Source organism: Syngnathus typhle, linkage group LG6 (assembly GCF_033458585.1).
Source record: "Syngnathus typhle isolate RoL2023-S1 ecotype Sweden linkage group LG6, RoL_Styp_1.0, whole genome shotgun sequence".
In the NCBI taxonomy this organism is placed as follows: Eukaryota; Metazoa; Chordata; class Actinopteri; order Syngnathiformes; family Syngnathidae; genus Syngnathus; species Syngnathus typhle.
Genome location: NC_083743.1, coordinates 13,872,680 through 14,161,037, shown reverse-complemented (window position 1 = coordinate 14,161,037; position 288,358 = coordinate 13,872,680). Strand labels below are relative to the sequence as shown.

The 288,358-nt window shown below is 40.3% G+C and overlaps 6 protein-coding genes across 12 annotated transcripts in view; 3 read left to right on the top strand and 3 right to left on the bottom strand.

Moving 5' to 3' along the window:
- The window catches only part of fzd4 (frizzled class receptor 4), a 7,789-nt gene extending 170 nt beyond the window's left edge, over positions 1-7,619 (bottom strand). Inside the window, exons 1-6 of one of the 2 annotated variants that reach the window (XM_061281314.1) lie at positions 6,997-7,619; positions 5,010-5,147; positions 4,512-4,895; positions 3,413-3,558; positions 2,763-3,010; positions 1-2,581 (exon numbers count right to left, since the gene is read on the bottom strand). The exon at positions 1-2,581 is cut by the window's left edge and continues 170 nt beyond it. In XM_061281314.1, the coding sequence (XP_061137298.1) occupies positions 2,163-2,581; positions 2,763-3,010; positions 3,413-3,558; positions 4,512-4,895; positions 5,010-5,147; positions 6,997-7,260 (1,599 nt within the window). In that variant the 5' untranslated portion in view covers positions 7,261-7,619 and the 3' untranslated portion in view covers positions 1-2,162. The remainder of the gene's footprint in view (positions 2,582-2,762; positions 3,011-3,412; positions 3,559-4,511; positions 4,896-5,009; positions 5,148-6,996) is intronic. The other variant, XM_061281315.1, reaches the window with a different exon arrangement.
- A 38,905-nt stretch (positions 7,620-46,524) lies between these two features.
- dync2h1 (dynein cytoplasmic 2 heavy chain 1) lies at positions 46,525-105,886 on the top strand. Of its 3 annotated transcripts, XM_061281071.1 has the most exons (96): positions 46,526-46,744; positions 46,920-47,105; positions 48,834-49,149; positions 49,252-49,370; positions 51,416-51,560; positions 51,674-51,819; positions 51,936-52,022; positions 52,248-52,382; positions 52,468-52,581; positions 52,655-52,766; positions 52,892-53,016; positions 53,320-53,495; positions 53,778-53,973; positions 54,072-54,167; positions 54,477-54,638; positions 54,745-54,843; positions 54,940-55,079; positions 55,161-55,389; positions 55,497-55,624; positions 56,195-56,310; positions 57,151-57,278; positions 57,683-57,832; positions 58,008-58,213; positions 58,301-58,456; positions 58,548-58,662; positions 58,773-58,943; positions 59,730-59,888; positions 61,148-61,216; positions 61,322-61,476; positions 61,779-61,911; positions 61,990-62,107; positions 62,210-62,322; positions 62,435-62,548; positions 62,669-62,819; positions 63,644-63,849; positions 65,123-65,305; positions 65,560-65,742; positions 65,963-66,186; positions 66,333-66,448; positions 67,394-67,593; positions 67,708-67,839; positions 67,955-68,087; positions 68,166-68,373; positions 68,456-68,585; positions 69,371-69,526; positions 69,686-69,945; positions 70,043-70,289; positions 70,723-70,874; positions 71,010-71,154; positions 71,765-71,867; positions 72,012-72,176; positions 72,411-72,535; positions 72,828-73,076; positions 73,180-73,288; positions 73,356-73,469; positions 73,903-74,045; positions 74,169-74,241; positions 75,081-75,241; positions 75,377-75,514; positions 76,228-76,341; positions 76,430-76,590; positions 77,587-77,710; positions 77,796-77,917; positions 78,319-78,405; positions 79,311-79,437; positions 80,082-80,223; positions 80,751-80,860; positions 81,136-81,156; positions 81,460-81,558; positions 81,922-82,045; positions 82,354-82,517; positions 82,614-82,733; positions 83,402-83,536; positions 84,382-84,525; positions 84,945-85,034; positions 86,651-86,716; positions 86,845-86,895; positions 86,990-87,043; positions 87,287-87,418; positions 87,624-87,696; positions 90,511-90,671; positions 91,065-91,190; positions 92,976-93,086; positions 94,012-94,081; positions 94,190-94,275; positions 94,902-94,977; positions 95,125-95,345; positions 96,153-96,257; positions 97,880-97,996; positions 102,096-102,203; positions 102,307-102,408; positions 103,109-103,198; positions 103,860-103,969; positions 104,034-104,115; positions 105,208-105,324; positions 105,636-105,886. In XM_061281071.1, exons 2-96 carry the CDS (start codon positions 46,923-46,925, stop codon positions 105,795-105,797), a joined length of 12,921 nt encoding a protein of 4,306 aa, XP_061137055.1. In that variant the 5' UTR covers positions 46,526-46,744; positions 46,920-46,922; the 3' UTR covers positions 105,798-105,886. The 3 variants fall into 3 exon arrangements, with proteins under 3 accessions (XP_061137057.1, XP_061137055.1, XP_061137056.1); XM_061281073.1 differs by lacking the exon at positions 102,307-102,408 and having other exon boundaries at positions 46,525-46,744; XM_061281072.1 differs by lacking the exon at positions 81,136-81,156.
- Positions 105,887-115,049: 9,163 nt separating this feature from the next.
- On the bottom strand, positions 115,050-140,302 carry pdgfd (platelet derived growth factor d). Of its 2 annotated transcripts, XM_061281300.1 has the most exons (8): positions 139,710-139,849; positions 137,113-137,269; positions 125,443-125,632; positions 124,635-124,812; positions 121,535-121,588; positions 120,402-120,612; positions 118,007-118,224; positions 115,050-117,242 (listed from the first exon to the last, which is right to left on the bottom strand). In XM_061281300.1, exons 2-8 carry the CDS (start codon positions 137,195-137,197, stop codon positions 117,108-117,110), a joined length of 1,071 nt encoding a protein of 356 aa, XP_061137284.1. In that variant the 5' UTR covers positions 137,198-137,269; positions 139,710-139,849; the 3' UTR covers positions 115,050-117,107. The 2 variants fall into 2 exon arrangements, with proteins under 2 accessions (XP_061137284.1, XP_061137283.1); XM_061281299.1 differs by lacking the exon at positions 137,113-137,269 and having other exon boundaries at positions 139,710-140,302.
- Positions 140,303-179,615: 39,313 nt separating this feature from the next.
- gria4a (glutamate receptor, ionotropic, AMPA 4a) lies at positions 179,616-252,616 on the top strand. 3 transcript variants are annotated; one of them, XM_061281436.1, is made up of 18 exons: positions 179,616-179,991; positions 183,153-183,311; positions 207,671-207,910; positions 209,685-209,737; positions 209,912-210,043; positions 213,996-214,049; positions 214,630-214,788; positions 218,008-218,175; positions 218,402-218,506; positions 220,467-220,577; positions 227,459-227,665; positions 229,706-229,921; positions 230,469-230,629; positions 239,041-239,239; positions 242,392-242,639; positions 245,747-245,861; positions 248,931-249,068; positions 252,267-252,616. In XM_061281436.1, exons 1-18 carry the CDS (start codon positions 179,898-179,900, stop codon positions 252,429-252,431), a joined length of 2,724 nt encoding a protein of 907 aa, XP_061137420.1. In that variant the 5' UTR covers positions 179,616-179,897; the 3' UTR covers positions 252,432-252,616. The 3 variants fall into 3 exon arrangements, with proteins under 3 accessions (XP_061137420.1, XP_061137418.1, XP_061137419.1); XM_061281434.1 differs by lacking the exon at positions 245,747-245,861 and adding an exon at positions 247,640-247,754 and having other exon boundaries at positions 179,617-179,991; XM_061281435.1 differs by lacking the exons at positions 227,459-227,665; positions 229,706-229,921; positions 230,469-230,629; ... (3 more) ...; positions 248,931-249,068; positions 252,267-252,616 and adding an exon at positions 222,670-223,224 and having other exon boundaries at positions 179,617-179,991.
- A 3,782-nt stretch (positions 252,617-256,398) lies between these two features.
- On the top strand, positions 256,399-260,097 carry aasdhppt (aminoadipate-semialdehyde dehydrogenase-phosphopantetheinyl transferase). Its single transcript, XM_061281841.1, has 6 exons — positions 256,399-256,814; positions 256,889-257,114; positions 257,411-257,532; positions 258,099-258,260; positions 259,208-259,261; positions 259,370-260,097. Exons 1-6 carry the CDS (start codon positions 256,650-256,652, stop codon positions 259,532-259,534), a joined length of 894 nt encoding a protein of 297 aa, XP_061137825.1. The 5' UTR covers positions 256,399-256,649; the 3' UTR covers positions 259,535-260,097.
- A 7,858-nt stretch (positions 260,098-267,955) lies between these two features.
- On the bottom strand, positions 267,956-287,643 carry gucy1a2 (guanylate cyclase 1, soluble, alpha 2). Its single transcript, XM_061281634.1, has 9 exons — positions 286,466-287,643; positions 282,765-282,826; positions 281,912-282,036; positions 280,859-281,748; positions 274,637-274,849; positions 273,782-274,054; positions 271,691-271,834; positions 269,069-269,223; positions 267,956-268,800 (listed from the first exon to the last, which is right to left on the bottom strand). Exons 1-9 carry the CDS (start codon positions 286,775-286,777, stop codon positions 268,581-268,583), a joined length of 2,394 nt encoding a protein of 797 aa, XP_061137618.1. The 5' UTR covers positions 286,778-287,643; the 3' UTR covers positions 267,956-268,580.
- Between the last annotated feature and the right edge of the window lie 715 nt (positions 287,644-288,358).

Sequence of the window (288,358 nt, the reverse complement as noted above, 5' to 3'; positions counted from 1 at the left end):
GTGTTTTTTTCCCCCCAAAAAACGTAGCCTGTGTCAAAGTAACTTAACTATTGTCTGACTGTTTCAAACATGATGGGAGGCATAGTGCGGTCATACAGGAGGTGGCCGCCAAAGTTATTAGAAAAGGCAAACTTCATTAGTTCAGGCGGATGGTGGTCAGCGCTTTGCTTAATTCACTTTAGCTCAACGTAATGTTTGTTTTACTTAGGAAATGTAATCAGCGCGCCAAGGTATGCTGTGCCGGGGACCACTGGTGGCTGCTCCAAGCTTCTCAGGTTCGCCACAATATTTAGAAATATCTACAACAAGGTCTCATTTCCCTTGGTAGGCTGAGACACAACCCAAGTCTGTAAACTGATATCCTCGCCTATCTCTGTAGATTGACCTCAAAATACATGTGACAGTATTACAGCAAGGCACTATCTGATTTTCACATTACATTAATGCTTGTATCATAAGTCCTTGTGCAGTTGAATTCCCAACGTTGGACTCTGGCTTGTACGAGAACTAAATGTGACACACATTACAAATATAATACATTCCAAGACTCACTGAAACGCAAGCGCTTTTTCCGATTGTCGTGCAAACACACGTGTACATTGATGAATGCTGCACTAAGACATGGTGAGTGAGATACCGTGATTTTCGGACTATAAGTCGCGGGGGTTTTTCATAGTTTGGGTGGGGGGGCGACTTATACTCAGGAGCGACTTATATACATATATATGTTTTTTTTTCTTCACTTTTTTGGGCATTTTATGGCTGGTGCGACTTATACTCCGGTGCGACTTATAGTCCGAAAATTACGGTACTTGTGAATTGATGATTTCCCAATTCTTAAATACATTGAAGGATATTATTTCTGGGAGTAGTTTGATTGTCCAGCCACAATGCACTCCAGACACGCGTCACTTGAACATGTTTCTCTTTGTGGAACTTGGATGATTTCATTGACTGTGAAAAGTCAAAGTGGAACTGATATTTCCCCAGAAGTGAGATCACTATACAGTCATAGATATTCTATGGGGAGTGGGTTTGATTCCTTCTCTGTGTTTAAAAATATAGTTGTATGAGGGCATGTTTTTGCAACTGCTATTTAGTATTGAATGTTGAGTCTTTTGGCAAGTGATTGTCCAATAACATTGAATTTTGGCTCATGTTTGGAAAGGGCAGCTTTAATTTCCTGGACTGCCCATTAACCTGTGAGCATATACAGTCCCCGGTTCCCAGGCGACTGCACACATAATTTAAAAAAAAAGTAGGGTCTATAAAGATAACAGAGCCTTCTAGACGAAGAGGTCGAGCTTCTCCCAAGTGAATTGCTCCTATAAGCAACTTCAGATTTCAGGTTCGCAATTTAGTCCAATATAATTTGATATTGTTGCCCTCCTTGACAGTTCTCAGATAGAAGGCCAGAAAACAATGACAACTGGTTATTCTGTTTACATACAGTAGTTTTCCCTGATTTGTGGATCTCTGTGCTTTTGACCTTTTATGCACCAGTCTGCTATTCAAATGAATGCACTTGTGGCAGGCACAATCACTTCATGTTTTTCATCATAGTGCATTCTTACAGGTTGAAGCCGCTGCCCCCCCAATTTACAAACATCTGCATTGATCAAATAGTGTCAGCCAAAAAAACGTTGCTACTACATTATAGGAACGTACGGCCGTTTGACACGTGATTCTAACTCTTGGTCTGGTATGTCTTTTCCATTTCCCATTCCGTTTAAAAGAGAAACACACGAGGCACTTTGGGAAACCTCAGGCTGTATCTGAATACCATCTGGACATGGAGTGATCAATGGCCTTCACAGGCCTTTAAGGTAGAGGGGCTATTGTACCCAGCAGGTTCAGTCCCTGCTGCTGAGTCGAAAATTGAGGCAGAGGTAGACGTGGCACTACTAAGCTTATTTTGTTTCCAATTTTCACGGTAATGCTTCAATGCTACCTGCTTTGTCTGTGTTGTTTGTCTTCCATCTCTCTGGGTTCGAAAAAGTCTTTAGCAGGGTTCAAGGGGCTACCATTGCTACTAGTTTTTGAACATGTCCACCCTTTTTTCACCGCCTTTCACATCCAGTGGTTTGTAGTACATCCTCCTTTTGTCAGGGTGAGCGTCTGTGAGATAAAGAACCAAGTTCAGTCTTGTCCGTTCTTTTTCCTCACACCACTGTCTCGTTGCCCGTCCCCGGTTTAATCCAACCCTTGCCCGGTCCTCGCTTTCCCGCTCGACCTACTCTGCTGTCCTTGAGTAGGCGGGTGGAGCAGCGTTGCCACGTATGGAGGGTCTTGGCTGACCAGATCCACATGCCCGAGGTGATGCCCACCAGCAGCGACATGAAGATTCGAAGCATCTCTGACGCAACGTACGAGTCTTGCGTGGTGGCTTTGAAATCTCCCCAGTGAGAAAGTTGGTAGAGGTAACAGCCAATCACAGTGGACGCAGGAACTGTGTAAAGCACGGAAAAAACTCCGATCTTCACCATTAAACGCTCAAGCTTGTCCGTCTTGGCGCCATCCTTCTGCAAATTGGAGCGGATCTTGAAAAGTGCGACGAGGCCAGCACAGATGAATAGGGTGCCTACAATTCAACATAAAACACATAAAAAAATTATATGTAAATAACGTTTGATGCTCTGAATTTCTTCAAATATTTGTTTTTGATAAAACATTAAACAACACTGCTGTTATATTATAATTTATGTTAAATAAAACTGGAGTTAGAAAAGGAACTTATTGGGGACTTCTCACACTTTACTTACCTATAAGAAGGTAGGTTGCTAGCGGTGCCACTACAAAGCCCGTGAGCGCCTCCTGCTGGAGGTTGCCTACATAGCATAGCCCAGTCAGATCGTCAGCATCCACCAATCTCATTATGAGAATGACAATAGTTTTAACAGCTGGGATGGCCCAAGCCGCTATGTGGAAGTAGGAGCTGTGCATTTCAATAGCCTCATGGCCCCATTTTAATCCCGCAGCCAAGAACCACGTCAGGGTCAGGATCACCCACCTGAATCGAGAAGAAAAAATCAAACGATGCGTGATTGTATATGTCTACAGTGTAAATACAGATAGGGCCATTCTGTGTTATTCTTCATGGCGGCAGATAGTAAAGGGTTACACAACAGATGGCGGTGTCATATTTTAGGCCGGAATTAAGTCCTTTGGGTTTACTTTTCCTGGAAAGGGGAAATCAAGGACAAAAACCAAAAGGAAGACTTTGCGCTGTGTTTTTCCTAGAGTCGCGCAAGATTGTGAAAAGCGGCCTCGTTCCACTGGTGGTGTTTATACGTGTGAATTTATCTATTAAGTGCAGGCGTTATGGGACAGGAGGGCCCGATTTTAAAACAGGATGCTCGTCTCGTGTTCCAATTGTTGTTCAACGTGAGATGGCTTGCGCGTGTGCACTAACCAAAGAGAGGAGGCCATGCCAAAGAAGTAGAGCAAGAGGAAGACGATGGCACAGCCGGTGCTCTTCAGTCCTTCCTGCACTAGAATAGGAACTTCGGTGGCATCCAGGTCACATGACACACGTTCCCTACCCAGAGTCAACCGGACCTGAGGTGGAGATAAAAATAAATGATTAAACCGGAAAGCAATCGCAAAACAATTTTTTTCATTCTTGACCTTTCTACGGTTATGGCAAAACAAGACTACGAAATTTTGTTATGTTCATGGAAAGAGCACATTGGAGAAAAACATGAACTAAATTAGTCTTTGACAGTGGCTGTGGGTGACTAAAAGAGGGAATTGTTTAATCTTAATGAACGATTATCCACATGGATACCAATGCGAGGTACGGCTGCCCGGCCAGTTGTTTTAAATACACTGCCTTCCCAAATGAACTAAATGTACTCTGTAAGCACTGACCTCTGCCAAGGCGGAACAATAATACGAGATATGGTAAATTCCTCCCTTCAAGCCCGGTGGCTACTGAGACGTCATATGGAGGAGAAATGGAACGATTGAAAGAGGGAATTGTTTTTCTATTTCATTGCACACATTCTTTTCCCACTAATACTTTTCACATGTTACGTTCAATTGTGTCCCGTTACTGTAGACTGGGTCTTAATGCAAATTTACAGTCGCATGCATCTGCCAACATTGTCCATCATGGTAACTCTGGGCCGTTCCGCAGTCTTCCACATACTTGTATGAGAATTTATTGCATTTTTGAATCATGCAGGTGCCAAGTATTTTCAGTGAAATAAACTTTCTGGGGAAATTGTGTGCAAATGCTGGAAAAAAAATTGGAATCCTGTGGTATGATACTAAATCAAATGAAATCAAATTCAATGATGTTGAATGATATGAAATGACATAGCATGAAATAGAGTGATAAAAACTACATGTTAGTGGAAAATGTGACATGCTACAGAATTACATTGATAACTATGGAATGAGTGGACTGGTATTGAAAGATAAGGAATGATGTGCATTTATTTGGAATGATTTTGCTAAAGTAAAGAAGTCAACCTATATATACGCACACACACAGAGAAATTACTCACCAGGTATGCAACACTGTACAAATTGCAGCACATGGACAGGAAGATGATGGGCCTCTCAGGGTAGGAGAATCGTTGGGAATCCAACAGAAAGGTCAGGACTGTTAAAGTGGTGGACAGAAAGCACAACACAGCCCAAACTGCCATCCAGGCATCCGTGAACACTTTGGCCCCACGCCTGTAGAGCCCGCTGTCGTAGCCACACTGGAGTGCACAGCTGTCTGTCTGCTTCAGCCAGGTGTACTGGTCGGCTGCAGATCCCAAGGCCTGGCACTCCTCCTGGTGCGGAGGATGGCGGTAATATGGCGGATCATCATCCGCCGGGCCCTCCATGCACATGTGATTGTGGTCATTCTGAGGCGGGAATTGGCTGCAGTTGAGCGCCTGCTTAGGGAACAAAATGAAAAATACATATTATCACGATTAGGCTCCTACTGACTTATTTTCTCAAGCACTGTCATTGATATATTTGCAGTATATATGGGAAGGCTGTTGACTTACATCGGGCCACTTGAAACCAAACTCCTGAAGCACTGGCTCGCATTTTCTCTTGACAGATAAACACATGCTGCCACATGGTCCGATCGGAATTGGCACTTTGTCCGTGCACATCGGCACATAGACCGAGCACAGGAAGAACTAAAGAAAAAAACAAACAACAAATTGCTAGTTACTGTTGGAGATTGGGTATCAATTTTTTTCTCCCCAAAATTTATCCAAGAAATGAAGCAAAAAATTGTGCTAATTCCTTGCAAAAAAAAGTGAATCTTATGACACCGTGGATTTTTTTCGAATAAAGTCAATTCTGACTTTGACATCGAAATTGAATGTACTATTACCATAGAAGGCCGTATAAACACAGGCTTGTTTTGATATCTGCTCTCTACCCAATTGCATCATCCCAAACCATTGCATCATGTCTATTCGGTGCAGGTCAACATTTCCACTTATAATAGCACAAACAACTTGGGTCAAGAAACCAGAGCCAGCATCAACCTGCTGCAAGGTTAGACACACAACTCTGCGTCTCCTAAAAACAACCCGAGGAGTAAACACAAGGGGCATGAGCCATGTAATGCTGCATAATCCCCCCTTAATCCAAGGCTCAATTTTCTGTGCCATGGCAACTGTTTTGAAATAGATCGATAAATCCGGGATTCAGAGACATTTTCAAGAATGGAGTTGAAGATGCATTTTATCGTTTCAGATGATTATGATGTGAGCTCGTTAAGGGGTCCAAAAGGTTTGCATTTAAGTTCTTTTAAAGATTTTTCAGTTTCTTGTGAGGGACTGAAATGTCACTTTAATGAAGTATACATGCTTGATGGTTTGGAAGTGATGGCTTTGACTGCCCAACTCAAATACATTGAGTGTTTGAATGCTACTGTATTAAAAAAATTACGTTTACATTTTAATAATTTGTGACTATAAGGCTAACAGCTTGAATACAGTGATGACAGAGAAATGGTGAGGGTGTTTTCCACGACCGTTGGTAAACTGAGCGCTGCCACTTCAGTGCCTAAAGCTGCCCTGGTTATTTGCCAGGAAGCCTCCCGTTCGAGCAAATGTTAGGGGATATGGTTTCCCCTTCACCTTTCCTCCCTCTTCTGTGTGTAGGAGGGGTGTCGGCTAATCTTACAGGGCAATTTGGAGCTGGAGCAGGCCAGGACTGTGGGGTTTGCAGTTCCTCTTTTCTCTGCCTGCCTCACACACTGAGCACAAATGTCTTTTGAAGAACTTTGCTGACTGTGGCACATTCAAAGCAGTCGCCCTGTATCCAAGCACCTGTCTGTAGCAAGTCGTTCAAGTTTTAAAAAAACAAAAACAAAACAACACCTGCAGATAGGTCATGAGAAGAAATGCAATAAATTGGCAAAAATGCATAAAATTGGGGGCTAACTATATTACACAAATTCTAATGTGGGGAATGCGCTCAAAACGGCACATCACTTTTAAACGTATACTGCACAAATATAGGCAATTGAGCATGAACCTGTGCCTGTTTGGTTACAATTTGGACCTATTAATGACAACTGGTCCACACTGGTGCTTTCTACCATCTAATGAAAAATAAAACATTTAATTGTTCTGCTTGCCACTATACGTCAGTGACAGAAATAGATGCAGTAATTGAGATTTGTGGACAAATCAGGTAAATTTAAATAATTTCCAGTACAGTGTAAAGCACGCATGGGGTGAGGATGGGTGGCAGATGATCGAGGCTAAACTGGCATTGCACTACAGTCTAGTCAACGTCAATACTTGTGATGGCAACTCTTTGTTGGTATGCGCTCCCTTTCCTCCATCCGCGCAGGCACGCACGCACCCACATGCTTGCAGCAGACAGTCTGGACCCAGCATTGGCTATTTGAGTCTCTGTCCCCAAATGTGTGCGTGCTTGTGCGTAACAGCCACGGTTCTCACAAGCTGTTCTGTTGCGGTCTCCTTATAAATAAACACGACCCGGGGTCGCACATGTGTGCCGTACCTTGAGCTGGCTGGAGCAGCCGTACTGTATGAGAGGGGTGAAAGTGTTCAGCTGCAATTCTGCGTCAGACTGGAGCACGTTACCGACGTGATTGGGCATTTTCGTGACGTTGTATCCCAAGCCCTGGCACATGCTGATCCGGATGGGGTCGCAGGTGATCTCCTCCACTTCATCGCCGAAGCCGCGCACCTCGCACGGCGCAGCGAGTAGACCGGACAGGAGCAGGAGGACTGCCCGAGTGAGCGACATCATCATCCGCTGCATGCTCACTCCAAAACGCAGTCGACCACCTTTGCAATATTATTCCTTTAAAAACCTCGCCTTGGGAAACAATACAAACTCTCCAACGCGCCCAGGCTTAGTCCCTTGTGGTCACCTTATCCTATACGAAGGCGTTCAATAGATGCATATAAATCCAGAGAAAACGCTGAAACAAATATAAAAGCCGGTTTTTGTAAAAACTGCGCATGCCGCTGCATGCCAAAACAAACCGCACGTTTCTTCCTGGGAGATTGCGTAAAAGTCCGCCAGTGAAGGGACAACCCCAGTGACCAGCTTTTGCGCCGCCAAGCTCCAGGCGACCGACCGGCTTCTTTATTGTGTCTGCGTGTGGGGAGACTTTTGGGTCCGTCCACGATACAGCCAACCAATCGTTGCGCCTCACTTTTCTTTCTCTGACCAACCCACGGCCGTAGGCGGGGTCCACTAGACAAAAAAAAAGAAGACTACTTTACTCCTACTCTTGAGTTTCCCTCTCCAATTGTAACGTGATCAAGCACAACAAATTTTGACAGAATGATATCAAAAGCGGAATTTTAGGGATCTAGAGTAAAACTTAGGGGCTGAGTTCACATTTGAAATAGTCCTTTGAAGGAGCTGTATCATGGAATTTTTTTTTTTTTTTTGCCATGTTGGAATGGCAATTCCTCATCACCACCCCCCTAAAGCGTTTTCCTCCATTCACTTATCTATAACTTATCTGCTCACTCCTCATTTCTAAGCACCCGCCTGACCCGATTAAAGTAAAGAAAAAGTCCTCACATTGTGATGTCACAAAGTGAGCTCCACCTCCCATGCCGCCCCGCCCCCTGCAGACGAAACTCACGCCCACTTTCTCAGCAGCAGCTATCTGAAGTACTAATTATTGTTGGCGACTTTTTTCCGACATAACATCGAGATGTCCTAAGCACCCGAGTCTACTGATGTGAGAGTACAGGAGAGGCGGGGTTTGCGTTAACCAGGCGTCTTAATTACTCATATTTCTTCAGAAAGTAGATTGGCGAAGATAATATAAAATCATGTACGTGCCTATAATTAACTGTGGAAAGTTTAAATAGCTTGAGACAGCTCATTTAAAGCTAAAATTGAGCTTGCATTCTCTAAAGGGTCAGCACCTCTAAATGGCCTATGAACTTGGCATTGTAATTGAAAATAGTTGCTTAAGTGATGCTGAAGCACTGCAAATCTGTTTTGCATTGCAATGAATGCACATACTGGACAGGTTTTGTTTGGTTGTGGCACCCTGGGAGAAGGCTTCACCTTTCCAGCATGAAAGAAGGAGTGAAGAGTGAGGGGACTTTAGGAAGAAACTGTAAAAACTCTTAGTCAGATTAGGTTTTTGTCTGTTTTGCCCACTTCTGTCGCAGTCAATGCATATTCCAGATGTAATTGTACTTACCAGCTTGATTTGAGAAGTTAGGAGCCTACAAATACCATTGCCCTCACCCCAAGAAATGTTTTAGAACAAAATTGGAACAAGCTTTGTGAAATTAAACTAAAGTGTTTTAAAACTGAGAAAAGCAACAATGGCACGAGAGAGAGAGAGGGAGAGATTTTTACTTAAAGTTCGAAAACCCTGCAGGTACAGCAATCTGGTTTTATGGTGCTGCTGTGCTGTATTTTTATCACTGGTTAAATGGAGTGACGCGAGAATCTACTGTGACTATTGATTGGCATCAGCAATGACCACCCCGGCAAACTACCCTTCCCCCAACACACGCACACACCCACGATCACTATACCCCCTTTGTATAAATCAGAGGTCAAGACCCAAAGTAATTAGCACTGAGCCAAAACAATAGATTGTGCTGCCCCTGGAGTTGATGGTTATCAGCGGTGTGTGTGTGTGCGTGTGTGCGTGAGGGTGTTTATGTATGACTGTGAGAGATATGCCCATGAATTTGAAAGCTACAGCCAGACTTTTTGCACTCTTTACTACACCAGAATGTCTTTTTGGATAGCTAGAATGAAGGTTTTAATTTACAAACAAACAAAAACATTAGAACAATACAGACAAAAGGGAAGTCCAAGAGTCGCCAGTTTAGTTTCCCAGTTTCTGTAAATGTGAATAGCAGCAGGCAGCATGTTGAAGTGCAAGCAAATGAGCATCACACTGAGTGGATAATGAGCAGCAATAAAATTATGAAGCTATTAAACAAGTTATCTAATTCAAATGTTTAACAAGACTTGCGCAAACTGTGTTTGGTCAGACTGAGTGAACTCAATGAACTGAATTGAAATTTTGAAAAGTTTTTACTATGGACATGTTTGCCTGCTTGTTAGGACATTTTGGTGTGTTTGTTTTGGTAAGTGTCTTTTTTCTTGACCATATTACTTTTGAGCACGGACACAGCAAACTAGCACTCAAATGATAGAGGGCATCAACATCGGTCTGACGACACTTGGCTCCTTGAGATACATCATAAATATTATGATTACGTTGACTTGGTAATTGATAGTGACTGCATGCAGTAGGCCACGAATTGCACTCTGTAAATATAGCGTCAAATTGTGTCAAACACTTCATGTGGGAAGAAGACGGGTTTCGGATTTTCCGCTGGGCACTTGAGGACACTGATGGTAGGTTCACATGAACAGCATGCAATCTGTACTAATTACCTGTTATAACATCAGATCCTGTTATTAATGAAGTGAATGGGTAAACATTTCAAGCAGCCGAGTGGACAAAATGTCAGCACTATGGACAGCATGCACTTTGAGGTTTGTTTTGGAGTCCTGGAAAGCTACTGTACTTTCCACTGCTTTGGGCCAAGTGAAAATGGCATGGATTTTCAAGTAATCTATCCCACACTTCTCTCCAATAACAGTAATTTTTCTCTGTTTTTTGCCTACCTAAAAGGTGTATGTTTTTATCAAACAACCGACATATAAAACATAATTAAAATGAGTTGATTCAATAAAATTGAATCTCACAAAGTGAAAGCATTTTAATTAGGTGGTAATTCTTTCCATAATTTTTGTTACATTCAAGCAATAAATTATTTCTTTCAATGTGTCACTAGGTCTGTGGTCAACATGAAGTTTTAACAATTTGAAGTGAAATTACTTTAGAACCAGAGGTGTCAAACTCATTTTTTTCATGGTCCGCATTGTAATCATAGCTTCTTTCAGAGGGCCATGATGACTATCAAGCCAAATAAATGTATGAACGTCTCATATTATATACAGTAAAGGCTACACAACAAACTGATAACTAGTTTCGAAATCAGAGACTAGTAAGAAGTGTTCCATTTTTTAAAAAGATGAATGTTAATAAAAGTCTCTGTTTTTTAAAAGTGAAGACAATTTTCAATTTTAGTATTGACGTAAAATTGATGCACAATTTGTCTTTGTGGGCCAACTATAATTATCTTGCGGGTCAAATTTGACCTGCGGGCCAGAGTTTGACACCCCTGCTTTAGATGTAGTGATGTTAACACTCCATCCTCCATCAGTTTGAGAGGGAAAAAAAAAGTGTATCAGACACCACATAGCATCTCATGGCTCATGGCCCAGGCCTTCAAGTGCGGTATTAATAGGCCTGCCAACTCCTTGGAATGGTGTCAGTATGTGTGAGTGACAGACCAGACCTGTCTATAAGAGTGCATGCACATTGCTTCATTCAAAATATTTGTGTTAACGCTATTGTTTTGTGTATAGTGTATTGTATGTATACAGTATATGTATGTGCGAGTGATATGTTTTTGTTGGGAGTTTGACAGGAAAGCATTTTGCAAGTGTTCTGTCCCATGTGGGATAGCAGGGTCAGGTTACCTTCCCAAGCACATGTGCAAACTGCAAACCACACTGGAAAAAAACCCAACATAAATTTACACTAAGGTATCAATGAGAATGTTGCACTGGGAAGATGAGAACTGATGCCCAGATTGTCAACAACTTCATCTCGGTACTTATGAAGCAGTAAAGTGACAGCAGCACTTCTAGGGTTTTCGATAAAGCAAATCCCCTCCCCTAAAACAAAGCTTTGTCATTAACAACATATTGTTGTGCACGAGTTTTGTGAATGAGGAACTCTGGTCCATACTTAGACTACAATTCTTCATATGAGAAAACGATCTGATTATTATAGAGTATGTAACCATGAGAAAATAATATGTGAGGAAGCAATGCAACAAAAACAATGTTTACTATTGAGTACGTACTTGTTGCTTCTATGAGCTCATAACCTTCCTGTCATAATCCAAACAGTAAAATGTAAATGTGGTTCCCTGACTCAGGTATCAGGTTCCTTGTTGCAATGCTGTTCAAATGCTGACAGGCTGTAATGGTCATGACACATTCAACCCCCAAAAAGAATATCATTTCAATGTTGTTGTTTTTTAAATTGAAACTGGTCACATTTTGGAGTAGATCTCCTCATGTATTATAATACTTTCCTTTTTCTCCTTGAAGTGAAATTTGATTTTCATTCCAGTTTTCAAGATGCAAATGAGACTGCTGAGCATCTCTCGGGAAAGTGTTTCAGTTTCTATATTTTTGGTTTCTGCAGAACACTTTGCTGCATTTCTGTAGAATATGTGGATTTTCCTTTTATCAGTACTATAGTTGCAACTAACTGTCCCACTTGACATCATTTGTAATTTACTCTGGATACTTCTATAAATTCTTACCAATTAGTCTCAAATAGACCTTCCACCTAATACATGCTTCTCCCCATCTGCTGCTCAGTTAAGAAATTGTCCAGATCGCATTTTTTTCTTTTTTTATGTAAATCAATTATGGCAGAAATGGCAGTACACCAGCTGTGATCACTTTGTGCAAGCAAGCAATAAAATTGTGAGGGCTTGTTATGGGACTGCAAGTGTAGGAAGGAACATATTTTCTGAGCACATCACGTGGACTAAATCCTATGCATCATAAAAAAACATTTTGGCACGCATAAGGATAGTCTATTCATTTCTAATTCTGGCTACATTTTGCAGCTTTAGCTTCAGCCCAAGGCGACTCCGTGTGGTGTCAGGCAGCAGACTGCTGATAGATGGTTCCTGTCCATGTCTGTAAATGGGCCTCTTGTTGGGGAGTTAACCCCTCTAACCCTGCTCGTCTGTAACTCCACACTGATCTCTTACTGCTTAGGGCAGATGATTTTTCGTTTCTCGGAAATCTGATGAGCAGGTGGTAGCGTCCCATTTGGGGACTGGACGGATGTGAATGCACAAAAAAAAAAGAGAGAGAGAGAGAAAAAAACAATTCCCTTGCTGATTGGTTGTGTGGGTGAGAATCAGGCCCACTGAAGAGAAAATAAGATACATTTATCTTTCTCCCTTCCTTTGTGCATCTGCACCACCAGCTGATGTCTGCTTCCTCTCATTATCGAAATGTCACAACGGCACTATTTAATGGCTGCTGAAGACAATTATGCAGGATACATGAGGTCAAGGGGCATCTATGTACCCTTGGAAAGATAAGTCTATTTACAGTTGGGAAATGTATCTAATTAAAAAAAAAATGAATTCAATTGTTAATCCAAACTGATTGCCAGATGGATGCATTACTACGCCTCTTGTCAGCATCTTTGCAATTTAGCAGACTGATTCAATTCAAGTTACGCGTTTATAAACCTCATTTGCAAGGCCTGGTTTTTGGATATGAAACCAAAGTACCCCCTTAAAACCATTTTTTTTTCTAGATAAGCAACGTTGCACACAGTGGTTTTCCTTTAATGTCAGCCATCTTATGGAATGCTAACACTGATACTAAATAACCATAAATCAACATACTTTTCATTTTTCACAACTGTGTTAATTGTTATTGAGCGGCTTTTCATTGAACTCACCACCATCCATTTCTTCTTACAGATTGTTATTCATAGTCTGTGCTAACTTCCTAGGCACCTGTCTCTTCCTCATCTTATTGCTCCACTCCCTGAAATAGATTCTCGAGTCTCAAGAGAAAAAGCCAACACTGTCCATGCCGTGGGAATATTGAGCCCCACCATAACACACGCAAGCGTAATTTCATAGAAATATACTCATATTTCAGTTTGATGCCATAGATATATTCTGTGAGCTATCAGCAGCCACTGAATGACATGAAGCTGTCACAATATTTCAACTTCTGACACACAACTGTAAGAATAGGACCTCTCTGTTACGTTCAGTTACAGCTTATTAGAATGCTTGACTGATGGAATTCAAACCATGTGACACTTCCTTATGTGCTAGGGTTTAAATATTCGAGTATGAAAAAAACCAACGGAATTTGTCTTGCCCTGTGCTATAGTGCCGCAGAATAGTAGATACTTTGTGAACAACTATTGAGATGTCTCAGTTAAATAAATAAATAAATAAATAAATAAATAAATAAATAAATAAATAAATAAATAAATAAATAAATAAATAAATAAATAAATAAATAAATAAATAAATAAATAAATAAATAAATAAATAAATAAATAAATAAATTTGTGTCACGCAGTGGTTGACATACAATGTACGTACGTACCCACTGAATCTTTATCTCGCTCAACGTACACGCATGCACAGACTGTTAGACAAACAGACCTTACCGACACCCGGACAGCTGTGGACAAGGTGGTTTTTCTGTTTGAATGCTCTATCCAACCGCAGGCCACAATTATACTTGTCCTTGTCTGTCTTAATGCAGCTGAGATGCATGGAGCCCTTGGTTTTCATCGAGTTGGGAGCTTCAGCGTGACCAGCAAGGTCTGTGTATAGTTGCATTAACAACTTTAAGAATAAAAAGTTATCACAAAGTTTGATTTCTGTTGATCATTATCTACTGAATGAGAATCATATTGGACTTGGATATGATGGGTCTTTTACAGTCATGGTACAATTGACTCCTACTAGAATCTCTTGCAATAATTCATTTAAAAAAAAAATTTCAAACAAACCTGTGACTGGTACTTCATAGTTAAGAGTCAGCATACACTATACTCCTGGCAAGCCTGCGAATCACAAATCTTCTGGTTTGCTTATATTTGCTTGGGAACCTGAAAAGGAATGCAAAAAATGGAGATAGCTGTAGTGATTTATTTTTAGTAAATCCTGGTTTTGAAAACGTATTACTCGAATTTGGAGCGCTGATATCTATAGTAACCTGAACTTAATCAGTAAATCTTGTTTTCAAAATAACTTCTAATTTATGTTGATTATTCACTTACCTAGCAATAGCAACAATAGCAAAATCCAAAGCAAAAATGACTAAACAGTCTCTTGGTCTAGATCTCTGAGCTTTGCTTTCTCGTAGGAGAATACTAGTCAAATGATTTACAGAGCAGCTGGATACATAAAAAATGTCTACTTTCCCTTTAGTTCCCTAAGAGGTGGCCAAGAATGAAATTGAGCGTTTGCATTCTTGTATGTTTTCCTTTGCGAGATTTGTGATTTGGACAGTTGGGATGAGGATTTATCTTTTTTGTTAAGCGGGATTTGGACTGGATAGCACTGATTGATATGCAGCAATGCGAGGCTTTGAAGATGGAGGTTATTTTTAACGTGCAATTTAATGACTGATTGGTTTAACATTTACACTATGTGCTCACTCACTGTTAAGCAAAGGCTCAAAGGTCACACATGTAAAAGTAATTGTGTCGTCCCCTGCGTCACTGGTTCTATCTTCATTCCTTTTATATTACTCTTCTGTCGTTTTTGCATTCCTTCTTGCTGTATTTTTTTCATGTTTTCTTTGTTCAATGTCTCCAGCTCTCCAAGGCCCAGTAGCAATGTGTACCTGGCAATATGTTTTAAAGCTCTACAGGGGCCTGGAGAGTAGTTTGAGCCACAAAAAGCAGTTCGGAATGAAAATAAAGAGGCAGCAGATAGAGAAAGGGTACATTTATTGGAAAAAATTTTTTCGAACTGCAAACAGCAATTATTTTCCCCTTCTTTCCACCCTCAATGCGGAGAGTGCATTACTGGCTCTAAATACTGTGACTGAATGCACATCTGCTAATCTTCTAGATTGAAACTTATACACCATTTGACTTACATGACTTTATACAGTTACCAGCATGCAAGATTTATGGTTATGTATTATGTTGTACACACAGAGCAGTCTGTGTGTGGTGGAGGATGTGGTGTGGTGTATTTGTTTGTCTTACTAAGTGTCACTACTACCACAGACCACAGTGTAGCCGTTTTGCCTGTCTGTCATTTGGCAGGTAGCCTGTAGTTAACGTCAACATAAGATGTGTGTGTTTGTGTCTTTGTCAGACCCATTTTTAGTGGTTAGGGCAGTTTGAGGAAGTAAGACTCACTTTTACATACACCTACGAATAGCTGTAAGAATCTCGAAAAGTTAAGGCATTTTTTTTCATTGTACCGTAATTTTCGGACTATAAGTCGCGGTTTTTTTCATAGTTTGGGTGGGGGGGCGACTTATACTCAGGAGCGACTTATATACATATATGTTTTTTTTTTTCACTTTTTGGGGCATTTTATGGCTGGTGCGATTTATACTCCGGTGCGACTTATAGTCCGAAAATTACGGTATATATTTTTTATGTAAGTCCGCACATCTATGTTGGGTCATCTGAGCAGTCAAAATGGCCACACATGTACAACACCAGACGTTGGCTTATACAAAAATATATGTCTGCTGACTTTTAAGTGAGTATCATGTTAAGATACCATACAGCAACAGCAACTTTGGAAAACTTGTGTTATTTGTAGAGTTGTCACTGTCACACATTGCGCTGAAAAACAAAACAACAAAACATCTCTCCGGGTTTGGGGGCAGAGCTGAATTGTATATATTAATATAAAAATGAATACGAGAAAGTTGATTATGTAGCACTCACTGAAAAACCAATCTAATATTTTAAGTATGAAAATAGTTTTGAGTAGCAAGAGGATGGGCCACTTAAGTGGGGAGGGGGACATCGGAGAGGACAGTGGATTGAATGTGAGACAAATATTTGTGTGGATATGTTTATAGTTCACATTCTTAGCTACAGTAAGTGAAAAGCTTCCCGGGCCTCAGAGGAAACCACACTGCTAGAGACAGTTTGTTCATTGTTGTGATGTACAATGATGACACTGCAAATGTAAAGCTAAGGACCTTTATCCTATAATGACCCCTGACGATGATGAAAGTGGATGTGGTCTCTTCCAGGAACCACATGTACAATGGGATACCTGCGGGTCCAGTAAACAGCAAACTAGATTACCGGGTGTACATCTCAACTCTGCTATTTACAAGCCTCCTCGGTCCTTGGTACTTTGGCCATGAAGATATCAACTGTCTTCAATGTACACCTGAAAAGTGAGTAGCAAGTAGGCCCCATAGAGGAGCTATAATGCAGCCTTTTAGACTGACAGTCATCTTAAAGGGTCTATAAAAACAGATGTTATGTTCTCCCATGCATTTAGCGACAATAAGAAAATTAAAACAACTGAAACACAGTTTTGAGGATTTGACAGTTTTTTGTACAGTAAATAATTTATTGGTATTCATCTCGAAAATGGTTTCTATCAGTGGTGGCTGGAGGAGTTTTCACAGGGGTGAGGGGAACACACCATATATATATATATATGAATAAAAAATACAATATATATTTCAATTATCTTTTTTCACTTTTCGCAACAAGAAAGAATAAAACACCTCTTTGGTCCCTGATGGACTCCTCAATGTGATCTCGGGTGGGAGGAGCCAACGTAAATCAGAGCGAGACACGAGGACCAAGCGGGTTGCAAATAATGAAACGAGATGTACCCCGGATATCAACTCAATAGATCACACAAGGAATATTTTTATTCTGTCAGACCACGGTACACTCCTTCCCAACCAACACCAAAAAAGGCAATCTACTCTCCAAGGAGAGTCTCCATCCCCCTTGTTCTCTTCCAGATATGTAGAATCTATTCCAAAGTACACTGGAATTGTTCTGGCATTTATAAACGTATTATGTTGGTTTTACCTGTCATTTCTCATTACTATACTGTAGTTGCAATGGGAGGTCAACATACTGCTCATACTTTCACAGTTTGAAATGTAATTTAGCTGCAGAAGACGAGATGCCCAATTACATACAGTGGATGTCATACAGTGAATATGGAAAAACAATAATTACAATCTATTTGAAAAGGGTAATTTATTTATTTTCAAGCATAAAAATAAATCCAATATGACCGTTTAAATCTTTTTAAGGAAACCAAGCACTCTGGTGTTCAAACTGCAAGTCTCCATAATGAAGCAATTAAATGTAGGAGCCAATGTTGCGGTGGAAAACTCTGCGTGGACCCACTGTGTTGTGCAGCCACCCAGGAGAGACAAAACCAGAAGTGCCTAGTAAAGATAGCTTCGAAGAAAGGAGATCTTTGGTTTTGCACACATTTATTTATTTTTTTTACTAGATGAAGTTAGACTTTTGTTTTTCAACACAGATAACAAAAACTTGTGTGTCTTTTTTATAATAGAGGTTATTTGTTCAGCCAGTTGCGTTTTATATTTTCAAGATTGCTCAAACATGACGACAGCTGTACTGCGTGGCTAACAATAAGGTCTTTGGCGCCTGGGCATCATGCTTCATCACGTCATATGGGCAGTGGGCAATTTTTAGCACTCACTAATAGGGTAAATGCACTTTGAGTCTATGCATGTACTTTACATGATAACAATGTTACTTTTTGGGAGGATTTTCCAATTATAGTCTCTGTTTTTAAACTGCGGGTCTGTGAAATGTGAACAATTGTGGTTTAGTCCAGCACATGGTGAATTAATGTGACGCCTGGGAGACTGTGTCTGTGGATGCCTTTTGGGAAATGCCACTGTGGGAGCCTGATGTTGCTGTAGATTATACTAAATATACACACGCGGACACACATAGTTTGGCATAAATGGGCTCAATTATTATTTTTTACTTTTCCATGTGTCAGTTGGTGTGTGCACTAAATATTATCCTTTACAATTGTGTGCGGTGTGTGGTAGTGTGTATGTGCGTGTGTGTTTGTGAAAGACTTTATGAGATCATTGAAAGCAATTAGCTGTGGCACTGCAGGCCTCGTTAGAAACTTGTTGATGGATCGGAAACATCCACTGCGTAGTCACACTTAGTTGTACTCTCCTCAAAAATCCTTGCTCTGGTCAACTCAAGTTTGTTGTCCATTCGTGCAAAAATATGTACATGCATACAAGACAATGCAATGATTTTTTTTTTTCGGGGGCAAGATTTTCTTGCAATCCCTCTGATGATAGCCACCTGTTATTTATCAGTGACACACACATATACCGTTTTTTTCCGTGTATAGTGCGCAAAATTTAACGAATTTATTGCCCTAAAATCTGGGGTGCGCATTATACATGGGTACAAAAAAATTTTATTTTATTTTTTTTTAAATTTTTTTTTTTTATTTTTTTATTTTTTAGAAAACAAAACCAACAACAGGACTGACTGACAAAGTCGTGGAACAAAAAGACAGGGTGACATTACCAAAGACAGGAACAGAAAGCAAACAGACATCATGACAGTAACACATGCAATGATCCGACGGTGAGCGAGGAGCAGACAGGACTTAAATACAAAACACGTTACATCGATTGAGGTGACACAGGAAGAGAGGGGCGACGCGAACAGAAACTATGGCAACCTAGACACATAGAAAAACTGGGGACGAGACGTGACAAATGTCCCTCGAAATGAAACTTGAAATCACCAAGTTTTGGTTTCCAAGGGTGTTTTTATTCCTCTTCAACGTCTCTCCCATACAGAGCCGCCTTTTTCACGTCCGCACGCCTCTTTCCCGTGCGCGCACGGAGCGCGGTGGTGCGTTTATGGGCAGTCGGAGAAATCAACGCCAACAAAAAAAATTACATCCAGCCTAGTTAAGACCATACCAAAGACTATAAAAATGGGACCCATTGCCTCCCTGCGTGTGTGACGATCATTGGGACTTAAAAAAATAAAAAAATAAAAAATAAATCATAAAAAAAAAATCATAAAAATTGGGTGCGTATTATACATGGGTACAGGCTTTTTTCCAGCATCAGCATGCCATTTTTAGGGTGCGTATTATACATGGGGGCGCACTATACACGGAAAAAAACGGTACTCACATCTCGACTCTTATCTTGTACGTACATCACTTCCCAGTAAAACTACCTATAAAGCAGTGCTTCTCAATTATTTCCTGTGACGCCCCCCCTAGGAAGAAGAAAACATTTTGCGCCCCCCCCATGTTATTAACATTAAAGGAAAAACAAAAAATAAATAAAAAAGAAAGATCAACTTACAATAAAGAATAACTTTATTAATAACAGTGTTTTTTAGTCTGTAACAGAACAGATTCAAAGTGCTGCTGTAGAGCAAATACTCTTCCAGTGATACCGCCACCCCCACCTACTGCAGTGGATGTGTAATTACCCTTTAATCTAATACAGCCAAAAGAAAAACATGTTCCCGCGCCCCCCTTGGTATCGCACTACGCCCCCCCAGGGGGGCCCGCCCCACTATTTGAGAAGCACTGCTATAAAGTGATAAACTCTCCACATATGCCAAGTGCTCACTGGATGAACTGGCCCAGCTTATGAGCAGCCTGGTGTGGAAAGATGTTTGGCTTGAGTAGCGGCATTTGATGAAAACCCTATCATTTTCATCCTTGCTCTTGCATTTCTATTTCAATCACCTGATGTAATTTTTCAGCGGGGAATATGTTGGATGGCAATGTTGACTTGCGACCATGGCTATGATTCGCTCTTCGAAACCAGCTAACACCCAATCTAATCAGTATACATTCTCTTAACATGACAACAAACCTCCTGGTGATTGTGTTAGGCAATATTCATTTTTATGAGTGTGTTCGTGTGTTTTGCATTGGTCTGTGAATATGCGAGCAAGTGAGCCAGATATTGAGCATGTTATTTTTTCTCCAGCGCGCAAGTTTGTGTTAATGTGGTAGCAGCCACAATGTTGTACTCTCAAATTAGTATGTGGTTTTGGAAAAGAGTTTTTTTGAGCAGATGAAAGGGATTTGCTGGGATGGGGAGGACTGGGTACTGTATGTGTGGTGATGTTTGCGCGCATCTGCGCCTGATCCATTTCTATGTTTTGTGAACGTGTTCGTATTACTGGAATGTAATTATTTGTATTATAACATTACTACCTCTGAACCATATGCATTACAGTACTGTATGTCTGTGTTGCTCTTGATTTACCGTCACCAAAACAACAGAGTTGTACTACTTTATGTACAAGAGTTACATCGCTAGAGAGTACCAATACTAGGTATTGGTACCGCTAACAGCCTTATGTCGAGGTATCATGACAGCGGCTGATAGCAGTATTGGCTGCCTTCTTGTGGACATTTTATTTTCAGGAACAAGAAATTAGAAGTGACAAAAAAAAAATGCCATAAATTTCATGTAATTTTAAGGAGAAATACTACATTGGAATATATGTACTACCTAAAAATGAGTGCAAGAATTGAGTACTCTGTATCAGCCTGAAAAAAGTGGTATTGAACATCCCTAGTTATTGCGTACAAAAAGTAATGCATATATGACTAACTTAGCTAGTTGTTAAAGGCAGGGGGAGTCGGTAGAAGAGCTCAAAACGATTCTGGATGGGTGGTTAGTGATAAAAGTTTCAAACCTTGCAAAGCACTCTGTAAACAAAACAAAGGATGAGCTCAGGGTCAATGTCCAAATGTAGATATCCTCACTGAGGTGCTGCAGCTTAGTGCAGAAGCTGCCAAAAAGCAGCAGGACAAATATTGTCTTAAAGATGATATAAGGCAGGTTAAGGGAAGGGCCTCATAAAGGAGAGACAAACAATGTTGTTGGAGACGAGTGGTGGAGGTCTTAAAAAATGACCTGGCTGCAGTTCAATGAGTCTGTCAGAGAAGGATGTGTCTGAAGGTGGACAAGGAAGGCCAGGAAGAGACAACACAGGCCTGCTACGATTCAGCTCAACATTCAACAAGTTGTGCATGCTTCCACTGCAGTTCCTTTAGCTTTGGGTTTCAAGACATGACAGGGAATCAAATCATTCTCCATTTCATCTCAAAAACATTATCTGAAAGTTTATCTCTGTCCTTTTGCTGAGCATGGGGTCATTGCTTTTTTTCAACAACATGTAGTTTGTGTACTCTTGAGAAGGAAAATCAAAAAAAAGAGGGAGGAGGTGAAAAAACTGTGGTGAGTGGAAAAACTGAGTGTTTAAATGCGTGTTACCAAGGCGCAAACATATTTGTGTAGTTTACAGCCCTATAACGAAGGAGGAGTGTTGCAGTTCCTGCTGTGGTTGCATGAATGAGGGATGAGGATTATAAAAACGAAGAGAGAATTGAGTTGTGGTCGCAGCTGTAGCCGAATCAAAGGAACGGGCTTGTGCTTCTGTGTGTCAACATGTGTTTCAGTTGTATCTCATGGCTGCTTCATCTGGTCCTCATTTAACTTAGTTTGGCTGCTCCTGTGTCGAACTACATGTGTGCCTGAACAAGTGCCTGTGTCTGCTTGGTGATAGCCAAATGAAAAAAAACAATAACAGTTTTTATTGTTTATTACTTGTGACAGTTTGGCATTGGGGAATATTTGGTAACGTGGCAAAGAATCAAATCTGAGGTAGGAATTAAGAATTGCTACTTAGGGAAGGTTGTAAACTGTTTTCTTCCTTAAGCATCTCTCTTGGTGTGATTTACATCACTGACTTAACGTGCCATCAGTTAGCCATCGGTCAATGACGGGCTTCAAGTAAGTACGCTTGTGGCATGCCCCGCCCATCGCCATTTTTGGCCCTTGTTTTTGCCTTTCCTGGACAGTTTAGTACACTGCGTTGGCAGCATGGGTCAGCCGATAACCACTGCATAAAAAACAACAACTTGACAGCTGCACCATGTTTGCGACATCCCAGTTGTTACTTGTTAGCAGACTTAGTTGTGATACTGTATTGAAGAATGCATTAGATTTCAAATGCCTACATTGTGAAACACAGTTCAAACTCAACATACACATTTGCAGAACACAGGTCTGGTTCTCAGGCTTTGCACTAATGTGGGGTCAGAGTTGGGGCCCCTCATCAATCACCACATCATTAGAGCTCTTTAATGACCCCCTCCTCCTTTTTCTTCTTTCTGTCCTTTCCTCATTGAGCCCCCCCCCACCTATATTTCCCCAAGCCTTGTTTCCATTATGTGAAAAAGTTCTTCTAGAACATGGTGTCGAACTCATTTTTGTTGTGGGCTGCATCATAGTCATTTCCTTTGGAGGGCCATTATAACTGTCAACCCAAATAATTGTATGAATGTTTCATATTATATACACAACAAATTGATAAATAACTAGTTTTGAAATTGGAGACTAGTCAAAACTGTTCAATTTAAAATAAAAAAAAAAGATGAATGGAAATAAAAATTGCTAGCAACGTCTCTATTTTTTAAAAGTGAAGACAATTTGGAATTGTATTGACACAAAGTTGATGCACAATGTGTCTTTGCAGGCCAAATACAATTACACTGTGGGCCAAATTTGGCCTGCAGGCCAGAGTTTGACACCCCTGTTTTAGAAAATCCACACAGGCCCTCAGACCCAAAGAAATTAAATTTATATTAAATCGTAGAATCCAAACACTACTTATTGGTGATGCAACTATGATTGTGTATGGTTGGGAGCAAGCCAGCTGGGATAAGCTGCAGCAACACCCTAGTGAGGATAAGAAGTACAATAAATGGATGGATAGAAATGCAGAACAGTTTAAAAAAAAAAAAAAAAGTTTGAGTTGATGATTGACAATAAGGTGGAATTTATAGAACACTAAATAATAAAACTGGAATTATGTTTGAGTAATGTGGAAGTTGTTAAATTCACTTTGCTTCAATATAGATCTACTTCACTGGTTGATATTTTGAGAATACAATTTCCTATAGAAATCCGGTTTACTTACAGCTTACATATGTGTGTTTTGATAACATGACTGATAAAACTTAGTGTGGAAAGGCGAGCACCACATCTTCCCAGTGGAATCTACCCGTGGGACCTTTCCATAAATTCAAATAGTTTTCATGTTTTTTGTGTGTACCCCCTCCCCTCTTGAAATAGCATTGTTATTCATTCTCCACTGTTGTTTGTTCTGCTTCTTTTCTGAGTGGGAGACCAACTTGTCTGTTTAATGCAAGAAGAATTTGATTTAAAATAAAAAAGAAACACAGCCATATTGAGAGGTTTGTTGACTTAACATTCTTGTCCCATGACTTGCGTTTGGATAGTAGGATGGTACAAAAGTGTCTGCCAAATTTATGGTATTATTTGGCTCCACACGGTCTCCACAGCCAGTACTTTCTTTAAAGTTATTCTCTGCAGGTTTTAGTTTAAAGGCCCACGAGTCAAATGGCACCATTATTTATGGTTGAAGTGAGAATTGGCTGTTGAGGATGCCAAAAGAAATACCTGTGTGAGGCCCCTCTCAGAACCCATTACACACATAATTGGCCAGTGTGTCTTTTATGAAGAGAATCTAAATAAAACACAGTGAAAAATAAGAGAGAAAGTCATAATTTTCACAACTGCGTGTCCCCCACTGTGTCAATGTTTTTGAAGCCTTTTTTAATCAGCCTGTTCTGAGCAGGCCTATTCCGCACAGTGCCACCTACAGAACCTTGTAACCTTTTTGAATTCTCTTCATATTATTCACAAGTGTGCTGAAAATAAAAGGCAATTAATAAAAAGTGGGAAAAAAGCCTTGTGTGTGTGTATAAGCACTGTTTGTATTCTAGCAGCTGCCCTCCTTGCTCAGTGCCACATATGGAAGTAATAGAAGACCAAATGTGTTCCTCATTATGGCAGCAGCAGCAGCGTGTATGGACATGGTCAGGATACACAGACAAATTAGCTCATTTCCCCTCACACACGCACACACCCATGCACACACACGCACACAAATACTGTACACACATTTGCAAACGACAACGCTCACAAGCTTAGACGGCCGTGTGTACATTTCTTGAAATTCGGATGCATAGTAGTTTGTTGGCGATAAATTCACAGAAAATACTGTATGTGTATAAATAGCACTACAAGAAAAATTATGTCAATTCTCTGGAATTAATCTGTTTGCATTTTTTTTCTTGAACACAAAATGTAAAGGTCACAGTGTAGGGTGGAACAAGTATGTGAACTTTTTGGGTTTAATAAATGGTTGAGCTTCCTCTCTCAGCAATATCATCAACCAAAATGTTTCCTTCCTTCCTGCACAACAGTCAGGCGGAGTTTTGGACCATTCCACTTTAGAAAACTTTGAGTTCAGCAATTAAAAAATCTTTAGGATAGTGGGTGTGAATGTTTTTCTTTGAGATTTGCTTTGCAATCAAAGCTATTGGTGCATCGTAGAGGGGATGCTAGGCGGTGCAGTGGCATACAAAGCGTGTGGCGAATGGCCAGTTTCGATACGGACGTGCGTACACGAAGATTCTTGCATGGGAATTTTCTTTTGCATGAGGTGTATTTTGGATTGTATCATACGCCGTAGTTTAGTTTGAAAGTTTTGCAAGGCTTTGTATGTGAAGCCCCCTGAACTTTTTCCATTTGTCGACAATCTGTTTTGCCATGGCTTGATGAACATCACGGCTTCCGTGACCCTTTTCGGTTTAATGCAAGTTAACGATTCTCGATTGTTGCTATTCCGAGATCTCTTTCGTTCAAGTCACAGTTCACTTCTGGACAATGCTTCTTGAGAATGGAAAACTTAAAACTACACAGTCTTTTTTTTTTTGTACGGCAGGGCAGCATTAACCAACTCTTACAATCTCGTCACATTGATTGAACTCAAGATTGGCTGGCTCTCGACTCTGATTAGTGCTTAGAGAAGTCATTAGCCCAGGGGTTCACAAACATTACTTTTCCATCCTCCATTATGAATGTTTACATGTGTGTCCAATAAAAACATGAGCCCCGTATTTGGGTGGTAATATCTTGAGATCAGATCACGTTTTGTGCCAATTTATGAAGTAATCCAGGTGGTTCCGAAAGGTCCACACAAACTTAGCCTTGTGACTGTATGTGCTTCATAATGTGTTTGTACTGTACACATATAGTGCTCATGTTGGTGTCAAGCATAGATTTACTGCAATGTAAAATAGAAAAAAAACACAGACATAACTATCCTTATTTTTCCTTTCTTGTGTGTTTTTGAGTGAGCAAGATTATACTTGTGAGTGTGTATCATGTCTTTTGCAAAAGTGTGCACAACGGAAGGGTCTGGCTTCCTGCTTTCCGATTGGACAAAGTTGCAGGAAATTCACTCTAACCCCCACTCCAACCTTCAGACTTAATTTTTTTCAGTCATGTTGTAATTGTCCTTCATAGACCTGCTAATCAACGTCATAAGATTTTTACCTTTGGGAGAGGAAATTCAAATGCGTATGAGGTGGTGGCAGAGTGACAGATGGTTAAGTCAGTGACACAATGAATAACTTTTATTGGGCTGGAATTTGAGTGTCATACTATTTAACTTTGGTGGCGAATGGTATTGTTTTATGGCTTTCACATGGAATGGTTAAGTGTTGAAAAATATATTTGTAGAAGACCAAACACATAGGATTGCACTTTTTTAACACCTTAAATAGCCACACACCTGGTAAAGACAATCTGTTCTTTTGCTGAGCATTGACATTCTAGAGAAAATTTGATTTCCGATTAGACTTCCTGGCTTGTAACTTTATTTCAGATAGCGATAATGACTCGTTCGCATTCATTTCTTTCTATTTACTGCGGTACATTGCTGTTTTGTTGGTAGGTCCCATTTTGGGGAGCACAAGTGCATTGGTGGTGAACAAAGCAATGGGCTGGTTGTGGGTGTGTTGCTTCAGGTACTTGTGGTGCGTGGAATTTGATCTTGAATGCCCACAAGAGTAACTGATCCATGAGATTTTTATCAGGTGTTCATTTATTACACAGAATTAGTTCAAAGTAGATTAAAAAGGGGTTTTACAACGATGGGGGAAATTAACATTTTTAGTTACATTCTTTCCAAAAATAGATAATTACCGTAATTTTCGGACTATAAGTCGCACCGGAGTATAAGTCTCACCCGCCATAAAATGCCCAAAAAAGTGAAAAAAAACATATATATGTATATAAGTCACCCCTGAGTATAAGTCGCCCCCCCACCCAAACTATGAAAAAACCCACGACTTATAGTCCGAAAATTACGGTATTTTACAATATATTCTATAATATTTTCAACAAATTTGTTTGCAAAGGGAGCCTATGAGAAATCAAAACAATGGCTCGTGGAACTATCCTGTATTTTTGACAAAAGTACAACCCAGTTGTCCTGGCTTTAATTGTGATGATCTGTTGTGCCAAATGACATCTAAGAAAATGGAACGTTTTTCTTTCTTCATTCTTTGATTTTTGTGTGTAAATATATGCACGTATGTTTTGAAACACTTTTCTCATTCGTGGACAGACTACACCGTCATGCTAGTCAAAGTGATACGTCCGTCTACCTTTGGCGCTTTTGCGTCTATATAAAAGGCAATGGGAGAGGTGCATGTGTCTTGGACCCTTTGTATATGTGAGCTGGAACTAAGCTGATAAGAACTGTTAGGTGAAGAAGACGGACAGGTTTGTAAGCAAGATAAACTAAAAGGAAGGATAGTCGGATAAGTGATCTCTGTATTTGTGAATGGGTACATGAGTGGACGAAAGGAGGGGTGACAAAATTTACAGGCATGTCAAGCTAAGTGAGTTAATGATCAGACAGATGTCGAAGCTTCTCCTCTCCCTCTGTCTAACGAGGCAGGAGCACTCAGCCCAGACTAATGCAGCTTTTATCCTTTCTCCTTTGTAAACCCTGCTCCTTTTTATGAGCCGGTTTGCTGCTTAATTAGTGGGCACAGTGACGGACAGCTTGAAGCCAAGAAGGAGAGAAAAAGGCCGCTGTGGTCAATAACAGACTGACGAGGACGATTAAACTTGCCTGCCTACTTCTCTTACTCCCATCCACCTTCTCTGTTCTGTTCCTGTCCCCCAGTGACCTTTAACCTTTTAGTATTGAACCCCCTGCCTATTTGCGGTTCACCCTTTACAAACTCATCTGATCTTAATGTAAAAAAAAGATATTGATTAAATTTTTGAAACAGTTTAAATAACATGGCACCACTGTTGCCACCACCTTATGTTATTTGAGTTTGAATCTGTTGAGCAATAATGCTGCAATTATTAACATGGGAGAAAAATGTATATATATTTTTTCTCTATTTCTCAAGCTCCACACAATAACGATGTATGAATAACGGAGTCCATGTGAACTTGTCATATGAGCACAACGTGATTATAATTGGCCTGGAGTTGATCTCCGGGTAGCCAACTCACACTCACTCACTCACTCACTCACTCACTCACTCACTCACTCACTCACTCACTCACTCACTCACTCACTCACTCACTCACTCACTCACTCACTCACTCACTCACTCACTCACTCACTCACTCACTCACTCACTCACTCACTCACTCACTCACTCACAATTATGGCCCTGTGATGAAATCTGAAGAAAGGCAGGCAGTGATAATATAGTTCAGTGACAATTGTTTATTTGATCGAACCAACCTCCAGAATGACATAAGGTGACTTCATCTTATTCAAAAGCACATTTTTCACGGTGTTGCTGCATTTGTGCATGTGGACAGACGAATGACATAAGTTCTGTTCAATCTAGCCTATTCAGTGACTCATTCTCCATCCTAAAGTCTGTCTCGAGCAACTTTTCCGCTTAGCAGGACACCAATTGGCTGGACCACCTGTTGCTGTTGGCGACAGCACCCTGACAGGAGAATGTGATTGGACGGTGAGGTCGTTAACCTCTGCATAGAGAAGGAGGTGAACCCTGGCAGGAGGGGCGACAAGGACACACATCGTCTTGATGAACACACATACACACCCATTCTTACACTTACAAATACCCCCAAAACCGCTTTTGTACCCCCGCCCCCATGCCCACACATCTAAGCACACTCTCCCCTTCGCCTGTCCTGCTCCTCCCCTCCTCCTCTGAGCGAACGTTTAGCAAAACAGCGACTGGATCTATTGAGGACCAGTCTCTTTTCTCTTCTTCTCTTTGTCCACAGCTGATTGGCAATTTGTCTGGAGACGAATTAGTTTGCTGGTTTCACAGGAGAGGATGAACAGCATAAAGGACCAAAAGCCAAAGAATTAGAGAGCTAGTTGTACTAGGTTCATCTTGTTTTTTCTTTTTCAATTACTTCTCTGGTTCTTCTATATCAAACAAATTTGTTTTAGGTTCATTTACCTGACATGTTTCGGCGGAATCTTCCGCCTTCATCAGAGTCACTCTGATGAAGGCGGAAGATTCCGCCGAAACATGTCAGGTAAATGAACCTAAAACAAATTTGTTTGATATAGAAGAACCAGAGAAGTAATTAGAGAGCTAGTTAAGAGAGGGTGAGAGACACACAAGCAAGAGGGTGAGCCCGAGAAAGACAGAGGCGCAGATTGCGGGACGGCAATACTGAAAAGACTGAACGAGAGTGTTGATTGAAATGCCGGCTATGGTTGTCTGAAGGCTTTCAGCTTGGACAGAGTGCTTCAAGCAATTAAAAAGGCTTACTGCGCCTCTGCTGCCATTGTTGGAGATGGAAGCATTTCACATACCTCAAAGCTTTAATGATACTTTGTGTGGCTCCTTAGTTCAATTTCACTCCACTTGAAGCTAATAATGTCTCTAATACAATATATTGGGGACGATTATAGCTGCAATGTAATAATACGATGGTCAGAAAAGCACACATTATTGTAGAATTTAAAACATATATATATGTTTTTGAGTTTTTAGTGTGACCCTCTACGGATCTACCCATTTGTAATCATCTGTCACGATACTGTCTTGATAAAAAAAATGTTTGACTTAAAACAGTGATACAAATCCACATTAGATGCACAGTGTTTAACAGATGACATTTGAATATGGACACGGCTTGATAAAGAGAGCTGAAACAGAACAAAATTCCTCAACTTGACTTCGCAACTGTAATCACATAACAACTAGAAATAAACAATTACACCATCTCACTCAACTATATTTATGGTCCTCCACCCTTCCTCCTCTATGTTGGAGCAGCTGCAGAGGAGTGTCCACTATCCAGGATTGTGGCCAGTGAAGGGCTTTAGGTCCGAGTCCACCTCTCAACTGCACCCAGGATGCTGGAAAGCTTCCCGTTGCTCCTTGGTTTCATAAATAATGTGTTCCTGCTGCGTTCAAGTCACATTTCATGGATGTGTTTACTTGATAATAAAAGTCAAGGGAATCTATGCAAAGCTGAGCACATTCATCTGCAGTCAAGTGACTCAATATCCACAAATTATGTTACTCACACATTCTTGGGGTGAGGTGAAATCTCTACCAGCAATAATGTGTCTATACTTTTCCGCTGGGACGTCCCTTATTGGGCATATTTGACGATACTAATCCCTCCGACAGACAATGGCTCTTCCTGAAAGGCTGTATATCAGATCCTCTGACTTGGTTTCATTGACATCTCCTTTCAGGATGCAAACCTTTTTGAGCAGTGGCACTAATTGTGTGTATTGTGTTGTATGGTGTGTAAATTTTAACCTCATGTATCCTACGGAGACCATTTGGATGGAATTATCACGTGAGCCGATGCAACAACTTGATGCGCTTGTTGGAGCTTTTCAACTGTTTGACATCAGAACAAAACAATCCATCAACAGTTTAATCCATGAGTATTTGTTATCCAATTAGTTTTGTTTAAATACATCCTTGTCTCTCTCAACCACACACAAAAACACACAATCCAAGCTGCCGCATCTCTCGCTGTGTTCTTGAGTGCCAAGTGTTGAAACTCTAAACACATGTTATGTTATTTCCTTTTCGACTGAATGCGTCTGTGTCTACAAGGTGTTCTAATAATTGTCCAAGTGCATTTTTCAGATGTCTGCCGTTGGACCACCTCATTGAAGCTATCAGCACGGGAGAAAAGAAGAAGCCAAACAATTAGATTTTTGAGGAGGCAAAGTAAGACATTCAAAAAAGAAAAAAATCTTCAGACAGACAGAGGAAGGGTATGAGAGACGTCTGCTACCAACTGCTGGGAGAGAAAGAACAAGAGGTCGGGCTGTTAATGGAAATGCGCCTCTGTCATCAGAGCTCAAGTCTAAGATATAATGTACATGGCCTTCATTATATGTGGATTAAGCACGCACACAGGTGCCCACATGCACACAACCAAGGGAACATGGTCAAATTACAATGCTATGTCCCAGCCAACCTCATGTGCAAAGCAGGCTTGCTCTTAATCTACTGAATAAATTACAAACGCAAGAAATGGACCTGCTTCAGTCAGACCAATCAAGCATTTAAGCTTGCTATTTATTTGCAGCCCATGGCAATTAGATTTAAATAAACATCCAATCAGTGAGAAACACGTACAGTGAGGCAGCCAGGAAGTTGCCTCACTATTAAGCACAAGATGGAAGCAAAGCTATGCCACGTCACCACTTATAACAAAGCAAAATTGAAACGCGTTTAATCTTGTAGGCATACATGCTGCCCGACTGTGTTTTTGTACTTACCCATAACTCGTTTTGACAAAGTGGGACTGAATGTGGAGCATGGTTTTAGGCAAGTTGGCCACCATGTACTGAGAGTATAAATGCTGGCATGAAGCCCAGGCTTCTACCACATGGCCTACACACTAAACTCCAAAGATTTAGTTTGCAGATGGAATACTGAGAGGTAGCTGGTCGCTACTCAAGTAACATTATGGAAAGAAAAGCAAATGTACTTGAAACCTTTAGCACAGTAGTTCTCTCCTGATCTTTTAGTTATAGCCTTTGTCATTTTTTTGTCTAGTTTTACTTTGCTTTGTGAAGGGACATCAGGTCAAATGTTCTCTTTTTACTGGCTCTGTTTCAACCATCATCATCTATTATCTGTCCTCCCCCCTGATTCATTCTCTTGCATGATCCCCCCCGCCCCTGTCTCACTTTTTGATAACCGATCGGCCTTTTCTGCAGCAAAGCAGTTCTCCGTCTTTGTTTCTCACGGCGGTGCCATTTACCAGGTCACATCATTTTCCTGCTTATACTCTCTCACACTATGTTCACTCCCTCTCGCAAGTCAGGCAGAGACAATGCACAAGAATAGGTGTGTAGCTTGTGGAGGGAGGTGAAGTTGCATTTCAGTAATGTCAGAGACATCCTGTTACACATACACACGCACGCACACACACACAAAGTACATGCACTCATTTACAAAACGGATGTTGGCTGGACAATGGATAGCTCTCAAGAGTGTTTTGGAGGAAGGGGTCCCATCTATACCTCACCTTCCACTGCCTATACACTACTCCCTGTTTAATAGTTCACGGCCCATGAAAGCATATCCGACTTGGGAACTTTTACTTTTTCGACAGCATTTGTCTTTGCAAGATGCACTTCACATTAGAGTATAGTTTCTCTCGATAGGTGGTGTCATGTATTTAAATTGTTGCGACAAAGCAAATTTGAATTGAACAACAGTGAGTGAAAGTGAAAGTTGAGCAATGGGAGGTACAGCAAAAGAGTGGTTCAGTTAAGGTACATTTTATACTCTAAGAAATTGCACACAAATTCAGAAACTATACTGCAAAGTGGAATCGGGACCGTAGCAAAGCCAACTTTGCTTTAAACCTGTCTCCATTGATTATTGAATGATGCGAACACAGAACTGCACAGCATGTTCATGTAATTCTCTTCCATCCTTCCCCAGACACTAGAATTAAGCAAAAGTGGTCTAAAAAATACAACTTTGGTTCAAAGCAGCTGAGTGTGTGCAGCTGACCGTACAATAGTCTGACAAGGGACGTGTGTTGCTCTTGCTTTCATTTGTCAGAGTCCATTTTCACCCTGCAGTCGAGATACTGCTTTTCTTCAGTGCTTCACAATTTACTCCTGCATTTTCTACAGGCTGTCTGACTGGAGTGGGAACTTTTGGATGAGAGTCATCCAAGCCAAAACATATGATAATGAGCCTTTGTTGGATCGATGTAAAACCTCCAGTGTATGCGAGGTTGCGAGGTGGAGATGAATGGAGGTGGAAAGCAAGGGACGAGGAGAATGCAGTGAAAAGGAGGGGACTCACGGCAGTGAGAGAAGGAGCAGTGCCCCGGTGCTATTGTCCTGTCTGTCAGCTGCCGGAGGGGAAGAACAAAGCAAACTGGTGGCCTGTGACGTATCAAATGTCTGTCTCACTTGCTCTGACTCTTTGCCATGTTATTCACTCCCCCACTCAGTACATTCACCCCGGGAGATGTGTGACTCTTGTGTTTGTCCTGTCCCTCTGCCCCCCCCCCCACACCTTTGTGTCTTTTCTCATTCTTGAGCTTTTACCACGTTAATATCCAGTCTTAGAAATTTAGAAAGCTCTGTTCCAGGTGAGGTTGGAATCATTAGAAGGTGCATCTCTGGATTACAAAGACTACACCACCGGGTGGAAGGTCATAGCAAGGGCAGTACACTCCACACCTGTCTCTTGGCACCAGGGCGTAACAAACCTGTACCCCAAAGATTCAATTGTTTCCAACCTTTATTGACCCTAGGCATCCATTTGCAACAGGTGTATACGGAGGTTTGTTGTCCCTTCGATACATCTTAAAAGATTTTAATTGTTCTGTCTGTCACTATACGTCACTGGCATAGAGAGATGAATGAAGATATATTTTAAATTTATTAATAATAATTTACGGAAAAATTGGGTACTTTCTTGTCCAATGACATGACAGACAGGATTTTGGAATTACTTCATTAAAGAGGGTCCTCGGTTTGTGATGGTCTTGAACTATGACATTTAGTGTTTATGAACAGCATGTAATGAACTAGTTTGCGACCGTTCCAGTGTGCTAGCCAACCACCTGTCATATATTTCTGCGTGGACTTTGGGAGTAGCCAAAGTATCCCTTGAGGACCTGCATAAGCACAGGGTGGAAAAACAAACTCCACTCATAAGTCTAACCTCAAATCTTACTGTAAGACAGCATTGCTAACTAGTCTTTTACTGTGCCACAGAAAACAAACTGGTCTAAAAAAAAAATATGTTCTGTTCAAGTATTCCATAATGGGAGAGTAATTCAGGTACTCCATGTTGACATTCTGTTCTGTGTGCCTTGCTAAAAAATAATCTTGATACGGTATTTGGTACCGTCTGGTTCTGACTGTACAGGACTGGCTGTTTTACTTCCTGGTATTAATGAGGTAAATGACCTGAAGAGCATTCACTGTGAGGGGAATCCCTACTTGTTTGGCTCAGTCAACTCTGACTCATGTCGAGGTGAGAAGTGGAAAAAGCAGCTCCTGTTTTTTCCCAATCTGTCATCTACTCCACTCTTCTCTTCCTGTGCTACACGATACTGTCAAATACCTGTAAGGGAGATTTTTTCCCTCAGTAAAACTGGGAGAACATTTGTGGCTTCCAGATAACATTCCAATAAAAGCAGGCCGCTGCCTCAATCTCTGTCATCTCTTGCTCGCGCTTTAACCGTTTCTCATGTGAGCTTGACTTGCTGCTTACTGATGTCCAGACCTGGAGTGGCTCGACTTAGCCGCCGGGAGGATGCCAGAGAGGTGCAACATGGCCCCAAACATGGTAGAAAAGACTTGCACTGGCACAAAAATTAAGCCAATTTTACACCGAACGCACAGGCATCAGTCTACAAAAATAGAGGTCTAAAAATTTAACATTGTAATAATATCTATACACGTATTTCCATTTTGCGATTGCCACAGTTAAATATTGTTTTTTTTCTTTTTCGTGTTAAGGCAGGCGCCAAACAAATCTTATAGGACTAATAATAAATTATACATCTTCATTAAAAGGTTAATAATTACATAAAGTGGGCTTGTCTGAGCCATGAAACGCCAGGGCTGACTCTTGACTTATTGGAATGTTGTTGTTGATTTTGATCAATGTGAATGTTTGCAATTGAAAGACAAGGACGATATCGACATTAATATCAATTACCACTGAGAAACTGTTGTTTGAAAAGAAAATGAAAATCGACCTGTAACTAATTGCTTTCATTTTTATAGGTGCTATTTCAATCACGTTATTATAAAATAAAAATTCTGTTTACCTTGCCTTCCTTACGTGCCCGTTTTGGTTGATATGTCATTTTTGTTTTTCCAAAGCTCCTGATTCATTTTGAATTGATTTAAATTGAAAAATTCGAGCATGAAGAATAATATAATAAAGCATGTGTTTAGCAACTAAAGACCATTTAATCTCCCTTAAAACTGATGCAGTGTGCGCAATGAGCACATGCTTCACCCAAATGGACGCCTTTCATTCCAAACTACTGTCCAAATTGGCTTGAACAATCAATTGTACTCAAATGGATCAAATGTCTTCAAATATACTAAATGACAATATGTAGTTTAGGCTTTATATCCCCCTCACGGAGAAAGTGATTCAAAACGACAACAAAAAATATTTTCAAATCACATTGTATAAAATCTTTAATGTGAGAGAACTCACAAATGGCCTTCACAGTGTGAATCAAGTGTTGATTGGACAGATAACACGGGTGCTGCTGCTGCTATTTGTTGACAGGATGCAGGCCGGGTTTAACCTTTGACTTATGCCAGTGGCCAACTATAACCTTCCGACCCCTTGCTTTGTGTTTTTCTTTTTCTTCTTCCTTTTTCCTCTTGTTTTGCCATCCAGATTTCCCAGGGGGTAACAGACCTGCAGTTATGTTTTTTCTCCATAGCTACACGACATACAGTCTGTATTTTTGCCAAGATTGATTTTCCCTCTATGCATTTCAGCAAACCTCTTAATCATTTGCCATTTCCACAGAAGAATGTGATTAACTTCATTAAGATGTCTCCCTCTTGTAATCATGTAAAATGAACATTGAGCGCTGTTTTCTTTTTCTCTATTTTTCTAACCCCCTTTGTCACATTTTATCAGCCTAGATATATGTACATGTGTTAATATGATTGATATTGTTGCTATATGAACTGAGCCAGGTCAGACACCTTTGGCCCTTTGGGGATACATTACCAACACCCCACTCACCCTCACTCCCTTATTTAGCCTTCAGTGCTACTTTATTTTGAACACAGCATGGCAAAACTCATAACAAGTACGCTGAGTGAATCCAAAGGGGGGTCCGTTTTGTTTTCCTCTGTCACATTCACACGTGCGATCGGCGTTACTGGAAGCAGCTTCTAAGACTTTTGTTGACAGACTGTTGAATTTAATTTGTACACGTTTGCGTGTTTGGGAAAGAATCTGACGCCATGCTCTTGCAGTCCTGTCTTGTTAAGTGCATGCATGGACCCATGGGGAGTGTTTGTGAATGGAACTGGGGTGCAGGTGATTTATGGACCATATTTTTTGACACCTCCGAGCTGAACTTTGACCTGGGTGACGGATTGTTCTGCCAGCTTGAGTTAAGTGACACCAACAGCGTACACACGCACACAGGGAAGCTTTTGTCAATGTAATGGATACAAATTTTGAAAGGTTTTTCTTATACGTATTTAAACATTGGGGATTAAATTAGAATTATCTTAATTCATCAAAAATAGCTTCAGACCTAATTGAGAAGATTTTCTCCCCGAAACAAATGATGATATCTCCCAATTGTATGCTGTCTTTCTTGATTAACTTGATGGTCTTAAGGGGGCATAAATCTGTCACACAGATGGAGACATTCTTATTTTGGGGACTTTCCCTCCATTAGGGCTCAAGAGGCAAAGCTTTGTGATACAAAAATAAACATTTGCTGTATGGTAAAGAAAGGATTGTGTAGGTTTTAAGAAAGTAAAGTTTGATAGTCTTAAAAGGCTCATGAGTGTGTAGGCCATGGAAAGAATTCATGGAGTGAATGTGGGAGTATATGTCCTAATAAAAAGATAACGTGGCATAGCTGCATGTGTGTGTGTGTGTCTGTGTGCGTGTGTGCGCGTGTGTGTGTGCACATCCGTGTGTGTGTGTATGTGTGAGTGTGCGTGTGCACGTGTGTGCGCGTGGTGCAAGAGAGAGAACTGTATTTATGAAACCCCGGGTCAAAGGTTATCCTTTCTAAACTTACCCTCCCACACATAGACACACAAATGCAAATTTACAAACATTCCTTTCCCTAATAACTAAGAGTTTTGTCTCCAAACTCAAATACTTGTTTGAAGACCCAAGAGAAACAAAAAAAGAGGACAAGAATAGCTACTCTTTCTCTAGCGACTAATCCCTTGTCATCTCCATGGCAACACACGGTCAACAGAGGGTTCAGGGGTCAGCAGGTGACCTCCACTGGTCCCATCTGGGCCAATGCGGTGACAGAGGGTGATGATAGAAGTTCTTGACATGAATTAAGAGGAGAAAAACTGATCTCTTGTCCATGGATATGTGCAGATAATGATGGATCAGATTTAGGAAGAAAACAAATTAAATCATTAAAAAAAATAGTAAAGCTTGGGGTAAAAATTGTCACGAGTTTACACACAGCGCGCCAAATCTATTCATCAATTGGAAGAGAGCCCCAACTGCAGTCCCCACTGTACTGTAATCTGTGAAAAAAAAAATTGTGCGCCATGCACGTGTGCAAGTTACACTCCCGTTGAAGCTACAAAGGTAAAATCATGATTGTCGTTCCTGAAGTCTCACTGGTGAAGAAATTGCACGTTGATGTTACACAACAGTAAAGCGGTCAAATGACCCTGTGGCTTCTATGGAGACATGTAAAAAAAAAATAATAATAAAATCACAGATGGCGAGGGACTGCGCAGCTCCAATGTGCTCAAGCAGCCTGCATGGAGCAGTAAATTATATGGTTTCCACCTCAAAGGAAGTCTGCTGAGTGTTCAACAATGCTCTGACTGTAGATGCGAGTTCTCCAGGTGTTTGGATACATGACTGTCCCTCATTTTTCTCCCTCCCTCCAAGTAGCTGTTTACTTTAAGTTCAAGATTGAGAATACTGTATGAAGAAGATGCTGAGACTTTGGTGATTTTAAAATCTACAGAACAATTACCTTGCGATGAAGTCCCAGGTGAAGCCTCACCTGTCAGTTTAAATGCATGATTTTTGTATAACTTTGGAGGTGGAGTTGTTTTTAGCTGTGTAATGGATATATTAAATGGTGTGTTTATGGATTTGGCATGGTAGTTACAATATTACCATTTAATGTCTGGTTACAAAATTAGAAGGGAAGTGAATAACTGTGACACTGTGACAGCTTCGTGGTGATGGTCCAAAGACACGTGGATCCCAGCGTCATATATCATTTATTGCTGCTGTTGCTTTGCGGTAACCCAATAAGGCCTATATTAAATTTGACATCTGGACTCGATGTAGAGGAAAATGGTTAATTTCGAAAGAACAAGAAACACACTTGCAATATACAGACCTCAATGCAAGACTGCTTGTTGGAGCAAGCAAGGGAATTGTGGCGCCTGGCTGTAGTGAATAAAATAGGGATTAGTTTGAGCACCGAAAGACAGATAGGAAGAAAATGAGAAGTGCAGTGGAGGCTCACTTGTGGTTCTGAAGGTCCACAGAGTGATCTGCCTGCATGTGCACACGGGTCAAAGTGTGCCTGCAAGACTTTGCATCAATGTGGTTGTGACTCTGGAGTCCTCCAGAGCATAGACCACAGAGGTCTCACTGTGACCCTATTATCTACACGAAACATGACACACCACGGGGGAGAAAGGCATAGTGAGAAGAATGGAGCGTGTTAGCCTCAACATCGATTGTGTCTCAACATTCATCCATCTGTCTGAAACTGTACTACAGTATCAGTGTGTGTATGTGCTTGACACACAAGGACACAACATGTTTTGTGTCAATAGGGAAACACGTTTTTACTGGGCTTGGTCCTTAATACATACAGTGGTTTCTTTGTTGGCTGATATATTTGTCCGAAACACGGGGGCGTGGCCAAACTTTTTTTATGGGGTGGCCAAGGTGACTCCACTGCATAAAAAGAATCAAGCACAATGTTCATTGCAAACTGTATGTGTGCTAGCAGTACTGATACAAGGTCATGTACAGGGTCTGGCAAAATGATCATTTGTAGGTTTAATAAAATGCAAATAAATTAAAGAATTTTCGAACCACTTCGAACCAAATGTTTTGGTTTGTTTCATTTCATTTTCGTTTGCTTGATTGATCGGTTTATGCTCTCTGTTAATGACGTTTACCGTAAATATCACTAATCTAACAATCTGATTACTGGAACTCTGACTGCAAAAAAACCCCAAAAAACATATCACAACATGTAAATTCAGCAGCTGTATATTCAAGAAGTTGAAAAGTTGGCAATAGTTGAGTTTGTTGCCGAGGGACACGAGTGACTTCAACAGCATGTTAGGTTGCACATGCAATCAATGAGGTTTGGTTACTGTTGGCGCTGTAGATGTTATCACTGAAGAGTGAGGGCTGGGCTGCACTTTGGTGTGTATCAGTTTGGCTGCAGTGTGGTCTAAGGGGTTCTACATTTTGGTATAAGTAGGGGCTCCTTGCTGGGGGCTGACTGGAGACATTCTAAACCTTAGTTCCTCTCTTTCTTTAGGCCTGCTCAGGTTTCCCAAATGCTGCCAGCTACAAAGCGATATCCAGCCAAAAAAGAGATGGGAGCACAAGTACAAGGGTGGGGGTGGGTGTTAGTGAGGTGGGAGGGTGGGGGAGATGTGAAAAAAGGGAGTCCAGGGGGGAGAGCATGGGGTGAAGGAAACTAAAGGTATGGAGTGTAAGAAAATGATGATTAATTTATATATAGAAGATAGAAGAGAAAATATGAAATGCAGAAGGAAACAGGTGTAAATAAAATATAGCGAAGGGTATTGCAGGTTTGAGACTAGGGAAAAAAGAGAATAATAAATTGGGAAATTTTTAAAAAGGGGCGTAGCCTGAAAGTCAAAGTAGCCCCCGTCTTTCTGCCTCTTTCACTCTTTCTTTCAGTGGGAGCCGTCAAAATAATGGATTGTCACGCTAAACGGCCGGATACAAGAGGGCAAAGAAGTTGCCCGGGCAGGGGAGTCGGGAAAAGGAGGGGGTAATTGTAGGAGGCCAGGGGGGAGGCCACTTTGGACAGACGGGGGTGAACACACTAAGGGGTCTGCTATGCTTCCAAGGCAATTTATTCCCTATTACCCAATGGCGACAAAACTTCGTGAAAGACCAATTGTTATTCCAATGCTAAGATCACGCTATTGACTATTTTTGCATTTTAACTTTATTTCCCCCAGAGATAGAAACATAGTTATCTGCAACTAAAACTCTCCTAGACTTCAGAGACACTATAATTTGGACATTTATTCACCACGCGGGTAAAACATAGCCACTTACGCTATCTAATGAAATCAAATCCAAGGGCTGCATAAACATTTTCTTTAAAAGATAACATTGAGTGATTGATGCTGTCAGCGGTTTTAAATTTAAAAGTGTTATTTTTTTTCGTCTGTGTAATTGGTGGTATACAACACTTGTCTTCTTTTTTCTTTAGAGCTCAAGTAGAAATGGCAAAATAAGATCCTGTAGAAATACAAAACCTAGCTCACTGAATACAGAAACAGCCCAAAGTTGAAAACATTGCAGAGACATCGAAGTTATGAAAGCCACCCAGTCCAGAAAAATTAGGCGAAAATAACACATTCCGGACTCCGAGAAATGGAAAAAGGAACAGTGGAAGACTCGTTGGAGCGACTACTTGGATCATTTGAACAAGTACTGGAAAAAAGGAGCCAGGATAGACGATGATAGCTGAGGAAGGCTAATGTCCAACTATGTACATAGAGAGGTGTTCCTAATTTTTAGCTAAACGGGGTAATCAAAACAGTAGAAAGGGGGTCAATCAGCGCAATTCTACACAGCCTTAGAGTCAAGAGGCAATCTGTCTCGCAAAAAGAACAAACGAAGGAAGGTTTGGGTTTCTCGCAGAATTTTGCTTAGCCACTTTAGCCTTATGAATATTCTTTGGCAACCCTTGTAATATATTTGAACAAGTTACAATATATCTTGGCTCGCTGACTATTTTGAGCAGATTTTTCCTGGCCCACTTGTGAGCTGGTCATTTGTGGCTTTGCAATGCTTCTGGCTGCTTGGAGTGTGAAGTTCACTTGAGCCACACAACTCATTGCTCATCAGGAGGAAATGAAAGTCTGTGGCTAAATATGTATTTTGTGGTTCAACTCTGATGTGTTTTTAAGAATCATTGTGTGGTAGTCAAATTGGTGCAGATTGTAACTAATGTGTGATGCTTCTCCACTGCAACAACATTTCTTTCGAATATCGGGTCATTGATCTTTGAATGGAGTTTCAATGCAGTAAAATATGAGCCACAGCTGCTTTCCTAGAGGCTGTTTCTTGGTCTTTATTCACAGAAGGATTGCCTGTTTGCCCCTCTTTTGCCCCGCCTCCCAAGACAGTCTTGGTACTAGTGTGTTTGATGTATATTTGATGGATTCCAATATCCCTGTTTCTTTTTCTACTTGCTGACAACAAAGGATCAATATTTTGTGTGTGTGTGTGCGTCCATGCATGCGTGTGTGTGTGTGTGTCAGAGAAGAACAAAGATGAGATACTAGCTGGAAGCGTTGTGTAATGAGCATATGTCATAGTCTTCACTTTCTTGCCATTAATAACAGTTATGCAGCTGAAAGACAGAAAAGATGGCCCATATGAGACCGTCCAATCCTATGGAGAGTTGAGACTCATAATCTTGCAACATTCGATTTAGTGGAAAGGTATGTGGATCATATTTTAATTTCCCCAGCCGTACTTCAACCATGAAAAGAATGAAAACAAAGGAAAACATTTGGGAACGGGGTAACGGGAATCTGATCGATGGAAGTGAAGACAAAAATAACATGAATATAGGAAGCGTCTGTGACTATAGACAAAGGAGAAATAGTCAAGAAGTCTGGAAATGACAGATGTTCTGCTGATTTCCAGACCTTAAATGGACAAAAGCTTATTGTGAAGTAAAGCATTTTTGGGGCGATCCATTCCTTATTTCCTCCTCAAGGTTTGTGAGTCCCCTTGGCTAGTTTGCGCGTAAGATGATTTTGATCTACACCCAGTCCTTAGAATAAACATGCGTGAATGCTTATTTCCAGCCTGCACACTTTAAAGCATCTTTCGGCACTATTTTGTCTAATACTTCAACAATGTCTTTTCTGCTTCCACTAAAACCTCTGGGGCATCCAAGCAAGCATGCGTTGCATCCTTCCCCCACTGGCCAATGCTCCTCTCTGAGAAAGGCGGGATGCTGCAATACCTTCATAATGAAGTGATGGTACCTTTGGACCTCCAAGCCATTTGAAAAGCAACCAAACCAGGTCTCTGAGGGAAGCTTTGAAACAAAAGCGCTCCTTTTTTCCAGGCATTAATTCAAGTAAGCATCTTTTTTTTCCATGTGAAATTGCTCCAGCAGGACCCATCAAATAAAGTTTAAAACAGACAAAGAGCATGTTCGGTTCACACCCCCGAGCGAGATAACTCACATTGATGTACTTATCGTATAAAACAGTGTCTTACATGCATGGCAGCAGCTGCAAACTCATAACAATCTTTATTTCTAATTCAGTTTTTTTTTGCTGGATTATTTACAGAAACCCATTGTGAAAAATATTCATCACTTGCATGTACGGCTGCAAACACATGGTTCTGCACTACAAACAAGTGTGGATTCTCTGTCAGCTTGATGGGTCCCCCCCCTCCCACACACACGCACATGCACACACACGGGGGTGAGTGCCAGTGCTGTTCCCCAGATCTATTTTCGAGGTGACGGGAAAATGATCAAAGCTATGTGAGCTGTCTACTAGAATGACCATTCTAACCATCTCTATGGTGTCTCAGCAACCACTCACATACAGAGTACATATTTACACTTCATCGATATTTAAATGTGGAAAAACATGCACAGACTATCAGCTGCAAGGAAGTAAGCCGTCTAGTAGCATGGAGTATCCCCAGGTTGTCAAGCATGTCAGCCATTCTTCCCGACTTCGTTTCTCAGTTTTAGTAGCCAATTGCATCCCCTTAGAGCTTGTGGGTGCAAGGGCAGATGGAATCGGACGTACTGTACAATTGCTTCTCTCCCTCCCAAATCTGGAACAGTGGAAATTTCCGGTACATAGTGAAACAGACATGATCATTGCTTGAGATGAGAAATTAGCTGCAATGGGCTGTTAGCACTATTTAAAGGTTTTCTAATGTTCTCCTTGCACCATAATGGATATGAGCTATCATTTTGATTATTTAAAAGGAAAACTACTCCACCACTTTCATCTCTCGCTAGAGGGTAAAAAAAAGATGTGACTGACCAAAGATAAAAAGCATCCCAATCAACATCATGAGTTTAAAAAATATTCATCGTCAATTAATACAGAACTCTGGAGGACAGGCAATTAGTGTGAATCTTCAAAGTCACATGGGCAACTTTCAGCCTGGCAAGAACAATAAAATATAGCATTTTAGGTCGATTCTTTAGGTCCATGTGAACAGGGTTTGCTTGACAATATTTTCATCTTGCTTACATGAACCTTTTTTCCCAACAAGGTCATTGTTGAAACATAGATAAGGTCACTGCACAGGGGAACAGTATTGTAGAGCTAACACAGGCTACAGTCATTTGCTCCCACGACATACATTTCAAATTGAGATGGCCTTTGATGTTGATCCTTTGCAGAAACATGAAGCTGCCAACAAACTGCAGCCAAGTGGACTTCTCGTTGCACCCACCCCTCTTAGTGTTTCCTCCCATGGGCTTCCCTCACACGGTCCTGCAAAAGACAATCTGTTTCTGTCTCATCACATGTTTTAATGTTACTGGTGATGACCCGATGAACGAATGAATGGATCCGTGCATGTACAAATGTGAGAGTTTTTTTTGTTTGTGGGGAAGTAAAGGTCACATCTTCAGCAGTTCTATATATATTGGCAAGGTCTGCTCAAATTTCGCTCACTCATACACTTAAGAGACTGGGTCCCAGCCTAGTTAAAAATGCCTTAGCCAAAAACTCATTTGGTATATCACCATTACGTTAGGGTGTGAATAACTCCACTGGGCATCATGCCAAAATACTTGTCTGTGCCTCTCTATTCATTTAAAATGTTGCTGATGACATTGTGCTACCATACACGAGCAATTCTTAGAAAATTATTTCAGGCAATTATCTGTACTGTTTGTCCCCACAGGGGTGCTGGAGCCTATCCCAGCAGTCATCGGGGGACACCCTGAACTGGTTGCCAGCCAATCACAGGGTATACAGAGACGAACAACCATTCACACTCGCACCTAGGAACAATTTGGAGTGCTCAATCGGCCTACCAAGCATGCTTTTGGGTGTGGGAGGAAACCGGAGTGCCCGGAGAAAACCCACGTGGGCCTGGGTAGAACATGCAAACTCCACACAGGGAGGGCCGGAGGTGGAATTGAATCCGCACCCTCCTAATTGTGAGGCGGTTGTGCTAACCAGTGCGCCACCTAGCCGCCCCTATACAGAAAAATAAAACTCTCCTAATTAAGTTGGAGTCTTCCATCTGGCAAACCTCGTTTGTTTATAGATAACTGATGCTGCTTATCATCACAGAAAAATTAACTTAGAGCTGCGAGGTGCAACAGCCATGTAACATTCCTGACCTAAAACGGCTGTTCAGGAGACGCCAGAGAATTAATGTTACTTGTGTGTACACAGCCCACACTGAATTCCAGCAGCCTCTTAAAGCCTCTTTCTTCATAAATCTATCAAATCTCGCTCCAAAAGTGTTCAGTCCCCTCATGAGCAATCAAACAAAGGCTATTTTAGTCAGGAAACTCATAAAAAGAAAAGTTCAAAAGTCCCCGCTGCACTGCCATGCTTATATGCAACATACATGTACTGTAACATGTTGGAAGAGTAGAATCACGACAATTTAGAGTGGAAGTGGCAAGAATAGTCATAGTCATCCTCATAAGACATGACAATGGATTGCATAGTTCTCTACTGCAATGAATGCAATTTTTGTGCTTTCCATTTGAGCTGATTTGTTATTCTTGAACTATGCTACGATTAATTCAGCAGATAATAATAAAGCACGTTTTAATGGTAGAGTGGTAATCTCCCATTCCAGAGGTTGGGGGCAAAGAGGGGGGGGGGGGGGGGGTTAATCCATTGTGACCATGTTCAAGTGTTCTTGAGTAAGATACTGAAGCCCCACTTGCGCCTGATGCTGCGTCACCAAAAAGCAAATGGGAGAACAGTGCCGTTTTGAGTACCAAAGGTAGAAAAGTGCTATAACAAGTGTTAGTGCGCTTTTTTTCTAAATTTCCAAATAAAAGCTAAAAATTAAGATAAAAAAAAAATCAGATTTCCACATTTCCGTCCGCGATAATGTTATCCTGAATGTACACTGTATGTAATTAGATTTTTTCATAGTGACTAGAACAACATTATACGAAGATAAAATTTCTCTTTACTTGATATTGCTACCAATATAGTATACACTCTCACTCTGCAGCCATGCAGTACTGTAATCACAACTGTAATATCCTGTCGTTTCAGATTATTTTCAGAACACCAACAACCTAATCCTCCTCATGGTGACCAACTCCAATTTAATTGCTTTAAATCAATGCATTGTGCACCAGTTCCCTGCACAAAAAAATATAATCTGTTTATAAATCCTGTGGTATGGACCCCATCAGAATAGTGTGGCAGAGGTCACACACTGCTTGCTGAGAAATGCCTCAAAAGATTAAGTACACAGGCTGTTGTGTCATTGGAAAACAGAAACCTGCTTATTATATTTCTCTGAATTACTAAGAGGCTTAAAGAAAATACTGTCCTTTTGAATTAATTATTCAAGAATTTAACAGAGTAGACGTTTTTGGAATTCAGTGTCTAAAATTCACTAGTTGTTGGATTTACACCTTGAGGTCAAGCAAGTTTGTCTTGTGAAGTTATTCAGGCCTTATTGTGCAGTTAGTATTGCATTGAGATGTTCCGCTGTCCAAATAGTAGCTCTATTTCATGTTGAGCCTAAACACCTCATATCCTCTTCAACAGACTGATGTTTATATTTCAACCCAGCCTGACATGCTGTGTGTTTCTCTTACAGCCACCGCAGAGGAAAGTCCAACTGGTTTGTTTGGGTTAGACAACAGAGGAATGAGGGGAGGAAGACAGAGAAATTTCAGGGGGTGTGGAAGTGGGGGGGTTGATGGCAGAGAAGAGGGGTGCACAATGCTGAATTAGAGAAGGGAGTCCTCAAGGGTGAGAGTAGAGGAGAGGAGAAAGATTTTTGTGATGTCATTTAGTGTGTGTGACGTGATGGGCCAGAGGACCAGATTATTAGAGGGAGGGAGAGGAGGGCACCAAAAATGATGTAGACGTACAAAGATAAGGAGTGGTGAGGAGAGAAGGAAAATTAGTCCATGTCAGGGGGAAGAGATGGAAGGGGAGAACAGATGTGGGGAGAAAGGAAAAGTTGGGTGGGTTGGGACCTTAGGGTTACATTCCTGAAGTGCAACCAACCTGGTGCTGCTCCTCTCCCCAATGTAAACACAGAATGGAGAGGAGGACAGACAGTCTGTCACAGAATTTGTCAGAGTGGGATGCAATAAATATATATATATATATATATATGTAAGTGTTTTACAGTTGACATTAGCAGACATTATGGCAGTATAGCCTATGAATGAAATGTTGACTATCCAATCATTACATTCTAGTGTCACCCCATTCAATTATTCTTTTCTGTCGAAGAGGGCATCATGCCTCATCCTGACAGCTACTTTAAATTGATACTTAAATATACCTGGCTCGTTGCTGTGCACAAAAACTATTGGTTTTGCCTGGTTGCGCATGTTAACTTTGCTTCGCATGTGCTGTCGTTGTGTCAACACAACGTTGGTTTGATTAATTATTGTTGTTTTTGCGACATCTAGTGGCCTAAATGATGATATCATTTTTAAATGACTTGCAGTACAAAAGCTACACGACAAAGAAAAAGCTCCAAATTTAATACAGTAATTGGAATTTGATATTATTTTAACAAATGTCTATTACTGTAGTTGTAATTTGCAGTGGCGTAGAACTTCACTGCATCATCAGAGGTGTGTCTATTTTTTTTTATTTCCCGACTTAAGTCAAAAGAAAATATAATTCTGTACAATGTACATGAAAGTGGCAAGACTATTACTTCATTGATATTATTTGCACGTAATTGTTCTGTCGTAACCGAGAAACTTCTGCAAAGGAGTTTCCATCAAGTTGCGTAGTTTCACGCAAAATGCGTAGGATTCTGGGTCACGTGACTGCGGGTTTTGGTGTTGTAACGCAGCAACCACGCAAGCGTATTCGAGGAGGAGCACCGGAGCGATCTGCAACAGTTTGCTATGCTTCACTCCACGGATCAAGACTTTATTTATGAGGAAGAGGTTCAGTATGTGGCTGAACACTAGTAAAGTGTTGTTTTTCTCCAAGAAACAACGCCGTCAACATCTGATCTAGTGACAAGAGTAGCATCCTTTTACCGAGGTAGCGTGCTAACAACAGCTAGCTTCTTAAGTCGCTGCAAGGCTGCGCTGAAACACTGCTAACATTCTGGTTTACATATCTAATGGTTTGTGGAAGAAAGCGATCGATATTTGCATGTGCATGTTAAACGCAGCAAATGCTGCTTCTTGTATTTCTGTCCATATGTTTCATACAGGAGATGGCCCAGGAACCAATCGATGCTCGCAAGAAGTTTATTCTTACCACTACGGGAAACTTCTATGAGCAAAACACACCATCCCTTCTCAATGACAGCCCAGAGCTCAACAACTTCTTGGATGATGGAAACCAATTTGTCTTGTCCATCAGCAGACATGAAAGCAATTTTCGCTTGTCAAATAAGGTAGCGCAAACTGCAAATATCACTTGGATTTGTTCTTTTAGTATACATCCATCCATCCATTTTCTGTACCGCTTAGTCCCCACGGGGGTCGCGGGCGTGCCGGAGCCTATCCCAGCTGTCATCGGGCAGTAGGCGGGGGACACCCTGAACCGGTTGCCAGCCAATTGCAGGGCACACAGAGACAAACACTCACACCTAGGGACAATTTGGAGTGCTCAATCGGCCTACCAAGCATGTTTTCGGGATGTGGGAGGAAACCGGAGTACCCGGAGAAAACCCACGCGGGCCCGGGGAGAACATGCAAACTCCACACAAGGAGGGCCGGAGGTGGAATTGAACCTGCACCCTCCTAACTGTGAGGCGGTTGTGCTAACCAGTGCCCCACCGAGCCGCCCTTTTAGTATACATATAAACAGATTTTTCTTAGCATTCATTCGACAAATTTAATTATTTAGTCCCCAGATGTTTTAATAACATGTCTTTGGTGTGCTGTTGTCAAATGACCAAAGGATCAAGAATTACACTACATATTACACACTCTATTCTAATGCCTGCTGAAATCAGCCTGTTTGAGAAGATTTTGTGTGTGCTGCACCCATACTCTTGTGTGCCTCCTTGAGATGCAACCTTATTTTATTAGCTTAATTTTTTCCTGGCCCACATTGGTAAAGAAAATACTGAAATGATCTTTCTCCATAGAAATTAATGGGCATGCTGGTATTCCGTTCTAGCCTCTAACAAACAACCAAAACAATTTTAAAAAAGTGAGTATTTTGTGTTAATATCAAAAGTGCCGTAATTAGATTTTTGTTACACTTTCTCCTAAAATACACATCAATCCATCCATTATCTGTACCGCTTGTCCCCACGTAGGTCGCGGGCGTGCTGGAGCCTATCCCAGCTGTCATTGGGTAGTAGGCGGGGGACACTCTGAACTGGTTGCCAGCCAATCGCAGGGCTCACAGAAGCGAACAACCATCCGCACTTGTACATATTGGTAATTTGGATTGCTCAATCGGCCTAACAAGCATGTTTTTGGGATGTGAGAGGAAATCGCAACATGCAAACTCCACACGGGAAGGGCGGGAGGTGGAATTGAACCCGCACCCTCTGAACTGTGAGGCGGACGCGCTAACCCTCATACACATTGTGCATCTTTGCTGTGCACATCTTGGCCACCTGGGGGCAATCTGAGACAGACATACCAGTATACCGGGGTTGTCAAATTCATTTTTGTCGCGGGCCGCATTATAGTCATAGCTTCTTTCGGAGGGCCATTATGACTGTCAACCCAAATAAATGTATGAGCAACTCATATTATATACAGTAAAAGCTGCAAAACAAACTGACAAGTAACTCGTTTTCAAATCAGACGAGTAAAAACTGGTCAAATATTAAAAAAAAAAAGATATTGTTAGAAGTGAGGACAATTTGCAATTCTAGTAATGACACGAATATGATGCACAATTTGTCTTCGCGGGCCACTTAAAATGGGCCGTATCTGGCCCCCGGGCCTTGAGTTTGACACCTGTGCAGTATACTGTACTGTACTTGGAGACTGTCTTCCCAATAGGCTGACTCATGGCCACGTTTTCATAAATCAGCAAAATGATTCATTTTACACTTTATGTGTGGGCAAGCACTCTCAAAACAGAGCTATTTGCCTCCAAGCAGTTAAAAAAAAAGTTCCTTATTTCCCCATCAAATTAATTCCTCTTCCTTCATCAGATCGAAGCATTGGAAGCTGGCCGAGATAAAGTGTTGGTGTTCTTCAAGCTCTACCCCACAGTGATCACAGAGGAGAACCTCCACCAGAGCATCCTTGTGTCATCCATGCTGGAGTCTCCTATCAACACTCTATACCAGGCTGTGAGACAGGTCTTTGCACCAGTTCTGCTCAAAGATGAACGCTGGCGTTCAGCGTTTGATCCAAAGCTTGCGAGTTTGCTCAGTGAGTTAGAGCTGGGTTTGGGCTCAGTGGTCCGCCAGTCTGGAGCACAACCTTCTGAATTGAAGAGAGGGCACTCGGAAGAAGATGTTTTGGGTATGTCCACACAAACCAATAGATTATGCATGGGTCATTGAGTTGCAGGTTGTCTGTATCCAACAAATCATACAATGTTGTGTATGCGTCTAACCTATTCAGGTATTCTGACGCCCAATGATGAGTTTTTATACTGGGCGGACGTATCTGAGTCTGCAAAGAAGACAAATGTGAAAGAAAGAGCTGCATACTTCACAGAACAATTTAGTCTTGTAGAGAAGGTATGCATATAAAACAGTAAATGTAAACCTACTTAAAGTTAAGTTTATTACCAATTGCTGTGCAAAATGTTTTGTTTTTCAAACAAAGTACCGTTTTTTTCCGTGTATAGTGCGCAAAATTTAACTAATTTATTGTCCTAAAATCTGGGGTGCGCATTATACATGGGTACAAAAAAAAATTTAATTTTTCTTTTTTAAATTTTTTTTTATTTTTTTTTTTTTAAGTCCCAATGATCGTCACACACGTAGGGAGGCAATGGGTCCCATTTTTATAGTCTTTGGTATGGTCTTAACTAGGCTGGATGTAATTTTTTTTGTTGGCGTCGATTTCTCCGACTGCCCATAAACGCACCACCGCGCTCCGTGCGCGCACGGGACAGCAAACGAGCAGGTGATCGAGCAAGCGTCTGATACGAGAGCATTGCGGTCGCATGGAGCGTGTTTGAAGTGAACAGCAGAGAAGAAAGGCAAAGTGTTGTGAAATAAAATGCACAGAACGGATGCGCAAGACACGTCAGCTATATAAAGAGCGAGAGTTGTTTTCTTCCTATTAGTTTCAATTCACAGTTTAATTAGCAGTTTCAATCAGCAAATAACAAAATGCGTATTACAGGTAATATTTTATTTCACAACACTTTGCCTTGTTCCTTTGGTCTCTGCTGTTCATCCTAAAACACAAAGGCGCTCTTTAAGCAATGCGACAGTGAGCGCCCGGCGCGCTGCGGTTGCGCGACCGCACCAAATTAAGCTCCCTGCGCAGTGCGCACTGAGGTCCACTTAAATTTTAGAAAGTACATCAGGACTTTAAAAATATCTTCTAAATTTCAGCGACGGCTCTGTCACAATAATCGAGTTGGGCGGTCGGCGGCGCGCTACGGTTGAGCGTTCTCTCTCGCGCTCTCTCGCTCGCTCTCTCTCTCTCGCTCTCGCACACACGCGCACACACGCACACACACGCAAACCGGATATTATACGGAGGCCTCCATTACAGATGCGCAAGACACGTCAGCTATATAAAGAGCGAGAGTTCAGTTCTCTACCTAAATCCGTATTACAGGTAATATTTTATTTCACAACACTTTGCCTTGTTCCTTTCTTCTCTGCTGTTCACTTCAAACACGCTCCATGCGACCGCAATGCTCTCGTATCAGACTAGGCTTGCTCGGTCACCTGCTCGTTTGCTGTCCCGTGCGCGCACGGAGCGCGGTGGTGCGTTTACGGGCAGTCGGAGAAATTAACGCCAACAAAAAAAATTACATCCAGCCTAGTTAAGACCATACCAAAGACTATAAAAATGGGACACATTGCCTCCCTGCGTGTGTGACGATCATTGGGACTTAAAAAAAAAAATATATTAAAATTTTTTTTTTAAAAAATTCATAAAAATTGGGTGCGTATTATACATGGGTACAAGCTTTTTTCCAGCATCAGCATGCCATTTTTAGGGGTGCGTACTATACATGGGGGCGCACTATACACGGAAAAAAACGGTAACAATGATACTGTTATCAATTTACCGTATTTTCCGGACTATAAGGCGCACCGGACTATAAGGCGCACCTTCAATGAATGGCCCATTTTAAAACTTTGTCCTTATATAAGGCGCACTGGACTATAAAGCGCACCATTAATGCATCATGTCAGATTTTTAATCCAAATCAAATCAAACCATTCTCCATTTTATCTTTTTTATTTCAACTTCAGACGCAACAAATTACTTTATAATCACAAAATAATGATCCATAGTCTTTTTTATTCATGATTCATAGTCTTCAGTGGGCCACTTATGATGGATTTCATGACACAATGCTTCGGGCCAGTTTAAATTGAGGAATTTGGTCCGTATATAACGCGCACCGGACTATAAGGCGCACAGTCGGCTTTTGAGAAAATGTTAGGTTTTTAGGTGCGCCTTATAGTCCGGAAAATACGGTACTTTGACTTGACATAAAAATAAAAAATGAAGATATTTTCTTGTAAATGTGATGTTTTTATTCAAAGTGATGCAAAATCATACGAACTCCACTTGTATCTGTTTCCAACAGGAGTATTGTGGTCTTGATGGCCTGTCTTTGTCCGATGTTCTGGATCTTGTGGATCAAAGCAGAGACGCACTCGATGGTGTTTGGCGACAGCTTGATTATGAACCTTACCCAGAAATACGAATGGTCCGATTGATGGATGTTATTGGTGAGAATAACTGACAAAAATATTGTTTTTCTGCTTCTGATGCGAACACGTACCTTATTGTGTAAACATACATTTTAACAAATCATTTCTACTCAACATATTTTATCTTCAAGGTGGAGCCCTTGGACGGTATGTCCAGAAGAAGCTCAGTGATCTCAAAATTTTTGAACAGCCATTTGTGTCTGTGAGGGAGAGCTGGAAAACTGGGATAGCCATCTGTGAGCATTGGGTTGCAGCTTGTGAGCATTTGACTGGACAGGTGGGAGAGACTACTAATAAATAATAACAAATCTCTGGAATGACTGAGAAATCTTGTCAAAAGAAGTGACTGTTCTCAACATATCTTTTTTAATCCTTTCTAAATTACAACGCCAGGTCTGGAAGAGACATGCTCCTCATCCCTGGAAGGGAAACAAACATTGCCCGCAATCCCTACATTGCCTTGGCAAACGATTGGATGAGGTATGCTACGTCAACCCAATTCATCTATTCTATTAATCTATTTACAGTATTTACATTCCTACTTATACTTTACCTGCCTTCATTCCTAATTAATGTCCATTTGTGTTGTTGTGTCATCGACATTTTATCGACATTCATAATGGAGTTCAATGTTTGAGTTTCTCGCATTGTTTTATGCATTATTTTGACCCCCTCTCAATGAAATGCACTTTCTCTGTCCATCAGGTGGTGTCTCTGCGGGTTTTCCATGAGAAGCTGCTAAGTTTGTTACCAGGAGGAAAGCAGCAGACTCTGACCTCAGATTGTGTTTTTGAACCTTTCTCTGGCTTTAACCCTCTCCAGTACAACCCCTACACTGAGGTTAGTTGAGTGGGCTGCATGTGCGCTTTGAAAGATGAACTTTTTCTTCCTCCTTGATTCAAATCTTTGTTGTATGCCTTTGTAGCCCCTTTGGAGGGCAGCAGTGGCTCAGTTTGAGCGCATCATGGCTCCGTCAGAGCGGGAGGTGGCTGGCAGACTTAAGAGCTACATCGCTGATGTACAAGACAACCCACAGCAGGTTGTGTAACAGCGTTGATTGAAATGTACGGCCTTGAATGTCTGCTCACCTCGAATGCATGCATTTTATGTAGCTGTTGCAGGTGTTCCAAAAGCACAAGGAGTTAATCAGGCGGCCTACCATCAGAAAAGAACTGCAGTCTGAGAGAGACACTCTAATGGCCAGACTGCTTGACTACAACAAAGGTGAGCTCGATCGTCTCATATATCTCATCATTTTGAACCACTCTTTTTCTATTTTATTTTATAGTAGACTTTTTTTTATTTAAATAACAGACATCAACTGTGCTATTTGTTAACCCCTTTTATAGGTTTGAAGACAGACTTTGAGAGTCGCTGCCATGGAAATCCAGGAGAGAAGGCCGGCCCACTCATGGGGAGAAATCTCTCTGATGTGGTCAATAAAATTATCTGGGTTCAGCACATCATACATAAGGTAGCCTTTTGAAGAAATACACATTATAAGCTTTTTAGGGGCTATTAGATTTGCTGGTTTAGCAAAGCTATCATAAATAACATCACAATCAAGGGCAAAACTAAAGTTGAGAAAATAAATGTAAAAAAAAAAACAATGTAAAGCTAGAAACAGATTCTTTTGTTCAGACAATAAACATTTTAGGTTTTACCTGCTGACAGTTTCGACTGCTACTCCAGTCTTCTTCAGAGCCATCTGAATTGTGGTAAATATGTTAAAAGTTTTTTGTTTTTTTATTTACTTGTGCTTTCATCCCTGCATTAGGTGGAGGACTGTGTCCGCATCAGTGAAGCTCTTCTGTCAGATCTATCAGGGTTCAAAGGGTTTGTGCATTTCTGTGATGACTTTCTGGAGATTTTACGGACTTATGAACAGGAGCAGTTTGAGGAATGGTCCAGAGATTTATTGCCTGGTTTGGCCGATCCCAAGTCAGGACTCAGGTAAGACGCAGTCCACTTTTTATAAAATGATTTATAAAACCTGTATTCACTGTATTACTGCTTAATACTTGAAGACACTAATGTTTTCAATTCACATTTTATTGTGCAAGTTTTGTCATCGCACAATCCCTAAATATGAACTATGCGAGTAAAATATCAAAAATGTAAAGTAAGTCATTTGAAGATGCATTGACTCCATTGTTGTTCCATTCTGTGGTCCTATTGTAAAAATATTTTCATCTGAATTGAGCCTTGTACTTGCACTTGTACTGTACTCTTTAGTCTCCAAGCGAGTGATCGAGTGATGGAACTGGATCATGCAGATGGCAGGTTAAAGATCCATTACTCTGACAGATTGGTCAGTCTGCTCAGGGAGGTCAGGCAGCTCTCTGCTCTGGGCTTTGCGATTCCTGCAAAGATCCAACTGGCTGCTAATACTGCAGACAAGTTCCATAGGCAAGCCATTGTCCTCAAACAGGTGACCCTTTCTCGGTTTCCCTTGATGGTCTTATTTTCTCTTATTGTTTTTGTTTGGTTCGGGCTTGCATTTTAACAAAGCTTTGTTATGCTTTATAGGTGGCAAATTTTTACAACACAATTGACCAGCAAATGATCCCATCTCAGAGACCAATGATGCTCACGCTTGCTTTGGCTTTTGAGCAAGTCATCAAGGTATTCCAAAAACAATAGAGCAAAGGCAACTGTTTGCGGTTGACAAGGAGCGAAATGTAATCGTTAAACCATTTATTGACCAAAAGTAGGTATAGACTATATTATTGTTTATTTGCGGATAGCTGGAATTGAATAAAACATGTCGTGTCTGTTTTGGGCTACCATAAAAAAAGGGTTGTCGTGGTCCATATAAGAAGCCATTTAATTATTTTGAAGTCAAATCACTGCATAATTGTTTTTTATATGCGTCTTGGTTATGATGATTATTATGTGATAATGTGTTATAATAACATCTCGTCTCTTGGACAGAATCCTCGTTCTCATTCAAAGGAATCAGGCAGTAAACTGCACATCACTTGGAACAATCCAAAAGAGCTGGAAGTTTACATCTCCAAACTGCAGTCTGCCACAGAGAAACTCTCCACCGAGAACAGGAAGCTACGCAAATGGCACACGGATTTCACAGACAAGGTTGGAGCTGAGCCTTAAGCTTTTACCAATTCCTGTTACGGACTGTATGAATTTGTGGACTTAACCCACAATTGGCTTCATGTTCATCCTTGTGTGTGTTCTCAAGGTGGTGACTTTGATGAATGTCGACTTGCTGAGACATCAACAACGATGGAAAGAAGGCCTCCAGGAGCTCCGCACTGGCTTTGCCACTCTGGAGGCTCAGGTAATGATTGTTTGTGCACATGTGTCTGTGTTACAATAAAATCACTGTGCTTGATTGAGGCTCAAAGATTTAGGATTTTTCTATCTTGAAATTCAGGGCTTTAGGTCTGATGACATGCAGGCATGGCGGCAGCACTGGAATCATCAGCTATACAAGGCCCTTGAACACCAGTATCAGACCGGATTGGAAGCTCTCAACAAGAACCTACCTGAAATCCACATTGACCTTACGTTCAAGTGAATGCAACTTTTATCGTTATCCACAATTCCTTGTTTGAGTTTCCCAAAATGCATTCTCTTTGTCCTTTCTCTGAACAGACAGGGCCGGTTGCAGTTCCAACCGCCATTTGAGGAGGTTCGGGCGCGCTATTACAGGGAGATGAAGAGGTTCATCGCAATCCCGAACCAGTTCAAAGGTGTCAGCGCACCGGGCGATCCGGTTATCTTTGGGGCTATGATTGACAGGAATGCGTTTGGGTTCCTCACCATCTTCAACAAGGCAGAGGACCTCTTCAGCCGCTTGCAGGCTATTCAACACAAGTACAAGGTGCCAGAATAACATTACATTGATGATGATGGTGACAGTGAGTAACATTCTGAACTCAACTTTATTTTATTTTATATTGTGTGTGTCTTTTTTATTCTTTTTCTTAGGAGTGGGTGGTACTGGGCCAGGTAGATTTGGAGAAGTTAGTGGAGAAGCATCTAACCTCTGTGCAGGATTGGGAGAGGAATTTCAAGGCCCTGAAAGCCAGAGGAAAAGAATCAGAACGTCTGCCTAGGTACATATTACTGAAAACAACAAGAATGGCCTTGAAACACTTTGGATACTTAATCAACTGCTAAATTATTTAAATCTTATTATGCATATCTTTAACCCTCGTGAGGAAAAATGGTTCAGAAAATGGATGTATGGATGGATATTATATATATATATATATATATAAAAAAATAAAATATTCACACACACATTCACACCTATGGACAATTAGAATCTTCAGTTAACGTTACATTCGGATGAGGAGGGGTTATATCGGAAACCATAGTTTCTGGGGAAAAAAAGCTCACACAAGCACGAGCAGAACATGAACTCTACACAGGAAGGCTTGAACCAAGACACACGGTGCCTCTTGACTGAGGCAAATGAGCTAACTAACTTCCCAGTGCTATTTGCAACTTAGCAAAGAAAATATGATAAAAACAGAGTTCGGGTCATTAAACATTCAAGCAATGGATATAGATAGGTAGAATGCACAAGGGCCCTATCAATCAACAATGGAAAATTATTTCATTTTTAGAACTATTGAAACCAATGTCTTTTCTTAATGCATGTCACGTCTTTTATTTTTCAGCCAGGAGAAGGTTGACTGCGTCACAGTCAACTGTGAGCCGCTTAAAGCTGCCATTGATGGGCTGATCCAGAAGCTCTTTGACCTGCTGCTAATGTCTCTTCGCAAGTCCATACAAGGTGGAGTGCACAATAAATATACCGTAATTTTCGGATTATAAATCGCTCCGGCGTATAAATCGCATCAGCCATAAAATGCCCAAAAAAGTGAAAAAAAACATATATAAGTCGCTCCGGAGTATAAAGCGCATTTTGGGCGGCGTGGACTTCTAGCCACGGAAGTGGAAGAGAGCTCCATAGAATAGGACCGGGCGTGCGTAAAAGCCATGACCGATCCCTATCCACCGTCCCCGGACAGCCACCCGGCCGAGCGCCGGCCCCCGACTTCAATCCACAGAGGTGAAAGAGAGCGCCATAGAATAGGACCGGGCGTGCGTAAAAGCCATAATAGTTTTTCAAACCTTGTGTGTCACTCCAAATCCTTAAATCCTTCAAACTCTTCGTCCGCCGTGTCACTTAGAAACAAAGCCGCTAATGATGCCGGTAGTACGTGGGGTCCTTCGTCATCTTCGTCATCCCGTGATCAATCTTTGTCCTTTATGTAAACAACCGCCGGGCCACGCCGCGTCGCGCTGCTGACGTCACTTGAAATTCAAATTACAGTAATCCCTTGCTACATCGCGGTTCGTTTATCACTGTTTCACTTTTTTGGGGGGGGAAAATAAAAAAAAAAAAAACACATATAAGTCGCTCCTTATTAGAAGTCGCCCCCCCCACCCAAACTATGAAAAAAAACGAGACTTATAGTCCAGAAATTACGGTACTGTTTATTTCTTTACAAACAAGACAATAAGTGTTTCTCTTTAGTCTTTTTGTCTGTTATTTTCTGATAATTTTATGCCTGATTCTTTGTTGTTTGATTGCACCCAGTTTGCTCACTTTGTATTGGCTCAATTTCAGGTCACACACAAGCCATAGACATTTTTGTGTCAGAGTCTATGGAGACTTTGTCCACACGACCAGAAAATATTGAAGCCATTAGTGCTGCCAGTGGAAAATATACCAAGATTGTGGCCCACAAACCTGAGGTAAGAAATAAATATTTGTTTTCTTGTTTGCCATTTCTGATACGCTTCTGCAGTTGCGTCACAAGAAAATGATAAAAAGAAGAAAAACACTTATGACAAAGTTGAAGTCACTTGTGCATTTCTCCCCAAAATTGTATGGCCACTATCTACCATTGGAGTGACTCCTTTCTGGCACAGAAAATGACTTTGCTATCATTTTATCATCATCAGAAGCTGCGTCTGTATAGATTGTTTAATGTAGTTGTGATGAAGTTACGTTTTATTACTTTAAATATAAAATATTTGAAAATAGAACCAAAATTAGAAAAATATGTCCGTGTTTGTAGCATAAAAAAACAGTCCTTGTATTTGAGGTCTTCATGGAGCGGTGAAGGTCATACATCTAAATGTTTGGGTTCGAATAGATCCTGCCTCAGTTCAAGTCGGCAGAGGAGAAGAATCGTTTGCTGCGAGCGGTATCCGGGGCGGGGCTGGACTCCCTCTCCTCCCTGAGGGCCAAATGGGACAAACTGGAGCTTGTCATGGAGAGCCACCAGCTCATGATAAAAGATCAGGTATATCAACAGAGCATCATGTTTGGCGTTCTTGATGGGACACATTTTCTGTAACAGCATTTACTTGCTTGTAGTACTTATTTATTCCTTTATCTCGCAAGCACCATACCTCCTTCACTGTATTTCCCGGTGTCTGACTTTTTTCGATATCGCTCATGCTCTTCTCGTTTTGTAGGTGGAGGTGATGCGAAGTCACACCACAGATCGTATCAATGCCTATAGGGCAGATCTGGAGAGGTTCAAGGCCCGCTGGGACCAGCTGAAGCCCAAAGAGGAGATGCTTGAGTCTGGTGATCATGAAACCCTGCTAGCCAGTCTTCAAATAATCAGAGATAAGCAGCAAGAGTTCCAGGAGTTAGAATTAGTGCGCAGTAAACTCATGTAAATACTTTACTATATATTTTATATCAAGCATATCAAAATTCCATTTCTGGTGCTGCTGCTTCACCGTACTTCTCCTCTCTCGAGTGAGGACTGTGTCTACTTTGACTTGGAGGTTTCAACTTTCCCTCTGGCTGAAGAGACAAAACAAGACATGGAGGTGTATAGCCAGATGTGGGGTCTGTATGAGGAGTGGCACCAAGGCTTTACAGAAAAGGCTGAGGAGGACTGGATCTCATTCAGGTAGAATAACAAACAGAGCCAAAACAAATCCTGGATGGCATTATTGTTGTTTCTTAAAATAGTTTTCTTTGCGTGAACATTTTTTTTACAGGAGTAAGACCTACCTGTTTGAGGAATTTCTATTTACATGGCATGATAAACTCAGGAAGCTGGAACAACCTACTGCCATTTCTGTTAAACTGCAAGAAGAAGTGGATAAATATAAGGTACACACTACAGTTAAATAATTGTTTTGCTTACCTTATCAGTTGACCTCTTATGTGTGTAATGAGTTTGTTGTTTGGCTAATGAATACCTTTTCCATCTGTGTGTTCAGAGCATTGTTCCAGTGCTGAAGTATGTGCGTGGGGAACACCTTTCTCAAGACCACTGGTTGGACATGTTCCGCTTACTCGGTCTTCCAAGGGGGATGACTTTAGAAAGACTCACCTTTAATGACCTTCTTGGAGTGGCAGATAACATTATTGCAAAGGCCATGGAGGTTAAGGTACACTGGATATAAAAAAAGCCTACACAATACGGTTCAAATGCCAGTTATTCGTGACATGGAAAAATGAGACAAAGATAAATCATTTCACAACTTTTTGACCATTAATGTGACCTATAACTCAGTTAAAAAAAGGAATCTTTTCAGGAGGGAAAGTAGAGATGAACTGAGATAGAGTGGCTGAGCACCTTTTTATAAGTGGGGATGTCCATGTTCAAAATTACCCAATTAGGTTCAAACTTAAGCTCAATGGGGGCCAGCACACACATGGCACCATTTAACCCCCAAATAAATTTGAACTATTCTTGTATTCTGGTATGGTTTTTCCAACATTTGTTGCTTTCTAGCGGACGTTTTGTACAATAATTGCTATATGAAACTGTTCATCATTCCCTCCACCTTGACTAAGGTCAAATTAATGGCAGCAATGCTTTTGAAAGATTTATGTAGGTCACATTTTTTTAATATCACAAAACCTTCATTTGAACAGGGTGTATAAACCGCTGCACACACACAACCGCACTCTAAAACAGCGAGGCAGTTATCCGTCCATTTGCCTCCCTAAGTAATATCCTTTTATTACCCTCCTTAATGCGGTAAGTGATGAGAAACTAGAGAGCGTAATGCAGGAAAATTAAACATATTTGATTCAGCACATTTACTCTTTATAAATTCATAACCACTTAAGTTTGTTGGAGCACAGGTCCGTTTGGATTGAGATTTCTAGAAATATTTTTTGTCATTGGAACACTACAGTTCACTCTGTCTTGTTTCATGTGTTTGTAGGACCTGAACAGTCGTGCACAGGCAGAGGTGACAATCAGAGAAGCACTGAGAGAGTTGGATTTGTGGGGAGCAGCAGCTACCTTTAACCTCACAGAGTACAGTGGCAGCTGCGGGCATACTTTAAACATCATCAAAGACTGGAAGGATATAGTCAGCCAGGTAGAAGCATACACACACTGAACCAAATGTGCTCTCACATGGAATCCTGAGTACAGTATTGAGCTTGGTGAGGGGTACACATATGAATTTATATTGTGGCCTCCTCCAGCATGGTACAATTAGAACTGAGGAAAATGCAACTTCTATGAGACCATAAATATAAATCGACCAAACGAAAGAGAAAGTGCGGCAGTTAAATAAGCACACGATCCTAAAGCACTGTGCCAACTAGCTCGCCGTTCTTAAGCCACAATGGGTCTATGACCAACGTTATGTTGCAGACCAATCAGTTGAGCATCATTGCCCTACAACTGTGCATTGCAAATTGCTAGACTGAAAAAGTCTGTGCCTTCAGCTGTGTGACTCTGAGTGTAATGCATTGTAAACTACTATTTATCCTGAATATTGAGCAGGCATCCTGTTGAAGCACCATTGAAATGATTTCAGACAAGAGACAAAATTATTCAGGCCGTTTTAGCAATAATCATTTTAAGTTACACTATATGATTGGATAACCTTTTTAATATCCCATGAGATAAGCTGTATTGTTCTACTTCATTTTAGATTTGCTGTTACCCCTATTTGAGGAATCAGTTTGTGAGACTGCAGTTATTGAGATTCATCCCATGTTTTCAGATATCATTTACAGGCCAATAGAATTTGGAGTCTTAAATGTATCGAGTAGTGACTAACTGCCAGAAAGCAGACACATAAATCCTCAGCTTCACTTTTGTTTAAACTGGCAAACTCATTTTACCTCATGATTTACACTTCACCTTCTGTCCCCAAACAAAGCATGATCAATTCCATCTTGTCATCTGCTCTGTACGTTATGAGTCAGATACACTCAACCTTTGCCTCTCCGAAAATGGGTTGTACTCACATAAACTAATGTAGAATCTGATAAACTCACCGTACGCACTGAGTCTGCCAAACACACAGATCATTTTCTTCTGGGAGGAGTATTTACAAAACTCAGACCATTGATTTAGTGTATTTGAAATTTTGTCTTAAATGCATCTGCAAACAGCACACATGTGCATAACCATGAGGCAGACATGCAGTCAAATTGTTTTACACACAGTAAAATAAAAAAATATTAGCATTTCTTCTGTAATAGTTCCACCAGCTCATTTACATATGTGTCATTTCGTCTCGATGAATTTGCATTAATCCTAAAATCAGTCCAGCAGACACTAGGAGATGAAATCTTCACAGTTGAGCCAATGTTGGCTTTTTGCCACTTTGTGTCCATCTAGGTAGGAGATAACCGCTGTTTGCTGCAGTCTCTGAAAGACTCTCCCTACTACCGCAACTTCCAGGACAAGGTCAGATGGAAGTGTGGATTGAGCTCCTTTGAATAAACAGTAACAATTAAGACAAAAGAAAAAGAGTAACATAACTATGTGATGTTTATTCCGATGTATCTTCAGGTCAGCTTGTGGGAGGTACGTCTATCAGATTTGGACGAATACCTTCTTAGTCTCAATGCCATCCAGAGAAGATGGGTTTATCTGGAGCCTATTTTTGGACGCGGAGCATTACCCCGAGAGGAGGCCCGCTTCAAACGAGTTGATGAGGACTTCAGGTAACTGGAATGTAAATCTGACTTTTGTGACAAGATGGTGGACCGTCTCATCCTTAGTCCTCCTGAATCTGAGTACTTCAAGTAATTCAGGGTAGTTTACAGGGTTTGAGTTGAGTTACTCAACTTACCCTCAACCGCGTCAAACACATTTGGGGTGTGCACTTGTATGTTTTCTTTCATTTTCACATTCTATACGTGGGATGGCCAAAACTCTCAATATTTGCATCCTTACTATGTCAGGATATGCAATTATTCACTATAAACATGAACTCACAGAAATCTGCCACCCATGTACCACTCAGGGCAATCATGTCAGATATCCAGAGGGACAACAGAGTCATTTCTCTGAGCTCAAGGGCCGGCATCAGAAACTCCCTGGTGACCATAATGGACCAACTGCAGCGCTGCCAAAAATCACTCAATGAGTTTCTGGAGGTACATGCATACCAAAAGCACCATCACAAGATGTCAATCCCTTCATGTATCACAACTTCAAAAAAATCTGTCTCTTAGGAAAAGCGCTCGGCCTTCCCAAGGTTTTATTTTATAGGAGATGATGATCTTTTAGAGATTCTTGGTCAGGCTACCAACCCAACGGTTATCCAGTCACACCTCAAGAAACTCTTTGCAGGTCACAAGCCTTTAATCTATACACATTTAGTGGACACACACCGTTAAAACATGAAACTTTGTGGCTTGAACAGGGAACCTAATTAATGTACTTCCTGAACAGGTATCCATAGTGTTGTGTTTGATGATCAGTGCCAGCACATTGTGGCCATGTGTTCCTTGGACGGCGAGATGGTGCCTCTCAAAAATACTGTTCAAATCTCCAACCTTGTAGAGGTAAATAACACGGGAAGTGTGACATATAGACTATAGAAAAAATAGTTTAGTGTTTTTAATTTCAATACAGACACGGTCTGTTACCCATTGTTTCAAAATCTGTGTTGTATAGGTGTGGTTAAATGAACTTTCGAAAGAAATGAAGGGGACTTTGAGGGAAATGCTGTATGAATGTGTCACTGCAGGGAAAAAGGGGGCTGTCGACCCCTCACGTTATCCGTCACAAGTACGTATACGTACATCATTTTTCATACGGTTTATGACTTAAGACTGCTTCTCTTTTAATCTCTTTGTTCGCCTTTCCATAAAAAGCCTGTAAAGTCAACAATGTAATTTTTGGGTATAGATTTTGTGTCTTGCAGAGCAAATTCAGTTTACTGAAGATGTCGAGCGAGCACTCAAGGAACATAGTCTCCAACAGCTAGAGTTGGAGCTCAGTGCCAAGCTGGAACACTACACCACAGTTGACACCAGCTCTGAGGACCAGACAAATACAGGTTGGCCTACTGGAGTTATTGACTCTTCTTTTTTTTTTTTAATAGAGCACTCTATAAACAACTACTACAGCTTTTTCTACTCATGTCACAACACAGAAATTTGTCTTTTTTACCTGTACAGATTGAAATCATTTTATAGACATTGCTTGGTGGGTTGGTAGCTACGATCCTTAATTTATCCTGTGTTTCTGTTGATCATACAATCTTAAGTACGACATTGCAACCATATTACAGCAAGCAAATGAGCAGCAGGCAAATCATTATTATTTCAGGTCAGAAGCAATAGTCGAAAAGCGTATAACTGGCAATAATAATTATTTAAACAAAACAACAAGCAAGGGAAATTGAAATGGTAATTGTAAAGCGTAAATCATTTATTGTAAGGGGAATTCTCTGCAAGTTATTGTGATGGAACACTGTTAACCGAGTTTAAAGCAGCGTTTTGTATTCCAAAACACCTGCTCTAACCACTGTTTTTTTGAACAGTCCATTTGTATTTCCTACAAACACACAACTTAACCACTTGCATTTAGTAATATGGTTTACGTGCAGTGGGAGCTAATCGTTTATGTAAGGAGCAAATTAATGTATTGAACAGCTGTAAAATTAGCACCAACTTTCTGTCCAAACAACATTGTAAACAAATGCAATATATTCTATTTCCGTCAGTCTTAAAAAGACTGAACTAATTTAATTGCTCAGTTTATTAACAGTATTTTGTTGGATTGTAAATGAGAAGGTGGCAAGTAGCTATGAAGATTGTTTACTTTGCATATATCACATTTCACCCATGCATTGGTCCATATAATAATGTCCCTGCACAGACACTGGCATTCTGCAGTTGAAGTTGAAGGCCTTGATTCTGGACATAATCCACAACATCAGTGTGGTGAAGCATCTGAAGCAAGCTGGAGTCAGCGACCGTGAGGCCTGGGCTTGGCAGAAGCAACTTCGTTTCTACATGGGACCTGATAAAAGCTGTTACATTAATATGGTGGATGCACAGTTCAGCTACACCTATGAGTACCAGGTGGGTACTGCAACTCCTATTTTTTTGGTCTTTTGCAACAATCCACCTCCTGCACAGATTCAAGAAAAGGCTTCGCTTTGAGCATGACCTTGTGATAATTATTGAGAAGGACATCTGCAAGAAACCTTTCCATAACATTGGCACACACTTAAGTCCAATAACGTGTGTCACCAATAATTAGTCTGAAAAATATGACAGGATCTTAATGGGAAGATGAAGCTGGTGCTGGACATTTAATTCACAAATGCCTGTGTGTGAGAACATTGACTCAGGTTGAAGTCATTTGTCAGACATCAAATTTGTGGGTATAGAATATTCTATGCCTCATCTCATACCATTCAATAGACTCACAGTCTTCTACTAACCCTGCCCTCATTTGATTCAAGATCAAAATGTAACCCTAACTCCGCATTCTATATATAGCCGACTTACAAGATTCTCAGATGTTAATTAAAAATAAAAACTATTTTGGAGCCAAATGTAATCTGTGCTTTCACATTTCTAGGTCTCACCACAAAATTTAATTGAAATAAAAAATTCTATAGAAAACAACAGAGATGAAAACATTATATAATATATTAAAATTTAATTGAAAACTATCTATATAGTTTTAAACACTCAACAAGCCATAGTAAGATAAACTAATGTAAACTTTCACTCAAAGCATTGCATGATGGGGCAAAATTATCCCTTAACATGCACTTTTTGTATCTGGCACTCTTGGCTTCTGTTCAATCAAAAGTGTATAACATCAAGTTTATTGTTTGATCTTGTTTAAAAATATATGCATTTGGAAATATATGTTTTATTTAGACAGTGATGTGCCTACCTGTATTCATCCATACCGTCAGGCATTGATTAGAGAACGCATAATAACATATATATACATTTTTCTAACACATACTCATCATCTCAGTTTACAGCATCTATAGTAAGGTGTCTTTGGGATTTTGCTAAATGAAATAAAGCACAATTTGGGGAACTTTTGAGATGCATATTTCATAATGTCCAAGGAATATACTACCATTTGGGGGAGCTGTTTAATTAACAATGGGTGAAGGTGAAAGCACATTGTGTTCGGACATGAAAAGACATTAAAAGCATCTGTCATTTGTTTTACTGGTCAGTCAGTTCTTTTGAGACAACATGTCTCTTCATCACCCACCTTCTTTTTCTCTGTTCACATCGTATCATTATACTGTCATCTTCATGAGGTTTTGTTTTTCTCTCAATTCCCTCTCCATTTCCCCCCTCTCTCTTTGTTGTGTTGCAGGGAAATGCGGCAAAGCTGGTTCACACTCCACTGACTGATAAATGCTACTTGACTCTGACTCAGGCCATGAAGATGGGGCTTGGGGGGAACCCCTACGGGCCAGCTGGAACAGGCAAGACCGAGTCAGTCAAAGCCCTGGGTGGGTTGTTTGGGCGCCAGGTTTTGGTGTTCAATTGTGATGAGGTAAACATTTGGTCCATATATTAGTATATACGAGAAAGACATGAGTAATTTGTGATAGATGTCTGTTATTCGCCAAGGTAAACATCTTTGGAAAACTTCAAGGATATCTTCAAGGATTGATGTATTGTCTATAGATGAATAGATTATGTTTGTCTTTAATCTTTGTCTTGTCACAATATCAATATTTAGAAATATGTGACTTCAAAAGGAAGAGCAAATGAAAGTCTCATTTCCCGTGTTGTCTTTTTACCCAGGGTATTGATGTAAAATCAATGGGACGCATTTTTGTGGGCTTGGTGAAGTGTGGCGCATGGGGCTGCTTTGACGAGTTCAATCGTTTGGAGGAGGCAGTGCTATCTGCAGTTTCTATGCAGATTCAAGCCATTCAAGACTCCCTGAAACATCACAAGCGCACATGCGAACTGATGGGGAGGGAGGTCAGTGAATAAGAACCGATGCAATGCCATTTAGTACAGATGCCAAGTTTTTGTCTCAATGTTCTTTGAGGATTCTATCCTTCATTTCAGTGGCTATTTATACATGTACTGTACCTATCAACTACAACATTTATTAATCTACAAAATAAATTAAACAACCAAGGAATGTATATGTATGTGTGTACTGTACATCATGTATGTATTTTATTTTTTATCTAAGGTTGAATTGGATCCAAACTCTGGAGTGTTCATCACGCTGAATCCAGCAGGAAAAGGTTACGGAGGCAGACAGAAACTTCCAGACAACCTTAAGCAATTATTCAGGCCCGTGGCCATGAGCCGGCCTGACAATGAACTTATTGCTGAAGTCATTTTGTACTCTGAGGGCTTCAAAAACGGAGAAATACTGGGGCGCAAACTGGTTGCCATCTTTAACCTGGCCAGGTAGGTTGTGTTTTAAAAGCCTTGGAAGAGCAATGACTTCCATTGCAGTGTATTGATTATGTGGAAAAGTTATCTTCACACTTGGACCACCAGCCCTGCAGTCAATTGAGAACGATTAGGCAAGCTTCTTTTCTTTTTGTGTCTAGGGAGCTTTTGACCCCGCAACAGCACTACGACTGGGGTTTGCGTGCTTTGAAGACAGTGCTGAAGGCCTGTGGTAGTTTGCTGCAGCAACAGAGGAAGAGTCATGACAAGGACAAAAGTGAGACCCTCTAGGAATACTTTTCATATTTTTAGCATTGCAAAACATTTGTTCTAAAACTAGCAGGGCCACCTATCTGGTGACCTCGAGCCATAATTATTATTGCAACAAAAGCGTCAATATCAAGCAGCTAAAACCATTCGGGCTTGACCGATATGGATATTTTATGCTGCTGCCAGATCTGATTAGTCAATTAGAAAAATAGAATGAACCAAACTACAGGTAGAACTTTAAATCATTATTACTTTGTCCAAAAATACCTTTCTCACATTATCGAAATGTCAATTAATTATTTGTTAATTAATGGGTTCTTGCACAACACAGAGGAGCCAAATTTACTTCTTTGAAAAGCAATACATTACTTTAATGAGCCACATTTGGGGCTGTGCAACTTTTTTATAACCTTAGGCTATAATTTGTCTTTGCTACTGTGTACTGTTTCTAACTTTTGTTTGTGCCACTTTCATCCTCTCTCATTCTCTGTCTTCTTCCTCTCACTCCTTCTATGTCTCTCTCCCTCTTAAGTCTCAATTCCATGTGGTCTACCACCCACCCTTTATCTGCTCTACACACTCATCTTCACATGTGCCCGCGTGTGCGCACACACACACACTCACACACACACACACACACACAAATTGGCAATGGGTCCCAAGGTTCTTTGGTGTTTGGCTCAATGTGTAGTCGACTACTATTTTCTAGTGTGCTCTGAATAAAACACACTTGGGTAGGAAATGTTTGCAACTTGCATTGAGTTAATGCAATCTCTGAAAACATGTCAGTCTCTTAAACAACAAGAACAGCAAGTCGAATTTTTAAATGGCATGGTGAATTGTTTTTTGTACTTTTCTTATTTTTAATGCTCGCCCCAGAAATGTATTTATTTTACAGTTTAATTCAAATGATGGTGTTTTTATTTGTTTCTCTTCTATTGTATGTATGCAGTTCAAGAGATCAATCTGGTGGTCCAGGCATTGCGACTTAACACCTTGTCCAAGTTGACATTTGCTGATGGCTCACGATTTGATGCCTTGCTCAGAGACGTCTTCTCTGGGGTCAGTTTCACTGATGTTGAGGACCTGATCCTTACTGAGGCCCTGGAACAGGTCTACAAAGAAAATCGATTAGAGCCCATACCCGCTCAGGTGTGTGTGTGTGTCCTTCCGTGCAAACACTCTTCCTCATACCCTTTTGAAAACTCCTGCAAACTATCACCTTGGTTACCAGATAATGATTTTCGTGTGTGTTTGTGTGCATAGCTCAAGAAGGTATTGGAGCTGAATGAGCAGTTGAGACAACGCATGGGTGTCGTAATCGTAGGGCCAAGTGGAGCGGGCAAGTCTACTCTGTGGAGGATGCTTCGGGCTGCTCTTAATAAGACAGGCAGAGTGGTGAGTGATTAATACTCTTCTTACTTACTTTTAAACCCACCAGCTCCATCCCTTTATTGACTTACCTTGCTCTGGATAGCCAATGGACACATTTGTGTATTTTGTTATGTTGTAGGTAAAGCTGTACACAATGAACCCTAAGGCAATGCCCAAACAGCAGCTTCTGGGACATATTGACATGGACACCAGAGAGTGGGCTGATGGCGTTCTGACTCATAGTGCGAGAAATGTGGTTAAAGAATTGCAGGGTGAGACACGTGGTTGGTCGTGCACTGCATTTGTTTTCATTTTATGTTTATTCACATTTAATTTCAATTTCCTCTCAGATGTAAGCTCCTGGATTGTGTGTGATGGTGACATTGATCCAGAATGGATTGAGAGTTTGAACTCTGTGCTCGATGATAATCGACTTTTAACAATGCCAAGTGGAGAACGTATCCAGTTCGGACCAAATGTCAATTTCCTGTTTGAGACTCACGACCTCAGCTGTGCCTCCCCAGCCACAATATCTCGCATGGGCATGATCTTTCTAAGGTCGGCATTGTTGAACAATGTGTGTTTATTTGCAATTTATTCCATTATTTCCCTTGTTCCAACATCCCCTTTCATTTTTAAGTGATGAGGACATCGATGTAGGCGCCTTGCTGAAATCGTGGTTGTGGAATCAGCCCGAGCAGTGTCGCTCTAATTTAGAAAACTGGCTAGGAGATTACTTCCAACGAAGTCTCGACTGGGTCCTCAAACAGGTAACTTTTGCCCTCCTTCTGCAGTCAGTATTCACCTGACGTATCATTGGGGACACCTCCACAATCAAATGACTTCCAGGCCCTTGTGAATGTAAGCACCTCTCAATATTTTGGATTACGGTTCCACACCATTATAAACTACAACTGCAATAATGAGCATATTGCGACATTCACCTCTCAGGTCAAAAGGGAACATTATCAACGGTACCTAATGAGTGTCAGTCCAGATCTTGATGTTAATGCAAATTTAATAATTGAATGTCAATTTGCTTTTGATGCCTAACGGTGTAATCAGGTGACCATCAATAGTTTAAAATTGCACTGTGTGGAATTAAATTTTTGGTGAGCGTTTTAAACCAATTACACAAATTATCAGTCGCCATTTTAATTGAGTTCCAATTATATTCAAATGTGTGGATTGGGCCTGTAAAAAACTAATATGTATAATAAATCAGAAGAACAAGTGAACTGACACAACAATTTACTTGATGGCTGAGGGACTAAAATAAAATGCACAAACAAACCTGTTTATATTACCTTTCAAAATTAATTTCTTATCGAAATGATTGCTCAATTATTATTATTTTTAATTATGTGATAATGTAAATAGTTATTTGAGTGTGTACCTATTTATAGTCCCTTGTATGACTCTTTTAGCATGCTATTAGCTGTAAAATGCTATATACATTCAGGAAGTTATATTGAAAGCACTTTAATTTCATCTGGAAAAGAAATATGCACACTAATGGGGTAAACTGTTCTTTTTCTCTTTTCCCCTCCTTAAGAATGACTTTGTGGTGGAGACCAGCCTCGTGGGCACTGTACTCAACGGTCTGTCACACCTTAGTGCTGTGACAATGCGTGGTCAGTTCATCATTGGTCTTCTCAGAGGCTTGGGAGGAAACCTCAACCTCAAAACAAGACAAGAGTTTGCCAAAGGGGTGAGCACTTATAAGTTTTGCAGATTCTGAGAAGCCAATTATATTTTTATACAAGTACACTGGCAATGGTATTTAGATATAGTGCTTGCATTTACAATCTATCTAAAAATTGAGGATGCATAAACATGTCTGCTGCCATATTTGTCTTTTTTTTTTTAGTTGCTGAGCTGGGCCAATGAAACCCCACCAAACATCAGAAAGCCACTCGATACCTACTATGACCCGGACAGCGGCCATCTTGCAGCTTATACATTGCAGCGGCCTGACAATCTCAGGCTAGAGCAGCTCTCTCATTCAAATTCACTGCCTGTTATTGAGACTCCAGACATACAGAGGGCACTTCACTGCTTCTCCCCCTGGCTCACTGCTCAACACAGACAACCCTTCATGGTGGTGGGACCAGAGGGCTGCGGGAAGGGGTAACTACACACGGACGTGGAAAATCCATCGACTGAACAAAGTCAGATTTTCAAATACTAAATAAACAAGTCTTAATTTATTTTTCTTAACATCTAGAATGCTCCTGCGCTTTGCCTTCTCTCGGCTACGTTCCACCCAAGTGGCGGTGGTCCACTGCAGTGCCCAGACTTCATCTCGCCACGTCCTTCAAAAGCTCAGTCAGACCTGCTTGTTGCTCAGCGCCAACACCGGTCGAGTCTTCAGACCCAAGGACTGTGAGAACTTGATTCTCTACCTAAAAGACATCAATTTACCCAAACCCGACAAGTGGGGAACAAGCAACCTCACAGCTTTCCTGCAACAGGTAGAACATTTGCATGAAGAATAAGTCCAACTAAATATAAAAAATGAACAAACTATTTGAAATGTACTCACTTTAAATCAGTAATATGTACGTATTACCCTTGAAACTGTGAACTATCGAAGCAATACGTGACATTTATTTAAATGAAATGGTTAAAGGGGTGGTAAATTATTTAGAAGGCAAATGTTTTTATCACACATCAGCAGTTGGACTGCTGAAGGCAATAACAGTAATTCACTGTGATTGAAAAAATCCCCAAGAAACAAAGTTTTTTTTAACAAGTTATTGAATGACAAACAAACAGCATCTTTATTGTATGCATACATATATTCATATGAACTGTTTTATTAATTGGTTTGCTCTTTAAAATGTCATTAATCATTAATGACAATTTCCAGTAAATGACTGTTTTATACCACTCTTCCCTCTGCAGGTGTTGACATATAAAGGGTTCTATGATGAAAATCTGGAATGGGTCAGCCTGGAGAACATTCAGGTGGTGGCCTCAATGTCAACAAGTGGTGCTGTTGGGAGCCATTTGCTAACGTCTCGCTTTTCATCGATAGTTCGCATCTGCACCATAGAGTAAGTGCAGCGGTGATTGCACCTTCTTTGTTATTATTTTCCCACCATCAACCTCCTCACTATAAACTGCGCTATTCCTGTTTACCACTCTCCATTCCTGTCTACTCTCTGTCTCCATCTGCTTTGGTGCCTCAGCTATCCAGACCGGGAGCAGCTGCAGACTATCTACTCAGCGTACCTGCAGCCAATTCTCCAACACAGCTTGGGTAGCCAAGCATCCTGGGCCAGCACAGGCAAAACACACCAGCTGGCTGGTTCACTGGTGCAACTCTATGAACAGGTACTGAATTGGATTGGACATTCATGTCAGCATCTATATTTGTGGCCCGACTATTTCTCCAATTACTGAAAGCATGATCTCTAATGAGTACAAACTGAATTATAGGTTTACATCATTTAAAATAGTGAAAAAAAGACAATGAATAATTGCACTTAAACCTCATTTGCTGATGTTCGATAGCAGGAAAATAATTGTGGGTTCTTTTATATAACTACCTCCCTTACCTCTCTCTTGTGTTATGTTAGCAAAATGTAATCATAAAGGTTAGCTAGTGGTGTGCATATCTCCTCAAAAGACAATTCGATACGATTCCCGATACATGGGGTACGATATGATTCTAGGTTGTAACAAGTAAAAATGTACCAATTCAATTTGTTTGGACTTAGTGGGATTACGATTCAATATCGTACGGGGACACAAGGTTGTATCTTTTGTCGTGTTTATTAATATGCAACAATATGTAAAAGTGCTTCACAGACCAAACTATCAAATGCCATTAAATTCAAAGAGACATTAAATTATTAGCAACATCAAATCGATTTAGATCAGGTCTCCATCCTACTGCACGATGTTAATATCCAAAACTGCAACTGTGTTTGATTCCTGATAGGTGAAAGCCAAGTTTACAGTGGATGACCATAGTCACTACCTTTTTACCCCGTGTGTCCTGACAGAATGGGTTCTCAGCTTATTACGATATGACCTCACTGCAGGTAACATAATTAATCCATTCTCATTATTACTTTTATTTTTATATATATATTTATACAAATAAATAAATATATATATATATATATATATATATATATATATATATTTATTATTATTTTTTTGGGTTTGTTTTTTGGTTTCCCAAGCTCAATCAGATGTGACCGACAGTGTGCTGGTGGTGGTAGCACACGAGGCAAGAAGGCTTTTCAGAGACCGGCTTGTTTCTTCCAGAGATCTTAATACCTTTGATAACATCCTCTCCTCCATCATCCGCGGGGACTGGAGCTCTGATGCTCTTGAAAACATGACTGGTAAGGAATCTCTTTCTGTCATTCTTGTTCCTAATTTCTTACTTAAAACACACAATTTTATGCTCAGACGGGAAAGATCCCTCTAAAAAAATGGACTCTTGAGGAATTAAAAGAAAAATGTATCCCTTCTGACACTCGTATGCTTCTACGCATACATTCATTCTTTTTTATTAATTATTTACCCTTTACATTTGTCTACTGAGTTTTACTGAGTTTTTTTTCCCCCATGCGCAGATGGTTTTTATGTAACGTGGGGAGTCTCTGAGGGGGTTTTAATGACTCCAGGCCAGTCTCTGCCTCCTCATGGTAAACAACTGGGACGTCTGCATTCTTCTGACCTCAAGCAAGTCATTCAGAAGGTATACAACAATATGTTGGATTGTTTGCTGTGATTTCAAAGTAAACGTTTACAGCAGCTTTCTGCTGTATGCGCTTTGAACTCACCTGTAAAATCATGCCCTTACATTTTTTTTCATTTCAAAACATTTTACTTACTGTTGAACATGTAATATTTTGAGAGTTATTGACTCTCATTTTACTGAGTATTGTTTCTTTTTTTTCATCTGAGTTTTTTTTATTGTGTCTGTCAGTGTATGTGTTGGAACATGATAGTGACTGTGCACCTTTTCCCCATGTTTGTTTTCTCTTTAGGGTCTAGCGCTGTACAGTCGTGATAACAGAGAGCTGGACCTCCTCCTTTTCTGGGAAGTGTGTGATTTTGTGTCCAGGCTCGATCGCGTGCTGAGCCGGCCAGGTGGCTCTCTGCTCCTGGCTGGTCGGAGTGGCGTCGGACGGCACACAGCCACATTCCTGGTGTCGCACATGCATGGGTACTCTCTGTTTACGCCAAAGATCTCTCGTGGTTATGCTCTGAAGCATTTTAAGAATGATCTCAAGACGGTAAGTGTTGTTTACATTCGAGATTTTGTCATTCTAGTTACTGTGTCGTGTACTGCAAAATTTGTGTCCACTCTTTGAGCTTCACACATTAATATGTGTCCAGGTGATGCAGTTGGCTGGACTAGATGGGCAGCAGGTTGTCTTCCTGTTGGAGGACTATCAGTTTGTCCATTCTGCCTTCCTAGAGATGGTCAACAGCCTGCTCTCTTCTGGTATGTCATTTCATAATAAATGACCCAAGGTGGACAAGTTTTCAAAATTTTGAATTTCAATTTTAAGGTGAGGTTCCTGGATTATACACCCCAGAAGAACTGGAGCCTCTTCTCTCTTCCCTCAAAGATTCGGCTTCCCAGGATGGATTTACTGGACCTCTATACAACTACTTCTCCTTCAGTTAGTATGCTGCATTTTTCCGTCATTATTTTGGACTCCCTGTGTGGCAAATGTTATCATCTTTTCTCTCTACTGCGTATATACAGTATATCCCTCTTGTTAGACTATCCGGCAGTTTTTTCTGTCGTTGTTCTCCACCACTCGTTTTCCCTTATAGAGCAATGTACTATTGAAATGCTGCAGGGTGACTAAGGTTGAATCAGTAGCCGGATAATTTATTCCATAGCTTAATGTTAAAGTCAAACCACTAAAAAGCCTCCTGACAGCTCATTATTCAGGTCTGCCAGATGATTATATTTATAAGGACAATATTACGAGCATCAAGAAACACATACCCTACATATTGTCACTTGTGATCTCAATTTTGTGAGGAAATGCTTTTATGGTAATATTATATTCTTCTGCTCATCTTTCTGTGTCGCATCTCCTTCAGGAATTCAGCAGAATCTTCACATTGTGCTAATCATGGACTGTTCAAACCCCAACTTCACCATCAGCTGTGAGAGTAATCCAGCTTTTTACCGCAAGTGTTCTGTTCAGTGGATGGAAGGATGGTCTGAAAGTAGTATGAAGAAGGTCAGAAGCTTTTGGGTATTTTTTAAGAACATTTCTAAATATGTTGAATAAATATTATTTATTCATAAGCAATTAGTATTATGCATTGAGTGCATGGGTTTGCATAAAATTGTGTTTTGTCAGATTCCGGAGCTGTTACTTGCAAAGGCAAACAGTGAGGATGAGAAGAATGAAGGTGACAAGAAATCAAGGAAAGGTAGGAATACCTTTTAATTTTTCCTTTTGGTTCCATTTTACATACAGCAACAAATCTTGAAACATTGGAGGAATCACTGACTCCAATGAAGAATAAAAAAAAAGTAGGGCTGTTTGTTGGTCTTCAGAAAGCATTGGATACCATCAGTCCTTATTTATTGATCAGCAAATGAGAACACTATTGGATTTAGGGATATAACATTTAATGGGCGCAGTGGTTACATAAAGAAAAGGCAGAAGTTTATATAGTTGAGTTAGTTCAGTGCTTCTCAATTATTTTCTGTTACGCCCCCCCCTAGCAAGAAGAAAACTATTCGCGCCCCCCACTCCCCGCCGTGACTATCCTAACTTGTCTTGTAAGTCGTAAAATGTTGCACTGTTGCAAACGTGACAGAAGTAACAATGAGAGCGCCACTGCCGCCTACTGTAGTAGATGCGCAATTACACTTTATTCTAGTACTGCCAAAAAAAAAGCCTGTTCCCCAGGGTCACACACGCCCCCCCAGGTATAGCACCGCGCCCCCCAAGGGGGGCGTGCCCCACTATTTGAGAAGCACTGAGTTAGTTCAACTTCAGTTGCTTGCAAATTGTGGGGTGCGTGCGTACCCAAGGGGTCAGTAATGAGACCAAACTTGTTCATTCTGTATACAATTTTGCTAATACGTTAACATACCCGAGAGCTAGCCGTAGAGAATATGTAGTGGTGAATGCTTTGTGCTCATACACGACTGTACATATATATTTAATGTTTTTACTATTCCATCAGTGCATGAATCAGAATGTTGTCAGTTTGTTCTTTCCTCTATTGTTACGTTATGATGTGTTATAACATGTGGTCAGAATCTGGACAGGAAGATGTGAGCCGTTTGTTCCTGATGGTCCATGAGTCATGTCGAGAACATGGTGCTACACCCAGCCAGTATATGGCTTTTCTACACCTTTACAATGCAATTTATAGCAGGAAGCAGATGCAGCTCACAACGAGACAACAGCATCTGCAGGTAATGAATGCGATGTAGCTGTAAACTTGTTTAGCTTTACAGTCACAAGAAAAGTGTTACTTGTTTTCTCTTGCTACTATTTATGTGAGACGAGTTAATATGAAAAGTAGAAATGACCTTGACTTTTGTTTGCAGGCTGGTGTGTCTAAACTTAATGAAGCCAAGGCACTGGTTGATGAGTTGAAGAGGCGGGCTGCAGAGCAGAGTGCGCTGCTGAAGACTAAACAGCAGGAGGCCGATTCTGCCCTGCAGGAAATCACCACATCCATGCAGGTAAATGATTTGATTGGATTGGTATTGTCATTTGAAAATTGTTTGCCGACTGTCAGGCAGGATGGGTGTCTTGGGGGAACATGTCTTTCATGGTCCTTTATGAGTTGTAATGCGACTTCTCCTTTGCATATTTCTTGCATTTCCCAGCGGTGTTACTTATTCCCAGCTGTGAAGTACATGGTCACTGAGCTAAAATGCACTTTTATTTGTTTCATTCCATCTGTTATACTCTCTCTGTAGATATCCAGAATTCTGAATAGGATTATTTTTTTTGACTAATGACAATTAAGGAAGACTGAATGAGCAACCGTCAGTAGTTTGATCCCGGTTGGCTGGTAGCAGATCAAAATAGTTGGTGAAAGGGATCAATTACTAGAACCATTTTTAAGGCCGATCATTATTTTCTTTTTACAAAGGTTTAACCAAGGTGGAAAATTTAATTAAGCATGGCCTTGTGCAAGGATTTTCTTTCGGTTGAGAACAGAAAAGGAGGCTTTCAAATCAGCTGGGTAGGAAGACAGTGTAATCATTGAACAGGTTATACTGGACAAGGGTGGATTCCCGTTTCCGACAGTTTCCATGTCATTTTCCTTTGTCCGACATTTAAAAGTGTAACATTTGTTATATAGAAATCATTTAAATTTCAGTGTGTGGAAGGCCTGTCACAACAAATTGCCTTCTTAATCTACCAAAAATAATTGTTGGCCCTCCAGAATGCAAGTGACCAGAAGGCAGAGATGGAAAAGCTTCAAGCTAGGATGGCTCAAGAAGTGTCCAAGATAGAAGAGCGGAAAGGCAACATTGAAGATGAGCTGAAGGAAGTAAAGGTAGGCTGTCTGGTTGATTTGTCAAGAGCTAACCTCCACAATAGCTTGGGCACATTCACATACATTAATTTTATTTCTTTCCTTTAAGCCTTTGGTAGATGAGGCGAAGCAAGCAGTGGGAAACATCAAGCCTGAAGCTCTGTCTGAGATCCGCTCTCTCCGCATGCCACCTGATGTCATCAGGGACATCCTGGAGGGGGTCCTGAGACTGATGGGTACCTTCGACACCTCCTGGGTCAGCATGAAGAGGTGAGCTAAGGTAGCAAGAGCAAAAGTTTTAAAGATGCACACAGGGATGACGCTAGAAATAAAATGACAGATTCAACTTTTGGGACTAATTAAACTAATGATGATGGTACATCTCTTGAAAAATAAAACAGCTGCCTCAGGCTCCAGGGGTGAACATGGTCTGCAACTGTCATAAGATATAATAATAATAATGATAATATTTAAAAAAAAAAATCAATTATAAAAAAATGCAGAAGTCAGAGTCAAAGATGTATTAGCAAACCACCTCTTACCATTGTACCGTATTTTCCGGACTATGTCGCTCCGGAGTATAAATTGCACCAGCCATAAAATGCATAATAAAGAAGAAAAATATATGAATAAGTCGCACCGGAGTATAAGTTGCCTTTTTGGGGTAGATTTATTTGATAAAATCCAACACCAAGAGCAGACATGTCATCTTGAAAGGCAATTTAAAATAAAAATAGAATAGGCAACAACAGGCTGAAGGTACGGAATGCTAACGTTACATAAACTCATAAACAAGGAACTGAGAACATGCCTGCGGTAACATATTAAGATTTATTCAAATAACTGTAGCATAAATAACATGCTAACAAGTTTATCCACCCATCCGCGTCACTCCAAATCATTAAATCCAATGAAATCTTCATCCTTGGTGTCACTTTTAAGCAACTCCGCTAATTCTGGAAGTAGAAGATGCAGCGCTTCCTCTTCTGCGCGGCTTACGTCAGCCTCATCGTCAGTTGTAGTTCCAATTGTTCCACAGGCCTAGAGTGTCCTCTTGCAGTTTTGTGTGAAATGATGTATTGTGTTAATAATTTCACACATAAGTTGCTCCTGAGTATAAGTCACACCCCCGGCCAAACTATGAAAAAAAACAATGACTTATAGTCCAGAAAATACGGTAGCTGCAAGTGATATTCTGTGATATTCTTTATATAAGGTTCTTGTAACCATCTGTTTTTTTCAATATCTCCCCATCCTAATCTTTAGCTTCCTAGCTAAGCGAGGTGTCAGGGAGGACATAGTCACATTCGAGGCCAGGAACATCACCCCAGAGATTCGCCAGAGTGTGGAAGAACTACTTCACAGGAATAAAGCTTCCTTTGACCCCAGGGTCAGTTTGCCCCCATATACCACAAATACTACAAATACCACTGTGTCTGATTAACAGATAAATGTTCTTCTGTTGTCATGGCCAGAATGCAAAACGTGCGAGTGCAGCAGCAGCCCCTTTGGCTGCCTGGGTCAAAGCCAATGTTCAGTACTCACATGTCCTACAGAGGATAGAGCCTCTTGAGCGAGAGCAGGCTGGACTAAAGGAGTGAGCGCACACACGCACACACATTCAATCATATACAAACATACATCCATATAATATTACCAACAATAAAATACGTTGAGAATATTAGACACGGCAGCTATTTTCATCTGAAGTAACCAGTAAGTACACTAGAGCCCTATTTACTTCATCTGTGCATGCGATAAACGTGGAATGCGATTAATCAAAGTTGAGATAGAACTGTGATGGCTCTAAATAGTGTGTAAAGCTCAGCACAGCACAATAGTGTTTTATCATTAGTTTATTCTGTCAAATGACTATAATTAAAAAAAAAAAAAAATCTGCATACTGAGTTTTAAATAACCCCGAGACACATTCTTTCATTTTTTGTCGCCAGTCAGTTTTGCTTAATGTTGATAACATTATTTATTGTACTTGTCCAGCAATCTGAGGAAAACAGAAAGTCGAAGGAATAAGCTTGAAAGCCTGCTCAACTCTGTTGGAGACAAGGTTAATGAACTCAAAGAGAAGTATGCACCTCCTTTAATTTTTGCTATATATTTGATTTGTTTATTTATTTATTTCTTTGCAACATGGCCAAAGGTTTATTCAGTTATTTTTATTCTGTTATTTTTATTATCATTCTGTTTTATTTATTTATTCTGATTGTGTGTGTCTGTCCGTGTGTCTGGGCGTTTAGGTGTCAGGGTTAGGCTTAGGCTTCTATCAAGTAACTTTGTAGGAACCATTTTAGGAAGACAATTTTCTGTTTCAGTATAAATTTCACGTGGTTTGAACGTGGCGTGGAGGAACTCATCATTTTTTACCTCAACCTCATTAAACCCAAGGAAGGACCTCAAAATGAGATTCTATAAGAAAAAAAATCCAATGTAATCCAATGTGGATTGTTGCAACCTCAAATGTTAAAGCTCTCGCACAAGGACTCAATCATACTTGCCAAGTGATAAAACTTGATTTGATCATTTAAAATCAGCCTACTTTCAAAATGTCAGCGCATTGCAAGTGAGGTGCAGGAGGTAACCAAACTACCTACCACAGTTACTTTAATACGCCACATAATCTCTTACACTCTCACCTTTGGGAAATTGACTTTGACGACATCAGGAGCAACTGACTGTTTAGCATGTTCCTCAAGGTTCCAGTCATCACATTGCAATTCTACAAATCCACCTGGCAACCTTGAACAAATGTGTTCTTACTGTCCGTTTACTGCCTCTGCTTATTATTGTCATCAAGGATATAAACAATCACGGTTGCCTGAAGGGCAGATCTATTCCCCCTCTCTTAAAATGTTCTGGACCATGATGATTGCAATCAGGTTAAAGGTCAATAACATGCTGCTTGTATCAATGTGACTCTATTTTTCTATATCCTGTATTTTGCTTTACAAACCTCTTGTCGTTCTTTCTGGCAGGTTTCAGTGTCACACTGCAGAGGCAGCTAAGCTGGAAGCTGAGGTGACAAAAGCTCAGGACACAATCAATGCTGCCCAGCAACTGATTTCCCAACTGGACGGAGAACACAAGCGGTGGAATACGCAGGTTGCGTGAAGTATTGATACTGTCTTTGCTAATATGGCCATTTTATAGTCAAATTGAAGCACATAAGGCTTTGGGGTTGACAAAGGGCCGGAGCTCTGATGTCTCAGGTCACTTATTTGGCTGTTTAACTTCTTTCGGCAGCATCTGTCTGGGTGTTAATTAAAACACTCAATCTCCTTCTGACACACAAACACATTGATTCTCTCACACGCACATGCTCAACATTCCTCAACATTTGCTCCATAGTAACACTTGATAGTCTTCAGAATTTACAGTACAGTATATTTCAACAATAATTACATCCCATCAAGTTTACAGTCACTTCAAACTCTTGGCTGTTTTAAATACTATATGACAGAGTTGGTAAACTTCATAATGTTTTAATTACCTTGGCGTGCTTCAGTGGCATCAGCAAATATGTAAATTGTTTTCAAAATTTTCAAAAGTTACATTATGAGAGCTTGGTATTTTTGTCTATATACGGCATTAGTAATCAACCTTGAGGTGACAACCTTTAGCCACAGTATTGCAGTGCCATGAGAAATTAAATTAGTATCATAATAAAGTGCTGAAAAGACCGATTATATCTTTAACCTTATCTTGACTTGAGTTCTCGCATATTTTTTTCTCTTTCTCACCATCAGATGTTGGAGATAAAGAACGAGTTAGATACACTCCCTGTGAGGGCGATGCTTGCTGCAGCCTTCATCACATATTTGTCTGCAGCTCCTGAAGATCGTCGTAGACATTGTCTAGAAAGCTGGATGGCTCAGTCAGGACTACAAAGTAAGTGTGATTTTGACAGTGAAATTTAATTTATAGACTTATAGAGAAAACTCAGTTGGACAGCTGAACATTACAGATAGAGGACCTGAAAACAAAACTAATCATGACCAGTTTTAAAAGCTTTCATTCTTTTGGGAGAAGTTTCTTCTTTGTGCTCTGAGGCAAGTCATGTTGGAACAGAAAAGAACTGAAGATGGATTTAAAGGGTTTGAGGGCAACTAACTGACTGGATATGGATTGAAATAATGATGTATTCTCCCCTAATACTCCCAAATTGACTTACTCATTGGGAAAATTCGGCCTGTTTACGTAGTTGAATGCCAAACTGAGATAGTAGCAAGAATTAAAGATCTTTAATATTTTTTGGACCAGCAGCAAATGGCACACCTGATAATGTTTCATGGCGCATTAGTCATTTGGAATAATTTCTGTATAGTATGTAGAATGTATTATTTATGTTTTTTCATAATACATTATAGAGAACACTGGTGGCCCAAAACACATTACATGCCTTTTTGTTTATATAGAGTTTGACTTCAGGACATTCCTGTCCCTGGAGAGTGAACAGCTGATCTGGAAGAGCCAAGGGCTGCCGTCTGATGACCTCTCAATGGAGAACGCCATTGTCATACTACAGGTTGGGAATCAATTGCTATTCTTGTTTTACCTGATAATCTCATTTGTATTATTGAGCTCTGTTCTCATAATGCATACTATAAATATAAGGAGGCAGTCTATTATGTTGTCTTGTCATCCTGTCTTTATTTGATCACCCATTTTCACCCCTTTTTTTTTCCATACCGTTTTTGAATCATCATATCAAGTATCAAGTAATTGCGTTGAGCATGTTGCCATTCATATAAACATATTACATCTGTCTTTGTGTTTTGTTTCTCCATTTCTAATTTATAGATCAATGAGCTTAAATTACGGGTAAGGCTTGGTTCCACCATAAAGCCAGTGTGTTTGTGTTGTTTGTGCTTATGCCATACATCTGAAATCACACAATATAAATACCTATTGGCTTCATTTGTTTACTTTTGGAATATCTGCAGCCAACAGCAATTGAAGAACACTGATAGATATAACAAAACAACAGAAGTAAGCAGCAATGGTACTTCTGTTCATGGATTTATTCTGTGCATAATCAATATGATAATGTACCTTCAGCACATTTCCTAGTGATCCAGGTCCTAGACATCTTAAAATGACAGCAATTGTGTTTTTTTTTCTCAGAGTATCGCATGTCCTTTCCTCATTGACCCTTCCTCCCGAGCCACAGAGTGGCTCTGCACACATCTCATACAAAACCGACTTGAGGTTATCAACCAACAGGTAAATACAACTTGAAAGTCAGCGGATGTCATTGGCTGTCAAGGATACATAGCCACGGAATTTTAAGTGATCTGCAGAATATAGATTCAGATTTTTGTTTAGAACCAGATTATCAAAGACGTACTGTATTACATTAACATATGTATTACTTTATCTGTCAATTGCTGTGGCATCTCAGTGCACAGTGAACCACCAGATCAGTGAATGACTAATGTATGGTGGTAGGCCACCACTTTGTGAATCACATTAATTTAGCCTACATGAGTGAAAAATTACAATATTACCTGCTGTGTCATTATTTTAAAACACATTTGATATAGCTCACTCTGATCTTAACAGTCACACTTTTGTATGTCTATAAAGGACAGTAATTTCATGACAGCCTTGGAGCTGGCAGTCAGATTTGGAAAAACACTCATCATTCAAGAAATGGATGGAGTGGAACCTGTTCTCTACCCACTGCTGAGAAGAGACCTCATTGCGCAAGGTACACTTGCACAATGCACTAAACCATATTTGATTATTGTTTTAGTGTTGTGATGTAACATGATTGCAACTTTTCATTATTTCTCTCAATTATCCTTATAATAATTCACATCATATCAATGAAAAACTCATTTTTGAAAATGGGTAGATAAGGAGGTTGTTGAGTATAGGAAAAGAAGTGGAAAGCCAAAGACCATGCTGCGTTAGGAAGTCACAGTCGTTACTTTTAAGACCATTGAATTGAAAAACTGAATTCATTGTTTCTTCTTTCCTTTCTGGCAAATTGTTTTTTAATGCACATGTGTGCAGGCCCAAGATACGTTGTACAGATCGGAGAGAAGGTTATTGATTACAATGAAGACTTCCGACTCTTCCTGGCGACACGTAATCCTGCTCCCTTCATCCCCCCTGATGCCGTTTCTGTGGTTACGGAAGTCAACTTTACCACCACAAAGGCAGGTCTGCAAGGACAGGTGATTATTTCTTCTGTCGACCTAAGCACTTTTTGAAGCAGCACAATGTTATATGATACAAATGCTGTATGTCTTTGTTTGTTTGTTTATGAATAGCTTCTGGCCTTGACCATACAACACGAGAAACCAGAATTAGAGACGGAGAAAACAAGACTGCTTCAACAAGAGGAAGACAAGAAGATACAGCTTGCACTATTAGAAGAATCATTGTTGGAGGTACACCAATAACGGAGAAACAGTCGTAAAAGTATAAATAATTGCAACCTCAACAACTACCGTAATTTTCGGATTATAAGTCGCACCGGAGTATAAATTGCACGAGCCATAAAATGCCCAAAAAAGTGAAAAGATACATATATATGTATACAAGTCGCTCCTGAGTATAAGTCGCCCCCCCCACCCAAACTATGAAAAAAAAACGCGACTTATAGTCTGAAAATTACGGTAGTTTAAATATTGACATGTTTAATACAACAATCAATCAATGTTATGCAGTGTATAACCATCCTGTGACAATCAGCGCTTGTCAAAATTAGGCTTACTCATACTTTCTCAGTCAAAATTATTTGCATACAAAATTGCTAGGTTTTGTGTCAAGGCCACATTTCGTGTAAGAGAAAAACACACACAGGCCATCAGTGATACAAGAAAAAAGTTTAGAGATTTATTACGGTCAGCTTCACATTTCCATGCTTCACTGCTTTCCCATTTGTTTTATCTGAATGTTTTGGTGAATACATTTTATTTTCAGTCATTTTTAGAAAATATGTTTTGCAGTTGATTTGATAAATCTGTTAATGTCCCACATGAGACATGTTACAAGACGGCAGCAATTGCTATAACAGATCTTGATTCTCTGCCCTCCCTCCACCCCACCGTGTCAGACTCTGGCTACATCGCAGGGGAATATTTTGGAGAACCGGGAGCTGATAGACAGTCTGAACCAAGCCAAAGCAAGCAGTGCTCTCATACAGGAGTCACTACTGGAATCGCACCGTTTGCAAGCATCTCTGGACCAGGTATTTACACGCATTGAATAATTATTCTCATGAGCAACATAACATTCTTATTAGCCCGCCATCAAGGCCAGGCAGCTTAATCTGACATATCTTCCCCGTGTCTCAGTGCTTACCTCGAATCTTGCTCAAAAGTAGACCTTGAAGATTTTCAGCCACCCTCAGGCAGCTACGTATGCTGAACATTGGTAGTTGCAATCGTGGCTCTAAAGTATCTCTGAGAAATGGGGCCAAATATTTGCTCTCCAGACTCCTTTTCAAGCCTGCAATTTCTCTCTGATTATTAAATACTATTCATCTTTCCTCATTATGTCTGGCCTTTGGGCTACTGTGGGAATAGAGGAGCAATCTTTTGCTGTTCTTGGGCACCATCTTTATTCTACACTCACCTGCACATTTTCTCAAGTTGGATGTCTCTAGGGCTCCTGCTGTTGTTCTGCTGCACTATGGGCGTGTGATGGGTCGATATTGGAATTTCTGTCTCCTATAGTGGTGCATTTGAACGCAAAAAAACAGTATCAAATACATGTGTAAGATTTAGTAAGTAACACAATTGGTCATGTACATTATATATTGGTGTTTTTTATTCACTGAGCTAAATGGGCTTAGCAGTGCTTTTAATAAATATATACACAACTGTTTTACTTTTTAGACTTCTCCAGCAAAATTAATTTCATCTAAGAAGCAGTGTTCTACCAACACTATTAATCTATTGAACCCCAATTTGTTGTATTCCTGTTCTTTTCTTTTTTTTCTCTTCTCACACTTTGTGTCTTGCTGTCTATCCCAGTTCCTTTCACCCCATTCCCACATGATCATCAGTCATCATTAATTTGTTTGGATTTCAGGAACGGGATGCCTATTTGCCTCTTGCAGAGAGTGCAAGCAAGATGTATTTTGTCATCACAGACCTGTCAAAGATCGACAACATGTACCGCTTCAGCCTTGCTTCATTTCTGCACCTCTTCAAAAGGGCTCTTCAGGCCAAGAAGGTGACTCTGTCCTTCACATCATTTACCTACCAAAAAACATTTTAGTATGGGCACTTCAATAGTTATTCAAAGAAACACGCACAAACAAAACAACATTCAATTTTATTTTAAATGTCTATATTGAATTTCCTGCAAATAAATGTTCTAAATGCTACATGACATTTGAGCGTTTACAAATTAGCAAAAATGTGCTGGAATGGAATATTTTGCTGTGATATTATTTCCAGAGTATTATGTATTGTCTACTACTACTACATTGCGATAAATTCGATTGATGGTTTGGTTCATACTTGTACTTTTTGAATGATATGGACTGCAAAAGTGCATTTTCATACCTCTGGTACTGAAACTAGCAAAGAAAGCTGCAATTGATGCGCACAATCTTTGACATTCACATTGTATTACCCCGTACGCTGTAGGAAGCGGTGCAAACGGAAGCAAGGATCACTACATTGGAAGCAAGCTTGAAGAACATGGTGTATGAATATGTTTGTCGTTCACTTTTTAAGGTAATTTACACACAAACACTGAATATTGTGTCATTTTAATGTGTAAAATTATTAAGGATCCAGCTAATACAATTATACAATTACCTTCATAGAAATCTGAGAAAGCGTCATGTTGTGAGGTTGAAATTCAGATTATTTGGACTATTTTACATTAAAATAGAATTGCAATATGATCAACAAATTAGCAAAATAATTAGCAAATAATTTCAGAATAAATTAGTTATTGAGTATTCGATGCACAATTTAATTAATTCCAAATGTTTGCACCAAAATGATGCATTAGTGAACACTGTATTGGAGAAAGGAATAATGTAGTATGCCCATGAGATGTTGAAGAAATCCAACAAACCAATTGCATGCATGCTATTTCATTAAGCTCTTCCAATTAACAGTAATGAAGTGTCCAGTATCGACTAGGGCTGTTTACATTCTAAAGATCACATAATGAACATTCAATGTAATTTCTATTTGAGAAACATGTTTACCGTTTTTTTCCGTGTATAGTGCGCCCCCATGTATAATACGCACCCTAAAAATGGCATGCTGATGCTGAAAAAAAGCCTGTACCCATGTATAATACGCACCCAATTTTTATGAATTTTTTTTTATGATTTTTTTTTTTTTTCTTTTTTAAGTCCCAATGATCGTCACACACGCAGGGAGGCAATGGGTCCCATTTTTATAGTCTTTGGTATGGTCTTAACTAGGCTGGATGTAATCTTTTTTGTTGGCGTTGATTTCTCCGACTGCCCATAAACGCACCACCGCGCTCCGTGCGCGCACGGGAAAGAGGCGTGCGGACGTGAAAAAGGCGGCTCTGTATGAGAGACGTTGAAGAGGAATAAAAACACCCTTGGAAACCAAAACTTGGTGATTTCAAGTTTCATTTCGAGGGACATTTGTCACGTCTCGTCCCCAGTTTTGCTATGTGTCTAGGTTGCCATAGTTTCTGTTCGCGTCGCCCCTCTCTTCCTGTGTCACTTCATCGATGTAACGTGTTTTGTATTTAAGTCCTGTCTGCCCCTCGCTCACCGTCGGATCATTGCATGTGTTACTGTCATGATGTCTGTTTGCTTTCTGTTCCTGTCTTTGGTAATGTCACCCTGTCTTTTTGTTCCACGACTTTGTCGGTCAGTCCTGTTGTCGGTTTTGTTTTCTAAAAAAAAAAAAAAAAAAAAATTAAAAAAAAAAATCAAAAATTTTTTGTACCCATGTATAATGCGCACCCCAGATTTTAGGACAATAAATTCGTTAAATTTTGCGCACTATACACGGAAAAAAACGGTATGTGCCTTTAATGGAATGTCAGCAAGAGGTCAGGAAGTTACTTAATGAACATGTCACACTTCTCCAAACACACATGTGAGACTGAAACAAAGTTGGTGGAGTGGGAGTCTTGCATTTGGAAGATGGCAGGTTTGACCGGCGGCTTTTCCCAAAACACTTTGAGAGTACACTCGAACATTATTGGACAAATGTGGGCGTTTTTACTGTAACGCCTAAGGCGCTGTTTTCTTGACATTCAAAATAATTTGTTCACGAGCAACTGTGTTTGTATCCAGTGTAACATACAATATCCTCTTCATATTTTTGTACTTTGCTCTTACATCTTTCAGGCTGACCAGTTAATGTTTGCTCTTCACTTCACCAAGGGCATATACCCTGGATTCTTCCAGAAAAATGTGAGTATGCGTATCAGTTTATTTTATAAAGCATGTATTTACAGTAACTCTCAGTTTACACAATATTCTGGCCTATTTTAATACAATTTATTCACCAAATGTCAGCCGTAATAATATTCTTGCTATAGGAATGGGAGGTCTTCATTGGCTCCATTGTCGGGGAAATGTTCAAACAAGAGGTACGATTATTTTCCTCTACAAGTAGAACACACGGTGACCTTTTTATTTAGAATCACCTATCCCTCCATCCCCCTTCCTTCTTCCTCATGTCAGGAGCTCCCATCTTGGATCGATCAGGAGAGGCACAAATCAGTAGCAGTTTACAAGGTAAACACTGAAACATATTTACTGGACAAAATGGAGACAACATGATCTTTCATACTGATTATGTATCTGACATATCTCAAATCCATAATACAGTATGGATCTGTAAATGAGAGATTGAGTTGATAATGTGATTTCAAATTTGTCATGTTCTCTTCCAAGTACTGTAGAATAGAAGTAATTCTCAGTCTCACGTTCCAACTTTTCCTTTGCCTTCGTTAACATCTTTCATTCTTTCTCTCTCAGGCTACATTCACAGACCTCTATCAGGCCTTGTGTTTGAATGACTCAGACCTTTGGCTGTCCTTCGCACGGAGTTCACACTGCGAACAAGAAATTCCATCCTCAATTGCCAAGAAAATGACTCCCTTCCAGCAGGTCAGATTTCACTCGGACAAAATGTATTCAATTTATTAAAAAAAGTAATAATAAAAATGTTGCACGCACGGCAAAGCAAACAACACAAATCACATTCTGGTGCATTACTGATAACCTGTGTTTTTTTTTTTAATTTTCAACAGTCTGACAACCAAACAGTTTTGTATCTTCTCATCAATGCACCCTTCTCTCTTCTTCCCTCCAGCTGTTATTGGTTCAGGCAGTCAGACCAGATCGACTGCAGAGTGCCATGACAGCGTTTGCCTCACAGGCATTGGGTAAGTGTTTTAATTTCAGACTATTTCATTGGTCCTTTAGTTTGGCTTTGTCATATTAGGGTCAGAATCATCATAAATCTAGCAAAGACACAAGAACAGATTCCATCAAGGAAAATAGGTTGAGAAGACATAAAAAAAACCAAAAAAAAACCTATGAGGATTGGTCCCACAGCTATAGTGATAATGAAAGTGTGGGGATGGGCAACATCAACAAGAAGTTTGTCAGTCAACTCTGCAACTGTAATGAAGTCAGGAAGTTCATTATTAATATCAATATCCCCACAATGATAATACACATGGTTCATGTTTTGCTATTAATAAAATAAGCCCTTGCCGCGGGAGAAAGGTGGATTGAAGAGAAATGACAAAGCCAGACAGAATCAGGCTAAAGTAGAGTATTAGGATGACGTTGCTTTCAATAGACATGTGGAAGTGCTTCAAATGTGGTGCTACATTTGTAAAAACATTTCCAGACAAAATGGAGATGATTCCACTGTCTGTCAAATTTGTGTTCTTCCATTCATCAATATTACTATCTGCCTTTTAGATGGTCATTTATGTGTATTATTTGGATTCTTCCTTACTTCTCGTTGACAACCAATGGTCCATTTTGCCGACAATAAGTTCTCACGTAGTAAATTTGCCTTGTCATTTGTGAACTTGGATTCTTTTTCAAAGAGTGTGATAAAGTCTATGAAGTCTCTTGTTCTTATTCAAAGTTGTATTTTGATGTACCGTAATTTTCGGACTATAAATTGCACCGGAGTATAAGTCGCACCAGCCATAAAATGCCAAAAAAGTGAAAAAAAAAACATATATACTTATATAAGTCGCTCCTGAGTATAAGTCGCCCTCCCACCCAAACTATGAAAAAAAAACGCGACTTATAGTCCGAAAATTACGGTACTGTCAGACCTGATAACGAAACATTTTTGTTATTGCGGGTGTAGAAAAAAAATCCTTGCACAAGAGGGGCAAACTCTTAGCACTATTGATGACCACAAAAAAACCCATCAATACCTCTTTGACTGTGTCAGTCAAAATGGATCATTATCTATGGAAGGCAGAATATATAATACAGCTCTAGTATTAGAGTTTATTGAGTACACAATTGGACAAAATATTGCGGCTTGTGTCAGCAGGGTTTCCTAACTTGTTGAAGAGCAAATGAGTATACCATTGAAGTTGTAGTCAGTATTTGCAGAGTATTAGTCTTTATCCATGTAGGGTGGCAGATATACTCATAACAAAGCAGGAGCGGAGTATAGAGACAGTGTGCGTATTTGTGTCTTTGGCAGTAAATCTGTATGCTAATGAGGCATGGTCTGTAATCCTTTTACAACTAATCTCACCCAATCCTTTCAGTCTGGCCACTGCTCGCACGCACACGGTTACGCCTCGCTTAACTTAAACTCAAATAATTTTTAAAATGTCTCTGAGTCATCCTATTTCCGAGTCGGACTTTTCATTTGACTTGACAGCTGTCATATACAGAACAACTCTATTTTCTTATTTTTAATTGTACTATTTGTCAACATGTGGTGGCATGTTGGTTCTCAGAGTACTCCACTTTCCTCCTATATTCCAAAAACAAGAGCATTAGGTTAGTTGGACACCCCAAATCATTGTTAGTTGGTTTCGTCCATTTTTGTCCATTGTGATTGACTGGCTACAGTCAATGGAGCATCTGCCCTCTTGCCCGAAGTCAGGTGGGATAGGCTCCAGCACACCCGTGACCTTAATGAGAATAGGCAAGATAGAAAATGGGTGGATGGATATCAAGATGATGGCAAAGCAACTCTTAGGCTTCAATTGTCAGGCTGATACATGAGCATATACCATATATGACATACACTTTTTCAAGTTGTATTTGAAACGTGTTTGTTTTCTAGGTTCCTCTTTGCCCTAACTGCATGTTCCAAAAATCAAGGTGAATGTTGTAATTCACCGCCTGGATGCTTGTTTGCAGTCCGAATACCGATTACCTGCCGGTAACACAGGCGGCAGATGCGAGATTGTGCACACCAACAAATGCCCCTACACCACAAGTCATGTGGTCAGATGACGTTTTTCTTTATGTTGCTATGGTGAATCAGCTAAAGGCTGTTCTAAGATGTTTTCTACCAGGACTGCTTTCAGTGTTTGGAAGGGTGGCGCAGATTGCATTTGGCAGCGGCCACCAAAGTCTGGCTAAATCCGTTTGATTGTGTGCGTGTGTGCATGATTATTCGAGTATTAGACTGAGATTTTGAAAATGTTGCCTCTGTTAGCTAATATCTGATGTTTCATTCAATTACAGCTGGATTAGAGCCACATGCACATTGTCAAACAGCACACACACACATATGCACTGCATGAAGACACATTGGCGAAGGGCTACAACAGGGAGCTGACATATGAACACATTTTGCTTCTCTACGTACTGTATTGCTCTTAGATAGTGAATCAGCTTCCTTATCTTCCTCATCAGCCAATTTTCTTTTGCCTTTCCATCTATTCTCCATCGATGCGCTTCTTCAGTTTATTTCAATGTGGATCACCTTCCTTTCCGTTGATGACCCATCTCCACCATTTGTGCTGCATTGTGGAAATTTAATTATTGCAGAATCAGCAGCTCACATTCTTCTGCCACTGCTCCGTATTTACATTTGTATCAGCAGTTGCTTCAACTTGTTTTGTTTTTTTGACAGGCTTTTATTCCCTCTCTGTGAAACCGACATCTCAAAACAGTTCACTTGTAGTATCTGTAAAAAATAAAAAAAAATCCACACAAACCTCAATCATCTTTTTTGCCTTTTCTCATTGTTTCTCCAGGTATGAAGGAGCTCTCCCCTCCTCCTCTGAACCTGCGGCGTCTTTATGCTGAGACACTGGAGTGGGAGCCAGTGCTCATCATCACTTCACCCGGAGCCGACCCCTCCCAGGAGCTTGTAGAACTTGCCACTGACATTGTGGGTCGGGACCACTATCATGAGGTGCACAACAGATATGAAATTTCGGATATTGTGAATCCAAACAAACAAATTTCCTGTTTAAGTTCAAATTGACTTTTGGTGGTAACTAGCCGGAGTTCCAAAATTGGCTGTTATTTTGTTTTTGGCGAAGCTGTAATTGCAAGGAACTTTAGATGCAAATGAGTTAATTTGTAAGACCTCAACTCAAGTCAGCTATCTACATATTTGATTGGATTGGACTTTGCAAAGTAATCGAGTTTTACAATTGCATGCTTTTCACCCATTGAAGGGAAAAATTCAATGGTGCAATCACATTATATACCCACTAACCTCAAATGCCAAGACAGAATTGGATTTTCCATCCCATTTCCTTTGTTTGGTGCCCTGCCTGAGTGTAGCTCTCTGTCTGTCCAGATCTCGTTGGGTCAGGGACAAGCTGATGTGGCCCTGGCCACACTCAGAGAATGTTCCCGAAACGGAGAGTGGCTTTGCTTGAAAAACCTTCATCTTGTCACAGCATGGTTACCTCTCCTCGAAAAAGTAAGCACTCTCGCTGCTATCGTGTGATATGTTTTTATTTTTATATTCACTTGTTGTTATGTAAGGCATTTGTGTTCCACATGGTAAGGCTTTGCTATTTTTTAAATCTCTACTCTTCTGAACAAATCATTTTAATACTAAAATATAGCTATCTTACCCAGAAACTTTTGTGCAGTTTGGTTATAAGGGATACCGGATAATATTTCTAATAGTCTGTGTTAGATGTAAATCTGGTGCAAACTGACTTTTGTGCTCTTTGGATCTATTCAGTGAAATTGTGCAACTTCTGCCAGTTATGCTGCATTTGAATGATAAGCAAAATATACATTGATAAACACAACATACAGTACCATGCCGGAAACAGATTGTTATATTTGTGGCATATTTTCAATTTTATTTATTCGCTCAAACATGCCAACGCTTGAATGACATCAAAAGCCACACTTAAAACCATCCGTCTTTTTTATTCTTCCTTATAGAATGATTTCTCACTGTACTGTTTGTTGTGGTCCAAGCAACCTCTGTCTCACTTGTTGTTACACCTCACTCTTTACATATTCATTTTTTCTATGCAGGTTTTTCTTTTGTTTTATTTATGTCATTGTACCTTTCCTTGGGTTATGTTTGGTAATGTGTATGGCAGGTCAACACTCACTCGAAGGCATAGTTGTCGGGGCAGAAATGTGTGTGCGTGTGCGTGTGTGTCCTTTAGTCCAGCGGCATTGCTCACAGTACGGAATAAAGCTTCTTCTTGTATTTCCCTCACCTGTGTTTTACATTCCGGATATCATCTGAAGCAGCAAAGCAGAGCCTGTGAACCTTAAACCCTCCCTCTGTTCCTCTTCATCACCTTTTTTCTTTGTTTCGCTCTTAACCATCAACTGATGAGGTCTCGGCAGTCAAGCTTGAAATGAGAAACTGCCGTGACGAGGGAATGACGGGGCCAGTGTGAGAAAGGAAGTTAAGATGAGAGTATGATGAATGAACAAAATGGTGGTTGTGAAAGGAGGAAAATGGACAAAGATGACCAGAGCCTCTCTAAACCCGGCGTAGACAAAAAAGTCCATCTTGCCACTTTACTATAGTTATTAATCTGTCTCTCACAAAAATAGACACTTTTTTTCTGAAAGGGATGTCAATTCCCGTGTTTGCTTGTCTCTGACCATGTGCATTAATAGCAAAATGGGACTGTAATTACTGTGTATTATTAACTGATTGTACATTATACACATATATCTTCCTTGTTGTAAATTCAATTGTTATTACAGAAGCATACTAAAAATGGTTTCACCAGACTCAGTCAAGCTATTCCCTTAAGCCAATTGAAAACTTGCAGAGTGCGCCATAGAAGAGAATGCAGAAGAGAGGCACCATTTCGGATGATTTAGACACAATTTATCTTCCCGTCTTGTGAAATTATAGGTGAATTACAGGAGATTCTGTCTTGTTTTGTTTATTATGTGCTAAAGAACACAACTAACCGGGGGGGTATAAATATGGTGGGGGGCACTGTATGTGTCATAGAAGCGATGACCCTGCCTCTCGCCATAAATCAGATAGAATATGTTTCAGCTTATCTGTGACCTTAATGCGGAAAACTGTTATTGAAAATGTGGATGGACGGGCAATATTTGTTGTCTACCTGTGAGGCTGATGGGCATGTGATTTACAAACTTAAAATGGAAACAAAGCAGAGCTTACCACATTAGTGGCTAGGGGATGCCTAGTCAAGGAAAACAAGCATACCCACAATGTTTCTAAATGTGTACCATCTTCATTTTATAGGAGCTAAATGTGCTTCGACCCAAAGAAGGCTTCCGTCTCTGGTTGACATCAGAGGTTCATCCCAGATTTCCTCCCATACTGCTGCAATCCAGCCTCAAGATCACATATGAGGTACACATAACACACGATGTTTAATACTATTTGTATTATTTTGAGATTCCATTAGCTTTTGAATATGGATGTCTTTTTTGGCTAGTTGATTCCTGGTGTAAATGAGAACAAACTTTTTCAAAGGCCGCTGATACCGTACATACGGTACACTTTATATAGCTGCAGATATTTTGCCCAGAGATGCAGTGTGTGTTAGTCAAGCATAATTTATTGCATGGTGTGTTTCTGATGAGAGTACCGCTCAAGGGGAAACCTGCTTTAGCAACCACGCAGGCAGCATAACCTGCTCCTCTGTTGTTGTCTCTCCATCTTTCTCTCTTAGCTGACAGACTCACATGAGGAAACACATTTTAAATACCTCATCAACTCAAAAATGCAAGTGTGTTTTATGCGAATGGATTGTTTTGGTGCTTCGGCAAGACACTGAGTAGTTTCTAATGAGCTTTAAGGTTATCAGCTGAATGGGTGCTCTGCTGGGGTTTGTTTCCTATTTATTTATTTTTCACATGTTGCTGTTTTATTTAGAGCTCATTCACGTTGTCTTTAAAGTCACGCCACACAACACAAGTTACCTGTCACGATCACTTTTGTTGTCTAATTGCAATCATTTCTTTTTTTGTATCGAGCATTTGTAAATGGAGATAATGTGATACATTGTTGTCATCTAAGACCATGTATTTATTTTTATTCCTCGTTCTATTAATTGGACTGAACATCTGACCACAACCTGCCTATTTGTTGTTAATTATTTCACAAATGATGTACCAAGTAATGTGACAGAATGAAAAACAAACATAAATTGTTCTCATGTTGGCATGGACGCACATAGGTATTAAGCGAGTGCAATTTTGTTTGAATCTCAGTAAACTTCACAATCTCATCTTTTGATCTGCATTCCTTACCAATTTCTGTATTGTGTATCAAGGATCCTCCTGGGTTGAAGAGGAACTTGTTGAGGACTTATGAATCCTGGACACCTGAACAGATTAGTAAAGGTCTCATCTCTTCTCATGACGTTTTATTGTTAACATCTCCTTAGCTATTTTTCTAGTTACATTGAACTCAATAGATTATTCAAGATGATGTTAAGTGCTTTTGTTTAGGTGGGATACTCGCCCGGGCCCAGTCTCTCTTCTGTCTAGCCTGGTTCCATGCTGTCTGCCAAGAGAGACGTAACTACATACCTCAGGTAGCACACACAGACGCACACTGTAATGTAAAAACACTTGTAAAACTACAACACAACAATTACAACCTATAACCTCATGTGGGAGGCAACATACCGAGAGGAATTAAATCAGGAATTACCAAACATACATGCACAGCCCCCTGCAACATCAATAGGAAGACCACCAAAAACGCATCCAGATATATTTAAAGTAAACACTACTGTAATTTATTTGACTAGGTCGGTCTATACTGTTGACAGTGTGCATGTGTGTGTACGTGTGTTCTGTCTGCAAAACTATTTTCCCTTGCTGATTATTCAGGGTTATTACCTTGACATTCTATGAGCTGAGTCACTGTTAAGAATGTGTGGAAAAAAATTGGTGACTAACTGCTGAGGTGAAGTTTGTTTCCAAGGTAATTCAATAAAACACCATCCATCAATCTGTTTTCTACCACCCATCCAGTTTAGGTTCATGGGTGAGAGGATACAAAATGATATAAAAGCCCTGAAATAAATAAATAAATAAATAAATAAATAAATAAATAAATAAATAAATAAATAAATAAATAAATAAATAAATAGAAACTATTACAGATGAACAGATCACTTGAAACAATATGTAATATTTAACTTCTTATTTTTAGGGTTGGACTAAGTTCTATGAGTTTTCCTTATCAGACCTGCGCGCTGGCTTTGAAATCATCGATAGGCTTTTTGAAGGTAGGGGACTCTCTTAAACCTCTGCTCTCTGATCAAACCATTTCTATCACCTTGGATCCTGTTTACCTGAAGTGTGTTGGTAAATTCTCTTACTCTTACATTCTGTGTGTACTTCAGGGGCTTTGAGTATGGTCTGATCTCTTTCAGGAGGGAAACCTTTTCAGTGGGAGTTTGTCCATGGCCTGTTGGAGAGTGCCATCTATGGCGGACGCATTGACAACCCATCTGACCTCCGCATCTTGCGCTCTTACCTGGAGCAGTTTTTCTCTGCACGACTCTTCTCCTCCCTCTCAGCCGGACAGGGAAAGAGCAAAGGAGCACGTTTTCTCCCTTCTCAGATTAGCCTCCCAAATTCTTGCTCCATTTTGGTAGGTTGAGGGGATTACACAACAAATATTTTGCAAGCAAACATTTTAATTTACGGTTGCTAAGATGGCGGTCCGCTTATGTAACATCCCCTTTAAGCCATCCAAAATTAAATCTTGTTAAAAAGAAATATGAAATGGAGCAATTCCATATTTTCCTCTTGAAGCAAATGCTAGTCAGACTGTATCCTAAATGAAATCTGCTGCATTGGCTAAGTAAAAAGTATCTGTAAGGAAAAAAAAAAATACAGACTTCTACTAGAGGCCACCCAAGCTTATCACTGACTCACACTTCTTGGCGTCTTTGAAAGCCCATTTTGCTATACTTCAAAGTTGGGTAGACATATGGTAAGAAAAGAAAGTCAATATGGAAATCTGTGTTGTGAATTGACAATTTGCAAAGACATTAACAACTATTTAAGTGAGAGCTTAGTTTGTGCTATGTATGTTTTTACATATTGTTCGCGGACCTTTTGTCACGTTAGGTCAACAACACAAGCACACACGTAATCAAGCATACAAACACTTAAGCTGTCTGCTCTAGCACACACATAAAACATTTATCACATCCTTGCTTGCTTAAAAATGTGAAACCCTCGCATTACGTGACCTTAGCAGCTTGTACATTCTGAGTTGATAAGGAGCTGTAAAACCAATACTTGTAATCAAGAATAATTCTAAGTTGTAGATTTTCTCACATACTGTTCTTGCTTCATGTCTTGTTCCAAAAATGTGAAAATTGTCTTTTATTGTGTTTATATGTGCTATGTTGTAAATCTTGTAAACACAAATTTGTTTGTGTGCTCTCAGGACTACCGTGGCATCGTGGAGAATCTCCCAGAGGATGACAAGCCTGCATTCTTTGGTCTTCCCGCTAACATAGAAAGAACCTCCCAGAGAATTATCAGCTCCCAGGTGCACAACAAAAACCCACACATTCTTACCTGGTTGCTAAATCAACCACACATGTAAACAATACACAAGTGCTTGTCGACAAATGTTGAGGACATAATACTGAGACACTCAGCTGGTTAGCTGGGCCGCTACTTTGGGTACAGGGTACACGTGCACAATCGGATATTAGGGTTCCAAGACACAAGCTTTACCCACAATAACATCAGAGGCCCCTCTTGGAATGATGCAGTGCAGTAACGCAGCAAAACAACAACAAAGCATTCAGCAGTCTCCAAACAATCCTATCAAGCAGCCATCTGCTGTATTTATCATAGTGTGAGATGAAAGCCCCTTTGCACAGGCGCACAACTTTTACGGGAGTAATTCAATCATTCGTAATGTGTGTTTTGTCTGCATCAATCTCAGGTTGTCACTGTGTTGTTTTATATCTGTAACCATGATTGATAGCAAAAACTCTGCAGTTAATGTAATGCAACTGCGACAAATAGAATATTCACCATTGATGTGGATCAAATTCCTAGAGCTTGAAAAAGCACTGTACCCATCTTTGCTCTCCGAAGAATATCCGAAAAATATCACAGAAACAAAACATCCTCGATGTTTGCATTATGTGGCCAGCCCTGTTTGTAACACAGGATGGTTGTGAGACAATGCAGGAAGGCAGCATGGGCAAACGTGACAGGCCAGGCAAAAAAAAATAAAACATTTGCTACGGCAGTCACGGTGCAAATGAGAAACCTAGTGGGCCGTAGTGAGACACGGTGAACATAAAATCTAGCAGCTCATCATAACACAACTTTGAGGCAGTCTGCAGCATAACTGTTTACTTATAAAGCAGGTGAGTGAGTGAGCGAGTGAGCGACTGACTGACTGACTGACTGACTGACTGACTGACTGACTGACTGACTGACTGACTGACTGACTGAGTCATGGGTAGTTTGCCAATAACGGAACTAATCTTTTGAAAGTAATTTCAGTGATTGGGTGTGAGGTGCATTTACTCTTCATGGCAGAAAGGAGGTTCAACAATCTGGGGACAAATGAAGGATGCGGTGCAAATCTGTATGCGTGCATACACATTCAGTGTGAAACACAGGCACACGTTTAATCACCCAAGCAAAGAAGATAAAGCAGGAGGTTTAAGGAGTTTGCCTGGACCTAATGGAAACCATTCATCACCAACACTTGTCTTCCTCACATACACCTTTGCATTAAGGCACATCTTGATTCTGTGTGAAAGCACAATACTGTCCTTTAGGCCTAAAGCTAAGCATGTTTGATGGGCTGTGGAAGAATCTCTTATGAGTTACGCTTGGAGTTCAGACTTTTTTTTTCCCCTCTAAACCCGAACCCGTGCTCCATGCCTTTGTCTTCCCCAGTAATTTGTTTTCACAAAACCACCAGATGAAACATTTTTTCTGCTGGCATTTTCTTGATCCCAAAAACAAAACAAAGGAAATTATGTAGTTTGGGGATTGTAGTTTGTTATATTTTTATGGTTTAATTATTAATATAGGTGAGGATATGCCACTTAACACACACCAAACTCTCCTTGTATGAGTAACTCTGCAAACAACAGCTAATATATAACCTTTACCATATTGTTTATCATTTTTTCACAGGTGATTTCCCAACTTCGTGTCATAAGCCGCTCAGTAGCAACCGGATCAAAGTTTGACAGAGAGCTCTGGTCTAATGGACTTTCACCTATCCTCAACTTGTGGAAGAAACTCAACAAGGTACTTTTCAGTATTTGCTCTTTTCTTGTGATAAGTCTACAGTGCTCATCCATCCATCCATCCATCCATCCATCCATCCATCTTCTTCCGCTTATCCGGGGTCGGGTCGCGGGGGCAGCAGCTTCAGGAGGGACTCCCAGACTTCCCTCTCCCCAGCCACTTCATCTAACTCATCCCGGGGGATCCCAAGGCGTTCCCAGGCCAGCTGAGAGACATAGTCTCTCCAGCGCGTCCTGGGTCGTTCCCGGGGTCTCCTACCGGTGGGACATGCCCGGAACACCTCCCCAGGGAGGCGTCCAGGAGGCATCCTGATGAGATGCCCGAGCCACCTCATCTGGCTCCTCTCAACGTGGAGGAGTAGCGACTCTACTCCGAGTCTCTCCCGGATGACCGAACTTCTCACCCTATCTCTAAGGGAGAGCCCGGACATCCTGCGGAGAAAACTCATTTCGGCCGCTTGTATCCGGGATCTCGTTCTTTCGGTCACGACCCATAGCTCGTGACCATAGGTGAGGGTAGGAGCGTAAATCGACCGGTAAATTGAGAGCTTTGCCTTTTGGCTCAGCTCTCTCTTTACCACGACGGATCGGTACAGAGTCCGCATTACTGCCGACGCTGCACCGATCCGCCTGTCGATCTCGCGCTCCATCCTCCCCTCACTCGTGAACAAGACCCCAAGATACTTAAACTCCTCCACTTGGGGCAGGATCTCATCCCCGATCCGGAGAGGGCATTCCACCCTTTTCCGATCGAGGACCATGGACTCGGATTTGGAGGTGCTGACCCTCATCCCAACCGCTTCGCACTCGGCTGCAAACCGCTCCAGTGAGAGTTGGAGATCACAGCCTGAAGAAGCCAACAGCACCACGTCATCTGCAAAAAGCAGAGACGCGATGCTGAGGTCCCCAAACCGGACACCCTCAACGCCTCGGCTGCGCCTAGAAATTCTGTCCATAAAAATTATAAACAGAATCGGTGACAAAGGGCAGCCTTGGCGGAGTCCAACCCTCACTGGGAACGAATCCGACTTACTGCCGGAAATGCGGACCAAACTCTGGCATCGGTGATACAGGGACCGAACTGCCCTTATCAGTTGGCTCGGTACCCCGTACTCCCGAAGCACCCCCCACAGGACCTCCCGAGGGACACGGTCGAACGCTTTCTCCAAGTCCACAAAACACATGTGGACTGGTTGGGCGAACTCCCATGCACCCTCGAGGATCCTGCTGAGGGTGAAGAGCTGGTCCACTGTTCCACGGCCAGGACGAAAGCCACACTGTTCCTCCTGAATCCGAGGTTCGACCTCCCGACGGACCCTCCTCTCCAGCACCCCTGAATAGACCTTACCAGGGAGGCTGAGGAGTGTAATTCCCCTGTAATTGGAACACAACCTCCGGTCCCCCTTCTTAAAGAGGGGAACCACCACCCCAGTCTGCCAATCCAGAGGCACTGTCCCCGATGTCCACGCGATGCTGTAGAGACGTGTCAGCCATGACAGCCCCACAGCATCCAGAGCCCTTAAGAAATCCGGGCGGATCTCATCCACCCCCGGGGCCTTGCCACCGAGGAGTTTTTTAACTACCTCAGTGACTTCAACCCCAGAGATTGGAGAGTCCGCCTCAGAGTCCCCAGGCCCTGCCTCCACAATGGAAGGCGTGTCGGTGGAATTGAGGAGGTCTTCGAAGTATTCTCCCCACCGACACACGACGTCCCGAGTCGAGGTCAGCAGCACGCCATCTCCACTGTAAACAGTGTTGACGTTGCACTGCTTCCCCCTCCTGAGACGCCGAATGGTGGACCAGAATTTCCTCGAAGCCGTCCGGAAGTCAGTCTCCATGGCCTCGCCAAACTCCTCCCACGCCTTGGTTTTTGCCTCAGCAACCGCCGAAGCCGCGTTCCGCTTGGCCATCCGGTACTTGTCAGCTGCCTCGGGAGTCCCACAGGCCAAAACGGCCCGATAGGACTCCTTCTTCAGCTTGACGGCATCCCTTACCGCCGGTGTCCACCAGCGGGTTCGGGGATTGCCGCCACGACAGGCACCAATGACCTTACGGCCACAGCTCCGGTCGGCCGCCTCACACTACCCCTTATGATGCAAACAATTATTGAACCACGTTTTCCCTCGCCCGGACGCGGGTCACCGGGGCCCCCCTCTGGAGCCAGGCCTGGAGGCGGGGCTCGAAGGCGAGCGTCTGGTGGCCGGGCCTTCGCCCATGGGGCCCGGCCGGGCTCAGCCCGAAAAGGAAACGTGGGTTCCCCTTCCCATGGGCTCACCACCTGTGGGAGGGGCCAAAGGGGTCGGGTGCATTGCAAGCTGGGCGGCGGCCAAAGGCAGGGACCTTGGCGGTCTGATCCCCGGCTGCAGAAGCTGGCTCTTGGGACATGGAATGTCACCTCTCTGGCTGGAAAGGAGCCCGAGCTGGTGTGCGAGGCAGAAAAGTTCCGACTAGATATAGTCGGACTTGCCTCCACGCACAGTTTGGGTTCCGGTACAAGCCCTCTCGAGAGGGGCTGGACTCTCTTCCACTCTGGAGTTGCCCACGGTGAGAGGCGTCGAGCAGGTGTGGGTATACTTATTGCCCCCCGGCTGGGCGCCTGCACATTGGGGTTCACCCCAGTGAACGAGAGGGTAGCCTCCCTCCGCCTTCGGGTGGGGGGACGGGTCCTGACTGTTGTTTGTGTCTATGCACCAAACGGCAGTTCAGAGTACCCACCCTTTTTGGAGTCCCTGGAGGAGGTGCTGGAGAGCGCTCCTTCTGGGGACTCCATCGTTCTACTGGGTGACTTCAATGCTCACGTGGGCAATGACAGTGAGACCTGGAAGGGCGTGATTGGGAGGAACGGCCCCCCCGATCTGAACCCGAGCGGTGTTCTATTATTGGACTTCTGTGCTCGACACGGATTTTCTATAATGAACACCATGTTCAAACATAAGGGTGTCCATGTGTGCACTTGGCACCAGGACACCCTAGGCCGCAGTTCGATGATCGACTTTGTAGTCGTGTCATCGGATTTGCGGCCGCATGTTTTGGACACTCGGGCGAAGAGAGGGGCGGAGCTGTCAACTGATCACCACCTGGTGGTGGGTTGGCTCCGATGGTGGGGGAAGATGCCGGTCCGACCTGGCAGACCCAAACGTTCTGTGAGGGTCTTCTGGGAACGTCTGGCGGAATCCCCTGTCAGGAAGAGCTTCAACTCCCACCTCCGGCAGAACTTTTCCCACGTCCCGGGGGAGGCGGGGGACATTGAGTCCGAGTGGACCTTGTTCCGCGCCTCCATTGTTGAGGCGGTCTACAGTGCTGTAGAATATAATCAGTCTTGGATATCCTTCACTAGTAAAAAGATGGTTGTGGGTTTGAGTCTCAGCCCGGTCCTCTTTTGCATGTTCTCCCTATATTTGTATGGGCTTTCCTCTGAGCCACACTCTAAAAACATGCACGTAAGGATTGCAAAATTCTACATTTTATTTTGACCGTACCGTATTTTCCACACTAAAAGGCGCACCTAAAAACCTCCAATTTTCTCAAAAGCTGACAGCGCTCCTTATATATGGACCAATAGTGAGCCAGTACAGGAGGCGTATCCAAATATATGGATTTATATATGGACAAAGTTTTAAAATGGGCAATTCATTGAAGGTGCGCTTTATAATCCGGTGCGCCTTATCGTGCGGAAAATGCGGTATTTGGTGTGGGGAAAAGGCTGTCTTGAATTAACATTGGTGTGCGTCAAATCTCCTGTCTCTCAAATTTATGAAAATTATGCAGCAGAACATAACAATAGCTGACCTTCAATGCAAATGACACAGGATCAATTCCCACTCAATGCTCCATTCATAATTGTCCTATGATTGACAGGTGATTAGTACAAGGTCTAACCCGCCTTTAACCTTAAATCTGCTGGGACGGGCTCCAGCTTCTCTGTGTCATGAAGCAATAGGGATAATGAGTGTTTGAGGCAAGTCCTCAAGTTTCTGTTGAATTCTTCCCAGGCTTTGCATGTTTTCTTGATGGCAAATCTTGTTTTAAACAAATAATCTTACTTCCCTATTGTATTTGAAAGCAAACATATTTCTGTCTTGCCCCCATCTACATTCCAGGGTTCTGCACTGATCCAGCAAAAGGTCACACCACCCACAGATCAACATGGTTCCCCAGTACTGTCATTCATTGTTCTGGAGCAGTTTAATGCCATCCGCTTGGTTCAGGTGTGTAAGGCAACCACAATTAAGAGAAATAGCATGTCTTGAAATTCATTTATAAGACAAGCACTCACGTGATACGTGTCCTAATTTCTAATTGCTATTGCAGAGCATCCACCAATCACTCGCTGCCTTAAGCAAGGTGATTAGAGGGACTGAGCTTCTAACACCTAAGGTGCAAAAACTGGCAACTGCTTTGCTCAATCAAGAGGTAACCATTTATGGATGAAGTCACAATTACCAAAAACAGTTGGCTGTACGGCTGTTTAAATTCACAGCCAAAACCCCATTATTGATTGCTCGTGTTTGGTTATCTAGTATGTGAGTACGTATATTTGCAGGGTAAACAAACTTAATATTGCTTACCATGTCACTTCACAAGACTTGAATTAATTTTTGTTTGGTCCGAATGAGGGAAAGCATAAACGAGGACAACTCTACCTGAGATAAAATGCAAACAGCTTTTCTAAAGCCCAGTAAAGGTCAGCTTCCTTGTTCGTACTTTGGAATGCATAGCCACCCCTTCAACCCTCCATTATCCATTTTCTTCCCTTCACACGATACATGCTGAAAAATGCACACACCGCATTGTAATGACTTTACTTTTTTATGTAAAACACAGCCAGCCAAAGGACTAATCCTCGCAACTTTTTAGGCAGGCATGGGCTGCTTTCCCCTCGGGGGCTGACTTTAATGCAGCTCGATAAATTTGATTTCATGCTCCGCCATGTAGTTTTCTGCATTGACAGCAAAAGCGGGGGAAAGATGTGCGTTCATTTGACCACGCATCAGCTGCAGCATGTACAGTACCTTTCTGACTGACTCATATTTGAGAAGGGCATCGTAATGCCAAGACTGTTGAAAAAAACAAACTTCTAATAAATTGCTTGATTATTTTTGCTCTTTCTTAGTGTCCTTTGACATGGCAAAATATGTGGGAGGGACCTGAAGAGCCAATGCAGTACCTGGGTGCTATCATAATGCGTGCACTTGCCTTACAGGTAATATTCCTCATCAGCATAGTTGATCGTTATGTGCCAGCATGAAGGCCAAAGTGATAGGAAATTGTTGTTAATGGTTGATGGAATTCATTTTTTGAAAGACATGAATAGTGTTCTCATATACATTTAAATTGCTTGAAATTCACCAAAGCATCTGCACTATGTTGGTGCCAGGAAGTAAAGGCTTTGACTCTGTCTACTTTGGACTGTGTCAGGATCCACGCCTACATCAATATGTTCTGGCAGCCGAGAGACACACTCGCACACCCTTGCGTGTGCGTTCAGAAATACTTATGTCCATGAGAATCCGACTCATTTCATTATTTGTGTGAGACAGAACCGTCTGTCGGTCTGCTATTACGTCTGCCTGCGCGCCCAATTGTGTGCGTGCGTGTATGGCATCACTGTTTCTTTGTATCTACTGACCTCCTTCCACTCCATCTTTCTTTGTGTCCCTATCTTGAGGTAACTCTCTCTAAATATCTCTTTGTGTCCCTCGTAATGGTAGCCTGCTCAACTATTATAATAAAGGCTGGCTTTAGCTTGAATGGCACAGACTGGCTTGCTGTGTATTTGTCAGAGTGCATACATCTGCTCATCTCCATTCATCTTTAAGGCCAGTCCTTCCCTGCTTATTTGCGTCTTTGTTCCATTTTTACAGAGTTGGGTGGAACATGCTGGCAAACAAACTCTTCTATCGGACACCTTGGATCTGTCCGAGCTCTTCCACCCTGATACCTTTCTCAATGCTCTGAGGCAGGAGACTGCCAGGTCGGATTTGTTTGACCTTGTTCTACAATGAGACTGATAAATAACCTCTTTTTGTGGCTTTTAGATCTTTAGGTTGTTCAATGGATAGTTTGGTGTTTGCATCGTCATGGAGGGATCCCATTGTTGGAGCCAAACTTCAAGTTAAGGTAGAATGACACGCACACAAACACACACACACACATGATATACAGTTGCAGTGTACCACTAATGGCCATCAGATACCCCACTATTGAAGCGAGTATTATAGATGGATTCAAATGTGCATTAGGTCAATGCTGTTAACTGACATCAATCATTTGCTCCCGCCTGTAGTCTGATGTGAGTCACTTTAAATGATGTGGATTCATGTCAGTTGACAAGTTAATAAGTCGTTCCGATAATGCAGCCATGGTGGCTCAATGCAACTATGAAACTCCATTTTCAAGTGACCAAATGGCACTCTGTCACCTCAAATAACATTTGACATTGGTTTGGGTTTGAAAACATGTATTATCGAGGTGCTTTTTGCATCTTGTATGACTTGACTAGTTTTGAGTGTATAACAGGAGGTGGGTGTAATGTGGGCTCTTAACAAGAAGCTGCGGCTGCATGCAGGGAAGGAAAACATCCCAGAATCTGACAGCTGAAGAAAGTGACTGAATAATTATTGTGAAGCAAAGTGCTCTTTTACTGACACACACATAATCTAGCTTTGTGTGGATATTTCTCTCCTTGCCCTTTTTTCTCTTGCCCAGATTATGGTGATTTAGTAGTTGTCTTTGTATGTCTGGCTTGCCGCCAGAGTTCCTTTTGTTGTCTGAGCTGCAGTGGAAAATTTCTTGAGTCACTGGAGTGGATGCACTCACTAACATGAACTGCGAGTTCACGTGTTTGTGTCTTTGCGTTTTCTCTCCAAATTGGGGCTCAGATCGTCTTGTCTCTGCATCTTCTTTGCATCTCTCTTCAGGGATTGTTTCTGTCCTTGTTATCATTCTATTTGGCATTGATATGCGTTTTAAAACGCCTGTTTGTAATTATCACCTTCCGTCCTTCTCCTTTCTTCGTCGTCTTCTACATCCTGTGTTGTGAGGGAGAATTTGTGGTGAGAGGTGTTATTCTGATTTTGTTTGCAGCATTATAAAACATGAAGCATTATACAAGGTTTCCATGGTTTCTTAAAAGTCATTGATTCTGTGACGCTAAAAACCTTGTTTGACGTTATAAATGTCTTGAATGATCATTGATCCAATTTTTTTTAGGTGGGAGGTCTCCAGCTGGAGGGTTGTAGTTTTGATGGTGTCCATCTCTGTGAAAACCAACATGACTCTCCCAGTGTGTCAGCTGTGCCGCTCTGCTACATGGCCTGGGTTTCTCAGGTATGGGTTCCAAAATACTTTACAAGGGAGGGGCCATATTGAGTAGAGTCAAATGTGAAGTTGAACCATCATTGACTTATATTTGTATGTGTTTGGCTGACAAAATACAATTTTGGCATCCTATAATATTACCACTTGGATCTTAAAAATGTTGGATTGGGATAGCGTTTTACCTCAATTCTGCTGCATTTTTCAGGAGTGTAACTATTTACTCATTGATTCGGCAAGTGACAAATATTTGTTTACACCTCGGAGGAGGCCTGTGCTCTCTCTGTCATTTTGGTTCAGTTGTGTTTTGTGCTCACTCGTAGAATTCTACTGCTGACCACGCTGCTTCTGAGGAGAGCATCTGGCTGCCTTTGTATAGCAGCTCTGAAAGGGTGAAAGTGGTCACGCATATCAGTGTGCCCTGCAGAAGTAACACCAGCCAGTGGATACAGAGTGGCGCTGCCCTCTTCCTTAAGCAACAATGACAGGACACCTTGAACTATTGAACAGATGTACTGTGCATTTTATAATTGTATTTATTTTAGTCAAAAAAAATAAATCTGTCTTAATTGTATATTTTTCCAGAAATCGTTTGCTTTACTGTGTTGATACATAAGTGAAAATGTTAGTGACAGTGCGTATGTACTTGTGTGTGCATGCTTGTGCTGTGAGCAAGAAGTGAAGTGGGTAAAATGGCAGTGTTGTGGAAGGGCAGGTTAGAAAAAGGGAGAGAATTGGATTTTGGCCCAAAACCGGTTGGGTCACAGACCAAGTGGGAAAGAGGCAGTGAGACAGTGGGCGGTGCTGCTGGGAATGGAGAGACGGAAAGTATGGGGAAAATCACAGGGAAGTCGTCTGATAGGAATGAAACAGATTACCGTATTTTCCGGACTATAAGGCGCACCTAAAAACCTAAAATCTTCTCAAAAGCCGACAGTGCGCCTTATAGTCCAGTGCGCCTTATATATGGACTAAATTCCTAAATTCAAACTGGCCCGAAGCATTGTGTTATGAAATCAAGCATAAGTGGCCTGCTGAAGACTATGAATCATGAATCAAAAAGACTATGGATCATTATTTTGTGATTATAAAGTCATTTGTTGCATCTGAAGTTGAAATAAAAAAGATAAAATGGAGAATGATTTGATTTGGATTAAAAATCTGACATGATGCATTAATGGTGCGCCTTATATAAGGATTAAGTTTTAAAATGGGCCATTCATTGAAGGTGCGCCTTATAGTCCGGAAAATACGGTACTTAAAGTTGGAGGAGAGCCAAACTACGAAAGAACAGTAGAGAAGGTCGGAGTGAGAAATAAACAACTGAGGCCTTGAGTTTGACACGTGGGATCGAGAGTGAATAATTTGTGTGACAGAAACATTTCTTGTCAACATTGTTATGTATGACTTCTGTTTGTATGCATTTTGGAGTTCCACAAGGTTCCGAACTGATTGGCCAAATCCTGCGGTGATATTCGTGGCCTCTTTCGCTGCTGATGTGTCGTTCTCCCAATTAGCCCTCTGGCTTACACAAGAGGTCATTTCGGGGAAAGCTGGTGCAAGGATAAACTTCGACTGTGCGGCATAAAACACAACAGAACATAATGGGCTTCACCAGAGGCAGTAGGCCAAACTATTAAAACAGAACTTTCCATCGACCTGCTGCCCTGCAGCTTTAATTGAGGAGCAGCATCACCAACCTCTGTTGGCCCTGTAAATCTCGGTGAGTAAATGCACGCAATGTGTTCACCTACAATACGGTCGATTATTCTTTTAGTCCTAGTTTGTTGGTAAATTTGCATGATACGCTACAAATTAATAATCAACTAAGCACCTGTGGCTAAACATTATTTTAAAAGATACAATGAAACCACACATAATCAGATCATCTTCATTATGGTTCCATAAATTTACCTTTATAACAAACACGTTTACTTTGTTTGCTTGTCTTGTGATTTTTTGAGAACACCAAATCTAAGGACTCTGTTTTTCTGCACCATATGGAAATATTAATGCACAATAAACTGTGCCTTCAAACAAAGTTGGGCAAAAATTAAGTCTTAAGTCTGGGTCTTCCAGCATGACAACAACCCAAAACGCACAGCCAGGGCAACTAAGGAGTGGCTCCGTAGGAAACATCTCAAGGTCCTGGAGTGGCCTAGCCAGTCTCCAGACCTGAATCCAATAGAGAATCTTTGGAGGGAGCTTAAAGTCCTCGGGCCCAGCGACAGCCCCGAAACCTGAAGGCTCTGGAGGAGATCTGTATGGAGGAGTGGGCCAAAATACCTGCTGCAGTGTGTGCAAACCTGGTCAAGAACTACAGGAAACGTCTGATCTCTGTAATTGCAAACAAAGGTTTCTGCATCAAATATTAAGTTCTGTTTTTCTGATGTATCAATTACTTATTTCCGGCAATAAAATGAAAATTAATTCCCGTAAATTCTGGACTATAAGTCGCGTTTTTTTTTCATTGTTTGGGTGGGGGGGTGACTTATACTCAGGAGTGATTTACCGTAATTTTCGGACTAAAAGTCGCACCGGGGTATAAATCGCACCAGCCATAAAATGCCCAAAAAAGCCGTATATAAGTCGCTCCGGAGTATAAGTCGCATTTTGGGGGGCAATTTATTGGACAAAATATATATACACACACACAATGTGTGTGGTTCTGAAGTGATTCTCAAGAGAGGTCGACAGAGGAAGACCACAAGGTCACTCATCTTTCAGTACTGAGATCCCCTCTTGAGAATCACAATACTTGAGGGGCCTTTTACGAGCTCTCATGGATCTGTCTCACTTCTGCTTCCTGAGAGCCAGTCTGCTCAACTATCATCTGCACCTTTAGCCTCCCATGATCTCACTTTCATACCTTGCTGTGTCTCTATTTTACAATCCCCCCTTTGTGTAGGCTTTATCTCCTTCGCCTCATTGTCTGACGTCCCAGTAGACCGAAATATCATTTTTAGATCTTAAATGGATTTCTTCAGGAGTTTTAGAGGAGAGTTTTGTCTGATTGAAAATTTCAGACAGTAAAAAACAGTCCTCTTGTGTCTTAATTGTTTTGATTTTTAGATCACTATCTTTGCATGTCAGCGTAAAATATTCGATGGGACATTCCACGGTTGGATGACTTAGACTTGCCAGAATCACAGACTTGTGTCACATGACTTCACATGACAGGAAATCAGAATCCCAAATAGCATTCAGAGCATATCTGTTGCTCCCCCTTGGGAATAAAAACATTGTCACTGCCTCATGCAGCAGCTTGAAATCATTTGGTTTACGGTTCCCACACTTTGCTCAGCATCCTTCTGAAAGTCAGCATTAGCATTTTTTTTTTTTGTCGACCCAACTGCTGGTTTTGCTCTCTTTGCAAAAGCATTTCCACAAACAATCCAGATGCTCAACAGATGGGCTGAAACACTATGAGGATCGCTCAGCATTAAAGTAGCACACTTGTTTAAAGAGTGCAAACACAGAAGGATGTCGAAAATAAATCTTGCTTTGTTTAATGTATGCTTACTCCTGATTTTTTTTTCCATTTGAGAAAAAAAAGATGAACGTCGATCGGTTTTATACATTTTGTTAGTGTTTACTAGTCGCATTGTTGTGAGAAACTACATATCTGTGGTGCATGAATTTGCAACAACATCCTGTCTTCAGATGCCCATGATAGAAAGCAACAGGACGAGTACTGTAACGGATTCTGGCACTACCCTGTTTCACCTTACAATTGTATGCTCCTCAGAATTCCATCTATATTCTATTTGATGTACTTTTCTCATGTTGGATCAATGTCAGATCACTGGCCACACGCGCCTGCTGACAATGGCTTTCTAGATTGATTTTACATGAGGTCAGCTTCTATCATGCTGGAAAATGTCCTCAAGTGATATCTTGCACTGAAATACAATATTTTGCTCATGACCAGAAAAGCTGATCATCGCTTCCCATTGCAATTAATACAACCTTGCATTTTGTCTCAATCTTAAAAGAAAAACGTGCTGCTTCAGGTCTAAAATGAGTAAAGTAAAGGTTAAAGTAATTACCTAACCCTCCTAAATCTAACCTTGATACTTGCTGTAAAATCTAATTCAAAGCAGAAAATGACTGTCCAGCACAAGAGACCAGTCTTCCAATGATGTATTAGTGAATTCTCTTTGACCACTGTAACTTTCGGTCCGCTCCAGCTAATGTTGAAGAATGTTGCAGATTAAAAAGGTGACAGCAGCTAACTGAGCAGCTGCACTAGAACCCTTCTCCTGTCACGGTCAATGGAGCAGCGTCGATGAATTTCCCTCACACCTTGAGCGGATTGCCAAACTTGGCTTTCAGCCCAAGCAAGATGTGTCCTTGAGCATACGCGTGCACATTGTACAACGTACGAGTCCACGCACTCACCGCTCAATTCAGGCTCCTGTGAGGGCAGCAGCCCGCGCAGTGCCCATGTTTATGGCTCTTCCGAAGCTGCAAATCACTGTGGTTATGGCTGGCCGGATTTATGAGAGCGGCCCCATCCAGCAGCCCTTGGAAAAACTCTGGTTCATCGTCTCACTGGCACACACATGCAATATGCACCGTGTACGGCGGATGATGCACATGCTCGCGCAGCGTAAAGCTTTTTTGTTAGCCTTTGTCGATCACGGTGGAATGAATAGTCATCCACTGGGTCAGGTTCAACCGTTTTAGTATCACTTCCAATCCCAACATCCGAGATGAATCATGTTGTATGAACAGCTTTTCAAATAGGTGGATAAATTGTTGGGCCAAAGGACTACACACAATACATTTTAATCTTTTATGCTCCCACCCCCAGGTAACAGAAATTGCTGGCTGTCTTTTTTTGACCTGTCTTATTGTATATTTGTTATCTTATGTCGACACAAGGTCAAAATAAAAAAAATGCTTTAAATCTGCTACTTGTCCAGTAAGTTTGATAACAATGACATAAAAAATGTCCAAAAAAAATTGTCACTGCACAATATTAGGGCTTCAAGACTGTGAGTAATTTTTTTTTTATTTGTGACATTCATTGGTGCTTTCACGAGTTTATTTCAAGTGTGATTACTCTGTACCTCCCACACAACAGACATTTTCATCAGTTTCAAAGAAAGAGGACACTCTCAAGATTAACTCGGATAACTTTGATTTTGGAAGGAGAAGAGAACTGACTGATAAGGATTGATTGACAAGGCTTTCACACCTACTTGACAGATAGGCCTTTTAACCCTACGGCAATTCCACCCACGCCTCATCTCGCACATAGATGGCTCTCACCACTCGAAAGATGCATTGCATTGGTTGGTGCAAAAATGTGCTTGCTTCACACCTGTACTACGTAGTGTTGTTATTTATCACTCACCAATGTGTGTGTGTGCGTGTTCTCAGGATAAGATGAACAGTCTTTGCTGTCATTTCAATTCCTGTAAAAAAAAGCCACATTTTGTTTGTTTTTCCATTATACTTATTAGTAAACATATAATCCACTTGTGCGTGTGCATGCTCAAATTTGTGTGTGCGTCCGGGTGTAATAACTACTATCTTTGACTTGCGGCTGTATCATCAGCGTTGCATCACCAGTGCAGTAGAGTGACGCTACATCTCATTCTTGGGTGAAGGGAAAAAAAAAGTACAATTTCCATGTGCCTTGAAAAATTTCAAATGCAAAATAATTTCAAAAGACACTCTAGATGAAGGCCTGCAGCCTCGAGAGCCAATTGTAATACATGTATACAGTATAAAACTTTCTTTAAAAAAACAAAAAACACTGGATTGCCATCACAGTACAGCAATTTGCTAGTTTTTTTTTCTTTAACTTTTGTGCAGATATGATTTTGAAAATTTTGTTGTAAGGAAAGTAATTTTTGTGTCCATGGTCTATTACATTGTCTAAATCATGGCAAATGTTTCCAATGCCTGCAGGAATATGTCAAAAATTCTTGCCAGGTTGTAGAGGGTCTGAGAATGCGATCTTAGCCAAATAGTAGCAGCAATGCCAACATTTCAATGAAGCAGATGTCTCATAGTGAAAACATGTTGATTTGAATTTAGCAAAAGAAAACACACCAGTGATATAGTTTTGAAAGTTTGGCTAAGAAAATGTAACTTCCTCCATGGAAGGTGTGATCAGAATTGAGAAATAAACACAGTAAGTGAGACAGTCACTGACACACTTCCCCCTCCAAAGGGACATGAGAGACAAGCAGGATGTCCATGTGTGCTTTTGGCAAAGGAAGATGAGAAGTGGGAGGTGGGGAGCGGGAAAGGGCGACAACAGACCCACCAAGAACAGTGACAACTTCACCGGAGGGAAACACAAGGTTGATTCATCTGCATCCAACATGGTTTTACTCTTTCTTTCTGGAGACTGCCAGTCAAAGCAGCCTGTCTTGAAACAGACATAATGTCACACTGCATTGCTTTTAAAAGGCTGTGAAGAGAGAGAAAATGTTTTTACCACTCTGCTTTCACAAACCACACTATACATAATCAAAAAAGCCTTACTATACATGGTCTTTTTTTTTTTTTTTTACTATAAAAGCCTTTCTATATACATCAGGGGCGTCAAACTCATTTTTTTCGCAGGTCGCATTGTAGTCATCGCTTCTTTCAGAGGCCCATTATAACTAAAATAAATGTATGAGCACCTCATATTATATACAGTAAAAGCTACAAAACAAAATGACAAATAACTCGTTTTCAAATCAGACGAGTAAAAACTGGTCAAATATTTTTAAAAAATATATTATTAAAGGTGAAGACAATTTGCAATTCTAGTAATGACACACGAATTTGATGCACAATTTGTCTTCACGGGCGACAGAAAATGATGTGGCGGGTCGTATCTGGCCCCCGGGCCTTGAGTTTGACACCAGTGCTATATGGATAGTATACATGTATACATGGTCATTTAAAAAAAAAGCCTTACTATACATGGTCATTTTTAAAGAAGACTATTTATATGGTCATTTTTTTACTAAAAAAAAAAAACACTATACCATGATATATATATATATATTTTTTTTTTACAAAAAACCTCACTTAGCCATTCCTTTAAATGAAGAAAAAAATTTTTTTCACTTCACCCTGTGCTGAATGCTCCAATTTGGAGTCATCTTTGAAAGTTGGTCATAATGCGAAAACAAAATCATTCACCATAATCAAACTCATGATTGTCTCTACCCAGCCTAACCATCTTAACACTCGGATTCCTACAGCATTGAAGCTTTTGTTGTTGTTTTTGCAGCTTTGATTGGTTTGCTCTGGGGGAAAACCATTACAACTGTTTAAAAATCACTTTGAAATGTAGTGTGTCAGCTCGCTGAAGAACACTTGAATCACTTAAATGAAATGATAAATGTTCATTGAACTATGCAATAAGAGAGAGAAGAAATGCGTAGTCAGGGAATAAAATAGAACTCCGCCACAAAAACAGGAGTGAAATCCTAGTCAGGTATGCATCCCCTCAATGACTGATGATCGTCTGACTCAAGAGTCAGGGAGCAGATTTCCTTTCTTATTACCCTGCCACACACACACACGCACACACACATGCACAAACACAGACATACACGCATATTAATGACAAAAAAGACACACCCTGGGGGCAGAGTTTCCTGTAAGTCATAATTACAAACATGTTTTTCAGACAACTCTGGAAAGTGTCTGCCAGTCAAGATTACTTAGGTTATCTCTTTTTTCCAACATTCTTTGGTAGCTCACAAACAGACTTATTTCCAGTATGGCAGGGGTGTTCTTTTCGCGAGCCGCATTGTAGTCATAGTTTCTTTCGGAGGGCCATTATGACTGTCAACCCAAATAAATGTATGAGCACCTCATATTATATACAGTATAAACTACAAAACAAACTGACAAATAACTCATTTTCAAAACAGACGAGTAAAAACTGGTCAAATATTTAAAACAAAAAGATATTTTTAAAAGTGAAGACAATTTTCAATTCTAGTAATGATGATAATTTGTCTTTGCGGGCCACGTAAAATTCTGTGGCGGGCTGTATCTGGCCCCCGGGCCTTGCGTTTGATATCTGTGAAGTTTTTCCAAGTATATTATATATTTTATCATAAAATCATGACTCATCAGACCATTTTCTCCACTCTACTGAATTCACTGAGACCGTGACCATCTCACCTCTAAGCTGTATATCATCAGGTTGACGTGAAGCCTCTGGTGACTGCAATGTATCCCACCAGGTCCTCGCTGGACTTTCCACACAAGAGGTGCTAGCCACCGGGTAGCTTGAGAGCTAAAAGGCTCCCGGAGGATCATCGGAGGTGATGTGGCAGAAGGGCCTTGGCATTGGTTGCTGCAACATCTCCTCATGTGGGCTTGTACTGGTGTGTAGGTCCACGCAAAAAGACACTAAAGCAAAAGTCAAGAATGTACTTAATGTAGTTAATGATACCTATTGTTTACTATATGTATAGTGTAGAGAAAATTCTGATGTCTATTGTCTGTTCACTCCGATTACCTTGCCCTGTCGACTGTTCACTTTTGATTTGACGCAACTCAATTGTATTTTTGCAAACGTTGCTTTTGAACTTGGAAGGAAATATCCTGCTTCAAATTTGCCTTTTAGAAGTCTTATGTCAAGCTTTCATCAACGCCTCTGAGTGTTTCATACACTTGCAGCATATCTTCAGTTCATTGCATTCGGCTCACATTCACCAGTTTTCTTTTTTTGTATTTTGCTCAAAGTAGCATAATGTGGGTAAAATTAGCCCTTCTAACTGTTGAGAGAGGTACAAGTGCCTCCACTACACTTGAAGTATAATCATTTATTTAATAGAAGAGTTTGAATCGAAGAAGTCGATTTTATTTGATTCTTTTAAATGCGGGAACCCACAATTGTCCTTTCCCGATGTCTGCAGATTTCTCACATATGGTCTTTTTACATAATTCAGAAGAAATATCTAATATTCATACCTAAATGAAAGCTATTCTATAATGCAGTGTGAAAGAGGAGGTGGGTGGAAGTGCTTGTGGACGTGGCAAGGATGGGCCTGGAGATCAGCAGAGACGGAAAGGATGCAGTGTGTGTGTACGTGTGTGTGTGTCTGCTAGTGGGAATTCAAACTTTTCAGCTTTTCATATATATTTAAAGGAAATGGACATTGCAAGACAAAATCTACCTTCACACATCATCACGTTGCTAGTGTGCTAGATTTTTCTTTGACAACAGGCGGTTTATGATGGTTCATTCTTTCTTCATTATCTCCCATAGGAAAAATGTTTCTTGCTCCCCAGGGCAGATTATGAGTGATGTCAGAGGCTCCACGGTAAACACAATTGAATATACACATCTGAGTGCATGTCACCTTGAATAGTAGCTCATACTAAAGCGGCAGGCCCCTACACAGGAAGCAAATGGTTAACCACAGCCTACTGTCACAATCACTGAATACAAAATCAACAATTAAATCATCCCTTCAGGCCACAGCATCCATTAATTTCCATCTGACTTCTGTGGTGCTGACTCTGCTGACCTTAACTGCGGATAAAATGGCCTGAAAAGCACATATGTGGTTTCCATGGCGACTCACGCACAAGGATGTACAAGATAACATCGAGCCCTTCTCCCTGCGCTTTCTTGTTCTTCTGCTCTCTTACCGTTCCTTCATCACCTCTATTCCAAAGATCCCTCCAAATTCCCTGCCGCAAATTCATTAAACTCTACACATCATCAAACACACGGGAAAGATTACAAGACTCACTGATGCGGCAAATATTTTATTTATTAAAACCATCCAGCTGATTTCCCCCCCAAACAAAACAACTGAGAAAGACACAATAAATTAAAGCCTACGGTTTTGTCATGAATATTCCAAATGCAGCAAAAGCAGCACTTTTACCTTGCTCGAACATTCACTGGATAAACCGAGCTGATCATGTTTGATGTGTGAGTCACCAATGGGGAGGAGAAATAAAAATAAAAAAAAAGAAAGGGTTAGACAGTTTTGTAGAATGTTGCACAAGTAGCTGTAAATGGCATTTTGGATTCTGTTTTTTCCTGAAGGCCATTTTGGTGAGCAGAACACTGTCACACTGAAAGACACAGCACACACAAACACAAACAAATACTGGAACTCAACATTTAGCAAACGTTGCTGACTAATTTGAACATCCAGCATTCAAGGTACAAGAGCATTTCCTTGTCAGCTTGGCGTGCAAATGAAACAAATGGCCACAACATACAGAGATATGGAAGCGGCCGAGCATACATACGTGCTACGGTTAGTAGCGTAAAAACATTATCTGTGTCAATTCATTTGTTAGTGATGATGTGTGTCAAATCAGGGCAATGGCACAACAGATCCAACAGATTCCACTGTGCTAGAAAAAAAGGAACCATTGAACAGTACAATATCATTTGGGGATTTTTATTTTCTCTTGATTTCTTCAATGTTCCTGCTGGCATTTCTTGCAGCCTCCTTTGGGAACCTTCTTCAGCCCTTAGACGAAAACACTGCACAAAGTCACACACACACTCACTCACTCACAAAAATAGCATCATTGTAACTGGCATAAAAGTGTGCTTTAAAGTGCTGATTACAAGGCTGCGTGTGTAAGAAACTGATTCTCGGCAAAAAAAAATGCAAACATGAGCAGGTTAACTGAAGGTGAAAAAGATAGAAAATTAGAAGTGGCTCATAGCTTAATAATCTTCAACTTTTCAGTGAGGACTTTCTAAAATGTTTAAGTATGCCTGTTGGAATTTTGGCACAATTATATATAAGAATATTTGTAAGGTCACTGAAAGGTCCTGGAATTGCAAGCTAAATTGTAGTTCATCCCAAAGGAGCGTGATGAAATTGAAGTCAAGGCTATCGAGTGGTTCGTCCAAATAAAATCCATTTATCCCTGCCTTTATTTATTTCTTTGTGCACTGAGACACAATTATGCTGCAAAAGTTTTTTTCAAAAAAGTCTTCATAGGATTATCAATTAAGATTCAGGATGGATGCAAATCCTCATTTATTAATGACTGTTGCCCGTACTCCTGTATGTATAGTAAATTTTATGAAGAATTATCCGGTCGCATTTGCCAGGTGTCTGTCTCCCTGACTTGTTTCCTTTCTGTCTATTCCTTTCTTCTGGGATGTTTTTCCAGGTCTGAGGGTGTATGGTGTTAGCAGAATTACCAGTTAGCGACTGGAATTCCCGGAACGCTCAGAAAACTGGGCAGAGTGCAATAGCCTGTGCTGACATTTCTGATGTGTTTGGTACTGAGCGATAGGAGAGAATGTGTGTGTGTGTTTCTGTGTGTGTTTGTGTGTGTGCGTGCATGTGTGTGTGTTAAAAGAGACATTGGGGAAGAAACAAAAGGGAGGGAACACAGTACAGACAGTGAAGGACAAAGGGATGCTGGAATTCTTGTAGACAGGAATGTGCACAAAACAAAGACGGGCTATGTGGACAATCAGAAGGGTGGGGAATTCCGTATTATAAATAACTGCTTTTTTAGCCTTTAGTTTAGAATGACCATCAGCTTGGATTCACATACCCCCGTCCACCCCCCCCATACCTTCTTTGCCAGCGGCAGAAAAGACATCTGAAAATTCACTTAACACATGCAATCAAATGTATTTGCATTACTGTTTGTCTTCAAGTTGAGTTTCACGATGATTCCTTTGGCGTACTTACTGTTACGTAAAGTGTGCATCATCTATCAAATAATTTCTTCTCTGCATTTACTGCATAGCCGGTTGCATAAAAAAAGTTCAAGGCAAAATGGCAGAAGGTGTCCAACAATTCAAGATAGTTTGTGTCAATATCTCAGCGAGGAAGCTGCGAGGGACAGGCACATTCACACTTGTCGTGATGCGTGAGGAATATCTCATCGATGACCCAGCGCACCCTTGTCCTGCGATGGCGCTGGTACAGAGTGGTCTCCGGGGCATACTTGAGCACCTGGAAGAGGCAGGGAGAATAGGTTGAGACAGCTCAGGACTTTAAACTATTTCCTGCCTGGCCATAAGCTTTGTGGTCCCTGAAGTCTGAAGCTCTGTACTTTTTTTTTTTCCATTCCTCACCCATGTTTCCAACGTATCTGTATGTTTGTGCATTGGCATATTGTTACTGTCCTGTGAAAAACACAGATGTATATTTGTGTCAGTTTTAAATTAATGGAGTTTACAGGGTTCTTTTCTTTATATTTGCTGCAGGTAGTGATAGAAAAATAAAGCTTCAAATTTGTAAACACACAAAAGGAAAAGAAGTAGAAATATAAAGAGATGGAAAAGTGTTTCACTGATTAACTGTTGATTTGGGACCTGTTGAGTACAACCAGTCTGACTCGCTTCAGATGTCTTCACTCTTTTTGAGCTAATTGCCCAAACCTTCTTTTTCTGTCATTTTTTTTAGGGTTGAGAATGTCTCTATGGTAAGCTATTTGATCATTTAAACTTGAGTTGACATGGAACTAAATGAGTCTTTGTTGACTTATCATGGATGCGCTTGGAATCGAAGTAGCAGATGTAACCACTTTTCTGCAGTGCTGCCATTATATGTTGTCGTTAGTCTAATAATGAACACATATTTAAATCAGGCCCCTAAAATACAAAATGTCTCAACAATGTCCTTGAAATGTATTTACTTGTATTATTATGAAAATAATTACACCAAAATTAATACGAACATATTATAGCAGTGAGTCTTCATTATTTGTGACCCACCTCATGTAGTTTGAGCGTTGTCTTCGAGGCCTGACAGGTGCAGCCGGTGTTCCAGTTATTTGTCCCGCATCCACAGTTGCCACCACAGCGCTTGACCAGCATGCACCGGGGGAAGAAGACGGCGTTGGTAACCCTAAGCTCCTCACGCAGGTTGACAGAGTAGTTGCGAGGGGTGCAGCTGTACCGCTTTACGTCATCGTAGAGGCGATCCAGGTCAACTAGACAGTGACGGAGAACATTGTCATGAAATCTGCCGGTCTGTAATCTTTCCATGGTCTTTGGGAATTTATTTTACGATGCATACACTAATGAATGATTGATTGTCAGCCATGTTTCAGAGAAGAGCATTTTTCGCAGCATCATCAGGAGTAATGGAGTAACATCAGGAGTAATACAATGGAACCTTGCTTCATATATTTAATTTGTTCCAACTGAGGTAATGTTTCCCAGTGAAATGATGGAAAAACCAGAAAGCATAGCAAGACAGTATCTTCTTTGAAATAAGGCGGCTCGAGAAATATGCCTAATGTAAAAGATGGGGATAGAGAACAGCAATCATGGCTAGATTGTCTTCTTAACAAGGGTCAAAGTAAGCTGGGTAATCATCACCCCGCTGTCACCCGTAAGCGTGGTGATTACACGTATGGACTATTTATAGGTTGGCTGATTTAACCGATTGTTGTGCATATCTGTTGGTTGCAAAAGAACCGAAATTGTCGAAAATTGAATCTTCAGCCAAGAAACAACAACAAAAAACATCAGCCCACAATTGTTGTTATTGGACTGAGTACTGAACATTTACCATTCATTCTATTGATGAAATATTTGTATTTTGTCTGAAACTTTTTTCAATTCTATGCAGCCTTGCATTTACAGCCCTAAATACTTGACTGCATGCTTTAGCTGTAGTCCTATTCAGGGTACAGGCTAAAGAACACTTGAATCAAGGTTTCTTTTAACAAGGCTGATATAACTGAAATCACAATCTTGGCAAGATGTAAGTGCCCAATTGAAACGATGAAGAAAGAAAGCATTTAGTGGATTGAGCAGAGCTCCTGGACTGAATCTCAAACAGATATCTGGCATGAATCATCATTCATCCTTGCAGATGCTATTTGTTTAGAATGCATCTTCATTACACCAAACAAATGAAATGATCATGGTACATGTTAATTCGAGCTACTAAAAAACAAGGAGCACAATAAGTTTCGTGCTCATGCGCGCTGTCACTAATAGGTTTATCAATCAACAAAAAAAAATATAGACACAAGCTTTTTCATTCATACTGATTGACTGGACCTGAAAGCAAATTCTTGGCAATGCAATTCTAAATTAGGAGCATACGTAAGAGCATTTCATATCACCTTGCTATTTGTATCCTTAATCCCAAAGGTGTCAGAATATGGATGATTTAATCGAGGAAATTAGCCACCGGTGGCTTTCCACAAATCATTTGCAGTCTGGACACCGAGTGGTGAATATCTCCTCCACTGGAAAGTCTCTGAGTCGACAAGATGTCACTGGCGTTAATTGACTGTCTTTTCTTTTTTTTTTAAACAGGTTGTAAAAGTAACTAAATATATAGTCACCAAAGCTGTACTCAGCATTTCAGAGATTGTTACGAGAATGTGACAGGTGGAAGTTGAGATTTGTTTAGAATACCACTGCCACTGCAAAGTACACTGAATCAGTGGACCAATGATCCTACTGTGAATATTCACTCGCATGAAGTTACTAGTCAATAAGGTTATATAGGAGTTTGGTAACTGGGGTAACTTATTTTATTGGTGCTTACATCGTTTAAGCAATATTCAGATAAAAAAGAACCACTAATAAAACCAACAATATTTATTGGTTTAGCTAATTTAGCTTCTAATCTCGCAGTTAACAAACATATGGCTAAACCTGTTGACTTGTATTTTTCGGAGTGCCAGAGAAAGATTAGAAAGCGTGAGAATAGTTAGCAATTACTTTATATATTATTTTGCTTGTATGTGGCCTAAATTCCAATTGGAATTCAAACTCATTCAATTGTAATTATGATCTGTCTTCATGTCTTCAAGGGAACAAAGGAGAATTGAAAACTAATCCATTATTGCTGGCCAAGTGAGGATGTGTGTGACTTAATGAAAACAAAGCTAAGCTGCTGACTCGAGCACATTTCTGCTTCAGTGCACAAGCTGAATTTCCAATTAGAGTGAGGTGCTATGTCGTATCAACGACCTGCGGCGACTACACCTCTGAGGGGCTGCAATATGTGTTCCCTACCGTATGGGACTATCAGCAGTTAACAGGACACACTCTACACACGCATTGGTAAAAATTGATTTGTGTGTTTATTTGTGATTTGATTTTAAATAAACAGCAAATATATATAAAACAAAAAAAAACATACCTTTGTTGTGCCTGCTTGCCAGATGATAAGCCCTGGATCTATAATGAATATGCGTTTGTGTGTAAATGCTGTCCAGGTCCTGTTTCCAAGTGTCCGGGTTCAGCGATCTCAGAAGCTGTTCCACAGTGTCAAAGGCAGCGATGGTTCGGTCCAGGTCATCTAATGAGAGCGGTACTTCAGTGACTGCTGCCGGCCCCACAGGACTGCGATTCTACGAACCAAATTCAGAATAACGAAATTATTCCATTGCAGTTATACGCTCGGTCAATGATTGACATTGGGTTAGATGTTCAATGCAACACAAATGACCATGAGAACCCAAACATTACACGACAAAAGCAGATAATGCAAGGCATTTGTATTCTACTGTCTTTACATCCATGTGTATGTCAAGAAATATTGATTTGTCTAGTTAACTGAAATACTTCTCACTAAGTGTGCACACAGTGTCTATAGAAAACATGTTGAGTACTAAAACTGGGGCAAACCGTGCACACGCACATTCTATGTAGGAGTGATAACATACTGAACATTACACGCTGATTGTGTCTACGCCCCCACATGGGCGGTTCATGCAGAAAAAGTGCCATTCGCAACAATGCACACTAATTATTATGATTTCATACATCGCTGACCACAGATCGCTTACGCAGAGACGTACACAGATTACAGGGATTAAATGTATTTACAAATACATTAGTCTAAGAAAGCATGACATTTTACATCTCAAGTCTCATGTAAAATGTATGCAGTATGGTGTATATGCATGATGGAATGCAATATGTGGCTGGGCCTTGGTCCATACAAATGGGCACTATGTCATAACAATTATTAATGTGACTATTAATTATTTCTTTGTGCTTGTAAAAAGTACAATGTGCTAGGGGTGAATGGGTGACAAACTGTACGTTTCGGGAAGTGTGGTTTAAACTAACACAGATTAGATGATAAACTATTATTTATTTATAAATTATAATATTGGAATTAAAATGAAGGCAGTGAGCCTTTTCAAAGCTACGGAATTAAATTGATGTGTTGCTAACCGGTCCTTTTGCTTTATTACAGTTAGAATTGCCTTCCAATGCAAATGTCTATTCACTTTTCTAGTCTGGATTTTCTCATGTGGGACTCACCGACGTGGTGACAACCTCCCAGTTGGTTTGGGATGCAGGCAGAGGGGTGTCAGGCTAGAGGAAAGAAATGCAGCAATAAGGGATTAGTTTTTAATTGATTCTCCAAAGTTTCTATTACTAGTACATTTTAATGAGATGCTCTTTACGTTCTATTGCAGGGGCACTCAAACAGAAATCTTAAATGGCTGAAAATCATTCAATGGGTCAAAGATTCATTAATCAGACAGACCTCATGCGATAATACTGTAATCAAAATATAATGTCCTTTTAATTCATTACCACAAGAATCTGAGCCAAAAAATGTAATTTTATTTGGATGAGAACAACTGAAATACATTACTGTATTTAATAAATACTTTATTTAAAAAAATGGCTGCAGTGCTAGTCTTGTGAGATTTTTTTTTTAAAGTTCCTGTGATTGCAGACGACGAGTACCAATCAGCTAACACGTACCATAGTTGACTTACAGCAAGTGTAAAATGAGTCTCCTGTGACATGTGTAAAACGTGTCAGGCAACAACCAATTCAATCACTTTCAGTCCCTGACACATTAATTCACATTTTCTATGACCTCCATCTCTTGAAGTCTTTAATAGCATCTCCGGTGCAGATGGGAAAGTTCCTGTTTGACACACCAAAGTCATATTGTGATTGTTTACATCTGCAAAAAACTCTGGCATATGGCTTTTTTATGATTCGTACATGCTTCTCGACCAGCTGTCTAAATGACGTCTGAGGCGTTCTTGTAAGAGTGCGTGCAAACGAGTTTACAAAACCTGGATCTCATCTCCTTTTAAGGTGAAATGTATCATGTCATCCACATCTGGGCCACTTTGATCTTTCAAAAAAGTTGGACATAGGGATCAAACACAACACTTATTTTCATCTGAAGTCAAGAAATATCACCTGACTCTTAAATAAACAAGCCTCTTTTTTCAATGTAGCTTAATTGTATAATGTGTGAAACAATATTGGCCACAGAAAAATACAGCAATATTGTAGGTGGCAATAGGGCACTTCCTTATTTACAGAAGCACTCGAGTAGTGGGGACACCAGGGACCTGCCCTTTTCAACCTCCATTTGGTACAATCGGACAGTGAGACAGTTGAGGATTAAGTGCGTCCTAGATGGCCACGAAGGCCCCGAGATTTCACTGTCGACATTTAGCCCACATAACCGGTTATCTAGAGGACACTGACAATAGAAAAACACAACACTTAAATGTCTTTCAGCGACTCATTGCCATCTTGTTTTCAATTTCATTGCAAACACAATCTTCAGTGGGTTTGTTTCTACTCCTGCAAAGTCAACCGCACTGAATTTAAAGATAATGAGAGCGGTCGCTAAATTTAGCTAGGAATCAAATTGGCTGTGTTCACGCCCTCAACGACGCAAACACTCTGCACGTTGCACTAGACCTAAGCGATTTCTGTGTTGTTCCCTGATACAGCTTATTGTGCGTCTTGACTTAGTCCATGCTCTATTCTGTATTCTATTCTGTCTCCTCCTATCTTCCTCTTTGAGTGCAGGCATTTAAGTCATTAGCTAACTTGCCGATACCATCTCAGACACCTGTTCTCTCTTTCCAAAGATGCGTCCTCTCTCCTCCTCCTTCCCACTGACTGCCTTGCCATCTCCTCCCTTTTATCAGTTTGACAGCTCTGAAGAGAACAAATTAGAGCTGCTAGCCACATAACTTCAGTCCAGCTGAAGAGAAATTCTGTGCGCTATTAGTCAAACACAAACGAGGAATAGCACAAATGGGTGCAATTCATCAAGATTCGATGAGCATTTGACAAGGAGTGTGAGAGAGAAAAGGGGAAAAAGAAGAGAAACATTATGTGCACCTATACTGCTTTGCATGTTGGCATCATGACAGATATGCTACCTACCGTAATTTTCGGACTATAACTCGCACCGGAGTATAAGTCGCACCAGCCATAAAATGCCTAAAAAAGTGAAAAAAAAAACATATATGTATATAAGTCGCTCCTGAGTATAAGTCGCCCCCCTACCCAAACTATGAAAAAAAACGCGACTTATAGTCCGAAAATTACGGTATATATCCTGTACAATGTTCTATATATAGCCAAACCTTTTAGCACAAATGGGAGCCGGCTATTGTCACGGCAGCTTTTACGTCAAAACGAAAGAAGAACGAAAGCAAAAAAAAAGTTCTACAAATGCACTATTTCTCTCTGCAACTTGCATCGTAGCATCCTTTTTCTTTTCTTGTAGATAAAAAGCAGCCCCATCTGTGACATGAAAGGAAGCCAAGCAATACGTAACTTAAAAAGACTTTCTGTGTCTCGACTGCAATTTCTCTTCCCCCTTTCACTGCGATTACAGGCTGAGGAACATCAGAAGTCGTCTCTTTCTTCTCTTCTCTTCTCTTCCCAACAAAATGACTCAGCTGATTTCCTTATTTGCTCATTTGACAAAGAGAAAATGTTCCTTTTTGACAGCAACTTACCAAACCCATCCATCTTTTTTCCCCTGCTTTTTCTTTTCTTGGACACTGACACACAAGCCCAATTGTGCGGTCTACAGTACGAATACCTAGACTTGCTCTCCTGTTAATCACTGGGCACAGACAGCAAACAACTAGTGTCCAAACCAGAACATGCAAACGTCACCCATGCAGAGATTCCAACAAAGAAACTCTTGTACGTAAAATCAGAAAATGTAGTTTCTGCAAATATTTATTAGGAATACAGTGAACATGGAGTGGAATGGAAGTATGGTTCCTTTGCATGCAATTTACTGTGTGCACCCTTCAACTTTCTTCCAGCGCAAACTCTCGGTAGGCTTGTTTGTCTGCAGCCCCCCTCAAGCTGACATTTCCCCATTCATGCATATCAATATTTTGTGTATGGAGCAAAAACACAGAAAGAACATTTCAGTTATCCTCAGGGGGCCCTAGCGGAGGGTTGTATCACATACAGTGTGAATGTTTTTTCCCTGATTACCCATCACAACAATGTCTATGGCTCCGCAATAGAAAATTGAAGGAAATAGTATGAAAGACAAGGATCAAGCGAGATGCGACATATAAAAGTAACTCAGGACTTATATGTCAACTGCGTGTGCGTCTCTCACCAGAAATGAATAGTAGACTTTGAATCCCGGCTTTGCGACAAAGTAATTGTCAGATTTGAAGGTTATTTTGAGGATGTTAGATTTGGAGTTGAGACTCGGCGGTGCCTTCTGTCCGCACCAGCGACCCCAAATGATAGTGCTGGTCTCTGATTGGTCCTCCACTTCAACAAAGTCATATCTGCAGTGAATAATAAAGAGGAAGAGGACAACAAAACAAGTTGATGATGATGAAAACATTTAAGACTCTTGGCTGACACGTTGATTTCAGTGATACAGTTGGGTGCTTTGCTTTTTGTATAACACTCATAAATATCACCAAGTTAAAGAAAATATTGAATTAGAGCCAAGAAATATAAACAAAATGTGTGGATTTTGTGGGGTGAAGGAGCTTGTACTAAAACATTACTGCGCTTATTAGACTGATTCCTCATGCACATTTTTAAGTAGAAGAATGACTATTGATTCTGCCCAGTTCTTTTGGCACTCATTGATTTTTTTTGGGTGAAGATGCCCATTTTCTTTATAAGATCAATTATGACCTTTCCTCCATGTTGTGGAGGACATTTGCTGCATTCCACCGTTCAATTCCTTCCAAATAATTGGTGGATTCCCTTCTTCATCATCAATCATTGTGTTTGGATTACTGGTATAATAGCCATCGTTTTGACACATCTGCTTTTAGCTTCAATTTTGTCCTTGGTTTTACGATTTCTGAAGATTCATTCAACCCCCCTTTTGAAGCAATATGGCGCAATAATCCAACCACTCGGCTCTTATCCATCTTCTATAAATGTTGCGCTTGTGTTACCTGCACACGTTGTTCTCGGCCTCCTCCAAGCCAAAATGATTGTCAAACTCCAGGTGTATCCGACTTCCCGCTGGCGACACCAGAGTCCATGACAAAAGCAGATTGCGTGGATACGAGTTGGGGAAGCGTGGGCTATTGATGACTCCACCTGGCGGCGTAACGGTGATGTTGTCCTCTTTTCGGTATACATCTGTGATGAGACATTTTTTGTCTGTTAGCTCATATAAACAAATGAGTGAGTTCTTTTTATTCAAAAATTATATTGTAATATATACAAGTACGCCAATGGCATTGATTATGATAGTGATTTGTTGTTGCACCTCACAAATGAATCCTGTTGTTTTGCCCATGATATGTTGATTAAAACAAGGCTGTCAGCCTTCGGCTCTCAAATTGATGATATCAAAACAATATTGTTCACCACTGCTATTTTCTACTGATATATTTATGGTAAGTTTATTGCTCTTGGTGCAGAAAGCACTTTACTTTTTATTCCCAAACGAGGGGTGAATCTATTTATTATGGCTGTGTAGGCAGATTAATATCCTTAATAAATGAGGAATACCTGGTGAACACACAAACACACGCACAGTCTGAAGGTCAAGCAGCATGCTGAGGTGGGCTGACAGGGCTGGTTATTTTTTTGACTTGTAGGGGTTTTTTGAAGAGAAAGACGAATGTATAATCAAGGCTGTGCAGTTAGCACCCCAGAAGGATGATGATGATGAAGCTTTGACCTTCACTTTTACGCTTTTCTCATTCAGATCCTGCTTATGAGTTTTATTTTCCTCACTATGTTATTTTATTGATCAATTTATTAAGGAGGTCACCACCACAATCTGTTTGTATCATTAAAGCTTAAATATGTAGATGCTCTTGGTTTTTACGCGATAACAAATGCCTGACTCTGTAGTTCTATTTGCTCATAAAAATGCTTAGTTGTCAGGATCTTTTCCCCTCTACGATTAGTGAGGGACGCATCTGTGTGCGCGTGCATGTTTGTAAGGTTGTCGGTTAATGTGGTGTCAGGGCACTTTCCTTTTCACTCGTGTCTGCTGCACTGCAGGTTACAGTAAACTACTGGCAGGTTGAAGTAGACATAAATACAGCAGTGAAAACCAAAATGTTTGTCTGTTTGACATGTTCCATGCTTTTTCTTTAATTTTTGGGTGGATGGGAAGGCAAACCCTTATTTTTTTGTAAAAAAAAATGGATATCCAAAGTTTTGTAGAACATTTTGGGTTCACAATAAAATTGATATTTTTATTTAATACACTGATTTTGAGTATTCACAAGCCCTCGCAAATAGCTGGCTTCCATTGTATAGTTTGAGTTGTTTTGGGTTGTAATATCAACATTCATCACTAGATGGCAGACATATCATGTGCTCTACTACAAACTAATAGTAATGTAATAATATAATATTAATATAATATAATATTAAGAGCATTTATGTTGCCCATATCTCATTTTTTGTAAGCTATTTGGTTAGGGAGTGTGTGGTCCTTTGAGCCGCCCCTAAAGCAAAGATGAAAAATTGTAGCTCCTTCCATCGTCAGGTTGCCCATCCCTGGTCGATTTTGATTTCAAAACTTGCGTTTTGTATTTTTATTTGTACATACTGTTTCCCAAAGCGTTTTATTTTCATGGGTGGCAGGATGGAGGTGGGTAGTTTCGCACGAATGAAACTTGTCTCTCCCACCTTCATTGCTGGGGTGTGATGTTCTTCATACTGTAGCACTGAGGTCTATTTCTGATCCAAGTGCCAATCACACTCTTACAACAGCTCTGTCGAAAATGCACTAAAAATGAGAGCGGTAACATTTATGTGAGGGTGTGTGGAAGTTCAACTTGTGTTAAACCTTTAGGATGTTTTTTTAGCATAGAAGTGGGGGTAGGTAGATGGTTTTAAATTATTGGGATTGATTTGGATTGAAATTTTCTCAACAAGTCAGTGGATGATTGTTTGCCCTAGCATTATATGCATTATAGATAATTTGTTTTCCTTGCTGTGCTCATCCATGTCTTGAATGTTTATTCATCTGTACTTTGTTGTGTTATGTAAAACATGTCCCATTAGCAGCATAGGTGATGCCATCCGCTGCGTGGTACGATAGGAGGTTGTGCACAGCGTACATCTGTTCACTGCTCTGCAGTACATACTGTTTGCATGACATTGTGTTTTCTTGCAAAGTCTGGTTGCTGATGCGCAATACTGTGCTTGCACTCACAGACAATTTCCACCCAGAGAGAAATGAATGTCCAAACCCTTTTTGCGTCTGGCTAAATGATAGCTCAAGGCCTGTGTGCATGCATTGATTATCAAGGCCTTTGCTGGCTCCACTGTTTCACCACTCACTCATGAAAAATAATCTTGAAATAGTCTCTCTTCCTTCTCAGTCACGCTTTTGAAAGCACGGAGGCATGAAAGAGAAACGCACACATGGGTCCTTGGGGTGGACACTGCATGCCATAAGTGTCATCTTTGGTCACCATTGGCCTCCCACCCAACATCTCTTCTTCTGAGATGTTGGGTTCGGTCTCGTTTTACTTATTCTACCAAAATGTTTTTTTTTTAACTGGGATTCTGGAAAAAACACAGTGCAAAGGACTAGAACAAATTAATGATTACATCTGAAAACACCATAATATCAATGTCTTACTTCTCTGATTAGTTGTTCTGTTTGATTTCTACAGGGCTTAAACAGTTAACAATAACTAAAACATATTAGGAGAACAGACTGCAAATGGTGGAATAGAACACATCTTGAGGAACATAGATTAAAGAAGTAAGTAACACAATTATTCCAGAAGGGAAGTGCATGTTGGAAGAAAGCCAATGTGGGTGCAACCAGTGCATTAGACATGAGAAGAAACTATTCAACTGTGAATCACTTGTGTCAGGGCAGATGGGGTGTGGATGTGTATGATTCATAGCAATGCCAGGACTATATACAGTTCACATGATTATAGAAAAGTGCATGTGCATAATGGTCCTTCAGATGACACTGCATGGCTCCCATGTTTGGTTTGCGTTGGACTGAATTATTGCAGAGTGAATTCAAGGTGTTAAGGAGATTGTTACAAGTTGATGGATTTCAAGTGATAGTTTCTTTGGATCAGATTAAGACAAATGAGCAACGTAACCAGCACTGACATTCTGGCAATACCAAATGTTGGTGAGTAATTCTTGAAAAAATGTCATTAGCAACAATTAAATGTACATTAAATGTTTGTGATGTGCATGCATGCATATCACATGATTTAATTTTTTGCTATTTTCAAATACCACTAAAACGATCATCCTCGTCAATCTTTTTGACATACTAAAACAACAAATATCAAGACTCTTAGGGCCTGATTCACTAAGATCCCAAATTGTGGGCATTTGTGTGCATATTCACTGTAACATTACACCGCCTCAACCTTTAGCTATGGGAGGGGCATTGTTTTGAAACCAACATTATTACGTATATGATTTAGCTTCCCTTTGTTACATTACACGTTTGTTTCAAATTGAAAATTCAGTGATCTACTTTTTTGTTTATTTGTTTTGTTAATCGTTGTTGTGCTTGATTTATTTTGCCACTGCATTTTAAATATGATTTGCAACAATTACAAATTCTGCACAAAGGTTACATTCATGTTTTGTACATGCAAGGGATTACAAAAAGATATTTAGATATGCATATATTTTCACAGTTTGAGTCAATATATCTTATGAAGCATCCAACCCCCAAAATCATGATAATACCATTTATCCATTAATCCGGAAGCAGCATAACAATTGACAATTTGTTTGTTTGTAATTGACCATGCGAAGGTTTATCCTTTACTGAGTGACATTTACGTTATATATGGATAGATGGACATCATAGATTTTCTAGCATAGCAGAAACATCAAACATTTGTTTGAACGAGTGTGTGTGAGCGTGTGTATCAACGTGTGCGCGTGTCTGTTCCCCTGGAGGTAGACAAAGGGATGTCCTGTGACACAGACAGAATAGGTTAGATAAACAGCAGCGGATCAAAACACTGTTGACTCAGGACACTCGCAGACAGATTTACTGGAGGCCTTTCCTTTTTTTGTTGGGGCAGATGAGGCAATGAGGCCTCAGCAAAAAGGGGAGAAGACTTCAACGGTATTTTTGTCGAATACAAATCGCTAAAATAAGAATTTGCGGTCACACGGCACAAGAAGGCAAGTTTATTCAGTGCCATACTTGTTTTCATGTGATTGTTTTATATTTGTGGTTAATGGTAACGTAAAGATATATTATGCTGTTGTGTGTGCAGATGGCACAGATTTGATTTCCAATCAGTACCACATTCGTCTACCCGGCAACTGCCAAATCTTTTTATTTTTTTATTTTATTTCCTCTGCTTTTTGATAAGTGCGACAGTGCTCCAGCTAATAATTGTTGTAAATTGTTCTATCAAGTACAGTTTAATATGGTTTTCACAGATCAAATACAAGTCAAAGGTTTGGTAAAAATTAGGAAGATTACAAATGTCAAAGACTACCATTTCCCAGGTATATGCTGGCTAGTCAATATTTTAAGTAATAGCCCGAGAGGTTATTTGTGGTAAACTTGAACTGCAGCCAAAGGACATATTTTGCAAGCGAGATCAATACAATCTCATAAACTGCTGAACTATGCCTTGCTAACTGGCTGACTGCCTTTGAAGGCTTCCCCTGGCACAGTCCAGGAGCAGCATGACAAATGATATGCCGTCTTTTCACATCAGATGATGATAAACAAACAAACTGCAGCCTCACGCTGACAGATGGGAACAAAACAGAATGAACACTACAAGATACAAACACTGAGAAAATCTGACCTGACTGGGGTGAAGGACAATCTGAAACAGGGCGAGTGATTGAGTGATATTAGTCAGGATGGACGTGTGAAAAGGAAAGAAGAGGTGCTAAGGGTAAGAGAAAGTTTAAAAACTCATGAGCACGAGAAACGTGTAAGTTGCTGAGGAACAAAATCCACAAACACTCACGAGCTCTCAAACCATTAGATAAGTCACACCAAAGAACATGTCTAAGACTCATGAATAAGCAATGGTACAATCTGCTTTGTTAGCGCATGTGTGTGTGTGTGTCTGTGAAGCTGTGTCACTTCTTGTCGGTTGTTTTTGTTCACTTCAATGTCAAAAGGGAGAGGAGAGATGTTGCTGAAAAATGACTCTCAATGCATTTAAATGATTCAGGAGCATTTTATCTGCTCCTCATATCTTCACAAGTGAGTCTCAGTGGTCCCTTGAATAGCATTAGCATCCACTTTGCAGCCTCTTTGGCAAATGTGACCCCCAAAATTGTTGTTAGGTTAATTCTCATTGCATCAATTATCTGTGTTAAGGATGCAAAGTCAATTTGATTGAATAATGGATATAATCTATTTAAGGTAATTAACAAGCTGAGTAGAATATCTTGACAGGTTGTGTTTTTTTTGCTTTTTTTCAAACTGTACAGCTGTTATAACTACTATCAAAATAACGTCATAATGTAAGTCACATTCCATCTAAAAAATTTTTAAACACAACAAAATATTAACCATGTAGGTCTGAGCATTGTTATATTTGTCATAGCAAACATGTTTGTACTGTGCATTTCGTCGTACCTACTGTGCTTTGACATATTTCTATTTAACACCTTGGCTAAGCTAAGTGAATAATGCAAAGGACTAACGCTTGCAGAGTCAGCACTGTGGATAGGTCTTTAGAGACACTGTGGCAGAACGATGCGAGCAACCAAATTTCAAACACACATCCATACTTTGAACATCGCTGATATCAAAAAGTAGAGATGGTCTTTCATTTTGTTTAGGGTTTCCGATTTATTTAGTATGCTGTGTTTTTATTATGTATTGTGAGAGACGTTTCATTTCCATTGTTGTATTGCAATGACAATGAAGACATTCAAAATAAATTAAAACAAACAAACAAATAAGCCTGTGCATATATAATATTGAAACTACAGACCCGGAATGCAGTAAAGAAGTTAAAGTAGCTTGTACACTATGTACATGATCAATGAGTGTATACATGGCATTGTGTGTTATTCAGTACATTCTTGTCAATGTGTATTGATGGGACAGGACAGGATGGGAGAAACTCAGCCACGTCCAACATGATTTGCGTGGTCTAGTGCGAGTATGCTGCAACACTTGATATATTAGTATTTTGCTCCTGCTGACAGTTACTGCAGTTTAAACTGCAACATTAAGGAGGACAGTCAATAATTCGCACAGTGCACCACGCACACAAGCATACATGTGCAATGTGCACAGTGTAAAACAGTTCCTTTAAGTCTTGAATTGTTTCTGCTGGTAATATTTTCATTCATTTTCTATAGTGCTTATCTACACGAAGGGTTGCTCTCTGACTCTGTGTGTGTGTGTGTGTGTGTGTGTGTGTGAGGTACATCTGGGTGAACACACATTTTTGCAAGCCCATTCTCTCAAAGGGCAAGTTGAAAGATGTTTGCAAGATGCACGTTTGCTCCGTTAGAGAGCAGATGCTTATGTTTTGACAGAAGTCCCGCTCTCTGACTCCCATCAGATGTGTGTACGTGCGTGTCAGTCCTCTGACTGCTAGCCGGTATCTGACCTATCCACCACTGGGGTCGCTTATCTCGCTGAAGGCTCAACATCAACATCCACCTGCTCCTCCTCATCTTCCATTCTACTTCTGTCTGTCATCATTTTTCCCCCTTTCCCCCTCGACATCTCACAAGCAGACTTTTACTGTCCTCCCCACCTCCCACTCCCTCCAGCAGCCTCTTCTCGTGCCGGCAGTGCAATGCTCCCATTCTCCCAGCGCTGCTCACCAACTTCTGAGAGAGTTAACGATGAGCTGAAACCAAGAAAAAGGAGGCTAATGAAGACCAGAGGAGGAAGAGATAGAGTGGAGAGAGACAGATGGAGAAATGCCTGGATACACAAATGGCGAATGTGGGAAAATTGTGGAGAAGCGCTGACATTCAGAGAGAGGAAGATAAAAAGCATTTGACAGAGGGAAAGAATATCTTTCATTTGTGTCACTGTCAGAGCACCATTGTCAAAATAACAAAGACATAGCACTCACTAAGTATCGGAGGATTTGTCAAAGTCCCCGTCTCGCATGCTCAACACACGCATAAGACACACGGCATAAATACACAAAGTGTTTATCTCTTTCCTTCAGCAGGGGCCAATCTCCTGGGGTGTGAGTGGCTTCTGCTCTCATTTGTCTGCAGTGTCACTTCTGCCACGTGTCTCACCCTCGCTTAGCCCAGCTAGCAGAAACATGAGGGTACTATTCATTTATTTCACGTTCGTTTTTAGCAGCCAAAGAAACCGTTCGGCTCTATTGTGCTTTTTGAGAAACCTTTTTCCCTGCACATAGTCTATTTGTAAAGATACAAATATTTGCCACTTGGTTATAGATACCTCAGGTCACCATGTCTTTGACAATGCTCAGCGTAATTGTGTTCCATCTTGCGTCTTATAAAGAACCATCCACTAATCCGGGGTTGGGTTGTGGGGCCAGCAGCTTTTGCAAGGGAGCCCAAACTTTCATTTCCCCAGCCACTGTCCAGCCATTCTGGGAGGATCCTGAAACATTCCCAGGCCAAATGGGAGAAATATCTCCAGCTTGTCCTGAGTTATTCCGCAGCCTCCTCCTGGTGGGACATGACCAGGACACCTCACTAGGGAGGTCAAGTCAACTGCCTGGTGGAGGGTCAGCAACTCTGCTTTGAGCCTCTCTCGGGGACAGTTTCTCACCCTAAAGGGAGAACCTGCGGACACCCTGGAGAGGAAACCTTTACCTCACATGATCTTCTGTTTCTCTTTGTTAATCCAAACAGACAGCTGAGATTGTTTGCAACTGTCAAAATCAAGTTAATACACACAAATCCTGTCTACAGTTTAATAGTAACAGCATGGCTCTCTGCTCAGCCTAAATAGCATCCGAATGGCTTCACCGGAGATCCTTTTAATTTCCCCCCTGCATTCCCTTCAGAGAACCTGTTCCACCTTGCCAGAGGGCTATCAGTGTAATTAACACACCAACTGCAACGACAGTGGCATTGTAATGAACCCGTTAGTTTTATGAAGCAAAGCCATTTAAAATGGTTCTGCCAGCACCCTGTCGTTGGACGCATTACGGAAAAACATGATGCTTATACCTTTCATGTAGTCTGTGGTAATTTGACCCTGAAAGTATTTTGGAATCGTATTGATCATTCAACGGATTATTATTATGATTATTTTATCAAGGAGGATATGGTCATGCAGGCAGCGTGGGATTAATTGGCTGATGGTGCGGTTGTACGTCTGACAGATTGGCAAGCTCATGACCTTGAACAGGATAGTTTTATGTTCTATAGTCACTGGTTGGTTCCTGTTTGTAGCATTTTGATGAACTGTCCCTCATTTCAAACTCAGGACACATTTCCTCAGGTCATCAAATCACAAATGAATTTCATTTGCCGTCTAGCCGTCCCTCTGCTGTACAAAACCTTCTCCTGTTTCCAGCTTGTCTTTCATAAGCTGGTTTTATGACCTCCTTGGCTTTGCAACTTTCCCATTCTGCGGCTCTTTCCTTATGGCCTTAATCCTCGATTTCCACATCCAATTTAGCTGCTCCACTCTGTTTTCTACATCAGTCAGGCATTTCAGCCAAGACTCTCCTCTCCTCCTGAATTAATAAATGTCCCTTACTGCTTCACCTTTTCCCCTTATACGCAGCTCTCGCAGCATCGGCAAGAATATGAATACGGGTGTCATGGCTAATGAATGCAATTAGGGATGCGCCAATACCACATTTTTGTCTATTTTAGTATTTTCATTTGATTACTTGCCAATATTGAAAAACCATTACAATGCCTTTATGTCTTGTAATTGGAGTTATCATTTGTCAACTGTGGGTCAGTGAAGACCCTTGAGACTGAAGTAGCGTTTTATCACACCGTCTTACTTCTCTGACATGCTGCACGGCTGCGGTTTTGTGATGGAAGTGGTTGGCTTGGCCAGATCTCAGCAGCATGCAACGGAGCACACAAGCAGACTAGGACTTGCAGACAGCTAAAAGTGATGAGATCTATATTTATTTAAGTACCATATCTCCACACGGTTGACATGGCTTCTATCTCAGGTGGGTAAAGTGGTATCGCCATCGGTGCAATATAAAACAAGATTGTAGGAAACAATCAAACGGGGAGAAAAGAGGCAGCCAGTTTATCTATCTTATCAGTTTAAGGAATGAACACTCAATAATAACCGCAGACTGGTTATGATGAAGAGAGTGAAATTGACACAAAATGTTATTTTGATATGTTTTGAAATCCAAATCCAAGAAAGCACATCTTTCAACAAGGTCTAAAGAATTCCATCTTTCAGAATATCATTTGGGTCATTCTACTTAAGATACTTAAGATAAATTTGAGTCCGGCGATGAGGGAGTCACTTTGGGGGCAGACGTCTGTATACTTTTAAGCTACGTTTTTTCTGCTATGACTCATCATCCGTTTTCATCATATCCTCCGATCAGAAGGCGATGGGTGAGCAAGGGAGAGGTACCTCACCTTTTATACTGGGTCCATTTGGCTTCCTCTGAGTTCCCTTTTCTTAATGCTGACAGGATAGAAAAGTGAGGGGACAACTCCTCTGGCTCTTTTAACTTGGCATATCTCTTCTTAAACACCTTCCCTCTCCAACCTCTGCAATCCCTCTCTACACTATCACTGCTCTCCTTCCACCCACTACCTCCACCTGACAGCAGCAGGAGTATCAAGCACCACCTTCCTCTGTTGCCCTTTCAAGACCTCATCACACGCTTGCCTCTGTCAGTTGCTGCACAGAATCATGCACACACCCTCCCATCAGACCGTTCAGAAGGTTACCACCCTATTTTATTTTTGCAGGGGAGGGAGAATAAAATATTTTTGGTGGGGCTGCTTTGGCTTGTGTTATGTGTGTGGAAAGTGTTTATTAGGGGATTCCTTCGAAGGGAGATCCTGCAATTGTGTTTGCTTATGAGTGTGTCCACTTGGGAGGATGTGAAGTAGTTCAATGTCCGGTGTCTTGTGACTCACCAATTCCAATAACCTCAATGACACTCCTCCCCGCTCCCACCCTTTAGTTTCACATTGTGACATGTGGAAATGGTTTGCGTCTGCCTTTGAAACAGTGATGAATTTGACGCAAACACGTCATGGCTGTGCGATGATGCCAATCGAAAACATCCCTCAAAGCTTTCAGACATTACGCAATGGACAATTCATCACTTTATTCAATTGTCAAAATAATTAGAAGTCTTGAAAGCATATGTCATGGACCTCGAGGTGAGATCATGACATTTGTTTAAAGGTCAAGAACTCATGTTCAAATTGACATTCTCTTACTCTAACCCCTTGTAAAGCATGGCCTGCAATTCTGTTAGTGACAGAAAATGAAAAGATTTGCCAAGCAAAGGAAAATGCCAAAATCATAGCAGGGTTACAAAATAGATCCTCGAGATTGTTTTGTCAAATGCAAATATATTTCTATTAGGCGTTGTGTTTGGATACCCTTGCTCAAACATATTTTGATACTTAGAAATGTGAGTGGTGTGTGTGTGTGTGTGTACGCACATTATTCAAGTTCTTTGAAGTAGTCAAGGACTATGACAGCACATTCTCTGATATCACGCCAAGACAGTGCGACAGGGCACATGCTAAAGCTGCATGTTTGCACATGTGGATGTAACATACTCAGCATGTCTATGTACTGTTGAGCAATGTAAGTACATGAGAGTCAAACTACAAGAAACAACTCTTAGTACTGTGATGATCCAGTGTTGCTGTACACCTCTGAAATCTACAACAGTGATAACTTGAATTGGCTCTAATTCACCTGTGCAAGTGTCCAATTGGTGCATGATGACTTATTTTGGCCTCCTTCAGAGTAAGTCTAATAACTGGGGGTCAATGGAAATTATGTTAAAATGATGTCTCTCCAGACTTGTTTTCCCAACAGCCAAATAACGTGGTAATTCATTCCATTAAAATGTTAGCTGTTCCTGATCATGACCATCGGGGAAATGATTGGGCACAGACTGTCATTGTCAAACTTTCTTTGTAGCCAGCTTCATTTCTTTTACACCAGTGCTCACCCTATTTCCTTCTCCCCACGTGGCCCTTAAAAAAAGCCACACATGCACACTACACAACGGAGTCTAACTGGTAGAACAACACTCAAACATAACTGGTTCATTCATTACCTAACTCCCAGAAATGTATTGTTGCAAGTGAAAACTTATTCCTCGGTTTAGATTCAAGGTCAATTTACATTGACCTGACTTTTACACTTATGTGTCCTCCCTCAGAGACAATGTTAATTGATGGCATAACTTTAGACCAGGCTTGTGGCTGTGTGTTCACCTCTTACTTATACTAAGTTTCTTCATCTTTTTATGACCATGAGCCTGCAGTCTCATGTCCTTATATGGGCATGGTGTTAGTCATTAGGGTCAGCTTAGCTGGCACATATTTGAAGTTTACAAGGATTTAAATGAAAAGATCTGTAGTCAACCAATTTAGTCGTCCGAATTTTCGACCATCTGATTGGAATAAATAAATCGCCATTCCCTCTAGATTAATTCAAATCCATTACAGTGCACTGTGTGCTCTCTACTAACACCCTCCACAACGTTGACGGGCCTCAAACGCGACAATTGCATCCGTGATGTCATGTTTCCATTTTCGTGTGATAGGAGGCTTCATATACAGACTGCTCTGAGCGAAACTGCCGCTGGAGGACCCTGTAGTCGTTTCAAAGGTGGCAATGGGATGTGCCTAAAAATTAAACACAACAATAATATCGTCACTGGCCTCTTTACTAACTAAAAATGGATAAAGCACCACTCAGTATTATTTTTTTCAAAAAGGAAACTTGAAGTCATTCTGCGAGAGCAGAATTCATTGCAGCGTCCATGCATTCATACATCAGTGTCGCCATAGTCGTTCTCCCCGGCCTTGTTGTTTCGGTCAAAACTGAAGATGACACAAATCCCTCACAGATGTTTTTCTTAAGTATGCATTTAAGAATAAGAGAGGTTTATTTCCTTTGTGCAGATTATTTGGTTTGTTCACGAGTCTTGTGCATGCCTTTCTGTGACATTGTTTGGCACCTTATAAGAGCTCAGAGAGATGACAGGGTAAAAGCTGAAACAGATGGAAGAAGATGGGAGGATAAAGAAAGAAATGAGAACAGGGAAGATTGAAGGAAGAGGATCTGGGAAGATGGAATGATATGCAGTCAAGCGTATACTGATAAAACAGCGCTGAGAGAGGAAAGCTACTGATAAGAAAGATGGCAGAATAGCAGAAATCAGAAAACTATAACTGGACTTTATGAAAGACAATATTGGAAAAGAAGTTGCGTCAAGTCTGACATGACACTTCATTAGTAGAAGCTAATTTATCACCACCTTAAGCTTCAATTGCAAAGTCTAGGCCTCAATTTTGTATCATATTATATGCAACTTGAATCAATTATTCAAAATGTCTTTATAAAATATTGTTCTTATTTATAGAGTTCACTTCATTTTCCGAAGGCCACCACACCCCTGACTATTGTTTTGGTTAAAGAAAATGACAAAAACAATAAAATACTAATAATAATAAAAAAATCATTGTTTAAATTGAAAATATATTTTAAAACTTTTACTTGCTTATTAATTTATTTATTTGAAAGTAACAGAACACTTAAAACCACACCTCTGAGAAAAATTCTCGACAGGCCTCCATTGGGACTTGTATGATGTTGGCGGTGTCTCAGGAAAAAAACAAATGTCTCTAACAACATCATCCCTGGGACTTTCCAATTCGTAGAGGAGTCAACATAGTATCAAATACAAGCAGCATGACTTTTTGTTCTTCTTTTGTTCAACTACTATTTAATATAATGCAAAATTTAATAGGACGATAGGCAAAACAAGGAATGAAAGAATATTGCTCCATAAAAGTGAAGCTCTGCCTAACACAGCAGTGCATTATAAACTATGTGGACCCTTTTGATATCAGATTAAAGCAAAACTGTATATATATTATTCCCACCATTTCACTTCCATAACAATCTAACCTAGAGGGGGAAGAGAAGATGTGGTTGAAAGCTGATATTTAACACATTTCAGCCACAGTACTTGAAAGCGTGTGAAGTAGAGGGCACAATGCTGTCTTCACATTGTTTACCTTTTTAAAACGCATTAGTCTTTCTGCTGTTGCTTGCCCTCACACTTGTGAAATGCCTTTATGCACAAAAGTAAATTAGAAAATGTGACAATCCACAACTCTAGGGCTTTTCCTAATGCAGGACTAAGTGGAGAGCACCGGGTGCAGAAGCCATGCAAATGGTTCCATGTTTCTTCATAAACACACCGGCGAAGGAGGTGGAACAGGCCTCGGGGATCCTGTTCAGGTTTGAATCTAAAACAGAGGTATTTTCATGTATCCCTGCTGAAAGCAACCCTGCAGCTGTCTGTGTGCCTCCATGTCTTTAATAAAATGGACCATGGACTAACTGTAGACAGGGATGACATAAAAAACAAGCATGTGCACCTGCAGGAAGTAAGAATCTATTGACTCATGAGACAGTGACAGTGTTTATTTGAGGTGACAAATAAGCACTTGACCTAATGTTCACGTCTTTCACGTAATTATCTGTTGTTATTCCAACAATCACTAATCCTCAGTCACAACATCAGCCATTCAATCAAAGAGTCAGAGACATAGATGGATTTATTGTGTTTTGTGGGCATTTGACAGAATTTCCTACATGGGGAGAATGAACAATCAAATATCTTATTGTAAATATTTTGAAATGAACGGTAAGATGTATCTCTAGATGTTTTGAACCCGTATTTTGTCAGTGTACTAGTGAGCAGAATAATGGTGCCTGAAAGACAGCAGATGTCTGCATGGATGTATAGCTCAAATGCAGCCACAGAGTGTGGACCTTTTTTTGTTCCGTTAGGTCACACAATCTGTTGGAAATGCCTATCATCAATTATTATTTTCCGATCAAAAGATGGATACAAATGTATGCCATACTTTTTTTTTTTTTTTTTTATCTAAACAAAAATAAGCACCAGTATGCTCTTTGTTGTCACTGGTAAAAAAAAAAAAAAGAAATAAATAAATTCACTTCTGATTTTGTATACTAAGTCAATAACATGTTTTGCGTGATAAGCCACAGAAATAATAAGCAGAACAAAGAATAAAAAAGTGATCTTACCGTCTCTCCTGAAGTTGCCCCGTATGACTTTGACCATGGAAACCTGAGCTCTCACAACTTCTCCTGCGCCCAGCAGCAATAAAAGCGCCACGCACATGTGGAAAACTACCGCTCCACTCATGCCGACAATAAACTCGGAGGGGGGAAAAATCAATTACCTGCCCAAATCTCAACACTGAACAGTTAGTTACCTAGACCTACAGTACTCGCTCCAAGCATCTAAAGTGAAAGTTTCCATCCACTTGTTGACGCGTGGCGCGCGCACAAAAAACGCACAGAGACTCTTGTCCTGGTCCAAAAAGTATTCACCTCCTCGGATGATGAAACACACAAGTCCCTTGGACTAAGTGCAGGTGGAGTGTAATATAGTTCCCGTCATGGTCACACAAGCGAGCTTAGGCGCCCGACGTCTTATCACGCCTAAAGCAGTGAATTCAGTCCAGTATCGGAGAAATATCCTGCATAGTTTACAGCGCCTTTGGAGCTTCTATCTGTCTGCACGCAACCGGCGCGTCAAACTTCAGCCAACTTAGTCGGGTCGCGCGCACAACTACACTGTTTGCGTGTCATTGTGTTGTTGGGAGTCTGCACGGGATGTGCTGTGAGATCGGGAAGTCCTTGACACTGATGAATGACACAATTGCGTTCTATGCTCTGTCTATACATCTGAACCGTGATTTAATCAGGAATAAAAAGAAAACGTTTTTGAAATCTCTATCTATCTATCTATCTATCTATCTATCTATCTATCTATCTATCTATCTATCTATCTATCTATCTATCTATCTATCTATCTATCTATCTATCTATCTATCTATCTATCTATCTATCTATCTATCTATCTATCTATCTATCTATCTATCTATCTATCTATCTATCTATCTATCTATCCATCCATCCATCCATCCATCCATCCATCCATCCATCCATCCATCCATCCATCCATCCATCCATCCATCCATCCATCCATCCATCCATCCATCCATCCATCCATCCATCCATCCATCCATCCATCCATCCATCCATCCATCCATCCATCCATCCATCCATCCATCCATCCATCTATCTATCTATCTATCTATCTATCTATCTATCTATCTATCTATCCATCCATCCATCCATCCATCCATCCATCCATCCATCCATCCATCCATCCATCCATCCATCCATCCATCCATCCATCCATCCGTCCGTCCGTCTAATCAACGGGTTGCAAAATCAGCACTGTATATCAGGTGAACTGTCTCACACTTCTGTTGAAGACCTTCCAGGACTGTGTACACAATTTCCTCACGTTGCACTTTTAAGAGTTGTTTTGACTTCTGGAATGAACTTGCCAACTTGAGGGTTCAGCTGACAAAGCAAAATGCTCTTCCTATTACACAGCAATTGTCTAATGAATCATGCAGCACCTTTAAGAAATTAGAATCATTTAGGGGATTAGTATATCATTTATTAACAGAGAGAGGAAATTAATTAAAAGGTAAACTGACATTTGACACAGACACATGGAAGAGTAACTCAAATGTCAAATTTGTGATTGTGGATAAACCACAAAATTAAAACATAGAGGTTTAATCGCTATCATTGTGAGACCTGTTGTTATAAATAACAAGCAATGGGAAAGTGAGACACCTCCGAACATTTACGATTAAGGATTTCTAATTATCATCATCATCATCGTAAATAATCAAAAGCAATTGTAACGTGTCAAGACTTTGAAGATGGAAGCCTCAATGGTAGGAAGTACTAAAATATTATATAATATTTTTATTTACATTTATTTCTTTATTTCTTTGTTATTTGTTTATTTTAAATATAGAGGCAAGGTATGCTGTATATATGTCCTTTGAAAAATAGCATGCATGCAAACAGAAATGGATTAGGTTGCACAAAAGTTTGGGGGATGTGGCTTGGGCTTGTTTTGATATTTATATTCAGGAGTGAATGCTTGAGGTTTATAAGTGACCCAAATTCCATCAAGCTACAGAAGAAGTATTCTATTTGAAGGAAAGAACAGCAGTGGGTTGTATAATTATTTCATACACTCACTGGACATATTTGCAAAATTTAATGAGATACAATAACTTTATATTAAAAATCTATGTGTACAAAAATAATTACAGTTACCTTACTTAGCTACATGAGCAAATAAAACTTCCTGCGCTTCTCTCAAAATTTTTACCCTCCTGCAAACATATTGTTGAATCAATACCTCCACACACTTGCAACGATGATCTGCACGTGACACAATGATAAGAAGATTGAACTACTTTTGACAATTTCAATTCTGAACTGAGAAATGACTGTAGGTAGAGGGGAAATACGATAGCTTAAAAAAAACATTTTTTTCTTTATAACATTTATGATGCGCTACATACATACAGTCGGTGAAACAGCAAACGCTGCAAGATTTATATGGAACCTGATAAAAGGCTTTCATGTAGAATGCAACTTTTCTCTTCCAGAACACTCTACACCTCTTGAGATACATTTAATGTGTTGAAAAGAAAAACTCCAGTGTGCTAAGGGGGAACAATTTTGAGGCACTGGTGAGCTGAATAAGAGATGGCATACGAGTACTGTGATAAGAGGAGAAGTGGCTTTGAAGGTCAAACGCATTCATAAGATATTGGTAACATGCAGGTATTGGGTGACTACAACTGATAAAGTCATTCAAATGTGGGGATGTTTTTCAGGCATTGTCATAAAACTCCTGCTGGTATTTTATTAAAAAAGCTTAAATCTCAAATTCCTGTGGAGAAACAAACCAACATGAGGTGCAAGAACTCATTTTGTGCCTTTTCGGCACAAAAAAAAACCCCAACTCACTCAAAATTCTATTATTATTGAGGTAATATGTTTGTTCCGCATATCATTTCGAATCCGCCAAAAATGATTAGGCCTACTCATGTTGTAGTGTAGATAATAAGACCGGCTATAGCAGTGCTTCTCAAATAGTGGGGCATGCTATTCCTGGGGGGGCGCGTGTGACCCTGGGGAACAGGCTTTTTTTTTGGCAGTACTAGAATAAAGTGTAATTGCGCGTTTACTACAGCAGGGGGCAGTGGCGCTCTCATTGTTACTTCTGTCACGTTTGCGACAGTGCAACATTTTACGACTTACAAGACAAGTTAGGATAGTCACGGTGGGGAGGGGGGGCGCGAATAGATTTCTTCTTGCTAGGGGGGGGCGTAACAGAAAATAATTGAGAAGCACTGGGCTATAGTAAGAGCAACGGAACCATGTCTGTCCTCTAGTGGTGAAGAGTGATATTACAACTAAAATGATAGTTTATGCATAGTTGCAGTTCACTGATTTTTTTTTCTTTTTTTAAATCTTTTCCAATGTTTTGGGGTTTCCCGTTTTGTAATTTCTTTTAAACATTTACACGTATCCCCCATTTCTTGTGGAAATTGTATAACGCCAGTTGTCTTGCATATGTATATTGTGTACTATAGCTTGTCACCGTAGGATAGTGGGAACGTAATTTCGATTTCTTTGTGTGTCTTGGCATGTGAAGTAATTGACAATAAAACAGACTTTGACTTTGACTTTGATATGCCTGATACCATACTGCAATTATTTTAGGTGTTGTTTTGTCATCAAATTCTGGGTAAGATTTTGCCAGATCTCATTGATATTTGTGTGTCCTTACAGTTGGTCAAAGTTGGTGTGTATGGCTGTGATTCCTGTTTGCGAGTTGCACTGATAAATCGTGTTATTCTCAGTGGGCCATATCTGTGCTTGGTGATGGTAAATAGTTAACAGGGAGGATGCTCAAGGTGCTGTTTGAGCAGCCACGTGCAGCAAGAAGATGATGATCTCCTATTCTTGTGCCTGGGTGGGATGCTTGAGGGCTTGTTCCATCTGTGCTTTAACATGAGGGGACTTTCCTCTGTAGGACACATGTATCTGTGTCTCACAATGCAAGTAATGATGTTTGAAATTCTTCCAAGGCTGGCTTCATGCACTGAGCTTGTATGAAATTGTAAAGGAGATTATGCAGGTATGTGTTTGTGTCCTGGCATATTTTGCATGAATTAAATGAATCAGTTAAATAAGAAATTACACACACTGATCAGAAGGATGAAAGATGCATATGCCACATATGTGACAGTATCATATGACATGTGGAACACTATTCTCACAAGACAACATTCATACAGTATATTTCACTCTTTGCAGATAATTATTGCATGCATTAGCTACCCTCAGTGTTTAACAGACATCCATAATAAATATCAGTAGTACACAAACACTTAAACATGAGCCATCCACAAATCACATGAACTGCACATAATACAGACACACAAGCATGTACGATACACGTGAACAAACTAATCGGTACTCGTAAGACAAACTCTCTGGCAGAGCTGATGAGAATTAACTGCATTAGCTCCTTATTATCGAGCATAGAGTAGTCACACAATGTGAAGTAAAATCCTTTGTGACCACAAGAACATTAAAGCAGTCTATTTAATGACCTTTTTAATACAATCTTCAAACTGGCACATTTGCATATCGGAATGAAATAATTTAGTACTGCAAATTAATATGATTCTCTTGTATTTGTGGCTTGATGGCGTTTAGTTTGACGGATGATAAGGGAAGAACATGCAAACTCCACACAAGAAGGTTATAGCTGAACTTCGAAGCCCTGTGAAGCAGACATGCTAACCACTACCGTCATTAGAAATAGAATTTGAAATTCCATTTTATACAACAATTAGTTCCGACCAAGCAATTTGATTGGCCATGAACAGTCAGGCAGACGTGCTAACCACTACTGCGCTGTGCTCCTATGGCCAATACAATTTGAACATTCATTTTACACAACAATTAGTTCCAACCAAGCAATTTCATTGGACAAGCATCATTCTGAGTGTTACAGTACAAAGACAGCTTGACATAGTATCTCGCTGCCTTACAGGTGTTTTAAACTTTTAATTTGGCCGAAATCAATTGTCAATGGTCTGAGTTATGCATGGGTTATGCCAAACAATTTTACAATTTTGAATTCTTGGTTCAAGATGGCAGCTACATGTGTACGTCCACCAGCCAAGGCTTCCTCTAGTGCTTATGTATTTCTAAGAAAAAAAGCACAGGACAATTCTGGCCAGTGTGGCCAAGCTAATGATTTCCATCCCTTCAATTGACTATAGGTTTTAAAAATAGTGATGAATCTAGCAACTACCCTAGCCTTCTGATGTGGACCTCCAATGTGGGGCTTATCGATCATCCCGCTTCCCTGCAACTAGATGACAAGTGATTCTGAAATCCATAAATTTACATGGTCCATTTTCGTAAATTTACAACTTAGTCTTTTTCAGCTTTATTGTGTGAATTAAATTGCTGTCGTAAAACGTGGAAAGCAATTGTCGAAGATAGATAGAGCAGTGCTGAAATGGGCCTTTAACCACCTCGGGACATATCCTTTAAATTCTATTGTCAGCCATTTTGCACTGAAGACAAGATGACTGAACAATGTGTGTAGACGTGTGAATTTTTAAGTTGTTTTTCATCACTGATTTAACTCCATTCGAGTATCTATGTTCTGGGGTGTTAGGGAAAATAATTATTTTCTGACTGATTATAATTTTAATCACACACTTTTGTAATATTGAAAATTGTGAGGACAGATGAAACTCTAAAACTTCTTCCCCAATTAAAATATTCAGAGGCAAAATCTGAATATTCAAATTTTACAGCTTTCATGTGAAAACAGGTCACTGATGCAACTTTTATTTACTTAAACAAAATCCAAACGAAATTCAGCCTGCTTGCCTTATTTTGTATTCATGAAGTTGAATTCTTGTATATTAGCAAGTGGGCCTCACTCAGCGGCTCTTTTGAATTATTGCCTTTAGTGCCTTGTTTTGTCTTAGCTGCCTTTGCCAATTTAAGGGATCAAACTGGTGAGACGCTTTCCAAAAGCTTGCTTTTCTCACAACTGGGTCACTGCTACCCTAACTGATAAGGAACTTCAAGCGCTACCATACTGAATAAAGGACAATCCCATGCTCTCGTGTCTTGTTTAAACAGTGAGTGAGGACTCCACAGTGATTCCCAAAAGCAACCGTGACTCATATGGGCAATTTTGGCTGAATCAGCAGAGAACCTGAGGGGGAGATCTGTGATAACCTAAAAGTCCCTCCCGGTCCCGTCCCTCAATGATTAGTTTAATCAATTGACCTGTTGGGCAGATTCACAGTCAACGCAGCAAGACTAAGTGCAAGACTGTTGCCAGCACAATTAAATGAAGATTTTATGCTTGCCAGTTTTAACCTTGAATAAATGAATAACATGATGATGTGGGCAAATATACAGTCAAACAAATGGGAAATCAAGCAGTATCTTGAACCTTTATCACTCTATTATAATTGGAAAAAATATTTTAAATTCAATAGAATCGCTGGAAATACATTGACCGATTACATTTAACATGCCCCCACAGTTTGGACTGACACAACAGTAACTGCCTACGTCCTAACTTAGTTTAAACATCTTCATATGTACGATAATTGGTACTATCAGTCAAAATGTAGCTGTCACGTCTCGTCCCCAGTTTTGCCATGTGTCTAGGTTGCCATAGCTTCTGTTCGCGTCGCCCCTCCTCTCCTATGTCACTTGAGTTCCCTTCAATAAACCCTGGTCCAAGGCGCAATTGGTCACCCTGCTCCATCCGTTCCATGACAGTAGCCATACTATGTTTATTTATCACTTACTTCAGTACAGTCTTTGATTTGGAATTCATTCAAAGAAGTTAATTGTCAGGGTCCTTTCGACTCCTATCACTGTAGTGATCTTTGCGACTGCTGTAAAACACTGACCAGTGTCGATCCGTCTGAGCACACCCGGATGATTGAAATAATTAAATGATGACGACTAAATGGCTACAATTAAGAAATGGGTGCATGGTCCGATGATGGCACTGTTTGCTTGCTAATCATATCGGCAATGACACTGACAATGACAATTTGTGTCTTTTTGCCTCAGTGGATTTGCAATTAAACTGATGGTGCTTTTGAAAGCCATTATTCAAAGGTTTTTTCATTGTAGAGCAGCTGCGATCCCTTTAGAGTTAGACTGCATGGGGGAAAGTTTTCTCCTGTCAAATTCGATAACCAACCCCCTGGGGCATAAGTGCAAATGCCTAAAAGTCCTACGGAACTCAATGTGCAATATGTCAAGTCTGCTTTGTTGAAATTTTTATTTTCTCATATAATCAGTGTCCCACAGTGTTTTTGTCTTTTAAATACAGATGTTATTTTGAATATCTATGTTCTCCACAATCTAGACACACGTGGGTCACACTCCACGTTTGAATGGAGACGTTATGTAGCTTGTCAGAGGTTCTTGTCCTCCCACATAGACGTTTCACATCACATTCTATGAGTCATTATTCTTCCCGACAATGCACTGGCCTTTTACCTGATTAATAAGGATTTTTCTTGAACAAGACATTGTAACGGGAATAGGTGATACATTTTTGTGCTTGTCAGCAATCTATTGATGGCTATTCATTTTTCATGGTGATTATTTAAACTTGTCATAAATCAAAGTGCCAGAATGACTCAGTGGTTTGCTTAAGAGAGCTCATATGCATGCAAACTGCTTAAGATGTAAGGAATAAATGAAAGTTCAAGATGACATAATATCACCGAAACCTTTGAAACATGTAAACGGTAAAGGGTTTTGACATTCCAATGTGTTTTTTGGTGTCTCATGGGACAAATGTGAAACTACGAAATCCCATTTGCGATTACAACTTGGTGTAATTATAAATGAGTGATGATTCATGTATTGAAGTGGTTTGTTTAAAAAATAAAATCAAAGTGTCACGTCTCGTCCCCAGCCCCTGTTACTATGTGTCTCTGTTGTCATGGTTTCTGTCTGTATGCTCGCCACTTCCCTTCTGTGTGCCCATGATTAGTGTGCTTGTTCTCACCTGCCTCTTGTTACCTGTCGTGTTTTTAAGTCCCGTCTGCCCCTCACTCCCTGTCGGATCATTAATGTCTTCATGTCTTTTTGTTTCACGTCTTTGTCGGTCAGTCCTGTTGTTGGTTTTGTTAGTAAGTTATGTCAGTCCGTTAGTTGTTTCCTTCAATAAACTCTGGTCCAAGTTGCACTTGGTCGCCCTGCTTCATTCCAATCCGCGACACAAAGGAAATCAAAGACTTATGATGATTAATTTTGGTCGCCAAATGCTCAATGATCCACATCATTAATTAATTGACTGTTACAGCTCTCAAGAGGTTTGGATAGACATTCAAAATATTGGACTGAATATTTATATAAATTACATAACTGTTCTGTGTAGCTTCTTAGACTTCCACAAATGTCATCCAAATAAAGGGAAGTTCCTGGTTCAGTTGTTTATACGAAAGTGTGGGAGTCCAGATGTGTATCCATCAGACGATTATTGACATTAAAATGTAGATTCTCTGAGGACTATACGGACAGCAATGTTGCTCTCCTTTGGCACTTTCTAGAGATTTTGATCTTTCTGCTGTGGTACTCTTTTGTCTCCATTTGTTTTCCCTGATTTCCCTGACTTGCGTTTTTTCTTTTTCTTTTATTTTGTATTGATATTTTCAATTTTAATAAAGCTATTGAAAAAGCAACAGCTCACCAGAAAGTGAAATGTGACTAAATGGGTCAACCATCCAAAAAAGATTAGAGCGAAATAGTGGGAGGTGGCACAGGAAGCAGAGGCATGGAATTTTGTTAGACACTAAGAATGAAATGTAACAATGGTGAGGGAAGAAGAAGTCAAGGATGATGACCTGTGGAAGCTAAGAAAGAAAGAGTGGAATAATACGCGGGGATTTGGTATAAAATAGACGGGGAAACTAAAGCCTAAACAGTAAGCGGGTGAACATTCACTGCATAGACAAACGTATTAGCTACAGCTCTCAATCAATTAACTCATCAATGAGGGTTTGATTAGTTCCCATTAGCTATTAGTTCCTCGGTTTTATGAAGTAATGACTTTGGTATAGTTCCCACTCAGTGACGGTGTGAATGGGCATGTGAAAGGTTCTCCATCTTCTTATGTGTATATATAATATTGAATGGTGACCAGTGGTGTCATCTACCTTTTGATTGACGTATACAGCGTCTTGTTTTGTTTGTCTTGGCACGTGGAAAAAACAAATAAGACCAGGCATAATGAGCCACACTTAATGATTATTACATTGTGAGGCAGAGGCCTGAGCTACTGCAAGAAAAAGTATAAATCGAGGGAAAACGAATGGCTCTCATGAAGTCAATTTTTTTTGTACATTAGTTTTCATTGGAACGTTGGTTTTTGGGTGGCAATTGTGTTCCTGTTTAAAGTTGTCTATGGTGTTGTTTATGGTGGCACAATGAAAATATAAATAAGTGCACCCGTACATTGTTGTTCTTAAAGCATTATTTTTTTATTTTTTTTTACTCGACAGGACTTTACATTGTAGAAAATGTTATCTTATGCCTCACTAAGACTCAATGCTTGAAAAGAATAGAGTTCATAGAGAGGAGTCGAACAAGAAAAGTGGGTTTGGATCAAGCTAGAGGAAACGTCAGAAGAGGAGCAGACAGATAAAGACAAAGAGAATATGTGCAAATTGATGTTTGATCACCCCCACTGTCAGCAGTGTCCTTTGTTGAATGTAGGCAGGCTTACATATGTTTGACGAGCATACAGTGAGTTTGCAATTCATTTGAATGCATTACATCTTCATTCGTACTCAGTCACGTCTGTGTGTTTTGCCCAGAACAGACACACATGGGCCCTCTCTCTTGTAAGAAAATATAAAATACATAGAATTCAGTGCAGATATAACTCATGACTCAGTGGATTATGGGCCTGGAATTCTATACCTTCAGGCCTTGCGTGTCAAGAGGCATCACTGGAAAAGTTTGGACTCTAGAGCAGACTCAACAAAAATAGGACAATCAAACACAATTTATTGAACCAAGCGAGCACAATAAACGTGAGAATCAAAACAAATGGAAAATGATGGTAAAAGACTGGTAGAACACAAAACTAAACTCAAAGAGGGGAAAAGAAACAGAGACTCCAATGAAAGCTATTTGCAAACTAAATCTATTCTACAAAAGGAAAGAACAGAACCAACGCAAGTCCCGTATTTTCCGCCCTATAAGGCGCACCTAAAAACCTAAAATTTTCTCAAAAACCAACAGTGCGCCTTATAGTCCGGTGCGCCTTATATATGGACCAAATTCCTAAATTTAAACTGGCCCAAAGCATTGTGTCATGAAATCAATCATAAGTGGCCCGCTGAAGACTATGAATCATGACTCAAAAAGACTATGGATCATTATTTTATGATTATAAAGTAATTTGTTCCGTCTGAAGTTGAAATAAAAAAGATAAAATGGAGAATGATTTGATTTGGATTAAAAATCTGACATGATGCATTAATGGTGCGCCTTATAGTCCGGTGCGCCTTATATAAGGATAAAGTTTTGAAATGGGCCATTCATTGAAGGTGCGCCTTATAGTCCGGTGCGCCTTATAGGCCGGAAAATACGGTACGTGATTAACAAACAGTAAGCAAAGCCAACTATGAATCTTGAGAGTAAAAACAGTTCACAAAACAGGCAATGATTGGAAAACTAATCATTTAATAATCCGGCGCCTTCCTTCCGATTCTGCTGCACCAAAATACCCAACTGATTGTCATGGACAGCAGGCTGTTCCGCCCACAACAATCACCAAGGAAACTGGTAGTACAAACAAAACGACAGAACAGGCAGGCAGACAAGCAGAATATGACAACATGGGCCTGACTTTCATGTCCAGCCAAAATTCAGGCCAACGATGGTCAATTTGTTTTTCTTTGTTTTGGTATTTTCCTAGCCAACTCTTAATCCACGACAGGCAGGGAAATTGAAGTGCAACCCTGCTTGACAAGTGACATGCAAAGTATGTTTATACGGCTGAATTGAAAGGTCCCCCTTTCCGAATGATGCAATTATTTTTTTGGTTTTGGCATGACTATGATGTCGTGTCGAGCATGCTTAACTTTCATCACAACCACGTCGACTACAAAAACGTTTTACCTGTAAACGTTCAACCCTGATTCCAAAGTAATAATTTTATATTTTCTTTGGTAACATTCCAAGTGACCAAAATATATGTATTTGTTAAAAATACACATTGGGGCTGGTCTAATTATTAGCCGACTTTTCTGCACATTTGTTGTAAACTTTCCATTGTTGTGAAGTTAGCTTCACTGGCCGATGTCCTTAAATCTTTGTCCTTGCATGTTTGTTTTCTCACGTTTGTTCTTTTCTCCTTTTTTCTTTCACTCACTGATCAAATGTGTGGTGCATAAATGTATTGGGGGGGAATTGTCCTTCTGACCTCTGTTGGAGATTTGTGAGAAAGTCTGTGTATATTTGTGTAGCTGATCCAGTTGGGTGTGAAGATGAAGTTTGTTTACGTCCATGCCGCTGTGCCTGCTTGCTGATATGCCCCGTGAAGCCAATAAAAGAACAGCTATTAGCAGGAGTGGATAAGCCTTCTTTACACTAGCTTGCAAACACACACACACACACACACACACACACAATTTAAGTACAATCCAAATTTAAAATTCCTCACCCTCAGGGCTGTTTTTCCCTAGCATTCATCTTTCAGCCTTGACATAGTGTATCATTAAGAAACAGACTGTTTCTATCAGTGAGTCTGTCTCAATGTCCCCTAAACGAGCACTCGTTTTAAATATACTACCAGCAACCCCCCCAACGAGTGGCAAAGTAATTAATCTTTGCAAAAGTCATGAAAGTTCTCCAAGTCAAGGCATCCCACATTAAGTTCACTCTCTTCCACTTCAGTCAGAACCTGACAAGCCTGTCTGGCAATCCTGACTCAAAGTCCAAGGACAGTGTTAACCTCTTGTCTCTCTAGTGCCATTTCAGAATCTACTCAGACGCTGCTGTTATGAAGAAGAGATGGACTAAAACTGCCCTATTTTTATTCCTGCAACTCTAACAGTCAGATTTGTGAGACATATTTCAAAATAATGAATTATTATACTTACAGAATTACAAATTCTAAATTATAACGATCAGCAATTATAATACCAACAACTGAAACATATATATTGAGCTTTACAAGTGTTAAGTATGTAAGAGATGATCCCTGCAGTGAGTGAAACAGGGACCAAAGACTAAGAGAAATCAAGTTGATTGATCATCAGAACTCACAGTGTTGTTTGGTGAAATGTAATAAAAAGACAATGTGATAAAATGAAGGTGGCAAAGTTGGTTCAGAAATCATATTGTCTTGGCGGGATCAAATCTAATCAGTAATGCTGTGAGAGACTTCATACGCAAATGGTGTGAACTCAACGGTATCTTTATATCAAATGCAGTGTGGGCGCTGCTTCTGGCTCATTCAGCTGAATATTCAAATAGTGTTAAGATCTACACGAGAGAGAGAAATTATTCAGCAGCTATGATCCAGGTGGTCGATGGGGGTGGTATGACCACAGGCTGTCAGTCTTGACAAACCTTTAAGACACAATTTTAATTGAGATGGTCTGGAATAAGGATGAAATGAATTTGAATTCAATGAGAGGTTTGGCCAACAATGTTTGATTGTTACTTACAATGTTAGAAAAAAAGAGAGATCAGCATCGATCCATGTGGTTACTGCACCTGCATTAGAGCCAGAAGGATCCACAAGGGTTTCCTCTCACATTTCTCCCACATTCTGTTTTGTTAGGGTTCTCAATCCATTTAAAGTTTGAATGTGTTCATTGTAGCGGGTCTGTACACCTTTGGTAGAATGAACATGAATCAGATAGACTGAATAATAGCTGTGTATCTGTACTTGTGGGCTCTAATTGGTGTTATATAGAGGTACCTAGCAGCTTGTAAAATACTGTAAGAGCAGCAGTAAAGCAGCCTAATTGCCCTTCTTGCTGGACAGAAGGCGAGAATGCTTAAGTTTAAAAAAAAAAGTGAAGTCAGGACAGAAATGTATGGATCTACTACATTTTCGATTGTAGTCTTCACTGGGGTTGGGGGGGGGGAGGTCATCCACTAAAATAATTGGCAGGCTTGGATAAACCTCATATAGTTCCAATGTACTGTGCATACGTATCAATGAACGATAAGGAACACTCACGCTTGCCATTCTTGCAACAAAATAAAAAGGCATTTGCCATGAAAATGTGTGCAGCTTGACCATCACTAAAATAGATTCCAGCATTGATTAAAAAAAAAAAAAAAAAAAAGCCCAATAGACACCTGACTCCTGAAGTTTTGGAAATTATGATCTGAATTAGACAACAGAAAAAATATCAGAAACACAGAAACACAACATTTCTGTTTTCTTTCTTTCTGCATTGATAGTTTTGACATGTGTTTGGTCATTTGTCTATGCATGTGCACATTGGTAGAATTGTTTGTATATTGTATCTTGAATTCCTCAGAGGTTGCCTCTGGCCGTCGTTCCCGAGACTCTATTTTTCACAGCAGCTTGCTCTGCCCTCTGAGGCTCTACCTTATCCCATTACTCACTAAACCAGTCTGTCTCACATAGCTCATCTGGTGTCATTCAATGAGTCAAGCTCGTGTGCTTGGGCTCTAATCTACAAAGGAATCTACATGCACTTGGAAACGACCACCTCCAAGACATTATTATGCCACATAAGCCTGCATGACCTCGACATTCTCTACATTATAATCTCATTCCTCATAAATTCCAGCCAAAGGGAAATTTTTCTTTCATGACCCCTTTTCACATTTGATACAATAGAGATGTCGGTTGAAGCAATATCTCATTTACAAATCCCTCTTGACCTGATTTAAAAATTACAAGACTTATATATCAATGTGTGTGACTTGAGTCATTTCTCATTCATTTCTCATTCATAGCCAAATTAATTTGATTGAAAGCAGGACTCCAACAGTTTAGCATTAGTAATACATTTTACATTTACTGCTTAGCACTAAAGACGAATGTATGACTCATAACTGAGAGAATTATGCTTCGGGTTACTACGTCAATAGATTTACCAATAAAATGTTGCTCTCGTCTAGGTGAAAATGCACTGTGCATACAATGATTGTCATGTACTGTAGACTAAACCTGGTTTCGTCCTCGCCAGCCGGCCAGTAAAACAGTTTCAAGGGTCCATGTGGATGCATGACAATTTCCATCTTTTCCTGAAATGTCCTAAAAAAGCCAAATACACACTTCCTCGTCATGTAGGCAACAAACATAGCTCTTATTTTTAACATATTCCCAAGGCAAAAAAGTCCCGAGCGCTCACTCTCAGGTCCCTTTGATTTTAATCATATAGAATACAACTTCCAACTTATTACGATCCACTTCTAAACATGCATTTCTTGTCCAGTGCCTCTAATCTCACTTGCTGTGTTACTTGGAAAAACTCTTTTCCCTCATCTAAACTCTTAACGTCTTCCTCTTTAGAATTTTAATGGGTCTATATTTAGCTGGATAGAAGGAATGTCTTTTTTTTTGAAAGCATTTTACCTTGAGCTGCATTCACCTGTCACCTAGGACATTTCCCCCATCCGTGCTGTGCAAGTGTTTGATGCATTAGTAAAAGTAAAATGAGTCAGATTTGCTGATGTTCAAATGATAACACAGTTAAGCCATTAGGCACATCCGCATTTAGCGAGTGTGAAGGATTTTTTGGTTTTTTTTGCCTGCACTGAGCAGCACCTAAAGGAAGTGTGGACATTGTGATATTTAGATAATCCATTAATTACTTCATTTTCTAGCGCTTTTTGTGTTAAAAATAATACAAGGTAATATGATCTATAAAATGTAAAACCTTTTGGGTGGAGTAAACATAAAACAATGAGATGACGAAACAACTGGAGTCAAAATAAAGAGGAACAGGTTTACCTACAAATTCTGTTACCCAAACAGAATTAAGCGATACTTTTTGTAAAGCTATTGTACTGTGATTCACAGGTATGTGTATCCATTTCACATGGCCCATTTTTTTATACTCACATGAAGACAGAAAACAACTGTCTTTGTACTCCAACAAAAGGAACTTTGTGAACATTTATCACAAAGCCACCACAAAATGGCATGACCCAGTCATGGAAAGTATTTGCACCTAAGATAGGGACAAACACATTCACATACACACGTGAGTGACTTACAATGGCAGGAAACACATTGGAAAGGAATGGTTGAAGCATAACAAGCGACAAGGGACCAAACTGCTGAGGTACGGAGAGACACATGACACTTGTGCAAGCATGTTTAAAAATATTTTTTTCCTCCTTCCCAAAATTTCCAGTGGGCTGAATTACAATTTCAGGAGTGCACCATGTCAGGGGTGCACCGTTGTGACTGACTTTGCTCAGCCAGAATATGTTTTTTTATTTTTGAAAAAAAAAAAAAAATTCTGTGGAGTTTTTAAAATCAATTTCAGTCTGAAATATTATTTTTATGCCTTTTATTAGATTCCTATCCGTCCGAAAAATACAATTATACACTATAGTGCTATTTCATAATAGCATACATTTCTGATTTAATACATATCTGTTTAATGTCACTTAAAATTACCGTATTTTCCGGACTATAAGGCGCAGCTAAAAACCTAAACTTTTCTCAAAAGCCGACAATGCACCTTATAGTCCGGTGCGCCTTATATATGGACCAAATTCCTAAATTTAAACTGACCCGAAGCATTGTGTCATGAAATCAATCATAAGTGGCCCGCTGAAGACTATGAATCATGAATCAAAAAGACTATGGATCATTATTTTGTGATTATAAAGTAATTTGTTGCGTCTGAAGTTGAAATAAAAAAGATAAAATGGAGAATTATTTGATTTGGATTAAAAATCTGACATGATGCATTAATGGTGCGCCTTAGGACAAAGTTTTAAAATGGGCCATTCATTAGTCCGGAAAATACGGTAAGTGAGAAAAGGTATGTATATGCATAGCTTGATTTTTATAGAATAAGTGAACATATCTATATGGTGAGATATCATTATTATGATTTTAAAAAGCCTATATTGGAAACGAAATTTAGAAAAGAACGAGAACAAAAACAAAAGAGTATTACAAAGCATTAAAACCACAAAATACAAGTACCGTAATTTTCGGACTATAAGTCGCGTTTTTTTTCATGGTTTGGGTGGGGGGGCGACTTATACTCAGGAGCGATTTATATACGTATATATGGGTTTTTTTCCACTTTTTTGGGCGTTTTATGGCTGGTGCGACTTATACTCCGGTGCAATTTATAGTCCGAAAATTACGGTAGCTTTAGGCAGCTTCCAACTCATTGCAGTTTCTGCATGTTTTTAGCTCACAGAGCTATGAATCAGATCTTTCATATAATGAAATTATACTCAATAGCATTCATTATGATGCAGGCGTGACCTACTTCCCTTTCCTCCTCTTAATCCTCTGTAGTCATTCTCATCGCTTTCATGGCTTCCTTTCCTGATGGCTGAAAGGTGATGAAAGGTCATCGCAGAGACCCATGTGCAGCTGCACACACGTGGACACACACAAGCACACGCACAAGCACACACACCTTTCACCAGGAAAGGGATGGGCTCCTTTAATAATACATCACTGCACTACATCTACAGTATACGTGTGTGTGTGTGTGTATGCATGTGTGTGTGTGCGCTGAACGTTACCAAGTAATAAAAAAAGTGGGGAAGTGAAGCGAACTGTTTAAAGCTGTTTTAAAGTGTATATTTTTTAAATTAGCAATTAAGTGGTGGTGGTTTGCAATATTTTTAGTTCAAGTTTGTGACTGATTTGATACGGATTCAAAGCTTATGTTCGAATGATTCTGTCATATGGTCGATCGCGTTCCTCCTTCTGTATGATGTCACTCACAGACAGGTAAAAGCCATTGTACACTGCACTTATGATGTGGAGTTAAAATGAGCTATTGGGCTTTAATGTCAGATGGGGTGTGCTGTGCGTACCTGGTGGGAAAGACAGGAGTGATGAGACTAAAATAAATGATGTGTGCGAAGGACACAAAGGGAGAAAGATGGCCAGCTTGGAGCAGATGACAGAAAGCAGAGGCGGTAATGGTCTTGGTTAAAGCGAGATGAATGGTATATAAAAGATAATAACAAGTATGGTGGTTCTTCAGAAGAGTGGTGCAGGGTGTAGATGTTAGCACAAATGAGAGGAGAGATTGATTATTTATGAATTACCTTAAAGGGATGATGTTAATTCAGTCTCAGAAGAAATCTAATTAATGCACTTCCCAGAGGCAGAAGCCTGTGAGATAAAAGAAAAGAAGGGAAAAAAGTGGAACAACCCGCTAGTCTACCTGCACCCGCCGACACTATTCGTGAAGTCAGAAATGTTGGACAACATGGTATGGCTCTCAATTTTGGTTTTTGTTAACATCTGAGGTGAGTTCTTCCACTTGGAACTTTCTTAATACAACTTTCTTTTTGGTGTTTTGTTGTTGTTGGTTGGTGGAACCATTAATAGATCCATTACATTGCTTGTGACATATTAGGAAATGTGTGTGTGAGTTGTTTGTGTTGAGAGAAACAAATGACATTTTTGCAGTAAAGGGGAAAATGAGAAAGTGTTCTAGCTCAGCTGCCACAACATGAAGCGAGCAAAAGAATACAAATAGAAGAGCTGAGAAGCACGAGGAGATAGTCACAGAGGAACACCATGTGCCAACATGCAAGTTGTAAGCTCTAACTCGCTTGTCAAACTCTGCTAAGAGAGTGGGAGCAGGCGACGATAAGGGAGGCAATTAGTGTGAGGGAGTGAAGGATCGAAAGTGACACTGGGGGTGAGGGGATGGGTTGAAGGTATGAAGTTGGCACTTGAAACAGAGTGGAAAAGGAAATCCGGAAAACACTGTGGGAACAGGCTAATCAGGTAATGGTAACCCAACATGCATGATGTTTTTTTAACGTGGGAGGAAAGCTCACACGAAGAAACTTTAAGCATGGAGAGATCATGCAAACTACAGAGGCAAGGAGACAAGAGTCAAACAGACCTTCAGAACTAGAAGACACACATGCTAACCAAAAAGCGACCAACTGTTCCGCATTGAAAATAACATCCACAAAAATAGTTCCAAAGACACCTCACACTAAAGACTTCATCATTTTCAGTGTTCTGTTATGGCCTTCAGCTTTTTCCGGCTCTAATGAAATAAACTTGCTGTAAATGTAGCTTTTTTTTAAAGTCCACCACACTTCATCCACTCCGTCCTTTCCCCTTTTGTGTGTTTATTTTTAAGACCTTTTTTCTCTCTTGCCTTTTATGAAGACTATGTACCCTTGTCGCATTTTGCGTGTGTGCCAAGAAGCTGCTCAATGGCCACCCTGCTGCATTACTCGAGCCCCTCGGGGTTAATGTCTTAGAGAGAGGGAGCAACTGCGCCAGTTACATAAAAGGATATTTAAAAAGACTGCCTGCAATAGAAAGAGCTAAAGGGAAGATTGGACACCGGGAACTGAAGACAAGCATGGGTCTGCTGAGGAACGGATAGCACTGCTGTTAAAAACAAGATTTTCTAAATGATTTTGGCGGTTTAAAAAAAAAAATTGTGTGGAAAAAGCAGATCTTAAGTGATGCTGACAAAAGCTTTGAATGGAAAAAATGTAAGATGAAAGAAAGGAGTTATGTTATTGTTTTTCTGATTATATTTTCTGCTTATTTGTTTTTTTATTTGCATCAATAATTGAACTGCTAATTTATTATCTTTATTATAATAACATGTAGTCAATACTTCAACCTTCATTCACTTTGTGTGAATGGAGTCTTGACCTCGGGCTGATGTCATCAGGTGCAACCCATTGCTCACGGGGTGTTTCGACCCTTAACCTCATTAACTTTTCGATGGTGGCCAAATGATAGTCCACTCCCTCCTCCTGTCTTCCATCTTAACACCTCTGTGCTGCTCCCTAACCAGCAAAAGGGTCTTCCCGCTGCCTCCTACATCCTGTGAGCTGCAGCCTTTCTCTCTTTTCCTGTCCTCCAGATGGCCATGTGCATTCTTCACACAGATTGAGGAGGGAATCCTCTACAGCCAACGTTGACTGGGGACAGTCATGCCTGCAGTCCTTTCCCCTCGGCAGTCACTTAGCAGGTCTTTCGAAGGCAGTGAGTTTGATGAGGATGATCTTCTTTTCCTCCTCAGACCACAAAACAAAATCTGCCAAAATCTGATAATCTTGCATCCTGATCTTGTGGTGATGCCAGTGTGTTTGATTTTTTGCTTCCTGGCAATCTGTATGTTATTACAACTTTGCGGTTAGTACTTTAAAATTCTCCACCAACGATTACAGTTGAATTTGGAGCTGTTCTGATCTTAAGAGGAGGCATACTGAAGTGAAGCTTCGAGGCTTTCCAAACATCTAGGAACATAGGAGTTTTAAACACTGTCGCAACCCACATGAGTCTTGGCTTGGTAGAACGATATGTTAGTAAAGTGCTTTGAAATTACTCGTGAGCCCTGTTTTTTTTTTTTCTCACTGTGAAATCTGATATGCATTATTTGGTTTAATTATCCATAATTGTGATTCTTTTGTTGTATACTTCAGGCAGGGTACACAGGTTTCAATAATGCAGCCGCAATACGTATGAATTATTTGTATGGGAATGACAATGAGATAAAAATACACTTTCGTAGATGAGTAGTGAAAAGCATGACGTTGATGAGTAAACACGTACAAGATGTAGTCATGCAATTTGGTTTTAGAGGGGAAACATTTTGCAGCAGACATGTTGACAAAAGAAAAAAAACTAAGTCAATCTAATGCAATCTGAGTTGTACAACTGTGGACATGTCTGACGTGTGTGCCACCAGACTAAAACACATTCAAGTGCAGCAGTTGTGGAATAGGCTGTGCTATTGCAGAGTAAACTATTTGAGTCTCATCCAATATGACAAGGGAGAGAGGGGAGATATTTTATGTCATTCAGGGGACACAATTTCAGTTTCAATTTCACCAGTATGAGAGGCATAATTAATCCTGTCCATATTGGCAGTTCCCCACAAAACAGACACCCTTGTTGTGGCTGAAAAGTCCGAATCAGTATGTGTCTGCCAACATTCCGCTTGCGCGTGATTGCATGATTTACCGTTTTTTTTCCCATGTATAATGCGCAAAATTTAACTACCGTATTTTCCGGACTATAAGGCGCACCTAAAAACCTCAAATTTTCTCTAAGCCGACAGTGCTCATTATCGTCCGGTGCGCCTTATATATGGACCAAATGGAGAATGATGGATGGATGGAACTTTACCTTTTTAAGTTTACTGATCTATCTGACTGGTTTTGTTTTGTACTTATTAAAGTAAGCTTTACATGTTTATTTTGTGTGTTGTGTGATATTAACATTATTGATATATTGTTATTGTTTTCACTATTTGAAGTTATTATATTGTGATTGCATTAATGGTGCGCCTTATAGTCCGGTGGGCCTTATATATGGACAAAGTTTTAAAATGGGCCATTCATTGAAGGTGCGCCTTATAGTCCGGTGCGCCTTATAGTCCGGAAAATACGGTAATTTATTGTCCTAAAATCTGGGGTGCGCATTATACATGGGTACATTTTTTTTTTTTTTTTTTTTGAAGAAAATCATGGTACAACAATTTTTGAAGAAAATCTTGTCACGGATGGTTCTTTACAACGTCACTTTCCTCTCTTTTCATTTTAACCTAACTGATCGCGGTGGTGCCTTTCTTGGCAGTCGGAGAAATCAACGCCAACAAAAAAAACACATCCAGCCTAGTTAAGAAATCACCAGAAAGATCATCATGACAATTGTGAATAATAAATAAATAATTATTATATATATTATATATATTATTATTATAATAATAAATAATTGTGATAAATAACTGGAACATCACTCAAATATTGGTGATCTCGTTGAGAGTCTCACATATTTCTTCGCTATCGAGTTTGCTACTGCATGCGCAGTGATACTGACCGGCAGAATAACATCCGGTTGTTCCCAAAGATGATCTTTTTTCTGAAATAATTTTACATTTACGGACTTCAGTAACCTGGCCGGGTCATACCAAAGACTATAAAAATGGGACCCATTGCCTCCCTGCTTGGCACTCAGCATTAAGGGTTGGAATTGGGGGGTTAGATCACCAAATGATTCCCGAGCGCGGCGCCGCTGCTGCTCACTGCTACCCTCTCCCCCAGGGGATCGATCAAAATCACACGAGGATGGGTCAAATGCAGAGGACAAATTTCACCACACCCAGATGCGTGTGTGACGATCATTGGGACTTTAAAAATAAAAAATAAAAAAGTCAAAATTTGGGTGCATATTATACATGGCTACAGGCTTTTTTCCAGCATCGACATGCCATTTTTAGGGTGCGTATTATACATGGGGGCGCATTATACATGGAAATAAACGGTAAATGTATTTACGATATTCAATATGAGATGGTACAGTGAAAATGTGGTCACCGCCGCTGCCACTTAGAGACACTCGACGAGAATTGCAGGTTTGAATCTCGATGAGAGTCTTTCTTTGTGGCGGTTCTATGTTCTCCTTGTGTTTTTTATAATTCTGTTTGTACTGCAGCTTTCACCCATGCAACAATAATGAGTACAATTAGGTTCAGAAGTCACTCAGGTTTTATGATTTTGTCTTTTTACCACAGCACATTGTATCCGGTATAAAACAAAGTTTTTATTGCATATGTATATATTTGCTAACTTTAAAAGATGTATAACACATTAATGTCAGTGACATATTTCCATAAGATTAAAGAATGACAGCACAAATCTAGCTTTCCAGTCTCCTGCAATTGAACACTGCTCTGCCCATGCCACTACCATTTGATATTACAATTGCGAGCCTTGAACCATTTTATGTATTACCTATGCCACACAAACATTGTCTTCTACTCACACAATTAGTATGTTTTTGTTTTGTTTTAAATAGGCCACTTTAGTCTGCCATCACTCTTGGATACTGTAAATTGCAACCACAAACAAATAAATGTATTGTTATGTGCCATTCAGAATACTTGTGAGAATTGTTTGATGTCAGACGATAAAAAAGTTAACATTATATAGACTGAGAAAGCAATTTTGGGTCGATGAGTGTTGGGATGAACAAGCAGTCATTGATGTGAAGCAGCTTATCAACAGCATATATTGATTCGGCGATAAATGTTCAGGAATTTTACCATTAATAACTCCCCACACACCTCTCTTCTGTACGTACATAAAAGACACAGTTTACTCTGACACCGCTGTCACATTAATAATGACTGTAATCAAGTAGCAGTGTGTGTGTGTGTATGTGCAAAGTGTGTGAAGTTATGAGTTGTATTTGCCCAGTGATGGGTTACCATCGTTTCAGAGAAGAAAGATAAGATTGGGATGCCTATACTGGCCCTTGTGTGTGAAGTTTGTGCTTGCTTGGGTTTTCCATATTGTCTCACATTCCAGAAAAATGCACGATAGGTTCAGTGAAAACTTCAAATTGTACATCGGCCTGAGTGTAAACTTTCCTACATGTGTCTGGCTACCTCTTTGTCCAGTTGTAGTATCGGTTGGCAAGATCTCCTGACCATACCAAATGGAAGCAAATATATAGATAGATTATTATTATAATGACATTTAGATTTTATTCATTCTCAGAAAAACTCTCGCGTGTGGGCTTGCTTATAAAAATACCGTGCAACAATATTATTTGCATTCAGTTAGCCATCTGCACTCAGGCAATAGCCAAATGTGAAATAATAATCCTTATGTAATTAAAAGGATGGGAACACAAATGTTAGGCATATGTATAAATAGAAGAGCCATTCGCTTCAAGGTGGTGACGTACAAAGAAGTTTCTGAATTTTATATCATCTATCTGCTAATGCTCCCAACTAACTCATACACAGTATGCCTTCAAAGAGGAAGAAACAGAAATATTAATACTTTTTTTTATAAAAACATGTCCACTCTTACAGTCTTCAAATGGGATTTTTGTGTTCTGGGATTTCATCAAGTCTGGTTTGCTCTCGTGCTGATGGGATTAAATATGCAGGAATAACCTTGAAATACAAAGAACATGGTTAATGCATTAGTACGCCAAACCTATGACAACGTCTATGTTTAGCAGTACAGAAAGTATATCGAATTTATATGCGACAAATGCTTTTCTATTTACACTTCACTAAGCTCTGAACCAACCCATTTTGTGGCCAAGCATGATTTTAAAATGAAGCCCCTTACCCTTTCCTCACATATAGTATAGTAGTTTTGGATTAAAAAAAACAACAACAAAACAATAGATTCTCATCTCACTCACTAAAATGGTGTAAACGACAAAGCGACAAGTGACCCGCAAATTACATTGCTGAGTAGGTCCCTTTATTCCGTAAGTGGAGCAGCATGCCGCTAGCTACACAACAGTTTTAATATTGCACGTTTTCAATTCCAAAGCTATAAGCAAGTTGAATATAGCTGTAGTTGAAATCAGTTATGATTGTGGCTGTCCTGGTTTCCATTGTGGCATTATCACTAGTACGTGCTACACAGTCACACCATACGGGAAGAATAGACTTGGACTTTTAATATTTGGGATGTGGACGGACATTTATATGAAGTATAAGTCAGTGTGATCTTTTTGCTGGACTGCTGAATGAATTTTGTTTTGTTTCCTTTGCTTTAAATGTTGCTTGATGGAGGCGGCTTTGGAAATATATAATCTTGGACACATATATTCATGTTCATAGGAACCAAGAGATAGCCATCTCAGTATTAATTGAAAGATGCAATCTTGCAAATGGAAGCTGTGAAATATTTGTAATGTGAGTGTGTGTATGTGTGCAGGCGCGAGTGTGTGTGTGTCAGGCTCAAGAGACTCATACAGAAACACTTCTGACTGAATAGATTTAAAAAAATCTGGTGATCCGTCTTTTTTTCCCTCTTCCCTCATTTGCCTTATTTCCATATTGCACTCACTCTTTCCCACCTTTCCAAGAGTCCACTTTGTCTGTCCTGACATCTGCGACCACTGCCCCTTGTCCTAATTTTCCATCGCATCCCTTCTTATTTCCTCTTGAATGGCTCAAATCAAACCCTTTTCTATTCCCATCCCTCTCTTCCATCGCAATGCTGTCATCCGACACAGTCACCCACTCAATCATTCTAATTTCTTCTCCTACCGTTCAACAAGATTCTAATAGTTACCATATCTCCTCGACCCTGCTCATGAGTTTCCACGCTTTTTATTATGCTCTCTGTAGCACACTGATGACATCTGTCATGCCACAAAAGATTTTGCAGCACTTATATTTAGGTGACTGTGGCATTAGCATAATAAAATTGTCACAAAAGTGCAAATGAACAGGTGTGAGCATGTATGCTATTTTTCATGGCATGCAACAATATTTCTTTGTTGTGGAAAGCATTTTGTACAATTCACATAATTTTGTCAAAACCTTTTCAATATGACATTATGCATTTGATCAATTGGTTCTAGCTCTCCCAGTTTTGATGAAATGGAGTGAAGACCCATTAGGAGACGTACAATGTGTGAACACGGGTGTGTTGAGGTATTCATATGGTTCACCACTCACTCATACTACTCTTTGTGGCCAAATTACATTACGGTCTATTGAGGTTTGTGCTGGAGATTGATGTCATAACCTTGTCTACAGCTTGTGCTTCACATCAGGAACGTTCAAGGGCATGATTGAGATATGCTGGTCGCACACACTATTGTTCCTCAAAAGACCTCAAGTGGCAACATGAATAGGTTGATATGACAGCGGATGTCATGCCATGTTGCAGGAAGATGCGATACTTTTTCCTCTGCTACAACATGGGGGAAAGACTCACGACTGAAAATGACTAGAGGAAACTGAGGGAGGCACCTCAATACACACAGACTAAGGCAGGGGTGTCAAACTTTTTTTTTTCGCGGGCTACATTGTAGTCATACCTTCCTTCGGAGGGCCATTATGTCAACCCAAATAAATGTATGATCACCTCATATTATATACAGTAAAAGCTACAAAACAAACTGACAAATAAGTCGTTTTCAAATCAGACCTGTAAAAACTGGTCAAATATGAAAAAAAAAAGATATTAAAAGACATTTTGCAATTCTAGTAATGACACACAAATTTGATGCACAATTTGTCTTCGCGGGCCACGTAAAATGATGTGGCGGGCCGTATCTGGCCCCCGGGCCTTGAGTTTGACACCTGTGGACTAAGGAAATGAAAAGGCAAAATAGTCCGCGTTTGCTCATGCATTGGGTAAAGGTCTTTTATCATTTTTAACAAGCAAAATAGAACCTTGCTGTACAAAATTGTTATTAAATTATTTTTTAACTTCCATGTATCTCTCACATATGCAATAGAACTAAATGTGTGCTCAATATATGTCATAGACATGACATTAAATATAGAGAGATTGTGTGCTGTCTTATTAAACAAAGAGAAACCTGGGGGAAGCAAATGAAAAAGTCAGATGGCATGTAGGTTTCTTCAAAAAGTCTAGACAGGACATAAGTGAAAGTGAGTGTGATGAAGCAAGAGACAGGGAAGGAGAGGGGGGCTACGGCTGCGAAGAGACCATCTCCAAATGGGGGCTCATCTTCCGCTCAGCTGTGTGTCTTGGCCGGCTGTGAAAAGCCGCTCTCTTCCTGTCAACACAGGAAGCCCACAGGGCGCGTTTGTACTTGACTGAGAAGGAGCGACGTGGACAGCGGGAGCGAAGGACAGAGCTTTGAATAATTTAGTCAAATTATCGATGAATTTAAGTTGTTGCTGATTGTCATTCAAGTCGCTGCTACCTCTTTCCGTTCACATGTCTACGAGCAGCACCGACAATGACGACCAGTAAGAGGCACATTCGTCTTGGTTAGATTGTTACACAGTCCCATTCGAGAACAATGAATGACTAACAAACAGGTCGAACTCTGAAAACAACTTCTCACAGTGGTTACAAGTTAGCAGCAGATGTCATTTATTTTTACTGTGGTTTTCAGTCGAGTGTCTCACTGGTCATCTAATGTGAAAAAAAGATGGACTGCCACTCGTCCATATATTCCTCCTCCAGGGAGATACCCCGTTCCAACCTTTTCAGTGATGACAGAAACTCTTTCATTTCCATCTCACTGGCTTTTATAAAATGAGCAAGTTACATCTTGTGGCTACAACATCATTGTTATTACTCATTTATTTAAACACTGACCATGGCCCAATTGCATTAGATTTAGTTAGATATAGTTATGTATGTGTCATTTATTTAATTGTAGAATCACTTTAATAAACACATTCAATCCTAAACTGTATTAGGCATCACACCGTTTTCAGTGTGGCCATCGACTTAATTTATGTCTTGTTTACAAGATGAAAATACGTTACATCATAAAAGGTTTTCTGGGGTTGACATTGTCCAATAAAAGGTGTCATGGATCATAAGAGAAGAAAAAAGGCGGAAGGAAATGTATTAGTCTACTGTGACATTACTGTGTGCATTCTCCTTACGGAAACAACCACTACATATAATTCCCATTGTTTAGGTTTATTCACAAAAGGGAATAACCCATCTGACCCCCATTAAGTGTGACAACCCCCTTCCTCTAATGCACTGTGTGCTCATCACGTAGTTTGACACTGAGCTGGAAAGAAAACATTTGGGTTGCGGCTTCACGTGAATCCCTCCGTGTGACAAATCATGACCCTTAATGAATTTCAATGTTATAATCAAATGAAGTGAACTAGCCTGACATGCTGTGATTGATTCAACTTCAGCCACGCTGAACTCGGGGTGGAACACCTTTTTTTCCAGACCAATTGCACACCCCTCCTTTGCTTCACTGCTATTCTTTGAGAGACAATTTGTGGTATTATTGGTACTAAATAACAAGTTTCATGACATGAAAGCCTTCCCATAGTCATTGCACGGTCTATTTTCTGGTATTCACCACCCTTAATTTACTGTGTCATGTGTAAAATCTTAATTGTGTGTTACTGTAACAAGGCTGCAGAATGTGTCAGTGTGGAGCTGGCAGCTAAACACACACACATGCACGCATGCACACACACACACACGCACACACACACACCAACACACAAACACAGATGTAAATCCAGACAAGATACATCCACACGCTACTTTCTGTCACCCTGCATTATCGCCATGATCATTTATTAAATGTGGCTTTTGCCAGAACGAGTGAGACTAAGAAGGAGTGAGCTCAGGGTAAAGAGGGATTGGTTTCTTAATTAAACGAGTGGTGGGGTCGGGGGGATGAAGCAATGTCGCCACTGGCTGAGTTCCTTTGAAGAAAAAACATTTATCTCATTCACTGCATTCCCATGTTCTTCTTGGTCTCGCTCTCTTTCTTTCAGAGTTGGCACAAATACGGTGGCACACCAAAGCACACATCAGCATCTCATGTCTCATTTACCTGTTACAGGCAAACAAAAAGACTACACACACAAGCACAAGCCTTCAGCGAGCTATACAGGTTGGACTTATATTAAATGCAACGAAGCAGCAACTACTGCAAGTCTTGGCCGCATTACTTATTTTCCCAGCACACAATTATTTTCTTGCTGTGTACCAGCACAGAAAAAAAAAAAACATCTACTTCTATCTTGGACTAAAAAAGCCCTTGGTGGTGGTTGAGCTGAAGGATGGATTAGAGTGAAAAACCCACATAAAACAATTTATAGTGAATAGCTTCTCAGCCGTAGGATAATAGAAAATGTTGGGTGAAAAGACACAGGAGGACAAAACAGACATCTTTGTAATAGTATGATGATGGTATTTACAGCATGTAACATCACACCCATCCCAACCTTCTTTTTTCTCTGATAGCTGCTGTTTAGGGGGAGGGGACTTAAGAATGTAAATGGTTGCCGAGTGTTGCAGAGGAGTACCTGAGGCGGTTGCGTTGAAAGATAGAGATGTCGGGAAGACAGATTTACTTTGGAAAAGACTTCATGCCATCGGGGGAACATTGGGTTGGACATATTGTGGCAATAAAATAAAATAATAAAGATGTTTGATATTTATTGCTGGGTATACACGTAAAGACAATCAGACTGTTTTTGTCCCAAATTTGAGGTGGTTGCATTGTAAAATAGACAGTTGCTTTGGAAAATACTTCCTGCTTTCCGGGAAATCCAGTTTTATACAATATTTTTATATGTATTTACGTGGGTACACACATAAAGACAATCAAGCTATTTTTGTCAATGAATTTGCTTTTTCCCAAATGATGTAAACGCATAATCGTCTGTTTTATGAGATTATCCTTTTTGTCTGAAGTGCGTTAAGAGTGGATTTGTCTCGATAGATGAGTTCGGCCGACAATCTTAAATATTAATTGCGTTCAATATTTAAGATAAAAAAAATTCTCTCTCGATGGCATGAAGTGTTATTCCAAAGCAAATCTTTTCTTCCCGGCATTGCCATCTGACAACTGCTTGGAACTCTGCAGATTTTTTTACAGTAGGCCTACAGCATGTCTTTTGGTCTATCCCCAAGTTGGCAACATGTTGCTTGAACAACAATTACAAGTAGAGAACATCAGCCTCTGATGCACACACTGGAGGGAAGACATGTTAAAATAATTAAGGGGTAAACCCATTCATTCAGGAGCCTGTATAAAAATGTCATCTTTCAGCAAGACATCTGGCCTATTTGTCTTTTCAGAAAACGCTCCCCAGAGCTACGGCTAGAAATTGTGCCAGTGCAACAGCATCATTAGAGCAGCCACTCTTGTCACATGGTTGCCCCTCACCAACTGCTCCTTGCTGAGCCTGGCCAACAGGGGAGAGATCAGATGTGGCAGGGCCAAAGGGGGTAAGATGGATCGTCCCATTAATTCAGTGGCAAACTTCAGAGGAAGACTGAGTCCTCAGCCGTGATGCAAATGGGGCCTCTACCACCCGGCTCTCGCAATGCCAGGGATTAAACAGCAAGGCATTTGTCTAGTGACAGCCCCAGCTGTGGTGGGCTGGGGGTGACCCATCAGTGCCAGCAGGATCAATAAACTGATCTACCGGGCCGGAACCACCGTCAGCCTGAATCTGGTGAAGGAAGAGTGAGAAACCCAAACACACATTGCACCATTGAAACTGCTGGGTTAAAAATTGGATTGAACTGTTTTGCACAAAAGCTTGCGACCCTTGTGAGGACAAGCGGTTTAGAAAATGAATGGATGGATGGACTTTTTTCTTTTTGCAAAGAAAAAATGGGTTGCTTTCAAAGATACCCTTTCAGCTCTGCTCTCAACATACACAATTGAACTCATGTGCACCTTTTCATACATTGTATCTGCACAGCGCCAGTGTGATGTGATCAAGTGTGCTTCACCAGTGAAAAATGTGTTTTTTTACATTTTCGTATCATTTTTCAGGAAAGGTATTAGTCAGGTTGAAGTTCACAATGGACAATGCACGTCTGTCTATGTAAAGTAAATGAAATGGCAATAGTTCTACCCATCGTCTCACTCCAACGCTGATCCTGGAGCAGTTCTAATTACCAGGCAGTATTAGCACAAACAGGTTCCTGCTAGAAAGCAAACAAAAAAACATAATGTCAGAAAAAAAGGCCGACTAAACGAACTAAACTTTATTTGGAGTTTTTGAATGCCATTTAAATGTTGATGGTGTGTGCTGATTCTCAAGTTTGAACATGGTTGCTTAAATATGAACAGTCACATCCCAGAAGGTGTGCACACAGTATTTCAGTTGCTTATTTTTACTTCCCAACTTGAAAAGGTTAAATAAAAATCTCCCGTTTCACAGAGTTGGAATAATCCCATATCACCAATCCCTAACCCTAATTTTATCATTCATTTTTATTCATTTGTACACTATGTAACTAATACCGTAAATTTCATAGTTTGGGTGGGGGGGCGACTTATACTCAGGAGCAACTTATATACATATATATGTTTTTTTTCACTTTTTTGGGCATTTTATGGCTGGTGCGATTTATACTCCGGTGCGATTTATAGTCCGAAAATTACGGTATGTATATAATATGCTCTTTTTTTCTCAGAGTTATAATTGTAGTGTTTTAAGGAATGAAATAAAAACAGATATTTTTTCAGATTAAAGAAAGTATTCACCATTAATTTGTGTCGTCCAAATACATTTAAACAAGATACAGTGAAGTGCAGTGAAGGATTCACCTTTAAACTCATCTAAAATTGGTACGGGCCATTTCCTGTTTGTGTAAATTATTTATGAAGATAAATAGGTGTGTTATTCATTCGTATGCCCACACACACAGCGCTGCTAACAAAGGTCAGGAAAGATTAGCGCCGTCTCCCACAGCTCACAGTCAACACTCAGTCAGAGATTGAGAAGTTGAGACAGTTGCAATGGAGCTAGATGGGAAAATGGATGGAGAGTGATTTTGTAATAAAGAAAGAAATCATGTAAAAGTTAAAGTGAAAAAGAGGATTCAGGTAAGTAAATGGAGCAATTAATAATGAGAAGAGAATGGAGATGGGATGATGTGAAGATACAGTAGAGGATATGGACCACTGACTGATGGTTGGCATTTAGCTCCCTGCTGATTCTAATTAAGCACAGTTGGATATGGTCGCACTTCTATCTTAACGAGGATATATACGTATACGTATATAGTATATATATATATATATATACATATATATACATATATATGTATATATATATATACATACACTTATTTATTTATTTATTTATTTATTTATTTATTTATTTATTTATTTAATGCAGGATAGTCCTCATACATCCTTGCTTTTCTGTCCGTGTTGCCACCTTTGCACACAAAAAGTCTGGTATTAAAGATTTAGTATGATAACACTAATTGCTACATTTGTTCTTTGATTGAATTTGCATCCATTGAGGATAGTGATGTGTGTGTGCTACTGTGAAGCGCTATTTAAATACGCATGGAAGAAGAATAAGAGCAGGAAAAGAAAACAATGTTTTTTTTTTATGGCCAACATCATCAGTGTAAAGGCGTGATTATGAGAATAAAGAAAGTGGACACACAATAACATTGCAACAATTACTTTTCTCTTTGCATTCACAAAATTGCATGGCGTTTATTAGAATTCATTGTTCTCAACTAGAGTATTTTTGTGGGATTGTAAATATTAGGGGTGTAAATCGCGGGTTTTGTCACGAAACGATATCATATCGATACAAAGAACTACGATACGATATTTGCCGATATCTTAAAGCCTGCTGCGATTCATTCGCGATATATCACGATATAGTGCTCTACAATCTTTTTTTTTTTTTTTTAAATAAAAAATATAGAACAATATCCTGATTTATAACAATTCATACGCAAAATCAACAAGGTACTGCAAACTCTTTATTTAGGAAATTACAAGAGTATTGTAGTATACAAAGTGCTTATTTTAACACTGAACTTTGATGTCGTGTTTTTTCTTTAAATGTGCGGCGAGATTTGTGCTCCCTGAATATTTGATCACCGCATGGCAGGATTTACCAACTGCACGTGTCTTGTCCGTTGAGCCATCTTTTCTTTGGAATCCAAAGTGCTTCCAAACGAATGACTCGAAGCCTAAAGGGGAGCAAATTTCCTCATCTTTTTGGACACTAGCCATAGCACCAGCCCAGGAGCCGCGTACTAGTTGTCGACTCCCCTTTCACGTGCCTGCTCTGCTCACAACACAACAACGCCGCACGCACTGCTCCCGGAAAGAGGAAGCAAGCAACAATGAACTGGATTTCAAAATAAAGTCGCGTCTAATGTCCGAGGTCAAACACGGCAATATAAATCGATGTTTACGTTTAGCATCGATGCCAATAAATCGTAGAGCATTATATCGATTAATCGATGTGTATCGATGAATCGTTACACCCCTAGTAAATATCCATCAGTCAATGAGAAAGCCAGTGAAGATTAAAAATGTAGGGGTTTGGCAGGGAGGAAATGTTATATGTTCTGAAAAACATATATCAGTTTTAAATCAATGTATTTCAGAACAGTTCAACACCAGGCACTGTTATTAATTGACAAAAGTGCTTCCACGCAGCTAACATGTCATCAAAGCAAGAAATTTCCAGTCGAGATTGCAAATAATTCATCAAACACATTAGCTGAGAATATATTCATAACCCCAAGTTGTCAGTGCTAAATTTATCAAAACAAAAAATGAGCAATCAGCTCAGGAGTGTTGGTCTGAAGTATGGGTTCCAACAAATGGAGTTGCACAAAAGCGATTTTTTTTTTCACAATTTGAAAAGTGCATGCAGGAAAACAGGGCAACTGTTATAAAAAGACACAAATAACAATGAAGTAGTTTTAAGAGAGGGTCATTGGATGGTTATGATCAATTTAGCCAAACTATATTTCAATCAAATGTACAGCATAACGTCTCAGTCTGCACTAGCTGCACTAAAATATAAATGTATCTTTAGTTTCCCCTCACTAAACTTGTTTGAAGTGACCCGATGAAGAGAATGTATTGACCCTCCATGCAAATACTGACTGAACTGGGCTGGTTGCCAAAATGATTCAGTGCCACCTTGGTTCCCTGTTGGATAATCATTACGTCGTTATACGATCTTTCCACCTTGGCGCTTTGGCTAAATACTCAGCCTAGGTTCCAGCAATGCACACTTAGTTCAGACTGTTTGACAAATTGTAGACAGCAGCATCTCCACACGCAAGCAGATGGCTGTCCACGGCCTTGATCACATAAGGCTAATCCACACACACTCATACAAATGGGCTCCCAATACAGGTGCATCCATCAATGTCATCCACCCATCCATCCGTCCGTCCGTCCGTCCGTCCATCCGTCCGTCCGTCCGTCCTGAATGATAAGTGACAATTTAGGTGCCTGGGAGGTATGAATCATGATCGGATTTGATTTTTGAAGGGAATCATCTGGTTCGTTAGCAGACTGAGGTTGGCTTTGGATCAGTAGGGTTGACATCAGGGATTGCCTGAAAAGAAATCTCTGCTCTGTTTTTGTGTCAGCTTCTCAGCAAGCCTGCCAGGCAGAGAGTTCAGCATCTGTGAGTTCAGATGTTTTGTAATGATACGCTAATGGTGCTGGAGGGGGACAAGCACAGGGACGAACCCATCAGTTGACAACCTCTGATCCATCTTTCTATCTGTCAATGTCACATCCCATAAATGCAGCATGGATGTTATGCATGTTTCATTCATTGAATTGAGATTTTAATTGAAATGTTCCTTTTTCCATGACACTAATTAAGCACGACCATATCTGAATATGTGAACTCTTTTCAATGTCTAAATTTTATGATACAGTAGCTGACAGGAGGGTATATGTTGCAGTACCAAATAATCATCTCTGGTCACTAATGTGGTCACATACAGATAAAAAGATCAATTACCCCTGCAGAAAAGAAAGACACAGTTGTCGTACTCTCGACAGACTTACTTTAGGCTGCTTACTTTTTAAACTGCACATATGTTTATGAAATAATAATATTTCGAGTTTCAAATGTCTGATTTTTCTTACTAATAAACATGAGCTCATGTGTGGGCTTAAAATATTCATTAGTCTTTTATAGCATGTCCGTGTTTTTATGCTATCCATTGCCAAGCGAAAACTCATGAATTGTATTATGTAGTCAAATTCATTTGCAATAAACTTTAAGGTTATTTATGCAAAAGCTGTGGCTCAAACTTACTTTTAAGGTTATGCCCGGTTAGAATTAGTTCCAACATTGTGTGGAAGTGTTGTCGTTTGTAGGTTTATGTCATTGAGCACCTTGTATCACACTGATACAATACACTGCATTGCATTAGGTACAAAAGGACACTATTTGTTATGCATTCTGGTAGGATGAACACAAATCCTTTTTTTTTTGCTGACTCACAAGTACGTTAAGTGTGAAAGTCACCTTGTAAACACTGCATCTAAATGCCACAGCACGAGCTGCATTAAAAAGAAAACCTTCAGTAAGTACAAATACATTTTTGTATCATGTCAAAGATTATTTTCATTAATTTTATTCATGTTTCTTTCCAAGATAATACATTTTAAGTTTGCCTCATGAAGGATTATTTACGAATCTTAATGTACATGTCATTGGACTCTTTATTAGGTACACCTGCATAATCTACATTGTGATAGACGCTTCAACGAATCAAATTTTAATTACCGTATTTTCCGGACTATAAGGCGCACCAGACTATAAGGCGCACCTTCAATGAATGGCTCATTTTAAAACTTTGTCCTTATATAAGGCACACCGGACTATAAGGCGCACCATTAATGCATCATGTCAAAATTTTAATCCAAATCAAATCATTCTCCATTTTATCGTTTTTATTTCAACTTAAAACGCAACAAATTACTTTATAATCACAAAATAATGATCCATAGTCTTTTTGATTGATGATTCATAGTATTCAGCGGGCCACTTATGATTGATTTCATGACACAATGCTTCGGTCCAGTTTAAATTTAGGAATTTGGTCCATATATAAAGGCGCACTGTCGGCTTTTGAGAAAATCTTTGCTTTTTAGGTGCACCTTATAGTCCGGAAAATACGGTAACCTCCTTAATTATTACCTTTATGAATCCTACTCTACTATATGTCCCAAAGATAGCCGAAAAAGGTCACAAAACAATACAGCTTCTACTTCTGCTCAACATCGTCATGTACAATCTGCATAAGTGTCGGTGTAAATTCCCTTACAATGCTCTGTACTAAGCAATCAATGGTTGAACGCAGCCTACTTTACGGTGGCCTCTGTCCGTAATTTAGTCTGACGTTAATTCTTGCCGCCAGTCATACAGATGCTGCACGCTGCCACTCTGTTACTGAATCTAAACACAATGGCATTTATTTACAAGTCACACTCTATCAACACTCAATGCCCTAATTTGACAGATCCACTGGGGAATGAGAGGAGCCCAGGACTCTAATGAAAGTGCTTGTTCAGTTCATCATGTTCCAAAAAGCTTTCCAAATCTCTTTGTGGTTTTGCGAAACTATGTGATGTGCGAGACTCGACTGCTGCTTTGGGATTTGGAGATTTAGAGAACAACCTCACTTATTAACGTTTTCAACAGAAAGAATAATATAGATGGCTTGCTTTTCTTAATGAAGAAAACTTTCAAATAAAGTTTCTACAAACCCTGAACCCAATAGAGCTGGAACTTAATGTAAAATGTATATAAAACACACAATGACATTATTTTCAGCCTATATCCAATTAAATACATTTCAGATATTTTGCCTGTGACACATTCCCAAAAAATGTTTACCATTGTTTCACATCATCTATCCAACATATTTTTTACCCTTTCTCATGATGTGCTTGAGCTTATTTGAGAAATGACCATGGATCTTTTCAAATGGCACAAAAGATGGCATTGTCTAAAAATAATTTTGAGAATCTGAAGAACAATAAGGTACTTCTTCAAAAGTCTTTTGACACTTGATATATGTTATTGTATTTTTTACCATAAAATCATTTTCACTTTCAATTCGCTCAGAATTTGGCCTGGTTAAGAATGATGTTACAACACATGCAATCCAACCACCCAACAACAAAATCAGCTAAAAATCACAAGAGCTGAACATTTGCTGACGTGTATTATAAATAGACTTTTCACCAGCTGCTATTGACTCGCATTGATTCTTACCTTACTTTGAGTAATGCAATGAGTCCCAAGTTCCAACATCACACTGTTCCACTATCAATTGATTTGTATCTGCTAATGTTCTATTTTCTTCTCTCCAAGATACCCAATAGCTTCTAGAGCTGTGAGGAAGCAGGGGCGTGAACAAAAGATAGAAAATATTTATATTAGCAAACAAAGAACGATGCCGAAAGGAATAAAATATATGTTTGGTATAGCAGGCATAAGAGCAAATATATAATTTTGCTTGACAGTCTGTCAAGTTAAAGGCTTTAGTGGGTTTTAAAATAAAAATAAAAAAAGCCATAATTGCGATAGCAAGACAAGAGAGGATCGCTGGATACCTTTATATTACTTAAATGATAGATTGTAGGAAATGCAGAAAAAGCTATTATATGGAGGGATGGAAATACAGTTAAGTGCACAAGTCGCAGGGCAGATGGCTTAAATGGATGATAAGGCAGCAGTGAGATAGAGACGGGTGTAAAACGAAGAGTGGGGAGAGGGAAGGGCATTCAGATTGATGATTCATCACACAGGCAGGAAAGAGAATGTAAAGATGAATGAGAAACCGCTGATGAAAGTGGAGGGCACAAGTGTTTTTTTTCGTCACCTTTCAAGCAGGAGAGGTAACAAGTTTCCCGGATGACAGCTGTCATGCAAACAGCCTACAAAACGAAATCTTTAATATTGTTAGAAAATGGCAAGACGTTGTCTTTCGAAGCTCTACGTATTTTCTTGTTACACACAATTATAGTAACATGTGTAGTTATCGAAGAGATTATTTTTCTTTTATGGAAAGCACAAGCGATGATGAGCAAGAGACAGGAAGGATGGGAGATGGAGAGAGATGAGAGACAAAGACAGAAGAAGATAGTGGAATGGCGTCTGCACATTCATAACGCCACTATTGTCTTTACGCAAGAATGGAACAAAGCAGACAAATCACCATCGCCTGTCGCCTGCTTGATGTCGGGTAAATAAATTGCACGTGGAAGAAGAAACATTGAGACAAACCTCTCAATCCATAGAAATAATCAATCAGAGCACAAAAAGATTTGAATTTGTCATCTCAATGAGACATTTTCAGAGTGAAATGTTTTGTTACAGCATACCTGCGTCACAAAGTCCATAAATGTATGCTTGGAAGAACATTTGACCTCAACCCCATTTTAGATGAGGAATGGAATTATGTTTCCTCCATATTTAGAATTCCACAAGGTATTCCAGTAGTATATAGTGAATGTGTCAAAATAAACACATTCTCAAAAAGGCGAGTTTTCAGCCTCGCGTCTGGGACAAGGCCAAGTCCAAAGTTTGAAAATAATAAGCACAGATAAGCAACAGGAGAAATGCTGCTGTGATCCATCTATCCATTTTCTACAAGGCTTATCTTGTTCAGGGTCGCAAGGAGCCGCAGTCAATCCCTGCTGACTTTGGCTGCAAGTTGGACTATTCTGGACTGGTGGCCAGTCAATCAGAGAGCACTCGCATTCCCAACAAGATTCAAGAGTTTTTATTCGCCATGTTTGAGCGTGCCAAACAAGGAATTTGACTTTGGTAAATCACACCCTCTGTTCAACATTTAGGTGACTAACAACACTCAGGACATGTGAAAAATGGCAAATATTCTCAAACATCCCCTGATCTTAAACTCCCAAAAGGGCAAGGAAAAACTCAAAACTCCAGCTAGGGGAAATGAGAAACCTTGAGAAGAGACCACAGATGGGAAGGTCCCTCTTCCAAGATGACCAGGCTGCAATGGATGCAGAGAGGACACATAGTACAAACAGTGTAGACAAATTCAAAAAACTCTGAAATGGAAGTAAATCCATGCTGTCTGGTCAGCGAAACACACACTAGTCCAGTGGTGGGCAAACTACGGCCCGCGGGCCACATCCGGCCCACGGGACCGTTTAATCCGGCCCGCCAACCCTGAACAAATTGTGTTATTAAACTTTTTTTTTTCGTCATTTTGCCTGCAATGACTGCGTTTCCCCAGTAGATGGGGAAGCGCTCGCCTGCGCATTTACTACCGGAAGCCGTATCAGAAAACTCGGTGCACACTCACAAGTGCGTGTACGTACTCAGTAGTACGGACATGGCGCACTCGCGCTCTATTTGTATCAGTCCCGAATTTAGAGCGTGGGCTGTGACGACAGCAAAAAGTTTGCCCACCCCTGCACTAGTCCATCATTTATTGCTGCTGTGATTTTAATGTTTTTGTACCCTTTATTGCACCTTGCGGAGAGCCAGAATTAGATGAAAAATACAAGTTGAAGTATGTATGGAACAAGCGGATGGTAGAATATAAAAACACAATTTGACATTATATAAGTAAACATTACTGGCAAAAAAGAAGGCAATGCTATGACCTAGATGTTGCATGGTGAACAAAAAAAGCTCCTCCAAGCAATTATTCATCAAATGCAAGGTAACACATTTGACTCCAATACCGTTGTGCGGATTTACACTCAATATGGTTTGAGCCGCAGCACAAAGCAAACACCAGCGTGTCAATTATCATAGCCTGTAACGCTGGACTGATGGGTCTTTATTAACAAGGTGCCGTATTGACTATGAACCATGTAATCGACTTGGGTCAATTCGCTAGGCGGGGAGACTGAATTCCTGGGAGGCCTTCATCTTTGATTGCATTCAAACAGCCGAGACATACAGGTAATAGATTGCATGTACATCAAACGTAGACAGCAACATTATAGAGTAAACTCAGGACGTCTTCCGAATGTATTTGCGATAACAGAAATATGCATTAGAAAATAACGTCCCCTTATGAGTATGGCAGTTTTGTTAAATACATTGAAGTCACCACCCTAAAAGAACACCACTTGCTATTTTTACATGCCTGCTGGCTTAATAATGCGATTTTTGCCAAAACATTTCAGAATTCTATGCATTACTAATGTATCCCAGGGTTGGGATCAATTTGCGGCGTTTGAAAAGATATGAAAAATAGAAAAATGGTTCTTGTACCCAAACTGCATTGGGAATGTATGCAAAAGACTTGTGATTGTTGGTTAAATGCTTTTCAGCAACTTTAAACACGGAAGGTACCAGATTTATAGTAACCATTACAGTAAACACTGATAAAATAAAGATGGCAGAACCTGCCACTCATTAATCAAATATTCATTAATAAATCTCACAAATGAGAAACAAATGACCCTTGCTGGGTATGTGGAAATTAATTACCACTTTCCATGTAGAATAATGTTTTGTTTGACAAGCAACCATCCACACACATTCACACGTATTGACAATTTGGAGTCTTCGGTGAACCCATTATGGATTTTTTTCAAGTGTGGGAGAAAGCCAAAGTCACATGCCTACACAAGAGAGACCATGCAAATTGGTGCAAACGCTACACACGAGGTCCAGGGCCAATATTCAAAGGATCTTTCGCATGTGAGGCAGGGGTGGTAACCACAAACCACCAATCTACATCATTATAAACTGAATCTAATTAACACATTAGAAATAAACTGATTTATTTGGAAGTGGATACATCTAAACTCTGTATCCAGCTCAACGCGTTATAGGATTTCAGGACCATGGACAGTTCTGGTAAGTGTAGAAAGCCCGTATTAGTGGTCATTGCAGTGGTTCCAACAGAAACATACACTCGCACACACCCACACACACACTCCAATGTTTTTAAAACGAGCTGTAAAATAAATGAAGTCGGCGGTATGTCTGTTTCTGAGGCAGTTACATAGGATTACTTTATCATATAGGCTACATTTGCGCTGTGGGGGAAGAAAAGTGATGTTTCCCAGGGCGTAACTGACATGGCCCCTTCATATTCGTATATTCAATTCATGGCATTGAAGTACTAAAATATTCTGGCCAGATGTTTGTGGTCTTCTTTGTTGTTAATACGGCTGCAGTCTGAACTAAACCTGGGACAGACAGACTATATTGGACCATTGCATCAGGGTGGATTATGTTTGACGCAGGAGGAACCCTTTATTTAAACTTCTTAAAGGAAACGATCTTTTCCTCTTTGACTCAACGAGAATAAGATAAACTAGAGAAGACATTGGACATGTGATTAATGCAGACGGTCACAAGCGTGTAGAAAGTGCGTAAATGTGTCTTATCCGCGCCTCCCCTCAAGCACGGAATCACCGGCAACACAGGGAAGGAGAAAGTATATGGTGTAGAAAAGAGAGTGAGAGTATGACTAAAAGAGGCAGAGAGAGCAAGAGGGAGGAGGGGGCGCGCATGTCCAGTTGCTCCATGCAGTCTGCTCTCTATGCAAGCTCGCCAATCTTGCAACGACTTTCCCCACTCCTTCTTCCCGCCACTGTCTTTCCATGTGCGCCGCGCATACAGCTCTCTCCCGAGCGGACTGCGCACGCAGGCGGGGTGGGGAGATAACCGCTTGAAGCCCACCATGGAATAGGAATACTATCCTGGACAAAACATACAGTACACGGAGAAAACCTTCCTCTCTTTTTTTTCTGCCGTCTTTCCCTCCTTCCTCCCTGTCAATGTATCGCAACACTTTTTGAGGGGACCCGAGTGAAGAAACATGAGGATTAATATTTTCTCTTGGTACTTTCTGGGCTTGTGTTCCGTCCTTTGGGGTTTGACGACGGGAGCGTTCCCCAGCTCAGTGCAGATTGGTGAGTTGGAGAGCTTCTCCACCCCCCCACTCTCCATAGAGATGTGCATTTTCAAAGTCTCCAAGAAAAAGCATCTTACAAAAATGTAACGTTGTAACATTGTGAGCAATGATCTTTTATCCATTTATTTATTCTCAAAATCATAAATAGTCTACAACTACATAGAGTTTGATTTTGTCTGTGTGAATATTTAAAAAAAAAAGCTTTTCCTTCTTCAATCTTATCTCTCTTTAGACACTGCAGTATTTCCTCCCTCTCTGTTGCTCTGTCTCTCACCCTCAAGTTCTCTTTCCTTTACCTTCTCGTGAAAGCAAAACCTTCATTCCCGAGCACATGAATCCCCGAAAAGTGATAAAGTTTGCAAAATAGGGCTCGCCGTTGCAGATGACGCCACGTGCATGCGCGCTTGTGCTGTGCGCACACGCCACTGGCACGCAGTCAAACGTGTGATAATGAATTCACTGCATCACTCCTTGTGGGGGGCAGTAGAGAGGTCCTATAATGGGATTCATCTCCTTGACTCTGTACCTACAGCTGCCAATAAACTTCAGATGCTAAATATTTTTGAGCAAATTAGCATCCACTGCACGTCTGCATTGCCTTCTGGACCCATGGCTTTTGCAGGCAAAGGTGCTGTAAAAGGTGGCTGATCCTTGAGGGTCGTAACTATTGCGTTGCACGGCCATTCATGTGGCATGCACACAAACCCCACTTCATGTGTGGACCCGCTTGTGATAGGAGGTGAAGATTCTGCACACACACGTGACCTTTCTGTTTGCCTGGCTCGTTGTTCATTTCAAGAGTTGAGTACATACGTCGCCAGTGTAATTTGACAGAAAGCTTTGCTCTTTGCTAACATTAATTCTATTTGAGAGAACTGTATTAGAGTGGAAGCTCACAAGTCGAATGCAGGCTTTTCTTAGTTGGTCGTCTACCAGAGGTGGAAACAAATCCCATCTCGTATGTTGCAACTTTCCACTTGTCCTATGAGGATGAGACTTTTTTTTTTTTTCAAATCAGGGATTGGGACCATCAATGGCTCCAAACCAAAGTAAAAGCAAATGAACACTAGTTTGATCACTAAATTGTGTGATATGATGATTTTTGCACACAATACCCCAAAATGATGACCGTCTATTTTTCAGAACAAGTGCCACAAAAAAAGCCCCATAAAAATCGAAGGAACATCACAACATGTACCAAGTAATATTTCATGGTTACGAAGAGCACATCAGGAATGTTCGACTTTCAAGGTTCAACTGGGCGCGCTCCAAAACAGACTGCAATTTTGTGACGGAACACTTCCAACCACCAGGATTTGTTCTATTTGGAATGATTTAATTTACATTTTAATGATCATGCGTTAATCATTGTGAGTTAATTATATGAGATAATCTTAGAAAACTAGAAGCATGCAGGATGGACTCCTAGTGAGAAGAAGACACGCTCGCACAAATGTAGATGGCACCTTGTCATAATAATGGCTGGCTTCATTATGTGCTGCCTGCCGACTCCTCCCTTGTCATCTTTCCTCTTCCCCTCCCAGTCTTTTACTGTTAAAAGTCAACTCAATCACTTTGTTCGCAATCAGTTAAGCCTTCGAAGCGTTGATCAAATCTCAGAGGTTGATCTAATTGAAAAAAAATGCTCAATTTCAGATTTTTATTAAAAAAAAAAAAAAAGCACGAACGTAATAGAATTATATAAAACAAGTGCATGACTAAATGTATTGGGACACGATTCATCAATTAGAGGGTTGGACTAGTCCCATTAGTTGCTCCTCAATTGTGAGAACTCTTTGGCAAAGGCTATTTCTATTTCAACATTACAAACCAGTGTAAAGGCCACACTGAATCCTATCAATTAAGCACAATTTAGAGTAAATTACCAATGTGGGAGGGTGGGCGCACTCTAAAATCTTGCCTGGGCTGCCACGTTGGGTAAGACTTGCTCTCCGCGTGTGTGAACGGAGACTGTCGCTTTCATCACTGTTCATGTCCATGTACTTTAGTCTTATGATATTGCAAGATGATTTGTGTTGAAGTGTGTTAAAGTAGATGAATGATGTGTGGCCCAGTACATAAAGTGAGGTCCAAAAAGGCGTGATCAGACGTTTGGAAGAACTTGAGTGGCACCTGACCTTCAGCCCACCAAACACCTTTAGGATGTATTAGAACGAGTATTGTGAGTAAGGCCATCAGTTTCAACAAAGTGTTCTGGTGCCATTTTTGTGTCATGTGAATATATTGTAATAGTGCCAATAATTTTGTCCATTTCTTACTTTCACAATGTACAATATATTTATTTGGGTTCTTTCATATTTTTCATTATTTAAATTTTGTCTGCAAGGTCCCACAATCTTAATGTTATGTCATGATTAACGGGACATAACATGTCAACCATGTGTGTTGATTTCCTGTTCTGTTCCGTGTGCATGTGTTTATTCGCATATTGAATTAGCACTAATGATACGTCATATTTTATTCATTTTCACCTCATTGGCATCGTTGCTGGAATTAACCAGATTACAATGTCTCTGTTTTAGTTCATAAAAAGAGCCCCCCTGGGACTTCTTGTGAATTTCTAAAAGCTTTCCTATGCCAACAGTATGTGGCGTTCTGCTCTTCACAGTCATCCTGATCCCACCAATTTAGTTCTACATTTTGGATGGTTTAATTTTCTGCCATTTCTTTTATCTTTTATCGAATTCTCATTTGGTCAGATGGAATACGAGTCCCTCATTCTGAAAGGCCAAATTACACTTTGTATCCACATCGTCATCCCTTCTTTGTGCATGGCCTCTGCTCTTCCCTTTTGTGGCTGACACTTTTGTGATGTGGCCATCCTCTGTTATGTGTCACCTCCTCTCCAACTCATTATCGTTTTGTCTACTAACCTCTGACAGGCTAGTTATTTCTATTTTTTCCTTCCCCTTACACCCCGCTCCCTTTTTTTCTATTCACTGATATCCATGGATTTTCTTTCAAGGTTTTGTGAGTGTGCTGGAAGACAAATGACATTTATTCTCACAAATGGTAATGAAGATCTTAGTTGTATTCTCTCTTTCCTTATTTGTCATCTTCCATGTCTCATCAATCCTTCTTGGCACTTATATCTCTGTTTCTCCTCTCCATCACCTTTTCCTTTGCCTCTCTCCCTAGGCGGCTTGTTCATTAGGAATACTGATCAGGAATACACTGCCTTCCGACTAGCTATCTTCCTTCACAACACCAGCCCCAACGCTACGGAAGCCCCCTTCAACCTGGTCCCACATGTCGACAATATTGAGACAGCCAACAGCTTTGCAGTCACCAATGCATGTGAGTATCCAATCCTTCTCTCCACTCCGTAATGTGAATATTAATGGATATTTGGAATTTGAGCAGGTGCTGACTCTGCATTATGAGTTGCCATGTGTGGACATTGTCTTTTTTTTTTTTTTTTGCATTTCTGATTTCATCAAAACAAACCAAAAATAAAAGGGTGAACTTTAGTCAAGTTTTGCTGAGTCTGCTCCATTCTGCCTGGCAACAAGTGGCCCGGCAGAAGATATTATGATCAATTTTTTAGTGTTCACTGCATAGTTAAGATTTTATTTCAGTAGTGAAGTTTTATGATGGATATTAAGCGTGTTTGTTGTTTGTGTGATTCATTACATTCCTCTTTGAAAAAAAACCTTCAATTCCACAAAACCTTGCAGAGGGCTCATGAGGCCAATACAAAAAAAAAAAAAGAAATACTGTAACATTTCAAGCATTGTTCTTGTTTGATGGCTCTGCCAGCTTGGCCTTCTCTGAGGTCTCTGCTTTTTAAAAGCTGCTATTTTTCATAAATCCTAAATGAAAAAGTCTATATTGTGCAATCTTTTTAAGGATCTTTTTGTTATTTTGATATTGATGTGATATTGAATGTGCTAAAACATTACTCTAATTCGTCCCATTGGTGCTAACTCTACAGCATCACCAAATACTTTATACTATCATAAAAGAAGTCTGTGCGGATTGGCAGAAGCTTCTCTGTGTATTGATTTCCACCCAGGTTATTTGAAGCTAATCTTTTAATATCTGTTGACTGGGTACTTAAAGTAATCTCCACTTGTAACCCCAGTTGCAATGCTTGTATAGGCCAGTCAACAATTTCTTGGCGTCAGCTCAGCAGCAGAAGACATATTTAGCCTATTTATTCACACTCACATTCAAAGTTCAAATATTCAAGTGATCCCAAAAGCAAGTTCTTGGGATGTCTGAGGGAGGTGTAGATAACCTATGCATTTTTTTTTCTTTCATTTCCAGTGCATGCTTTGACTCATACACATTAACACACACGCATGCACACTGCTGCCAGTTAGCCATAAGAGGAGTGTCTGTAAAATGAAGATCTTCTAAGTGAAGCGTCTGACACTCAACAAGCAGTCTCTTGGTTCAAAGTCTCTCATCCTCTTCCTCCTACTCACTTTTGTCCTTCCCTTTTCCACTTCAATACTTTCCTTCTTTTTCTACTCGTTTAGTCCTCATCACGTTTTGCCGCCTCTCCCTCAGCACGGGCGTGGTGAATGGATCTCTAAATTAATCCATGGCTCTTGCTCCGGGTGGTGAGCAATGCCTCTGAATTAGAATAGGGAATTCTCCCTCTGACCTTCGTCAGGTCCTCTCTTTTCTCGTATTCAGAGTGCGTGAAGAGAGCATTTTGAATAAATTGCATTTCCTGCATTGTCACACATTCATATGATATATCCTCTGCTGATGTCTGTCTTTTTCACTTATTTACTTGGTAGGTGCGGAAATACAGTTTATCTATCGCATGATTTTTTTTTTGTATTGTTTTAGTTTGGCAAATACAGTTTCTTAAATGCGGCGGAACTGTGAGGTAGTGGTGGTTAGTACTACTAACTCATAGTTCTGAGATTTGGAATTTCAATCTGTCCTAGAAAGTAATGCAATATGTGTGTATACAAACTTGAGTCAATCTGAGTCAGGGGAGGATAATCAAGTGAGCGTGTGAATGTGCATGCGCAGTGAGAAAAGGAATCGATTTGGACAGAAAGCTGAGATGAATTAGGGACAAAGAAGAAAGAGACGAAGAGGATTTGCAACAAAGAAGCGCTTATGTGTGTTTCATCAGCAATGGATGTACTGAACCACAATCCTAATCTTGGTCGAGTATTTTTCAATTTTGGTATTCGTGGTTCAAAACGAAGAGCAATAATATCTATCTTGTAGCCACTGCAGTGACGATTGTGGTGTAAGTTGAGGTTTAGGTGGTTAACCATTGCTACGATCCATAGGCCCATTTGTCTTTTTGAAATTTTTTGGACTGTGCCATTGAGAATCATTTCAATCAATACTGTTTATGCTTTACTGAAGGATTGCATTTACATATAGGCTCGATTGACACTCATCTCATTATCTTTCCGCGCTAACAGCATCAAGCTGTGTGACTCGTCGAGATGCCCCTTTGCTCTCTGGTTCTGAGGACAATATTGGTGTTTATAATTGGATGGTGACTACAACAAATCTGAATTATGTAGCGGCACATCATTAGTTACGCTGCTGAAAAAAATATTGGCAACCTGTTACCGTTTAAATGACTTATTTTCATTATCAGTTGGGACAGTTCTATACTGATTTTCTCCAATTAAATTCAAGCGTGACTTGACAATAATTTTCACTGTTGGTGTCTTATAACAAAAGGTATAAAACACACGCACACGCACATGCACACACAAACAACAGAAAGTAATGGCTTGAATTAAACATTGTAGAGTGAGTTTAATTGGCTTTGTATAATTTGGTGTGAGTCAGTGTGCCTCATTGAGGAGCAATCTGTAAATGTTGTTGTTAACAGTCATAGACAGATTGTCTGTTGTAAAAACATTATGTTCCCTCTCTTGGTCTGCCTCTCTCAGAAAAGGACCGTATCCCCATCACAAGTTGTACAAATGTGAGAATTTTGACCTTAACCTGAATATTGACTGCATGGAAATAATCTTGGAGAAAATGTTTCACCTCATAGTGAATTTATGACACAATTTGTGTATTTGTATTCATATGTCATGCCGGGTATAGTCCGTCTTTGGTTTGACTAGACTCCAGTTTCTCATGACCCTGAACAGAAGAAGCAGTCTCGAAAACAGATGTACGGACGCCCTTACCATATATCTGCAAAACACCATTTCTTTCGAAGTCAATGCATTTAATGGGTCAGTCAACCTGTGTAGATAAGGTGAGACACTCTGTAAGCCAACTGCGTGATCATCATGTTTTCTGTGGTTATGAGTCTTCTTAATGGCTACACAAGGGAAATGGAGTGAAATAATATCTCAAAACCTGGCAAGGCAGGGAGATTTACTATCCGACAAGCCTGCGTTTCATCATGGTGCTTACATACAGAAGTGGCTGGTAGACTGTTAGCAAATGTTAAATGTGTATTCTGGTATCGGGATATTGAGTTAAAATGGAGCCTGGCAATGATGAATTCATTTCACATTTATAATGTAAAAACACAGGTGTCAAACTCAAGGCCCGGGGGCCAGATACGACCCGCCACATCAGTTTATGTGTCCCGCGAAGACAAATTGTGCATCAAATTTGTGTGTCATTACTAAAATTGCAAATTGTCTTCACTTTTAATAATATCTTTTTTTTTTAAATATTTGACCAGTTTTTACTCGTCTGATTTGAAAACCAGTTATTTGTCAGTTTGTTTTGTATCTTTTACTGTATATAATATGAGGTGCTCATACATTTATTTGGGTTGACAGTCAAAATGGCCCTCTGAAAGAAGCTATGACTACAATGCGGCCCGCGAAAAAAATGAGTTTGACACCCCTGGTTTAAGAGCATGACTAAAATTTCGAGTTTGAAGGTTGAAGTCATGTACAATATGATTAAAATCTTGTTCTTTCAACACAGTGGTTGCACCTTCACAGTGGTGATGCATCAAAAGTGTCCAGATAAACAACATTGATACACATTTCTAAATACATATTATACATCCACTTATTCCTGTTCAAGGTCAAGGGGAAGTTGGAGTCTCCCCATTCCTCCCCATCTCAGACCATAGGGTGAGAGATGGCCTTTAAATAGATCTCATTGGCTGGATTGGATCAGCAGATATTTTGCATTTTACCTAAAATTGGTGAACGGTTGTAGTGTCATAATTCGTAGATCAGTCACGTCAGACTTTCTACCATTAGCCGTGTATTGAATATTAATCTTCCACTTTGTAAGGAATATTAGCCTTCATGCTAAACTACTGTGTTAGTATGTGTTCATCCCTTATCCAATTTCTATACTGCTTATACTCAGGTGAGCTGAAGCAGGGCAGAGAGTTGAGTTGTCACATTCAAATATCTTTAGAACCGATAACCTTATTGATCCATTAATCGGCAGATTTTGGGGTTTTTGCAATAAACTGTTTTATAAACTATTTTTAGCGATCAAGGAACACGAGAAGAAATGTATTTATTCGCTGACGTTTTTTAAATTGATTCACTTTCTGGTTTGGTCTTTGTTTTGCAAAACTAATAAACAATAAAATATTTAGAGCTACAGTATTTCTAATCAATGAAGTAAATCACCTTCTTTTTGCGCAACTGAAAATGTTTAGTGCACGCACACGCACGCATGCACACACACACACACACACACATTGGTCGTTTAGCATCACAACACGTGTCAAACTCACTTAATTCTTTTTTGCCTCGATAACAACTGCACACTGAACGGTGTTCTGTTCTTTTGTATGTGCGCACAAGCAAGGTGGCTCCCTGGCGGTGTGTTGTTCCGTGCTAAGTATTCCTTTATCAAATCATGTTATTGTAGACACAGCACAATCCAGCAACTAGGAAGTAATATCAAGTCTTGTGTTGCAATGGAGCTATACATTTGTTCTGGTTTATCTGATTTCATTTAGTAGACCAATAAAAAGGATTGTTTGTTTGTTCAACTCAACACTTTCATTAGAAAATCTGCTGCCAGGGAAGGATGCAAAACATTTGCCGTGAAAGGATTATTTGACGGTAAATAATGCAATGCAAAAACGATTGGCAATTGCATTATAATACATTGTAGTTTCACTGAAATGTGTAGACAAGGGACCAACTGTGATAACATTTACCAAATATATGAAACCAATGACAAAATCATTTTAAATAGATCATTTCTTCTCGTTGACTGGGCTGCATTATCTGCCGGTTAGGCTTTCTTTCCAGGCATGAATAATTTTCAATCAATCCAAGAGTTGGGTCATGAAATTATTGGATTTTTGAGGGAATTGTTTGCTTCTGACAGATCTATTTGTCATCATGCCCACTGTGCTTCTAAAGAGGGAACACTGTCTGTAGACTACTTGACGCAAAGAATGAAAGACTTGATTGATGATGGGATGATTTCTTTTTTTTTTTTACACTGATATCACATATTGAGTGCAAGATTGTATGATGAAGTGATAATGGCCAAATACCTTTGTAGCAGCTTTGAGGAAATGATTCTGGTGTTTACAGCGACATTGGTACTCACATTAATGAAATTATTTTTTGTCAGTCTGCGGTTTTGAGGCAAGAAAGGAAGCAGAAGGACAATGAGCCCTAATGCAGAGTTTTAAAGACCCACAAGCTCAGAGCTTCTTGAGGAAATCCTCCCAAAACACTCAGTAAAGACCTGTCTGGTTCACCCCATTGACACTTTTCATTAAGTTGTTGTGGCTATGTAGGGGACATCTTGTAAATGCCGAGAATGAGCTCAGTATTGCTGCTGTGCTTTAGAAACATCTGTATGCTTGCCAAACTCAACTCATATCAAATGCTGTTTTTTTTTTTCTGTTTTTTGAACGTCACACAAAGGTCATACAGACCCAAATAGGGGTAAGGGAGAAGAGAGAGGGGTATACATCGCCATCTTGCTTATTTGTCCAAGTTTTGGTTGTAATGAAGAGTGAATAATGTCTTTACAGCAGGGCTGTGGACTCGGTCAGATTTTTGCACCGAGTCCGAGTCCGGCCTCTTGACCACCGAGTCCGAGTCAGGCTGTCCATTGATGATTATCCGAGGAACAAAATAGCTAATTATATATGCAGAACAAACACAACTGCTTTCACACTGGCTGGTTCGGCTTATATAGGATCCCTTGCTGAGAGCGCGGACGTAAAGGTGAGGCGACGTTCCAATCGGACGTCGGATCGATAACATTTTCCCTGCCCTACCGGAGTTGTGCTAGTTCATAACGTAGATCACTCATGGCGTAGTCATAAATGTACAGTTGACAATTTAACCGATAGAAGTGGATACATTGGAACATAACCTACACTCTAATATATTATTTGACATGGTATTAAATGCATGGCTTTACAAAAATAGTCATTGAAGCCCACCCTTAGCCCTGAGTGCCATTGGCATGAGGCAAAACGCTTGAAAACACACACTCTCGCCCAATTAAATAACCATTCTGAAACACAGGACATGTAAAATCATATATTTTAATCATTAATTAGACCATTATAGCTCAGACATTTATCTAAACACAAATAATTAGTGACAACTATCGAAACACATCAATGATATAAGCTGGGTGACATAATCGTCCTTGACATTGGTACATAATGTAAACATTAGCCTAAGTGCAACTCAACGTGGCCGCATTGATCGTAAGCAGGGCTGTGGACAGTATTCCTACGCGCATTCTCAGCAGCATGATGAAAATAAAATTGAACGTATTTTTTTTATTGTCGGACTCGGTGGACTCGGTCAAAATCAGCACCGAGTCCGAGTCCGGCAAAAATGACAGAGTCCGACCGAGTCCGAGTCCCCGAGTCCGAGTCCACAGCCCTGCTTTACAGAATACACTAACAGAGTGGAAGCTCCCCCCAGGTAATCTGATTTAATAAGCAGACTGGATTTTTTCAGCCCGTCAATATAAACATACACACGCACTCACAATTTCCATGGGCCTTCATTAAAGTCTCGATGAAATATCTATCACAGCGGGCAAGCTATTTCAAATGTAAACATCTTATGTACAATTTTGTTTTTACACTGCAGCTTTTGCAAGATGAAAAGCATGACAAGAGAGGACAGTGGATTTTAAGTGTTACATGCCACCTCATTCTGAACACAAGTCTAGACGGGATAGAGTCATGTTCACTGTAATTGCCTACAACGTCTTTGCGTTGTCCCTCACTTGCTCATTTCTCCGCTCTTGTTTTCATGTTCTAATCAAAGCATTTCCATTTACGGACTTTCCTCTCGTCACTTTTATTCCTCCCAGTTTGTGTCTTGACGCTGAGAGGCATAAACGTTCACAAGCATGTAATCACAAACAGAAGTGTTGCATATTTTAGCATTTTGGATCCGGTTTTGGAGAAAGTAGTTGCCGACAGCACTGACATTACTTTACAAAACAACTACATTCATTCAGTGTTTGAAATTACAAATGATTATCTTAAAGATGACAACCTGCTTACAAGGAACAGTTCGGTGCTTCGACTTACTCAACTACAATGGAACCCAGGTGCTAGCCTGAAAACAAACCTTCCTTTTCTTGTTCTCTTTCTGTGTCTCACTCACTCAATTCCTTCTTTTATTGCATTGAAGGAGAAAATGCAACCTAAGAATCCACCATAATGTCAATAAACAATGTACAATCAGTGGACAGCTTTCTAGATCAAACCTTAGGTCCCAATAAATGAGACCCACTGCAAAAGCTGTATTAAAAAGATTTATCCTTCACAAAAATAACATTGCTCGCTTGCACTGTAGAACTATTTTGGCAATTGCCCTTTGTGTGTACCGTCATTTTCGGACTATAAGTCGCGTTTTTTTTCATAGTTTGGGTGGGGGGGGGGGGACTTATACTCAGGAGCGACTTATGTTTTTTTCACAGATTTTTACTTGATCATTAACACATCACTTACTTACAAGTATAGTTGACCACTTCACATGTTATTTTTAGTATAGTTGATCACTTCACATGCTTTGATATCTTTATCTTGAACATATTCAAAACATGAAAAATAGAGAGAAAAAAACAAATAAAGTAATTAACACTTCAAAGCGTGTGTTCCAAATGAAGTGTCTGTACACATGTATTATGTCCATAGCTTTATGTTGTGGATGAAAGTAAGGGCATTTGTTAATATTGATAAGTGCACATATTTAAAGATGAGAAGCATGACCTTTACCACAAACGTACGTGCGCCACACACATGCTGACACGGTTCTATTTGGTGTTTCCATTCTAATTTCGGGACATACATAGTAGATATAGCACAACACTGCAATGTGTACTCATTGATAGCATGACAACACAGCCCTCAAAGCCAGAGTCAGCCTTTAAGCATTGCATCCCTAATGGCCCATTGCTATTCTGCAGGGGTAATAGATTCTTTGGTAACCACCAGGTAATTCATCATACTTACAAATACGGAGAGACAGAGTAGGAAGCAAAAAGCTATTAAATCTATCAGAGAAGGTCCGGTGCTTTTATGAAGAGAGGAATGCTTTCATGGAAATAGAAGGAAAACAATTAATTATGCAGTCTCTGGTGATTATCACAGGGGGCAGATGCCCAGAGCGAATGAGAGAGAATGAACGCATATGTGCACAGATGCATGGACTTGTCTTCTAATATGTATGCGAGGCAGAGAGGCAGCTGCTGAGCAGCAATGGACAAGTTTGTGTGTTTGCTTATAGGTCAGCGTCTATTGGACAGCATTGGTATTTCTCTCTTTAAACCTGCTGGTTCACCTGTCTGAGCGTGTGTGTGTGTATATCACTGTTTGCCCACTCACACTCTAACCTCTTCACTCTGTGGAAGTGGAGTGTGTCAAATAGCGTGTGTACCACACACACGTGAACGCACACGCAATAATCAATTGGGCCTTTCAGACAGTGACGGATGGACACTCCGTTGTTTCTATTTTTACCCACCAGCTCAGCATGTGTGTGCCTTTTTATCTTCGTGGGAATCATACACTTATATCATTATACAAACCAGTACATCGTGTGTCAGCCTTGGCTTTTTTTTTATCTGGGGGATATTTATGCTTGTATGCATTCTTGATACATTTGAATAATTGATGACCAGTGTGTGTTTTTGCCTTGGCAGCAGGCCAGTAGGTTTCCCCCAGCCACCCGGAAGCAGCAGTAAAGCACAGCGCCAAGTTACAAATGGCGGCCCCACAAGGAGACTCCAAGCCCTTTTTCTAATCATTCTGAAATGTGTCAAGGCAAAACAAGATCAAATATGAAAATAAGTGGAGTCAACTTACCAGAATGTCTCATTGGTGAGCTACTTTAGCTTGATTTGTTATCCCAAGAGATGCCTTCAAAAAAAGAGAAAAATCAAGGAAGACATCTGGTTAAGATGATGAATAGTGGAGAATATGCACCGACTCAAAATTCGGAGCACTTCGTCAAAAAGCAAACATATAAAGCTAGCAGCACAAATTAATTGGACACGCAATTAATTTTACATGATGTTTTCATACAGTGTTGACAAAATTTACACAGTTCAAGCTCATGACCAGCTAAACATCCAACGTGCAAGTAACTAATGTGAAAGAAACACTGCAGGTCTATTTCAATCTTGTGACTTTATATTACATATTTTGGGACTCTATATTTCCATGTATTTTCGAGAGATCAAAAATCAGTACAGTCAACCTCAGATACTCAAATTTGCAATATTTGCAGATATAAATAATACTTTTTCTAACTGATAGATGAATTTTGTTATATTTTGGTGGGATCTGCATCTTTGTTTTCTTAATTTACGCCCATTTTGGGGTAAAAATAATTTTGGGGGTTTCGAAATTGTAATAGTTTTCTGCCAAATGCGTTTTATTGGCTGTAAATTAAACTAAGTGTTTGGTTTGTATCATATATAGTCCAATATCGCCAACATTGTCTGTATCAGCCCTTCATTTAGAGAGGTTTTAAGTCAGTAAATGAAAACTAGCTGAGCATCCATATTACCTCTTGGCAGTGTGGAAATAGTTCAAAACAAGGTCAAATTTCATCCCATCTGGGGCCCGTTTAGTTGGAGGAGTCACCAGAGGCTGTTCACTAAATGTGTTCACCAAGTGCCTAAAGGAGCCCACTGCTGTTGTTTTTCATGCAGCCTGTAATTCTCTCCAACTGACACAGAGTTCGCAGATTGAGGTTGTTTTTGTATAAAAAAAAAAAGTACTTGTAAGACTATTTTCAGCCCATCTGCATCCATATGTCTGGCAGCAAATGCTCTTCCTAATGATATTGTATTTCAAGAAGCCGTCCATTAGCAGCAATTACACAATGTTAACGAGGCGCTCCACTCTGAAAAGCTTCTTTGGAAGTCGACAGAAATGAGGAGAAAAATGTATTACTGCACTTCATTAGATATCACTAAAAATCAAGTAAGACCCAGTACAAGTGCTTAATAGCATATTAGATCTTTACAAAGATGATGATGTATGGTTCTGATTTAGAATGTCAGCACGGTATCTATAATGTGTTTTTTACTTTGTGGCAGTATCTGGTTGCCCTTGGCAGGCAACTGAGATACCCCAAATATTAGGAATACCTCTCAGTATGATCGGGTCTTCATCAACAAAATTTTCTAATTACATTAACAGCTCTTATCAAAATACTGATGGTATGGCTCTTAACTTTTGGTCTTGATGCATCTTGTTGGAATTAATTTGGCTGACATACGAGCTAAGCCAAACCTCATCCATCCAACCATTTTATATAGGCTCCAGCTTATCCGAGAGTTGCAGCTGCAGAGCTGACTTTGGATGAAAGGCACACCTTCACTGGTTGCCAATCAATTACCACGCACATAATTGAACCCACACTACTCCACAGTAATGAGAAACTTTCAGGACAACCTACAGAGATTTGCAGCACTCTGTCTTTCAGGCCTGTATGGCAGAGTGGACAGACGGAAGCCACTTGTTTCAAAGGCACCTGGCAGCCCGCTTGGAGTTTGCCAAAAGGTACATGAAGGCACCGACACTGCCTATCCAACCAGACAGAGCTCGAGAGGTGCTGCAGGAATGGACAAAATTCTCCAAAGATAGGCGTGCTAGGCTTGTAGCATCATATTCAAGGTGACTTGAGGCTGTAATTACTGCCAAAGAGGCATTAAAAAGGCTGTGAATACTTGTGCACATGCGATGGCTTAGTTTTTAATTAAACTAAAATTGTAAAAATTACAAGAAAAACTCCTATTCACATTGTCATCTTGAGGAGTTGGGTTTAGAGTTTTAATGGGAAAAAAATATTTTATTCCATTTTGTGATGAGGCTATAGCATCAAATATGATTAAAGTGAAAGGCTGAATACAATGTTAACAAGTATCATATCATAAACAAACATAAGGTCCAATTTCTTTACGAGTGACACGTTTTCAATTAATGCCAACACAAGCTTGATAAAGATCTCTATCACCTATTCAGCTACTTGATGATAAAGTTAGCAATCTTCAATCCACCGAAACCCTTATTGTTGTTTGAGTGATATTGTGCTGTGTACAGTATTATCTAACATGGCTGATTATGTTTTTTGAGAGAGTGGCAGAGTCTGTTTCAAAGATCATCGAGCAGACTGATGAGAGGGTGGAGATTATTACAGTGTCTTATCTTGCCCATATCACAGGGACTCAGAATTACACACACAGTTAAATTCTTCCTGACTCAGACACTCAATCACACACCTATTGACACACACGTTGTCTAGTTCATTCACCCATCCTCCCTCCCACGGGCTGGCTCCCTCGCACACATCGTCCCGCACACATGGTCACACGCCGGAGGGGATGATGGGATGATAGTACAGATGGCTTACTAGAGTAATACTCTCCATATGGGAAGGTAATATCATCGGAACAGTCGTCTGGGGAGAGAGAGTGGCTGATTAGATCGGGAGAGGAGAGATGCTACATGATTCAACTGGACTGCTTTTAGTCGTATAGAATAGGTTCGGATTTTATTAGTGGTAACAAATAAGTATTTTTAAAAAAAGGGAGACAGAATGCGATCATGTTGGATTTTTAGCGGTTATATTGTACATACTGTTTAAAAGTAATTATGTACAAGGCAAATAAATCTACAATAATTGGTGTCTGCCACTTAGCTAATGAATATTTAGACTCTTTACATTCTCACCTCGCTTGTGTTCCTTTTCTCTGGCTACTCTGGTTTCATTTCATATTTAAAAGACATGCATGGTTGGGTAACTGATGACTCGACAGGGTGTCCCAAAAGTCACTATCCCATTCAGTATTATTTCATTTCAGGTATCATACCATTAACTACTTAGGCTGAGCAGTTTTGAAAGCATGTAATTTCCTTGCCTATGGTTCACCAATTGACATTGGAACAGCATTGCAAAATGGCAAGATGTTCCCAATCGCACTTCAGCATGAGGTTGCAAAGCTTTATACCCATCGCACCGCTCCATCAGGTAGAACAGTTTCCGCAATCAATATCAAGTTTCTCGGAACAGGATATGTCCTTATAAATTGTCACAACAGAAAGCCTATTACAACCAACACTGATGAAAACACCAAACTCCTCCAACAGGCATTCATGCAAACAAGGAAAGTCCATCTCGAGTGTTGCACTACTAAAACTTGACCCGTATTGGCATCTGCTTGTTGAAATGCTTCAAGCAGAGTATTATGATGTTCAACAACCCGAAGTCGGCAGGACCCCAGTGCTTTGTGCCAGGAGACAATTTTTCAACACTGCTCCAATATCACTTGGCAAGTCATGGGCAAGGGAAAGACTTAAAATGTCAAATGCTGATTGCTTCCAGTCTGTCTGAATGATATCTGAAAGGTAACAGGAAACGCATATGACTTTACTGACACCGTGTTAATCGTCACAGATGTGAATGTGAGTGTGAACCTGTATACGCCCTGGGATTGGTTGGCTCGACTCCAGGGTGTGCCCCACTTCCTGACCAGTAAGTTGGCATAGGCTACATCTTGAGTGCAAGCAGTACAGAAAATGAATGTCTGGATAAAGGGAAACACATAGGCAAATAAATATGACTGACACTGAGCAACCCAATAAATATCAATCACCAGAAAAACTATTGTGTAAGATTTTTGAGTAATATCCAGTAACATCCGTCTCTTAATCACTTCAGTGGTAGACCACTGGGTAAAGACTTCATGCTTGTTTTTAATGATGTTTAGTTGGGAAAAAAAACATCATATTACCAGTTGTGTGCTTCAGGGCGTGGATGCTGTGGATGCTCAATACAAAGCTTCCAGCTGAGAGAAAATGGAAGATGGGAGAAATGATACTGGATAAACACTGTACACTAAGCACACAGTGAGCTGGGGAACATGCCATATTTTTTATTACTCGTACCAACATGGGTTATTTGCTCCCATTCGTTGTATGAACGGGAGTGCAGTGGATCATTCTTATGTCACTGCTTTAGTCTGTCTCCAACCATCGATCAAATAATTTGTAATGTCGCACGCATGGACGCGAATCACTCATTTGTTGTCAAAATAATACATTTACTGAAACACATAGCACAACAGCGGCAGTTACTGTCAGACCCGGCAAAACTCCCGCTCACTGTCTACTAACTTCCGGGTACAGAGGACCCCTGTAGTTGTCCCGGGTGCCTTATTCAAATCCTGATCACTGATACAATACAGTACTATTTGTATATAACGTGTTCGGAAACATATTCGCAAAGTAATTAAAAAAAAAATACTGAACATGGCAGGTGAATATGAATGTCCATTCAAATGTCCCAAAAACCACTATGGGCCCCACACTAAACATCCTGCACGTCTGTTCAGATACTATCAATACTACAAGGATTTGTGCGAGCAGTTATCTGCTGTTTGTTTGTGACTGTCTCCACGCAGAAATCATAGCCGCAAGAGTGACATAAAATATGTCATAACGGAGCCAGGTCTTTGGAATCTGGCCATGCAGATACCGCTCTGAACGTGAACTGTTTATTTATAAGCTTAGTGATGAACACGCTGACATTTGTAAGGTAAACGTGTTCTGATAAAGGGAGCATTCAACAACCTCTTATTGATGTTGCCTGCAAAAGGATGCTTAATTTAGCGTTTGAATTGAAAAATACATTTACCAGTGACGGTGTAAATGTGCATGTGAATGGTTTTCTGTCTCTGCTGAAAATGTAGTGATTAAACAGTGACCAGTTGAGGTCTTATCATCCGAAATAGATTCCAGCTCCTTACAGAATCAGGATGAGAACAAGTGAATAGATGTTATACGAACATTTTGGGACTATCATGAGAAATTGTTCCATCATTGGTCGTCGCTTGTGACTTTTCTGCACATAGTCATTTTTTCCCACTGGCCTAAGCAAACCAATATAGCGCTGAGTGCAGTGTTCAAGGCCATCTCCAAAGTAGCTGTTATATGAAGAAGTTGAGTTGGAACACTACTGACTGCAGCCCACTCATAGAATACTCGTTTGAGAAAAATACACACTACTGCCACCTTCAGTTCAAATGAAAATGTCTTTTCAATTACCTAAAATCTATTAATGGTGGGATATCAAATACACAAAAAATTAGATGTGATACAAAATGTGTAAGTATGACACTTGTATGATCTAGGCCCCAATCACCTAAAAAAACCAGTAGTAAGCAGATGGGCCCACCAGATTCCTCCAGTGGAAAATTATTCGTTTTTTTCTTTTTCTAAACAAGTCAGGGCTTATGGCAAGATGTAGCAAGTGTGAGCACTGGTGTAAATGAGCTGTTTATGGATCTGTGTGATCAAGATAGGATTACAAGCCAATGTGTTTTTATTAACTTTTGCAAGTAGCCAAACTGGGAGGATTGCATTTTAATCTAGAATTGACCCTGACTGCATTAGTTGGGAAGAATTAATTGGAATGTGATTAGCATTCATCAGCAATGGCTGACTCTGTGACTCTGTGCTTGGGGACAAGTACAGACTGTTCAATATACTGCTGCCTTGCAGCGTGTATGAGTGTGTGTGTGTGTGCGTGCGTGTGCGTGTGTGTGTGTGTGTGTATGTGTGTGTGCGTGCGTGCGTGCGTGCGTGCGTGTGTGCGTGCGTGCGTGCGTGTGTGTGTGTGTGTGTGTGCGTGCGTTAATTCCCATGGGAATGGAGAGTGGAGAACTGTGGACAAATTGATGTGTGTAAAATAGGGGTGTAAATCGCGGGTTTTGTCACGATACGATATCATATCGATACAAAGAACTACAATACGATATTTGCCGATACCTTAAAGCCTGCTGCGATTAATTTACGATATATCACGATATAGTGCTCTACGATCGATATATTTTTTTTAAAATAAAAAATATAGAACAATATCCTGATTTATAACAATTTATACGCAAAATCAACAAGGTACTGCAAACTCTATTTAGGAAATTACAAGAGTATTGTAGTATACAAAGTGCTTATTTTAACACTGAACTTTGATGTCGTGTTTTTTCTTTAAATGTGCGGCGAGATTTGTGCTCCCTGAATATTTGATCACCGCATGGCAGGATTTACAAACTGCACGTGTCTTGTCCGTTGAGCCATCTTTTCTTTGGAATCCAAAGTGCTTCCAAACGAATGACTTGAAGCCTAAAGGGGAGCAAATTTCCTCGTCTTTTTGGACACTAGCCATAGCACCAGCCCAGGAGCCGCGTACTAGTTGTCGACTCCCCTTTCACGTGCCTCCTTTGCTCACAACACAACAATGCCGCGCGCACTGCTCCCGGAAAGAGGAAGCAAGCAACAATGAACTGGATTTCAAAATAAAGTCGCGTGTAATGTCCGAGGTCAAACACGGCGATATAAATCGATGTTTACGTTTAGCATCGATGCCAATAAATCGTAGAGCAATATATCGATTAATCGATGTGTATCGGTGAATCGTTACACCCCTAGTGTAAAATAATACAACAGGAGAGGTCTTGCCTTTTCAGAAATTCTACAGTAACTCCTTTCTCAAATGCTGAGATCACCAACTAACTTGAGTTCATGATAGCTATGTAGTGTAAATGCTACAGGAAAAGCAACTATAGCTTTTCTCAGTGATTGCATATTGATGACAAACATTGTCACAATTAGTCTATAAGATATGTAACCACACTTTTGATCGTTTCAATCTCTCCGCCATGATTGTTAATTATTAGGAGCACCGATGTTGCAGTCGGTGTGCTCCGTGAGAGTGATCCAAAAGCTACTTATTTCTCTCATCCAATAAAAACTCTTGCCGTTGCGGCAAAAAGGAGTGTAAAATGATTAGACATGCCCGGAGAGTGAAACGCTCCAATGTGATGTTAACGTAGGAATAGAGCTAACCCAATGTGATGGATGCAGGCTTGAGCTGTGCAAGTTTGCGGTGAAAGTAAAACTTCACTCCTTGGGGCCCTCAAACTGGAGTTGACGGTCAGCACACAAGACAGTGACACCCAAATAGATGGGGCTTAGACTTAGTCCATATTCAAACACACACATCACTGATAAATTCTAAAAGAATCATAAATTATGAACATATGCAGAATCTTGTCACTAAAGAATATTTGGAGGTTGCTCAAGGACACTTCAGCACAAGAACACAAGCCTTTGTGATCAAACCACCACTTATGCATTCATGAGCCAAGCACCCCTACCTCACAGCAGTCACAGCAGACTGTCTTCTGTTCAGCAAAATTGAATTTAAGATGAATGATTCAAAGTGTCAAATTAGATTTTATTGAAAAGAAGAATTTGTGTTGGAGAGAACAATAGGAGTGGAATAATAAGGAATTACCAAGGGGTCAAGGAGTGAGATTGCAGGTGAGATAAGTGTTGGCATGCTTTCCCTAAATTACTCAGCAGTTTATCTATTGCATTAATCTGTGGCTCTCTTCTGACAAAAGGGCTCACATTCAAACCATTGTGTGTGCGTGTCACACATTTACTGTGAAGATATCCTTGTATGTTTACACAGTAGCGTGTTAGCTTTTGATGCATCCTCTCATAACTTCCAAGTTTTGATGAAACATGTTTTACGGAGGAACTGGATCAGTCACCTTGAGTCTCTCGGACTTACGTCTTTGATTTTCACTGAGCCGTGCTTGATGAACGGAGCTATTTTGTTTTCCCATGAAAGGGGCACCAGCTGCAGTACCACCTCTGGCAGCGGACACTCATCCAAGCCCTCCCTGCTGCATTCATATCTGAAATCAGCTGAAAAGCGGCCAAACTTGCAGGGCTCTCGCTTGCTTGTTTGTCACACAAACATCAAATAAGGCCACTCGTACATATTGTATCATCTCCATGAAACATTCGAATTAAAGCCCTATTTTGTTTTTACATTACGATCACGCCATGTACAAATAAAAAAAGACCTAATTCAAAAAAATGCTTTTAGATAGATGGTTATAAAAAGGCTAGCTCAAGGTCATTAGGCAACGTCGAGTTGACAGGATGAGCATACTTAAACGTTTATACAAGATAACGCAACTGCTAGCTAAATGAAAAAGATGCCACGGGAGAGGCTCGTGACTGTCCGTTTGGAGGAAGACCACATCAGACTACCTACATACTACATGAATCGAGTGGGCACCCTATCCTCCTTACTCCCCTCCTACCTGTCTTCAGTGATGAATGGTTTCGATATCAGCGGGGCGTGTGTGTGATGAATGACTGCTCATACAGGAAAGACCCGCTACAGCTCAGCGACTGTTAGTAGCGCTGCAAGTTGACTGGGTTACAGGCCTAAAAGCTTAATGTGACACATTAGGGATCGAGGTCACTGTTTCACACAAACAACACAATATACACATGTGCCATGTTTAGGGCTAACACAGGGGTGGGCAAACTACGGCCCGCGGGCCACATCCGGCCCACGGGACCGTTTAATCCGGCCCGCCAACCCTGAACAAATTGTATTATTAAACTTTTTTTTTTTGGTCATTTTGCCTGCAATGACTGCGTTTTCCCAGTAGATGGCGAAGCGCTCGCCTGCACATTTACTACCGGAAGCCGTGTCAGAAAGCTCGGTGCACACTCACAAGTGCGTGTACGTACTCAGTAGTACGGACTTGGCGCACTCTCGCTCTATTCGTATCAGTCCCGAATTTAGAGCGGGAGCTTTGACGACAGCATTCTTATAATTCGCGCGCTGAGCTTTCATATGCAGTTTTGCGCTAAAGCCACCCACAAACCTTCCCCTGGAATCCTTCCATTAAAATGAGTGGCCCGAAAAAAAGAAGTGAGTGCCGAATGTTAAAAAAGAGTGGACAATTTGGCTCGACGTACGCGACGTGACGTTCAGCCACATCAACATCAACCCATCACAGATCAAGGTAAACGGACCAACACCTCGGATCTCGCCTAAGAATTGCCACAACAAATTTTACTCCAGACTATGACGCACTAGCAAAAAAGGGAGACCAACAACACTGTTCCCACTGAAAATGAACGGGAGGCTCTCAAGTTTATTGTAAAAAAATGCATTTTGAATATGATTTGTACACATAGCAGGGATTGAAACTAGCGACCATTCTCATTTTCAAACAATGCAGGATGCTCAAGGACATTGATGCACCACCTATTTGCGACTAATCTTAACCTGTAAAGTTCTTAAGGCTTACTTTAAGGAGGTGTTTCCCGTTTCCTCACCTCTGTTACCAGGTGTTTGCGAGTTAAAACTCTGCTCTGATTTTCAGATACCCCTCACCGTGTTGCTGTTTTGATTACTTTATTTGGATGTATGCTTTCACCGATTCTTCAAGATGATATATTTGGTCAGAATGTTTGCCGTTTGATGTGATCTCATAAGATAAACATCTTTCATTAATCTGACCTGCAGGCACTGAAGTGATGGAGATTGTTATTCATAATAACAGTGTCGTATTTTATGAGAATCACTGATAGCAGTCTTTTAGTGAATTATTATTATTTTTTTAATGCTGTTAATAAATGCATTTGTTTTCAAAAAAATTGTTTGGAATATCCATGCTTTACTACCTACTAAAGGCCAAGATCTTTTATGCAATGACCTTTACAGGTCGCTTATATGACTTCACACAACGCCTACGTCCATCTGCTCCTTGTCCGGCCCTCCGGTCCAAATTTAGAACCCAGTTCGGCCCGCGAGTCCAAAAGTTTGCCCACCCCTGGGCTAACATCTTTAAGGCATCACTGATGAAGCAAACTTTCTGCAGTGCAATCAATATGGAGCCTTAACGGGACTGTGTGCATTCCCATGTGTGAAACCGCTGTTAGGTAGGTAGGGATCACAGCCGATTTGCATTCTTTTTGTCAAAAGGAAGTCCTCAAAGATTTAGAACTTGGTGAACGTGCAATAAGTATTTAAGCAATAACAGAATTATCAAATTATAACGCAAGATGAAGATTTAAGTGTCTCATCTACAACCTGCCTTTTCGTAAACGGTTAATATTTCCTAGTTGGCCAACTTTTAATGGGGAGACCTTTTCATTGTTTGCATGTTTTGATTGCTATTCTTAATCCATATTCATCATTGACTAATTATGAGAACCCCTAGCAAGTAACTTGGTAAATGCATCACTGATGTGCTCTGCTCTACAGCATGACAGCAGGATATTAAAAGCAGAAAAATGAATTGTGAAAGGTCAATTTCAAAGTCTATCATTTGCATTTGTTTTTTATTTCCAAAGACAGCCTTATATTCTGTACCACTCCTCCTGTCTGGAACATAATTTCCCCCCAAATCAGACAGGTGGCCTATTGAAGATGCTTTTGTCAAAATAAGGATCACAACAACGGGTAATTTCAGAGACACATGTCTTGGATTACTGGAGGCAAACTGGACTGCATACACATTTTACACAGAAACTATTTCTGTACAACAGAGGGACATTATTGTTATGACTACTCAGAATAAAAATGTCACTGTGACAAGACTTCCAAGTTGCACATGCACAAACGGTTTGGCGGTCGAACAACTTTTCAAGGAACATATGTTCCAAAGGTGGAAGTAGAATCCAGAACTCAGAGTATGACAGAACAAGACAGGAAAAGATTGTATTAGCTAATTGCCCTCTATTGTTTACCTCATCAGTGTCTTGTTTAATGTCATTTATTTTGTCCTTGGGTTTATGAAAATTAACTAGAATGTTACATAGCATGGACGGTATGTTTGTATTTTAATGAAAATCAGAACTTTTGAAATAACCATGTCCTTTCCCATTTTTAACTGTCCCTAGGACTATATGTCAGCAACTATTAGCATATCCACTAACTGCAACAACACGTAAGACTTTCAAGATAGCTGCCCTCATCTTGGCTACTGGCCCTCATTTTCCCCAATCAGTTCTTCTATTCTTAGATTGTGTATTCCATGCTGCCGGGGGGGAGCATGCCTGCAGAAGAAGGTAGCAGGGAAGGGCAGGTGCAGGGGAGTGGAAAGATATAATCACAATGAATAAAGAAGTGAACTGTGGCAGTTTTACCCAAGAGCTTATTCTTCAGCCGTCCCTCACCTCGCTGACCTTACATTCAGTCCTGGATTTGGACATGCAGCCCAAACTAAAGTGGGAGGACGAAAACGGGGGGAGACAATAAAAATGGTGATCATTATCAGATTGTTTTTAAAGCGTTGTTACTGGAAAAACAAGTTAAAAAGAGTATTTCAACATTCTGTTGACAATTTTTAAAACAAAATGAATTATGAATGATTCAGTTCATTTCAAGCATTATCTATTCAACAATGCAACAAATGTGGAACAAAACAAATTAAAAACTGACACCTCATGAAAAATGAATATGGGCTCTATTGTCGTTACATCTTTTTTCTGGCGCACGGCACATCAGAAATGTGCAAGACGTTATGGCCATTTTGTAGACTGCCGCATCTTGGTGTGGATAGATAGAGTTTGTCCCAGCCAATAAATTAATCAAGTTTGAGCTTTCCAAAAATATCTGCAGCCGCTACAACACTCTTTCTAATTCTTATATGTAAGGCAGACATACATAATGTTGGATGACCTAAAATACACTCCATGTAAAATTTCACTCTCCATTTATGAAGACATTGCTTCCGTGTAACTTTATTCCATTTGAGAACATTAAATATGAAATCCATAAGGTGGCTGAACTCTCCTGCCTGCTTATTGATTGTCCCATTTGTACTGTATATTTGTTGCAAAGTGCCGCAGATGTACAAGTTATTATTTTGTCTTTAAATGTGCATTGGGGTAGTTGATCCTTTGCGACTTCATGTTGTAAATTCATAAAAAAATCAGATACGTGCAGGGAGTTGAGATAGTTTTACAATTTTAAACACACCTTGATCTATTGCCGTGCTTTAAAGGTAATCATAACGCTCACTGCTTATCAATGAATATGTCTAACCTTCAAAGGAATATTTTGCCAACTGTGAAAAGACAAACATAGAACAAAAGAATAGAGTCATAAATACTAGTACTTTTCATTATGTTTTCACTGTTGTATTCTCTAAACAAATGTGGTCTTTGCCTAGTCTCTAATTTTCTGAGAGCTTATTACAACTATCAAACACTAGAGAGAAAATTAGTCATTGCTACCCAAGCACTAAAAATCTCGGAGAGGTGGCGCACTCACACTTCTTGCTGATTAAATGTTAAATAAAATATGCTACCGAGAAAGTCAAGCTGGCAAGAGGTAGTGGTTTAATTCAGAAAATGTTCATGGTCAACTTTATGGCAAGACTCTCTGAAAATAATACTGTCAGAAATGGAAGTGTATGGGCACTGAGTGCCAGATGCTTTAGCATAATAATTTTAAGCTTCTGTTGCATCACTGGAGGACTCTGACCTTGCACAATGTGCATCATATCAGTCTTAATTTCAATGCTAATGACAATCTGCAGTTTGAGATTACACTGCTGCCGTTTTAAATTTTACGACATTTAAATGGAAATTGCATTTCCCCTGCGGTTGGCTGGCACCTGTCAGGGCAAAAATATTTCCCAAAGTCAGATGGAGTAGGCTCCACTTACTTGTGATCCTAATGACAAATGGTATGGACAGACAGGTGGATGGACGGACAGGTGCATGGATGGATGGGCGGACAGATGGACGGATGGATGGACGGACGGATGAACGGATGGATGAATGCTTACTCACATGAAACAATGTATCGGACATTGCATTCAAATTTACTTTGTGCAATATATTTTTGATCCTATGGCAGCTGCATTGCGTGTTTGCAGATCACTGAGTACAGTAAATAATTATGAGGTTTATCTATGACTCATTGCTGTTAAACAAAATGCAATTATTCACTCGAAAAACAAGAAATACTGAGCTTTTAAAACAATTTCCTGAATAAACAAAAAGGACAATGTGCTACAGAATTATCACTGCAGAAACAGAGACAGCAAAGGCTAAGCATACCATATGTTCCAAAGAATAGAAACTTACCGTATACAATGAGTAAGACTAATGGTGGTGCAAAGTCGTTAGGAAGTAGTCAAAGACATGGGAACAGAGAAAAAAAATAAACAAATGCTAACCTTGAGAGAACCAGTTAGATCCCAGGAGAACTATTGTGTCCGACGAGTTGACTGTGGTGCTGATGCACCACCATAGGTCCCCTCCTCTCATTAAAGCTTATGAGGCAACTTTGGGGCATGTTTTATTGCAATGAGGCCCCAGGCTGGCACATTGCAGCCTTACGCTGGTTTAGAAACCTGTGCTGGAAATAAAATAAATGCAGATTTGTATCATAGGGGAGAACACGGAGGGGAGTGAAGGACTGCAGAATCAAAGAGCAAAGACAGGTGATGTCAGAATGAGTCATCAAAAAGATTTCGGTACATTTCAGGTAAATGCGCTTATTAAAATGCTGTCACTAATCCTGTGAATATTGGGCTTAAAACAACGATTTGTATCAAGCCAAAAATATTTTCCTATTCCTTGAATTGATAGAAACCCTTGAGGAATGGGGAAAAATAGAATTCGAAACATCTAGGCAAGTAGCTTTCATAAAATTTCCATAAAGTGTCACAATCTGGCTTGGGAGTAGTATTCAGAGAGAGACTCACTTTTATTTGGTTCAAATGCTTTACCACCAAGAAATTTTCATTTTCCTCATCAAAGCTGTCAAAGGAATCCAATTGTATGTGGCTCTTCGTTGGCCCGCAGAGAGTATGAGGACATCGTTTCTGTCTGCTGAGAAGCAACTTTTATTCGCCGAAAGCCTTCATGAAGGAATGACAGGCATTTTCCTTGCAAGTCTCGAGTCAAATATGAACATACTTACAACCAGACCGTCTGCTGGCCCTCTTTGTACTGATAGTTACTTTTATCAAAACAAAATTCAATGTCCTCATGTTCAGACGTGAAGGAACCAGGCCATTCTAGCCAATCCAAAGGCTGGAGAAAGTCCAACGACATGGGAATAATTCATGCTGACTTGGAATTGTTATATGAGACGTATTTAAACTCAAAGCAACAAAATGTCATATTGTACTGTACTTGATTTAGAAGACACCATGACTCAGCTTGTCCTGAAGAAATTACTCCTAGAACATTCTACGCAAATTCTCGAAACTGAAGACATTTAACTCATGTTATAATCTGCCTTGTCGCCAGGTGGGTGCAGAGGTCTCAGCTTTGTCTAATTGCCACAAGGCAAAGCGTCAAAGCTCTATGTCCCTCACTGTTTATCTCCACTGAGACTTTGAGCTGATAATGGAATTAATCTGAGTCCCAGGAGAAGGTAGCAAAGGAGGGAACCAAAGTAAAAGGAAAGAGGAAGCAAACATGAAGCAACATTCATGGTGTAAGCAGAGAGAGAGAGAGAGAGAGAGAGAGAGAGAGAGAGAGAGAGAGAGAGAGAGAGAGAGAGAGAGAGAGAGAGAGAGAGAGAGAGGGAGGAGCAGATGTGAGAAGAAAAGAAAGATGGAGTATCAAGTGATAGCCGCTTGATACCAAAAGCAAAGTCTGCAGACTCACTGTTTACTCCAAAGTGATGTATCATAAGGTGGAAAGTGACTTATGATACTTGATGTAACTCAAGTTCAAAACTCAGACCATAAAAACATGAGCACAAGAAACACCTTCACTGACTTTAATGCTTGGAAAAATAAAGCCGTTTTAGGTGATGATAAAAGCAATGGCTGCTGCTTTATTGGCTAATAATTTCTGCTAGTTAGCTATTTATATATATTTCTTTTCAAGAAAGACTTCCCAGTAAATATATCAAAAAATGCACAATACTCTCTGATCACACGTTTTATAAAAATAAAAACACTAAACCCCCATTCGGTGGGGCTGTTTATTTCCCTTTTAAATGATGCCTCATTTGTATGGTGAGTGGCACAATTGATTGTGTATGTGTGCACCCAAATGAAATGTGCCAAGCCTTCACTGCCTGTGCCAGACTGTGTATTCTACTGCTGTTATTGACTCGGGTTTTATGTTTGGATGCTCTATTAATCATTTGAAATGAATACAAATATAAACTCGGTACACCTGCATATTGTAACGGTATGTCATAGTATGTTGCAGTAAAGGGGCGTTAGCTGTATAACCAGATGGAATTTTAATGTATTGAATATTTCTCCATTGCCAAGTTTGCTCTTTGTTTACTTTCACAAATGATGTGTGATCAATAAGTGTATCTAATCACCCTTTTTTCTTCTTTCATCTGCATCCTTCTTTCATTTTTCATCTACGTCCTCCTCCCTATATTTTCAACCCCCCTCCCCAGTCTGTTCTCAGTATTCAAGGGGAGTCTTTGCCATATTCGGCCTTTATGACAAACGCTCAGTCAACACGCTGACATCATTCTGTGGGGCCCTGCACATCAGCCTGGTGACACCCAGCTTCCCCACCGAAGGAGAGGCTCAGTTCACCCTGCAGCTGAGGCCATCCATCAGAGGGGCATTGCTTTCCCTTTTGGACCACTATGACTGGACCCGATTTGTCTTCCTCTACGATACAGACAGAGGTATAAAGAGAAGCCCAAAACACAAATTGTATACAAATACCGTGGTGCCTCAAGATACGAGTTTGATTTGTTAACCGGCAATGCTCGGAACTCAAAACACTTGCATCACAAACAGCATTGCAGCATTGAAAATGGAAATGCTAATGATCCATTTGAGTCTACCCTCAAGAATGTTGCCTTAATTTATTCCCACCACTTCTCATTTTGCCTGCGCTACACTTGCAATTCATTTCAGGTTTGATAAATCACAATGTAATCTTTTGACATATACCCCTCCGAGAATACGTAAAGACTCTGCTGCAATTTTGTCAGTTGGCCAGGTACATTCCTGGGAGCGTCCAATGAATAGATCAGGTTCCAAATCTGTTTGCATGAGCTATTGGGTTTTCATCTTTGTAAATGTGCAAAACTTGAGTCACTCAGGCTCACAGTGGTCACATAGCCATGATGTAACCATAGCATAATGCACATGGGGCAAAGCATTCTTTTTCTCTCTCCAAGAACTCTGGAGTGCTTCCAAAACACAGAGCGGAAATAAAGGTCAGACGTAATCCACTGTCCCATGGTATATGAGCCGTGTTGTGTGTCCGCTCGTGTATGTGTGTGTTTACCTCCCTTGGTCCAGGCTGTCTGGGTTTGTACCCTTGGTGATGAGAGATGAAAATGAAGAGGGAGGCGGAACACAGGAGTCAGTCAAGTTGGCTAGGCAGCCAGAAAGAAGGGAAGCATGAAGGACAGGTGTGAGATGAGACGGGCAGGGGACAAACAAGTTGATTGGAAAGAGTTGCAAGGAAGGATAGTAACAAATAGAAACTCAACTTAGCATCTATTGATATCCAGTGGTATGTAACAGGAGTGGGAGGAGACTGAAATGTTTCTATAAAATTGTAAAATTAAATATTAACATTTTAATATTATAATTATATTATTTTCTATACCCCTTGTCCCTTGGGGGTCGCGGGCATGCCGGAGCCTATCCCAGCAGACAACGGGCAGTAGGCGGGGGACACCTTGAACCGGTTACCAGCTGATTGCAGGGCATACAGAGACGAACAACCACCCGCACTCGCACTCAGACCGAGGGGCAATTTGGAGTGCTCAATTGGCCTCCCAAGGATGTGTTTTGTTTGCTGGAGGAAGCCGGAGTGCCCGGAGAAAACCCATGCGGGCACGGGGAGAACATGCAAACTCCCAGGGAGGGTCGGAGGTGAAATCGAACCCTCGTAACTGTGCTAACCAGTGCGCTACCGAGCCACCCTTTGTCCTGCATTGTTAACCAAAATATTAGAAACAGCTCTCAATAGGTTTATATTTACGTATATACAGTCTGTTGTGAACGGTGGTCACCAAGTGCCCACTTTACTGGACACACACATTGTGCTGGCTGAATTGCACCAAGAAAACTAGTATTGACTTTCAGTGTAATAGTGTTTGGCACATCATCATCTCCTGTGTTGGTCAAGAGAGGATTGTTGCGAGGGATGCTACGGTAAGTGCTTTCACCCTCCACCTTGAAAGACAAGACATTAGGGTATTGCTTCAGTAAATGAGATAGGCTGATGAGTCTGCTGGATTTTAATGCACACCTCCTAGCACTTTGCTGATATTGCCAATCTTCACCGACTGTGAAGTAATTGTGATGAAATCAAACATTTTCTGATGGGAATATTAAGCATTAACACTTTTTTGTAAAAACGGCAAAATATAATTGCTTCGCATTCAAGCAGGTTGATCATGCTTCAATTGTCCTTTCTTCATTTTCTCACTTGTCTAGGTTATGCAATCCTGCAAGCAATCATGGAGAGAGCGGGGCAAAATGGCTGGCAGGTAAGTAGACGCACACATACACAGCTCTGGAAACGGCCCAAAATAAACACACATTTCATGCTGGGTGTATAAAAAGTGGTTTGCATGACCGCAAACATCTTGTTGTTTTTTGTTATGCAATTTTGTTATCGGATTAAGTGTCTGTCGACTAATTTGTTGGCAATATTAATTCAGGTGAGTGCAATCTGTGTGGAGAGTTTCAACGAGGCTGGATATCGCCGACTTCTAGAAGACCTGGACCGACGTCAAGAGAGGAAGTTTGTCATTGACCTGGAGCCAGAGAGACTACAGAGCATGCTAGAACAGGTGCTGTCAACGTATTCCAATGTAATATTGATATAAAATACAATAATAGAGTCCTTGGAAGGTGGTCTCCAACTTTTCTCTCATCATCCTCCTGACTGAGTTTACATCATCCACCCATGGCGGTAAGATTGGAATTGCTTATAATCTCACTGTGCGCTCTTCGACCTGCCTTTGTACAACAGAAAATCAGTTTGTTCTTCCGCCATGTCAAGGACGATCAGAGAAGCGCCGCTTCAATTAGTAGCAAATTAAGTTTGCTGTGATCATAAACACAATGGCGAAAAATCCCCTTTCTTAGTCCGCCACACTGCTCTCGTTTGTGTATGCAAGAATAAATCTAACCTGGCTATGCACTTTATACCATGCCTTATGCTAGACTTGCGCTGGGCACAAAAACGGAGCCCAGAGTCTTCACTTAACTCAAGAAAAAGCAAAGAGATATGACACAACTTAACCTAGAGTAAAAGCCTTTAACACATATTAAAAAGTTTTACAACCTTGCCAACACAGTAGACTCACCGGAACATGATTAATTACAGTCATTAATGGAAGAATGACATTTTTCCCATTTTGATGCTTCCATTGCTGTCTGCCAGCTGGTTGTCAGCTTCAGGCGATGTGTGGCAGCAACAGAACATTCATTTCCCACATGAAATTAATGGGAAAAAAAATTATCTTCAATAGCTCATGAGCATCACAGCTTCATTTGCAGGGAGTACTGTCAGCCCTTCCTCAATATTAATGATTGACCTTCATTTAAAATGAGTTCAACTAGGATCATTTTTTATGTTATATTACCGTTTTTTTCCGTGTATAGTGCGCAAAATTTTACTAATTTATTGTCCTAAAATCCGGGGTGCGCATTATACATGGGTACAAAAAAAAAAAAAAAAAAAAAAATTTTTTTTTTTTTTTTTTTTTTTAAGTCCCAATGATCGTCACACACGCAGGGAGGCAATGGGTCCCTTTTTTATAGTCTTTGGTATGGTCTTAACTAGGCTGGATGTAATTTTTTTTGTTGGCGTTGATTTCTCCGACTGCCCATAAACGCACCACCGCGCTTCGTGCGCGCACGGGACAGCAAACGAGCAGGTGATCGAGCAAGCGTCTGATACGAGAGCATTGCGGTCGCATGGAGCGTGTTTGAAGTGAACAGCAGAGAAGAAAGGCAAAGTGTTGTGAAATAAAATGCACAGAACGGATGCGCAAGACACGTCAGCTATATAAAGAGCGAGAGTTGTTTTCTTCCTATTAGTTCCAGTTCACAGTTTAATTAGCAGTTTCAATCAGCAAATAACAAAATGCGTATTACAGGTAATATTTTATTTCACAACACTTTGCCTTGTTCCTTTGGTCTCTGCTGTTCATCCTAAAACACAAAGGCGCTCTTTAAGCAATGCGACAGTGAGCGCTCGGCGCGCTGCACCAAATTAAGCTCCCTGCGCAGTGCGCACTGAGGTCCACTTAAATTTTAGAAAGTACATCAGGACTTTAAAAATATCTTCTAAATTTCAGCGACGGCTCTGTCACAATAATCGACCAGCCCGGTGCAGTTGGGCGGTCGGCGGCGCGCTACGGTTGAGCGTTCTCTCGCGCGCTCTCTCTCTCGCTCTCTCTCGCTCTCGCACACACGCAAACCGGATATCATACGGAGGCCGCCATTACAGATGCGCAGAACGGATGAGCAAGACACGTCAGCTATATAAAGAGCGAGAGTTCAGTTCTCTACCTAAATCCGTATTACAGGTAATATTTTATTTCACAACACTTTGCCTTGTTCCTTTCTTCTCTGCTGTTCACTTCAAACACGCTCCATGCGCACGGAGCGCGGTGGTGCGTTTACGGGCAGTCGGAGAAATCAACGCCAACAAAAAAAATTACATCCAGCCTAGTTAAGACTATACCAAAGACTATAAAAATGGGACCCATTGCCTCCCTGCGTGTGTGACGATCATTGGGACTTAAAAAAAAAAAAAAAAAAAAATTAATTTTTTTTTTTTTTAAAAATTCATAAAAATTGGGTGCGTATTATACATGGGTACAAGCTTTTTTCCAGCATTAGCATGCCATTTTTAGGGGTGCGTACTATACATGGGGGCGCACTATACACGGAAAAAAACGGTAGTTATAATGCATGGGAGGTAAGCATGTCTTTTTCCTTGGCTTGTGAGAGTTGACAGTAGGAATACCCAATACATTAGTGTGTCAACGTGTGTGTGCAAGTGTCACTTGACTAATGTTTCTTTGCAACGTCCCATTGGTTCTGTCACCGACCATCACACTGTTTGCACTCGCCTTCACCATTAATGCAGATATCAAGGATACATGTCGCACATGAGAAAGGTGTTGTAAGAAAATAAACACATCCAAATTTGCGTTCAAATGTTTGTCCCATCGCAGCACACACACACTCCACGTCGCAGACAGACAAACTGCTTTTTAATTGGACTCTGTAGTGTAGTGAGTGAACAGACAGACGGAGACACACACACACACGCACAAACACACATTCGTGTTTACAACAGACACAAACTCATGTCACAATGGGCTCTACAGTGCCTGTGTTGGCTCGCGTCCCTGCTTGGAGACACACTTCTCTGTTTGTCAGCCCATGCCAGCTGCAGTCTGTGTGTGTTAGTTTGTGTGTGTGTGTCTGCTGATTTGTGAGGGTGGGAGGAAGAACTGTCTATTATTTATCACATATAAATTATCCCTATCATAGTATAAATGCAATATTATAACATAACTTACAGAATTTTGAGCATGGTATCACTCACTCAGCTTTACCCCTCTGCTGAGGATGATCCATCACACAGCCAGCAGTCGTGTTCAAGTAGAACCAATTTACAACAATCTTGTCAAATTTCTATGATGATTAAAATTAAAATTGGCAAACAGATTCTAATTTTTTTTTTTTTCCAGCACGTCATTTTTTTTCTCCACAGCTGACCCGTATGCATAATTCAACTGATTGGCTGTAGTGAGACTTTCCATCTTATTATAATTTGGACTCATCTACAGTTACGTGGGAAATTGTTTGTGCCGTTACAATTGAAACAGTACTATCAATATCTGCAATATCAAACTTTTTTCATAATTTTTGCTTTCATTGAATAGTTATTTTTAGTGTTCAAAGCTTGTAACAAATCCAAGCTGTTTTATGTACCTACGTCTATATTTATGTTTACCGTAATTTTCGGACTATAAATCGCGTTTTTTTTTCATAGTTTGGGTGGGGGGGCGACTTATACTCAGGAGCGACTTATATACATATATATTTTTTTTTTCACTTTTTTGGGCATTTTATGGCTGGTGCGACTTATACTCTGGTGCGACTTATAGTCTGAAAATTACGGTAATTGTTTTTTTAAAAATGGGGATCCATAGCTAAAACTTACCATAGAGAAAACCCAAGAGCAGTTTTGTATTCTACACCCCAAATTTAGTTGAAACTACTGTCAGACCTAACTCAACAAAAAATGTGTTCCCTAATGTAATCAGTAGCTTCAGAATTGTCTGTTTCAAAACATGACCGTCCAATTAAAACAGTGTATTAATTTCAACATGTGTAATTGTGGTTATAATGACAAGTACTGCCCTGGCATACAGACTAAATTACAGTTCATCCACTTTTCAGTACAAAAATGCATGAGACAAAAATTGTTAGACAATTGTCATATAAACATGGCCTGAAATCAGGCAGGAGTGAGGTTACTCCATGAAGCTGGACAACATTTTTTGGACAACATTTTTTAATGACTAATAATCCTGTATTCTTTGTTCAGAGAAATGTATCCAGAGTATTTGAACATGTGTGTCTGACGTAAAAAAAATCATAAATGAAACAGAAACAATGTTTAAGAATTTTTCTGAACCAATGTCATTTTGCCTCTCATTACCAAGCTAGCATTTCACCATTTTAATGTGTTGCCCTTTGTCAAATCTTCTTCAGGCAGTCAGTGTGGGAAAACACGTAAAAGGTTATCACTACATCATAGCAAACCTGGTAAGTCACCTTGAGTTATTTCCTGGTATTTTACTTGTATCATTTTTTGCAATTGCCAGATATAGGGGGCAAAAAATCCAGCTCACTGTGTTGTTATCAAAGTCTTCCAATGTCAATATTGCTTCGTAATATACTGTATTTTGTTGCTTGGTTCAACAAGTTACAGATGTAGATCAGACTTAGAACAGTCAATTTAGCAGTGCCTCATCTTTAATCTCTTGGTCATTTCCCCCGGGGCTACAAAGAATAGGGCTGAAAGACGAGGTCAAGCAGGAAAAAGCTCTCTGCGCTTTTAGCAATTACTTTTCATCAGTCCAGGATCAAGCGCACACATTTCTACCTTGTACGCAGCCTCCTTTCTAAATGAATCACTCTCCGTGACCATTCTACTACAGGGAGCTGCTTTGCACGAAAGCTTATCAAGCAGCAGAAATGCCACCATATTAATTAGGAATAAATAGTGTTGATAATCTGCGTGAGTACAATAAGTATGATTAGCTGGCACAGGATGTTGCATACTCCTGATAATAGGAAGTGGATCATAACAATGTTTTGTTTTTGTCATGGTGCTTCTTTCCAGGGATTTAAAGACATTTCTCTGGAAAAGTTCATGCATGGTGGTGCCAATGTGTCTGGTTTCCAACTAGTGGACTTCAGCAAGGCTATCGTCATTAAACTGATGCAGCGGTGGAACAAACTCGATCAGAGAGAATATCCTGGATCAGAGAGTCCACCCAAGGTAGGAGCTATTTCATAACCTACGATGTAAAGCTTGAACAACATTAAGCGATTACTAAGTCTAGATATTTCTATGTCCTGGAAAGCTTCATTCTAAAACAATTGACCAAAAATAAAAAGAGTATAATCTACGTAAATATTAGTTGGGAAAACATCTCCTCTAAGAAAGGAGCATTTCATAGTCCTGTTTTGTAGTTCCTAACAGTACACACTCATCTGGAAAAATTGTACAAGACGTTAGTGTGGACTGTGTTGAATTTTTGTCCATTCATCCATAAAATTTGTGAGGTGACTGATGTTGGACCTGAGAGATGTTCGAAGCTTACAATAGCTCAAAATGCCTTTGTAAGAGCAGGACTCAAAGGGAACTAATGGGTCGTATACAACCCTTGATTGCTCAATTGATACACGTACTTGCTGTCAAACACCGACGTTGCGTGAGGTTGCTTCTTCTTCACAACCCAGCTCCTTTAAAGGTTATCCCTCACAGTGTCTGTGTTAGTGCAAGTTATCCAAACATTGCAACTGTAAGAGCAATGAACTGGTTGATCCAACACAGGAATCTATTTCAACAAGGAGGTTTCACTGCAGATTTGATCACTTCCTTTTCACATGATCCCAGCTTTCTTTTCTTCTTTGTTTTGGGATTGCACAGGCAGATCTCTTTCATGTAACAATATAGAGTATGTTTTCCACAATCCCTCTCACCTCTCTGTGTACTCTCCAGACAGTAGTGCTCATCTCTCTCTACTTTTTTTTCCCAAGTGTCTTCTTTCCTTCTTTTTCCTGCTTTCATCAATCCATGAATTGAAGCACAGCCAGTTCTGTTTTTTATTTCCATATATTAAATGGAAAGGTGCCCACTGATTTGCATTATATATGTATAAAAACGTAAAGGTGATATTTGTCCTACTTGGTAGTTATTCAGAAATTGAACACACCCTCACGCACATAAAATGCAAATGCTCTAATGAAATGCCACAGAATGTTTGACTTTAGACCATACTCATTAATGATATTTATTATTGGCATGTCATTATTCATCTCAACCCTGGTGTTAATTGTCTCATCAGCATTCTCACTTTCAGCGGATGAATCCTTATTAGCCGCATTCATTTTCCTCTACAGTTTACACAACATTTAGTATCTTAATGAAGCCATCATGAATAGACACAGTCAACATGTAGAGATGCACAAAATAAACACAACTGCTGGCATTCTTTCCATTAGTTTGTGTCATCCACCAGACAATGAGGGGAGGGGAAATCTTTATTTAATCTGGCCATCGCTTGGTCCAATTGAAAAATTGCATGTTGTCGCCTTTTTGTGGCATCTACGGGTAAATTGTTACTTGGGCATCAGTAACTTGCAGACTTTCCTGTCCACCGTGAATAGTTATTGTATTAAAATAGGCCAATTCAGGTAGAAATGCAAACATATTTTGCAGTCCAAATAAAAACATATTGCATTTTGCAATGGGATTGGGATGATGTTAAGCAATACAATGCAAAATAATTACTTTCATCACCAGTAGTATTTTTAAAGGTACAAGGAAAATGTAGGTTCTAAATACAAACCTGATGTTGTGTGTTTACTCTGCCAACTAAAAGGGGAAATTAGATTCCTGCAAAAACTCTTGTACTCACTCTCTAAATCCTGATTTGTTATTTGTGTGAACAGCTTCCAAACGACAATTGAGTCATTAATCCATGGACTACATATTACAAAATACTATATGCCATAGTCCTATGAATGGAAAAATTCAGCACGGACAACAATTACAAACAGACCAGTCACCATGAAGGATGAAGGAGTCCCTGCGTTCACTCAGTCTTGGGGCACTCAAGCAGTATTTTAGTTAAATAAACCGCCCTCTGAAATGCCCTATAATGGAAAGGCCAATTTTACATAGGGAGTAGATTTTGAGCTAACTGCTTTCAGCCATCAATCAAAATCTCCTTACGCAGTAATTCTGTGCTAGTATTCCCTGAAATAAGTTTTGATGTGCTTTGGGATTTTCCTAAAATGTAATATACTATACCTGTGTGTGTGTGCGCGCGTGTGTGTGTATGTGTGTGCACGTGCGTGTGTATACGTATATATATATATATATACATATATATATACATATTACATACACACACAGACACACACCGTAGCAATATCACACTGAGGAATGAAAAGATAATTTAGTTGTGTAGTCTCCTGCTGCACTCATACAAATCAAGGCATGACAGCAAGGAGAAACATTCCTGTTTATCGGTGGGATGCACTTCTGCTGACTTTGTCATTTAATTTCTCTCGATCCCCCGTCACCATGCTTCCAGTTGTTTCTGCTGTGAAGTGGAGCCCCCCTGCTGTGTGTTTGAGAGCTCCCACCTGAGTGGCTATGTGAGGCCTGGCATGTGTGCAGCAGCTGTATGAGTCCAATGATGTTCCCTGCTGTGGCGTGTGTTACTTTTAATGAATTTGTTAAAAGAATAAATAAAAAGGAAAACCTGTCAAAACTAATAGTTTTGAAGTAGATCACATATTGACGATATTTAGATTTGAATTATTTTTCAGTTTCAAATTGTGTTTCGTTGCAAATTAATCTACTTCACCCTGCACATTCACACCTCACGTTTCACTATGAAAGAGTTGAACACTATGACAGCTTTAGGGTTTTGCAGTATAATATATAAACCCCTAGTGAGTCTATGTCAGGGGTGTCAAACTCATTTTTTTCGCGGGCCGCATTGTAGTCATAGCTTCTTTCAGAGGGCCAATATGACAAATAAATGTATGAGCACCTCATATTATATACAGTAAAAGATACAAAACAAAGTGACAAATAACTGGTTTTCAAATCAGACGAGTAAAAACTGGTCAAATATTTAAAAAAACTAATAATATTAAAAGTGAAGACAATTTGCAATTCTAGTAATGACACGAATTCGATGCACAATTTATCTTCGCGGGCCACATAAAATGATGTGGCTGGCCGTATCTGGTCCCCGGGCCTTGAGTTTGACACCTGTGGTCTATGTGATAACAATATTTCCGTCAATCAATGTTGAGTGATATTGTGGGTCAATATTTTTTTGTTCAACTTTTCTATTTTCTTCTGGCTGTTTGCACACACTGGTTACATGGTGTACGTATGTATTCCAGTGCTTCAATGTGCACAACAGATTTTAATCCATGAATTCTTCTGTTTGTTTTCTTCTTCAATCTTCAGTATACTTCATCCTTAACCTATGATGGTGTGCTCGTAATGGCTGAAGCCTTTCGCACGCTCCGTCGTCAAAAAATTGACATAAGTCGACGGGGAAATGCTGGCGACTGCTTGGCCAATCCCGCTGCTCCATGGAATCAAGGAATAGATATGGAACGAGCACTCAAGCAGGTGCTTATTGAAGCGTGTGCGTGTGTGTGTATGTGTGTGTGCGTGCGTGCATGTGTATATTGATTGAAAGCCGACTACTGGCTTTTCCTTGCTTATACCGTTTATTCAGTTTTGTTTCAATAAGTCAATTCATTATATGAGCCATACATACATACACTGACATAAACATTCACCTAAGAGCCATTCAAACATTTGTCCTTCGAATCGACGTTTCGCTTTTTTCCAGGTGCGCATTCAGGGCCTGACTGGCAATATCCAATTTGATCACTTTGGTCGGAGGATCAATTATACCATGGACGTGTTTGAACTGAAAAGCAACGGACCACGCAAGGTAGGTTTTATATCAAAAGTCAAAGTCAAAGTCAGCTTTATTGTCAATCTCTCCACGTCACAACACACAAAGAGACCGAAATTACGTTTTTCTCTATCCCACGGTGACGAGACACATAACACGATAGACATACAAGTACGCGACACAATATAAAAACAAGAAGGCAAAAAATTCAAACAATCAATAGTAAGAGTGATGAATAAATAATAAATAAACAGATAACACAATAAATAAGAGGAGCAAAACGGAGCCAGCAAGCATAGCGCAAAAGTAAAAAACATCATAAACAAAAAGGCACAAACAATAAATAATAAGAGTAATAATAAATAATAAATAAACAGATAACACAACAAATAAGAGCCAGTGTGCATACAGACAGTTCAGACAGTAAAAGTACAAGACGCTACGCAGAACGGGGGAGCGAGTTCAGGATCCTAACAGCCTGGTGTACGAAGCTGTTTGAGAGTCTGGTCGTGCGGGAGCGCAGGCTTCTGTACCTCTTCCCAGAGGGCAGAAGCTCGAACAAAGAGTGAGCGGGGTGACTCACATCACTCACAATCGTGGTCGCCTTGCGGGTGAGATGGGAGGTGTAAATGTCCTTCAAGGAGGGGAGCGAATTGGGAATAAAATGATATATTTTTCTGAAAACACGGCCTGACAGTGTAAAATGGCATGTGGTGTTGAAGGAAAAAGAAACAAAATAGCAAAGGCTGTCAGAAAGCTTGAGAAATATTAATGTATTTTCCAACTCAAGTCAAAATCCAAACTCTGGGATGCGAGAAACTCAAGATCACACTTATCAAAGGAGCCAACAACAAAAATCAGGAAAAGAGAAAGGAAGGTTTTGTCTTCAAGTACTCGAGTATACTGTTACTGTCATTCATGAGCCTGAAATGTCCAAACCAACACTAGCAAATCAAAGGACAGTAAGGTCAAAAAGGTCAAAAATGTTGATTTTGACTGTTTTATGGCATTACGTCATTTGTCCTGAAAAAAAATCTGATTTTCAACTTTAATTGATTTCCCCCCACACACTTTGATAGAAACAAAAGGTAAATGTTGAAGACTTTATTCAAAACTGAAAAACACAAAGTGGTCTTTTAAGTACAACCCTTACCCTCAATTGGCTAGCCCTGGGGCGGGCCAGCCTAACACAACTCAAGTGCAATTAGCCACTTGTGCAGTGATGAACAAGGGAGCGAGTCGGTGCAAGAACTAATGTGAACTGCTCCACACATTGACCATCGACACTTCATTTGTACGTTGTGGTAATATGCTTCAATTCAACACGCTGTCACAGTAATATGCTTCAATCTGGCACGCTGCGTGGGGACAAGCTCACTCAGCATCAGGGCTCTTTGCCCTGATCGGTTATGAGGGCATTGGCTAGGTGGACAGCAGAAAACCTGTACAACTCCACATGGACAATACAAGCAGTGAACGCAAATTCCATATAACAAAATCCCCGACAGAAATATAGTGAAGAAACACTCCTGCCGACGTTATCAGAGCTTCCTTGGATGTGTACATTTGGGAGCATCTCAACACAAGTAACCTTGGTGTACATAAAAGTCTGCCAAGACATAAGACATCAAACTGAATCCATTCATCATGATGAGCTAAGGCGCTTACGACTAATATTTTGTGACCAGAGAAAACACGTATTCCTACAATAAAGAAAACAAATAAAAGAGAATCTCATTTCACTTCCTTTGACAGCGTCGTGCGTTTTATTGAAAGATGTTGGCTCACACTCAATTTCAGCAGTTCCAGAGGGAAATTTGCGCCTGGACTCATTCTGTTGGTTAGCTTTTACTTTTAGTTCAATCTATTCTTATTCATTTTATTACTGTTTGTCCCGTCTTTATTGTAATTGTCTTTTTGGTAGAATTAAGCTATAAAAGAGACAAATTGAATGATTTCTTGTTTGTCACTTCTCTTCCTCAATTGTTCGGGCCAGATCGGTTACTGGAATGACATCGACAAACTTGTCTTGGTCCAGAATGAAAATTCCTTGTCCAATGACAGCTCAGCGATGGAGAACCGGACTGTAATCGTGACAACGATCATGGTAATGTTCCAACTGACTACTTTACGTTCTGCATAATTATGGTGCTATTTTTAAGGGGTGGGCAGTATTTATATTACTGAACTGAACCAATCCATTTCATATCGCTGATTCCCACCATGCAACATGCACAAATACTGTAAAAGCAATGGAAAATCTGCTAAGTGGCTGGATTTACACTGCAAGTACCAAATTCCAATTTAGAGCCCATGTCCAATTTATACGCATCTGATAGTGAAGGGTATTTTCATCCACCGACCCGATGCAATTATTTCTCTATGACAATAATCTGCATCTAATATACTGAAACATGTCACTGTTGTTGACAGTAATACTAGCAATACACCATTTGTTTGTTAATGTGAATATTTCTGTTGTTTGAGAGTAGGTGTGGCATTGGTATACTGTACATCACAGGTGTCAAACTCAAGGCACGGGGGCCAGATACGGCCCACCGCATCATTTTATGTGGCCCGCGAAGACAAATTATGCATCAAATTCGTGTCATTACCAGAACTGCAAATTGTCTTCACTTTTATTAATATCTTTTTTTTTTATATTTGACCAGTTTTTACCCGTCTGATTTGAAAATAAGTTACTTGTCAGTTTGATTTGTAGCTTTTACTGTATATAATATGAGGTGCTCATACATTTATTTGGGTTGATAGTCATAATGGCGCTCCGAAAGAAGATATGTCTACAATGCGGCCCGCGAATAAAATGAATTTGACACCCCTGCTGTACATCAACAAGCAGTCACTTGCGGAGCAAATTTACAATTTACAATACAATTTTACAAACCTCCCAAATTCTTTTGAGGGTGCTGATAAACATTGACTATCGCCTTTGAGGGATGGTGGACATTTTGGGAAAACAATTCCCTGAAAAATACCCAGAAATCGATCATCTAGCCTGGCTCCTGGGAGGAGGGGTTTAGAATTTTTCAGATGGGGTGGCAGTGTCCTCCGTGGCTCCCCCTCTAGCTCCGCTAGAGCAAGCAGTGCATTTGGATCAGACTCACTTTGACATGGTAAACTTTGTCTGATTTGTCTGTTCCACTGCAGTCACAATGGTAGGTGTACTGTCCACATTTGTAAGTAGCCCGATTTCAATCTGAGAATATCCAAGTTCAATGTTTCATTTGTTCTTTATGCTGCCGTGGTCTATGGCAATTGTGTCACTTGAACCATGTAGTGTAAATCCAGCCTAATAGTGGAAGACAAGAGTGAGTGTCCTGCAGCAAATTTGTATTCATGTCTCAGAAAACTTTGAACAAGTTTAAGCAAGCACTCGGAGCGTGGCCACAAGGGAGTGACACTTGATTATACTAATGTCTCATTAATAGGCGAATCTAAAATTGACCTCGAATCACCATTCAGATGTGAACTCAGTCTGCTTTCTTCTAATGACTTTCACATGCCAGCCCATTGCCAATTAAATAATCATGGCACAGTGTCAATCCAAGACAAAGGAGGGCTGAATGTGTTTGTGTAAGTGATTTGACATCATCCATCTGTGGCCAATTTGTGGTCGGCCACCCCTTTTCCTCTAAATATGTCACGTTCAATATGGCAGACAAAGTGATCCAAGAGAAATAAACCCCAAAGTTTCATTCCAGCACTTAGGATCCATCTGCTGGTTGACAGATATTAGATATAGTCCCTAATAACATACAAAAAAAAAAATTACATTTGTGATCGACTTCAGAGATTTTTACTATTGTGGCTACAGTTACAGTAATATAGAATTGCACAGGATCATAATGAGAGGTGACCTTATTGAATGAATAATTTAGGGTCGGAAGCAGCATACACAGCTCTTGAAGTGTTTTCAAGTGTGTGTACATACAAAATTGTCTGATGAGTGTGAACTTGTTTACATCAATCAAGTCATTTGTGGGGGGGTGAACAAGTGGCAGTGCATTACTGTACACGTCTTTTCGATGTGTCTCCCCAAACACATCTGTCCTCTTCCTCTCCCCTGGCTCCATCTGCCCCACTGTTTCTCTCGCCATGCCTCCTTCCTATCTCTCTGTGGATGGATACCTCAGCAGACCTTGGCTAACGTTAGTTCAGCCACCTCCTCCTCTTTGCAGCCTCTGGTGAAGAAGAAGCCTCTGCTGCGACACTGAAGAAACAGCAACTCACTGCAAGTCAACTGAGTCCCAACCTTTGGAGAATGAAAAAGATTTTTGCCCATTGAGTTTAACCATGAACACATTCCTCAAGTCCTTCATTCAACTTTTTCACCTGTAATTATGTCAAATGCCTTCCTTAATGGTCATTCAGCACCATCAATGCAACACTGACACTGTTAATATGAAAAATTCAGTGAGATATGGGCCCATTTACACGCTTAGCTTCTATGTACTATGTAGATGATTCATGCATGCATGCCTTTAGGCCACTACAGAAAAAAAAATCACAAGCACTATGAATAGGAAGAAAAAATTGAACTGCACTCGTGATCAATTGTTAAGTCGTGTGGCGTTTCCCATTGTGCTTAGCATGCAGTTGTTGTTTGTATTACAAATACATTGTAATTTCTTGATGCTGTTTCCTGCTCTTGGTTTTATGGCTAATTAAAAACGTGTTTGGGGTTGTGTGTGTTTAGAATAGTTGCCAAAATTTGATTAAACAGTGAAATCACACTTTATTGTTCCACTGTATATTACCAAGCCAAACCGTTATGCTACAATATGCAAATTTGTCAGCCAGCATTAGTCCCATAGCAACATAGTCATTGATGTAATAATTCTAATAATGGGTTTTTGTACCAAAAGTTTTCTCCCACCAACAGGTTATTGTGAAACAGTTAAGGTTAACATGTCCCTCTGGCAGTGAAACGTGGTTAACTTGACCAAGCGGCACGATGACTGCAGAACTAAACGTTGAAGTGTTTTGCTCTTTTTATGTCTCGATAGCTCAGAGACAATCATGCTGACTCACTTGGCCAATACATCAGTGAATGCATGATTATGTGCTGTAATTGAACTAATTGAGGAATGAATGGACTGATTATCCATCCGACAGACTGAAATAGGCTGTGACCGCTTGGCTCGGCCCTCTGGCTGTTGCAATGGATGGCTCAGGGCTGATTTAATGCCTCTGCCGTTGGTTATTCATTATGCGACATTTTAGCGTTTTGTAACGCTGAACTGATTGTTTGAATGAGTGGACTTTTCAATGTCCAGCTGTTTGACCCATCGAGCAAACTGGCTCAAACGGCGAGTATTAACTGTCTCCGTGGCACGGATCGGGAACCTTTTATCCCTTATCAGCCCCAACCATTTGCTCCTACAAAGCTGTTTCAACCCGGCAACTTTTTTGTACTTCACAGCCATTTGGATCATTTGTTGTCACTCGTTTTGTTGCTCCCTCCTAAATGGTGTACCTTTTCTCTCTTTATCTCTTTTTCACACGTTGCCGTTTATTCAAATTCTCCACGTTTCTACCTCCATTTGAACTAATCCAATGTTTCATCTTACCATATCTGGTGTTTCAGCCAGGATTTACATTACCAGGTTCAAGTGAGATCTTTCAAGTCAGACTTTTTTGCTTTCATATTTTAAGGTTAAGACAAAAGAATCTCATGGAATCAGGTAACCTGAGATTAGAATCCAGTCTCTTTCAAATGTGCATCTTAATCAGAGAAGAATTAGATGTCTGCTAATGTACTGACTCTGACTCTGACTCTGACATTGCACCAGATACAGTGTATGTCCTGTCAATGTGGGCCTTGAAATATGCAAATTGATTATTGTCTACCCAAAGAAAACACACGTTGAGTAAAATAACACACCTAAGGTCAATCAAGCATAAACCCAAGCGTAATTAAATATGGCCTAATATGATACATGACATCTGCATGGATAAATAAATAAAAAAAACACATTTGGTACTAGCATGCGGACTAATAATGAGATTTTCTTCATTTAAACCTAACAATCAATAATATAATCTGATATTCAGTATTTATATTACTAAATGTACTTGTTTATAATTACTTTAGTGTTGCTGCTATATATATACGTATATATATATATTTTTTAAATATTAACTTTATTAGGAATAGTTTTGTGGACACATTTTTTGTGGCCGACTTTGTTATCTGAATTTGAATTTAAATTTAAACAGCCAGCGCATTACTCTTTCTTCGTCACATTCACATGCTGATTTTGCACTTATTTGCCCCCCTTTCCACATTTTGACACCCATTCCTTGCCCTGGTGCAGCACAAAAATGCATGATAACAAGTAGCAAACACGCACAAATACACAGTCACACACGCATTACGCATTACTTTCACAGTGAGGCAAAGGTATCTGGAGCAAACTGATAAAAAAAAACATTAAGGCGACTTTGAAATGAAAATGTTCCCGGTGTGCATGTTTGTATCCGTGTGTGCATGCGTGCGTTCATTGCTTTCATCATATTCGCTCCGTAGAGTGAGCTGATTTTAACCACTTAACCTTCTCACATAATGAATTTGAGGATGAGGGTAATTTGAGAGTGATTAAGTTTTCCTCTTTAGAGTATGTAAAGTCATTGATTCAATGGATATAATTTCCCAATTTGCACAGGATCTTGTTTATTTAATAACATTGTTAAAACTTCCAAATAAACCAATTTAATTTGATGTGATGCCGGTAAATAATATTAATACCAAGCAAACAGCAAATGAGATTAAACTGTGAATGTCGACAATATGCTCATTCGGGTAATATTCCCAGTCTGTGAGCATCTTAGATTGCTGTGTTGAACTATTAGAAGACGCAAGTCTGGTGTTCATTAATTTTACGATTCATGTTGAGTCGATGGAATGAGCACCCAGGGACCTGCAAATGTTTCTTCTAATGTCATTGGAGGAGAATCATTTTTGTGAGTTTTGACAAAATAGGGCAATATATTCATGTGATGGTTACATCAAAGATGATTAAAGAGTAAAGTCTAATATAACTAAACTAAGGAAATGCTGTGGTTACCTTTGGAGCACACAACTTTTACAGTAATTTAAAGTCACTGTATAGAGACAAAATTGTGCACTGGAGGCAGCCTGAGGAAGGTCAGTGTGTCCGAAACATTGTGGGATTAAAGGACTTAAAGAGTGAGAGCGTGTACGGGAGTTTTTCCTTCTTTTAGTTATTCTATTCTCCTACGTGACCTGTTACTAAAGTAGTACAGGGTATTGGGACAAATCAATTTACAGGAATAGATGAAAATATTATTACTCCCCTGGTAAGACTCTTTGCAAGATGTTGGAGTGTATCTGGGAGATTTTGAGCCAGAACAATATTTAAAAGCTGAGATCGTGCCTGTTATGGTTAATCTGAAAGGTCAAGTTCTTCCAGACCAAAAAAACGTGTGTTGTGTTTCGTCTCGCATTGCATGGCCATCATTGACAATATCCATAATGCACTGCTGTGACCTGAAAATTACTTGTATCTGTCCGCAGCACAAGATGGAAAGTGGTTACATATCGTTCCACCTCTGCATCCTTGATAATTCAATCACAAATCTGATAGTGGGTGTGATTGTGCATGGCATGGTGAAAGAAATCCGAAAATTAAAAAAAAAAGAAAAATAATTTACAGAATGCATGTTACTTATTGAGGTGTCTGTCTGCTTTCATTTAATTCTATTGTGCATTATATTAATTTTTGCCACACTGGTTTTGGGGCTGGAACAGATTAATGCCACACTCATTCATTTCAACGTGAAACATTACCTAGATTTATGAACATTTCAGATTACAGATGGGTTCCTGGAACCGATTAAGTTTGTAACTCGTAATTTTACTGTAAAATAAAAATAATAATAATTAAAAAAAAACTATTCTTCTTCTTTAGTAATCTCCATCTGATCATAATCATGGTAATAAATTCCAATAAGTTAAGTGGTTCACATTTTATTGTAGTGCGCATTAGAACATTTCAATGCTAAAATTTGTCATTTTCAACCACATTGAAAAAGACCATTTGATCAATTAGAAGAGATTTATGTTAGATTAAAAGGAGCTCAACTGCATTTTAATAGGCTTGGTTCAATTGGATTATAAGATTAGCAGCCTCAGGCATTATACAATAATTCATCGATGTTGATAGATGTACGGATTTGTACGTACGTTTGTGAATACGTCGGTGTGTGATTTCGAATTCTTACAATGCACCCACCAAACCATTAAGAGTTGCATTTTGCTTTCATCTTGCAAACTGCAAACCCAAAAAGTCGTTTTGCCTTTGACAACACGCCTTCAAAGCCGCAGTGTTCTTGCCTCGCCTGTATTTCCCTTCAGTTGAACATCGGCAACTCTGAGGCAGGTGCACGCCCCAGTGGAGACACGTCAAGGCAGATAAAGATAAGACATAAGGCACAACAAAGTCTGAATACTTCACATACAAAGCACCCAGATATATGTGGAAAGAACCCATGTAAGCATTTATTCTCTCTTTTATCATAGAATCTGCACATGAGTGGTGTTTCCTTGAAAGAAAAAAAAATCTGTGTTCGCTCCTCTCGCTCACGTTTCTATTTGCCTTTTGAGCTCTCAAATGTCTCTCGAGTCATTTTGGATGAAAAGTATGTTGCAGCAACAAATCGGCGGTTGCCAAACTTTTCGATAACCACAATAGAATTTTATGTTGTGAAGATGGAACTGTAAAACTAACAGAAATATTATGATCTTTCTGTAGCACTTAAGCTATCAATCAATGTATACTTAGTTTTGTTGCTGTAGATTGTTCATGCTGAAATAAATGTGATTTTACTCTTTATTGACATCTGTTTTTCCTATTTTGTTTTCCTGTCTTTAAATATTTTTTTTGTTTAGTTTTTACATCACCAACTTCCAAACAGTGTCTTTCTCGCCTTATGCTGCTTTTGTAGGAGGGCCCCTATGTGATGCTGAAGAAGAACTGGGAGCTATATGAAGGCAATGACCAGTATGAGGGCTACTGTGTGGATCTGGCCTCAGAGATCGCCAAGCACATTGGAATCAAATACAAGATCTCCATTGTGCCTGATGGGAAATATGGAGCCAGAGATCCAGAGACAAAGATATGGAACGGGATGGTGGGCGAGCTTGTTTATGGGGTAAGGGCGGATGGATATTACATTAGAAGAGTACCGTGCAAGTCTTGGGCTGTCATTTGATTTATAGGTTTAGAAATGCTATTCTGATCATTAGGGCTGCAACTAACCATTAGTCAAAGTCAAAAGTCAAAGTCTGCTTTATTGTCAATTTCTTCACATGCCAGGACACAAAGAAATCGAAATTACGTTCCCACTATCCCACGGTGACAAGACATAGTACACAATATACATACAATTAAACAACACGAAAAATAAAAACAAGAAGGCACAAACAATGAATAAATAAGAGTGATGAATAAATAATAAATAAACAAATAACAGAATAAATAAGAGGAGCAAAAATGGAGCAAGTGTGCATACAGAAGACAGTCGGAATATAGCGTAAAAGTACAGGACGCTACGCAGAAGGGGGGAGAGAGTTCAGGATCCTAACAGCCTGGAGTATGAAGCTGTTGGTGAGTCTAGTGGTGCGGGAGCGCAGGCTCCCGTACCTCTTCCCAGAGGACAGAAGATCAAACAAAGAGTGAGCGGGGTGACTCACATCACTCACAATCGTGGTCGCTTTGCGGATGAGATGGGAGGTGTAAATGTCCTTCAGGGAGGGGAGTGAATTAGATCATTAGATCAATAATTGATCAATCTGTTGATTAGTTTGTCGATGAATCAATGATTCAGATAAAAATAATAATAAATTGTAGTCCTTTATTCAAAAACAGGACATTAGTTCAAATTATATCTATTATTATTTTCAATTTGTTACTAGTATATTGATTATTGATATTGATAGACATTACTCGGCATCAGTGAGTACACGAGTAGATACTTGTTCGGGGATTAGTTGGAAACAAAGGATGAGCTGACTAGTACTTACTGCACTTCACTTGCACTTCAGAACTCCATACTTGTAAGTCTACGTGTTAACCGCATTTTCACACTACTCCGTTATTTGTATGATATCGCTAACTATTCTCAAGAAGGCTTTAAATTCTAAGAGCTGGGATCGAAGATCAGATGAGTTCCATATTGCCTCTCAAACCTAAGTTACGATATTTCACTATAATTTTTATTCCACCTGAACTAAGATGATTGGGGTACCAAAATATGCGCAGTGTTTGTTTGGAGTCAGACGCCATATAATTTGTACATATGTGTTTGGTAGATCATTACAAAGATCCAACAATATTTGTAAATTAGGCTACAAATTGTGTTTTTATGCAAATCTGTACACAAACTACCTTCGCAGGGTGTGCCAAGCACAGATGCTAAAAAACTAGGTAAAACTTCACATTCCATGCAGAACATACTGCTGTTTCAATTAGTAGCTTTTCCTGCCACCGTGACCCCACCTTGGGCTCTCACACTCTGCTAGTTTATATGCTTATCAGAAGCTTTGCATGCATCTTTCCTCCAGCCAAGCTTGGTCTTGAAGGGTTCAGTAATTCCTGAAGATTTTGGCATGGTGACCAATTATGCTGTCTGTCGACACCATGCACATTGTGAGTGAAGACAATGTCAGTCATCACTTTGAGAAAGTGTGGAAGCTGAGATTGTTGCACAGCAGCAACAGAAATAATTGGCCTGCACTATTCCTGATGGAAGGTGACACTACGGAAACAGCACGTCGACTAATCAGGTTTAATTTGTTCCGAGTGGTCGGTGTACTCCCAGATGAGACATTGAAAGGGAAACACATTTGAAAGCCTCTCTTCTCATCCACTTTTTGTTTTACCTTTTTGTCTTTGTGTCACAATTGTTTCTGCGTGTTCATGCTCTGTAACTTCCTCTAACTTCTGTACTAGGTTAGTCTGGTCAATCTTAAACTCACTCCCTCTTTCTATCTCCATGCACTGATTCAGCTCCTCATTTTCTCCTGCCTCAAACTCCACTCATCTAAGTACTTGCCCATTCAATTGTCCTTGCTCTTCCCATGATCATCCAATTTTTACTATCTCTTTTTGCATAAATGGTGATGACAGATAAAGCCGCTTCAATTGAAATCAATTGCCTTAAAATATAAAAGAAACCCTATTTTCTTTGCAGAAAGCAGAGATCGCAGTGGCCCCACTTACCATCACTTTGGTTAGAGAAGAGGTGATCGACTTCTCAAAGCCTTTCATGTCTCTGGGAATCTCCATCATGATTAAGAAGCCTCAGAAGTCCAAACCAGGTGTTTTCTCCTTCCTGGACCCGCTGGCCTATGAAATCTGGATGTGCATCGTGTTTGCCTACATCGGAGTCAGCGTAGTGCTGTTTTTGGTGAGTGCTGGGGAAGTCGTGTTTTCACTGAATGAATGGATGAAACTTAGACTATACTAGACACAAACTGCAGGAATTATATGAAACGTTGTGGATGATTTTCACATATGCCAAGCAATATCATTTTCCAATCGTGAATAGAGGAATTAATTGCTCACACTACTCAGAAAAAGTTAGGACTATTCGGCTTTAGTGAAGAATCGATGAATCCTAAAATGACCTTAAGTGAGCTTGATTTGATCTCTGAACTTTTCAATGCACATATCCACCTGTCTTTTACTGTTCCCCAACAAGAAGCTGAATGGCAAACTTCACAACAGAACGAATTAACGATTACATCGTTTGGTCCAATTATAATTGCCATTTGAATAGTCTTCTTCATTGTGCTGTTCAATTTTGATAATATGAGACCGGGAGAAAGTCGACGAGGATAAAATTAGCAAAACTATACATTTATTGTACTGGCATGACTTTTGTAAGGTGTCAATACCATTCTTATTCGAGTTTCCCTCTATTACCCTACTGACGCTTCCCTGTGTTGTCTCAGGTGAGTCGCTTCAGTCCTTATGAGTGGCATGCTGAGGAACCAGAGGAGGGCACCACAGAGCAGGGCCCCAACGACCAACCTCCAAATGAGTTTGGCATCTTCAACTCCCTCTGGTTTTCACTGGGAGCTTTCATGCAACAAGGCTGCGACATCTCACCGCGGTGAGTGTAGAAGATGTGCTTCGTGACGTATCTGTGTGTGCGTGCATGGGGGGAGGGGGGGGTACCCTTTGTGATTCCTCCACAGAATACTCTGCTAAATATACTACATGTCTGTTTAAGGCAAAAGCCGCATCCGGATATTGTGATACAGGCTGTTTACAATGCCCAACACTTTATTCACTTTAGTACTGACCTGGGTTGCTGCTCCGTGACATTGTGTGAAGATGTGAAAATATGAAGACGCCATAAATGTGAAATATGGAAGTATAAAAGGAAACATGGGCACACAGTCCCTCGTCCTTGTCTATATGGGTGAGAAAGGGTGGGACGTTTCACAGTTTGCTAGGTGTCCTTAAATATTTAATGAACAACCGAAGAGGCAGAGTCCAGCTGTATTTTTAGAATATTTATATGAATATGGCATTCCATTATTGATAACTTGAGAATGCAGTTTATTGAAATATTGATGGACGTCATCCCGAAGACCTTGAGAGATCAAATCTGAGAAAAGATTGACCACAATGAGACTGTGCCCTACTAATCCTTCAACAGAATTAAAATTTGGTTGATTTTATAAAATGTATTTTTACAACTATTCATTTTAGCTAGAATGTCCAAAACAATGTTCATATCACTGGTAATTAATGTGACAACATGTCGCTCGCATGTTATGTTTGGCACACTTTTGCAGACTCATCCGGACTTACCACTACCAATATATTTAATGTGTTCAGTATCAACAAAATATTATTCATTACCATGGTAACCCATGAATGCTTCTTCTAGTTGTCAGTGTTGGTACATGCATGTAGTCAGGAAAAAGGAGAGGCATCCTCGAAAACATTGAGTTCCTTTGTCGCATGCCTACATATGCGCGCATAAATTTTGGTGTTAATCGTTCATGGCTTTTGGATGAAGACTCACCAGCCCACTTTGCTGCCTACATCTTTGTTGTACTCACAAAAACTGGATCAACATTCCACACAGTCAAAAAAAAACTCTTAAGAACCAATTCTGTCACCATTTTCTCTTGTTTGGATTTGTGCGTGGTATTTGTAGGAAGTATTTGGCATGTTAAAATGATAAGACAATGTTGAATATTCAGCTCTGGGTCTTCAACCTAGACACAGACTTTAACAGATGAAAGTAAATATTATTTTTTTTCCTCAAGATAACAAAGTACTTCTTCATTCAACATTAATAGCTGTTGTAAAACAAACCCTAAAAAATAAAGTAAACCTGCAGGGCCTTCTGTCTTTGCAAACTTTTTCACCTTAAGAACTTTTTCCTTCTGTGCTGTGTTTTCACATCTGCTTTAACAACTGCAGCAGCATTTGGAGTAATGAACAAAACTCGTATCTGCCATGACCCTTCCAGCCTTCTCTTTTGCTCTCATCCTCACTCACCTTCATTGCCTCTGATTCCTCGCTCACCAGCAGCTTTTTTATCCCTCTCAATCCCACTTTGTGCAAATGACAAGTCCATTCCAACCACAATACGAAAAAATACTTGTGCCATCCGCATGCATCAACATTCTTGCTCAAACGCAAAATGCGCCTGACAATGCAGAGTACACTTCACACACCACCCTCACACACACACAGACAGGCGACCTACACACAAAAATTCTACATTCTCTTAACACACAGGTGTCAAACTCAAGGCCCGGGGGCCATATACGGCCCGCCACATCATTTTATGTGGCCCGCGAAGACAAATTGTGCATCGAATTCGTGTGTCATTACTAGAATTGCAAATTGTCTTCACCTTTAACAATATATATATATTTTTAAATATTTGACCAGTTTTTACTCGTCTGATTTGAAAACGAGTTATTTGTCAGTATGTTTGTAGCTTTTACTGTATATAATATGAAGTGTTCATACATTTATTTCGGTTGACAGTCATAATGGCTCTCCGAAAGAAGCTATGACTACAATGCGTCCCGTGAAAAAAATGAGTTTGACACGCCTGTCTTAACTCAAGTGTGTGTGTGTGTCTGCATGTGCAGCTGTCCTCGCGATAATGCGATACTTAACATAACGGTGTTCATCATCGAAATTGCCCGGCCTTGTCAACTCCAATACAGCACAACTGCTATAAAGACTAGGATTACTGCATTTATAAATACCTGATTAAAATCTTGCAAAGAGAAAGCTGTCCTATATCTACTTTTTTATTTTCTACCTCATCTTGTTTCATCCACCAGATGTTTTTTAACGAAATAAAGAATATCATAAAATATAAAACAACAAAACTCCATAAATCCAAACTACAGTATTGTTTTTAAGAAAAAAAATACTATTGTTTAACTGAGAATATCTTTGTGTCAACATGAATAATTTTAATATTGTGGAGATGCAGAAAATGACGAGACGAAAGCAAATGTCTCTCCACAAAAAAACTGAACTCTTTGCATTCCAAGCTACACTCCCAGTACAAATTGTTAAACATTTAAAATGTTCATTTAATGGAGTTGTGTGTGTTTACATGTTCTTCCCCCAAGAGGATAAACTCTCTCTCACACTATCCGTAAAACAAAAACATTTTTTTTAAGTATTTCTATTATTTATGCAAAAGTTGATGCAAATTCAAACTTGGGGGGGAGGCTGTTTGGTATCAGGAGAAATACCGCAAATCCCAGAAGAGAGAAACAATGAAAGAACAAAACTTGTTTTGAATAATGTCACTTGCTTTGCCATTAATAATGGGATTTCTGTGAAGAGTGTTTTATTTTAAGTCTACGACGCCAACCCTATTAGGCTGATTCAATTAAAAGTTGCAGTGGTTTAGTTCAGGACAAATCTGAGGTCCAGAACATTATCATGTGAGAAACAATATCCACATCAACTACTATATACGTCATCACCAACCAACAGACAAAATAAAAAGAAAAGGAGTACTTTTTTTTTTCTACATTTTCAAATTGATCAAGAAAGATGATACCTGCTTAACTATGTTTTAAATTTGAGCTGTTGTTCCAAACAATCTAAATTAATTAACAATGTTCATCTGCTGTTCAACAGTTAAAAATATTTTTACCTTGAATTCTCTTTTTCCTTTTGTCTCTCTCCTCATTGTCACTTAGACGTTACAATCACACACTTCGTAGTCTGTGTAATCAGACAGCTGCCAGAAAGCTGAAAAACAGTACAGTATTTCCCCAAAATTCCATGGATTATTTATCAGCGTTTGTCAAAATAATCTAATGATGGGTTTGGGTCTGTATTGTATAAATGGACGCCTGGCTCCAGTATAGAGAACCCCAGATACCAGGATTCTTAAAATGTGATTCAGTTAAGTCTGCAGATTGTATGAAACTTTGTGCACATTTGACCTTAGAAAACATTACTTGCACGGAGTCAGATAACATGTCACGAATGCCCACTAGCCTTCATGGTTGCTAAGCGACAGGAGGAGTGCAACAACTACGGGTCCTGGACTGAGTGCGATAAACGTCCTGATTAAGGCAGCAGATTGATTATTTAATAGGGCTGCAACTACTAATGATTATTTTTATAATCAATCAGTTGATTATCCTGTCAATAACGTAATGGAAATGTAATTTCCAATGTTTAATTACAAAACAGGACATTATTTCAAATTGACAGTGAGGAAAATGCACAAACAAATTAATTATGATTTAGTTCCTGGTTTGGTCTGCAACCGGTCAGAAAATAGACAACAATGATGATTATTGTTTTCCAAAGTAAAAGCAAATTGCCACAATCTGTTTAAAATAGAAGTGGAGACAGTTTTAATTTAAGAATATTGCAGAGACTGCAGCTACAAATACATGCATGAACAAAAACAAACATGACCTATTACGATCTCCTTGACAGAGGTGATAAAAAGGCACGTGTAGACCAGCTAATGTACAAGCAGGTCAAAGGGAACACAGAACTTGTTCCAAGTTTGGAACATCTACCATCATGAACATGAGTTGCTAATATTTTCATAGTTTGATCTTCTCCATCTCCATCTTCATCATTTCAACACTTATCTGGCATCAATGGAGATATTCAGGCTGACATTTATAGTGAAGCTGGAAACAAAGTGAGGTCAAACACCTCCTAAGGAAAAGGTTTTCATTGCTTGAATGCAAACATCTTAGAGCTAATACTTATTGAATAAAATGCCTTGTGCGCGCTCAACTATTTTCTGACCTTCTGTTGTGTATTCTCAAATACAGCCCTTTTCTTTCTTGTAACCTTCATGACCATCTTTGGGGAAACAAGAAAAGACACGTTTAAATTCATCTGCGTGTGTGCGTGTGTGCGTGCGAACAAGAATCGGTGTGTGTTGCGTATTGAGTTGCCATGATTGGTATGCGGCTTGCATCCCTCTCTCCCTGCTGCTGCAGTCATCTCTGCAGTCTGAGTATTACACTCACTTCTATTCAGGTCTTTTACTCTCACTCGACAGCCTGCACCATCTATATTTATCTATCTTTTGGAAAGATCGCGCCTTTCCAATTTTACATTCCATCATATCCAATCTATCTATAAGATTTCCTTATCATCCTTCGGCAGATCTTTTCAAGGGTGCTCATGCTGATCCATTGTCTAATCCTCGACTTAATTAATCAACTTTCCATGACAAGAGCCGTGTGTGCGGTGGTACATATGCACGCTCACAACACACACACACATTCCCGCGCCTTGGTGTTCACATGCATGGCAGTGAGTGGCAGGATACATGAAAGCATTAACACACAATGGCTCATATTGTCAAACTGACCTTGAGAAGACATTTACACCACCCGCCTGTCATCTTTCGGTTGGGACTTGTAGGGTGTTAATGTCACTGATTGGCAAGGTCACTGCAGAAAGGTGCAGGGGGAAAACGATGATGGGTAGGTGGGTAATATGGGACTGGAATTGTTAACATTAATGGCAGCAAAGTGATGCTGATGGGGAGGAGGGTCGAGAAGGAGTGCAGCAGAGTGAAGTAAACCGATCAGAAGAAAACATCTCAGAGGAATTGGATGTCTTTGTCAATAAACATCTGAAATTACAGCTCTCGTCTGTGCTGGCTGGCGGCTGCGACTAGATCTACAGTCCAGTGTATATGTGTGTTTGTGTGTGTATGTGTGCACGCGTGTGCGCATGCATGTGTGTGTGCGTAATGTATTGAGTAAATGGCCCCGAGTGGCTTGAATACTTAATGATTGCAAGAGATCCATCTAATGGAATGACAAACAAACTACAGTGGTGCACTGAAGCTTACCAACTCAAATTGGTCACAAGGTCACCAATTAAAATCCTCTTGTACAGTGCACTGCAATTCACTAATAATAGTTTCGGGGAGATCCTTAACTCGCCATCACACAATTAACTGCAACCCACCTGTAAATTTGCTCGCCTAAATTCACATCATTGTCTTTGTCTCATGTTATAATGTGTTAATATGTTTACAAAAGAGGTCAAAATAAAAAAAATAAAAATGTTAGCCTAAATGTTCAGGTCGATTAATCGGTAGGGCCCTTGTGAACCAAAAATAACAGGTTTGTTTTTCAAACAAAAATGGTATTTGGTTGAATGTGCTGTCTGTAATATTTATAAGGGGGCAAGAGATGGACAAGTAGTGAGAAGATCCTGTTCTTACGATAATAATACAAATATTGTGTTAATTAAAAAAAATGCATTCTTTTCAGTTCTTTGCTCTATTAATGGAGAAATGTTGTACCATTCGGATAAAACTGCTACTATGGCAACATCCACACTTAGGCCCACTGCACAGTGAGTGACTCAGATGCAGCTGAACTGTGATACATGCTGCTTCGTTCTGCAACTCACCACAACTAATTAAGGACTACCTGTTATTGGGACTACCATTGTCAACATACTGCCTGTTTGCTCCCTTTGTATTATGATCATAGAGCTACAGCAGCCAAAGTAATTTTCTTTTTCATTGCTTCAACAACATCAATATCTGATTGCATCATCAAGCAAGGTGTATCAACCACTCACATTTTCCAACAAGTGTCAACCTCCAAAATTTGGGAGAAATACAATGCTGGAAGGTACATTGTCATCTAGTCATCACAGCCACTGATATTATTCTCATTATTATTATTCAACGCCTTTTTTTCCATTGTTCCATCTCTCTTTCAGACTATATTTGTATTAGCTCGAAGCTTCTTCTCATTCAACTGACAATCTCGCTACTCTCTGCTCGTGGTGCCCTCAAGCCTTACCATGTCTTCAAGTGCACTGGATTGAGACATTCACCAAAAGAGGGAAATATTTTGCATCAGGTTGCCGCATCTGAGCATGGCATAGAAATTATTTCGTATTACTACTATTGTTTAGAAAAAACTTTTTTTCCTGGGCAAAGTTGGAGGCCATGCTTATGTGGAGCACAATGTTCAGAGATGCACTTATATACAGAGAAAACTATACAACACTGTTGGAAAATAATATTGACACACAAAATGGAAGAGATAGCCTCGATGAAATTGTTTGGTTCCGCACGGTGAGTAAAAATACTCTTGTGTTGCATGCAAAGAAGCAACGTTCCCTTGAAAAGTGTCATGTGCAGGCTGTGAGAGAAAAAAAGAAACGACACGCCATTAATCTTTCACATACAACGATTGGGAAAGGCAATCTGTTGGCTATCATAGATGATACATGACCTGTCGGCGAATAAGTTGCCTGTTGCATATCAACACGCACATTTGCGCCGTCAGATAAATGTGTTCAAATTCGTGTCACATGAAGAATCAAGGACTTCACTCATCCAGCAACACACACGCACACACTTGGTCACATGCATGCAAGTGGGCTTTCTGTCACAGCCTTATCTGAATGAAGCACACGTCATCGACCTCCAGGAGGTAAACATCATCGCTAACTTGGTGCAAGGCCAAATGCTGTTTAATAACCACCGCTTTTTTCATGTTCTCTTCCTCTCTGGCAACACACACAAACAAGTCAAGGGCAATGCATTCTTTGCTAGACAAGTCATTTATCTATTTCCCTAAAGGACATTTTTATTGTACATGTCCCGAGATAGAGAAGCCTTTTCAACATTAAGATTGGAAGTTCAAAGCATTTTTGATGTGACCCGAAGTGGTGAGCCTGTGATTTTTGTTATAAAATGTTTTCTTGTGTTTGGAGGACTCGATAGGTAAATACATTTATGCAGGTCCGTGGCGAATGATTCATCTTTGGAAGCTGTCAGAGATTTACATAACTCTGACACAATCATGAGCGTTTTATTCTCAATGCTGACGGAGAGAGTATGGGTCTGTCAATGTCAGGGTGTTTTTTAGATTTAAACGTTTCTGAAGTTCAAGGCACGTCCCTGCTGATGAGCACTCAAGGCTCTATGCATATTGAGGAGCTGAATTACGAAAGGACAGTCAGTCTTGCCGACTTGGCAATTTGGTTGACCTTAGCAACTTTTCCAACTGCTCTAGCAACTAAGTATTTATTTTTCTCAAAGTTATAAGGAGAATTCCCGATAAGAAACTGATACCATCACAGAGTCAATCACATTCTGAATCTATATATTGCCCCAAAAGGCATTTTGGAAACTGACGACCCAAAATGTTTGCTTCCAAGTTGCAAATATTTTACACACCTGCTTCACCTGTACATTAGAAAAAACTGTGAGAAAGCTGGACTATGTAGGTGGAGTATCTTTACAAAAAAAAAAAAAACATTGAGTCCTTGCTGAGTTTTTTGAAAACTAATTGACAACACTTCCAAAGTGATGATAAAATCACTGGTTTCCTTCATGTGTCCTTTCATGTCGACAGAAGCACAGAGAAGAAACATCTAAATGTTTTACTGAAGCATTTCATGTACACCATTCCAAGGTCTTTAAATGAAAATAACTTCTATTTGACCAGTGTTCACTCCTCCCTCTCTCCCCTTACGCAGAAAAACAATTTCATGCAAACAAAGCGAGAATTGCCACTTAGGTTGATGCGCTCGCTCTCAATTGTGAGATAGAAAGGGTAAACATGGAGGAAGAGAAAAGAGAGGGTGTGTGGGGTAGAAGGGGGTTGAAATCACAATCAGCTCCATAGTCTTTTTTTATGGTGCGTACTAAACTGAGTTCTGAGGTTTACTTTGCCGTTAATGTTGTCAAAATCATGCATGCAAAGTGGGTGAAACCATTTTGCAAAAACAAAGTAATAATTAAGCGTGTCTGTTTTTTCCTCTTCTAATCTCCATCGCTCTTGTTCTCATGTATTTTTTTATCCCCTTAACCTTCACACTTCTCTGGTCCTTCTTCATCTGCTTGCTAACATCCATCTCAAATCCCCTTCCTGATCTCTTCCTTCTGTTGCACCCATCCTCCTCTTCCTCACCCTTCCCACTCATTTCCTTTGCACCACACTTCCTTTCTATCTCTCTCGCTCTCTCTCCCTCCTCCACCTCCATCTGTCTTCTCTCCAGGTCTTTGTCTGGACGTATTGTGGGAGGTGTGTGGTGGTTCTTTACCCTCATCATCATCTCGTCTTACACAGCCAACCTCGCTGCCTTCCTGACTGTGGAGAGGATGGTTTCCCCCATTGAGAGTGCTGAAGACTTGGCCAAACAGACAGAGATAGCCTATGGGACACTGGACTCAGGTTCTACTAAGGAGTTCTTCAGGGTATGGCCTTAATGCCCTTGATCATTTGCATTTAAATGTGATTACAAAACACAATATGATATTTGGGAAACATGAAGTGTTTTGTCTTGTGTTTACCATATTCATCCAGAAATAAGCAACACTGGGGCATGAAATCTTCTCTCTGCCATAAGCACCCCGACAAAAGAATACCAAAAGAAAACTAGGCTGTGTGATTAAGCAAAGAGAGATTTTATGTAAAACACACTATTCAACTGCGGCGGCATTGGCCACGGTACCTGTACAGAAAGCCGGTTTCAGACTTTGCGGTGTCAGACACAAAGCCGAGCAGTAGAATTCAGCTCTGACTGTAGGCAGGACGATGACAAACCAGCGTATAAACTGATTTATTCCACCGCAGGTGGGTGGTGAAGAATAAATCGACGGTCATTTCCAGAGATTTTAGTGAAAAAAAGCTTTGTTGAAATGGCACTGAAGTGCACCTAGCTCGGCGCTAAATTGGTGTAAAATTGTTAATAGCACTGTTTGCTTCTTTCTGGGGATCGACAAGCCACCGTGACCTGATTTGCTACTGGTCTTATCTATAAAACCAGGTATGTCTCGAATTGTGGAGGACACTGCAAGAATGAATATGAATGCTGCCGGCAGAATAGAAAAGCTTTTTTGTCTTAAACTAGCACACAGGGAAGAGGAAGAAACTATGGAGGCTGATTTCACCTGCAAAGACAGCTACACGATTTCAACTGCCAGTGGCACAGATTAAAAATTTGAAAACCAAAACCAAATATGATTAGCCATCCAGCACCGACACAACTAGTAGATCGCAAGAGTGGACCTAATTCGTGAAACAGCAATGTGCGCAGACAGCTGTGACAACATTTAACACAAAGTGAGGTTGGGAACGGCTCCAGCTCACAAGTGACCCTCAATGATAAGCTGTGGAAAATTAGTGCCTGAATAGAACCTGGTTTTACATTTGAGCCGTTATTGTGCATGCGAGGGTATATAATGTTTACACTAGTACTGCAGGTGTAATTAATGCGCATTACAAATCAGTTGCCATATGCCAAATTGCTGAAGCATGAAACTATGTTTGATATTTTATGAGGATGTTTTTTTAATCACAAAAATCTGAGCAATTGCCATATGCTGCCACGCCCCAAACCTCCAGAAAAGGTTGTGGAACTGTCTCAAGTAGTTTCGTATGATCTACACCGGCAAGAGTCACACTAATGTGGGTAAGAGCACTTTACGCTTAATGAGTAATGAGTGGACGGGACATGGTAGAGAGTGGCGGGCATGAAGTCTAAGTGGCTGAGAGAAGCCCAAGTTTGTCTTCATTCATTCACAACTTTCGGGTAATGACAACGATTGCAGTGGAGTCTCGAGGGGGAACCGCTAAATGCACACTCTCACATGTAGTCATGCTCTGTAGTATTCCAAAGACTCTTGTGCTTATTGTGTGTGTTTACACACCAAATAACAGATTTAAAAGATATGAGCAGTAGTGAGTGTGCTAGGTGGCTTCTTGGATGGGAGGGGTGGGTGTTTGTGTGTGGGGGGGGGGGGTATCAGAGCAGACAGTTTGTGCTTCTGTGAACAGATCTGGCATCATCAACATAACGAGCAGGCTGAAATCTGTGGAGGGTGAAAAAGCAATTTACTCCCCCACAGCTGAGGGGGATTCACCACCACCATTAATTATCTGTGTCTGTTTGTGTGACTGTGTGTGTGTGTGAGTGTGAGCATATTCATAGGCCTATGGATGCATGGGAATGTATGTGCATGAGCCTCATCCCTCTCCTCTGAGCATATTTGTGTGTGCCGATATATAATTAAATGTGTTTTTCAAAGTGCGGATGCTTGAAGGTGAATTCTCGCATCCATTTCCTCCTTCACCGCCTTACTCATTGTTCAAGAATCTGGAAAGAGTCACATCACATCGTCACACATCTTCACCCTCTTCGCTGCGGCGGAGTTGCACAGTCATCATTGCCGCATTAACCTCCGGCACACGCTAACAGGCCACAACATTATAATCACTTGCACGTGTAGACTAAGATCCAATACGAAATTTGTGGGTACTTTTGGATACTCTTGAATAATTTGGATGAATCATAAACAAATATCAGAACCATTGGAGTGATGAGCATATCTGCCCAAGTTTTAATTTTGTGACAGTCAATATATGCACAAACTGTACATACAATCGTCCCTCTGTATGACAGTCTCCTCATTGCGGATTGTAACTGAATTTACTGCTATACTGCTAATCACCGCTTGTTAGAACAAACTGTAATCATAACAGTTAGTATTGATAGAAGGAGAACGGAAACAGACGGTGCTGCTCTCTAACCACTTTATTAATCAAAGACAAGACAGCGATAGATGGTTGTTAGGATAAAGGTTGAGTCTATCTTGGACAGTGGAGGGCAAACAAAATCATATCAAGAGGAAGTGAGGAAGAAAGATAAAAGGAGGTGTCTGCTGGTGCTCTTGGACGCGAGTGTCATTATTATGCGATAGGAGTCCGTCACGCACGAGCTGCAAACATGAACAAGCACCTCATTGAATGCAGGTCTCAGTGGTGGTATCACGTCAAGAATAACGGAAGATGCTATGCTTGTGTAGTATCACTCCTGGAAACTGTCCATGAGGACATCTGGTCTGTACACAATTGCAGTGATCGGCACTGGCAATCACTTGGTTGTCCTCCTCTTGGCGGTTCTGGCTATTTGTGTGGCTGGTGGCTGTAGAGGCCGATCCCTAATCCACAATCTATTGCAATGGTGGCATATGGAGGTTTCAAAGTGGTGGATCGCTTCTTTGCACTTCTTTGCTTTTGTAGCAAAGTGAAGGTCCTTCCTTCAACTGTTCGTACGACATCTATTGAAAATGTGGCCTGTCCATTGGCAGGGATGACCAGAGGTGAATGTGGCAGATGCATGACTTTCAGTCTAACATAAACCCGAGTTAGGCTTTAATTGCTGACAGTTTCAAGAATATATTCAGGAGAGAGGCCGGGGCATCAAAAAATTTACTTTGAAATCTCCTGTTACTAAATCCAATCGTTTCTGTCCATAAAACATTGGTAAAGACGACACAATTTGCTTTGAAATATTCAATCATTGTCTTCATGAACTCCTCTGTTTTCTTCCCTCTCTTCTACCCAGAGGTCCAAAATAGCTGTATACGAGAAGATGTGGTCGTACATGAAGTCGGCCGAGCCAACCGTCTTCACCAAAACCACTGCCGAAGGTGTGGCGAGGGTGCGCAAGTCCAAGGGGAAGTACGCCTTCCTCCTGGAGTCCACCATGAATGAGTACACGGAGCAGCGCAAGCCTTGTGACACCATGAAAGTCGGAGGCAACCTGGATTCCAAAGGATATGGAATTGCTACACCCAAAGGCTCACAGTTAAGGTAGGTGGAATAGTGTAACAATAGGAAACAGTAACAATAGTGATACTGTGCTATTGCTGCGATATTCCACCTACCCTGCTGTGCCTTTTACACAACTATTACTGTCATTGCTGTTCGGTGGAAACTTCTTACTCACAAATAAAATTTTCATTTAAAAACGTGGCCTCATCAGTGGATGCAGCCACCAAAACAAGACAATGTTTCTTGCACACAAAAAAGTTTCCACCCAGCAGCAACTTTAAATGTTTGGACATCATCATATCTCCTCTTCATCACCTAGAATTCCTTTCTCATTGTGTTTCTCTGTCACTTCTTGTTTTTTTGCCATTGTTATGTCCTGTGGCACTTTATGTTGCTCCTCCTTTACACTTGTTTCTTCGCAGGGTCACCTTCCAGGTAACACTGTTCATGTGTCTGCTGTCTTATGTCTGTGTTTCTTCTAAGCAAAGCCATTGTAGTGTTGATCATTATAATGATGATGTAGATTGGTGACATGACTGTGAGGAGGGGCAATAACCTCAAGCTACAGCCACTGCATCCACAACCAAAAAGGGGAAATTATAGGAAACAGCAATAAAAGGAACTGACCAGAGGGGCTTGACTAATGGGGGACTTAAAATTCATCAAACCCAAACGTTTCAGTGTGGATACAGAGATTGACTTAGGGAATTTAAGTCACAAAAGTGTTGTTGTTTTCCCCTCAGGAGACATTTGTTTACTTGACACATATTCTTGCAGTGCCTTCCCTGATGTGAAATGTGTCAGCTGAGGGGAAATAAGGAGTCAGACAATTCAATTTCTCGCTCACTCTCTTTTTGTCAACTTGTAAAAAAAGCAAAGCATCATGTCTGTCCTATAACTTTCCCCATGAGTGGTGAAATAAGTCCCTCAAATAGTGGCGAGGGTTAGACGCCCTCTGTTTATAATATGAGGGTTTTTTTTTTCATGAAGTGGCAGCCAGTGAGTGTGTGGTCTTTCCTCCCAGAATTATCTGTAGTTGTATCTTTTTCTTTTTCTCAATCAACCCAAATATGAGGTGAAAACATGTCTGGGAGCGTGAATATGTGAGACTGCCTCTCCTCATAAGGTCATGTTGGTGAACGAATGTTCTCTGATGATTATAATCACTGCATTTTGAAGTCAATTTTTAAACAATATGGGACTGTTTCTGAACTGTTTGTCATCCATTGCTCTAATCAGCTAATCATAGCTTGTAGATTAGAGCACCCCAGAGAACACTGTCTTTATCAATATCTCTGAACTCTCTTTACTCGTGCAAAATTCTCCCCTCCAAGTGAACACAGACAACTAAACCTCTAATTATGTCATTTTTACCAGTTGCCCAACACATGTACTCGTCTAGATGAGCTCCAGTTTTGCAGATATCATCCAAAATACGCACAGCAATATAAGCACCCATCCATTTTCTAACGCTTATAATAATGTCCGACAGAAAGGCCCAATATGAGATTTGAACCCAGAACCTCAGACAGTGAGACAGACACAGAAGCCTCATGTTCCACCGCAAGACTGCTGAAAGTGGGGGGGGAAAAAAGTGATAATGATTTTAAGTTCGCATGGCTGACAGGCCCGAAGAAAAAGTATTTTCAGTTTAGAGTACTAAGGTGTTTTTTAAGGGGACGCCAAAACCCCTTGGGGCACACTGTGCTGCGCGCAAAGCAGTCCTCAAAAGTTAAAAGTAGTGACTGGTACAGCATGGATAAATGTGTTCTGATTTTTCCCAGCATTGCCGGCAGACAAGGTTTTTGTTCTCGTTCTCTAGTCATTTCACTGCTTTCAAAATACAGTGGTGCCTTGTGAAATGAGTGACCTGACTTAAGAGTGTTTTGACATAAAAGCACTGACTGTATGTTGGCAATGGTCAACCCAAGTCACGGACAAGACCAGATAGCAAACAATCCACAATTTCGAGTAGAAATTTAGTGTCAAAGTAAAACACATTTAGAGGGGAAGTCAACCCCAAAATGTTCTTTCCAATAGTATGTTGTATGCACCCTCACTTGTCCAAACACAACATTTTGGTTGATATTGCATTTGTGAGGAGCAAAATCCATCCGTTTTTATTAAGGCAGGGGTGTCAAACTCGTTTTTTTCGCAGGCCGCCTTGTAGTCATAGCTTCTTTCGGAGGGCCATTATGACTGTCAACCCAAATAAATGTATGAGCACCTCATACTATATACAGTAAAAGCTACAAAACAAACAACTCGTTTTCAAATCAGACGAGTAAAAACTGGTCAAATATTTAAAAAAAAAAAGATATTGTTAGAAGTGAGGACAATTTGCAAGCAATTCTAGTAATGACACAAATTTGGTGCACAATTTGTCTTCGAGGGCCACATAAAATGATGTGGCGGGCCCTATGTGGCCCCCAGGCCTTGAGCTTGACACCTGTGTATTAAGGGGACGACCATTTTGCCACAAGCTGTCAACTGAAATGGACATCATATTTCCTCAAGTAACAATCAATCAAGGCTCATCTTGCTGGCTGTCACATTACCAAACTAAAAAAACATCACCCATTCATAGACTGTACCATGTTCTGTATTTACAGACAACAACTGAGTATTTTTCAAAAACTTGCACTTTGAGATCCAATTTCAAATCTAAAAGCCAGTCCTCTGTCCCTGAATTTTGTTTTGAGGTCACAATCCCTTCAGGGGTGTGAGCAGGAGGCTTGCGGGAAAGTGGATACACACACACACACGCACATATGCACACGCAGGTTGCGACTAGCTGGAGGGTAGTGAAGCTGCAGGAGGGGACAAGAACTCCATCAGCAGGCTACAGCCCTGGTTAACACTGTACAGCAGCAATCTGGCACGGTGTGACAACTCTTGCACAGATGGCATTTGCATAAAATACATTTATAGGAAGAGAGCAAAAGAGATAAAGAGAGTTTTTTTCTGAGGTGCTTTGCATCTCCTTTCCAACGCCTCTTAGTTGTTCTCCCCTTGCTCCCATGTCCCTCACCTTTTTCCACCTGGCATTGGTGCCCATCCAGCTTGTCTGTCTTTCCTTCTATCCTTTGCTCTGACCAAACTATCTTATGTCCTCCCCCCTCCTCCTTTTTTTTTTTTACTTTAAGAAATGCGGTCAACCTGGCCGTGCTAAAGCTCAACGAGCAGGGCCTGTTGGACAAATTGAAAAACAAGTGGTGGTATGACAAAGGAGAATGTGGCAGCGGGGGAGGGGATTCCAAGGTTAGCCCTCTCTGTCTGCCCCACCCACCCTGAGGGAACGGGGGTCAATCAGCGGCTGGGGAGCCTGAGATGGCCCCCATCCTGTAGTAATGCAAGCATCTGCCCTGGTGAAGAGTGTTGGCAAAGAGCAAAAATGAAGTCCAAAACCTCCTGAGACACCATCTGCTTTGAACGTAGACTCAAGGTTGCAGCTGTTGTCAATAGTGTGCACCTTTTCCCACATGAAAAGGTTCAGTCTTCTCACAGCCTACAACACTTGAGCCTTTTAAAGGATAACAATTTCTCTAAAAATACACTTTAATGGATTGCAGTAAACGTTATCAGACAACTGTACCAACACCAAAGTATCTGACGCTTCTTTCTGAAAGTAAAGAGCAAGGTGATGTGGAGGTTCTGTGATGAATAGATCCAAGAGGACAAGCTCCAAGTGCTGTAAAGGCAGGAATGTTCGCCCCCTAGTGGTGCTCCGGGGAGAGACGTAGTGGAAGAAATTCAGTTGATCAGAATGGCTAAAGTGTATGTAGGACTGGTCAAATTAAAAATAAGTAAATGTCATAATAAAAACAAACATAAAAAGCTAATTTAAAAAAGAAATGAAAAGTATATAAAATTGATATTTAGATGTATTCAGATATTTATTTTTGTATTTATTTGTGCATTTATTTTGACATTTAATTTTATTTTTGCGTAATTTTTGTATTTATTTGTGCATTTATTTTGACATTTCATTTTATTTTTGTGTTTAGTTTTACTTTCATTTTGTATTACATATTTTTTGTTGGTCAGTTGGTCCTCCATATAAGTAAGGTATTTGCTGCAGTTTCACTAAGCGGTATTGTGGATGAATAATTAACAGTGGTATGGTACAAGTACACGATAAACATCCAATTTGTTTGTTTTGTATTTCAAATTTTTTAAATTTATTTTGTGAAAACAATATGCCCAAACCACTTTTGAATTATGATGAAATGTATTCACCGCTACAGAATATCACTTCTACCGGACAGATTCCGATCAGATCAAATTATATAGCGATGCTATTGACAAAATAATAATAAAACATATCGGTAATATGGTTAATAAGTACAATGATAAATTATTATAACGATTTTGATTTCACAAAGATAAATCTATGCTTTGTTTGGGTGCGAACATTTTTAAGGGAGTTTAATCCTCCAAAGAAGTATAATTATAGAATAACATATAATGATACAAAGGTAGAATTTTCCTCTTAAATTTGCCTAGGTGTGAAATGCTGAGATACCAAGTATTTCATTGCACACCTTTAATAGTGTTCAATGATTTGACACTGCCGCAAGCAAAAGGCAATGCCTATCCTGCATTTTAATCATCCAAATGTAATGTCAAATGCCACAAAGGAGTCAAAAGACTTGCTAAACGTGCTGTGCCAGGCGTTCCACTTTCACCGTCTCTCCCAGCCACAACACAGAGCTACCACAACGTTCCTGGCTGGACAGTATTTGTGTGCAACTTGCTAAAGAACAAGCTGGGGTAGTATGGTTGTGTTACGTGAAGTGACAAAGGTGGGTCCCACTCATATGTCTGTAGCTCGCGTAGCTCCACTCCCCCCCCCCAGCCCCTCCTCAAGGAGCATACACACATGTACTCAGTGGGATCCATGCTAGGTCACTTGTTCTCAACTGATGAAGTACTTGCTAACATTGTGACTGAGCTGTGCAATGCATATATGTGAAAGATTTTAATAACATAAAATAACATGTCCTATGATGTTATTTATGTTATTTTTACACGCAAAGAACCCCGGTAAACCTTGCCGTTTTGAAACTGAGCGAAGCGGGCGTCTTAGACAAACTGAAAAACAAATGGTGGTATGACAAGGGAGAATGTGGACCCAAGGACTCTGGAAGTAAGGTCAGTCCCACGCTGCTACAGCCCAGAATGCTAGCCTGAAACTTTCATCCTCAACATGCTCCAGATTACTGCAACTACTGTCCTAGCAACACCTCCCAATAATACTATATTGTGCTCTACAACAGGAGAGAAATATATGTTTTTATATCGGGATATGGATGTGGTGATAAATCACATTTAGCAAAAAACATCAACTATCTGCAAGCAGATTATCGCTTTCTGTTCAGTTTCTGTAGCAATCTGTGGCAATCTCATTTTCATTGCACCTAGGCTCAGGAATATAATATTGACGGTGCACTATGCTCACGTTCATCTCATTGTCATAATCGGAAAGCTAAGACTAAACACGCAAAATTGTGTTCCAGTGCGTATTTTGAAGACGTATAAATGTACATCTACGCAAGTAATCCTAGAACCTTAATTTCAAAAGTTTGCAAATTACCTCTGCAAAATTACTGTCGTCTTAAACCATCAACCAAAGAAACAGTTGTTGAGAATTTTTCGCACAGGCGGTGTACTATAAACAACCACTAAAAATGTCATACTCTAAACAATTACTCAAATATATCACATCCAAATGCAACTGTTTGTTCCCCCTGCAAAATTGGGGAGAAATTATTGAAGGATAAAACATGAACATATTATGCCAAGGATTAAATCTCAATGAGCTAAACCAGAAAGGATGCAAGTTGTTTTGAACGTTTTTGGAAGTGCAGTCATATTTCTTCATTGCTAAGATAATTGGCGGCTCTCATCCATTTAAACGACTCTTAATTTAAGATGTTTATGATATGTTTGGTGCCTACGAGTCTAGACTGTACTGGAGAACTGGTAGTAGGAGTAGAAGTACTAACTGTAGATATAGAATTGTTTATCGTGAAGCAATGAATGCAGAATCATTCCAGATGCATGACATGATTACAGTATATTGATTTGGAAGCAATTACAACTGGATGTGTCTAACCCCCTGTACCCTCTTGTCTCTCTTCTCCCCGTTCCTCTTACTTTTTCTTCTTTTTTTACGTTACTCTTTCCATCCCATCTCGAATCTATTCACTCGCCCTCTGTTTTTATCTTCTTTGATTTTCTGTCACTCTGATAACCATCGACAACATCCCCCATTGGCTTCTACCTCACCCCCTTCCCCAACACAACTCCCCCTCCTGCTCTCCACAGGACAAGTCGTCTCAGGCCCTGAGCCTGTCTAACGTGGCCGGGGTCTTCTACATCCTCGTGGGCGGCCTGGGCCTCGCCATGCTTGTGGCATTGGTCGAGTTCTGCTACAAGTCGCGGGCCGAAGCCAAACGCATGAAGGTGGACCTTAGTCCCCCCCACTGCCCCAGCCCCTCCCCAAGCACCCAGAATCTAGCCACTTATAGGGAGGGGTACAACGTGTACGGCTCCGAGGGGGTCAAGATCTAGGGGTAGGATTTAGAGGCTGCCGTCTAGGTGGGGTCATTATGGTGGTGGTGGTCATGGTGGCGCTGTAGTTTGTTATGTTCATGCCAGAGCCTGTCAATGCGGAACCGTGTTGTTCTTCATGTGCTCATGACTACGTGCGGTCAAGCATTGTGGAACCAATGACGATTATTTTTGTTGTTGTTTTGTAATGAAATCTTCTTTCGGCTATTTTTTAGACCTAAAACCTTTACAGTACATTTCTTTTGTTGTTATCCTGGTTCCACCGTCTTTGGCTGCAATATAAGGATGAAAATGATGATGACATGACAGTGGCGGTGATGCTCATAGCTAATAACACAACTAGACAACTGCATTGTACTCTTCGCTAATTATTAACAAAACAATGGAGCAGGGATGCACAGCTCCATCCTCACATGCTGTTATATAAGAACAACACTTTAGATGTGGATGATTGTGGTACAATGGAAGTGCATGTTTTGTTTTAGAAAGGGCTCGGAATCATATTCAAGTTGAAATTGACTCTTCCCACCTCAGTAGGAAAAGTATCATAATATTTCTTCCAACTTATCAATACATCGGTCTTACATTCACACTTGTAGACCAAAACTAATATGCATGTTTCTGGAATGTGGGAGCAAACTGGAGAATCTCCATACAAGCACCAGGAAACCACACAAACTACACAAAGCTAAATTTCAGAACCTCAGAGTCTGAACCGTGAGACAATGTATTGTTTCTTTACACAACATAGGGTTGGTTTTACACAGACTGTTTCACACAAATATCCTCATCCGACTCACAGCTACAAACTAATTATATTCTGCGTAAACACGAGCTTTCATCAGTTATTTTCTCACTTTCAACACTAATGTGATAGAAATCACACTAAGGAAGCCCACGAGTATCAACAGACTAGTATGTAAAAACTATTGAGTACTGGAGTACATTACAACGGCTAAGGAGTACGGTGACATACAGTAGTTGTGATTTCCATTCAAACAAACATGCAAAAACAACCCATGCTCGGTGTTTGTTTAGTGGAGCTATGCATCCCTGTTGACCAAAGAGGTGCTAATCCAGCCCTGACAACTTCAAAAGAAGACCAGCATAGCTGCAGGGGGGAAATTGATCAACAAACACTTTATGTAGCACAGCTACTTAATGATGTTGAAAAGGGCCGATTAAATGAAGTAAAATGCGCTGACAGTGGCGGAGCTAGAGGGTGGACCGCAGGGGCATTACCCCCCTCCCCCTGAAATATGCTGAGACCTTCAAGGTGCCAGAGCAGATGATAACTTTTTTTTTTCCTAATCACCATTTTAGGCCTTTGTACAAATAATCGTTTTTTGTTTTGCTTGTTTTTTTGTTTTGTTTAGATACCCCCCCTCCAAGATCTGGCCATGCACACTCATTTAATAAGCACACAACCTCAACTGAAAACTTTGGGTTGTGTTACTAAAGTTATACAAATGATATGTGCATAAACATCATTGAGTAGCCTGTCCATGTAAAGTGGCCCACCCTACTCCAAGCGGTCTCGGCACTTACTCCCTCTCTATAAATCTGAATCCTTCAAATAAAGTTCCACCTTTCTGTTTTCCTTTGTCTTTCTCAAATCCTCACCTTCCAAAAATGTTCCCTTTTGAAATACAACCTGCCCAATTGTAGAATCACTTCAACCCGCACCCTATCAAACTTCCCCCACCTCACCCCAAACAGGATAGTCACTATAAAATGCAGATGTCAACAATTCACATTGTCACTTTGTTGCCTGCTTGTACCTTCTGCCTTGATCAAGTACGTCAACATTTAATGCAGTGATTGCCTTTCTGTGTGATCCATGCTTTGGGGGGTGCATTCACACCAGGAATTCCAAAGTTGATTTTAGATTGTTGGTTTTTTTACGACAAATTCCAATCAATTATTGGTGAAAATCAGTCAAAATTTTAGATTTCTAATACCAAGACTAAAGCATGTATAAAGTGTTTTACTACAAGATTGATTACTGGAAATAATTAATAAAATTCAAGAAGGAAATTTTCTTCATCTTTAATGTTTCTACTGGGCTAACCAGGTTTTACTCCCTAAATACTTTACTTCTCTATTGTCAAAGGCTATGGACGAGAGGAACTGCCAATCTGGGGCAAAGGTTTTTGACCGTTTGAGTGTACCCGCTAGTACGTTCGACCATATTTGCAAGTCATTCAAACATATCGAATGTGGCTATTTAGTACTTACATAAGCGCATACCCTGTGGTATTATAGGAAAATAATAGTAAAACCATGAAAAATACAGTGTTTGCATCCCTGGCTTTTCTAGCATAGTGTAGGCCAACTGCTAAATAAAAGCTTTTTATTATTCACACATGCCCAAGTAGGATACACAGTGGGAAAAAAATAGTAATAACTTTGTAGCATTTAGCCTACGAGTTCATTCAAACACCTTTGCAAACACATCCAAACGTATTGACCAGTCAAATATTTTAATTCCACTGTGGCAATTCCATACATCGGTGAAATGCAGGTACCACGGGGTACTATTTTTAGTATTTGGCAAGCCAACTACAGTATAGCGATGACATAAAACTGTGTTGGCGGGCGCATTATCAAATTCAGCTTGGTTTGACTTCTTTATTATATTTCAGTGTCCGTAGAAGTCCATTTAGTGATCTCAGTGTCCTCACAAATAAAATGTGTCTTCTTACTGGGCCGACAGCCACATATGAAGAAGTGACTCTTATTCTCCTTCTTTCTTTTTGTTAGCATTTCTCCTCTGAGTGATCTGTTCAATGCAGCATAGTTTTTGCACTGCTCTACTTCTATTAAATAGAAAACCAACTCTGACACACTTGAGGGGAGTGAGGCCTGATAGAGTTGAGTCGAGGCAACTTGATGTGACTGCACCTTCCCAACTTTGTACTTGGAAGCATATCTGTGTGGGTTCCAATTAATATGTATGAAGACTCATGCATGATTACGTCAAATGCATGCTTGCGTGTTTTGAAAGAAATGGGTGCAATTATAGAACGTTTTTTATGCACAGAAGGTATTTTTCCACACATAATTTGACAAACCTTTTTCCCCATTTAGCTGTCTTTTTCCGAAGCCATGCGGAATAAGGCCCGTCTGTCCATCACAGGAAGTGTGGGGGAGAACGGCCGCGTTCTAACGCCAGACTGCCCTAAAGCAGTGCACACTGGCCATGCCACCCTCCGACACCCCGGCCTTGCAGTGGTCTCCACCGGACTGCCCTGAAAACCAAAAAAGATCCGCTGTGCCTTAGTGACACACCAACATGCAGACTCACATTGAAGGATCACATCAATATTCATCACCTTATCCTCAAATGCCATACAATTTTACATCTTTTCCGCTGCCTCTGACTTATTTGACTGAAGAAAGTGGAATAAATGGGAAACAATGTTGTGAACATTGCTGTAGTTGGCTGCAGCATTTTTTTTTAATTAGTTTTGGAGGATTCGTTCAAAAGAGTGATACTTAAAACGCTGAGATGTAACTACCATCATGATGAAGAAAAAACTCTCTTCTTCATTGGACAGTCTCGGCCAATAAGCGGCACCCCTCAACAACGCCTTACAAAGACAAACGTTGATGTTGATCATATTGTCACGGCTGTTGTCATCTCGCCTGCAAAGTACCAGGTGCATCATCTTAGAAGACCACGAAACTGTAAGCCTGAATTTTGAGGACAATGCAGACTTTGCCATGGAAATTCAAATATGAAAGACAAAGCTTTGTTATTTTTCATGCAGAATGAATTCTTGTTTCATGCAGCAAGGCAGACAGCCACTATGGAACAGACAAAATCCATTTTGCTGTTTGCGTGCCATAAGATGGCCCCTAGAATACAAACCCCAATTCCAATAAACTTGGGACAATGTGTAAAATGTAAACAATACACTGATTTCTACATCCTTTTTTAAACTAGTAGATTCAAATGAAATGAATATACCACATGTAGGAGCTGTTTTATGTTCAAACTAAATGTTGTTTTTTGTTTCTTTATTTGGGAGAATACTTGGGGGGGGACACTAATGTTGATAAACATTTGAAAATTGGAAATCTTGTCTTCATATATTTAAATATACGTTGAAGATTGTCCTGTCATTATATTCTACGCAATGTCCCAACATCATTGGAATTAGCGTTTGTAAATACGGGTTTGTAACACATCAATAGTCTTTCACCAATAGCTTAACAACCTAGAAATATGAAGAAAAAAAAGCTAACCATTATTGAGGGTTCAGTTGTATGTACAGATGTGGAAAGAAAAACTAAAAATGGCAAATGAGCTCACAAGACTCAAGAGTGGGACCTTATGGACGTTTGCAAATGACCAAAGCAATTCCAAAATTTGATCCACAAATTTTGAATATAGTTGTCAATTTATGACCATATTCTGTTGTGAACACTCAGTCGCAAGTGGCTTAGAGACAGTAGACTGTGACGACCAAAGGTCGACAATCTTCTAGAAAGAAGCTTAGCAGCCAGTGGAATCATGTACGTATGTCAGGTTCAGTGGCTACACTCTTCAGCTACACGATATCATTGCTACTGTCGAGTAATTCAACAAAACATTTCACATACCAGTACCTTGTGTTACATTAAAATCATTCTTTCCCCCTTCCTCTGTACTTTGTGCCACCTTTTCCACCCGAGTTTCAGGATGCTAAAAATCCTCAGTTATGTATGGTCATAGAGAAAGCCTATAGTTGGTCTGCATTGAAGATTATGGCACATTTAGACTTCCGGGGCCTTGAAATGCAGAATGCAGTGAATTGTGACACAAAGAGCCGGAAAACCAAGTGCAAGGGAGACAATGAAAACTGTGGTAAATCAGTGGTATGGTTGTGAATGGACTCCCTATGGAGTGCATATGTATCAAGAATACCACAGAAAGTCAAGCCAGTTAAATAAAAAAAGAAATCCTCTTTGCACATTTGCAAACAACTGAGTGTCCCAATGTAGTCGCCTATTAGCTGCAAATCATCCATTCATAATGTGAAAGCTTTGATTAATCTGAACCATATAGTCTGAATCTTTTTCTCTCGGGTAATAAAAAGGCAGTATAAGGCGTTATGAAAGCATCATATCGAAAAGCTTGCTTTTTAAAATTCTTGTAAATAATGTGTAGCAAAACTCACACTGTCTGTTTTTTAAACATGTTAGATAATTCATTGCAATAATGAGTACAAACTAAAATCGCCACTACTTGTAATTAGAATCAAATTGTTTTGATAAATCTACATATTATATATGTAAATATATAGTTATACAAAAACAAAAGACTATCTATATATAAAATATGTCTATAGAGAATTATTGAAAATATGGATCTGATTGTCAGAGGCCATGGTATACACTCTGTTACATGGCTTTTTTTGATAACTGGACAATATTAATATGCCACAGTCTTTGTGCGTCTCACCGAACACTGAAAGCCCATCTGGCATCTCCACCTACACACAGAGATGCACACAAACATACAGATACAAAAACACACAAAGTCGATCGCCTGAGCACAGCGAAATGGGTTCTGAGGATTTTATCTGTTAGTTTCTTGTGGCTCTGCATTGTTTCCGTATGTTTTTACTTCTAAAAGAGAGGTTGGTCCCAGGTCCACTAAGCTCCATGCTTCAACAGTGGAACCAATGAGAGCACTGAAAGAATGAATAATGGTGACAAGCGTGCAGTGTTTGGGGCTTGTGGCGTTTGTGTTCATCAAATGTTGCCTCGGAGCGAGGTCATCTGCAAATGCGAAGCCTAGGCAAGCTCACACTGAAGGATTTATTGGCTGTGGATGTATTGATCCAAATTTACCCTAAAGGCATTGGCTGATGTTTACCTGCTGATGTGATGTAAACATGTATTAAAGTTGATTTCATAGATTGGCATGGCACATTCATGCTCACTGAAATAATAGTGTGACAAATCTGAAAAATATAAATGGTTCAAGTTTATTTTGTAATGAAGATTTGGGTTTTGTTGCCTCAAAGAGGAAATAAAGGTTTATCCCATATTGATTTTTCTATTCATTTAAAAACTGGCTTTCATATAGTTAAATTGGATGTCACAGAGTAGCAATCCTGCATCAAATATGTGCGAGCAGAATTTAGTGAGGCACAGATGAAAATGATTTTAAAAAAGAACTTTAGGGTTGACTCATAATTAAAGGGGCTGCAGACATTTTCAGCCTGGAATTGTACTGAATGTATATGAGAAAGAGAATTTCACAATATTTATTCTATATACTGATACTAGATCAATAAAATAATTAATTTCATGCTTCAACCACGAAAAAGGTATTTGCTGGGCTGACATGTCAGCATGGCAGTTAGTTGTGTCGTTATTATTATTTTTTCTAGTCAACGTTGAATCTGAACATTCTGTGTGTGTGTTTTTTCTGCTGCACTACAGTCAGCCTGCAGGACACATTCACACAACACAGAAGGGATGTTACTAAATTCAGTAGATTGACACTTGAAACAAAGCAGCTTCCAATGTACCAGATTTCTTGTACACAACTTTTTGGAGCACCACAAAAAAGTCAAATGGGCAGGAAAGCAATTTTTTAAAAAATGCTGGACCTATTATTGTACATGTTTCAGTCGATCTAGCTTCAGAATAGACGAGTTTTAATTAGCTAGCGCCATCTGGCGGTTGATACCAAGTAGCTAAATTAATTTATAATGGAAACACATTTCCCTTTTTTCCCCTCATCTAGACATGCATCATTTGCTGATAAAATCTTGAATCTAATGCTTCGTGACCTCAAAATTGGCACTTAAATCTGATGACTTTGACGATTACTTTAAAGGCAACATCCACAGAATGTTATCTTGTAAAAAAATCTCGAAGCCTTAAAAGATTGCGTGCAGATCGATCTTATTCAATGGAGTAACCAAATACCCTTTAAAACCCCGGCTTTGATAAAGAGGGATTATGTTAAATCGTTTCCGCTTTAACAGCTGAAATGACTCTTTCAGGGAGCGTTTTTAAAGGTTTAGCATACCAAAACAGCGTGATGTTTTCTTTCTTAAGGAAACAATTAGAAATGACCCTTTCAATCACTACAATGCTGTAAATATGGCATTTTTTAAACTGAGTTTATCATTTACTACATTTTATACTAGCAAGTGAATGCATCATTGAGGTGCGCATTTACGGTCGTTCCTATTATTGGTCAATCTGCTCAACGCTTCTTGTGACATCATCAGCTCTCTTCCGGGGCATGTGTGGTCAAAGTAAAATGTAAACAAAGTGCCTACCACATTTTTTCACGATACAACAGTTTCGATCATATAGATGCTATTGAAACGCGAGTTTTCCTTCGCTGTAGAATGTCGGCAATATATTAATTATTACTCACAGAATGCACATGCAACAGCGTGCAAGCTAATGTGAGCAAGCCGACAACTTCTGACAGCCACAACTTCTAGTTAAGGAGCCCAAATGTCAGAGGCTGGCGAGCAGATGGGTTCTGTTCGCTGGGCTTTTCGCTGCGCGTCGTGGACTCCTGGCAGGGCTGACTGGCTCTTTGCTGCACGCTGTATTCAACCGGAAGAGAAAGACCGAATAGGAAAGTTTGTATTTGCTAAAGATGCCAAATCAGCCATGGTGAGCGTAAACGTATTGGCTTTGCACTATTTGCACTGAGGGTCACTTGTCAAATCAACACGTTCTTTTGCCAGGCTGGCAGGTTGCTGCTGAGGAGGTTCGTGTGTGAGAGGATACACGTTCCCTGGACACATATCTGCTTGAAACGATCACCGAGGGGGAAGCCTTATCTGGTTGCACCGCTTCAAGATCGACCTCAGACCTGGAACTTTAACATCTCCCACCAGGGCGACTATGCGGTGCTTGCTGCTGAGAAGGGGATGGAAGTTGGGATTGACATCATGAAGACATCCATGCCTGGTAAGCCAACAGTCAAATTTGACATAATTGGACGTCTGCTCTAAAAGCTTTCCAGAACTCTGCAATGGATGAAAATTATTATAGTGTGTGTAGTAGCTTGTGCCTCTGGGTGACGCTGTTGTGCCATCGAGGAGGGGAAAAAAACAGGGCAAATCTTTGCATGTGAGTGGTAGAGCTAGAGTGCAGTCATGATGTTTGTCTACCTCATCTCATTTGATACAACACACATCTCACTCCATTTTTGTCCTCCCCTCCCTGTCGTTTTGGTTCCATCCTTCTTTCCCTCTTCTCTTCAGGTAGCAGAACTGTGCCCGAGTTCTTCCGCATCATGACTCGTCAATTCACGCCGTACGAGTGGCGCGTCATCCGGTCAGCCGGCTCCGAGCAGCATCAGCTCGCAATGTTCTACCGCCACTGGGTAACCATGACAACCGTACAACCTTGTTGTCACATTGCATCGCTGCTACCTCCTGCAGGGGGTGTTCTGTGTGTGTGTTTGTGAGAGCAAAGCATAGCGCTGCTACTTTTGCCTCCCGCTCCCTTATTCTCTCACGCACACACACACACACACACGGAACAGCAATGGTAAGCAAAGCTGTGAGATTGAAAGGGTGGCACAGTGACGTCAAGCTCTGATGTCATCATCACACCTTTGACTAATGTCAGAGCTCAGTGGTTGCCATAGCAACTAGCCCTGTAATTCTGTTGTGGCTCATTGGCTATTGAACAGGGTGTCATACACACAGAGCCATATTTACAGAAACAGTCAATCTTTTGGACATACGCTGTTTTGTTATCTATTGTATACATCTGCATATTATACCATAAATTATTGTCATCGGTTTATTCTATTTCAGTTTACACTGCTGAATTTATTTGTGTTTGTTGGAGCACCCACATGCAAGCATGGCAAGAAGAAATGCCATAGTGATGGAATGTACACATTGAGCAATAATCTGACTGGGATTGTCGTTTCCGCTCAAGGCCCTGAAGGAGAGTTTCATCAAGGCCATCGGCACAGGACTGGGCTTCAATCTGCAAAGGTTGGAGTTTCATCTGTCCCCTGAACCTCTCACACAGGCCCATGTGCTCTGTCAAACCAGAATGCACCTGGATGAAGAGGATGAGGAGAACTGGTTGTTTGAAGTGAGTATGTGTGTAGGAGGAGCTTCTATCACGTAAAAACTGGACAAAGACTGACGTAGATATGAAAGTCTTGAATTCTTGATATATAAGACTACAATTAAAAATCCCTTCAGGTGAGCTGGATTTAATTTCATTCTATTTCAGATTAGAGTCAAGGTACATGGTGGACTCAATTACATGTAGTGCAACGTTTGGGATGAAGGAGCGCAAAGTGCAAACATCCCACCTGCACCTCAGTGGGTTTCCTAATGGAAGCGTCCACTCAGGTGGTCTCACTCCGCTGAAATTGACAGCAAAATCCGGGGGGGATGAGAGGTGCTCGATCAAAGCGGAGAAAAACGTCCCTTTCGATTGTTCTTTGCTCATCTTGTTTTGTATTCCATGTCCTCATACTTGCGTTCTTCTCTCAACATCTGCCCTCACCTCCCTTTGATGTCTTCCAATATTGCATTCTCTGATGTTATCTTTAGCCCTCCTCTCACCCTTTGCCTACACGCACACAGGCAGAAGAATTAGCATGTGACCGCTAAAAGGTTACGAGCAGTCTAAAAAGAGCGGCTTGTCTCTTTCTTCACGTCTTTTCCCTCGAGAGGTACCCGAGGCCTAATGCAGTTCTAGTGTCAAGGTTTTCTCGCAAGGAGATATAACGGCTCACTCGCGGTGTGTGCCTTTTTTTCAACCATTTGGCAAAACATTTTTTTTTTCATTTTGTTTTTATTACTGTATTACTTCCATTGCAAAAATGATCATGGCTTGACCAGCAAGGAGTTTTAGAATGGGAGTGTGAACATTTATTTCAGACTGTCAAGGTCATTACGGTTAAATGTGACATGCAGCATTTAGGTCGCCGTTAGATTTTTTGTTTAGGCAGCCAGATAGATCAACAATATTATGAATACATTATCTCCACGTCACATGCAATTTTTATGGTGTTTGTGTGCGTGCAGGAGAGTTTACTTGATGGCGATCATCATGTTGCTGTAGCATTGGGACACAATGCAGTAAGTATTCCGCATTGCCTCTGTCTTGTTTAGAAATTATTCCGTGAGGAGCCAGCAGTTGCCAAATTGTAACCTCTGCTCATTCAATTGGGCTCACCTGATTTTCAGAATTGGACCTCATCTCTTCCTCCGCCCACTGCTTTCACACTGTTGACGTTCACTGACCTCATCGCATCGGCATCGCCTCTGACAGACGAAGACCCCGCCTACTGGGAAAGCTTCAGAATGAAGGCCGAAGCACCTTTAAGACACAGACCTTTATGTCAGACGTGATCTCAGACATTCAGAGCATGAAGTGGTCACATTTGAACATTTACAGTGTTCCAGGACTCTTCACCAATAGAGACAAAATGGTATTTGAGTGTTCAGTTGGCTCAAGATTTTGCTTTATACCATAATTTATGCTCGTATATAAGTGAAATGTGATTTACGTAATGCTATTATGCTCTTCAAAAAATATTCACAACATGGACATTTTTTTAATTAAGCACACCCCAGACACTTCATTAAGGGCACCAAACTTGTGCCTGCTTGGACGCCTTCAGAACATTTTTAATTATTCATGGTAGTATGGACTACACAGTACGCACTGCCATGTTCAAGAATCTACTTTCAGATGATTTCATCTCTATGAAGTGTGAAGTGTCCTTGAAGAAGCAATGGAGGATCATGCTACTTTTTGCCCATTCAAGGGACAGATGTGGTTAGCTCAGCAACAATATTATTATGATTATAACTCGCACCCGTAACTTCTGTGATGGTTATTATATCTTATATTATATCTTCCCTTATAAAAGAAAAGCAAGCATGAATGAATAAAGAGAACTTAGTCAATATACATTGTTTTGATAATGTCAATAAACCGGACAATCATTTGTACTGCACCCACCTCACACTTACGACCCTAAAACAAGTTTCTTGGAGCCTTTTGAAACAGCATTGCAAAAACGTGGTACATTATAGTGTGCGTAAAAAAAAAAAGCATGCGCACAACTTGAAGTGGTGACTTATTAAGTGACCTGATGAATTACTCTGTCCAGGGCTATGAAGTAGATAAGAAGTTACTGAAGAGCAAACAAGGAAATGCTAAGCAGTTCCTGAGATGTTCTCAAAGCTTGAAATGTGATAAATGATGCTTGATTAAGAGTTGCAAATCTTTAGTCTACTTTTTTTCCTCCATGTTCAGACAATCTTTTAGGTCAGAGGCTGTATTCAAATGGGGATTACAGTCATGGCTCAGAAATCATTTAAGTCTGCAGACAGAGATGATTGTTTCTATTTATACATGAGTAGCTAAGTATGCAAATGCAGTCCTCTTTACTACCGTGAAAGGAACAGAGCTCGAAAACACACACACACAATTGAAGTCATAGCCTCCAGCTGGCCTGAATTAGTTTGCCTCTTGGCCATTTTAAATCTTGCAGTGGGTTCAGGTTGAAGTCACACTTGAGAGAAAGCATATTTAGTAGCCTCGGGTTTACAAGGCTTATCAGACTAGAGGAATATTTTTTTTTTTTATTAGATGTGATGGCAGGAGTTAATCAATGAGGGGTAAATATTCCACGCTAGGCCTGCGTGGGGTCTTTGCATAACTGTCATTTTTGTCATTATACCTTCAAATATTGATATAATAACAAAACAAAATATTTGATTTTGTTTTAAATTTTGCACTTATTTTTATTTTACGGAGCAGGGTGACATGCAAGGATGAGGTCTATTTTGAAACTGAGGCTTGTTTTTTCATGAAAGAAAAAAGAGAAAAAGAAGAGAAAAAACAAGAAACAACCTTTGCTTTTCCAATCCATGTGTAACACAAACCCTGATAAGACAAAAACACACTGCATGATACAAACTTTGGCCCTTTTTTTTTTCATGTGAAACTGGGGCATCTACATCCAGCCAGCTGCACTAATGCAAAAGAAAAAAAAATAGGAGTGTGTGACAGAGACCATGTGTGCACGCATTTGTGTGCGCATGTGCACCGAGGTAATCCAGTGCTGCCGGCAGAGGCAGAATGATCAGAAAGACAGGATGAAGAAATAATGTGGGAAAGGGCAAAAACGGAGAGTCACAGAGAAACCAAATACGTTGAGGATTAGACACAATAAAGGAGGAAATATGAGTACGATAAATAAAACAAAATACAACCCACACGCAGAAGTATATACACAAATAGGTTAATTAAATGGAACATTGAAATTGATCGCAACAAGAGAGCAAGCAAGAGGGTAGGAACGTGAAAAGGATGGTGGCTTCTCCTTTCACCGCTCGTCTGAACCTGCGTCAGTCCTCTTAATCAAAGTCACTGCTGCACATTCAAATGGTTGATTAGTGAAGAAACACATTGTCAATGGTCACAGCTAAAACACACAAGCGCACAATGATGATGATGACAATGAGATGGATTTGTACCCTATTTTTCCATGTTGAATTAAAAGAAGCCTTGGGATTGTCCCAGTTAATTAACCAAAGGCTTGAAGGTGACAAATATTTTACATTCTACTAAAGTCAAACACTGCACCTAATTAAAAATAACAAAAGAAAACTGTCATACTCTATCTTGTGCAGTTTTAATTCAATTTTTATTTTGTGTAGGAGACACACAAACACCTGCCCCTCTCGCACGAACACCGATACACACTGATTCATTATTAAAAGGCTATCCATCACTGCGCACATGCAGCACATACACGCACATTGATTTGTTTGGACCAAATGAATGTCCTGTGGGAGCTAATGCAACACCACAGTGAGTGAAGCATTCACTTAGGAAAGATGAGATCTTCTAACTTCATTTTGGTGGGGATATGAAAGATAGACCCTTTTGCCTTTGGCGGGCGGGGGTAAGTGATGTAACAAAAAGGGAAATACCGTTTTTTTCCATGTATAATGCGCCCCCATGTATAATACGCACCCTAAAAATGGCATGTTGATGCTGGAAAAAAGCCTGTACCCATGTATAATACGCACCCAAATTTTGACTCCTACTTAAGTCCGTAAATGTAAAATTATTTCAGAAAAAAGATCATCTTTGGGAACAACTGGATGTTATTCTGCCGGTCAGTATCACTGTGCATGCGCTAGCAAACTCGATAGCAAAGAAATGTTTCGGATTTGTGTAGGGTACATTGTGACAGCAAACGAGTAGGTGATCGAGCAAGCGTCTGATACGAGAGCATTGTGTTTGTATGGAGCGTGTTTGAAGTGAACACCAGAGAAGAAAGCGCATCTGTAATGGCGGCCTCCATATCATCTCCGGATAAAAAATAAAACAAAAAAAATAAAAACTTTTTTTTCTTTTTTTTTGGACCCATGTATAATGCGCACCCCAGATTTTAGGACAATAAATTAGTTAAATTTTGAGCATTATACATGGAAAAAAACGGTATTTAAGAATGAGAAATTTAACTCAGTGTAATATTAATGGACAAATGATAACAGTTTTGTCTCTGAATGTCATCAAAGTGTTCGAAACATTTAACTCAAAGTTTGGCTACAGTGAGAACGTTCTACACAAGGAATGGGACTTACCATCATGGGAAATATTTGCGTTTGATGTTGTCAATGGAAAGTTTTGTAATTGGAAGCAAATTTTCTCACTGCTTCAATAACATGTTTCCATCTACGTGTCAGACCAGCGGTTATCAAAACATGGACAAAATTGTCTCCATGTAGGCAAAAGTTCTGCAGAGAAACCTTCTGTAGCGTGCAAACACACAAAACACATTCCTTGCTTGACTTGCCGCTAAAGGTTGAAAAATTATCAAAACATCAATACGTTCCCATCCCTTTCTTCTGAGGCGGGTGGTTAGATACACATAGATACATGCACAATTGCACAAATAGACACACGCGCACAAACACACATAAGCAAAGTGCTATTAGCTTGTTTTTGCAGCTGAAAGAGGAAGACCAATAGAGCAAGTTCACAAAAGTCAGAAGTCAAACAGGCCAGGGGAATGTTTACTGCTCGAGCAAATTTAAATTTCAAGTTTACAATCTTGTGCAGCATGAAAGTGTGTGTGTATGTGTGTGTGTGTTTGCCGCTGTGTACAAAGATGAGTTTGTGCAAAGGGAGCGATAAAGAGGAGGGAACCAGAATAGATAGAAGGGTAAAACATTCCAATCCATCCATTTTCCCTAACGCTTATCTTCCCTCATCGGGGGTCACGGCGCGTGAGCTGCAGTCTATCCCTTCTGACTTTGGTCAAAAGCTGGTGTACGCTCTTGACAGTTTCACTGCTCTCATTTCCCCACTTTAATCATTGCACTTCATAATTCAAGACCAAATCTTGGTCTATTATTTAGTTCTGAAATGCTGGACTTAAGTTACTCTGCTGGAGAGAGCTACTTGTTCCTTGACACCCTTGGATGGCGATTTCTGTGAAATCGCCCTGAGAGTTTTGCTAGCTTTTTTATGATGTTGGGAAATGACTGCCGAACAATACATGTCATTCACACCCTGTGCTCAGACAAGAAAATACTAAAGGGCAAGTACAAACACATCACATGCACACTGTTTGCGCTAATAATAGATTAATCTGATAATTAATCTAAACTGATTAGATTCTAGAGCAATAGAAGGCAAAATGAGTAACTAATGGGAGCGTTGTAACGAAGTTAAAGGATGTTCCAGGAAGCGCAAAGGCACATGCACATGCGGAGTTTCCTTTTCAGATTCTTGTAGATGCCTTGAAGGAGCCACGTTTGCTGCTGTTAACGTTTACATCCAAATGAGAGACAAGTCACGAGATCTCAAGCATAGACTGGACAAATACGCCTTTGTCGAAGACTACTCAGGATTTTGCCATGGGAGACCTTGAAGAAAAAAAGACAACAAACAAAGCATCATTTTAACTGTTATTAAGACGATTGAAAGCCAACTTTACATTCAGACAAAAAAAGATAAAGGAAGATGTTTTCAAAGAGCAATGTCAAAAATCCCGTAAAGGGCATCCTACTCACCCAGCCCTGCAAGGTCTCCTCCACAATCGTTTAATTTGCATGGATCAACTCTAATCCCCAATCCTGCTCATCTCTTTTCCACCCAGGCAACCATGATGGAAAATATCAGTGCCAGGGAGGACATGTGGATTATCGCTCTTCTGATACCAACTCGTCGTCCGCACTTGCACACTACGGGGCAACGTGGGACTCAACCATCCACGTGCGCCTATGGAGAAATTAAGTCAACAGCAAACCAATCAACAACCAAAAAAAAAAGGCTGAGAAAAAAGTGATCAACGTACCTGCTGAGGCTTGGAGGGGACAAGTGAAATGGAGTGTGCTGAGTGATGGCAGTGATGTATTAGAGGGCGACCGTGAGAGACTGATTTATTGAAGACCGATGAATGAGACATGTGGCTGTGTACATGCGTGTGCTGACACAACCTGCTAGCTTAAGATATATGGTAGCTACATCACTGCAACGCTGTCAAGTATAAGAGAGATGGTCTATCATTCATTCATTCATTCAAGGCTGACAAACATATCGCAAGGAGCAGGCACCCACAAAAAAAAAGATTATCGCAATGTGTTACATAAGGCAACATAATCACGATTAAGCCTCCCAGGAGAAAGTAGACACATTGACTTCCTCTACAATTGTGGTTCCAAAGGCTTTCTAAACTTATCTGACATTTTTTTAATTTCTTGACTTTGTTAGGTTCACGGTGAGCTGGAGCCTAAGTCACATGGTACAATTTAAGAATGTTTATGTGACCAAATATGGTCATCACTCATGGATTGAACAACATCCAACTCCTCTTGATTTTTCCTCTTCCAAAGATATTTTGGACAGGCGGGTGAACTTGAACCGAAATTGTGGGCCAGGATCTTTCTCAAGTCCAACAATAGTAACCTTTGATCATTCAAATTTCCCACAGTAAGTCTTCCCAGATTAGTGGAATCTGTGAAAGGATGAACATTTTATCTGTGGCAAAATATGAGTTTTATAAGGACATTAATCTTAAAACAATGTTTCTCAACAACAAATAACAATGACTTGTTTTTGTAGTCAACAAGAGAAATTCTCACAGCCTGGCGTTCTTTGGTGAACGAACACACGTCACACCCAGCGATCACAAAGCGTCTCCTCTCCGCATGCGGCCACAAGTAAAGACTGCATAATTCATGGCCATGCAGAGGAGTCCAGCACACACACACACACTACACACACACATACGCACTCCTCTCGGCAGACAGTCAAGATGTTTCTCCTGTCAGTGGTACCATTATTCAGCCCTGCTTCATTTGGCTAATATGACAGGCACCGTGTGTAAATTGCATGACCTTTGTTTGCCCGTTTATTGCCACCTTTGTTTGTGTGTGTGTGTGTGCGTGCGTGTGTTATTGTGTGTGTAATTACCATTAGCACATTAGAGCGTGCAATGTTATGCCACAACCCATAGTCAGTGGCCTGTGAAGTTGAGACCATTCATGTAAAATATTCAAACCTCACATTGCCAATTAGTGTAATGGGGACGTATTTGCATAAAAGCGTTGAGGGGGCATAAATAAAGGGATGCACGAAACAACTGTGCAAAGTTGAGGGATGAACAGCGATGACACACAAGGATTATATTTTGCTTCTGTTTTGAAATGTGTTGCTGTTGCCGTACAGCAAGGAGGCTTTGGGTTCAAATGCTGACTCGGGCCTAGTCTGGGTGGAGTTTTATTTGTTCACTCCATTTTAAAAAGACAATGTTAAACTTCATTTTAACTTCATCAACTAGAAAAAGTCAATCTGTCCACCCAGCCAATTCATTTTCCTTGTTCTTATTTGCGTCATGGGTCGAACGAAGCATGCTCAAGGTGATTTTGAGGCACCACTGGCTTCAAACATTAAATTTCTATCTGTTCAGTCAAGATGATTGCAAAAATTTAAGGTTTTATATGTACAAGTTATATTATTCATGCAAGGGGAAAAACCAAGCAGCATTTTTGTGTTCTTCTGGGAGAGGTTTTGTCTACTCCAAGCCTGTGCTGTAAAAGCCAAATGCTGTTTGAGAGTAATAAAACAAAAGTAGAGCAATATTGAATGTTATCTTGCATGAACAACGAAGCTACACTGAACTCATAAAGAGGTTCGTACTCATGCACACTTGGAACCACATTTGTCTTTTCACGTCTACATTTGCATGTTACATAACACATTCATTGTTCCAACTATTTTTCAGTGGATGTCTGTATGGGTCACCCGTAAACGTACAGAACATCCTTCAGATGATCTATTGAGATGAGAGGATTGTGGCACCTGTTGTAGGTTGAGTTCAACATAATAACAGCCGGAGTCATTTTGCTTCTTGTTAAACACACTTGGTGTTTTATTTACATATGTTAAGACAAGAAAATGTGCCCTTAATGTCAGTCATACAGCTTTTATGGAACTGTTTTCTGGTACACACGTGGTTCATGTTCAGCCTTGGTACAAAACTAAATCATAGTAATACTACTATAAAGTAAGACATCCAGAGATCCATCAACCAAACTGCAATGTTTCCCTGGATATCGTTGGGGCCTTGCAAAGCAACATTTTAAAATCTGAGATGAGATCGTTTTAGTACTGTAGTGAAATGGGATTGGGATCTAAAACACAACAAACAAAAATAGTCCATGTACATGATGTTGGCCTAGGTGAATACGATTTTATTATGAATCTATGAAAAATAATAAAAGTCATTTTAAAACTCAAGAAAAAAATTTTTTATCATGAATTTTGCAACCAATTCAATTGTGATTTTGTTTCAACTGTTGAAAAGATTTTTGGTTACAGTTGGCTACCATACCTTCTTGACTTGACCCAACGTCTCCAGTCGAGTTGTTGATGTTTATTGCCTGTCTGCATCTGCGGCACAATATGCGTACTGCAATTTAAAGAAACAGCCCAAGATGAGTAAGACAAAGCAAAGCGGACCAATATTCTCGATGTAGAATATCGAAAGACATGAGTAGCTGTCTATTTTTTAGAGAAGATTTAGAATGGATGTCAAGTGTGAATCATTTACTCTTTAACCACACATTAGGCAAAATTTCCAATCCTCAATTTGACTATGATGCGAGTAGCTGGAGTAAAAGGCCGACTATTCAAAAAGAAAATCCAAATATGCATTGAGTTCACCAGTGTTACATATCCATGTTAAACAACCAATAATAATGTCATCAAAAATACACTTAACAAAAGATTGAGCATCTAAAATTATTTCAATTAAGTATCTGTTAGTGAGCTACACTGACTCATTTGGAAGGCCTGAGATTTCAAGTATGTAGCAGGAAAATGAATAGCAAAGAGTAGAATCCTAATCAGGTAAATAAAAACAATTTCTGCAAATGTGTTGCATATGCTATGTGTACTGTAAATGCGCTAAACTGCATCATGTGTATGATTGGTACAACCAGACGTTATAAATAAATGCAATTTGAAATATTTGCAACCTATGAAGTGCACTTTATTGTTTTGATATTTTATTTTTCTCCTCTCATCGCTCAAATGAATTGCCGCCACTATTCGGTGCCTTCATTGGTGTTGTGGCTCACTCGAGGGCTCTCATATTTCAGAATCTTTATTGAAGAAGAGAGGGTGGAAACACCAAAATGTCAAGGGGGAAAAAAACGTTGAGGACAAGTGTGTCAATGTGCGGCTTTTCCCCCCTCAGATATTTGAAATTAATCCATCCTGCATGTTTTTTTTATACATTTTTGTTGTTGTTGTCCTGATTTGAGCAGAAAAGGCACTGAGCTGAGAATTACTTTCAAACTGACACTTTTGAACATATTACCTGCAATGAAATGGCTGGATTGTTGTAGATTACAGTTTGCTGTAAGTTAAAAGCAGAAAAAGGCTCTAGTTCTAGCATTTTTTGGCATTGTTATTTTTCCTATTATCAGCTTTTTTTTCCCTCTCATAACTAACCCCTCGTTGCTCTTTGTCTGTCTCTCGTCTGCCACAACTGTTCCTCGGAGGTTGGGGGGGGGGGTTTGGTTGCCATTGTAATGCACAATATTAATGGCTTGTAGGACATGAATTCGGTCATTTGGAAGGGATGGAAGGAGGTGTGTGTTGTGTAAAAGTTTTTCGTGTGACACAAAAGACTGCTGAGGAGAGCTCTATGTCATGAGTGGCTCAGAAGCTAAACCCCTTCAATTTCCTCCACTAAGTGATCCAAAGTAGGATTCATCTGCGACAAAACTCATTTCTTCTATGTTCTTCCATCCCGCAGCACTGAGCCCAGGTTGTCATTTGCATATCCACAATGTGTGTTATTGGGCGTCCTGTCAGCTGCAAGGGTTCGATTCTGGTCTCCCGCATCCTTTATGATACCTACAAACTGGTTTCTCTTAGAAACATGGTCCCGATACTGTAGGAGATTTTCCTCATAGAGGCCGGGGGAGCGGAGCGAGAGCTGGTCAATGATGCATGGCTGTGAGACGTTCCCGCCTCCAGGAAATAACAGGTTCCTGGGATCTCTTTGGGGAAATTCTCAGGGAGCTCCAGGTGCGAACGAGGGATGAAGGAAAATGATCGGTCATCTTTAAGCAGCCTGAGAAAAGAAAAGAAAATAACGCATCACGAGTTTGGACTGAAAGGCCAAATGTGTGTCAGACCCTCAAAAGTATTACTTTCATTATATTTTCTCAGATTTTTTTAGGCGTATCCTCAGTTTTGGAAAAATAACACTCCACTATTACAGCAAATAAATATTGTGAAGTATTAGTTAGGTTTTGTGAAATTATTTTTATGACAAACTGTTGTATAAAATGTGTAGAAAGAAAAAAAAAAAACACATTCCATATGAGCATTCCACTTACTGGTAGGTTGTAGGGCTGACATTTATACACCTTGGATGACTCCCTGATTCAAATTTGCTAGCCAGGGTCACATTGTTCCCAAATAGGCAATACCTCGGCATTTTAACTCCAACCACACCAGCCAGGACGGAGCCTGTGTGGATGCCAATTCTCAGCTAGGGAGACAACAACAAAAAGACAACAGTGAATCTTCTGTGCTTTAGTTTACTTTGCTAGAATTGGAATTGAAACAACAATTCAGTTGACAGTGTAGCGAAATTATATTTCATTATTATGTTTTGTTTTATATACTTAATTAAAAGATGAGCCTTAGGTGGTTTTATAGTAACTATCATTGCTGACGGCGGTTAACTGTTGGACGTGTGCTGTCGATAACATCAAACGGTTCATCTTTTGGTTTCACAATAAAATCTTTACTCCAAGCAAAGGTATAAAAATTGAGACAATGTAGAAGCAACATTTATAGCACACGTATAAGGAGAAATGAACCAAACTAATTCTAAAGCCAAAGCCACTCTCCATAAAAGCTTTATGTTCCACACAGATTACGCATTACTATGCCAAAAGTAGAAAATGAAATTGTAATATGAAATATGGTTAAACAGATTAGATGATGGATGAAATGAGGTCGAGTGACGCGCACTTGCATGGTACGTTAATTCACATATATTCAGTTCACAGTTGCCAGTTGACAGATGTATTTATGACACATTTGTTCTGAAAATGGTGTTGCAACTCCAAATTCTAGTAGCCTTAAGGCATTCAACCTATATACTGCTGTAGTCAAAAAGGGTTATTACGTACTCCATTCCCACAGCATTTGAAATGTTATCTTCAATAAAAATTGAATGCATCTTTCCCTCGAGGACTAACTCACATATGGTGAAAAGACAGGCTAAGCCAAGGAAGCCAGGAGATTCCAACTAGAGCATCTCATCACTGTGGAAACCCACGCTACTGTCTGCATGCCAGCACAGTGCAAGGTAGTCATGGCAACATCAGGGGATGGGGGTAGTGAGGCAGAAAGGACAGCGAAAGATAGACCAGGAGACAAAATAGATAGAGGGAGAAATCAACCTCATCAGACCATTAGATTGCAAACCACTGAAAGTGTGCAACTTGATTTAGAGCTGTAAACAAAAAAAGACAGGAACTTGAGACTCAATATAAATATGAGATAAACTATTCTGCTCAGATGTGGCCCAATAAAAATACTTTTGAATGCATGTTAACAATCAGAAGACTTACAACTAACAATAGACCTGTTTGTTTGGACAATGTGAGCTGGAGAAGGCCAGACAGGTTTTAATATGAAAAATATATTCTTGGATTAACAGTTACTCAGCCACTCATACACTTACACAATGAATCCAATATATTAGGCGTCTGTGTGTCGTTCCCTGTAGATATAGTTCTTCCCAAATCACACGCTCTCTCATTCGTTCCACCACTCAATCTTTTTTTCCTCCCTCTAAGGTCTCATGCTAGTTTGCGCAAAAGTGCAACATTGGCTGGAGTTGAGTGCTCTCACTGAACAGCATTTATCAAGTGTTATGGCCATAACAGCCCTTTTGGACCAACAGGAGGGGAATTGGACAATGGCAAGCACAAGGGAGGGGCCAAAAAAGAAAACAAAATCAGGGAGGAAATAAGCTGTCACATAAAATTACGGAGGAGTTAGTTAGTTAGTTAGTTAGTTGGTCAGTTAGTTAGTCAGTCAGTCAGTCAGTCAGTCAGTCAGTCAGTCAGTTAGTTAGTTAGTTAGTTAGTTAGTTAGTTAGTTAGTTAGTTAGTTAGTTAGTTAGTTAGTTAGTTAGAATGGAAGGAGACAATAAGGGGGATGCACAGAGGAAGAAATTGGAAGAGCGAGCTTGCAGGCCAAAAGCGCTTGGCAAGGCCTTTGTATTTTGAGACAAATGGAAAGCACAGAGAACCTCTGTGCTGTCTGTTAATCAGCAATTATGTTACTGCTTTGCTCGGAAACACTGTTTCAATGTCATCATTTTGATAGTCATTGTACTTTTCAAATTCTAATTGGTTTTGAGCAGAAGCATCAGATACCTAAAATATTATGAGGATATGGCTGCTTAACAATACAAGAGTTTATATTTTTTGTAGCAACTTCCATTTTACTCAAAGTCTAATTGTATCCTCCCACTCAGTATAAAACATGAGAGAGGCAGAAAAGGATTGTTACTTTGTCACGAAGCAGATCCGGGCAATTGTTGCTTTTTCTGTGCTTCTGTTTTTTTTTTTTCAGGGCTGTTTTGACTTTCATTAAAATGGTAGTTTGAAAGAATGTGGAAAGTAATATGTGTCTTGTGACAGGGAAGGCCAGGCCGTTCTTTGGTGGTTACGACATGCACACACATTAAAAACACACAAACGCATCATGAACAGCTGGCTAATCCATAAAAAAGTAAAACAAGATTAGGCTGGTTGGCACAGCAATCTGTAATACCTTAAATTAATATATAGCCATCTTAAAGAATAATTCCAGCGAAACCTTTCCTATTCAATGTCTGCGGTAATGTTTGGTAAATTGTGTGATCATTTCCGTTTTAAATTGTAAAAGTTTGAATAACCATGGTGAGGAAGTGCACTTACTATAACCAAACTCACCTTAATAGGCTTTCCATCAGGGGTGAGCACTTCTTCGGAAAGCTCCATCATCTTTAGAGCCATTTGTGCGATGGGCTTTGCATGACTGTCGACCTTCTTGTGAAGACCTCCTGCCACGCAATAGGCATCACCTATGGTCTCTATCTGTGGGGGGAAATGAAGTCAGCTTTTATTTTACAAAATGGACTTGAATTTTGCACGCTGACAACAAAACGCTTTGATTAATAGTGTTGAGCTGTTCATGATAAATAGAAAAATGTCTGAAAATAATCATTTTAGAAAATGGCTCCAGGAAATAATGTAGGAAACAACTGGTACGGCCCGGGATGAGCTAGATGAAGTGGCTGGGGAGAGGGAAGTCTGGGAGTCCCTCCTGAAGCTGCTGCCCCCGCGACCCGACCCGGTATAAGCGGAAGAAGATGGGTGGATGGTTGGTTGGTTGGTTGGATGGATGGATGGATGGATGGATGGATGGATGGATGGATGGATGGATGGATGGATGGATGGATGGATGGATGGATGGATGGATGGATGGATGGATGGATGGATGGATGGATGGATGGATGGATGGATGGATGGATGGATGGATGGATGGATGGATGGATGGATGGATGGACAACTGGTGTGGCAGTTTATTTTTGTTTTATTCACCTAATTTTTACTTGTCATTTTATGTTTTAGGTGTCACTGTGCCACTGGAACACACGGTCTTTGTTTTTCCATTTGTCCCTTTAAATATAATAAGAAGGCCATACATTTTACAGTCCAAGGATTTTCCCATTTTTGATTGTTGCATTGATTGAAACAGCAACGGAAATGTATTTCCCAAAGGTTCAATTTGCACGAGGCTTCTTACTTCAATATTAAAATATCAGGTTTTCTTCTTAGCATGAATCCAACCGCAATAGAGTCTCTCTGTTTTAGTGACGGCCATCCTATCATGTATTACGTCTTTAAGTCAAACTTGCGTGGCTTGAACAAACAGGATGGAGAATACGACAAGGGAAAGAAACGAGGTGAAAAGGCAGGGCCGAGAGACAAACGGCTCTCATTTGAGCGTTCCAGCGGTTAAGTCATTTGGACAGTAACCATGACGATGTCAATATACAGCTGCCTCAATTTCTTCGCTCTGTCCACCTATGTTTGTGTTCTCTTTTATACATTCACATTCTTCTTCCCTGCCCACATACGTACACCACATTTAATCACAGCAGTTTAAGATTCTCAGAAAGGAGGAATGTGTCAAAATAAAAAGTTAGGAGGGTGCGGGTTCGATTCCACCTCCGGCCCTCCCTGTGTGGAGTTTGCATGTTCTCCCCGGGCCCGCGTGGGTTTTCTCCGGGCACTCCGGTTTCCTCCCGCATCCCAAAAACATGCTTGGTAGGCCGATTGAACACTCCAAATTGTCCCTAGGTGTGAGTGCGAGTGCAAATGGTTGTTTGTGTCTGCGTGCCCTGCGATTGGCTGGCAACCGGTTCAGGGTGTCCCCCGCCTACTGCCCGATGACGGCTGGGATAGGCTCCAGCAAGCCCGCGACCCCCGTGGGGACTAAGCGGTACAGAAAATGGATGGATGGATGGATGGATAATACCACATAAATGAAGGGGGGGGGGGCATGGACAACAACAACAACCTGTTTAAAGAGTAGGAATGGTACAAAATAAAAGCCGAACAAGAGCCCCCTTACACAATTGCCTTCAGCATCCCGAAAAAAATCAAAAACAAGCAGCACCTTTCACACTGCCAATAAAAGCAGGCATTTTTCCAGCTTTTTTCGTGTCACTATTTTGTATAAACAACACCAACAGAGGATAGGGGCGCATTTTCTGGCTTGGGGTAATCCACAATGCCAGGATAGGGGTGTGAAGTTTAACTCTGACACACATTTCTCCACTCCTGTTGCGTAAGAAGCAATTGTGAGCACTATACAATGGTGCTGAAGCTGTCACGCATAATTATCAGATTGTAGCTTGCTATATCAATGTGATGCTTCAATTGTTTGAGTCTGTGTGAAAGAAGCTAGTATTTTTATAGCTTACCCAAACAAACCCTGTCCACCTTATAAGCATGCATCCATTTTTGTCAATTTACCTTATAAACATCGAGAATCCCACACTGGTAGTCAAAGCGAGTGTACAGCTCGTTGAGCATGGAGATGACCTGCATTGGCGTGCACTGTGCGCACACAGCGGTGAAGCCCACGATGTCGGAAAACAGCATGGTGACGCCATCGAATTTGCGAGCGGGCACCGGTTGACCTTGCCACAGTTTCTGCGCCACATCGCCTGGAAATATGGAATAGAGGAGATCCACGGTTCTTCTCTTTTCCTCCTCCAATGCCTGGTGAGTGCGCTCTAATGTGGCCTAAAAGAGGAGGGTGAGGAGGAAAGAGATTAAGCGTTGAGCTCGGATGAAGCCGTTTTTGACAGCAATGCTGGGATGTGGGAAGAATGCACCGGATGAAAACAAAAACAAAGAACAGCTGAATGTAAGATCTACTATGTATTTTTTGGTGTCAAGCTGTGTGTATCTGCATGTGATGATTTGTGTCTGTGGGCGGGCTCCTCCGAGTCTCTCTGATGTAGTGTGCTACAGCTGTTGATCTTGAGTGAAATACATCTATTTTTGAGAGTGGCCCGGGGGAGTAGTAGCAGCAAGAGATGATGCACAGAGCAGATGCGTGGATTGGGTCAGGACCCAGTGACTTGCTCGTGGATGCTTTGAAAGCAAATTATAAGAGCAAATCCCAGGAGTTTTGTTTGATCCAGTCAGTCTGGCAATGTTGACATTTGACTCATCAGTGGACGTGATGCAACAGGTTTACTAGATTTGCTCAAGTGAGAGATGCCTGACTGGAACCTTATGGATTCTAAACTGATATTAGTATTTTAATTGTAGTTATTAACAGACTAAACACTTGAGCCGGCTTGACATGAAACAACCTACCTTGAGTTTGTCCATCCTCTTTTTGAGGCCATCCTGAGCTTTGGCCTGCTCCCCCACCAAGATGACGTCCCGCTTGGCATCGTGGATTGGGATATCTGACAAGTAGAGGCCCCGGCCCATGAGCTCCTCCAATTTGTCAACACGTGGTGAGCCCAGGAACATCAAAGAGCACGACTCTGGCACATGGATCATCTGACCCTTGAGCTCCATGACCTGGCCATTAAAGAAGATACATATGAATGAAAATCTATGTGATAAACATCAAATTGCACAACCTATAATTTCATTGTATTTTTTGTGCCCAATGTTGTACAACAAAGATAGCGACATGATTACGTAAGGCTTAATGTATAATCAAAAGTCAAAGTCTGCTTTATTGTCAATCTCTTCACATGTCAAGACACACAAAGAAACCGAAATTACGTTTCCTCTATCCCACGGTGACGAGACATAGTACACGATAGACATACAAGTAAACGACACAAAATAAAAACAAGAAGGCACAAACAATAAATAATAAGAGTAGTGAATAAATAATAAATAAACAAATAACCCAATAAATTTAAAAAGTGTGTAAACTGATGTCCTACTTAAACCTACATATGTCCATCTAAATGTCCTCAAACCAAACTATGAGGCAAGACCTTGTTAACAGATGAATCTCATAGGAAACAAATGTGTCGCTTGGCTACAGATAAGTTTCTGGTACATTGTCATAAATGCTTCTTGACAGAGCATAGCACTTCTTCCCAGCAGTGCGACAGAAATGGGCAGGATGGCAAATCATCTCATGAGATGAAAAGAATACTCGCAAAGACAAGGTGCAAACTGCAGTACGTTGACCTTTCGCCTCCAGATTTTGAATGGTCCCCCACCCCCCTGTTTATTTCTTCTGTCTACTCTCTCTATCTTCACCTGCTTCTTACACACACGCACGCATGCACGCACACACATGGTACGTACACTCTTTTTAAACATTGCCCGCATCCTCTCTCTGTTACTCTCCGTAGTGTCAGACAGATTATTCCGCCAGTGAGCACACTGCAGCCCTATTTTATTTTTAGCGCAAGGCTCTCCTCTGTCTGCATAATACATACAGTCTGCATTACACACACAACACCATATTTTGCTACACACTAACACACAATCACCAGTGAGATGTCTCTTTTCCAACAAACGGCAACATTAAAAAACATATGCATCCGTATGCATGCAAGGTTGAGACTCTGGAGTTCAGAATAAAAGCGGGCACCCTGAAACACAACAGATGATTCGTGTGAATGCGGCTTGATGAGAGACTCAGCATATCGCACGTATAGGTGAATGGATACATGGCAGACGGGGTTTCTCTTCAAAGAACAACATTGGCTGACAGTTACATAAGCTACAAAATGCAGGCAGGCATTACATCATAGTTTTGAATACATTTACGCTACAAATTTAGTTTCTAATCATTCAAAAAGACAGCAAGGTAGGCTCAAGCACACATATTCTAAGTGTTAGAACAATTCCACACATTTCAAATCCAAACTACAGTTTTTTTTCCCTTCAATGTAGGCCAGACACGTCTACAAAGAGATACTGCATGGTTTGCGTCGTTCCCATGTCTGTCTTGCTGAATGTTATCACAAAGATTGTAATTCAAAATCAGATGAAAAGCAGGACAGCAGTAAACAAATGTGCTTTTAACAACTGCTTAAGTTTCCGTTGCGGCCTTTCAATTTTTATCAAATATGATAAGAGAAAAGCTCAGACATGCTGGCTTGATGTTTGGTTTTGATCAGTGAAAAGGAACAGCATGGTAGATATTTATTTCTATTCCCATCACAACAGGGCTTCGAGAACGTGTTTGGTTTTCATTGGTTTGATGAGCCAATTAGAAGCTAAAGTGTGGAATGTATACTTTGAAAGATTTCTAAATAAGTACACTTGCCTGAAATTACAATCACACAATATCCTCCACGGCAAGAAGTACAAGACTACAAAGAGTTAAAAAAAAGCTCGCGCAGAAACACACTAACAGCATGCATAAAGTCCCAGATTAAAGGAACCGAGCATGTTCTTTAAAGTGTCAAAACATGCTGGACATAAAGTGTTATGTCTCTGTACCTTTTACTCAGTGACCTTGTTTGTTTCTTTATCACAAACAAACACACTGCGCATCCAGCGACACACTCATCTGCACACTTCTCTGGAGGATTTGTGGTGGTCTGCCTGAGCATCTGTTTAACTCAGCAGTCTGTCCTGCTTGCGCTTACATCACACACAGAGGAGATTGGAAGATGGAAGCAGGAAAGGAAAATACAAGTAGAGAGATGAGAGTTGGCTGAATAACTAAATCCGGACAATGTAACAAATGGGCTATGAGATAATGGGAAAATGTTACATGCAAAGAGATTTTGCAATACAGGGAATATTAATAACATGACAAAACATGTCAAATAAAAATAAATGATCCCCACCAGAGATGCTGATTATTATATCTAGTAATGTTAGAAGATAGTTCGGGATAGATTTTGAGGTGAATTTGAAATCCAATTGAAGAAAAAGACCCAATTTCAAATTGCTCAGGGTTTAACGGACAATCCTACCAATTCTGAAAATCCCAGGCAGATTTGATTGATATGGCAACACACTGATTAATGAGGATACCATTTTCTCAAATGCTTTTAACCGGCAAGAATTTACACATATTGTGTGCTGATAGTCTTAGTGCGCAATCTGAGTCTGCCTTCCACCCACATTGTACATGTTCATGTGGAAATATAAAGATGCTAATAATAATAATATGTTAAATGATAGACTTGTGCAATGATTCAGAGGATTCAATGCACACTGTTGTCATATTTCTGAAGCAAATAAGATATCGGTGGAGCTCCGAATCTGTTTCCTTGCGCCTCCATCAAATTAACTAAAAGTGTTACACGAGGCTCCTGGTTGACTCCAGTGTACACTAGCTGTAAGACCAAAACTTAAAAGCAACAAATTGTTGGAAATGGAAAGGTTGAATGAAGTCTGGTCAGGTGAAAAGAAAGAGCAAGTCAAAGCAAGAAGCTGACACACGAAAAATGTAAGAGGGGCAAAAAAGTGAAATGGCGAAAGACAGATATGCGAAGGTAATGGATCGCCTTTTGTGAACAGACGCTGGCATGTCAACAGACTCTTATTTGCATGAACAAGCAGTGAGCGGCAAATAGTCAAGCCTCTCTCGTATATCTTTCTGTCACACACACACACACACACACACACGCACACACGCACACACATATGCATGCATGAGCACACAAACAAAATATTTTATTTTGCCAGTGATGCCTATATTGTACTGCAGTCTTACAGCAATAGTCAAACTAATTTTGCATTTACTAAGGGGTTTCATATTCAAATAACATGCTTTAAAACATCAATGTGCCAAGTGATTAATTAATCATTCCAGAGGATGTCATTTTCTCAAATGCGTTTAACCGGCAAGAATCTACTCATGTCTTGAAGGTTCTATAAAAGTTTCGGAGTCTTTGAAATAAATAAATGGAGGGGTGCTGTGAAGGACGCTTATGAAAGAAAAAATCTTCGATACAATCAATTGGAATTAGAGGCCGAAATGAAAACCTGAAATGCAAAAGTCGGCCAGGTAGAAGTTGGATGTCGGGGATCCAGTGCGTCAACTACTGTAAGACTGACAAAGGACCTGAATATTTGCGGATAATGTCGAGGGCAGGCCATCAAGGAGATGTCAAGGATGCTAGACAGGAGTAGCCAGTGATTATGCCTTGTTGTGTCTTGTGTATGTAATAATATGAGGAGCTGATTATACAGTTATGTGATTTCATAGTCGTAACGACAACCCGAGGCAAATTGTAACTACAGTGTAGCTCGCGACAAAAACGATTCTTTTTTCGTAATTCATATGCATTGGAATCACTTTTGGAACGCGTTTTATTTATTTAATAATGGTGATCCAACGAGAATTGTGTCCATGCTGAGTGCAAATCTCGATTGGAAAAAAAGATTAGGGTATGTTATTTATTTGCCCATGTACATACAGTACCTCAAGATACTCTACAGTAGAATGAATTTTTAAATAATCTCTTACAAAACAGATCTGCGGCACGCTGTTGTGCCATTGCAGCGCTGTGGCATGTATTTGACCTCTGTGTAGTCTTCCACCCCAGGCCGTCTTGTGTTAACTAGTATACGCTAAGTAGAGCCAGAAAGAGGTGGGATTTGACCTTTGCAGTAGGGCTTTGGATGTCTTGCATAGCCAATGTCCCTGGGAAGTCAAACTGAAAAAGCACTACACACACACATACGCACACACACACACAAGGTGCAGCATTCAGGGAGTGTCGGAGTCTTTACCTTGGCCCGTCGCCTTCTCTTGCTGCCCTTTCTCGTGAAAATGTCAACCCATCCCTCTTCTCTGTATTCTAGTTTCTTGCCTTGCTCATACAAGACACGTTTTGCTACGCAAAGGGGAAACATTGTAAACTGCGAAAAGCATACAGCTGCTCATAGTTGACAGATTCACGCTTAAAGCTCGGAAGTATCCATGCAGTGTGTGGGAGGACGGGAAGACAACGCATTTTTGGTCTGCCAATCATCTGATGAGAGTTACATGTGCCCAACTGTATCCCTTTTATACTCCTTTGTGATTATGTGATGGAAGGAATTTTAAAAGAACATATTTTATTCGGCTATCCAAGAGTGATATTATACCACTATTTACACAATGTATCGCTCTGATTTGTATAGCACTTTTCTTGTCACTCAACATGATCAAAATCAAGTTATTTTCCAGAGGTTCTCAGAAGACATTGAGAGAAAGAGAAAACAACTCAATTGGCCACTACTCATCATTGCTTAGGTTTGTTATTAGGTTAGTTTTAATGTGACCTATTTATAACCATTATAACTTCTGTTTGTCAATTATTAACTGATGCTTGCGTGTTATTCAAAACATTACCACTGTAGCATTTTGGAATTAACTACTGTGTTGCAAAAGTTACTTAAGCCTACTTGGGGAGCACACTTCTTTCAAACAAAATAGACAAAAAAAATCTCTGCATCACAACATTGGATCACGTCAGTTTCAATGAAATTCAATTATCTAACTCAAAAACTGATGAAAGACTCTCCATGTTATTTTCAAGAAGTGTTAGACTCTTATGATACGCAGGTTCAAAGACTTGTGTTGCTGCATTCGTATTGTGAAATTATACCCACACGCTCACACAAAAGCACAACACTGATCAATCTCCGTGTCAGTTCCGTTCACCACGAGGGCGTTTTGTTATGGTGGCTGACTGAACCAATCAATTGAGAACCAGATATAGCAAACAATACGGATGGATTCATGTGTGGCCAATGCTGCAAACAACCCACAACAGTCATGAGGGTGTAATACGTAACAGAATGACTTTCATTATAGAGCTCAATAGTTTTCCTTTGGGAAAACGAAGTGGTGTTGCTTGTCTATAGCGGCATATAAGATCACGGCATATATATATATATATATATAGGTTCAATTCCACCTCCGGCCCTCCCTGTGTGGAGTTTGCATATTCTCCATGTGCCCGGTTTTCTCCGGGCACTCCGGTTTCCTCCCACATCCCAAAAACATGCTTGGTCGGCCGATTGAGCACTCCAAATTGTCCCTAGGTGTGAGTTAGTGCAAATGGTTGTTCGTCTCTGTGTGCTCTGCGATTGGCTGGCAACCGGTTCAGGGTGTCCCCGGCCTACTGCCTGATGACCGCTGGGATAGGCTCCAGCACGCCCGCGACCCCCGTGGGGACAAGCGGTATAGAAAATTGATGGATGGATATATAATATCATCATGATAAACTTGAAAGGGAATGTCAATCCAATGTTGCATGTGCCCCTACAAGACTAAACGAGGTATTCTGATTAACACTGCAGTTATGGAATAAATTATCGGCACCCCTCAAAGACCTCATAGATGGCAATCACCATGATTGGAGACGGGGAGGGAATTGGTAGGGGCCAGTAAGCAAGGAAGCTGACATTGTCAAGACATCTGTTGCAGAGTTTAAAAAAATATGACCACTACTTATACACTTCTACTGTACTTCTACTGTTGAACCTTTGTTAATGTGACAAAAAGAGTTTCTTAAAATCTTTGGAAGAAGTGTGTAATGATAAACCATAATCCCATCATATTGTGAGCTGGATTCGAGTTAATCTAGAAATATTTGGTTATCTTACCTTTTCCTTGGTCCCTAGTTGTGTGGTATCTGGCCTTGTACGGATAGTAAAAGGAGAAGCAAGCCTCAGTAGGATCCCCTGGAACGAAGGCTCCATCTTGGGTGAGACGATCTCAAAAGAGTCCCTGAAGGAGAGACTCCGATGAGGCTCGATGCGAGCCTGCCGTCGCAATCCTTCACCCAGCTGCAAAAGTTCCATCCGAGGGCCGAGAACAAGGTGGAACGGAAAGGCACGGCAAAACGTGGCCAGGCCGATGCGTAAATCACTGGGGCTTGTTGAAAGAGAAATGGGGGCTTTCTTGGCATTTGGGAGGGAGTAGGAAGGACAAGTTTCCTGAATTTGGAAAGACACGCAAACCGTGGGAGCAGTGGTTGGAAAAGTTGAAGGTGGAGAGGGAGAGGAGGAGGGAGAGCCAGACGGGGATGCAGTCGGAGTTGGTGTGGCGGAATCACCATCGCTGTGATGCGCTTCTTCTTTGGGCAATAAAGGAGTCAGAGGGGACACTTCATCGACCTTCGCTTCAAAATGAAAAATCCGTCTGGAAACCGCTCTGATAAGCCCAGGCATGATCAAGCTCACCACAGGGGCCGGGTTAAAACAATGTAGGAGCAACAACTTCCGGCGGCCATCTTGTGCTCCTCGCTCCCCGGCTTTGTCCAATTTTACTCGGCCCTTCACCTCCTCGTGAGGATCTTTGCACTGAAACGAGGGGCTTTCCGACGAGGCACGCCGACCCGTGGAGGTGCGAATGTGTTCCAAAATGGCATCAAAGCCGTTAAAAAAGTCCTGGAGGTTGCCACCTACGGCCCTGAGCACGCGTTCGTTTTCTTCAAAGCACAGGCCGAAGAACTCCTCACCAAAATGCTCGCGCAGTTCAAAGAATGGTACTCCTGAGAGCGAGAAGACAAGAAACCAGGATCGGTTGTCTACAAAGGGGATTAGATACACTATCTGAAACCAGCCTGTTAATCATGCAGGAACTAAATTTGTAGGAAAATATGCACTAGTGTTTTTCCCTACTCATCTGGAAGAACATTTGCGATTGTAATTTACCAAGGATGGTGCCCATGTAATGCAGGATTTGAAGGACGTCCTCTTCTGAACCAGAATTTTCTAGAAATGGGCACTTCTCATCTTTACTTTCCCTTTGCTGGTCCTCCTTACCAGAATCTTGATACCTGTGAGTAACCCAAAGACAAACAATGAGCGGAGATAAGCAATAACATGTTGCTAAATGGGTGTTGAAAATGGCAAAATTGAACGTTGCTATGTAGTACCACTTATTGATCACCAATCACTTCATGACAGGATGTAGGTTAAAAGTCATTTATTTAAATATGAGTCAAAACTGGAATGAAGGTGGAGTAGACGACTTGAATGCGACCAACAAAGGTGCTGTCCGTTCATTCAGAGCTAGTCCATACCCTTTAGAACACGTGTCAAACTCAAAGCCCGGGGGCCAGATACGGCCCGCAGCATCATTTTATGTGGCCCGTGAAGACAAATTGTACATCAAATTTGTGTGTCATTACTAGAATTTCAAATTGTCTTCACTTTTAATAACCAGTTTTTACTCGTCTGATTTGAAAACGAGTTATTTGACAGTTTGTTTTGTAGCTTTTACTGTATATAATATGAGGTACTCATACATTAATTGGGTTTACGGTCATAATGGCCCTTTGAAAGAAGCTATGACTACAATGCGGCCCGCGAAAAAAATGAGTTTGACACCCCTGCTTTAGAAGAAAATGACGTAAGTGAAGGGCAAAATGAGCTGACTTTGTGTTTGTGTGCATGTGACAGTCGCAGGGAAAAGCCGTGAGGCAGCAAGTAGACAACACATGCAACAGAAAGCTGTTGCGCATAGCAACAGATGCCACTGACAAGACAAGCAGTAGCAATCTACCTGATCTCTTGTTGCCTGTAAAACTTCAGAGTCCTTTGCAGAGCCTCTTGAACAGTCTGTGTCTGAAAGAAGATGACACGGTTTTGGGTCCGGAACAATCTTTCGGCGATCTCATCCGGTGTGCTGCGATGCTTCTACCTAACTGCTAATCAGTTCTAGCTACCGTGTATTTGTGTGTGTCCGCACAGCTGGTGTATTTTGCACATCTGACAGAATAGGTCTGAGAAGGCGGGTCCAATGTGATTATGTGTGATGCAGTTCAAATGCGAGGCTATAGTGACAATACTAGAACACAGTGTGCCAGCTGGAGAGGTCATTCAGAGGCCTCCGCCCACTATGGACATTTACAGGAGTAATTTCAGCTGCGTGTGTGTATGGCGTTTGAGCATTTCAATATAAATACAGTAGATCATCATTTCACTGGCATGTTTATTGCCCACACATGTAAGTGCCCTCGTGAATATGCTTAGCAGTAGACCAATAACGCTCATGGTCCCAATGATGTGTACACATTTGTAGAACCAAGCAAAAAATGACAAGTGTGTATAAGCAAGAATTTTGACAGAGAGGAGAGTTTGTCTTAAAATAGGATCAACAAAAGTCTCGTTCCCATGTTCTTTATCTGGTTCGACATTTCTCTCTGTTTGCGCTGTCTCTTTACATTGGGGAGGGGAGGGGGGTAATCCCACCATCACTCTTCTGCTGCTGCAGTCGCTACACTGCTGTACATGCAGTTACAATTACACAAACAATACAACTTCACAGTACAGTTTGGAAACCAAGTAAAACTATATTCTTTTGGGGGGGGGGGATACACCTTTAAAGTTACAAGTTATCAGTTTAGGGGGGTAATCTATTAGAATTTGATTTGGCTCTTTATGGCTACAATGTGATGGTAAAGAGGGAAATTGTTACGATGGCCATAGAAATGGGAACATAGCATTGAAGCACATGTAAGCGCTAGCTTAACAATAATGTAAATAATGGCAGACACACCATTGTTTAAATGTGGAAAAAGAGTCACCTCCTGGTGACCATACACCATATAATGCACCACTAGAAAAACTCGTTTCACACTTTTCTGCATTTGTGGCTAACATGCTGAGGCCTTAATCAGCGTCACGGCTCACTGAGCTGATGAAACAAAGAGGGGAGACAGAGAAAATGAATGTTTGGTCACATGTAAAAGTGTGTGTGTGTGTGTGTGTGTGCGTATGCGTGTGTGTGTGTGTGTGTGTCATTGCTTCTGGGTCAGCGTGGTCAGGGAGTGAAGACAGCCATAGAGAGCATGCTCTGTTCTGTCTGTCACGGTCCATTGCAGTCAACAACAGGGACTGCTGCTGCACGCAGCTACTGAGTATGCAAGCAGCAATGGTGTGTGAGAGAGAACAAAAAAGATAACTACAGGAGTGAGTGACTAAAATTGTGCATGAGCAAAAAAGCAAAATAGTACGTGTCCCATTTGTACAGATTCAGTAGCATTTCCTCCAAAAAATTAACATTATACAGTTCCAGCACTCTCAGGCCCCCAACACTCCTGGAGCCATCCCTGAATTGATACGTATTCTTATTCTATTCTCCTGTTTTGTTTTGTTTTACCTCATAACACATGCTAACCGACCCTCTTTGAAAGGTTAAATCTAATAGAATAATGATGAGACAGTCTACCCGGTTAAGTGTGTAGGTGTCCTTGAGAATATGGAACACTATGTCACACTCCTCATTTGTATGACATTTCTATAGCTGGTGGAAATCTTTTGTAATAAGTATTAATTGTTGGTACGTATGGCAAACAATTTGTCTTCTGCTATACCACCAAAAAGCAGTGATGTACATGTGTTGACTTCCAAATTGGAGCCGCTTATGTATTTTTTAAGTTTTTGATCCGGCAAAAGGATTGGAGGCAAATATTTACTGTGACACATATACAGGATGAGCAGGACAGGAATGGACCCCTACTACAATAACCATAATCATGTGTCCTACTTTTTTCCATCAGAATGTACTTAGACATGTATAAAAACACAGGTCAACCACATTATGTAATAATCCGCCAGATGATTCAGGTTACTTGGGGTGAAGACTGAAGGGAGCCTTAAAAATACTGATGACTGTATTGCTGGCCGGTGGCAGATGTAATGAGCTACATTTACAGGATTTCTTTAACTTTTTGGATAAATTGTACTTGTCAGAATTGCTTTCATGCCGCACACTTTTTACTTTTATCTAAATATTGTAACACCCTTGTATATGGCCAGGGATGACACTGGGGTTCTTCACAGTGCTTTATGTAATTACAATGCTAAAGATAGTGGTGGTGGGGGGGAGGGGGGGGGGTGTAGTTACAGCCAATACTAATATCGATTGCTGTTGTCAATATATATTTTGGTCAGCAATGGTTTTATGTCGCCTTAAATATATTTTTGATGCTGGTGTCGCTATTTTTTATATATTTCTTTTCCGGCACATTGTTTTATATATTTTATTTTTATTTAATTTTTGAGTTTGACCCACAAAAGCGCGCATGATATGGATTTTGCCATGTGTTGTCATTTATGATGTTTCCGAAAAGAAATCCACCTGTTGCTTCAGTGTACTTTGTGTTTGAGAAGTTACAACATGAAAAAGATGAAAAAGTATCGCTATCACTTTGTTTTAATAAGTGTCAACCTATTTGGATTATGAACTTACCCTGTTTTTGACAAAGAAGTCTATTTTTACTGAACCAAGTCTGATCAGCTCAAACTCATGTTCCGAAATTAGCAACTGAACTGTAAATAATGTTCATCTAAAATTTAGCTGCTAGACACAGGTGTTATGACATAAACAGTTGAAAAATGAACAATAATAACCAAATGTGCACTTTTGAGCTTTGTTTTATGAATGTCATTCTGTTGCATTTTCTAATTATTTTAGTATTTTTTGCATATGCAATACACACCTCTCAAATAATCTAGCACAATTTACTTTTATTTAGATGCTACTAAATTAGATTAATGGATCAAGTGACAATAGTTCACAATGATCACTGAAAAGTATGGTTGTAGATGGCCAAATGTAGCAGCAATGATGACCATATATGTTCTAAAGAAAAAAGTTCTAGGGGAGAGAAAACGCACTTATTTTTAAAAAATTAATTAAATAAAATTATGCTAAAATGACAAATACGTTGTTGTGAGCTCAACTACTGTTTCAAGTTGGACTGAATTTGTGAAGGGGTGACAACAATGATTCCCCCAGTGGGTAAAAAAATCCATCCTTTTCTAGGTGCTGTCTTGAACTTTAAATAAACACATACATACACACATATATATATATATATATATATATATATATATATATATATATATATATATATATATATATATATATATATATATATATATATATATATATATATATATATATATATATATATATATTATATATATATATATATATATATATACACACACACACACACACACACACATACATATATACACACATACATATATACATATATACATATATATATATATATATATATATATATATATATATATATATATATATATATATATATATATATATATATATATATTCTAAATAGCATATAAATACCATATATATAGTATAAATCTCAAACGCTTATAAAACCTAATATACCATCTGACAGGTCTAGTGGGGAAGTTCGTCGTTTGGTTTTATTAAGGCCTTACCGTGGGTGATGTTAGCCGCCTCAGGCTCTCGCCGAGCGAATCCAGGTTCACCCTTCTTCTCCGAGTCACCCTCTTGTGTGGCCCGCCGACTGCTGGCTGCTCTTCACCCGCCGGGCATGCGAGCCTTTCGGCGGGGCTGCGGCCGTTCCAGAGGAGCGGTCTGTGGATGGAGGAGAAGGGGCATCCTCGGAGCTCCTCGGCCGCCTCCAGCCCGCCGTCTCCTCCGTCTCCCCCGGGGCTTTCGAGCCCGCAATCGGAACCCACCGAGCTGCTGAAAGACTCCGAGGAGATCTTGCGCGACGATGAGGACATGCTGGCGAGGAAGAGAACGGTGAAGATAGTGGCGGCTCTAGTGGTGAGGAGGAGGTGGAGGAGGAGGGGGAGGAGGAGGAGGAGGATGTTACAGCTGGGTCCGTGCCACGTCCACCTATATAGCGCGGATTCATCAGTTGGTGGCGGCGGTGATGGAGGTGGAGTAGGGGTGATGTGTGTTTGTCCTATTTTGTATGCATGATGTGTATGCTCAGGTGAGTCTACGTGTGCATAGGAGAGGATAAGGTGTGAAGGGGCGCGATTCAAAGGACAACCGAGGCACTCTCACACATTACGTAAGAGGTTCAGCAGTAGCTTAAAAAACTGTTCAAAAAAAAAAAAAATGAACCCTTTTATTCCTAAAAACTCTCGAGGGTTCCAGAAAGCGCGAGAGCAATAAATTTCAATATTTACTAATAAGCAGCGAGCTTTAATATGGTGGAACGTCCTATTTCTAAACATCAGATGTCGTATAGCGTCCTGTCCACCCCCATCCTCCCCTCCCCCCCAAAAAGAAGTGAAACGTCGATAAAATCCTTCACATGTCGACCTACGGCCACGCCGGGTGATTCCGACGCGTTCCTATTCGGAAAACAACCAAATGTCGCAGCTCGTCTTCCCCACGCACTTGGAGAGAGAATCCCCCGCGCCCCTCAAATAAATCACAGAAGATGCGCTGTCTTAGTCCGAGCTGGCCCTTCGTCCCTTCTCCTCCTCTTCGTCTTCCTTCTATAGTCCCCTGCGACAGTGACGCTCCTGTCTGTAGAGAAAGCGTCCTCTCATGGTTCGTATATGTTCGACTCCTGCGTCGACTCGTCTCCACGGCCGTCGCTCGGAATGCGGCCAACGATGTAGCGAAAAGAAAAGTGGAGGTGGAGGGAACGCGCAAGAGGGGAGGGGAGGTGGGGGTACTGACTACAAACCACCAATCAGGAAATCCACGCGCACATCTTCACAGACACCTGCAGAAGCGCGTCAGGTCAGAGGATAGACTTTCGATCACTTGACACGATTTGTATAGAATGAACATTTAGCCCGTGGCAGCCATTTTACGATGCCACTTTTACTGAAAAAGTGCGCATTTCAGGCTTGGATCGCTGTCTGGAGTAATGAGATTAATGAGATCCTCTCAAAGCATACATTTCACTGTTTGTATCAACCATTCAGAGGTAAGGTTTACATTTAACAGCAGATTTGTGCCAATGGGCTTTGCTTTCATTTCTGATGGCGGTTCTGACACGATGCGGACAAATAGTTAAGTAGTACTTAGAAATATACCTTAAATTTTTACAGGTGAAATGTGTGTGTTGCACTTTTCCCAGATTTATCGGTACAGTGGTATTCCATTCCGGGTGAAATGTTCGAACTCAGAGACAGAAAATAATGTGGACATGCCACGTCAAAATCAACGTTAGTTATGATTAGAGATTGACAACCTAAATTGGTTGCAAGTGGCATCATTCCTTCTGTCTGCCATGTTGGAAATCCAAATTAGGAGGATAAACTAGACCTGTTCTAAAAATAGCTCATCCGTGAAGGGACATTTTAATTTTCTCATAATGCTGTAGAAGTGATCATTTG

What these genes read in the sequence shown, in the direction of transcription:
- aasdhppt (XM_061281841.1), top strand. Translation starts at nt 256,650, where the DNA reads ATGTCAGAGGCTGGCGAGCAGATGGGTTCTGTTCGCTGGGCTTTTCGC. An exon ending in AGGAGAACTGGTTGTTTGAA is followed by an intron (nt 258,261 to 259,207) that starts GTGAGTATGTGT and finishes GTGTGCGTGCAG; the next exon opens with GAGAGTTTACTTGATGGCGA. An exon ending in TAGCATTGGGACACAATGCA is followed by an intron (nt 259,262 to 259,369) that starts GTAAGTATTCCG and finishes CCTGATTTTCAG; the next exon opens with AATTGGACCTCATCTCTTCC.
- gucy1a2 (XM_061281634.1), bottom strand. Translation starts at nt 286,777, where the DNA reads ATGTCCTCATCGTCGCGCAAGATCTCCTCGGAGTCTTTCAGCAGCTCG. An exon ending in GGCGGCTAACATCACCCACG is followed by an intron (nt 282,827 to 286,465) that starts GTAAGGCCTTAA and finishes ATCTTCTTTCAG; the next exon opens with ACACAGACTGTTCAAGAGGC. An exon ending in GGATTCTCGATGTTTATAAG is followed by an intron (nt 271,835 to 273,781) that starts GTAAATTGACAA and finishes TTCCCCCCACAG; the next exon opens with ATAGAGACCATAGGTGATGC.
- gria4a (XM_061281436.1), top strand. Translation starts at nt 179,898, where the DNA reads ATGAGGATTAATATTTTCTCTTGGTACTTTCTGGGCTTGTGTTCCGTC. An exon ending in TACAGAGCATGCTAGAACAG is followed by an intron (nt 210,044 to 213,995) that starts GTGCTGTCAACG and finishes AATCTTCTTCAG; the next exon opens with GCAGTCAGTGTGGGAAAACA. An exon ending in CCGAAGCCAAACGCATGAAG is followed by an intron (nt 249,069 to 252,266) that starts GTGGACCTTAGT and finishes TTCCCCATTTAG; the next exon opens with CTGTCTTTTTCCGAAGCCAT.
- pdgfd (XM_061281299.1), bottom strand. Translation starts at nt 139,830, where the DNA reads ATGAGTGGAGCGGTAGTTTTCCACATGTGCGTGGCGCTTTTATTGCTG. An exon ending in GGGCAACTTCAGGAGAGACG is followed by an intron (nt 125,633 to 139,709) that starts GTAAGATCACTT and finishes GTCTCATCACAG; the next exon opens with ATGTATACCGAAAAGAGGAC. An exon ending in CAACGCTCAAACTACATGAG is followed by an intron (nt 117,243 to 118,006) that starts GTGGGTCACAAA and finishes TGCCTCTTCCAG; the next exon opens with GTGCTCAAGTATGCCCCGGA.
- dync2h1 (XM_061281071.1), top strand. Translation starts at nt 46,923, where the DNA reads ATGGCCCAGGAACCAATCGATGCTCGCAAGAAGTTTATTCTTACCACT. An exon ending in TTCAGCACATCATACATAAG is followed by an intron (nt 53,017 to 53,319) that starts GTAGCCTTTTGA and finishes TCCCTGCATTAG; the next exon opens with GTGGAGGACTGTGTCCGCAT. An exon ending in CAAATTCTTGCTCCATTTTG is followed by an intron (nt 95,346 to 96,152) that starts GTAGGTTGAGGG and finishes GTGTGCTCTCAG; the next exon opens with GACTACCGTGGCATCGTGGA.